This window comes from Dasypus novemcinctus, chromosome 29 (assembly GCF_030445035.2).
Source record: "Dasypus novemcinctus isolate mDasNov1 chromosome 29, mDasNov1.1.hap2, whole genome shotgun sequence".
NCBI lineage: Eukaryota > Metazoa > Chordata > Mammalia > Cingulata > Dasypodidae > Dasypus > Dasypus novemcinctus.
In genome coordinates, this window is record NC_080701.1 from 32,925,408 (window position 1) to 33,140,256 (window position 214,849).

Below are 214,849 nucleotides of genomic sequence, written 5' to 3' on the forward strand. Positions count from 1 at the left end.
AAAGGCCAGTAAAGCAAAGTTTTTCAAGTAGATAACTGCTATTGCTGGTAGGTGTGAAGCCATATAGTAAAATTGGCTTCTGGCAGTCAGATACTTGCTCATTTAATCTTCCCTGAGGAGTGAGTTGAGGTAGATTTGAAAGTAAGTTGCTAGCTATTCTATGGCCTCTTGAAAGATCCCAAATAGTTTTTTTTCTATATATTTTAGTTTCTTTATAGTGTGCCACATTGATTTCTACCCACAACACACACACGGACACCTACCTTTTTCCTTTTCATTACTGATCTTGGGAAATTTCCATTTTTAAACTAAGAACCAGAACACGTAGAAAAATTTCAGCAGCTAGGAAGGATCAGGATGGGGTGTGGATTTTTATTCAGCCTTTCTCCTAGGTGCTATGTAGCCTTCATTTCTGTTTATTTATGTTCCTAAGTTGAAAATACTCATTTTCCTTGCACAGTGACCTCTTCCTGGCTTTTGGCTTACATTGCCAGGAATTTTTCTGAATCCAAGTCAAGATTTCCAAAAGCTGGCTTTGGAAAACCTGACACTCCTATCAAAGACCAGATTTTACAGTTTAGAAACTTATCACCATGCCTTAGGGTTTCAATATTTTGGGGAAACACTGATTCTTTAATGTTCCCCCCACCCCACCCTCCACCACACCCCCACACCCCCACACCCCTTGGCTTTTAAGTCTTTTTCCAGCTCCTTCAGGCTTGCTTCTATCTCATCTGCTTTACTGGGCTTTAAAAGTCAGTTTTATTTTACCTTTTCAGATTTTATTTATTTGTTTTGGCCTGATGGTAGGGAGGGGATAAAGAGGAACTTCCCATTTTATATAACAGTGTGTGAGAAGAGAAACTTTAACTTAAAACTCCTTAGGAAAAAATAAACAATTTTTGGTTGTTGCAGAGCCTAGCAGAAGTTGAGGAGATATGAGCAGTATTGTTCCTCAAGTACACGTCTGTGTTTATGTGGAGTGCAGGACATAGATACAGTGAGGCTCAGACCTGGAATTTTAAAACCATTGAATCAAACAAATTGAATTACTGGTCTCTGACTTAACAGATCAGTTTTCTAATTCTCTTTGGAAGCATTTTGCATTTCTCTTTTGAAGTTGGATTTCCTAATAGTCTTTTCCCCATATGATCAAAAAAGGCAAATACTTGAATAGAATACAAAAGTTTTTTCTTCACATTTTATTCTTGGTTTTCTTGCCTTGTTTTTGAGTTTTTAATGTCAAATGATTGGACTGTGGGATGGGAATAAACAAAAACAAATTTGTATAAATGTGTAATTGTGTTATTCTATTGGTATAATGCTTTTCCTTCAGAGACCTGCAACACTTGTTAGAATTATTAATTTATTATTCTGTCTGCAAGATTAAGCTCCAGTATTAGTAGTCAAGTAATTGATGGTGAGTTTGGGTAATGTACTTTCTTGGAAAAGACACTAGCAGTATCACTTCTGGGACAGATGAGGCACTTATATTTTGTATGTGTTAGTTTTATTTTTAAAAATCTCTTTTCCAATCAGACCATCATTTTAATTGTCCTAAGAGCCATCCTCTGGCTGTGGCCTTTTATATTCCTTTGTTTTTAAATGCTTGCCTATCCTTACATGTACTTTACAAACTACCTTCCCAGAGCACCCTGGCTACTTGCTTTACCAGTACATCCCTTTAGGACACTATATATTTATTTCTATTTATTTAGAAACTCCATTCTTAAATGATGCCGTACTTCTGTAACTCATTCTAGGAGTAAAGAACATATTTTCTATACAGCGTTACAGAACCATTTTCATTTGGGCAGTATCTGGTTGGTGGGGTGAAAAAGGAAGGAGTTTTAGAAATAAAGAGATGTTTATATTGGAAAACCTTAAAATTTGGGCCTGAAATTCATTTCTGTGATTTGGAATTATTGGAGAAGACCTTATTTTCTTTTTCTGGCTCAATACCTAGTTTTATATGAACTTCTGAGTAACTTTTACTACCTGGACTTACGTTCTTTCTTTAAAAAGTGAGAAAAACAGGGAGACTTCTGACAACATGGCAGACTGAGCCGATCATGCTGACAAAGAAAAACCATTGGCTAAAATAGGGGAAAAAACCCTTTTTATTGTGTAGCTTAATTGGAGTGTGGTTGGAAGTGGGGGAAGGCAGAAAAGGAAGAGAAATATAGAGGTACAACAAAGATAATTAGAGTTTTAATAGTTGATGCTAACACTGCTGCCAGGGTTATGGACAAAATACAGAGGCAAGGGAACTCGGCTTTTTTGTTCCAGATAATGATAGGGGATAAAGTGTCAGACCCTGTGAGGTACAGGGCTACTGGAATTAAGTCTCTCTGACATGAAGACCCAGAGCCTGATGGGACTAGACAATGCCTGCCAACCATGCTAAGGCAGCAGCAAGGACAAGCTTGCTGCTTGACCCAGGGGTATGGGTAGAGGTACAAAGTATCCATGAGAAATCCCCAAGTCTGGGCCACATGCAGGTGCAAGGAGTCTGGATTTATATTGCCAGCATGCTGAAGGACCTCAAGCTGGAAAACTAACATAAAGATTAGCCCAGACTACCCAAAGCCCCAGAGCCCTGAAGCTACAAATGCAAAGTCAGTTTGGATCAAAACACAGTGAGGTATAGATGGGAACTATGGAAGATAAGAGATAGGGAGAAAAGAATGAGAAGGTCCAACATTTGTCTAATAGAAGTCCCTGCAGGTTAAAATAGAATGAGAGGCAATAATGGAAGATAAAAAGACTGGGAATTTTCCAGAATTAAAGACAGAGATGAATCCTCTAACTGAAGAAATGCCTTAAGAATAAAGAAATACAGATTTCTTTTAGATATGCTGTAGTAAAACTATAGAACACCAAAGACACATTTTAAAAACAACCAGAGGTTTAAAATGGTTAAAATGACAAAACAAAACAAAACGGGATGCTTACAAAGAAAGATAGTCAAACAAGCAGCAAATTTATAAACAATCACAATAGATGCCATAAGATAAAGGAATTATATCTTTAAAATGTCAAGGGAAAATAACTGTCAACTTGGAATTATGTTCCCAGCTAAACTTTCATTCAAAAGTGAAGACACAAATAATGGTATTTTAAAATAAAGATTAGAGCAGCAATTAATGCAATAGAGAATGGAGAAATAATAGTCTCAAAACTATAACTTGGGGGAAGCGGATTTGGCCCAATGGATAGGGCATCTGCCTACCACATGGGAGGCCCAGGGTTCAAACCCAGGGTCTTCTGACCTGTGTGATGAGCTGGCCCACGCGCAGTGCTGATGCACACATGGAGTGCCCTGCCACGTAGGGGTGTTCCCCACGTGGGAGGAGTGCCCCACATGCAAGGAGAGCCGCCTAGCACCAAAAAAGTGCAGCCTGCCCAGGGATGGTGCTGAACGCACGGAGAGCTGATGCAGCAAGATGACACAGCAAGAAGAGACACAGATTCCCAGTGCCGCTGACAAGAATGCAGGCGGACACAGAGGAACACACTGCGAATGGACACAGCAGACAATGGGAAGGGGGGCGGTGAGAAATAAAAAATAAATCTTTAAAAAAATAAAAAACAACTATAACTTGGTTCTTTGAAAAGATTAACAAAATGGGCAAAACTTTGGTTAGACCAAGAAAAAGAGTAGATTCAAATAACTAAGATCAGGAATTAAAGAGAGAACATTCCTATTGACCTTACAAAAATAAAAAGGATTGTAAGGAAATACTATGAACAGTTGTATGCCAACATATTAGATAATTTAGAGAAATTCCTAGAAACACACTACTAAAACTGACTAAAGAAGAAATAGAAAAACCGAAGATACTTATGACAAGAAAAGAGATTGATGGAGGAATCAAAAAACTACCCACGCAGAAAATCCCAAGCCCAAACAAAAGGCTTCACTGGTGGATTCTACAGAGTTAAGAATTAATACTGGGAAGCGGACTTGGCCCAATGGGTAGGGCGTCCACCTACCACATGGGAGGTCTGCAGGCCCATGCACAGTGCTGATGCGCGCAAGGAGTGCCCTGCCATGCAGGAGTGTCCCCCGCGTAGGGGAGCCCCATGCACAAGGAGAGCCGCCTAGTGTGAAAGTGCAGCCTGCCCAAGAATGGTGTCACACACACGGAGAGCTGACAGAGCAAGATGATGCAACAAAAAGAAACACAGATTCCCGGTGCCGCTGATAAGGATAGCAGCAGTCACAGAAGGGTATACAGCAAATGGACACAGAGAGCACACAACTGGGGGAGGGGAGAGGAGAGAAATTAAAAAAAAATAATACCAAGTCTTTACAAACTCTTCCACAAATTAGAGGAGGGAACACTTCCTACCTTATTCTATGAGGCCAGTAGTACCGTGACCAAAATCAGATAATCACATGAAAAGTACTTTTCAATGTCTCTTATGAATACAGACACAAAATTCCTCTACCAAATAGGAAACAATTCCATAGCATATAAAAAGGATTTTTACACCATGACCAAGTGGGATTTTTCCCAGGAATGCAAGCTTGCTTTAACATCTGAAAATCATTAATGGGATACACCATATCAATAGAATAAAGGACAAAACAATTTTTAGATATACAAAGATTTAAAGAGGTATAACTGCTTAAAGAAAAAAGGATGTACTTTTCAGGAAGAAAAGAAATTGGTAAACATTTTTGTAAAGAAAAATAAGAAATGTGGGACAATAATCTTGTCTCCCATTTTCATAACTAGATTTTTTTTGCCCTGTATTTTAAAAGAATAAATTGGATCTCTGGAAAGTAGAGAAGAGATATAAGGACCTTTCTGTGTCTACATGTGAATAGGCCAGGGCAGGAAATTTTCTTAACCAGAAATATCAGCAGTTGAAGGAAGGCTATGGATGTCTTTGGCATAACTGTAGGCACTCTTCGAATAGAGATCAAAACAAGTGTGTGCTCTCATGTAGAAAAAATTAGTAAAAAGGGTCGGTTAAAAAAATCTCATAATGGAGAAACTACTAAATGCTTCAATGCCTGCCCCTGCCATAAATTACTTGCTACCAATCCAGATATGTTCCACTCCTCCCCAATTGTGCTTTTTGTCTGCTGAAAGATTGAATAATAGAATGATTAACAGTCGGAGGATTCTAAAGGTTTTCTAACTCTTCGTTAATTAACAAGAGTGTAGGATGCCACATGAGCCCTCTGACATGACATTGAGTAGAACAGAACCTTCACAAATTCTCCCACCCTCTTAAACTAGTTAAGCTGTGATGAAACTTAGAATTCTGTTTCCTCTTGAAAGTACCATAGAAACCTGGTCATTGATCTCCTAACAGGCTGTACGAAAAGTCTGTCTCTCAGAGAGAGTAGAGAAAGGATCTTGCATGAAGTTGCTTACATTGTCCACACAAATGCTGGAGGGGGCTTTGATTTCCTGAGTCCCTAGACCCCACCTATACAAAGGGTTATATTCTCATTTCTCTGGCTTCTTTCCCAAGGCTGTTGTTCCATTCACCTCAGCTCCGGGAAATCTTTCTACGTGTTTTTTGGCAGGTAGCTGTGGGTATCTTGTCAGAAGGGAAACAGCAACTAAAAGGTCCTATTTTTGTGCTTAGTTCCCTTAAGTATGGCCGAATATCAAACTTTTTAGTGAGCTGTCCTGTTCATTCATTCAATAAATATTAAGAATATGTTATGTCCAAGTTAGTGTGTTAGGGGATGCAGAGTATATATGGAAGTAAACAAGACCGATTACAGTGTTAAGGTTAGAGAAGAATTTATTTTAAGGGACAAATGTAGAAAGTACCATAAAGCATATAAAATGTTTTAAGTCTATGGATCATAACCCAATAATGGATTGTGAAATTCATTAGTGGTTGACAACTTTTAAAATTGAAGTAGAATATAAAATACATATAGTATTGAAATTTTGTGAAATTCTTGTTATACTATCATTTAACTGCAATTAGCTTGTAAAATACATTTTAATAAGGGTTACAGTAAAAAAAAATTGAAGAGTAGATCAATTATCCTTCAGAAGAGTCAGGATGCTTTCTGAAGGGAGGTAACTTTGAAGAATTAGAATTTTAACAAGTGGAAATAATAAGAGGAAAAAGGCATTTTTAAGTGGAGAGAAGAGGTAGAACTGGGACCCCACACCTGGCACTAGCTATGAGTACTACTCAGTCATGGTCTACCTAAAGGATTTTGTGTGGGGTGGACATTGATTTTGAGCTTTGTTAATAATTAATTGTATTCCCTTAGCGGGTTGCTGATAGCTTATCAGCTTTGGTTACCCATGTGGACTTTGGCAGCTCTAACCTTAGTCTGGTTGCAAACAACTGAAAATGCTGTGATAGGCCCTGTGGTGGGTGTCTTGGTTTGCCTCCCCTTACCCTCTCTGCACTTTGAGCTGTCTCTTTGACAGGCCCCTTAGTCCCCTGTATTGACACGTTGCCTAGAATAGCCATGGGATTGCTCTCAGACCTCTGTACCTCCTCTGTATTATGCAGAGATTGACACCCCTGTGTAATATGTACTTACGGGAGTCAGGCTTTGCAGAGCTCTTCATATTTGAAACATGCTTTTTTCTAAGTTGGTTTTTCATTCCCTTTCCAGTACTTCAAGGAAAGGAGTCCTTCTCTATGTTATGACAGCCCACTGGAGGTGGGATTAAGAGTCCCAGATGGATGACATAATGTCTGAAAATTACTCTGAGTTCAAGCAAGAAAGACAAATTCATGGAGGGTTATTATAAAGATGAAGGGGTCCGAGGGAAATTCTGCAAGAGAGCATTACTTTGAAATCACTTGAAAAATAAATGAGAGGAATACCGCTCCCACCCCTACCCAGCCAGGGTACTGTAATTACAGGGTGAGGATAATTGGATTTTAGAAAATTCCAGGGCCCAGCTAGGCTCTGACATGCACAGTCTGGCCCACTCGGGCTTGGCTTCAGTGCTTGCCCTCTTTTTATCTTCACCTAGCTCCTCAGAACAAGCTGCCATTGAGCGTCAGATTCTTCCTGCCACGGGCTCCAGTCGTCGGCTCTTTATTTCCTCATGGGTACTATCATCATAGGGATTCCTTTCCCTGAGATTTGTATGGAGTGGGCTGTGGTTCGCCTTCCCTATAAAATTCAGACACTTAGTGCCAGCTGTGCAGAGCCCTGTGCGAGGGACATGGACCTGTGTATTAATTGGCTACAGTCCTCTAGACCCAGGTGGCTGCTGCTAGTTGTAGAGGAAATGTTCCTGATGTCCAGCAGAGAAGAACAATGGAAATGTAACGGGTGGTTTGTTTTCTTGAGAAATTTGCACTTCCAAGACCATCTCAATAGGTCTGTTCCACAACGGTAATGACTTCCAGGTCAGTCTTCACAAAAATGCCGCATTATGTAACATTTCTCCCAGCAATAAGAGGTAGGCCTCCTTAGGTTCATTTTGGGGAAACGGTGCAAAATCTAGTTAGAAAACGTGGATATAATATGGTTTATTTGGGACTTGAACAAGAAATGTTTTTCTTGGCTGGTGGTAAGATGCAGAAGAAACATTGGCTGTGGGGAAGTCCCCTTCTAGGTTACACTTCAGAAGTGACTTGGAGTGAAGAGAGGAGCTTTTAGGAAAAATCCTGTTAAGAGACACTACACACAGGTCAGGTGGGAAGCAGCCTTTCTCCTGGTCGTGCGGGAAGGGAGGCCAGGTTGTGAGAGCTGCCCACTTCAGGGGGAAAGGCCCTCAGGGGAGGCTTCCAGAGGAAGGAGGAGCCCGCGGGGCCACAGTGAATCAAGCGGAATTCGCGGAAGGATTCGAAGCAGCCGAAAGGCCTCGGCGCCAAGCCTGGGACTGCGGGGCGAGGAGGCACGGCTCGCCCCGCGCACTCGGCCGCCCCGCGGCGCCCGCCGGCCCCCACGAAGCCGCCCGCCGCCCGGCACCACGTGGCAGCCCCGGGGCGCGGGGCGGGCCGGCGGGCGGGCCCAGCCGCTGACGCGGGGTATATAGCCGGGCATGCGCGCGCCGGCGGGGGACGCACGGAGGGCGGGGGCCGGGCGCCGGGCTGCCTGCGGACGCGCCGACCCGACTGCTCCTGCCGCTGCGGTGCGCCGGGCGCCTGGCCTGTGTCGTCGGCGCGGGTCTCCCGTGGCGTCCGCCGAGGGCCCAGGTGAGGGGCGGAGAGCGGGCCGGGGCCGCCGTGCCGGAGGGATGGGCGTCCGCGCGCAAAAGCCGCGCGCCTCCAGGTTCGGGGTCACGGGGTGGGGGTGGGGGCCCCGCTGCGCCGAGGCCCGGGCGGGCTCGTGGTTCCGGAGGACGCACGGGGTCCCGGAGGGCCGGGTGGAGGCCGCCCTGGCTGCCGGGCGCCGTGATGCGGGTCACCTGGCGGCGAGGGAAGGGAGGTCGCAGCTGCTGTCCTCGCGGCTGGGAGCGCGGGATGTGTGGACCAGAGGAGGGTGCCCGGAATGTGGACAGCTGCGCCGGGAGGCGGAGGGGGGCGTCCTCGGAAACGCGCAGGGCGGTGGGCACAGCTGGTGGGCAGCTCTCAGGGCGGCTGCGACGGAGCGCGGGGTCCAGGCTGTGCCCCCGCTTCCCAGCTGGCGGTGAGTGCCCGGGCCCGTTGCTGCTGCCCTGCGGCAGGAACTGGAGCGCGGCAGAGAAGGGACGAAGTTAAACTCTGACGTGGTTTTGCCCGCGGGGACGGCTTTTTGGTTATTTTTGGTACTCTCCGCCCAAGTGAGGTGATCTGGTTCTGGTCGCCGGCCCTCGGTGGGTTAGTGCGTTACGGCCATCCAGGCAGTTTCGCCATGTGATCCTGAGGTCAGAGAAGCCGAGAACCTTTACTCAGTTCTCGGTTGCGGGTTCACTTTGGAGATTTAGTGCTGACCTATGTTCCAAAAAAGAGGTGCCTCCAAAAACAGTTAAACTGCCTGGGTGGTCAGGAGGGTTTTGCGAGCCTGAGTTGGTGAGGAACTGAGCGTGCCGGCTTTAAAAGGGAGTCCAGGCGGGAGCGGCTCTGAGTGGCCGGTGCCCTGCCGTGCCTGGGTCTGGCGTTGTCTCTAACCGCCCTTCCCTAGGGGCAGTGGGAACTGGCCTGGGAGTCGCAACCCTGGCCCTTGTCCAGCCCTGCTTCTGACTGGCTCTGTGACCTTGACAGGGTGCTAAGGTTGAACTAGAGTCTGTCCACGATACCTGCATTTCTGTAGCCCTTACCTTTTAAATGAAGAGGAACTTGCCTTCTTGATGAAGCAGGAGAAGGGATGTCCCGAAGCATACCTTAGCAGTTTTTCCCTTTCCTTTGGCCATGCAGTTATTTAAACCTCAGACGGTGTGGGAGGCAGGAGATAGGCGGGCTAGTGGTACACTTCCTGCCACTGGTTTGCAGGTATGACTAGAGACCACGGAAAGAATTAATGCAGTACTAGGGGGGCGCAGGGGAGTGTCTCTTCCTCCTAAGAAACAGACCAGAAATCCGTTTTTTCCTCCTTAGCCTGTCTTTCGTTACCTGTCTGACCTCTGGGACCTGGGATGGCACTGATGAGCGTGAAGTGTGGATGGGGCAGAGGGCAGGGCTGGGGGTGGGCGGGATAAAAGCCAGCGTCCGACTCTCCTCCTGGTGTGCGAGGTACACTGTAGGATCACCCGCCACACGGGGTGCGTGCCTGTAGAGAAACAGACCCGAGGGCGCGGTCTGCATTGTGTCCCTTGTCATCTAGGCAGGAAGAAAACAGAAAAATGGTGGGCTCCGAGGTGACAGCTTCGTGACTGTCAAGAGTCGTGGTTCATTCCCTCAGTAGGTAGTTTTCCATGGCCTGGCCTGTGGAGTGTGCCGAGGGCTGAGGCCCCGTTCCTGCCTGAGAGTGTAACTCTTGTCCGGGAGGCAGCACATACATAGATGAAGAGTCAGGTAGCAGCCCAAGAGGGGCGGGTCACCCTGCTGTGGTCAGGGCTGCGCAGAGAGCGCGCTCTGTGAAGATGGTGGAAAGCAGCAGCGCAAGTTGGGACTTTGAGCCTAAATCTGTCTTCGTGTCCTGGCTCCATCGTCCTCCAGCAGGGAGAAGCGGCTTCGCCCCTGGGCCTGCTTTCGCCACCCTGCAGGGTCCTGTGGTTGTGCCTGGCACGTCGCAGAGGTGGTGGTCTCTGTGGGATGGACTGAGTTATCTAGGGGTCCCGGAAGCTGATAGCTCAGCATAAGTGGACGGAGAGTAGATGGTCCACTGGGCTGCAGGAATTTTAGAAGCCAAGCTGTAGGGTTGAGTCCACTCTTTGGGGACATGGGTGCAGCGTCCCTGCCTTTCTGTGGCCTGCCAGGAATTGATTCACTGAGCAATCCTGGAGAAGAGTGATTTTTTTTTTTTCCACTTTCAGTTTGGGGAACTGCTCTTGATTCTTCCACGTAAGGGAAATACTCCACCTCCAGGCAGATAATATCCAGGGAGAACTGGCAGTGCTTATGTGTGGCTGTGTGTGTACACTATGTGTCACACACAGGACGGGCTCTGTTTTCTAACCCTTCCCTCCTTCCTCTTTCCTCCACTATTCCAGGAGGAGCCCCAGTCTATGTCCAGTTTTACAGCCTCTTGGAATTTAAGTAGTAGTGCTTGTGAATAGACCGTAGATGTCTGGAAGTTGGCATCTCTCCCCGCACCGTTTCAGAATAATTGAGCCTGTGACCATAATAAAAGTCTTGTCTGCACTTGATGCCTGAAGAAAGTTCCACTTAGCCATTTTGCAGAGCTGCAGAACCATGGAACGTAGAACTGGAGGACTTTCAGCAGTATTGTCTTACACCTTTATTTTACGGTTGAAGAAAGGGGTCCAGAGAGGTTAGTTGACAAAGTCCCAAGGTCACATGGCTTGCTAGTGGCCAAGAAACTTGATGGAGAAGACCAAAAAAGGTTTCTATTTTTATTTTATTTTTTTTTAATGAAAATAAGCTTTATTATTCCATCAAGTAATAAATACATACAAAGATGCAGTTTCAGTCATTTTTTTCCAGACATTTTGATCAACTTATAGGAAACACAAAACTGAAATCTACACACAGTCTTAGTATGAAAATTTGGGGGGGGGGTCCTTGTTAGGTATGATAGATTGCTCTTCTGTATTTATAACTTGTGCACTTTTTATTTGACTTCAAAGTACTCATGGTCATGTAGATGCTTAAGCAAAAAAGTTATATTAAGCAGAGTCTACATTGTATACCAAACTGGGACCGGCCTTCTTAGTAAAGCCTGCTGTCATTAGTTGCCAAAAACAGAATCCTTGAGTTGTATTAGCTTATGAAAAGAACAAAGAACAATTTAGGTAACATAAATGTATTCAAAAGAGAAGATTGATGTGAGCTACTGATATCTTGGAGGCAAACTGCAGTTTGATAGAAGTAACTTTTCCATGTATTATTTTTAAATCAATGCTTAAGGGGAAAAAAATACCCAGATACTTTTAACTACTTAAAACAGAAATCCTAGCCAACTGCAAAATCTTTTCTCAGTCTTAAAATCAGGTATGTTCAGAGCCTAGTGAACCATGAGAGGAAAATGGGGAGAAATGAAAACAAACTGTGAACATTTTGAAAATAAGAGTTTCATCTGCACAGGGAGATGAACTTGTAACTTCTCCTCCTGTAAAAAGATGGAAAGCCTTCAAAGCTAACACGGGGGCTAGGATCTGGCCAAGCCCTCCGGCCCTTCCTCTGGCATGCGTGGTGCCTCGCTCTGATCCCCCCCCACTGCACTCTTGCCCCTGCATGGGTGGGTCTGACCTCTCTTCCCCGCTCTTTGGTGATGGCCAGCAGCTCGGCGTATTTGCTTTGGGGCACCTGGCTGTTCCCAGTTCCCTGGGCATAGCCAAGGGATGGTGGCCCGTAGTCCCTCAGCAGCTGGCGGTACTGTCAGGATGTCGCGGTGCTGGTAGAAGGACAGTGGACGCGTCCAGCCTGCCACCTGCCACAGCATATCACCCATATATCGGGCAGGCGCAGGGGCATCTGCAGACTTTTGCGTATTTTTAGTCTTAAATGCCATCATGAGATTGCTCATAATTCGAGTATTTTCCCTGAAACCTGGAAGAGAAAGGAGCCCCTTGTCCCTTTGCCTGTTTGGTGGTCTTGGCTTCCGTGGATAGACGTTGCTTCTGGAGGGGTCCGCTTCCTCCTCTCTGCAGAGGGCGCGGGTGTGTGAGGAGGGGCCGCGGTGCTGGGGCCCCCGCCCCAGGGCTCAGTGGGCACCTGCAGTGGGACCTCTCTGGCCTGGCAGGAAGAATGCCAGGAGATAAGGAGTCCAGAGTCCGCTCACGCTGGGCTGCTGCCAGCCGGGGGCCTCACGCCTCCAGCCTCCAGCCTCCAGCCTCCCAAGGTCGCCGAACCCCCTGCCGGGCCCCCTGGGGCCCCACAAGGGCAGGAGGCAGGGCGGCCGCTGCGTCAGCCTGGCAAGGGAGCTGGCGTGCCTAGGATGGGAAAACGAACTCCCGGCCGTGGCAACCGGAGACAGCCAACCAGGGATGGGCTCCAGCCTCCTGCCTTCCTCAGCCTCGGGCCCAGGAGAATCCTGGGGTGTGCGAACAGAAGGGCGATTGTCCCCAATTGATTACCCTAGAGGACCCAGAGGCCCCTTAGTCAATGCATTCAGTAAGTAGGTGGTTGGTTAATTTTTTTAAAAAGTCAGTTAAAAGCTGGGAATAAAAAAATATTTTAACTGATTTATTTTCTCTTTAAAAAACACACATATGCATGTATTTTTATTCTCTAAAACTTTGATTTAGAGCCAAGATCTTTTCTTTGAGTCTCGGTTCCCTTATTAGACTGGCAAATTGTTATAACAAAATCACAACTAAATGTGTCACCTGTACTTTGTTCCTTCATTTTATTGTTAGTTGTTCACTAAGCTTTGTATCCATATAGTTAAAACAATTTAGAAAAAGGTGTACAGTGGAACGTTTTACCTTTGTCCCCAACCACCTATTCCCCTAAATTTTTTGATTTAATTAAAAATTAAAACTGAGAAAATTTAAAAGTTATTAGTTCATTAAAAATATAAAAAACATGGCCATCAAATGTAACATAAGCACATTTTAATAAAAAAATAACTATTTCCCAAAAATAAAAATGTGGTGAAAAGAATGACATCATTTTTTACATTTTTGCATTTGTGGGCTTTCAAAATAATGATTTATTGGTCTTTAATGGGAGAGTGATTATAGCAGACATAATCAAAAGTCACTGAGAAGAGCTTATTTGAAGTCTTGAGAACAAACTGAGGTAATCTCTGAAAACACATCGTTACATCTCATTTAAATTTACTACCTTAGAAAAGTCTGAAAAACCCAAGAGCATGCAGGTTCACATTTTCCACACTTCGTATAGTCTCTGGAAAAATGAGAGTGAAGAGGTCAAATAACATCTTATTTATAATAAAAATAGCTTTTACCTCATGCACCCCCTGAAAGGGTCTCAGGGACCCCAGGGGTCACCTGAGACCACGATTTCAGAATTGCTGTTCGTGATCAGTTAGTTTAATTCGCATAGAAACCAGACCTTTTTCCCACTGGATTTATATCGCAGTCACTATTTAAATAAGTTATGAACATGAGAACAGACAACTGGTATAATGAGGTCTGGGAATAGGCACAGCTGACCAAGGTAAGGAAAACGCACCTGGCGACAGTGGAGGTGCGTGGCCAGTGAGAGGCCTCTTTGCTGCAGGGACTGCTGTCTGGGTGGGCCGAAGGAATGGAGAGGGTTGGTTAATCCAGCTGAGGTCTGCTAAGAGACTTTCTACTCCGTGAAGATAAGCAGATTCCCAAAGATGCTTGTAATGGTCTGTGGAGATGAGCTGAACACATGTGAAAAGTTCAGGCTATTTGTGGTATTAGTTAAGTACCAAATAAGTGGACAGATAAGAGGTGCGTGAAGTGGCCAGAGGAAGGAGAGGCCGTTTGGGGCACGAGAGGCCCAGGGAAAGCTTGCTAGAGATGGAACTTGAGCTAAATTTCTCAAAAGCAAAGAACAAAGAAGAGACGAATTGGGATCCTGGCAATGAGAGTTCTGTGGACAATGGCCCAAAGATGCATGTTCCCTGGGGCAGGGTGGTCCAGATAGGTAAGAGTAGTTCTTTGCAGGGAAGAGCAGGTGGCACGGCTGGAAACTGAGTTTAGGTCGGAACTTTGGAAGGGCTTTGGGGTCTAATTCTTTAGGAGTTAGAGAAGTAAGCCGTTTCCATAGCAAAGACTCATTGGTCTGTTCAGCAGCAGCCCTGGGTCCTTAGCAATTATCTAGAGCAATCCCATAACCCAAAGTCCTCTCCATTAGTCCAGTAACTTCAACCTACTGCCTCCCTTTTTGGTCTCAAAGGCATGGGAAACCCTCTCTTCCAGACTTCCTGAACACATCCATCCTTCCCTCAAAGACCTCGTCCAGGAGTGGGTGTAGCTCTGCGGTTGAGCGCCTGCTTCCCATGTATGCAGTCCGGGGTTCATTCCTGGGTACCTCCTAAAAAAACAACCCTCTTCCAGGAAATTGCGTGGGATTAATCATATTCTACAGCATCAAAGAACATTGTTTGATATTTTTGAAAACTTATTTTCTTCTGAGTATCAGAAGTAATGCGTGCTCATTGTAAAGTTGTAGGGAATGAAAATCTGTAATCTGTTGCTCCGAGGCATCCTCTGTTAATTTCTTGATGTATTTCTTTATAATTGCCTCGAAGCTAGTGAATTGCAGATTTAGGATTTTAAAAAGGTCTTTCTGACTCAGAACCCATGCTCTAAATCTGTATACTCCACTCTACATACTTTGTTATATGGGTTACTGTACTTTATTTTTAGGGTCTTCATATACATTGCTTGGACATTTTCACTGTTGGGAGCAGTACAAAAATGTAAGCTCCATGAGAGTAGAGGCTGTTTTGTTCATTGCTTTTATTCCCTATACCTAGGACACTTTGCACTCGATAAATATTTGTTAAATGTACACATGTCTATAAACTCATGCAAGCGAAATATTTATCTCCATTCAAGATAATTATTATAAGATAAATTCCTAAAGCAAAGCCTTGAGGCTTGACAAAATGACTTAAAATGTTGATATGTTGTACAGGAGTAGCCAAAAACAACTGTAAAAAGAAAAAGGTGTCAGACTCCTTTGTCAGAAAAAAAAAGAAAAAAGAAAATATGACATTGGCACAGAATCGATAAATAGAACAAAATAGAAATGTCCAAAAGCAGACTCAAATATGTGTAGGTATTTAACAAACGATAGAGATCTTATTTCTTATTATTTTTCATGGTTTTTTTTTTTTAGCAAATTACTCCATATTCACTTAGCCTTAGTATCCTCATCTGTAAGATGGAGATAACACTATATTTCCTCAATAGTAAGATGCTGGCTTGTTTGTGTGTTTTAATGTTTCTGAAATAGGTGTCTTCATTACAGCAGTGTAGAGTTTTTTTCCCCCCGCTCTGAAAACCTGGCTTGATGCTACCTCTTATTTTAGGGAAGTACTGTAAAAGCTATTTTAAGAAGGTTCTTGGTAGGATGAAATGAGATAATACAGACAAAATGCTCAGCAGAGTGCTCTGCAGGCAGCAACAACTTTTAGCAGTTCTTATAAAATGAAAGAAGAAAAGGATAGTGTACAGGTTAGGTGGGTGTTTAGGAGCAAACGCAAAGCAAATAACCGGTGCTGGCTTGGTAGCATGGAGTTCGGGGAGGAGCAGTGTGAAGTGGATGTACCTGCTCAGTGACCTGGGCTCTAGAAAGTGCTTCTTTCTGCTTTGCCACAATTTTGCATGTCGGGTTTGTGCCTCCAGCCGGGAAGGAGCAGGGAAGACATGGTGCTGCAGACGTTTCGCCCTCCAGAGCAGTCACACGACCACCCTTGGTGCAGAGACTACTTGATTTTACCACTGCGTTTTTCACTTTTTATAGACGCTACGGTAGAGGTCTACAAGGGGGTAGATTATATACTGAACAGTGTGGGAATGGTTGCTAACTAGTTAGAAAAGATAAAGCTATATTCTGTTTCTCACACTGTGCCAATTAAACTAGATGGAATAGAGATTTAAATTTTGTAAACTCAAGGAAATGCAGGTGTCTATGTAATCTCAGGATAGGCTAGGACTTCCCAAACAGGCCATTAAAAGCAGAAACCTTAAAAAGGAAAAGTGTTATATTTGACTTGACCACTATTTAAAAATTTTGTTAGTAGTACCAATTAACAAAATGAAAAGGCAAAAGACAAATTCGGAAGAATATTTGTTACTATGTTCACCATACACATGAGCCCTTAAGAAGAAAACGGGATGAATGTATGTATCTCAGAAATCATGGGCAAAAGCGAGTTTATAAAAGAAGAAACATAAATATGTTAGTAAACCTAAAAATGTGTTCAGCCACACGAAGTAACAAAAGAAATGCAAATGGAAACTATTACAAGAATAACTTTTCACCCATCAAAGTAGCAAAAATGGAATAAAAAAAAAAAATCTCAGGATCCGCCGTTGGTGCAAATCCCCTGAAACCCTTCACAGGTAGTTTGAGTGTTCGGAAGCTGGCTCAGTCTTGAGGAGGGCGGCGGGGCACACGGTGTAGCGGGTTCCTGTAAATATGCATATTTACCGGGGATCTCGCTGGTTCCTTTGCTTCCAGGGCAGCCTCGGGGATGGGGACACCTCCCTCCCCCACCTGAGGGCCTGGACCAGCTGGCACCTTGGAACCGCCAGGTGTGTGTGTGGGAGCAGGAGGGCCGGTGTGTGCCTGGGGCAGGAGAGCTGGCATCATCCCCTGGAAACCGGAGCGGCGGCCGCCAGGGACTCTTGATTCCGAGCCCCGGGGGCTTGGCGCCAGGACGGCCTGCGGGGAGGCGGGCTCCGCCGCTCCTTCAGCCTCTCTGGGTCGAGGGCCCTGGCCTCTGCCCTGCCTCCAGCCCTGGCGCTGCCGCTCCCCCTGATGCCCTCGGCCTGCCCAGGCCCATGCTGACAGGTGTACCTTCCGCGGCCCCCCGAAGTCCAGGCGGTGGCCGGCTTCTGTTCACTGCTCGTTTCCCCGAGGTTGGGTGCTTTCCACCTGAGAGGCTGGGCAAGCGCCCACGATCCCAGGTCCCTGGGCAGTTTCCGGAGGCAGCAAGCCACTGCTGCATCGCCCTCCCCAGAAAAGGGCAAAAGGTACAACGGCACCCCCTCCCACAGGCTCAGGCCGCTGACCAGGTTGCCTCCGGGCAGCCTGCCCTTTCAGCTCCTGTCTGTGCCTGCCAGCCTTGGGCACGGAGCTTCCGCGCGCCGGTCCCCGCGCCGCCCCCGCCCTCCTCCATCCAGCAGGCGCTGTGCGCGGCAGAGGCCTCCTCGTGGCGCCGGGGCCACAGGCTGGCTGGCCAGGCTGGCCTGTGACCTTGGGGGCTCTTGCACCACGCCCTCTTGGCACCCGCTCGCCAGTCCCTGCCCCCCAGCTTGTCAGGATGTGTGGAGCTGGCACACTGAGCGGGTTGTGAGCAATAGGAGCGCAACTCACAGTTTCCAGGAGTGGGGAGAAATTCTGGAAAGGGCCTGTATTTGCCGGGTTTCTTTCTCTCCACCTACTGCGGGGAAAAGTTAAACATTACCTTCGGTGGGACAGAGGCTGGCTGCCCTTCCTCTAGCCACACTGGTTTTCAGGGCGTGGGAGGGAGGCCGCCTCCTGGTGCCTGCCTCTGGCCCTCCCCTCCTTCCCTCTGCATGCCCCACGCCCTGCCTTACAATTTGCAGTCTAATCCTAGACTAGCCTGTCTGGCCTTTGGGGTCCTCATCTCTACTGAGGGGACCCTACAAGGACCCTGCGCTAACCAGGGAGTGGAGTGGGGTGGAGGTGTGAGGGAGGCAGGTCCTGGCCCCCTCAGGTTACTTGCTGTTGGACACAGAACAAAGAACAGCAAAATTCTGAACCCGGCACACTTCGTGAACAGGCAGTAAGAAATTAACACATCACCCAGGAGGTGCAGAGTGGGTGCTGACTCACAGCCAGGCGTACACTCTTCCAGCCTCTGGAAACTCAGCAAGTCCATGTTCCATGGCATTTATAGTCTGGTGGGAGGAGGCAGATAATAAATAGGTAAACAAGACTATTTTGGGGAGTAATAAATGCCAAGGAGAAAATAAAGCTGGGTGTTGGGATCCTGGGTGACACTGGGAATGAAGGCTGCTGTTGGTTGTTTGCCAGGTGCCCTTCCACTCTGAGGGAATGACGTTTGAACTGAGCACTGAGGTGCAGATCTAGGGGAAGTGCATTCTAGGCACCGATCATAGCCGGTGCAAAGGCCCTGGGGCTGGAAGGAGCTCGATACCTTGAGAGGACAGAAGGCCGGGTAGCTGGAGCCTGGTGAGCGCAGAGAGAGTCGGGGTCAGTGATGGGGCCAGGGGGGCAGGCAGGGACCAGATGATGTAATTCCTTCTCCTTTTCCAGGACAAGGAATTTAAATTTTATTGTACTTGCACCGGGAAGCTACTGATGGGTTCTAAGCAAAGGAAAAGGGCAACTCTTTCAAGTTGTACCCATAAAATTTGGGCACTTATGTATACGTTGAACTCTAAAAAAAAAAAAAAAGGTAGAGGACTGACAGTATGGGGGTAGGTGCTGAGTGGAAACTAGAAGGCCAGGTAAGAGATTTTTTTTTTAAAGATTTATTTATTTTTCTCCTCTCCCCCCCCCCCCCCCGCCTTGTCTGCTCTCTGTTCACTCGCTGTGTGTCTTCTGCATCTGTGCAGCTTGCATTATCAGGTGGCACTGGGAAACTGCGTCTCTTTTTTGTTGCATCGTCTTGCTGTGTCAGCTCTCCGTGTGTGCGGCGCCACTCCTGGGTGGGCTGCATGCACTTTTTTCACATGGGGCGGCTCTCCTTATGGGGTGCACTCCTTGCATGTGGGGCTCCCCTACATGGAGGACACCCCTGCATGGGGGACACCCCTGCATGGCCCAGCATTCCTTGCGTGCAGCAGCGCTGCGCATGGGCCAGCTCCACACAGGTCAGGAGGCCTGGGGTTTGAGCCCTGGACCCTCCATATGGTAGGTGGACGTTCTATCAGTTGAGCCAAGTCTGCTTCCCAGAAATTTTATTTTATTTCCCTTAACATGTCCACCTTTCCTCAATTTATATTCTCTGCACTCCATGAGATTACAAGGAAAGTTGGGGCAGACTCTTGTCCCCAGGCAGTTTAGAGTTTGGTGTCTCCAGACGCAGAAATCCTTCCAAATCTCCCTGGAGAAGGGGCCTTAAAGAATGACTAGCAAGAAGCGGATGTGGCTGAACGGATAGAGCATCCGTCTACCATTTGGAGAGCCCAGGTTCGATCCCCAGGGCCTCCTGACCCGCGTGGTGAGCTGGCCCATATGCAGTGCTGTTGTGTGCAAGGAGTGCTGTGCCACGCAGGGGTGTCCCCACATAGGGGAGCCCCACGTGCAAGGAGTGCACCCCACAAGGAGAGCCGCCCCATGTGAAAAAAGCGCAGCCCTCCCAGGAGTGGCGCCGCACACACGGAGAGCTGACACAGCAAGATGACGCAACAAAAAAGAGACAGTTTCCCAGGGCCACCAGATAATGCAAGTGGACACAAAAGAACACACAGCGAGTGGACACAGCAGACAATGGGGGAGCGGGGGGGGAGAGAAATAAATAAAATAAATCTTAAGAAAACTAAAAAAGAATGACTAGCATTCAAGAGGCCATTTTTTAAATTAAAAACTTGTAAGGTACTCCCATGCCGATGTAGCTGTAGTTGGTTCCCTTTGCAGAACCACTCCGCTGTGAGAATCGGCCCCAGTTGGTTCATCTCCTGTCTTGGGGACCAGCTTTCGTTGCTGTGGCTAGTTCCTCCTTGAGAGTTTTTATATCCGTCTCCTTTTTTCCCTCTCTCTGGGGTCGAGCTTGTCTCTGAGCTGCAGGCCCCAGGCAGGAACCCTTTCCAAGGCAGCAGTCCAGCTGCCCCTTGCGGTTCGTGCCTGCCAGAAAGGGTAAGCCTTTAAGTCCCTCTAGAATGCTGAGCCCTTTTTAATAGGCACGCCGTTTGGAGGAGGCAGGGCAGTGGGTGGTGACGTAGAAATAAGTGAACAGCCTTTTAGATTGTTAGGAAAGTCTCTTCCTTTGTGCCCTTCTTCTGGAGACTGCCACGGTACCCATGATCGTGATTTTTTAAAATCTGAGGACGGAGTCTTTGCCCCTGTGGGCCTTCGACAGGCCCTGGTGTAGGTCTGTGATGAGCCAGAACCCCGTTGTCTTCGCCCTGGAATCCATCTGTATTGTGCCCCCCAGAGCCTCTTCTAGAGCTCAGCCAAGGCTGGGAGAACGGGGGTAAGGGTCCCGAAGGGCACTTTTCACCTTTGAGAAGAGAGTTGTATGCCCCTGCCCTCAGCCCCCACCCCCTGTGGCCCTAAATAATGTCAGTGGAGCCTCAGGCCATTCTGGAATCTCCACAGGAGGTGAGGCTGTGTCTGTTTACTTTGAATTTAGATTTGCATAGTCATGCAAGTATTTATTAAGGTCCTGTCAACCTCATAGGATTGCTACAAAACAACTTTTAAAAAGTTCATTTAAAATTTGGAACTGCCATTCTAAGACAATGTGTCACTGAAACAGCGGCAGGCTTCAGAGGAGGGCGAGCGCGTGCGAGGACCCGCGCTAGGGAGCAGGGCCCGGAGTGGAGGGCCAGGCCCTCCCCCGCTTTGCAGAGAGGACACTTAGAAAGCACCCAGGCTACCTGCAGCATCTCGCAGGTGTTGCTTGCAGGTGTTGCTTGGACATCCTGGTCCTGGCGGGGAGGTGGGGACAGGAAAGCGCACAGGTGAAAGGGGCTGGGGGGCCGCGGCCCAGGGCCCAGGTGGGAAAGAGTAACAGAGGTGGGTAGGAGCTGCTGGGCGGACCCGGGCCTGCCAGGCAGAGGAATTCACCTCGCTGTTGAGTAGAGGACAGTGACGGACAGGTATGTATAGCGCGGGGAAGCGGTGCCGTGAAAGTGGGACAGGGTGGGTTGGAGGAGGAGGGACCCAAGTGGGTATAAGTGAATTGAGAAACGGAGGGGATTGGATTTACTTGGGGCCCCAGGGATTCCACAGAGCCTACTTCTTAAAAAGGAGCAAGCCGTTTCGTATACTAAATATGGTTTTGATGAACTGGGCTCATCACTTTGTCCCCTGTCCCCGACACCCTCCTGCCTTGCGGCCACTGATTGTGGCGCTGCCGGGCGGGAAGCCTCCGCCAGTGCTGGCCCCTGGCCTGCAGAGGGTGGGGCCTGGGCCTCTGCACCCCCAGCCGGCTGCACCCGTTTCTCCCTGGGAACCTGGACTCCGGGGGAGAGAGGTGCCTGGTCACGAGACGACACCCCCCCCCCCGCCCCCCGCCCCCCGCCCCCGAGAGCAAGCAGAAGGGCGTAGTCGGGTGGCGCCTGCCAGCGGCCTCGGGCCAGTCCTGCGGGTGCTTTGGACAGCAGGAGGGGGACGTGGGGGCCTTATATTCTTGCAATCACCAGAGATACCCCTGCTCTCACTCCAGCCTGGAAATGTGGGCTTTCCTCGTCATGAACTCTGTTTCTTAGGAAAACAGGAGTCACTTCTTAATCTGCTGTTAAACAGAGCAGTCGAAGGCTAAGCCGCAGCCTCTGTGTCTGCCGAGGCCCCCGTGGTTGCATGCTGGGTGGGAGGGGGCAGCCCCTGGGCAGCGGCCGTTCTTACCCCGTGGCTCAGAAATCACATGAAAGCTCTGGCTCTTCCTCCTAAGAGTACTGGTTCTCAACCTTGGCTGCATCACAGACTTGGTTTCATGCATCTGGCTGAGAATTGAAGTTTAGTAAGTTCCAGGCAAGGCTTACGCCTCTGGTCAGGGGACCACTCACTTAGGACTCGGAGTCTCCGCCGTGGAGACTGACCTGGTCAGTCTTGGAGGAGGAATGGGGTCTCGAGCTGGCTGGAAGGATGGGGAGGCGTGCAGGGGGTTGCTGAGGGAGAGCGGGGAGGCCTGGGACAGAGTCAGCAGTTGGCGCAGGCAGAGCAGGGGAGGCTGCGCGCAGGGCCGGGTCTAGTGGAGACCTTGTGCATGGGGAGAGCAGACAGGCTGCGCCACAGAGCTCAGGGCTGATCGCGGCGTGGAGAGCCTGAAGGCTCACTGTCTGGGAAGGTGACCTCCCTCCCAGGGGAGCCTAGGCTCACAGGGTTCTTCTTAGTCATTTGGGGAGGAAGGGCGCATAAGAGGCTTTTTGTGGGAGGCCCTTGGAGGCAAACTTTGCCCACAGGGTGTTGCTGCCAGGAAACTGGAGTTAGCATTCCTCACTGGCTTTCCTGCTGCTGCATGGCAATTGAGCCGACTCGTCACAGCCTGGGTTAGGAGGTGACGGGTGGGCTCTCTCTGAACCCCTACTGACGCTCTAACCGTTCTGGTTACGTGAGGACAGTGGTGAAGTCTGTCTCTGCTTGTAGCCTCTAAAGAGAAGCTTCTTCAGTTCTGGAGGGGAGGGGAGGTGCTGCGAAGCTCGAAGCTGGGAGAAAGAAGCCTTGCTTTCCAGGCCAAACCAGCTGCTGTGTTCTCTCACCTCAACAGCTCTGGGAGCCTCCTGGTGTTGATTCTTGCTCACTCAAGTCCATTCTCTCCACTGCAGCAAGAGTGACACCTTAAAATAGTTCTGATCCTGTCTCTACTTAAAATTACGCCCCCTGCCCCCTGGATAAGGTCCGTTACCTTCGTGTGGCTGACAGGGACGGCCCTGTCCGCACCTGCCCACCTTGTAGCCAGCCTTGCCCTCCAGTGCCGTGTGCTCACGTATGCCCCAGCCAGGCTTACGTTCTCAGGCGAGCCATCCTCTCCGAGTCTCTCCAAATGGAGTTTCATCTTCCTGGAACACTCTCCTCCCAATCCCCAACTCCTTTGTCTTCACCAGGCCTGGATGTGTGTGTTATTTTTGCTAATATTTTGTTGAGGTATCATTCACTTACCATAAAATTCACCCCTAATTGTGCAATTCAGTGGATTTTAGTGTATTCACAAGGTTGTGCAACCGTCTCCATGATTTAATCCCAGACCATGTTCATCACACTAAAAATAAACCCTGTACCCACTAACAGTCATCCCGCCCCCCCCCCCCCAGCCCCTCTGGTAATCACCAGTCTACTCTAATGAATTTGCCTCTTCGGGACGTTTTCACATGATGGAATCACACAGTGTTTGTCCTTTGTGTCTGATTCTCTCAAGGTTCTTCTGTGTTGTAGTGTGTATCGTACTCGGGTCCTTTATTCCATTGAATGGGTTCACCACGTTTTATTTAGCCGTTCATCACTTGATGGGCGGTTGAGTTGTGTGTACTCTGGCTGTTATGAAGAATGCTTCTGTGAACACCTCACTTGTGCTTGCTGGACGGTTGAGTTGTGTGCACTCTGGCTGTTATGAAGAGTGCTTCTGTGAACACCTCAGTTGCACTTGATGGGTGGTTGAGTTGTGTGCACTCTGGCTGTTATGAAGAATGCTTCTGTGAACACCTCACTTGTACTTGATGGACAGCTGAGTTGTATGTACTCTGGCTGTTATGAAGAATGCTTCTGTGAACACCTCACTTGCACTTGATGGACGGTCGAGTTGTGTGTACTCTGGCTGTTATGAAGAATGCTTCTGTGAACACCTCACTTGTACTTGATGGACAGCTGAGTTGTATGTACTCTGGCTGTTATGAAGAATGCTTCTGTGAACACCTCACTTGCACTTGATGGACGGTTGAGTTGTGTGTACTCTGGCTGTTATGAAGAATGCTTCTGTGAACACCTCACTTGTGCTTGCTGGACGGTTGAGTTGTGTGCACTCTGGCTGTTATGAAGAATGCTTCTGTGAACACCTCTGTTGCACTTGATGGGTGGTTGAGTTGTGTGCACTCTGGCTGTTACGAAGAATGCTTCTGTGAACACCTCACTTGTACTTGCTGGACGGTTGAGTTGTGTGCACTCTGGCTGTTATGAAGAAAGCTTCTGTGAACACCTCTGTTGCACTTGATGGGTGGTTGAGTTGTGTGCTCTCTGGCTGTTACGAAGAATGCTTCTGTGAACACCTCACTTGTCGTTGATGGACGGTTGAGTTTTGTGCGCTCTGGCCGTTAGGAAGAATGCTTCTGTGAACACCTCACTTGTAGTTGATGGACGGTTGAGTTTTGTGCGCTCTGGCCGTTAGGAAGAATGCTTCTGTGAACACCTCACTTGCACTTGATGGACGGTTGAGTTGTGTGCGCTCTGGCTGTTATGAAGAGTGCTTCTGTGAACACCTCACTCGTACTTGCTGGACGGTTGAGTTGTGTGCACTCTGGCTGTTATGAAGAGTGCTTCTGTGAACACCTCACTTGTACGCATCCGTCATCACCCAGGACAGATGGTGCGGACTGGCTCGCTCACCAGGTGTCCACACCAAGGCAACCCGTGCTTTACTCCTCTTGTCCCAGCCTGTTTGTTAATAGCGCCTCCTTTGTCTATCAAGTATATTATTTTGGATAATAAATTGTGTGGTCCAAATTTGCGCTAGAATTCCCAGTTCGACCCCAGTTCTGCCGTTCAGATGTCCTCACTCGGAGTCTTACGTGTGCAGCAGTCCTGTGGGAAGAGGCCAGAGGAGGGAGGGACCTCCGTCTGCCTGGGATGGATCCCGGCAAGGGCGCCTAACTCTGGCGCAGGCAGATTCTTCATGCCACGCCTGTCGGGGTGGCAGGGTGGCAGGCTAGCTTCTTGGCAGCCCAGTTCTGCACTGTGATTTCGGGAGTCGTTCCTGGAAGCTCAGCTTCAGCTCTCCCAGTGACTCTCTACACGTTCTGTACAAAATCCCCTTTTGTTTAAGTTGCCTAACTGATGGATCCATAAACCTTATCAGACTTCCCATAAGTTACCTGTTTAATTGTTTGCTTTCCCTTCTCTGCGAGGGCAACTGCTGGGTGTATCCTCTGTGTTCCCAACACCTAATGTGATTCCTGGTACATAACCGGCTGGCAGGCAGTGTTGGATGAATGAACTCTTGGACTGAGTTTTAAAAGCGTGGCAGGAAGAGCTGGCTTTTATTTCCACAAATACAGTGAAAGTCAAGGAATGGGACTTGTTTAATCAGGAAGAAAAAAGAGTAATAGTGGATATCAGGACAGCTGACTTGAGATGATCTGGGTCAGACCTGAGTTGTGGACTCTCAGGGGATAAAGTGTCTTTGGAAGAGGTTCTCCATCAAGCCGTGGAGGCCATGCAGACATCAGTGAGAAGGGACGTTGGGTTTCCCATCGTCCAGCAGAAACTCTCTGCTACCCCCTGGGTGCCCAGCAAGTGTGAGTCGTACAGAGCGGGCAGTGGGGAGGATATGGAAGAAATAGTCAGTGTGGACCCTGCCTTCAAGGAGAGAAACTCTGGCTGGAGGGAGTGGACGATGCGCAAGTCCTTGGGCGCCTCCCTCCCACATGCGAGGTCCCAGGTTCTGTTCTCAGTGCCTCCTAAAAACAAGACGAGCATACGATGAACAGATACAGAGAGTACACAGCAATGACAGAACAACGAGGGGATGGGGATAAATAAACAACCCTTTAAAAAAAAACCTGGTTGGAGAGACTCCCTGAAAGACCAGGTAATTATGAATCCGAAGAAGGTTGAGAAGAGTGTTGAATGAGCCTTCCAAGAAGGCTTCCTGGAAGAAGAGGAGGTGGAGCTGACTGATCTCTGAGAATTAACAGGATCCAGTTCTAGGCGATGGGAATTATCAGAGCCCAGGGTAGGGGTCCCTGACCTGCAGTGCCTGCTCGGCACCGTGGAGTTGAAGCTCGCTCACTTACCGGAATGACCCTGGGAGGATGGGAGTTCCATGGTGCTGGAGAAACATGGGAAGTCAGTGGCCAAGCCCCAGTTTGAACCCAGGTCCATCTGACTCCAGAGCCCATGATGTGCTGTGCTGGGTCATTCTTTTTATTTATTTTATCCTGAGTAACAAGTGGAGTTTGCCTGATCGGGGTGATATAATACTATGTTCCCTAAGCCTCATGCCAGGCCATGTGGTCTGACAAACAGGAGTGAACTTTCCGGGGACAGCGGGTCAGGCTTTTGCAATTGAGCGTCTGGGAAGTGTTGAGGAACGGATGATGAGAATGGATGGGACCCTTGCCTTGGCGGGTGACGGGCCTGCGCACGGAGCTGGAGCGTGTGGATTCCTTTCCCGCTCCCCGCCCGCCTCCGTTTGTTTTGGAAGTCCTCCTTGCTCTCTCTAGCCCAGGCTCTGGCGGGAGGAGGGTGGCCTGGCAAAACCCCGCCGTCCCTCCCCTGCGGGCTCCAGCCCTCTGGGAGCCCTCTGAGCCTGGCTGTCTGCAGGAACTCAGGGCTCAGTGTGTGGCTAAATAAGCTGTCCCCCGCTCGGCTGACTGACGCCCCGGGCACTGGCTTGAGGAGCAGCAGGCTGCGGCTGCTAATTTCGTTCCCTGCTTCTGGGTCACCGCCAGTTTTTTGTTCTCGTTCTTTGGGGTTTGTTTTGTTTTGTCTTGTCTTCCCGTTCTGCTCCTCCCTGTAATGTGAGGTTTCACAGGGGCGAGTAAATGGGCCTCTAGGGACCCCCGCCCGCCTCTCCCCTGGCAGCTTTGAAGGTTTAGCAATCCCTCCTGCGCTGTCTGTGCATAATTCTTCAACCTGGGTGGCCTTGGGCTAAGCTGAAGCAGGAGGTGCAGCGAGTAGGAAGAGAACACCTCCTTTTAGGGTATGGAGGAGAGCGTTCAGGTGGGAGGGCAGGAGGGCCGACGGAGCCCCTGGGAGCTAGGGCAGACCCAGCGCTGGCCACCAGGCAGGCACTCAAGCTGTAATCCTCGTGCTTTCCTGGGTGGGGGTTCAGCCTAGGGGAGCTTGGCTGAGGGGAGAAGAGCCTCTTGGAAGATGTTTATTGGGGGTAAGGGGGATAGTGACACAGGCTGGAAGCTCTTTGAATCCTAGAGAGCCCCGTGGGCAGTATTTGCACTTCCACAGATGGCTGTCAGTGTTAGTGTGTGCTGGGACTATATGAATTAAATATTTGTAGATCCCCGGGCAGTTTTGTAGCCAAATGCATTGATGATTGCTTCGAAGGGGTCTAGGTTTTGTGCAGTACTTGGAAAGTTCTTCCTAACTCCTTGGTTTTAAAAATAATCACTCACGTTTTCTTCTCGTGTGTCACTATTTGCTTGCCATGCCTCTACCAACCAACCGTGACACAGCGAAGGGCCGAAGTAAAAGAACAAAACAACGAGAAACATTCCAGATCCCACCACTCAGAAATAGCCATCATTGATCTTAGATATTCCAGATAGTCTTCCAGAACATAATCACAGAGAAATGGATATACAGAGTATAAATTACTTCTATATAAAAGTATTGAAATTTAGCTGAATTTAACAGAAGGAAAAGAGGCTGCCGTCAAATCGAGTTTTAAATAAATGGGTTTTTCATAAGAGATGATTTCCTAAGAGACCTCAGTGAGGTAAAGCGGAGAGCTTGTGAATTATTTCCGTTCAAGACAGCACCTCTTGACTCTGCTCTGAAAAATGAGGACGTTCTCACATACTCTCTCATCCCCTTTCGCTCCCACCTCCTGATTTTTGCCAATCGTATTATTAAATTGTTAAAACATTTAGGTCCTGTCCTGTAACCGTAATCCCTGTATTTGCCGTTTTTGTGTGTTTTTTGGAATTTTGTCAGTCATGAAAGGGACACTTTGAGGTCTCAGGGCCCCGGGAGTAGGTCGAGGAAGCTGCAGAGAGGGGCTCCTGTGTGGTGGAAGGAGTGGGGCGCTGCTTGTGGCCGTGGACGGCACGGGCGCAGGCCCGCAGCGCTCGGGGCAGCCCCTCGTGTCGCAGCTGTCTCGGGGTGAGCTGGCCGCCGGGAGGCTCGCTGTGCCGGCTTCTCGCTGTTCGCCCGCAGCATGGGACGCGCCTGGCGGGCCGGGTGCCTGCCCGGCCTGGGCTTTGGGGCTTGGCTTTCTCGGTGCTGTCGCTGGGCTCCCCTCGAGGGCGGCGCCTGCCTGTCAGGGTTTTCATAGGATCAGCCTCTAGGCCTCACTGAGGAGAAAGCAGAGAAGGCTTCTCACTTGGTCTTCTGTTATATTTTGTTGTGTTTCTTTATTTTTGAGGAAAAAGACAGGATTGAAGCCAGCACTCAACCACAGAGCCACATCGGCTTGCCGGAGTCGGTGTGTCCTTTGGTTTTGCTCGTTTGTTTTTGTAAACCTCGGACCTCCCGTGTGGGAGGCAGGAGCTCAACCACTGGCGTCCCATCCCCTCCCCGTCTGTGTTTATTACTTCTGAGTTAAAGAGTTTTAATGCTTACCAGTCAGTCCTCTTACCATGGTCCCTTCATTTCTGAGGAAGTTCGTGGCATTCCTTGCCAAGTCATTGTTTTCACAGCAAGGGGACGGCGTTCTCTCGCTTCGTTCATGCTTGAATTTCTGCCTCTTACCTTCTCAGACCTGCGCTGGGCGGGGGGGACGACGCTGGTGCCTGCGTTTCCTCTCGCAGTCCTGTGGACATGGCTGCACTGTCCTCTGATACCGAATGTTGGGACGGGGAACATGAAGCCAGCTTGAATCTTCTCCCACGTGCGGGAAGCTTCAGTATGTTTCATGGTTTTCATAGTAAAATGGCTTTTGGAGGGGGCAGAAGGATCCGTTTTCCTTCTGAATCCTGGGAAAAGCCTCGTCTCTCAGCTCAGTAGCTTTGCTAGGCTGTGCCTCAGTTAAGTGTATATCGTGCATTATTTTAATCAGATGCTCTTCTACCTTTCGTTTCAGGGAAATTTTGTATTACTGAAGTTTGGCCGTATCTCCTCTACTGTGTCTTGGCTTCTGGAAAGCCAGTGCTCCTTATGCTGGTGTATTAGACACCCAAAGGGGTGCCCATGCGAAGTACCAGGAATTGGTTGACTTTCATAAAGGGGGTTGATTTGGGGTAAGAGCTTATGGCTCCCCGGCCATAGGAGGTCCAGCTCAAGGCGCTGTAAGAGGTACTCTCCCCAGACTCCGCTACCACGCGGTGAAGCGAGGTGGCTGCTCATCGTGGCTGCCCTGCACCGTCCCTGCGGGCTCCCCCTTTCCTCTTGAGCTTCGCGGGCCAGCCTTGGGAGACGTGGTGCTTTAGCGGTCCCGTGGTCCTCCCTCTCCTGGCCTAGGGCCTTGTTTCTGGGCCTCCTGTGTCTGTCTCTGTTCTGGCTTCTTCCCAGTCTCGGCTGTATTTCTCCCCTGGCCCTCAGCTATCTGAGCCTTCCCCTTTCTTTCACGTGGCAGGAGCAAAAATGACGGAAAACTCTCTTCCCGTGTCTGTTGGCGTGAAGCCGTTTACATCAGACCCAGCAGGGGGCAAGGACTCAGCCTGAGTCACGCTAGTCCAGAGGCCTCACACCCCCAGGAGTGGATTAGTTCACAAACATCAGCTGCTGCTTTTTGGGATTCATAAAAGAGCTTCGAACTGTCACCCCTTCCTTGGTCACTATTAGTGTTTTAAAACACTGCAGAATTTTGTTCTTTGTTGATTGTGATTAATTTATTAGTTTTTCAGTGATGGTGTTTCGGTCCTATTTGTTTTATAGTAAGTCTGCATCTCCTCTTTTCTCATTTTGTTTTATCGCCTCATCTTTGACCTCTTGTTTTATTGAGTTAGCGTTCTAATTAAGTTATTCTACAGCATGAAACTGCTGTGAGAAATTGCTTTCTCCTGGAGTTGTTTTCCTTTAGGTTGGCATCTTTGTTTTGCATGGTTTGCCTACTGTTCACCTCTTGTTCAAGCTAGTCCTGTTCTTCTCAGATGACCTGTTGGCTTGGAAAAAAGCGCGTGCTTTTCTTCCCATTATATTGAAGCTGATAGTGAAGGTGAGGTAGGCGGATGGGCCCCTTCTCTCTTCTGCGATGTTGTGAGAGATCCTGTATCATGGTTCACCCCATTTATTTGGGAGGTGGATTCCATTTCCGATGGTGGGGAAGGGGTACTCTTTGGAACTAGATAGTTTCCCCAGTTCAGTTATGTGGCCCTGGAGCCCTTACCTCCCTTAGAGACAGTTGGCCTGTTGTTCTTTTTCTGGTTTCACCTGTTTTTCCCAGCAGCTTTTTCCTCTACTTCCCACGTACGCACTTGAAGAGGAAAAAGAATTGGCAGCAATTTGCCTCTCTCCAGATTTGGAGATGTTGGTGAGAATTCCCCACGTTCTGTTCTCTTTCCACTATGGTTTGTTGGACTTGGGCCAGGGTTAAGAGATAAGATGTGCGTGTACCTCCTTCGTTTCTTTCTTTGCCTTTAGTTTTCAAGTTATTATATTAGATAGATGTCCATGTCCTTGTTTGGTTGCTATGGGTGAAAAAAAAAAATTCCTGCCCTGCTTTTTACTTTTTTTGTTGTTAACTATCAGGGGAGGAAAATTGTGATGCCATCTCAAACCTCCATAAGGCAGAAATCTTTATTTTTATATAATGTTCAAACATACTTTATCCCTTTTATTCATACATTTTATCTTTAAAAAATTAGTTTTTATTAGAGAAGTTTTGAGTTTACAGAACAATTATGCATAAAACACAGGGTTCCCATATACCACCCTCTTACTAACACCTTGCACTGGTGTAGAGCAATCGATGAAAGCACAGTCTTATAATTGTACTGTTAATATTAACTGTAGTCCATGCCCTAACTTAGGGATCACTGTTCCTGGAGTGCAAGTCCATGGGTTTTTTTTTTCATTCTCTTACCATATATACAACCTAACATTTCACCCTTCAATCACATTCAGAAACATATTTCAGTGCTGCTAATTAACATTCAGTGTTGTGCTCCTCTTACCACCGTCCATTACCAAAACATTTCCACCTTTCCAAACAGGGACTCTACGTTTTAAGCCTTCACTCCCTATGCCCTAAACCCACCCAGACCCCTGGTTACCTGCAGTCCAGATTCTGAGTCTTTGAGTTGGCTTATTCTAATCATTTCACATGAGTGAGATCGTACAGTAGTTGTCCTTCTGTGTTTGACTTATTTCACTCAATATGATGTCTTCAAGATTCATCCATGTTATCACACGTATCAGAACTTCATTCTGTTTTAAAGTTGAGTAATAATATTCTACTGCTGTATACACCTCATTTTATGTATCCATTAATCCGTTTATGGACACTTGGGTTGCTTTCACCTTTTGGCATTGGTGAAGAACACTGCGATGAACATTGGTATACAGATATCTGCTGAGTCCTGCATTCAGTTCTGCTGGGTATACTCCCAGTAGTAGGATTGCCAGGTCATATGGTGATTCTATACTTAGCTTTCTGAGGAAACTCCAAACTGGCTTCCCCAGCAGCTGCACCATATTACATTCCCACCAGCAATGAATGAGTGTTCCTATTTCTCAGAATCCTCTCCAACACTTGTAATTGTCTTTCTTTCTTTTTTAATAGCAGCCATTCTAATGGGTGTGAAATGTTATCTCATTGTGGTTTTTTTTTTTTTTTAAGATTTATTTTTTATTTATTTCTCCCCCCTTCCCCCTCCCCCCAGTTGTCTGCTCTCTGTGTCTATTCACTGTGTGCTCTTCTGTGACAGCTTCTGTCCTTATCAGCGGCACCGGGAATCTGTGTTTCTCTTTGTTGCTCATCTTGTTGTGTCAGCTCTCTGTATGTGCAGCACCATTCTTGGGCAGGCTGCACTTTCTTTTGCACTGGGCGGCTCTCCTTATGGGGCACACTCCTTGTGCGTGGGGCTCCCCTACTCAGGGGACACCTCTGCGTGGCACGGCAGTCCTTGCGCGCATCAGCACTGCGCATGGGCCAGCTCCACACGGGTCAAGGAGGCCTGGGGTTTGAACCGTGGACCTCCCATGTGATAGAGATGCCCTATCCATTGGGCCAAGTGCACTTCCCTCATTGTGGTTTTGATTTGCATTTCCTTCATCAGTCTATAAGGATGTCTTTGTCCCTCCTGTTTTTGCCTTAAGTCTATTTTTTTTTTTTACCTGATTTTGGTGTAGCTACCCTGGCTCTCTTTTGGTTACTACTTACATGTTATATTTTTTCCCTATCTTTTCACTTTCTTTTTTTTTTTTTTTAGATTTATTTTATTTATTTCTCCTCAGCCCCTTGTTGTTTGCACTTGCTGTGTCTGTTCATCTTTCTTGTTTCTTTAGGAGGCACCAGGACCTCTGATGTGGAAGGGAGGTACCTAATCGCTTGAGCCACCTCCATGCTTTGTTGTTGAATCTCTCATTATGTTTTTCCTCCCTGCATTTCTTGTTGCATCAGCTCGCTGCTCCTGCTCGTCACATCAGCTCACTATCTTCTTTAAGAGGCACTGGGAACTTCTTCTCCCTGCTTTGTTGTCTCTCATTATGTTTTTTCTTCTTGTGTCTCTTGTGTCAGCTTATGCCTGACTATTGCACTAGCTCACTGTCTTCTTGAGGAGGCATGGGGATCTGAACCTGTGACCTCCCATGTGGTAGGCGGGAGCCCGGTCACCTGAGCCACATCCGCTTCCCCCTTTTCACTTTCAACCTACTTATGTCTTTGAATTTAGTGTCTCTTGTAAACAGCATATAGTTGGGTCCTACTTTTTTATCCATTTTGCCAGTATCTATTCAGCCTTTTGACTGGAGAGTTTAATCCATTTACATTTAAAGTCACTTCTGATAATGCAGGACTTTCTTCTGTCATTTTGCTATGTAGTCTTTCTAAGTCATGCCTTTTTTGTCACTCATTTCTTCCATTAATGCTTACTTATGTTTATTTGATTTTTTGAGTTTGCCTTCCCATTTTCTATCTGGATATGGTTTTCATGTGCTTACCGTGGGGTTAAAATTTAACATCCTAAATATATAACAATCATTTTATTTGATACCAATTTTACTTCAATAGGATACCCATACACGTTTCCCATACCCCTTGGTCCCCCATCTTTTACTTGTCACCTCTTATGTATTTTTATTTTGAATGTCCAAAAACCGTAATTGTTTTTTATGCATTTGCATTTTAGCACCTGTAGGAAGTAAGAAGTAGAATTGCATACCAAAAAATACTCTCCAATAATACTGGCATTTCCGATCACCCAGATGGTTACCTTTACCAGATATCTTTATTTCTTTATGCTGTTTTGAACCACTGCCTAATATCCTTTCCTTTTAGTCTGAAGAACTCCCTTTAACATTGTTAGTAAGGCAGGTCTAGTGCTGATGAACTACTTAGGCTTTTGCTTATCTGGAAATGTCTTAATTTCTCCCTCATGTTTTGAAAGAACGTCTCATCTGATATAAAATTCTTGGCTTGCAGTTGTTTTCTTTCAGCACTTTAAGTATTTTACCTCACTGCCTTCTTTCCTCCATCGTTTCTGATGAGAAATCTGTACTTAATCAAATCAGGACAACCTGTATGTAACGTGTTCCTTTTCTCTTGGACCTTTAAAACTCTCCTGTCCTTTGCTTATGATAGTATAATCAATACGTGATGGGGTGCATGCTTGATGGTGTCTCAGAGGTCTCATGGGCTGTTTTGTTTTTTTATACTTCTTTTTTTCTTTCTGCTTCTCAGCCTGACTCATTTCAGTGGTCTTGTCTTCAAGTTTGCGGATTCTTTATTCTGCCATCTCGGCTCACTCTGCTCTTGAAACCCTCCTGGGAATTTTTCATTTCAGTTTTTTTTTTTTTTTTTTTTTTTTTGGTCTTCAACCCCAGTAGTTCTGTTTGGTTCCTTTTTTTTAAAATAATAAGCTATATTTTTAGAGAAGTTTTAGCTTTACAGAAAAATTACATTGTTAAGTATAGGAAATTTCCATATACTGCCCCCATACACACCCACCCACACACATAGTTTCCCCTATTATTAACATCTTGCAGTACATTTGCTAAGCTTGATATTTGAACTTTATTTTTACTTGGATTCTCATATTGTCCATTCATTGTTTTCCTGGTATCTTTTAGTTCTTTCTCTGTATTTTCCTTCATCTCCTTGAGCATTTTTAAGATCTTCTTTTTTAGTCTTTGTTCAGTGTGTCCACATTCTTGTCTTATTTGGTGTTTTCTGAATTTTTATCTTCTTCCTTTGGATGAGCTGTCATTTCTTGTAATCTTTTGTTGCATACAATACACTTTATTTTTTTAATTTATTTTTTTAATTATTTTTTTAATTTGTCTTTATTTTTTAATGTTACATTCAAAAAATATAAGGTCCCCATATATGCCCCCCACCCCCCTCACCTCACTCCTCCCATAGCAACAACCTCCTCCAGCATCATGGGATATTCATTGCACTTGGTGAATACATCTTTGAGCACTTCTGCACCATGTGGCCAATGGTCCACATTATAGTTTACACTCTCCCCTAGTCCACCCAGTGGGTCATGGGAGGACATACAATGTCCAGTAACTGTCCCTGCAGCATCACCCATGACAACCCCAAGTCCTGAAAATGCCCCCACATCACATCTCTTCTTCCCACTCCTCACCTTAGCAGCTACTGTGGCCACTTTCTCCATCTCCATGCTACATTTACTTCCATTACTAATCACAGTAGTTCCAGAATAGAATATCAGTAAGTCCACTCTAATCCATACTCTATTCCTCCATTCTGTGGACCCTGGGATGGTTATGTCCACTCCACCTCTGTATCAAGAGGGTACTTAGATTCCACTTGGATGATGGATGCAATTCTCCTGTTTGCAGTTGTAGGCACTCTTGGTTCCCTGGTGTGGTGGTTGACCTTCTTTACCTCCCTGTTAGCTGGCTGGGGTAAGTCCAATAAACCAGAGGGTAGGAATTACAAGTCTTTTGAGGCTCAGGGCCTGGCTATCACATGGACAGTTCAGAGATTTAGGTCCCTTGAGTATACACTGAACCCCAGCACCAACCAGAGGTCTGGTAAAAGTGACAGGAGAGGCTTATAAACAAAGATCACACCTGAGTCCAACTCCATCACACTCAGGAACACAAACTCCAAAGTAGGGCCAACTGACATGGCACTGAAGTCCATCTGCCATGACCATAGAACCTGTGGGTCTCTGTAGCCCTCAGAAGAACCAATACCTGGAGTTGTATCTCCTTTAGTTGTTTCTGGGACTCTGCTAGGTGTGTGAAAGGGTGACCCCTCTAATGACCTCCCGGCTCTCTTTTGGAGACTTACAGCCATATAAACTCATTTGTCCTTTCCATTTCTCCCTTTTATTCAAGGTCAAAAAGCATTTTTAACTTCTGATAGTACATGTAGGCTGAGATATTCTGCTGGTATGAGTTGACCCTTTTATTCAAGGTCGTTCTCCAGCCACATCATCAGCTGGTACTTGGTAGTTATCCCTTGGTGCCAGGGAGGCTTATCCCTGGGAGTCGTGTCCCATGCTGGGGGGAAGGCAGTGGATTTACATGCTGAGTTTGGCTTTGAGACTGGCCACATTTGAGCAACATGGAGGCTCTCAGGAGGTAACTCTTAGGCAACCTGCATCTCTAGGCCTACTTCTTATTTTAGGCACACAGGCTCACAAGCATAGTCATTAGCATCAAGGGCTCATTGTTGAACCATCCTTCCTTATTGGTCTTAGCCATTGCACTCAGGGGATTGTTGCTGTTCAATTAGGGAATGTGATAGAGCTCTCCCAGCCAGGAACTCAGCACTCCCCCAGCTGTCATTTCCAACTGTAACCACTATGAAAATATCCCATTTATGCACCCCACACATAAGCCCTGGAGAACTCCCTCCCAACCATGTGCCCCCCACCAATAACACCCCATACCAGTATTCCTCCCCCGCCACCATCAAACCCCTCTGTGGTCCAAAACCTCCCTAAAATGAAGCCCAATATATTGCCAGGTTCCATTAATAGACAGTACACTTCAATATTTTAATATGTTAACTGTGGTTCCATCCCTTTGCTCCATGGAATCTAAACCCCTCTCGATTAGAAATAGTGGACATCACCATCCCCAAATCCTCAAGACTGGGGAATGAACAGTGAACTAAAGCAGAGTTATTATTATTCAGTTATAGACTTATTATTCTAGCAATGGAAAAACTTCTATCACTGATACAAAGGCAGTGGCCACCAGAGGTTCTTAGGGGAGGGAGAGGGAAGAAGAGGTGTTAACACGGGGACAGTTTTTGAACATTGGAATTGTCCTGCATAACCTTTTAATGACAGATACAGGCTATTATACATTTTGTCAAAAACCTATAAAATTTTGCAGGGCAGAGTATAAACCATAATGTAAACTATAGACTGTGGTTAGTAGCAGTGCTTCAATATGTGTTCATCAATTGTAACAAATGTACCACACTAATGAAAGATGTTAATGTTGGAAAGTGTGGAAGGGAAAGGGAGGGGCGGGCATATGGACATCCCCTATTTTTTTTTAAAGGTAAATTCTTTTTTTAGTCTTTTTTTTTTTTTAAGATACAGATCACACAAAATGTTACCTTAAAAAATGTAAAAGGTTCCCATATACCCCACTCCCCACCCCCACTTCTCCCATATCACAACTTCTCATCAGTGTGGCACATTCATTGCATTTGGTAAACACATTTTGGAGCACTGCTACACCACATGGATTATAGTTTACATTGTAGTTCACACTCTCCCCCAGTACATTCAGTGAGTTATGGCAGGATATATAACATCTAGCATCAGTCCCTGCAATATCATTCAGGACACCTCCAAGTCCCCCGTATCACACCTCTTCTTCCCTCTCCCTGCCTTCAGCAACTCCCGTGGCCACTGTCTCCACATCAATGATACAGTTTCTTCCATTGCTAGAGTCACAGTAGTTCTATAGTAGAATACCAGTAAGTCCACTCTAATCCATATTTTATTCCTCCATCCTGCAGACCCTGAGATGGTGATATCTGTTCTACCTCTAAGTTGAGAGGGGGCTTAGAGCCCTATTTTTTTAAAGTAACTTTTATGTAATTCAAAGAGTCTTTAAAATTTTTTTAAAAATGTTAACTATGGGCTTTATTCCCTGAGATGTCCGTTGCCTGATTTTGTAACCAGCTATTGATAAGACAAAGACTTCCTTGAGCTTCACCCTCCTGTCAGGAAGATTCGCCCAAGGCAGATACAAAGTGCAGGGTTCCCCCCTGCCTTTCTGGGCATCTGTCTTGTCCTGGGCTTGTGCTCGTTGGTTGGTTTGCAGTCCCCCGGTTTACAGCACCTTGAGTGCCCCCTCTTATTTCTCAGGACCTCCCCCTCCCCCTCAGGGTATCCCAAGCAGGCACACTGCTGCCCCAGGCTGGCCACCTCTAGAGACTGTTACTCTCCTTTTCCATCTGGAGCTTCTTTTGCCTGTTGGGCAATCCTGAATCTTTTTTCTTTTCTTTTTTTTTTTAAGATTTATTTTATTTATTTATCTGTCCCTACCCCCTCGTGGCATGGGAACCGAACCCGGGACGGCCAGTGTGGGAGGGTGGCACCTAATCGCTTAAGCCACCTCTGTTCCCTGCCTTGTTGTGTCTGTCATTATGTTGTTCTTCTTATATCTCTTGTCGCATCAGTTTGCCACACTTGCCCTTTGCTCTAGCTCACTGTCCTGGTCATCCTCTTTAGGAGGCTCCGGGAACCTCTGTTCCCTACTTTGTTTGTCTCTCATTATGCTTTTCTTCCTGTGTCTCTTGTTGCATCATGTTGTGTCAGCTTGCTACGCCTGCCTGTCTGGCCAGCTTGCTGTCTTTAGGAGGCCCTGGGAACTGAACCACAGACCTTCCATGTCCTAGGCAGGAGCCCAGTCACTCAAGCCACATTTGCTTCCCTGTATCTTTTTTAATACTCATAACTCTGTGGATTTATTTCCTATTTTCAATCTAAAAAGACAGGTTTAGTGGGACCAGTGACCTGCCTGGAGTTCTCTGTCACGTGGTAAAATGGCAGCTTTTCCTCTCCCCTTGCCTCTGTTTAAAAGATTAATCCAGTAAAGGATTAAGATCCACCCTGGATCCCACAATCATTTAATCAAAGGCCCTTAACTGAAGGGATCTAATCAAAAGTGATCTATTCAAAGCAATGCAATCAGAAGGTCCCTTAAATGAATCTAACTGAAAGGTCCCACATACAGCAGGCTTGCAGGCACAGGAATGGGTTAGCTTAAGAACGTAATTTTCTAGGGTCCACAAAAGACTCAAACCGGCACAAGAGAGTTCTGCCCTCACAGTTTCTTGTGCTCCTAGATATCCCATACTTTGAGGGGGCACTGAGGTGATACAGGTGGATGGGGTTACAGATATCCATTTCCTGTGACTTACCAGTTGGCCTTGGAAATAGTTGTACTTTGGTCAGTTTTGGCTCTGGAACCTTCCATTCTGTCTTCCATGTTTCAACCCTCAGCCCAAAGGAATTTGAGAGTGGGAAAGGTGGGCTCCCTGGTCAGTGGCGGGGTGAGGAAGGGATTGGATGGCTGGAGACCTAGGTTTCTGTTGCTTGTTGGGGTCATGGAAATGTTCAGCCTCTTGACTGAGCACTGTAGCACGTTACTGCTTACTACCTTCTCACCTCAAAGCGAAATGAGTGTTTGCTCTCGAGGGGAGCTCACAGTTCCAGCAGGGTAGGTGCAGTGTGATAAATCCTGCAATAAAGGTATGTCCACAGAGCAGAAGTGCCGTGTCTGGACCAAACTAAGGGGCTGCAGGCTTTTCTGAGTTAGGAGCCTCCAGGCTTGTAAGGAAGCTTCCACCGTCTCACTGAGGGTCCCAGAACAAGCTCCCCCCTGTCCTGTCCCATCCTTCCCCCCCTTCCCTGCCCAGGGAAGGTGGGGTCTGGTGCCTTGGAGACAGAACTAAGGCACTAAAATTGTTGACTTCTCTGAACCTCAGCCAAGTGAACGAAGGAGTGGATTCTCTGAAGCTCCTCTCTGGTGGGGCGCACACTGGAGCCTTTGTCTTGTTCTAGCTTGCGCTCTTGCCCTGCCCTGCCTGCTCTCCTTGTACCCCTGGCCTGGAAGGTGTCCCCCTCTTTTGAGGGCATCCTGCTCAGCTGCCTGTGAGGATGGGAAGAGCTCAGCGGGCGCTGTTCTCAGTGGACCAGGGCGTCCTCCTGCAGCCACAGCCCCGTAGAAGGGCTTGCCAAGGACTCAGCCCAGACTCTCCGTCCCGCTGCCCCAAGGGCCACTTGTGCTGCCTTCCTCTCCTCTTTGCTTCCTCCATAGAATCTTTTAAAAAAGAATTTTTCCCAAAGAATAACTTAAGAAGGAAAAAAAAATCTCCATGGGAACAGAAAGCTCCCTATCCGTGCCTGCCCAGAGTCCAGGTTCACTTGGATTTGAAGTTCTCCAGCAGTTCCTCAGAACACTGGAACCTGGCTTCTTGCTTCCCCTCAGGCTGTGTTTAGACTCTCCCCCGACTCTTCAAAGGCCAGGCAGGAGGGCCCATCTGCTGAATCTAGCCACCCTGAGGAGACTGGCTGGTCTCCTGAGTCTGCATGCTGTCCTGTGGGCGTCATTGGAGCGCAGGGCAGCTGGTTTCCTAACGGATAGGGCAGCAGTGCTTGGGGGGAGAGAAAAGGTTACCCAGGAGACGTCAAGGTGACCTGGGAGCTGCTTTTTCTGATAGTTCAGCCAGAAGTGGCATCTTCTCCACCTCTTCGGGATCCCGAGCCTCTCCAGGCAGCCAGCCTGCCACGCTGAGGGGGCCCAGAGCCACTGAGCCAGTGGAAAGCCCGTCCGCAAATAAATGCTGACACGTGCAGTATTTCTCTGTGTGTGTTTTTTCCCCTAAGTGTTTGAAACTTCTGCAGATAATTTGGAGGACTTCTGCCCAAGTAGGCACAACTGTTTGTTCTGAAATGACTTGGGCAGAAGGAACCATGTAAAGTCGACTGGCGTCGCACGCCTGGGATTACCCTCCCAGAAGCCTTCAGGCCTTCCTAGGCCTGCATTTGGGATACTCGCTGGGGACCACAGAAATGAGGACAGACCTGCCCAGAGACATGCAGGCCTCTGGCCATCCACGTGCCCTTACATCTTCATGAAGAGTTGTTAAGAGCGCACTGACATGGGTATCCTTCAGTCCTCGCTTGAGTCACAAAAAATTCAGTTTCTGCCTGTGCTGCTTGCTGGCTGTAGGCCAGGTTTCCTAATCTCTGAACCCCAGGTGGCCCCTTTGTTAGATGGGGATAAGTGCACCAGTGAATGTCAAGTGCTGAGCAAAGGTTTACTAACTACAGGCTGCCTTCATCATCAATCTCTTTGCCTCTCGTTTCCTACATCCAGGCAGGTGGCCTCCCCTTTGTTTTGGCAACACAACACAGGCCTGAGATTACCGGATGATGAGGTAGATAACTGCTTTCTTTAGCCTAAGATATAACTCTGCTTACTATAAATTTAGCTTTTGGTTCTTGGTGAGGATTTGGAGATTGTTAGCACTTTTCTAAACCATCCTTTTTGCAGATGCCTAATCCATCCATTTATGAGACACTGTATTCCATTGGAAGGTGACATTTTTATGACCACGTGCTGTGTATCCCCATGTTTGGAACTGAAATAGAATGTGGTAGGGGATCTGTGTGATGTGTTTGCTACAGCGTAGAAATACACAGTTTTAGTTGAAAGCCAGATTGGCCAGAGGGAATTATTAACAGCTAAATGTTTGGGCTGAGAGAAGTCAAGGTGGGCAGGTCCTGCTAAGTATGAGTCTTACAATAGTAGCTAACTTTTATTGCCTGTGCTCTGTATTCAGACACCCTGAGGGCTTTCACCCAGGTCTTACCTTTAAATCTTCACAGGAACTCGATGAGGTGGGTCCGGATTTTATAGTTGAGAAAACTGAGGTAGAGAGAGGCTAAGTAACTTGCCCGAGGTCCCTTACCTGGCAAACAGACAGTGTGGAAATCCAAACCAGGTTTGTCTGACACCAAAGGTTAAAAGCTGCCTCACCACGCTAGGTGATTCTAGAGCACTGACTCTGGTTAAATAACTGACCTGCGATCACACAGCTGGTAAGTGGCAGAGCCAGCGTTCAAACAAGCCTGCTCTTAACCGCTCTGCTCTCCTGCCTCTGTCACGAGCAAAGGCCCAGGGGTGGACGCGGCCAACATTGGCCGAGAGACGCCTGCTGCTGGAGCCCTGGGCAGCTGGGGAGGAGTGGAAACAGCTGGTTATGGGGCGCCCGTCTGGATTAGACTACAATCATACTACGGGAAATGATTAACAGAAAATCATCAGTCCTTCCACGCAAAGCTTTCCTTCTTGTGCGTTAACTGTTACATAATTGCTCTGCTTTTTACTTAACTTTATATCCACAATTCTCTTTTTTGATAGCTCCATAATATTCCATGAAATTGACCTAATTCACTTGACCATAACACATCTTTCTGTCTATAGCCGTCTCAATTTTAGATTACTTCTATCACTGTAAATTCTAGAAGTAGAATTACTGATTCAAAGGATTTCAGTATTTTTATTACCACGTAAGTTTTCAAAAGAGTCACACTTACACAACCACGGGCAATATCTTATTCTACTGTTTAACCTCACTAACATAAGGTGTTATATCCCAAAACAACTGAATAGCAAAATGACACCATCCATGTATTAAATTTGTATTCTTAATAAGAGGCTGAGCATTTTCCATGTTGGTTTACTACTTTCTGCAGTATTGAAAGAAACCTTTGTCATGTTTAATGGTACATTTTCCCAGTCTAATTTTTTTCTTTTAGTTGTATTATTTATTTTTAATAACTTTATTTTAGAGAATTTCAAGCGTATAGAAAAGTAGACATACACATATAGTAGATATTTACCCTATTATGGGATTAATGTAGTGAATTCCCATCTACTCGCTAACTCAATTTCAGCAACTATCAGTTCATAGCCATTCTTGCCTGTCTTGACTCCCATGCACATACTGCCCTCCTTTATTATTTTAAACCAAATGCCAGATGAGATACCATTTAACCCATAGTTGCTTCAGTATTTGTCTCTAAAAGGCAAAGATTTTTAAAAACATATATGACCACATAATATATATTTTATATATATATATATATACACACATTTTATTAGAGAAGTTGCAAGCTTATGAAACAACCATGTGTAATGTGCAGAATTCCCATACATCACCCCTCCACCTACACCTTACATTGCTTTGGAACATATTATAGATTATGAATGCCTTTTTTTTTAATCTAGTCAAATCTTCTGAACTCCCCATTATCTGTTCCGTGTCCGCTTGTGTTCTTGTCAGCGGCACCCAGAATCTGTGTCTCGTATTTGTTGTGTCAGCTCCCTATGTGTGTGGGACCATTCCTGGGCAGCTGGGCAGGCTGCACTTTTTTCACGCTGGGCGGCTCTCCTTATGGGCGCGCTTCTTGCGCATGGGGCTCCCCTATGCAGGGGGCACCCCTGCGTGGCACGGCACTCCTTGCGCGCATCAGCACTGCGCATGGGCCAGCTCATCATGTGGGTCAGGAGGCCCTGGGTTTGAACCCTGGACCTCTAATGTGGTAGGCGGACGCCCTATCCATTGGGCTGAATCTGCTTCCCTGAACTTATTATCTTTTACTTTATCCTTTCAAAAGACAGGTTTTTCCCCAAAGCTAGACAGATGAGCAACCTAAGCCAGACACAAAAACCAAAATCTTGTATGATTTCACTGGTATGCAATACCTAGGATAAGCAAAATCACAGAGGCAGAAAGTAGACCGGAGGGGGCAGGGGCCACGGAAATGGGGAGTTATTCCTTACTTGGTGCAGAGTTTCTGCTTGAGGTGATGGAGGAGTTCTGGTCATGGATGGTGACGATAGCACAGCCTTGTGAAAGGGATTTACACCACTGAACTGTACACATGAAAGTGGTTAAGATGGGGAATTTTGTGTTGTATTTATATTACCACAATAAAAGTTAAATCCTTCACCCAGCTTTTTTTTTTTTTTAACAAAGGGGTGAATAAAATTCGTATTTGTAGTCAGATTTTGATACTGCCTGGACTAAGAGTCCAAAACACAGGAGTGAGTCGAAGACCCTGTCTTAGTTTGCCAAAGAGCTGTCAATGTAAAGTACTGGAAATGTGTTGACTTTTATAATGGGGAATTTATTAGGGTAAAAGCTCACAGGTCCAAGGCTGTGAAATGTCCAGATCTAGGCACATCAGCGACGCTTTCTACTAGGGATCCTGGGGTGCTGCCGCGTGGCCATCAGGCACACGGCAGGGCTGGTCTCCTCAGCCTTGAGCTGCTCCGTGGGCCCAGCCCCTCGGGGGCCTCTTTGCGCGCTCCTGTGCTTTGCTGGTTCCAGACTCTGGGGCCTCACTCAGCCCCTCGGGGCTTCTCTGTTGTCCTGCAGTCCTCTCTATCGTGTGGTAGGATCAAAAGAGGCAGCTTCCTCTTTGTGTGTGTGTCTCTGTCTGTCTTTGTTTATATCAGACCCACCAAGAGGGCAGAGACCCAAGCTGGCTCAGGCTTCACTGATACAGTCCAGTCAAAATCCCTAAGTCAGGGAAGCGGATGTGTCTCAAATAACTGGGCTCCCGTCTACCGTATAGGAGGTCCAGGGTTCAATGCCCAGGGCTCCTGGTGAAGGTGCGCTGGCCCACACAGCGTGCCGACCCATGCAGAGAGCTGGAGCAGCAAGATGACAAACAAAAAGATAAGATAACAGAGGAGAGACAACAAGAGACGCAGCAGACCAGGGAGCTGAGGAGGCGCAAGAGAGCGATCGCCTCTCCCACGCTGAAAGGTCCCAGGATTGGTTCCTGGAGCTGCCCAGTGAGAATACAAAGCAGACGCAGAAGAACACACAGCGAATGGACATAGAGCAGACAAGGGTGGGGGGAAAAATAAATAAATCGTAAAAAAAACAAAACCCTAAATCAGTCTTATCAAGTAATCTAATCAAAACCTCCTTAACTGAGGTTAATGCACTCAGTCAGAGGGCCCTACACCCACAGGAATGGATTAGTTTAAGAACATAATTTTGGGGAAGTGGACTTGGCCCAATGGATTAGGGTGTCCGTCTACCACATGGGAGGTCCGCGGTTCAAACCCCAGGCCTCCTTGACCCGTGTGGAGCTGGCCCATGCGCAGTGCTGATGCGCGCAAGGAGTGCCCTGCCACGCAGGGGTGTCCCCCGCGTAGGGGAGCCCCACGTGCAAGGATTGCTCCCCGTAAGGAGAGCCGCCCAGCATGAAAGAAAGTGCAGCCTGCCCAGGAATGGCGCCGCCCACATGGAGAGCTGACACAACAAGATGACGCAACAAAAAAGAAACACAGATTCCCGGTGCCGCTGATAAGGACACAGAAGAACACACAGTGAATGGACATAGACAGCAGACAACAGGGGAGGAGAAGGGGGAAGAAATAATTTTTTTTTAAATCTTTAAAAAAAAACGTAATTTTGTCCTGGGATTCACAAAATTCACACTGCCCCACACACCCTGTCTTAGTTTCCCAACTGCTGAACCAGACACCGTCCAATGGGTTGACTTAAGCAACTGAGATTTATCGGTTCATCGTTTTGAGGCTAGGAGCGGCCGCAGTCGCGTTGTTAACCAGGTGATGCATCTCCCTGAAGGCTGTGGGCTCCGGGCTGGCTGCTGGGGCCCTGGGTCCTTGTCTCTTCCGTCAGTGGCGGTGCACATAGTGGCATCTTCTCCTCGGGCTCAGCAGACCTCCACTTCCTTCTCTTGCAGCTTTCTCTCTGCATCCGACTTTCACCCTGCTTCTAAAGGAGCCCGGCCATCCAGATTCAAGCCCGACCCGACCGACTCTTACTGGAGTAACCCCTTGAGGAGATCTCATTTTCAGTGGGTCCCCACCCACCAGAATGTGACCAGGACAAGTCCAGACGGGTTCAGTGTGCCGCAGCCCCCTCCTGTGTTTGAAGTGTGGCTGCTGTGGTTGCTGGCACAGTGAGAGAAGAGGGAGGTTTTCCTGAGCCTGGCTCTCACTTGGCTTTCTTCTCTCGCAGGCTTGTGTGGTCACCATGGGGCCACTGCACCCGGCCTGGCACAGCTGCTTCCTGCTGACCCTGCTCGGCACGTGGGGAGCCGCTCCCGAGGCACACGCGCTGTCAGCGGAAGCCCCGGCCGTCAGTGCCGCCTCCTTCGTGCAGGATCTCCTGCACCGCTATGGCGAGGGCGGCAGCCTCACTCTGCAGCAGCTGAAGGCCCTGCTCAACCACCTGGACGTGGGAGTGGGCCGGGATAACGGCACCCAGCCCCAGCAGGAGCAGAGGAACCTCTCCAGGGTAAGGCCCCCGACTCCGCCAGCCCCTCTGCTCAGCCCCGTCCCCGCCAAGGTCTCGACGCCGCTGGAGTGAGGCTGGGCAGGCAAACGGCCAGGTTCTGAAAAAGAGCAGGTAGGCTCACCCGTCTGAATCCGCAAAGCCCAAGGCTCCAGCTGTGCCTCCTGTCCCCCAGCCCTTCACCAGGGACAGTCGAGAGGTGGGGTTCTTAGCCTGTTGCTGCTGGTAAGCAGTCACTCCCAGGACAGTTTGCATTGCTGATGGAGTGTACTGTTTACCAAGTATTCTGCACACTGTCCCTTACGAGCCCGTACTGCCCCTGGATGCAGGTGGAGTTGTCTTCTTTTTAGAGCAAGGGATGCCGAGGACCCCTTATAGAGTGAGTTTTCTGTCCTTTCTTCCATGTCATCTTGCCAGCCAAGTCAGCCAGCAAGGTTTTTTTGCATCTGCTTTGTTCTTTCTGCTAAGTGTTGTGAAAAATAGAGAAAAATGGGCCATACTGATGGAGTTTCTTGTCAAGAGGGGGAGATCAAGCAACAGAGTCAAGTTAGCTGATATTAAAATGGTGCATTGAGTTTTGTGGCTTGGATGGTAATTTTCAGGATCCAGAAGTGAGAGGGGCAGGTGAGTGTGAACTGGGAGAATCAAGGAAGGTTTGTGGCTAGGATGTCCTTGAAGAGCAGAGAGGAACGTGGATGTGGCTCAAGCAATTGGGCTCCCATCTACCATATAGGAGGTCCAGGGTTCGATGCCTGGGGCCTCCTGGTGAAGACACGCTGGCCCGTGTGGTGAGCTGGCCCACACGGGGTGCTAGCCCACGTGGAGAGCTGACGCCGCAAGATGACGCAACAAGAAAGAGACACAGGAGAGAGAATAAGAGACGCAGCAGACCAGGGAGCTGAGGGGGCGCAAGAGAATGATCACTTCTCTCCCACTCCAGAAGGTCCCGGGATTGGTTCCCGGAGCTGCCCAATGAGAATACAAGCAGACACAGAGGAACACACAGAGAATGCACACAAGAGAGCAGACAACGGGTGGGGGTGGGGAATAAATAAATCTTTTTTTTAAAAAGAGAACAAATAGAGATTGGAGAGAGAGAATAAGCCAGGGGAACCCTGTTGCGTGGCAGGCACGCTTCACTGAGGAGACTGAGCATGCCCGGGCAGGTCCAGCAGCCTGACTTGAGGGGCTTCTGGGAGGGTCTGCAGGCCTGCCCAGCCTCTTGGGGTCAACGGCGTCCAGCCCTCGGCTTTATAGGCCCTGAAACTCTTCTTTTATCCACACACCCAGAGAGGGGAGTCTCTCAGAGAGAAAGACTGGCTCCCATTGTGACCTGGAGGTAACACTGCAGCGCTTCCGAGGGACGGGAGTGATAACCGTTCACCCCACACTGCTCAGGGCACCACCCGCTCGCGGCCACTGCCAGCCCACTCTTGCCCTGTGTAGATTTTGACTTGATTTTCCTTCCCTAACCTCTGTCAACACAGTGTCCTTCCTGGATGACGCTAATGCTATAGGGTGATGAGAAACTCTCCCCTGTGGATTTGATCAGGTGGTTCCTCAGTTTTCCAGGAAGCTCTATTCCTGTAGCTGCCCATACCCTATAGCTCTGGAAGAGTATCCGGAATCTGCACTTTCATATACTAGTTCCCTGGGCTATCGCGCTATGTAGCCAGATTTGGCATCTGGATCGTGCTATATCTTCAGGTGTGCAAATAGGATCCTGTTTTCTAGAAACCGTGCCCTGGTCACAGTGATTGGAATTTAGTTGATAACAAACCTGTCAACTTAAGGTGTGTAGCTTTCACAGGTAACGGATCTCTAATATTACTCTATGTGCCTGTTTTTCAAGTTATCAGATTTAGAGATTCGCCTATAGATCCCTGAAATTTGGAAATTTCTATCTTCTCCTTTTCCTCTTGGAAGATGGAGTAAGTCCCCGCGTAGGGACACGGTGTTACTTTTGGATTCCAGGAGGCTTATTGCGCCACGCCCCTCCCCCCGCTTGGTTTCAGTGCTTCAGTTCTGGAGAGCTCTTCGCGGCCCACAATTTCAGCAGCCAGGCGCTGATCGGGAAGAGCGAGTTCCAGGAGTTCTGCCCCACCATCCTGCAGCAGCTGGATTCCCGCGCCTGCACCTCCGAGAACCAGGAAAACGAGGAGAACGAGCAGACCGAAGAAGGGAAGCCAAGCACACTTGAAGGTAAGCGGGATGAGAAAGCCGGGGCCTGTGGATTTCCATGGCTCTGTCTCAGGCAGCCCGCTGCGGGCACCGACAGGAGTTCCTGGGCCTGGCGGAGGTCCTCAGTGGCCAGTCACCAACCCTGGGCAGGGCGGGATTAGCATCATGGTTGTACTTTTTTATACTCACTGGTCTAGCACATAATCAGTCTCCTGGGCAGTGTGGCTGGTGAACGTTCAGTTTGGACTTTTTGACCAGCCTTGCGAATAATGCTTTTTTGTGTGGTTGCCTTTTTGGTTATCATTAGACCACAAGGGGGCAATGCCTAAGGCCTTTTTTTAGTTTGCCGTTTAAGGCCCTCCAGAGCCTGCCCTTGGCCCACGTGTTCCTTCTCCCCCACTCCTTCCCGGTGCCCCTGCTCCAGTCGCACTGGACTACCGTGGTCTGTGAGTTACACGCCTCCACTAGCCCCCGACAACGGCCTTCTGGCATTACGGCCCATTGTTTTTCTGCCCTCACTGTTTGACTCACCTGGCATTTCGCCTTCTCTGTTCTCGTCTGTCTCTCCATCTGAAAGGTAAGTTCCTCTGGCTGGCTTTCCCAGGATCCCGCACGGCACCCAGCAGGAGCGCTCAGGACGGGGGCCGGCCGCCTCCGTCGGCCCTCGCCACGCGGCGTTTGGAGGGGGCCGCCGCGCGCCCACCCTCAGTAACAGAGGCCCCGTCTGTTCTTGTTCCTCCACAGTGTGGGGCTTTGGTTTCCTCAGTGTCTCACTGATTAACCTGGCCTCTCTCCTGGGAGTCCTCGTCCTGCCCTGCATGGAGAAAGCGTTTTTCAGGCGTGTGCTCACTTACTTCATCGCCCTGTCCATTGGAACATTGCTCTCTAACGCGCTCTTCCAGCTCATCCCAGAGGTGCAGTAGAACAGAAACGGGCTGGCCTCTCTTCCTGGGGCAGCGACCGCTGACCTCTCCCCCCTCGCCCTCCACTCTGAGGCATTGACTGTCACCCACAAAATTAACTGATCCCTCCTCTCCAGGGACACGAATGACTTCAAACTTGGGATCTCAAGGGCCTTCCTCACTCCTCGGGCACCCAGGTTTGCCTCTGCCCCTTCAGGTGATGTCAGGTGCAAGGCTGTCAGCGCCGGCCCTCCCCGCGCAGGGTCTCTCAGCCTCGCGGCCTCGGGGCCTTCGCTAGGCGCCACCCCCAGGGCCTGTGAGGAGAGCTGAAGCGAGTGGGTGGCGTCCACGTCCCCCCTCTGAAATCCCAGCAGTGGTCAGGTGCGGCCACCACGAACTCTCCATCTGGAATAAGATGGAAGGAAAAGAGGTGTTCCAACCAATAAGTAGATTTGGCCTTAAAAAGTACGTGAGCCTGTTTTTAGAGCGGTCCTTAATTTGTAGCGTAGAGGCCAAACAGATAGAGGACTAGTTATCGAACACACGCAAACAAAATTAAAAATAGAAAATAAACGAAAGGGGCGTTCAAGCCTTTCATTCCTTGCATCTTGACCTCTTCCTGATAGGACTGGCTTCCTGGAACCCTTACTTGACTGTCTTGAAATGTTTGTTCATTTTATGGTTTTAATTGTTGTTACTAAGGAGCTATAAAAATATGGTCCAAGTTGAGTCTTTCCCCCCTCTTCAGTTCAGGCAAGGGGCGCTGGCACAGGGGCAGTGAAGGGCAGGTACATCTCCAGTCACCTTTGGGAGTGGTGGGAGCTGTATTTCATAATGTATCAATGGCTCTGGCCTTTTCCAGTCGGAAAGACTCCAGCCCAGAAAAGACACCGGCAGGACTCCCATTACTTACCTGCTCCTCCTTCATCACGAACGAAGAAGTCTGATTTCAGGGTAACCACCTCGACCCTCTCAAAATTCCACACGTCTTCCAAACACTTCTTGGGGTAGCCTCATCTTGGGCTATTTTTTTAGCTCCAGAAATTTTAATTTAATAATTTTTCAAGGATCTGAAATGAAACGCCTTGTTGTCTACTCGAATAAAAATAAAACGACTGTACATGCTCCGCCCCCGCAGCTCGCAGGGGCCAGTCTCGTCTTGGTGCAGTGTGTCCTGCCCGCTTCGGGGCCTGGACATACAGCCTGGAGTGTGTAGATTGGGAAATGCTAGAGGAAACCGTTTTTGTGACTGGGTGATCCTGGAACTCTGTACCCTATACCCGAGTCCCTCCCAGAGAAAATGGGAACAAAACAAAGAAAACCTGAGAAGTCAAGAGGCTGAATTTTGCGGGAATCCAGTCTCAGTTGTTTTCCATCCCTTCTGCTGTGCACATCCGGCTTGGTAATAGCGCATATAAATCAGACCGCATCTAAGGGGCGTCACGTGCCCGCAGATGGGATAAAGCTCGGTCTCTTTCCGTTTGTTCCCGGGTCCAGAGTCTCTGCTGGGCGGCACCTGTGACTGGCCTGAGCACCCCGCAGAGGTGTGCTGGAGCAGCACCCCGAGTCCCCTCCCAGCTGGGGGTGTGGCTGGATCCACCAAAGACTGCAGGGGCCGCAGGGTTCCGGGGTCACCGTGAGTCCCTCCTCATTTCTTCTGAACTGATTGAAGAAAATTTACCAGACTTGAATCGCTAACAAATTTTCTATTTCTCTCTCCCTCCCTACTTGTCTCTCTCTGATTTTTCTTTTTTGTTTCCTCTGTTAATTTCCCCCCACACTCCCCTTGTTGCCTCTCCATGCTCTCCCCCCTCCCCAAACGGTGGCTGCCGCACGCTGGTGCGCCGCCGGCTCCCTGTCCCGGGTGGGGCTGCCCCCCCCGACACGGCAGTGTGGGGATACGGTCTCCTCTGTGTGACCATCATCTCCCTCTGCGCCCTCATGGGGGCCTGCGTGGTGCCCTTCATGAAGAAGACTTTTTACAAGAGGCTGCTGCTCTACTTCATAGCTCTGGCGATTGGAACCCTCTACTCCAACGCCCTCTTCCAGCTCATCCCCGAGGTATGGCAAGCCAGGGCTTCCTCCCAGGAGCACGGCCCGTCTCCTGGGGGGCCCAGGGCAGAGTGGGAGGACCCTCCACGTAGACGGAAGGCATAGCAAGGGGACCTCAGGGTCCTCTCCTTTTGGAATGCGAAGCCAGGACGGACGTGAGCTGGGAAAGGCAGCGTAGCTTTGGTTCATGGGCACAGACTTAGGTATCAGGACAGCTGAGGTTCAAATCCCACCTCCACCATGTGCAAGTTCTGTGACCCTGGGTGAGGCACTTAACTTTCGGGCTTCTGTTTCCTTGTATGTAATAAGGAGAAAATGATAGGACTCTCCTCACAGCAATGTTGTGAGGGTTAAATGAGTTAATATTCATAAAACTTAGAGCCTGGTGCCGAGGACATGCTGTGTAACTGCGGAGTAGAAAATGGAGCATAGCCAGACCGTTTTATGGCTCCCAGTTGAGCTTTTGGCTCAGTGAAGTGTAAAACACGAGCAGAATTCGTAGGTGTCAATAAAATAATCTCGTCTCCTAAGTCGGGAGTGTTGGGGCAAAGGTAATCCAAATAAAACACAGGCTGATGTCATATGCATTGATAGTACCTTTGCTCTTTGCAGAGAGTCATGAGAAAGTCCTCTACAAAAGAGGAGAGAGAGCTTAGTATCGGTAAAGTTTGGCAGTGAGCCTTGAGATGTCTCATTCGATTCGGGGTAATCTCTTCAGGAGACCTGCTAATTGTGAAAAGCCGGAGCCAGTTCACTGTAGGTGACGTGGCAGGCCTGGACAGGGCTGTAACGGAAGCAAAACGATGAGGCCAAATGCTTCCTTTAGCACTTGATGTTTTCCAGAATGCAGTGGTGGATTTTCTCAGTCCTCAGATGAATTCTGTGACGTACCTAAAGCAAGGACTATTTTACCCATTTCACAGATGATCCTTTATCACTGAGCACAGAATGCAGGTTTATAACCTTAAGCCATGCTTTTGTACTCTGCCATCCTTCCTGCTTTTTGGTGAGAGATGTTCGTTTCCTGTTTTCACTTCACTTTTTCTGAGATGATTTGACTCTCCTGGAAAGTCAACCTGGATGTTTTGTGTCTACTGTAGAATTTTATATCGTTCAGAAAACTACACCAGGGGGTGGTACTTGATCGTGTCCCTCTGAAGGAGAAAGGAAGACACTTACCTCTTAAGAGCCTGGCGGTCCTCGTGCTTGGGATCACTTTTGTCTTTGACCTGTTCACGAGAAGTCTGGTTTGTTCGGGTCCTCGTTATCAGAAATTGGAGGTGCAGCTCACTTAACCCTGACCGAGATCCCTCCCCAGCCAGCAGCTTAACTTAGCACAGAGCTCTCCCGATTTCTGCGCACATCCTCTTTCCACTGGGTTCTCCTTTTTCCCCTTCTAAAGTGAAGTTTTCAGAAAGATTTCAAAGAAGAAGAAAAAAATTAGGACAAGCAGTCCTACAGTCTGCTCTCTTGGCTTTGTGGCTTTGTGATCACCGGGAGGTCTGTGGCCAGGAAGATGCTGCAGTTCTTACCCTTTTGTTGGGGAATGGATTTCCCATTTTGGAAAGTGTTACTGCAACATTTCCCTTCATGTTTACAAGCAGATCAGTCAGGGGCATTAGATAAGAAGAAAAGAAACAAGTGCCTTTCCTTAAATCTGGAATTTACTGACAAGTTTGCCCTTGCAGTGAAGCACTAAGAAATGAGGTCAGTGTCCTTTTTAGAAGTAGAAAATAATATCCATAGCTATTCTTTCTGAGATTAAAATGCTCAAGATGATCTGTCTTGTGCCTCAGCAAATAAGCTAGAAAGACTAACGGATCTGATTTCACATAAGGTAACGTTAAAGATTAGATTTGACTGAAAAGAGAATGTGTAGATTGAAGAAGTATTCCCATATTTCTCCGTCCTCTCCCAGAGTCAAGGAAGTGGTTAAGAGATGAGAGGGAACCAGAGAAGAATTTGATTTTCTTAAACTCATTTCGTTTTCCTGGGTCCACAGGCTTTTGGTTTCAACCCTAAGGAAGATAATTATGTCTCAAAGTCTGCAGTCGTGTTTGGGGGATTTTATCTTTTCTTTTTCACAGAGAAGATTTTGAAGATGCTTCTTAAACAGAAAAATGAGGTGAGACCTAAATGTTGGTAAAGGATATTCTTCTAGGGAAAGCACCCATCTCAAAATGTTGATGTGTTTTGCTAGTGGTATTACCTCAACAAGTGAGTTTAACTTATATCCTCCTGCCATGAATTGAAAACCACAAATTTCATAATCCCATTTCACCTCACAATCCCATACTAGTAGGGGGTAAGGCCGGACCAAGAGAGTTCACCTGGCCAGTGTGTTTTTACTAAACAGAAGTTCATCTCCTTTGTTTTGTTCTAGATTTTTCACTTAATATATGAGGGAAGGGCTTGATTAAATACATTCATCATGTATGAATTATGACTACAAAGGAAAAGGACTGGTTCTTTTAAGTAGAGTCCCCCAAATCTATCTTAGTTTCTGGTTTGTAGTTGTTCACTAAACATTTGATAAGCTGCATAAAATTAGCTCTTGCAGAGAAGGAGTTCTAAAATAGTTTGAGAGGTGGCAGTCCTGCTGGAGTTGGGTTTACCTTTCTAAGGCATCTGCTGTGGCTTTTTGTGTCCGTTTAATGCCAAGTCCCTAGTGCACACTGCTGCAGCTTCGTAATACATTTCTCCCGATGTCGGATATCGTCTCTCCCTGGAGGGTCGGAACGAGGCGTCCTCCCCGTGCTTGCAGCCCTGCTCAGAGGAGGAGCTGGGTAAGGCTTGTGGTTTTGGCGCGTGCCTGATGCGACCCTCCCTCCCGCATTGTCCCCCCAGCATCATCATGGACATAACCATTTTGCCTCTGATGAGCCTTCCAAGAAGGACCAGGAGGAAGGTGTGACCGAGAAGCTGCAGAACGGGGACCTGGACCACATGATCCCCCAACCCCGGAACAGCGAGCTGGACGGCAAGGCCCTCCGGGTTGACGAGAAAGTCATCTCGGGCTCACTGTCCGTCCAGGTTGGTGTGCTTTCCGCTGCATGGTGGGAGCCTCTGCCTGCGTGGTGCTGGCCTTGCCGCCGCGGGCCGCTCTCGAAGGTACGTCCCCCCTTTGACCCACGGCGATGGGCTTTCTCGTAGGACCTTCAGGCGTCCCAGAGCGCATGCTCCTGGCTCAAAGGCGTCCGCTACTCCGATATCGGCACCCTGGCCTGGATGATCACCCTGAGCGACGGCCTCCACAACTTCATCGATGGCCTGGCCATTGGTGCCTCTTTCACCGTGTCTGTCTTCCAAGGCATCAGCACTTCCGTGGCCATCCTCTGTGAGGAGTTCCCCCACGAGCTCGGTAAGTGCCGCCCCGTTCCACCTGTGCTACCTCGATTACACCTACAGTTTACTCCTTCAAATGGCCCACGTTCCCTTCGTGGTCAGCACATTCCCTTAATAGGTGGATGGAGGATCATTTCAAAAAATGGCAGCTTAGTTTCCCTTTGGCCCTTTATCCTGTGACTCAGTTTCCTCACCTATAAAATGGTGTTCGTTTACTGCCTAACTCATAGGAATTATTGCGAGGATTCTTAGAAAAGAGCTAATACAAAAAAAGACTGTGTGCCACACCCTCTCGAAAGTGCTCCATGAAAGTTCTCTCTCCTGTCCTGTTAATCTTCCAAAAGCCAAGATGTGCTAGAAGTGTCAAGAGTGGACAGAGTGGGAGAGCCGGGAGTTAGGAGGTGTGGCGCTTAGTTTTACCAGAGGTGAAGTGTGAACACTATGGGCTTTGGAGACTCAGAGACTCAAGTTCAACTCCTGGCTTTTCTGTTTATTGGCTTCTGACTTTAGGCAAATTACTTAACGTCTCTCATTCTCAGTTTTGTTACCCAAAAACGCCATTTGTTTTCAGTGCGAGTCAGAGCACACCTCCGATTTCACTATCAGTCTAAAGGCAGTGAGGCCATGGCTAGTTGGTTGTCTGTTTTTAAAATCCTATGAATTATCTTCGGCCTCCAGCTGGAAGTACGTGGCCAGTTTCCCTGATGGAGCGTTGTCACTTCAGCCTCAAGGCCATGGCTGTCCTGTGTTTACCAGCCGTAGCCCGTGGCTGGAGCGGCCCCCCTCGGTGCTGTGCTTGACTCCCGAGCTCTGGCTTGCTCTTCTCCATCCCTCCCCTTTCCTCCCTGCTGCAGGGGACTTCGTCATCCTGCTCAATGCCGGGATGAGTATCCAGCAGGCCCTCTTCTTCAACTTCCTTTCTGCCTGCTGCTGTTACCTGGGCCTGGCCTTCGGGATCGTGGCTGGCAGCCACTTCTCTGCCAACTGGATCTTTGCCCTGGCTGGAGGAATGTTCTTGTATATTTCTCTGGCTGATATGGTAAGTCTTCCGCGGTTTGTGCCGTGTAGGCAAAACCAGCCCGGGTGGGTTCCGTTCGTTGGCTGGGAGGACTGCTCAGGACAGCTGGGCTCTTGCTGGCTTTCTATTTTTAACAGCTTTATTGAGATACCCACTCAAATACCAGAGAACTCGTCTGTTTCAGGTGTACAGTTCAATGGTTTTCAGGGGGACATTAGGTTTTATAGGAAGAAAGTTCTTGTTAAACTCCAGGGTCCCTAAACTTACGTATTTAGAATAGGTACAGATAGATGCATGAAAAGAAGAAAGGTGGGCAGGAGGGAAGAAAGGAAAGCAAATTACCCATAATCATTTTACCCTAAAACAGCAGGAGTTAACACTGTGGTTTGTTTCCTTTTGTTTCAGTGCATTATGTCTGTTTTAAATCACTGTAGTCACAGTGAATATGCAATATTATGTCCTGATTTCTCAGTGTGTCGGGCATTTTTCCGTGTTGCATACTTTTGGAGTGGTGGTGTTTGGTGAGAAGAGCTGTCTTAATTCTAGAACTAGCATTGCTGGCTCAAGAGGGATGCATGCATGGCTTCTGGCTTTATATATAGTGCTAATTTCCTTTCTAACGGGGCTTAGCCTTTTTCCTTATCAGTTGAGCGTGAAAGTATACATTTTACTGTATCTGCTGACATTTGGCATAACAATTTAAGTAGTTCTGAATTTGCTACCACATCTATTGCATTTTTTTATATAACTCGAGAGACTGATTTCCTTTCCTTATTTGTCGGCGTTACATTTTTCTTGGCCTGCTTGCAAGAGTTTTTTTCCCCCATAGCCTCTGAAAACCATATTTTTGATGAGGGAGAATGGGCCTCACCCCATGGAAACCGTGGAGGTTCTCTCTCCCCTTGGTGGCGGCTCTCCTCTCGTGGCTCGGCTCCTCTTGGCATGCTGGAATTGGAAGGTCTTGCAGTGGCCGCCTGCCCTGCTGGCTGGCCCGCTGCTCCCGGAGGCCCCGCACCCCAGCCGTGCTGCGAGCGCGTCCCCTCTCCCCTCACGCAGGGGCTCCCTTCGCCAGAAGAGGGGGTAACATTTTGTTAGCAAAGATCTTCTTGAGTGTTTTTAAAGTCCACAATAAAACATTTATTTTCACCGGCGCGCCTTTGTTTTTAGTCAGCATCTAACCGCGTTCAGGGCCCCCTGGCTGTGTAGGGCTTAGTTTCACGTAGAGTCGTGAAGTCGTGGCAGCCAGCTTGACGGGAGGCTGTGACACTCACCTTCGAGCTGGCTTGCTGCTGGTTTTCTTGGTAAGCGAGCCGCACTATGCGGATCTGCACGTGCGCGCGGCTCAGCCGCCGGCCTGGTCCTGGGCTTGCGAGCGGGACTGACTCGGCGCTTTCGCTCTTCTCTCCTGTCCCAGTTCCCTGAGATGAACGAGGTCTGCCAGGAGGATGAAAGGAAGGGCAGCCTCCTGGTGCCCTTTGCCATCCAGAACCTGGGCCTGCTGACGGGCTTCACCATCATGCTGCTCCTCACCACCTACTCGGGACAGATCCAGATCGGGTAGGGCCCGCCAGAGCCGGGGGACCGGGGGGCCTCCCACCCCCTCGGAAGAGGCTAGAACCTGGGGCACGGACTGTACTCCTGCATTCAGCTGTTGGCGGTTTTAAGAACGCTCTACCCCAGGAACCGGCCCCCTCGCAGCCCCGCTCTCGGGGGTGGGGGGGGGTGCCTCCCAGCCTCTCCTCCCCCTCCTTCCTCAGCGGCCTCGGGGGCCTGAACGCAGCTGGCAAGACAAGCCTAACTTTCTCCTCTGGCTCCCTGGCCACTTCCTCTTTGAACCAGCACTGAGAGATTGTGAATCCTTTACCCTACCGTGAGAAAATATAGCCAGGGGCCCTAACTCGATTAGAAGTACCAGGAGGTGAATCCATAGTTTGGGGCCTGTCCCGGGCCTCGACATGGCACCTTTTGAAATGGGGTATCTATTTCTACACAAGAGGGACAGGAGACAGGAAGCCCTCCCGTTTTTTTCAAAGTCTGTTCAATTGTGACTCCTCAAAGACAACGGAAACTTACATACAAGTAGGGCACGAGGAGATGCAGGGATAATCCTGAATGACGGGAAGTAGAACTGGATGACGCGGGTCCCCTAGTGGTGGTGAGGTATTCCCACTGAGATGCTGGATGCTGGTTTTGCAGCTGCACCCTTGGTGCTCATGGGTGACCAGGTGAGCAAACAGGTTGCCTGGGCCATCTCTTCTTCCATCCTAACACTGACCGAATGGAGGGAAATGGGCAAGAAAGTAATTGATTCTGCTGTGATTTCCCACTCCCCACTCCCACCTTCTGGGAGAGTTTTTAGCTGTGTCCCCAGAATGGCATTCTGAGCACATTGAAGATGCGTATGTGATAGGGGAGACTGCACAAACTTCCCTCCCCAGTCAGGACTACTCCAGAGTGACAAGCTGACTGGGAGCGTTAGAGTGTGGTTCATGCTCTACTTAGGCTAATCGGAGACGAGATCGGTGCAAGCAAGATTCAGAATTCGCTAATTACATAAAAGTGCAAGCATAGGGAACTTGGAGATGTGGGGTCAAAAGCTTTGGTGGGGCCCTGCAGGTGATGCAGGGCAGAGGACTTCTTGTTTACAGTGCAGGTGGGTGGTGAACTGTGCAGGCTACTGCTTCCTCCCTCCCCTCAAACAGAAAGGATGAGTTGTGTTTCAAACTGAGTATAATTAATTGCTTTAACTCTCTTCAGAAAATGGATGGATATGCTCGTCTGTGAAGCTGTAGACCAGCCTCTGGCACTGGGGACCTGTCTCCCCAGAACTTTGGCTTCAGGGTAGAGCTAATCTCCAGGTTCACTAGGTGAATTAATTTATTATTATCATATTGATAATGTGAGATTCTTTAGCTACTTGGGGGCGCTCGTCTCTCCAGAAGCCTTTTCTCAGTGGTGCCCACAGTTGCAGCCCAGGGGCGGATTTAGCAAACTGATTGTGTGTGTGACTACAAAAGTCACTGGTCCATTGCCAACACCAGTGAGTGTTTCTGTTCTACAGAAGACCTTCCACTACATAGTAATTAAAAGCAGCATCTATCTTATTTTTTTTTCTTCTTGGGGAACTTCCCTCAAAGCAGGAATAGTCTTTGAAAAGAACATGAGAAGGGAAACTGCTTATGATACTTTAAAAGTTTTCCTTCTTATCTTGCCTGTTGACGCTGAAAGATTTGAGAATGGACTGAGGCAGAAGGAAAACTTGTCATCAAGATTCTAGATTAAATATCAGGACTGACTCCTGATAGGATTATGTTCCAGTTTTACCAAAGAAGCATTTCCTCTGAATATTGGAATCTAACTTTTTATATTGTCATTATTGTTATTGTTACTGTTTTAAAAATTTCTCTGTCTTTTCTGATTTATTTTTCTCAGTGCTTTCAGGAGTTAGCTGACAATTAACACTCAAAATCTAAGACTTTGGAAGATCTTGCTTTACTTAACTCACGTTGCTATTTTAAATTATAATTTTAGCATTCCCTATAGAGCCTGTCATTCCTTAAAAATGCCATTATTCTTGGTGTAGAAAACTAAGAGTGGGTTTCTGGTTTAAGAGAGGAGCTCAAAAACAGAGTCTTTAACAAATTGAAAAATAAAATATGAGCACTAGTAGAGCATTTTCCCTTTTCTTGCATACGTTTATTAACTGAAGAGCATTCCTCTCCTAGACAGCTGCCTCAAAGGGAAATCCTCTTTCAACTCTAACTGGTGCCGAGGCCAGTCAGGTTGGAGCCGAGGAGGAGGATGGGGGCACTGGAATAGTCTGGCTGACTCTAAGTTGCCGTTGGCGACAGATTTGCCTCATGAGTTGGAAATGTGGCAATTTCCTTTTGAATTTTTTAAATGTTGAATTTGCTGTTTTAAGCATCTGTACATACTAGAAGTCTAAGGAGTAGCAAGTTATTTTGAGGACTTTTTTCACCCCTGGCAATAGCATCTTCAATCTCTCTTTTCTCTGGATGGACCAGCTCCTATTAACTTCATCAAGAAAAGTGGGTGTCACGTGCGGGAATGGTCATCCAAGGACAGGGTTTCTGCCACTTCTCACCTCACCGCTAGGACGCAGGTTGTCTTCTGTCCTTCTCCCCAGAGGTATTTCGTGTCCAGTGTCAACTTCACCCTAGGTTTAAAAAAGAAGGCTTATCTGTTTGGGTCTTCTAAGATAGAGTTTTAATAAGTCCTCTTCCAAAAAGTTAGTACTATGCTGGATATCTGCTTAAAGGAAAAAAATGTGTTTGATTTTCACAAAAGAGGTTAGGTTTTATTCATATTTTCCTTCACAGTTCTACAATTCCATCACAGTATTTTTTTTAACTCAGGTATTATGAGAAGAAATTAGAAAAGAAAATAACTTATGTGATGTGGACTATAAATGTTTTATTTGTAAAATTCTATAAATAAAGCTATATTCTGTAATTGTTGGGAATCCTGTGTGATGTTTTTGCAGTAGCAACTCGTCCTTGGCCTTTGGGTGCAATGAAGACAGTTTACCACAAGGTGGCAGTGGTATTTCACTGACCTACAAGCTTTGTTTGACCATTCCAGCATACGTTCTTAGTATAGAATTTTAGGAGGCGCCTTAGCATTTATAACACACTCACTTTAAATGATTAATTTATCTTTATAGAGCCTGTGATCTCACTGATGTTTGTTGAAAAAAATTATGGTTTTTCCTAAGAGCTTTCTATCACCCTGTTTTCTCTTGTATAAAAAAACAATTTGAAACTTGTTGACTAGGAAGATATAGAGTTGACTTAATTCATTTCAGCCACTCCTGTGTGTCTTACAGAGAAAAAGTCCTTCTGTCATGAGACTTAAAATTCTAAACTTAAAAAAAAAATTCTAAACTTACTCCAATTTAGTCATAATAAAGGGTCAGGGGTCTATTTGTTTTTGACAAAAGAAATGAGCAATAAGGTAAAAGAATTAATGCACTCTTGTTACTGTGTTCATCAAAGATTCCCCAATGCCTGTTGCTCACTTCTTCCATGTTTTTTCTTAATATTACTATTATTAAGTATTATTAAGTGGCTCACATTGGTCCTGTAATCCTCATTGCATAGCTGCTAGAGCAGAGCACCGTTTGTGAGAGACGTTCAGGATGACAGTCACTCCACCCTTTCAGCTCTTGGCACCTCTGGAAAGCCTGCCCTGCCGGCCCTGCCTCTGCCTTCCCCAGCTGGGCTCTTTGCCTCTCTGCTCACCTCCATCACAGAGCTTGCCGGGAATTGCTACTCTCTTTACACGGAAGGCCTAAGTGGAGGCTATCTCTGGTTCCTTACTGTGATCCCAGCACCTGCCACGCAATTAGAAAAAAATGAATGAAAAGACCAAACAAATGCCTTTTAAGTTCTGTGTTTGTGAAAATGCTCTTTTTCCATTGACAGCAGTTCCTGTTTTATTTGTTTGGTTTGTTGTCACTGGTAATGCCAGTGGTCCTCTGTGTATGTCGAAACAAACAAAAGAAGTGAGTTTATGGACTGTATGGATCAAAACTTTTAGCTTAGCTGTTTCTGTAATACTCTCAGGCACCCAAGCCTTTATGGGTATAAGATGAAACACTATAGCATTTAAAAGGTGTTGTAGGCGGCAGACTTGGCCCAGTGGTTAGGGCATCTGCCTACCACATGGGAGGTCCAGGTTCAAACCCCGGGCCTCCTTGACCCGTGTGGAGCTGGCCCATGCGCAGTGCTGATGCGCGCAAGGAGTGCCCTGCCATGCAGGGGTGTCCCCCGTGTAGGGGAGCCCCACGCGCAAGGAGTGCGCCTGTAAGGAGAGCCTCCCAGCGCCAAAGAAAGTGCAGCCTACCCAGGAATGGCGCCGGCCACATGGAGAGCTGACACAGCAAGATGATGCAACAAAAAGAGACACAGATTCCCTTGCCGCTGACAACAACAGAAGCGGACAACGACGACTCGGTGAATAGACACACAGAACAGACAATCGGGGTCGGGGGGGCGGGGGGGGGGGGAGAAAAATAAATAAATCTTTAAAAAAAAAAGGTGTTGTAGATTAGTGCCCTACTCCCTAACTTACTGCTTCTGGACACTGCTCTTTACCTTTCAGCGATGGGTGCTGAGATCTGATTTGAGCAAAAGCCATTTCAAGAAATAATAAAAGACACCAGATCTAGTCATAGGGTTTTTGATTTGTGGGGGAAAAAAATGCCAGACTATTAAAAAGATTTCTGTACTCTTAATGGTTTAATGTGAAATAGCTAGACTTCTGAGGATGATAGATTCAAACCCCAACAGAAGTGACTCCCCTCTCATCCTTCTGGAATAAACTGAATTGCATTTCATTCATGATAGTTGGCTCTTGGAGATAACCCTTTTTTATTTTTGAAGTAGAAAAAAATCAGAGGTTGGAAAAGATCTGAAAGGTCCTTATCAGCCTTCAAACTAAGTGCGTTATAAACCGCCAGCTAAAAACACCCTTCTTTCCAACATGACAACCTCCTCTTGCCAGATGTCCCATTCAGAGTTTATTTTAAACAAAGGAAGGAACTTAAAGGCTAGCCTTCCTGTATAAGCAATCTTTGATCTTGGGAGTGGGTAGAATTTCAATTATAGGAGCTACCTATAATTGGATCATAAAAGTATTCCAACCCTAGTAATTATAAAGCCAAAACATAGCAATTCTTCCACTAAGCTTTGGATTTCTTTCTGTATATGTGAGTTGCCTGTAGATCTCTGAAACATTCAGACTGCCCAAGAATAAACTTCCTAATCCACACAGGTTTTCACAAAGACATGCATGTAACAGAAAGCTATTCAGAATTTCCTAGTGGAAACCCCTGACCAGAAATCTTTTGATGAAGTAATTCTGCAGTGCTGCTCTCCTACCAAAATACATCTACCTGCATGTGGCTAACACTTTAAATGCATCAAAATATAAGAATGACACCTGAGCCAATTAAATGGAAAGTCCTTCTAAAGACGGAAGGTTAACTTTGTGGGTTTTAGGAAGAAGGAAAATAATAAAGTGGACTTTTTTTTTTCTTTACAGACTAGGTCTGATTACAGATGCTAGTAAGGAAGGAAAAACTCTTTGGCCTAGTATATCCTCCCAGATGAGAAGAGTCACGTGACATGTTCTCTGTAACTTCTTTAGGTTAATAAAACAAGCTCTTTTGAAGCCATTTGCTGTGTTAGACATGGCCCTTCAGAAGAAATGTCTTATGCTGCCAAATTTACACAGTTTAAATATTATATAGAAATTCTCCAAATGAAGCTCTTTTGCTTCTCTCTGGAAAACGGGGTGAGGTGGAATTTATATTTTAAAAATATAGATTTTACTGATTTTTAGTCTAGATGGCTCAATTATGTACCCCAACAAAGAGCTGATAAAATCTAAACACTAGCAATCTCAACATCATTTTCATTTGGTTTTAAGGTGGTTATATTTATTCTTAGAACAAATATATTTTCCTAATTATGCTCTACTTAGCCTAATAGAATTTATCCCCCCCCCTCCCTTTTTTTTTTTTCATAGTTCATACATCACTTTAAAATTTTGCTTGAAAACTGAGGTTGTCTGCATGGGAAGACTGTCTTGGTCTAGCTGAGGGTAATATTTTTTCACTGAAAAACTTAATGCAGCCTTACATGCTAGTTTAATGAGGAAGTCCCAGGAAAGATGGTAGGTTTGGTGCTGCTTGAACCAAATGAAGGTGAACCTCCCCAGATTTTGATTCTGTCTTTGTTTTCAGTGGTGTAGCAAAGAGCACAGGATCTTGAGTCCAAAAGAATGGATTTGCGTCCTTTTCACCACTGACTGGCAGTGTGACCTTTGATGCTCTGTTTCACCTCTCTCAAGTAGAAATTATTTCTGTACTACCTATCTCCATAGGCTTAATGAGAACTAAATGCATGAGAAAATACTTTGTAAATTAAAACTACACCAATAGCAATGAACATTTTGGAGCCCTTTGGGAATTTGGGAAAACATGCTTAACTCATGCATTTCTCACACACACAACCCAAAGTACTTATAAGTATATTCAAAACTTTCATTTCTTTTATAGTTGGAAACAGAGTGGGGAGGGGAGGTAAGGGGTTAAGGGAATGACCTCTTGAAACCCTTGGACCCTAGGATAAGAACTTCCGCTCCAGACGAGTAAAACGATCACTCATTCAACAAATTATTGAACTCCAACTTTTGTGTCAGGTAGCGCATAATTTAGCAGTGAACGAGATAACAAAGGTCCTCTCCTTGAAAAGTGAGGAGAGACAAAATTAGAAAAGAGATAATTTTAGGTACTGGTGAGTCCTACCAATAAAGTAATGTGGTAATGTGGAAGAGACCGAGGGACGGGTGTTGTAGTTTTAGCTGCAGTGGTCAGGGAAGAGGAGATGACATTCGAGTTGACTTTAAATAATGAGGCGGCAGCTTTGTGAAGCTCTAGAGGAGAGTGTTCCAAGCAAAGGGTCAGCGAATACAGGAGCTCTGGTAAGAAATGAGCTTGGACGGGGCGCAGAGTTTCTGTTTGGGGTGAGGGAAAGGTTTTGGTAATGGATGGTGGTGACTTTAGTAAAACATCATGAATGTCATCAATGCCACCGAATCCTACGCTTGAAAATGGTTAAATGGGAAATTTTATTTTGTTACCACAAATGAAAGAAAAGAGAAGAAAAAGAAAAGGAAGGAAGAAAGAAGAAAAGAAAGGAAGGGAGGGGAGGGAAAGAAAGAAGATAGGATCTGCTTCAGGGAAAAATGGACTTTAGGGGGAGGAAGTTGACAGGATTTTGATTTGTTAGGAAAAGAGGACACCCCTGCTCCCACCCATCCCATTCCATCCCACCCTTGACCCCCCCCTAAATTTTTGGCCCAAGGAGCTGAATGAATGCCAGGATCATTCCCCTTTGGCATCTTCTCTGTGGAATGCTGGAGCTCAGTTGTGAAAGAGGTATTAAATTCTATTTTCTTAGTCCATACTATATTATTAGGTCAGTAGTGACTGCCACCATTTTCTCCTGCTTTGTAATGATGCAAACAGTAATAGGAAGTGATGGAAGCTTCGGGGGTCCCCAATGCTTGTCCTAGTTCTTACAGTATTGGGTTTTTTTCTTTTTAAGATTTTCTTTTTTATTTCTCTCCCCTTCCCCCCCGACCCCACCCCCACCCCATTGTCTGCTCTCTCTGTCTATTCACTTTGTGTTCTTCTGTGTCTGCTCACATTCTTGTTGGCAGCACCGAGCATCTGTGTCTCTTTGTTGCATCATCTTGCTGTATCAGCTCTCCGTATGTGCGGCACCACTCCTGGGCAGGCTACACTTTTTTCATGCGGGGCAGCTCTCCTTGAGGGGTGCACTCCTTGCGCATGGGGCTCCCCTACATGGGGGACACCCCTGCCTGGCACAGCACTTCTTGCACACAGCAGCACTGCGTGTGAGCCAGCTCACCACATGGGTCAGGAGGCCCTAGGTTTGAACCCTGGTCCTCCTATATGGTAGGCAGACACTCTATTAGTTGAGCCAAATCTGCTTCCAATATCAGATTTTCTTATACAAGGGATAAGCATTGTTGAGGTTTGTACACTGCCCAAAAGACTGAATATCAACCTGTAAATGGATTTACCTGTTCACAGAACTTTTGATAGTATTTTTCACCTACAAGTGTATAATGAGATTATTCATTTGATATCAGGCTTTTATTAGTAGGATGTTGGTTTGGGCCATGTTTTGCATACTACAAAAAAAATGTTCTTACCTGCACTAACTAATTATTTTAGACTTCACAACTTTGGGGGTCCATGTCAAGATAATTTAATTAAAATAAAAATCACTGATAGGGAGATAGGCCTAAAATATGGTTAGTGCATGTTATTAATAAAACCATCTATGTGTGCTTTTCATTAAAATTGGAGATTATGCACTATAAAATACCTTTTTGTGTAGCTAATTTTAAAATGCTTATACTAGATTTATTTTTAAAATATTCTGTAGTTCTCTTGCCTTCAGAACAGAGTTTAATATTTAATGTCTTCATACAAACAACTGCAGCCAAGTTACTTTCATGCAACCGTAGAAACAAGGATTCCCTGTACTTTTGTTAAATTAAAAGTACTTTTGTTAAATTAAAAGCTCCTCTGAGCTTTCTCAGAGGAGCTGGCCATTAATAAAGGTTTGTGAAGTACTTAGGGAGTTTCATAAGGAAATATGCCAAGCTTCACAAGCCCAGTAAGATGGAAACCTAGATTTGAAGTAATTGGTAGAAATGCCAGTTGGACATGAATTTTTGGTAATTTCAAATATTTGTGTCAATTCTGACCAGTGCAGAAAGTAAAAGGAAAGAGATTTAAAATTCACCAATTAGATAAAAGATTCCTCACCCTGGTCAGGTGGACACGTATACAAGCTGGATGAAACAGAGCTATCCAATTGTTGCTGAGAACTGACAATGTGATGACTCAAAAGTGGCACACCATCACCTACGAAGGTTAAGTGTTATTCCATAAAGAAAAAATTGTTTGGAAGAGGAACTTAGAGTTTTCATTGAATGGCTCTAGATATTTTGTTTTGTTCTGTTCTGGTCAGAGAAATAGTTAAAAAGTTTCCCCAAAAGAATGTTCAGTGCTACTGGAAATAGCCCTGGATAATGGGACTTTAAAAGAAAAGAGATCTTTTCTTTATTTTCACCCAATGATAAAGTAATGCTTTCTCACCATAAAAATTTTGCAAAATATAAAAAATTATTCCTTTTAAAAAGTGACTCATCTCAGCACCAAGAGATGGCTACTATTAACATTGTTTTTTCCTTATCAGATTGTGCTCAGTGAGGGTATGAACTGTGTCTTTCAGTTCACCACCTGCACACCACAGTGTGCCTGGCACGCAGTAGGCACCTAATTAATATTTCCTAAATGAAGGACTCCATTAATATTTCTTTGTAGTGTTTTATCTTTTGCATATGTTATCTTGTTTGTTAACAAGATGTGGACCTCCTGAGGCTTTTTTCACATCAAATATTTTTCTAAACTGAAATATTTCATAATTGAATAAAGCATCCAATTGTATACTTCATTTAATCACTTTTCAATAGACATGAAACCATATATGTACTTTATCTTTTGTTCAACAATGTTTTTGAGATTCTTCCATATTGTTGCATGTATCAGTGTATCTATAATTAGCTCCTTTTTATCACTGAACAATTCTGTTGTACAGATATGCCATAATTTGTTTATCCATTATCTCTTGATGGACAGTTGGGTTGTTACCAGTTTGACACTGTTATGAATAAAGTCATTGTGAGCATTTGTTGGCACATTGTGTGTGTGTGTAGATATGTTTTTATTGCTTTTGGGTAAAATACCTAAGAGTAGAATTACTGGGTCATAGAGCAGGTGTATATTTAACTGTATAAGAAATTATCAGACTGTTTTCCAAAGTAGTTGTACCATTTTACTCTCCCACCAGCTATGTAAGAGAATCTCAGTTTACTTTTTTTTCAACACTTGGTATTGATAGTCTTTTTAGCTATTCCATTTGGCTAGCAAAGTAGTTTATTTTTAATTTCCCTGATGACTAATGATGTTGTGATTCTCTGCATTGGGCATACATATATCTTTGATTGATACTGCCAAATTCCTTTCTGGAGAAGTTGTGTTCATTTACAATTAGTTTATAATTTAATCAAGAGTGTCACCTTTTAAAATGTTTTCCAATTTGTTATGTGAAAAATGGCATCTTGTTTTAATTTGCATTTTTTGTTACTACTGAAGTTGAACAGTTTTTAATGTTTAGTGCCTTATATCTTATTCTTTTATGATCCATTTGTCTATGGCCTATGACAATCTTTTGTGATTCCTTCCATTATTTTTATGCTTAGAAAGTCCTTATCTCTAGTTGCTGTGGGTGTGAAGACTTTAGTGCTTTGAAGAAATTAGGATCCCTTTCATTTTCTTCATTTTTTCTTCTGAGGTGCTTTTTTTCTTTGTCACAGCTAATATCTGACATCTACTGAGTATTTGTTATATGCCAGGAACTCTTCTAAGCTTTACAGCATCTCTATGAGTCTTAAGCTGGGGCCCCAGGATGTCAGCAGGCAGAGGAAAGAGAAACGAGAGGACCTGGGCCAGGAGAAGAACACAGAGGAATAGAGACGACTCCTTAGACACGGCAGAAACCCCCGGGAGAGAGACAGAGCCATTCACCTGATAGTCTACAGCTGACCTTGTGGAGAAACCAGAGGAGCTGAGCCCAGAGGAGCCCAGGAAGCCTGAGCCCTCACAGACGTGGGCAGCCATCCTGCTCTAACACGTGAAAATAGATTTTGGTGAAGGAAGTAACTTATGCTTATGGCCTGGTATTTGTAAGCTCCTACCCCAAATAAATACTCTTTATAAAAAAAAAAAAGTCCTTACCTGAATTCACTGAGTTTGTCTGAGAAATGCATGCATGCCTTTTAGGCGTTGGTGGTGGGTGACAGCATCTTTTGGCATCTATTTGTTCTGGAATTACCAGTTATCCAATAGGATAACTTCTTTTACGTTTTCTTCTAGATTTTAAAAAGCTTTATTTTTTACATGTGATTCTTTAAACCAGGTTCACTTGATATTATGGAACAGCAAATTTCCCACTACCATTTTTGAATAATCTATCCCTTCACATTGACTTGCAATGTTTGCTTAATTTTTTTTTTTGTTTTTAGCTATCCTATTTATGTTCTTCCAGATGAATTTTATCATCTGTTATACCAGAGAACCCAATTTATTTCTGTTAGATTTACTGTTTTTGAGAGGTGTGGGGTTCTGATTAGTCCTTAAATCAAGAATTTCCTTAGGAAATCTGAACAATTTTCTTGGGTGGAAGTTTGAAGACAAGACTCATGAAAACAAAAATAAATCCCTGTTCATCCCCTAAAGTGTTCCTGCTTTCTAGGAGCACTTGGGCCTTAAGTCAAAGGTGAGAGATTTCGCGGTCTCATTCCAGTGTATATTCCCAAGTCCTCTCCCAATGTGTAAATCTATATTAATGGAGAGTTAAACTTAAGGCATACTTGAGCCCTTGAAATGTGACTAGTGCACTTAAGGAACTGAATTTTTTTAAAATTAAATTTATATGAAGCATATAAGACTACTTATTGGACACTGAGTAACTTAAATTTGCCTATAATTTGCATATACCTTCACTATTTCCATTATCATTGCAAACATCAAGGCCAGGCACTATATTAGATGAGTGAAGACAGTTGTAGTAAGACGGTTTCTATTCTAGGGCTACATTTTAAGAGGAGTAAAGGGTCAGTTTTTAACCTAGAGATGCGCCAGATGCTTAAGCATTCCTGCAGACGCCTGCCCTTGGTGTTCCCCAGTAACCCGAGGCAGGCTGTTTCCCGCGCCAGGGAGGGAGGGGGTGGCTTCCAGCTAGGCGGGTGACACGCGGGGCTCGAGGGTCCAGTCCCTTCCCCCGGGAGTGCGGAGGCGGCGGGTCACACAAGGGTCCACCTCGGGAACCACGGACCCCAACTACTGGATTGGAACAGGACGGACGCGAATGTCCCTTTCACTGTACTCACTGCCCTCAAGCAGCAAGAGAAAAATATTAAAAAGGGAGTTTAGATATTTGGGTTTGATGAATGGGGGAGGGTAACCTGAGGAAAAGAGCACGGGCAGATTGAAAACGACTCCTAGGGACCAAGCGGGGGGGAGACCTAGAGGAGAGGCCAGGACGCCTCCGCGTGGAAGGTCTGAGGGGACGCGGTCTCTCCCTAAGTCGGCCGCAGGGTGAGAGCCGCGGGGAGGTTCAGGGCTCGGGAGAACAGCCGCCGGGACGCTCCAGCCGGGCCCAAGATGGCCGCTGCTTGCCTGGGGCTTTCGGTGCCGGCTGTCGGGGCCGAATTTAGGCGCCACAGGCCAGAGAGGCGCAGGCAAAGGCTAGGGAGTCAGCTGAAGGTCGAGCACTAAAGAGTCGGTGAAAATGAACTGTCCGAAGCGGGCCACCCCAGCGCGGGGAGAAGCAGCGCGCGTGCGCAGACGGCAGCCACGCGGGCCGACGGCCCCCGGGGGGGGGGGTGGGCGATGCCCATGCCAGCGGCGGCCCAGGGCCGGGAGGTCCGGCGGCCGGACCGGCTCGAGCCGCGGGGCCGCGCGTGGGCCCCGGCGCGCGGGGCCGCCGGGAAGTTGGGCGCGCAGCGCGCGGAAGTGCGCGTGCGCGCAGCCGCGCCGGGCCGCGAGCAGCCGCGGCCGCCCAGGTCGCCTCTCAGAGCCGCGGTCGCGCTCGGCTCGGTCTTGGCGGCCGTAGCCCCTGACGACCGGGGAGGGGGCGCTCGGTGGGCCCGCGGCCTGTCCGCGGAGTTCGTGCCCGGGGCTGCCGCGGCCGCCTCGTCGCACCCGGGCGGCCCTGAGGAGGCGGGTCGGCGCACGGCCGGTTGACTGGCCGCGGGCAGCCGAGAGCGCGGGGCCCGAAGGCGGCCGAGGCGGCGGCGGCGCGGCTCTGCTCCTCGCCGGGAGCGGGAAGGAGGCCGAGGGACCATGTCTGGAAGCAGCCTCCACCTCTCCACTACCGAACGCGTCGTCAAAGGTGCCACCCGGGCCGGCCTCCCTCCTTGACCCCGGGAAGCGGCCCTCGGCTGGGCGAAGGCTGGGGCAGGGCAGGAGGGAGCGGAGGAGCCGCCGCAGGACGCAGGGGGAGGCGGGAGCGAGGCTCGGGGACCCGGAGGGGCTGCGGACGGGCGGGGGCCTCGGGGGAAGCAGCTCGACGGGACCCCCGGACTCCGTTCACCTGACCGGTGGCCCTAGAGCGGAGAGGGGTCGTTTACCTCCCGTACGTTTGTCTCCCAGGAGGACAGAGGGTTTCCTTCCTCCCCCATCCTTTTTAAATTAATTAATTAACTTGGAAAGAAACGATTTCTCTGTTCTGGTGTCTTACCTTGGGTCTGGGGCGACGTGGGCAGGGAGTTTAGTAGACTCTTCTTCCAAGTGACATCTTTCCGCCCCTCCCCCCTTTTTTAGGATTAGATTTTTCTTCCCTTTTTTTTTTTTTTTTTTTTTAAACACAGATACCACGTACCTTTGGTACACTTTCTTTGGACCATCCCAAGCCAGACTTGTTATTATTAAAAGAAACTTAATATGGTGGAATCAATGCAAATAAATCGATTTTATGATGCTAGAGGGATTTTACAGATCTCTTGAAATGATGTTATTTTATTTTCCCTTTGACCACAGAGACTTGGAGAGTGATGATCTCTGATTCAGATGTCCACCTGTGTTAGATTTTTTTTTTGTTATAAGAACAAAGCAAGAAGTGTTCCTTACTGATTGCTGTAGGGTTTTACATTGTAGTTTTGCTCTTAGAGATCTGTTAAACATAACCTCTGATAAATATGCTTCTTTTGTTCAACCTTAAAACTTAAACACCACACCCTTCCTCTCTATCTTGAGTGTTAACAGTCTGAAAGCAAGGGAATGTACCGAGGCTAGCTGCCTTAGTGGACTCTGGATGAAGGGGTTAGCATTAGGAGGGGAGAAAACTGTTGAAATACTTAACTTTTTTTTCCATTTTGGTATTAGAAGGAGAAAGAAAACAAAGATTGGTGACAAGAATACATTGTTTTTATTGAATATTGAGTGAGGGGGAAGAATTTTAGTTTGTTACTTCTTCCAAAACTACAAGCATCATAAATGTTGATTATCTACACTAGATAATTTTATTGTGCAACTTAAGAGTTTTCTCTTACACCATCATACATGTTGACACTCAATATGTAGTAAAAATAATTGGTTTTTGAAATTTATCTACTCAGGGAATTAAGTGCATTTTTCATATAACCAAAGCTTATCCCTTTAATGGCTAAATTATTTTGATCATTTTCATATAAATCTTTATAGTATATAGCCCATTAAAAGTATATAACCCTCCCAAGATTCTGAATATACTAAGCATGACCTTTTTTGATTAATCAAGGTCATCATTATGTACATTAATTGCTGCCCTGTGCTGTTTATATGGCCAGTGTGTTTCCTTATATAAGGCTTTAGAAATTTTCCTTATGTTCTAAAATGACTTGTCTCAGCTATACTTTTTTAGTACTTTTTGTTTTTAGTTCCTCTATCTCCAGTGTTGTTCTCTGTCAAAATATGCCCTTCCTGCTTTCTTATCTGCCACTTAAACCAAGATAGGCAGGGCAACCAGATAAACCAGAATTGTGTGTCAAATCAGAATAAATAGAATCTGAGTGAAGCTTAGTGGTAGTCCTCGGACCTTGAGAAATCCCACTACTGTAGAATGTGATTTCCATCATAACTTGCCATAAAATATAAAGGAAATATTTTAATGACCCTTTCCAACCCTTAAATATAGAAATAAAATCATGTTTAAAATGCCAGTAATGGTTTATTGCTAGGCATACTCATAGTTAAGTGAACATCAGCCTCACAGTCTGCGTGATCCAAATTTTTCTGAAGCAGATTACAAATTACTGCATGAATTGTACTTTTAAGATTATCCGAATAAATGCAACGTGAATGATCAGGTCCTTAGAATGTATATTTCTAGTATATAAAAACTTCAGCATAAGAACTTGACCACAGTAATTTTGGCTTCTTGGCGACTTATGTTGCTTTTTTCTGGGCTTTCCGGAGATTCAAATAGTTGAAGTTTTTTCTAATAAAGTAAGGTGCCCCTGTATATATAACTGAGGTTATACTGGTCTGATTCTATCTATATGGCCAGAGTTGTCTGAATTTATTCGCAGCTTGAAAGCTTTTTCAGAGGCGAGACCACACCCGTTATTTTTGGTTCTGTCATTTCCTGCTGACTTTGAAGACTACTTAATTGTTTTGTTTGAACAAATCTTGGAGGCGAGTGGGTGGGTGGGAGAGGTTTATATATTTTTAAAGTATCACTTAAATGACACTTAAATCATTTAAAGTATCACTTTAAACGAAGGAGCACTAGACTGGTAGTTAGAAAACCAAGGTTTTAACTCCTGATTCTGGGGTCTAGTTGTGACCTTACCCTTTTTTTTTTTTTTTTAACCTTGCATTTTTACTTAGTTTTTTTTCCCCTTTAATATTCTCATCTGCAAAATAGAGCTAATAAGTCAACCCTGTGAAGCACTGGGTTGTGGAAATGGTATAACATGTGAAAAGCTTAAGACAAGTTAGTATTATAAAACTTGATAGTTTAATTACAGATCACTTACTACATTAGTAGTTAATAGGGAAATCATTAACACTTGAAAAACATGAAAATTAAGAAGTTTATGAAATTATAACATAAGTTAGGAAAACATTCTCGGTCAGGAAAATAATAGTTCTACAATATAAAGGCTATCTGGGTAGAATCCCATGGTTAAAAATGCAAAGATTAATACAGCTCTGTCTAGTAATTGCCTGACTGCTGATTTCTTTTCTAGTAGTTGAAGTTGTTCTTTTATGTTTAAAAGTTCTTAGGATTTCAATAATTATTAAATGTTTATTGAATGTCATCTACAATGTACTATAATAGATGCTCACTTGTTTCTTCTTGACTTTGAAAGTAACATTTCCTTAAGGCTCTAAAATAGGGAATCTTAAAAAAAAAAAAAAAGAAATAAAATAGGGATTCTTAACAAGGGGTCCGTGTGCTTGAATTGAAATTCAAAAAAAACCTTGTGGGGATGTGTTGGTGTGCGTGTGATATATTTTAAGTAATACATAATATAGTATGGACTTAGTAAGGTGTCCGTAGTTTTCACCTGACTGGCGAAGGGGTCCGTAGAACAAAAAAGGTTAAGAACCCTTGCTCCAGAACAACCCATGTGCACTGAAGCATCACCACTGGGATTTGTATCAGTGAGTTAGAAACTCAAGTGATTGCAAGGAGTAATTCTTTTATCTTGATCTCTACCCACTTTCTGAGTTTCTGAATATATATCAGATAATATTGTATCAATGTTAAATGTTTGGTATGATGATGCGATGCTGTGGTTATTACAGGTCTTATTCTTAGGCAATATCTGATGAAGTATTTAGCTTAAAATGTCATGATGTCTGCACTTTGTTTTCAAATGGTTTGAAAACATTTACTTATGTCTAAAAAGAGAAAGCAAAAATGGTGTTTTAACCATTGTGAATTTAGGTATAGGACATATGGGTATTCGTTTTACCATTCTTTCACTTTTTTATAGGATTTAAGTTTTCAAAATATAAAATTGAGGAAAGAAAAGGGAGTACAACTGAGAAATGCCTCAGGACAAGTAGGTTTGGAAATTACATTTGGGGTTTCAGTGGTGTCTCATCAGGGAAAGCTAAATAGGAGAAAATGAGTTGTTAGTATGCGTAGCAGTTTGATATAGTTATGAATTCCAAAAATAGACACTGGGTTATGTTTGTAAACTGGTCTTTTCCTCTGGGCATATTAGATTATATTGGATTATATACTTTTTGTGCCAATAGGGTGTTGAGTCCCTGCCGCTTGGTGGGTGGGAACTCATAGATAAGTGGCATGGCAAAGGACAGAGTTGGAGGGTTTTTAAATGTTGGAGTTTTGATGTTGGAGTTTGATGCTGAAGTCTTAAACTGGAGCCCTGGGAAATAAGTGCACAGAGGAAAGAGAAGCAAGCCCCAAGAAGAGAGGAACCCTGATCCTGGAAAGAAGCAAGCCCTGGGAAGAGAGGAACCCTGAGCCCAGAGAGAAGCAAGATCCTGGAAGAGAGGAACCCAGGAAGCCTGAGCCCTCGCAGATGTCGGCAGCCATCTTGCTCCAACACATGGAAATAGACTTTGGTGAGGGAAGTAACCTATGCTTTATGGCCTTATATCTGTAATCTCCAACCCCAAATAAATACCCTTTATAAAAGCCAGCAGGCTTCTGATGTTTTGCATCAGCACCCCTTTGGCTGACTAATACAGTATGTTACAGCTGATGCAGAAAAAGAGATTGTTTCAGTTATACAGAAAAACACAGAGAAGTAAGAATGGGGGGTGGGGAATGCAGTCGATTAAGATAAGTAAACTAGAAGTGCCAGAGAATTGAAAGAGGTAAAATGAAGAAAAGGTGGAAGTGAAGGGGTAACTGGAAACACTGGAGCAGCTGACAGTGATTCCATTAAGGGGACAATATTATTTTATTGCTCTATGTTTAAAAAAAATTATAGCCAATTCAAATATTGCACAAATAGATAATGTAGAAAGTGAGACAGCCATGTTTTTATTTTATTGGAGATTTTGAAGTGAAAAGGTTGTATAAGGATAAAATAAATAGTAGAAGCATTAATGAGTGGAGGAGGCAGAAAGGGTTTTCTAAATGTATTTCCTATTCCTGTAAATGACACCACTCATTTAGTCATTGGCTCAGATGCCTAACAAACTATTGAGAGTCAAACCAGATGTTTTCCTCTCCCTTGCACTTCAGATCCATTTTCAACCAGACGAAATTCTGTCGACTTTTGCCTGCATAACTATCTTCAGCGCCCTCTCTCATTTCTTATACCATTAGCCTCCTGCTAGGGCTATTTATCTACTCTCCACATTGCCTTGATTTGTGAATAGTGTAAAGAATTACTTGTTTGCTTAAAATCCTTCATGAGCACTTCCTGCCTATGGGCAAATTCTAACTTTGCTTGATGTGCAGTTCCCCTGGTGGTAAACCTTTCTAACTTTGTGATTGACTTCCTCCTCCTCATTTCCACTGCTTATAGTTCCCAATGTGCCATGTTGTTTTACTTCTGTGAATGTGCTCTTTGTGTTACTTCTTTTTAGACTCTTGTCCTCCAACTTGACTATACCCTATTTATCTTTCAAGATTTAGCTAAGACAACTTCTAAGAAGCGTTAACTTCTCTGCCTAGGCAACTATACAGAATAGTGGCTTGGAAGTCAGGCATACCTGGATTCAAATTCTGCCTCTTTTTTGAGTTGGATGACCTTGGACAAATCACTTACCCTTGTTTTACCTTAGTTTCCCTATCTGTAGAAAAGGGATAATAAAATTTAGCTCAAAATGTAACAGATAAACTTCACATAGAGCAGTGATTGGCACATAGTAAGTGTTCAATACATGTTAGCTACTATCATCATCATTAGAAAAATGGATATTGCCTTTTTTGTTTATTTGTTTGTTTACAAACAGTGGGAATTTATTCACTTACAGTTCTGAGGCTGGGAAAATGTCAAAATCAAGGTATCACCAAAGGGGTCCTTTCTACCTGAAGACCAGCTGCCAACAATTCTTGGCTTCTCTGCCACATGGGCAGGCACATGGCAGCACCTACTTGTCTCTCCCTTCTTTTGTAGCTTCCGTTGATTTCAGCTTCTAGCTTCTGTGACTTTCTCTTTCTCTCTCTATTCATTTCATTTCTAAAGGACTCGAGTAATACGATTAAGATCCATCCTGGCTGACGTGGGTCACACCTTAACTGAAGTAGCCTTATCAAAAGGTCCTACCTACAATGGGTTCACATCCACAGGAATGGATTAACTTTAAGAACATGTTTTTCTGGGTACATACTACAAAGTACACTCCATCCTCTGGACCCCAAAGAGATGTTTTTTTCCCTAAATGCAAGATTCTTTAATTACATCACAATATCCCAAAAGCCTTCAGTCATTTTAATAACAATACTAAGTACAAAATCTCATCAAAATTGGTTATAGGTGTTGTCTGTCCTGGGGCACAATTCCCTTCTGTCTGTGGACCTGTGAAACCTAGTGAACAAGTTAACTGCTTCCAGTATATAATACAAAGAAGGGACAGCCATACGACAAACATTCCCATTGCCATAAGGAGAAGTTGGAAAGAAAACGGGTTGTGTCACAGACGATTCCGAAACCCAGCAGGGCATTCTCCATTAGATTTCAAGGTCTCAGAGTCAACCTTGGAACAAAGTTTTGTCCTCAGGGCTTGATGAAGTGGCAGCCCCACCCCTCCCACATGCTTGCGTAGCCGCTGTGCTTTCCCCGAACACTGGGGTGAAGGCTCCAACCTCTGAGAACACTGGGGTGAGGGCCAGCCTCTGCAAAATCCCTAGGGATTAGGCTTCACCCTCTGGAAACACTGGAGTGGTAGCACTCTTCCTGAGAACAGGGCAGAAGGCCTGCCCTCTCCAAGCGCTGGGGCAGACTCACCTCCACACACATGGGGGGACCCTCTCTCTTAGCTTGAGAAGATGGCTTAGGTCCAGACCTCAGCTTCCATTGTTCTGCCCTTGAAGTGATTTTTCCTTCAATCTGTCCCTTTTAATCCAGGCTGGCAGTGGTTCCTTTCATACAGATCACACAAAGAACTTGTTTGTTTTGCATGTAGCACAGGGGTCCAACTATCAGACAAAATAACTTTTCACAGATCCTTCCTGGATAACTGCATTTCCAATCCTGACTGCCATGGAAATTGCTGACTGGTTCAGTTAAACCCTCACTATTCTCTGGGGACTCACTTTCCAGAAACACAAAATTTAACAAACCATCAGTTTCTGCTTTCTTTGTGCCCGGGAGTTCAGTTCTTAGCTTGTCCCTTTCCTCTCCCATTTTACTATAAGCTGCAAGGAGAAACCAGGCTGCACTTTCTATACTTAGCTTGAAAATCTCCTCGGCTAAATATCCAAGCTATCCCTTTCAAGTTCTACCTTCCATCCAACATCAGAACTCAATTTTGCCAAGTTCTCTGCCACTTTAAAACAAAGATCATCTTTCTTCCAGTCTCCAGTAGCACATTCATCATTTTCCTCCAAGGCCTCATCAGAAGTACCTTTAGCCTTTATATTTCTACCAGCAGTCTCTTCAAAGCAATCTAAGCCTTATCTGTCAAGTGCCTCACAGTTTTTCCAATCTCTATCCATTACCTAATTCCAAAGCTGTTTCCACATTTTTGGTATTTGCAACAGCAGTACCTCACTCTCTTGGAACCAAAATCTGTTTTAGTTTACTAGGCTGCTTAAAGCAAATACTTTGATATGGGTCAGCTTGAACAATGGGAATTTATCAGTTTACAGTTTGAGGCTGGGGAAATACCCAAATCAAGGCATCATCAAGGTGATACTTTCTTCCCAAAGACCATACTTTCTTCCCAAAGACTGGCTGCCTCTGACTCTGCTGTCATATGACAAGGCATGTGGTGGCATCTGCTGGTCTCTCCCTTTTCTTGTAGATTAGTTGTTTCCATCTTCTTGCTTCTGTGGCTTTCTCCAGATACTGCCTTTTATGTGCCCCCATGAGCAAACTCATGCTGTTTTACGAATCTCTTTACTTATTTTCATGTCCTTTATTCACACCTGGATTGTTCTCTTCAAGGGCAAGAGCTATGCATCCTTAATGCTGAATATTGTGCCCAGCATATTGTTCTGTGCTTGGTAAATGTGTAAGTGAAAGCATCAGAAACTTATTTTATGGAAGACAGTGTCGACAAGAGCACAGGTTCTGCTGATTACTAGCTGTGTGACTTATCTTCTTTGCCTCAAGTGTAAAAAGTATCTACCTCAGAATTTAAAGATTGCATTTCATATTATATGTGAAATACTTAGCACAGTGCCCATCGGGGCGTGTAATAAATGTTTATTATTTATTTAAGAGTTAATCTTAAATCTTGGTGAGATTTGACCTATTTTACTTTAAGTGGCATATGTGAAATTATTTAACAGTTTTGTATTTCATATTTTCCAACCTTGAAAGTCTCCTTAGCTTTTGAAAGAATTTAAACCTAAAATGCTTAAGAAAAATAATAAAAATTTCTTTTTCTGTAGTATAGATGGAATTTGGAAATCATGTATTTACAAACAAATGCATAGTTCCTAGTCCATGGGACACATTTCTGGTTATACCTAAAAACTTAAATAGGGTCTTGAAAAGTATGAACACAGTATAACATATAATAGCCTCCCCAAATTATGACAAAATTAGAACTATAGCGCTCCTTCCTATGACTAATACCACTGAGGAATAGATGACTAAAGTGTAGCCTTTATCTGGTATAAAATGCTTGACTGCTCACTCTATAAACTGATACTTCTTTAAAGTTTAAACTTTGAGATAAGTAGCCTAAGGAGGTGAGATTTAGGTTGTGTGTTTTTATGTGTGCCTAGACACATTTTAGTCTTGTGACATAAGGCTTTTGGGTGGTTTCATTTTATTTTTAAAAGATTTATTTATTTATTTATTTCTCTCTCTCCCCTCCCCCCTGGGTTGTCTGTTCTCTGTGTCTATTTTGCTGCGTCTTCTTCTTTGTCCGCTTCTGTTGTTGTCAGCAACATGGGAATCTGTGTTTCTTTTTTGTTGCGTCATCTTGTTGCATCAGCTCTCCGTATGGGCGGCACCATTCTTAGGCAGGCTGCACTTTCTTTCACGCTGGGCGGCTCTCCTTACGGGGCACACTTCTTGCGTGTGGGGCTCCCCTACACAGGACATCCCTGCGTGGCACAGCACTCCTTGTGCATGGGCCAGCTCCACACAGGTCAAGGAGGCCCAGGGTTTGAACCGTGGACCTCCCATGTGGTAGGCGGATGCCCTAACCGCTGGGCCACGTCCGCTTCCCTGGGTGGTTTTAATGGATGCTGCAGTAAGGTAATTAGTGGATTTATCCATGGAAGGAAGTTGGGCTTTTTTGATTATTATGCACTGCTTCTATTGAAAACATATTGTGTCATTACAGAAGTTATTGTTTCTGTCAGACTGATGATGGTTATTACTTAATTGGTTCTAAAATGGCCAGTTCCTAAATAAATACTTTGAAAATGAGTTCTGTGACTTATCAGTGAACAGAGAGATTAATCTCAAAGAGCTAGGTGATATCTTTTAAATAAAATTACTTATTCTAATTAGTTGTGGAAGGATGTGAAAGAAACATATGACTTTCAATGATAATATTTAATATAACCTCTTCAACAGTGTTTAACTGGTTTATGATTTGAAAGGCAGGTGAGTAGATTAAGAAATGAGTCTGCAAAAGTAGGACAGGCTTGCTGGCTTAAAATAGGAATGAAAGCAGGGTTATTTGTAGTGAACAGACATAGCTATATAGGTAAATCCTGGTGTCCCATAAAGATAAGACCACATAATAATCTAAAAATCATAGCTTATAGATCAATAACTTTTAAGTTTATCTCAGACTTACTGCAGGATTAAATGGTCATTCTCACCAGTGTGGCCTTTTTTCTTTTATGCTGATCTGCATCGGACTTCAGGTATATTTACCCGAAAATATGTATCCTTCATATAGCCAAAATACGTTGTAGTAGTAGGCTTGTATTTGACTGTGAAAAGGCAGCAGACCCTCAGCATCTGACAGGACCACAGTGTAATACCAAACCAAGAAATTGACATTGCCACAATCCATAGAGCTTATTCAGATTTTACAAATTATACATGTACTCCTGTACACATATGTATATGTGTGTAGAGCTCTATGTACTTTTGTCATGTGTGGCCTTGTGTAATCACAACAATTAACACTGTATCTGTACTAAAAGGCTCTCTGTGTTATCCCTTTATAACCATACCCATCCCCCAAAAAATCATTTTATAGATTGGTTATTATTCTTAATCATGTGAAAACTTGCAGATTGATTTATGGATACAATGCAATCCCAGTCAAAATCCCAGCAAGATTTCTTATAGAAATTGAGGAGCTAAATTGATATGAAAATTTACATGGATGTGAAAAGGACTAGAGAATAGCCAAACCAATTTTTAAAAGGAAGAACAAAGTTGAAAGATTCGTACTACCTGATTTCAAGAGTTATAGTAAAGATACAATAATCAAGACATGGTATTGATGAAAGGATGGACATACAGATCAGTGGAATGGAATAAAGTCCAGAAATAGAACCATATATATATGGCTGGTTGATTTTTTTTTTTTTTTTTAATTCTCTCCCCTTCCCCGCCCCAGTTGTCTGCTCTCTGTGTCCATTTGCTGTGTGTTCTTCTGTGTCTGCTTGCATTTTTGTCAGCAGCACCAGGCTATCCTTACAGGGCGCATTTCCTGTGCGTGGGGCCCAACCCTGTGTGGCGGGCACTCCCCGCACGCATCAGCACCGTGCATGGGCCAGCCCACCACACAGGTCAGGAGGTCCTGGGTTTGAACCCTGTGATAAGCAGATGCCCCATCCATTGGGCCAAATCCGCCTCCCTTGGCTGGTTGATTTTTGACAAAGCAATTCAACAGAGAAAGGAAAGTCTTTACAACAGACGGTGTTAGAATAACTGGATATCCATGTGGGAAAAAAATGAAACTTGATCATTGCCCTAAACAAAAATTAATTGAAAATGGGCCATAGAAAAGGTAAAATGAAACATGGGACTGTTTAGCATTGCAAACTTGTAAAAAATGAATGTGGTTAATAGTGCATATATAAGAATGTTTTTCTGTGAAAGAGAACAAATGTATGTTAATGTTATATACTAGGGTGATATCTGGGCAAAAATATAACCAAAGCAAACTATGGACAGTGGCGTATAGTAATAATCTTCCAGCAATGGTAAAAAATAAATTTAAAAAAAAGGAAGGCTGCTAAGCAAAAGAAACTACACAAAAAGTACTATATATTGTTCGAGTGCATCTATGCAAAATATAAGTACAAATAAATTACAGAGGTGGAAAAAGATTAGCAGTTATATTTGGCAGGGGAAGGATAAAAAGATTAGGTAACTACTAAGGGACAGGGTTTTTTGTGTTCATTTGTTTTTGTTTTTTGTTGTTTTTTTTTTTTCTTTTTTTCTTTTTTTTGTAGTACTGAAAACGCCCTAATATTGACTGAAGTGATAAATGCACAATTCTTTGATTATACCAAATGGCATTGATTGTACACTTTAGATAAAGTATATGGTTTATGAATATGTTTCAATAAAATTGATTAAAAAAAAAAAGAATGGGCTATAGACCTAAATGTTAAGGGATAAAACTTATAGTTTTTATAAACTTCTAAAAGAAAACATGGAAGGGAAGCAAACTTGGCCCAGTGGTTAGGGCATCCGTCTACCACATGGGAGGTCCGCGGTTCAAACCCCGGGCCTCCTTGACCCATGTGGAGCTGGCCCATGCACAGTGCTGATGCACGCAAGGAGTACCGTGCCACGCAGAGGCATCCCCCGCTTAGGGGAGCCCCACGTGTAAGAAGTGCGCCCTGTAAGGAGAGCCGCCCAGCGCAAAAGAAAGTGCAGCCTGCCCAGGAATGGGGACACACACACAGAGAGCTGACACAACAAGATGACACAATAAAAAGTAACAGAGATTCCCGTGCCGCTGACAACAACAGAAGCAGACAAAGAACACGCAGCAAATAGACACAGAGAACAGACAACTGGGGCGGGGGGAGAAGGGGAGAGAAATAAATTAAATAAAATAAAACATGGGAGGAAATCTTTGTGACCTTGGAGTAGGCAAAGTTTTCCTAGAAAAAGCATGAACCATAGAAACTAAAAATTGGACTTCATCAAAATTAAAATCTTTTGCTCTTCTAATACACTTTTTTTAAATAATCTGAACGTCTTTTTTTTTTTTAAGATTTATTTATTTATTTCTCTCCCCTCCCCCCACCGCAGTTGTCTGTTCTCTGTGTCTATTATGTTCTTTGTCCCCTTCTTTTGTTGTCAGTGGCATGGGAATCTGTGTCACTTTTTGTTGCGTCATCTTGTTGCGTCAGCTCTCTGTGCGTGTGGTGCCATTCCTGGGCAGGCTGAATTTTCTTTTGCACTGGGCGGCTCTCCCCACAGGGCGCACTCCTTGCCCGTGGGGCTCCCCTACATGGGGGACACCCCCGTGTGGCATGGCACTCTTTGCGCGCATCAGCACTGCTCATGGGCCAGCTGCACACAGGTCAAGGAGGCCCGGGGTTTGAACCGCGGACCTCCCATGAGGTCGGCGGACGCCCTAACCACTGGGCCAAGTTCGCTTCCCTAATACACTGTTAAGAAAACAAAAAGGCAAGCCACAAAGTGGAAGAAAATATTCATACTATTAGGTCTTACAAAAAGGACTTGTATCCAGACTGTAAAGAATTTGCAACCCACTAATAAGACAAACAGTGGATTTTAAAAATGGGTAAAAAATTAGAACAGACAAGTCATGAACAAAGATATACAAATGGCCAACAAGCATGCAAGAAGATATTCATCATCTACTCATCAACGAAATGAAGGAGATACTACTACACACCTATTACTACACACCTATTAGAATGACTGAAATTAAAAAGACTGACAGTAACAAGTTTTGTTCAGGATGTGAAGTAACTGGAACTCTCATACACTGCTGGTGGGGATGGAATATTATGTAACTACTTGGGAAAATTATTTGGCAGTTCTTTAAAATGTTAATTATATACCTCCCTACCACCCAGCCATTCTACTCGATATTTACCCAAGAGAAATGTAAACACAGAAGATTTATACACAGATGTTTAGCAGCTTTTCTCACAGTCACCAAGGGGAAATATCCTATAGGTAAATGGAAAACCATAAAGTGTTATATTCATACAATTGAATACTACTCAGCAAAAGCTTGGATGAATTGCAAAATCATTATGCTTAGTGAAAGAAGCCAGACACAAAGATGATCTCCTGTACAGTTCTATTTATCTAAAACTATAAAAATGCAAATTGATATGTAGTGACAAAAATCAGATCAGTGGCTGACTGGTGCTGGGGTCAGAGCGAGGGATGGACAGCATAGGGGCAAGAGGAATCTTTTTGGCTTGATCAAAATATTCCATATCTTGATTGTGGTTAGCAGTTTGACAAATGTATACATATGTCAAAACTCATTGAGTTGTCCATTTTAAGTAGATGCAGTTTATTGTACATAAACCTCAATAAAGCTTATTCAAACAAATACATGAAGTAAGTTGTGGAAACTATACACTAAAATTAATACAGGGTTTAGTTCAAATGATGTTTTGGCTAAAATGAGTGTGCAGGTTGATAGGCTGTTGCAAAATTAAAAGTCTAAATAGAGACTTCTAAATGGAGACTTCCTGTGAACTAGAGATCAGTAGTTTGCTTTAAAAGGATAACAAATTTCTTTGAAATACTGTCTGGAGTTGTAATGCTTTCTTTTAAAAAGGATGCTTTAGGGAAAAATATTTGCAGTGTATATGACAAGGGGTTACTGTTAGCTTTAATATGTGGGTATATTTTTAGCCACACATAAATACAAAAAGAAAAGTAAGTAAAGGATATGATGTTTATAGATAAAAAAGACACATACAAATGACCAATAAACATCTGAGCTTTAAGATGTATGAACAAAGATGTTTGTTGCCACATTATAACAAAAAAAACAAAAATAATTGCAATGTTTACTAATAGCAGATTATTTAGGTGAATTATTTTATCTCCATGATGTAGACTCTGAATATTATACCCTTAAAAGTAAAATTACATTGTAGAAGAGTATTTATTGGCATGAGAAAATTTTAGTAATGTCTTCATTTTCCAGCTGCTAAAATGAATACCATACAATGGATTGACTTAAACAATGGAAATTTATTAGCTCCTGGTTCTGTGGTTAGGAGAAATCCAAACTCAAGTGTCTTCTCCCTGAAGACTGTCATGTTCTGGGACCAGCTGCCAGTGCCCCCTGGCTTTTCTGTCATGTGGCAGTGCAGATGGTGGCCTCTTCTTTCTTTTCTGGGTTCCATTGTCTTCTAGCTTCTACTCTTCTGCATTGGCTTCTGTTACTATTACTGAATTTCCTCTGCTTATAAAAACTCCGGTAATTCAGATTAAGATCCATTCTGTTTCAGTTGGCCATACCTTAATTAAAATAACATCTTCAAAAGGTCCATTTTACAATGGGTTCATACCACCAGGAATGGATTAAGAATAAGAACATGTTCCAGGGTACATAATTCAGCCTACCACAAGTAGTTCACTACTAAATTTTTAAAAAGGCAGACTACAAATACAGTATAACTAATTATAAAATATATGTTTAACCACAAAAAATACTAATATATACAAAAATTTTAATGGCGGTTATCTTTGGGATTCTAAGAGACTTGTTTTTGTTTTTTTATTTTTTATTTTGGTGATTTTCTTTTGTGTTCTTTAGTTTTTAAAAAATTATTTTGCATTTTGTATAAATTACCTCTAATTTAGTGAAGTCTTTATAAATTAAGGAAAGAATAGTTTGGAGATTAGCATAAGGTTGATAATTGATACTACATGCGTATTTATGATGCTGTTCTATTTTTGTGAATTCTGTGCTGGAAATTTTCCAGAAAAGGTTTAAAAATAACTTAAAAACTTCACTCTAATTACAGCACAGTAAAAGCCACATTTATCAAGTATAGCTCCATTTATGAGGTTTTAACAAGAAGTTGAAGGATCTTTAAATTTTATTTTTATAGATGCTTAAACATTTTATGCACATTAACTGTAAAGCTTGTTATCACCCCTAACTGCTGGGTGATGTAGATTTAGTTTACAAACGGAAAGGACTTTGAATTTGACACAGAGATCTGTTGATGATATATTGATGATCTGTTAGTGGTCTGTAATCTGCCTACCCTTGTGAAAACAGACGGTGAATTTTTCATTCTGCTGACATCCAGCAATACTCTGATTCCTGGGTAAGATGCAGCCAGATTGGATACTAATAACATTACTGTTGATAAATTAACTTAAAAAATATATATATACTTTTAAAATTCTAATTTTATTTTTTGAATAAGTAATAAAAATATAATAAATGGTATAAAATTCAAAAAAGCATATATCAAAAAGTCTTCATCCTATCCTTAAACTTCAGCCACCAATTAGTTCCCAATTAAATCCCACCAAAAGACCACCAGGAATATGTTTGTTTAACTTGCTGTTGCAAGAAATAACATACACCAGAAAACACTGTGGGCCTCTCAAAGGAGCGAGTTAGAAAGAGTACTTCATAGGGGTTTAGAGCTGAGAGGTTATTCAGAGTGATTTTAGGGTGGAAGGGATTGATGGGAAAATGTAATTTAAGCAAATTGCTGGAAGAGTCAGTGGTTTCACCTTTAGTACACATGAGTCCCTGAAGAATTACTGTTAGATCAATTTGTCTATAGTCTTGGAACGTATGGATCTGAATGGGCTAAGGTTAAAAAAAGTTTTGAATTTAGGTAGTCTGTGTTGCATGCTGGTTTGATTTGGTTCAGTTTGTTTTGCAAGCCATCATGTTTTTCTGAGCTTTTGTAAACAGCTTGTGGTTTCTGTTTCAATTCTCAATCTCCGGCTCAGATCATTCTTCAGCTAAGCTGAGGTCTGACCATTTGTGTGAGATGATCAGTCAAGATCTCCACTGTTGTTTGACAGTTGGAGATTGCTTATCAAGTTTTTGATGGTAGTCATTTTGACCTCAACAAGCACCAGGCCATTTATTATTTTTCTTAGATGATCATTTGTTGAATTATCTGGCATGACAGCAGCTGCATAGCAGCATTCAAGATTCTGGAGATTACATACTTGGCACCTACAACAAAAGTCTTAGACAGGAATTAGTATTAAAGTTTGAAATAATGTCCCATAATCTATTTGGATTTCCTTCAGTCACCAAATAATTTTTTACTTTAATTTGGATATGCATTGTTCACTTTTGCCAGTGTCTGTAAAGAGTTAGTCATATATTTGGTAATTGCCAATGATAAAGTTCTCAATAGTACGGAGAATAAAGGACACAGCTGTCTGTGAACAGTCTACAATCCTAATCCAGCCAAGAGAGAGAAGAAAAAAACCGGAGAATAGAGGACCAACTCATATGAAGTCTGTGGTATTCAGTGTCTTCTGGCATCTCGGAGATTGTATTCTGATGGTCTTGGATGTTAACAATTTATTCACATTGTCTTCTGTTTCTGTACCAAAATAGTACTAGAAATCCTGACTCAACCACAATCTCTGTCCATAGCAGTGATGTCAGTGACACCTGTAATTATTCTCTATATTACAAGTAGTTATGAGTGTATGACACAAACCTTTGCTGAAATTCTTTTGTTAGATCTTCTACAAGAGCTTTAGTTTATAGCAAGGAGCTTTAGGAAGAAGCAGAAGCCACTTGTAGATTTTAAGTTTATAGTCTTATATAGGCTTTGGTTAATTTATTATATCAACCAGCACTATCAGAATGGAAGAAAATGGAATCTTCTATTCTGGTAAAATACATAGTAAACAGTTTTATAAGGATTTAGTCACTGATTATCCTGGAAGTTAGGCCATGCTATGAATAGGAAGGATGTTTGTTGACAAAGCTCAAGGCTTTTCGTTTATCCCATACAGTGTAATTATGAATGTCACCGATTGACAAGCTTATTTACACCTAGAGGTAAAATCTTTTTGTCGATAGCTGCTGCGTCCATCTTTGTATATGAATGTTTGTTTCCTTAAACTTGAAAGATACACAAATAGAGAAGCATATTTATTTTTAACATGTTTTATGTATATATGGTTAACCTAGGAAGGGTGAATGTCTCTTTGGATTTGTCAGTTTCTTTTTTCTTTTAATCCAAGTTTAGTGAAGGAAAGAGTTCCCACAATAGTTTTGAGTTAATTAAAGTTGAAGAATGCTAAACAAGGCTAATAATTTCAATAATCCATTTTTTAATGAGGTGAAGGAATCAAATCTTTGTGTTACATAATGGCCATTTAGAATAAACCAAAAGATTTTGTAGGTGTGAAAGACATCTTAACAGCTGAATTTGGGAAAGACAAAATCAAAGAGCATGGTCATAAGACAAAATATAAAAGCCATAAGATTTGCTATAAATATTTTAACAGAAATAAAATCAAATATTAGTTTTACTCTATTTGTATATTATTCATGAAAGATTTTGCATTAAAAGAGTTTATAAGCCTTTATTCCTTTTGAGTAAATCCATCACATTTAACCAATTTTGTAAAAATTTTTACATATTTCATTTCTCCCTTTATGTTCTTTTCTTTTGGTAGGTATTATAAACCCAGACAAATAAAGTACACTTATTCTTAGTCCTTCTACCCTTATATTATACTGTCGAATTTGTTTTTTACTATCTTCTTTCACATCTTGGCACAACCAGTCATGTCTTATTTTAATGCAAAATTATTTTCTTTTTTTCTAGATAATTAAAAAGACATCTGTTTTCCATTCACATCACCCTGTTTTCATATGCATTCTTTTACATTCCTTCAAAATGAACATAATCTAAAGGCTTTTATACATCCTTTTTACCTTTTGACTGATTGTTCTTCTATAAGGTTTTTGGTTTTTTAAAAGATTATTTATTTATTTATTTAATTCTGCCCCCCCACCCCGGTTGTCTGTTCTCTGTGTCTATTTGCTGCGTCTTGTTTCTTTGTCCACTTCTGTTGTCGTCAGCGGCACAGGAAGTGTGGGCGGCGCCATTCCTGGGCAGGCTGCACTTTGTTTCGCGCTGGGCGGCTCTCTTTACGGGCGCACTCCTTGCGCGTGGGACTCCCCTACGTGGGGACACCCCTGTGTGGCATAGCAGTCCTTGCGTGCATCGGCATTGCGCATGGGCCAGCTCCACACGGGTCAAGGAGGCCTGGGGTTTGAACCGCGGACCTCCCATGTGGTAGACGGACGCCCTAACCACTGGGCCAAGTCCGTTTCCCTTAAATAATGTTCTTGATGCACAAAAGTTTTACGTTTTGATGAAGTCTAATTTATCTATTTCTTTTTTTGCTTGTGCTTTTTGGTGTCATGTTTAAGAATCTATTGCCTAATTCAGGGTATAAAGATTTGCCCCTCTGTTATAGGAGTTTTATGGTTTTAGTTCTTATGTTTAGGTCATTGATTCATTTTGTGTTAACTTTTGTAAATGGTGTGAAGTAGGGATCCAATTTCATTCCAGTCCCTTTTTGTGTTTATTAGTTAACTCCACAGCAAATACTCAGGAAATTAATGTGTTTTGTTGTCTTTACTTTGATTCTCTTTTGTTAAGGTGTCAGGACATAATTTTTGAAGATATTATTATTTGAGGCATATGAACCTCCAGATCTGAATAATACTTTAAAAGATCTTATTACAGAGCTTTTGCTTCTTTACACATCTTAATATTTTGTAGTCCTATTTTTTTACTTTTAATTCATGTTTGGGTTATAATATAGAGGGAAAAAAAACCCCTATAATGCTGCTTCCTATTTATCTTCAGCTTCTAAATTTGTCCATCCATACAAAGCCTACTAGTTTTCATCTTTGCATAATTTGCTCCTATATTGAGCATTTTAAAAAATTTCCTTGCATTTGTGAATTTTCTCTCCTTTTGAGGTGGTTAGGGAAATGCATTAAAATATTTAGGGAATTTAATTATTAGCATCTTTTCAAATGCAAATTTAGTTATAATAATATTATAGTTCATATACTACAGTGAAGTGAAGACAACATCCCCCCTAACTTTGGCATACAGGCTCAACCCTCTCAGAGCAATGAGTGGACCACTTGACCTTCCCTAATCCATGGGGGACAGTTCCACCCCTCTCAGACCTATGGGGTGGTGACCTTAACCTCCCTAATCCTTGGGAAATGTGGTCCGCCCTCTCTGTACCCTGGGGCAGCAAAACTCTCTCAGAACATCAGGCGCTAACATCCACCCTTTTCAACTGCTGGGGCAAATTCACCCTCTCTGTACACATGGGTGGGGTTCCTCTTTTGGCCTAAGGCAGTGTCTTTATTCCAGATCTCAGCTTCCATGATTTTCCTCTTAAAGCTATTTGTTCTTCAATCTCTCCTTTCCATGTCCCTTGTAGTCCAGGCTGACAGTGATTTTGTTCTCTCAAAAAGTTTGTTGGTTTAACATGCAGAAAGCAGGAGTCCAAGCCATCAGACAGTAAGTCTTTCCACAAGTCTTTCCTAGATAACTGCGTCTTCAATCCTGATTTACAAGTTCCAAGTTTAGTTTAAGTCTTCAAATGGGGCACTGTTGTCTGGGGGCTTGATTTCCAGAAGCTTGGAATTTTCAGAATCAGTTTCTGGTTTCTTTGTGTCCAACAATTCAGTCCTCAGCTTATCTCACTCATTTAGTATTTTGCTATAAGCTGCAAGGAGAAGCCAAGCCACATTCTCCAAGTTTACTTTGTAAAGTTTTTCAGCTAAATGCCAAGGTTCACCATTTTCAAATTCTGCCTTCCATAAAACATTGGGAGTCAATCTTGATAGGTTCTCTGCAACTTTAAAACATGGATCGCCTTTCCTCCAGTTTCCAATAATAGTTTTATCATTTACTTTTAAGGCCTCATAAACAGTCTCTTCAAACCTCTATAGGTCTTTTCTACTAAGTATCTCACTCACAATTCCTCAAAAAAAAAAAAAAATACCCCTTATAAATACCCATTTATAAAACCATTCCAGCATTTTGGTAATTATAGGCATATGACCCCACTCTCCAGTACCAAATTCTGTATTTGGCTGTAGGTCTAACTCATTTATCATATTAAGTTCTCTGTTTCCATGTTGATCTTCTCTCTAGTTCAATCTAATGATGTGAGTGGTGTGTTGAAGTCTCCAACAATTATTTTACAGATGTCTGTTTCTACCTTCAGTTTTGCCAGAATTTGTCTCATGTATTTTGGGACACCCTAAATATATAAATAAATAATTTATAAATATATAAATATATGACTGTTAAATCTTCCTAGTGGATTGTCCCATGTATTAATATATACTGACCTTCTATTTCTCTTATAACTTTTTTTTGCATTAAAATCTGTTTTGTCCAATATTAGTATAGTATAGCTACCCCTGCTCTTTTTTGGTTACTATTTGCTTGGAGCATCTTTTTCCAACCTTTCACTTTCAGCTAGTTTGTATCCCTGGGTCTAAGGTGAGTCTCTTGTAAGCAGCATATGGATGGTTCATGTTTTTTATCCATTCTGTCAACCTATATCTTTGGGTTGCAGAATTTAATCCATTCGGATTCAATGATTGAATTAGTCAGGGTTCTTTTGGGAAACAGAATCAACAGGAGATATCTGTAAATACTATGAGATTTGTAAGATTCTCGCAGGTGACCATGGGATGCACAAGTCCAGGTCCCGCAGGCAGGCTCTAAACCAAGGTCTCCAATGAAAGTCCAATGAAGGTCCTTGATGAGTTTCTGGGAGATGCTGGCTGTACAGAGATGAGCTAGGATTTTCTCTCTGAATGCTGAAATCACTTCCCAATTTAAGGCATTCATCTGATTGGATAAAGCGTCACTCATTGCTGACAGCATTCTCCCTAACTGATATAGATGTAATCATCCTCTGTGCAGTAAACTTACTGATGACTAAAACCCATAAGTGTCCTTGTAAGACAATTAGCCTAGTGCTTGCTTGACCAAACAACTGGGCACAATTACCTGGCCCAGTTGACGCATTAACCTACCCATCACAATAGGCAACAGGATGGGCATATGGAAAGCAAAATAAAGATGGCACTTAAGGCAGCTATTCTTTTGTCTTATAGGCACATTCATTAACTACTTAGAAAATGAATTAAATATACAAAGACTTTCATCATGTTCGGTATCCCTCTGCATATGATCTAGAATAGAAAAGGTATCACCATAATCATCAGGCATGTAGGCACAGTATTTAATACTAGTTAATGTACAAGTTACCCTTTGAGCTGCAGTTAATAGATTTAAGCTCCAGGTTTGCAATACCATATATGTTATCTCTTCATGGGAGCAGGCCAATATGCTAATTGTGTTTGTTTAAGTTCTACTCACAGTTCTCTGGTAATCATTGCTCCACTTGGTAAACCTTTCATATAGCCAGCATGCTGCAGCATCATTTGTCCTAGAGAGAAGGTGGGAAGGTAGGCTCCAGTGTTTCACCAGCTTGGTGCATATCACCCTTCGGCACAATGAAGCAGAGCCAGTCTGGAGGCAATGTCCCTTTTATCTAGCCATATCAAGCCATCAGTGGCTGCTACAGAAGTCTGAAACTGCAATGTACTTTCCATCCACTTCAGGAGCATAGCTAGAGATGTGGTGGATATTGTTATTGTTTTAGGGTTCAATGACCAACCTAGCTAATAACTCAAATGGAGAGGCACTGTGCAGTAAACTGAAGGCCTGTTTTGAATGCACAAGAAAGTTTGATGATATTGAAATCCATCTCTTTTAATTTTTATATACACATCCACTTCCACCAAAGTTTTCAAGGACATTTTCTTTACTTACTGAAATTTAGTAATAGGATTATAAACCACCCTTATTTTAAGGCTCTTAAAAGGCTTAAATTGTGGAATTATAGGACAAACTGATCCTTAATTCCCCAGCCTAGAAGATAGAGTTTTAATATGTCACACCTAGCCACTCCCTCATTGCTCTTACAAAGAGAAGGTCATGGGGCCTGGGTAGTTCAAAGAGCTTAGGAAAATTTTTTTCCCTTTCCCAATAGTTTCTATATTTAGATTTCTATATGACCTTTCCATCCTGGTTAGCCTAATTTGGGCTCCAGGAATATTCATTCACATATATAAACACATATTTAATTTTTAACAATTTGAATAGAACGCTTTTAAGATTTTTCATTTGTTAATTTGATATTAACTTCCCAATATATGAAGATACACACTGAACAAATAGGCAGACACAAATAGAGATTTCGACATGAACATACAACTCACTGATGTTATTTAAAATTTTCATTCTCTTACAAAATAAGTTTAACTGTAAAATAATGTTATAGTCAAAAGATCTCTTTGAAGGCTATTTCTAATTACTCAAATTTGCACTGTGACCATGCATTTTGTACAAGAATTTCATTCCTTTTAATTATTGGCTTATAACCAAATTGTTCCCAATACTTTAAAATACAATCTACAGCATTTTCCTTTACTTCAGAGCTTTGCTTATTTCCCATTTTGACTTTGACAAACCTTGAATGAACAAGGCTAATTCCAGTATATACTCACTGAGGTCATTGAAGGCTCAGGGAAACCTGGTTTTTCTCATGACTTGCTGTTTTTAGGAACATCAATGCTCAAGGTGAGAAGCCCCTCACTCTCCGATCTTGGAGATAACAGGACTGCGGTGGCTACTGGACTAGAAGAATGGACGTCCAACCCCAAGGGGGTTTGATGACTTGATTTAAATTCTTCCAGGCTAGGGAAATTCTCCTTAAAACCCTTCCATCCACATTTACATAATTATTCTTCAAAATATTGGCAGGATGACCAATCACTATTAGTCATTTCAATGCTAGGGGTCTGATTTGTGTCTGTCAGTTAAATACTCTTCATTTGGAGGCAGTGGTGCTGTTGCCAGTTAATGATGCAACTTAAAAAAGAGTGGAGCACACAATGTGTGTATGTGTGTCTGTGTGTGTGTATAAATAATTTAAAAAGGCAATTAAGGGAAGCCAATGTGCCTCAGTGGTTGAGCGCTAACTTCCCACATATTAGGTCCCTGGTTTAACCTCCAGCCCCTGGTACCTCAAAAAAATGAAATTTAATTTAAAAATTTAAAAGGCAGGAAGCAGAGACTGATTTGCAGCTTCTAGGCAAACAGCCTCAGGGGCTCCAGAGGTGGTGGATTAAGAAGAACTTCAGGGCCTCCCCGGGGCTGAGTAAGGAACGAATCTCCTGGCCCAGGGTGAGAATCTCAGGGCCTCACTAATAGAACAAAAGAGGACACAGATAGGTTTTAATTAAAGCTCTCTAGTCTCTGGTGGGGGGACCACTCACCTCTCTGTCTCCTGGCAGTGGTTTGCCAAATAATGTTCCTGGATGACTCTGGTTTCTGGGCTTCTGGATTCTGGGCTTATGTCACATAAAAGAATTTAAGGACATGCCATAGCATAAGCAAAGGAGTAAAGAGTTTATTAAGAAACAAGAAAATGAGAAAAGTACACAGTCCATGCTGCAGCATGAACTGCGGATGTATTGCAGGGTGACTTGTGTGCATGGGACCCTAGGACAGGGCTTTTTACTGATTGATTTTTTAATTTTGAAGTAACTTTAGATTACATGATTGTTATATAAAAAATATAGGGGATTCCCATATGTACCACTTCCTCCCCCTCCCACTGGTCAGGGCTTTTTAAAGTCTGTTTGCTGTTCTGATTGATTGTCCCAACTGTCATTTCTTAGGGGGCCAATGGTGAGGCCTTTTGAGGATATCTGGAGCTTTGTCTTGACCCTGAATGGGATTCTCATTCCAAATGAGATTCTTGTTCCAAATGAGGTTCTCATTCCAGGGTCTCAGAGGATTCCTCAGGAGGTTTCTGGGCAGTGTCTCAAGGCCATGTGGTCTGCTGGGTCTTCAGCTTTGACCCAAGTATTCCCTTTTCCTATACTAACCTGCCTCAACAGATACTGCATTTATTTTTTGTTTTTGTTTTTACAAATTAAAGGTGTGTGGCAACACTGCATTGAGTAAATCTGTCAGTGCCATTTTTCCAACAGCATGTGTACTCATTTTGTGTGTCTGTTGCATTTTGGTAATTCTTGCATATTTTTTTATTATTATATCTGAATGGTGATCATGATCTGTGATCTTTGATGTTATTATTATAATTGTTTTGGGGCACCACAAAGTGCACCCATATAAAATAGCAAATTTAATCCATAAGTATCATGTGTGTTATGACTACTTTATTCCCCTGACTGAGGCCCCATTCCCTGAGACACAACAATATTGAAATTAGCCCAAGTAACTCTACAATGGCCTCAAAGTGTTCAAGTGAAAGGAAGAGTCTCTCACTTTAAATCTAAAGCTAAAATGACTAAGCTTAGCGAGGAAGGCATTTTGAAACCTGAGATAGACCAGAAGCTATGCCTCTTGTGCCAAACATTTAGCCAAGTTGTGAATGAAAAGGAAAAGTTCTTAAAGGAAATTGGAAGTGCTACTCCAGGTACACACAAATGATAAGAAAGTGAAACAGCCTTAGTACTGATATGGAGAAAGTTTTAGTGGTCTGGATAGAAGACCAAACCATCTAAGACTTTTCTAGCTAAAGAGAAGTCAATGCTTGGCTTCAGTGCTTCAAAGAACAGGCTGACTCTCTTGTTAGGGTCTAATGCAACTGGTGACTTAAAGTTGAAGCCAGTGTTCATTTACCATTCTGAAAATCCTAAGGCCCTTAAAAATTATGCTAAATCTACTATGCCTGTGCTGTAAATGGAACAACAAAGCCTGAATGTGTGACAGCACATCTGTTTACAACATGGTATACTGAATATTTTAAGGCTACAGTTGAGAACTACTACTCAGAAAAAGATTCTTCTCAAAATATTACTGCTCATTAACAATGCATCTGGTCTCCCAAGAGCTTTGATGGAGATGTACAATGTGATTAATGTTGTTTTCACATCTGCTGTGGCAGTTTGAAATTATTTTGTGAATTCCAAAACAGAGGGAAGATTATGTTTGTGGGCTAGTCCGTTCCTGTGGTTGTGAGACCTTTTTCAACTGGACTACCTCAGTGACGTGTGATTCAGGCTGAGTCTCCACCCTCTTGCTAGGTCGATAAAAAAATGGAGACACACCCAGGAAAAGGGAGCTCTTCCATTTTTGATACTTCCATGTGACAGAAAGGAGAGGTTTGAGGAGCTAAGGCCCTGGGGAGAGATGAGATATATATGTCTGATGGCTTGCAGCTGAAATTGGGAAGAAAGTAGAGCAGCAGATCCTGAGAGAAGAGACCCAGTAAGAGACAAGCCCTATTACCTGGTTGCCCACAGCTGAGCTCCAGGAGATTGTACAGCCTGGAGGGGAAGGCAGAAATCACCTGTCATCTTGCTTCAACACGTGGTAGCTGATTTGGCTGAGAAAGCATCTCTTATAGTGCCTTGAGTTGGATTTTTCACAACCTTGAAATGGTAAACTTTTACCCCAAATAAATACCCTTTATAAAAGCCAACACATTCCTGATACTTGAATTGGCATCCTTTTGGCAAGCTAATACACCTAATAACACAACATCCAATCTGCAGCCCATGGGTCAAGGAGTCATTTAGACTTTCAAGTCTTATTATTTAAGAAATATATTTCATTAGGCTATTGCTGCTATAGATAGTGATTCCTCTGATGGATATGGGCAAAGTAAATTGAAAACCTTCTGGAAAGGATTTATCATTCTAGATGTCATTAAGGACATTTGTGATTCATGGGAAGAAGTCAAAATGTCAATGTAAATAGTAGTTTGGAAGAAGTTGATTCCAACCCTCATGGATGACTTCGAAGGGTTCATGACTTCAGTAGAGGAGTTTAACTGCAGATGTGGTGGAAATAGCAAGAGAACTAGAATTACAAGTGGAATCTGAAAATGTGATTGAATTGTTGCAGTCTCACAATAAACTAATGGATGAGGAATTGCTTCTTATAGATGAACAAAGAAAGTGGTTTTTTGAGATGAAATCTCTTGGTGAAGATGCTGTGAACATTGTGGAAGTGACAGCAAAGGATTTAGAATATTATATACACTTAGTTGATAAAGCAGTGGCAGGGTTTGAGAGGATTTACTCCAATTTTAAAAGAAGATCTAGTCTGGGTCAGTGCCATCAAACAGCATCACATGCTAGAGAGAAATCTTTCTTGAATGGATCGGCTAAATTTATTGTTAACTTAACTTTAGGAAAGTGCCACAGCCGTCCCAACCTTCAGCAACCACTACCCTGATCAGTCATCAACCATTGAAGCAAAACCCTCCACCAGCAAAAAGATTATGACTCATTCAGGGCTCAGAGGATGGTTAGCATTTTTTACCAATAAAGTATCTTTTAATTAAAGTATGTAATTATTTTTTAGAATGCTATTGCACACTTAATAGACTATACTATAATGTAAACATAACTCATACACACTGGGAAACCAAAAAATTCATGTGACTCACTTTGTTGGGATATTTGCTTTATTGTTATAGTCTGGAACTGAACCCACAATTTCTCTGAGGTATACCTATACAGAAATTGAGCATTTAAAGACTTTTATAACAATTTGACATTGGCATAATATCAAAGCATGTGATCCTTTTTCTAGTAATTTATTTTCTTGCATTTTACAAAGTACAGGTCTTTGACTGGGGGGAGAAGCATGGTTCTCTCATATAGTTTACAAAGCACTGCTCTATATTTTGCTTTTCCCTCAGAAACTTTCCAAATTTCTTGCATCCATATAGCTACAGTAGGGACTGGGAGAAAGAATGTGAAGACCATTCAAATATGATGAAGTGATGACCAGTGAATGAAGATTAGTTTACCCATTTTTTCCGCTTCATTTTAACATAAAACTTAGTATACCCAACTATTACTTGGGTACTTGTTAAAAATGCAATTTCCTGGACAGGATCTTTGAAGATTCTGATTCCTCAGATCTGGGGCCTAAGAATCTACATTTTAAACAAACACTTTAGTTGATTCTGATGACTGATTTTCCTGGATAGGTCATTTAAACTAGGATTCTTGAGAATAAAAGAGGGTACTATTAGTAATTACATCTGGACAAAAGGCATAAACTGGAGAATGTAAATTGACCAACTGGAATGTGTATGCATCTTAAATCTGGAGAACATTTTAAGAAAATTATAATTTAAAGTTTAATTTCCTGGTTCCTGACATTTCATTTCGTGAACAAACTTGGCTGGAGTTCCTTTAGCCTTCTCCAATTTATAGCTGTTCCCATTCTACTATGAATCGGCCTCAACTCTATCATTTGTAGAAATATCTGGGAAAAGAGGGTCACAGTATTCAAGCCTTCTTAACATAGTTATATTTTAGGGAGAGATTTGAGGAAGGTAGGATCCATTTCTTTCAAGTTTAAAAAATCTTGTTTCCTTATTTGAAGGATATTGATTTTATTTGTCCTAACCTGAAAATTCGGACTCCTCTGAAGCCTTCTGTTAGGCCTATTGCCCCAAGCCAGCATTAATCCTCCCTGTGTCCCTGGCTCAGCCGTGTCCCGTTTCTGTTAGCTGGCCATAATCCTCTTGATCAATTTCAGCTTTGCTTTTGCTTCCATTTAACCAAATGACTTCTTTACTTGTTTTGTTTTAAATAAAATCCTTCTGAAGAACTTCAGAAAATAATATCTTCTACTTCCTCAAGAGCTCTTCAGGTTGTCTCTACTTTTATTGCTTTTATGATTTATAAGAAAAATGAGTTGCCTGTATTTAATTTTTTTCTGTTTACAGCTGAGTAATATTGGAGGAAAATTATTTTTATTAGTGGTAATGATGCCACTGTTAGAACTTGAATAATATTTGTGGAGTCACCTGTCCCATGGTTTTGTTGTTGTTGATTCCAAAATTTTTGTTTTTGTTTTTGTTTTCAGTCAATTTCTTTGATTTACAAAGTGGGAAATTGAAAAACAAGTAGCTTTCTATGGGATTCATTTCAAGATTGGGAAAGACAGGGCTATAAGGTTAGACAGATTGGCTGGCCAGAAATGGAGAATATGCGTTTAAAAACCAAAAGTAAACTAAGTCTGAAGGGGAATAATTAAGTGTGAACTCTGCCATTTCTTTATTCTTTGGATTGAGATTATAGAGGACTAGTGGTTCTCTGAGGTCATCTATAAAAAATTGCATGAAGTATAGCTTTTAATTGAGCCTCATGTATATTTCTCTAGAGAAAAGTTCTCTAAAACTTATCTTCTTAGTTTCGGTAATTCTTTCTACCTTTTTTTTTGTAAAGAATTTAAAACATAAAAGTAGAGAGAATAGGGAAGCAGCTGTGGCTCAATCAGTTGGGCTCCTGTCTGCCCTATGGGAGGCCCTGGTTTCCCGGCCCGGGGCCTCCTTCTGATGGCAGGCTCACCCAGCCTGCAGGTGCCACAGAGAGCTGCCCAGCCTGCAGGTGTCACGGAGAGCCGACTCAGCAAGGTGACACAACAAAAAGGAGACAAGCAAAAAAACACAGAAGAGCATGCAGTGAATGGACACAGAGAGCAGACAGCAAGCAACTGCAAGGGGGTAGGGGAAATTAAAAAATAGTAATAATAAATACAGACACAGAAGAACGCACAGTGAATGGACACAGAGAGCAGACAGCACACAAAAAGCCCCAAGGCGGGGGTGGGGGGGGGAATGAAAAAAAAAGTAGTAGAGAATAGTAATTTGAATTTCCAGGTGAAATCACCCAGCTTCAAATATTATTACTTCATCAGTAGTCTTGTTTTATTTATCCCCCACTTTCTTCTCATCCCCCCAGCTACTTTGAAGCAAATCCCATTTCATTTGAACATATTTCAGTAAGAATCTCTAAACTTATAAAGGATTATTTTTATTGTTGTTAAACACAATCATAGTACCATAATGTTTTAGTAAAAATTTAAGTAAACTTGTTCTGGGCTAAGCCTTTAACTTGTCTTGAAAACGCACCAATTGAATAAATAAAGATACATCATAATATTTAATTTTTGTTTGAAAGTAGATCATTCTATTAAAACAGCATATTGCTACTCCATGTGAATAGCACAAATTGAGACTTAATTTCTCCTTCAAATAATTGGGCTACTTTTGAGAGTGAAAGTGAGTACTACTAACTATTATATTGGACAGTCATTGAAATCTGGACTGATCTGAGTAGACTGGGATAATTGTTGTCCCCTATCTAAGTTAATGCTTAGTTATTTTACTGGTTGTATAGCTACTATCTTTTTTGTTTTTTTAGGAGGTACCAGGGATTGAACCCAGGGCCTTGTACATGGGAAGTAGGCTCTCAACCTTTTTTTTCAGTGAGATTTGAATAGTCAAAAATGAGTCAAGCAGTAGCGGAGCATAAGGAAGCTTACTTTAGTCATTTATTTGCTTGTAAATAATATAGAATGGTGCGGCTAGATTAAGTCTTTTTATCAGTACCTATAGACTTCAACTTGGTTCTTAATAGCTCTTTCATTAAGGTGGAAGTGGTACCACCAGATATATATCACAAATTAAGTTGAATCCCACCTTTTAAATTTATGATTGATAGACTTACTGTTCTTAGATCTCAGGGGCTCTGAAGTAGGTTATACTATAACATAGGTAAATGATGAGATGATGGCCAATTTTAAATGTCAAATTTTTTCTAAGTTGCTACTTCACTGTGCTATTATATAAACTTTATATCTAGCATAAAGTTAATTGTTAGCATTTACAGCTTGGAGAACATGACTAGACTTTCCATATCAGTGAATTATTCTTAACCATAGCTGCATCCTATTAGTGGTGTTCCCTCATTTTCAGTAATAAAATATGTTAAGAATTATCTTTTACTATTATACATTCATGATTCCCCCATCAGGAACTGAACTCAGACTTCCAAAACATATGGTTTAATTAGATCAGTTCTTTGGAAGAAATAAATATTATTTTAGTGTTGATTTCTCTTCCATTTTAATACCTTTTCCATAGATAGAAAGATAGATAAAGATATATTCTTAACATGTAGTCCTTGTTCTTTTAGCTTATTCCCTGAGCCAGCTTCAAAATCTTTCATGTTCATATAATACATTATATAATGACTTTGGCTCTAACTGTCGCCCTTTTAAAAATTGTAATTGATCAAATTTAACATACAATATCTTGGAATTTTTTCCCATTTAGTGCTAGTGCAAAGGATATGAAATGACAATTAGATTTTATTTGTCACATAAAAGAAGTGTGTTCGTGGTAGTTCTCTATACATACATGTATTTTAAATCAAAATTTTTTCTCTTTTTAGCTGTCCCCTTTCCTCCAACTGAACGGCTTACTTTGAAGCAAGTATTTGAGAATGGGAAACCTAAAGTTGATGTTTTGAAAAACCATTTGGTGAAGGAAGGCCGACTGGACGAGGAAGCAGCCTTAAAGATAATCAATGATGGGGCTGCCATCCTGAGACAAGAGAAGACTATGATAGAAGTGGATGCTCCAATCACGGGTATGATAAGTGTTTGAATGATGGCACTTTCTTTTGAGCTAATTTTGAGATTTGATTACAAATTACCAACTAAAATGTGGTGTGATGATTTTTCTAAGAAGTATGAGATAGTCCTGTTTAGTATGCTTGTTCATTGAGGAAATACAATTTAAATGTCTAATAATTCCAGGACTATTGTGTGTAGATAGTCTGTAATTGTAGAGAAGTCCAGTCAAAAGCTGAAGTGATTTGTTAAAAGTTAAGTCAACTGTGATTCTTGTTGGTATAATGCCCTTTTTCTTCTAAGAGATACTTTTTCACATTATCTTATATCCTTTTGTTCCTAGTGTGTGGTGATGTTCATGGACAATTCTTTGATCTGATGAAGTTGTTTGAAGTTGGAGGATCACCTAGTAACACGCGCTACCTCTTTCTGGGTGACTATGTGGACAGAGGCTATTTCAGTATAGAGGTAAAAATTAAACCTGCTATATTGGAACTATCATTTTGTCTTTTAAACATAATTTGCTTTCCATTATTCAGTAGAAGAAATTAAAATGAGAACATTAGCAGAATTTATAAATCTTGTTACTTTCAACACTTAAATTTTAAATTGATATAAAAAAATTTGATCCTTTTTATTTTATTCTATTTTATTTTTTAGGAGATACTGGGGATAGAACCCAGAACCTCATACATAGGAAACAGGCGCTCAACCACTGAGCTACACCTGCTCCCCTCGTTTTCTTTTTAACTAGTAAAAAGTATGACAAACAGAAAGCTGTATGAATCAAGCTTTGCAAATAAATTGATTACTAATCTTTTCTCTTGAAGATAGTGTACAGACTGTATATAAATGACATAAATTGCTATTCAACCTAAATGAAGGTGGGATTAGCTGACCTTAATTATAGGTTTATAAACTGTTGACGTGCAATTAACTCTTTTTTTTAACAAATCAATTTCACTGATACATATTAAAGCATAAATCCATCCAAAGTGTATAACCAATGGTATTTGGTATAATCACATAGTTGTGCATTCATCACTTCAATCATTATTGGAGCATTTTCATTTTTCCAGTAATAATTTTTAAACAAACAAACAAACAAACCTCATCACCTCTCAATCTCTGTACTTCCCCAGCCATACATAGCTGCTGTTCTGTTTCCATCACTCTAGCTTATTTGTATTTATATTTTGTAAAAAGTATCTTATATATACAATATTACCCATATACATGTTTCACATGAGGTTTCAATATGATATACACTCCCATGTTACATTTTTTAGCTTTCCTTCTAGTAATATACATGTCCTTAGACCTTCCCTTTTTTTTTTTTTTTAATATTTATTTATTTATTTTATTTCTCCCCCTCCCTTGGTTGTCTGTTCTTGATGTCTATTTGCTGCGTCTTGTTTCTTTGTCCGTTTCTGTTGTCGTCAGCGGCACGGGAAGTGTGGGCGACACCATTCCTGGGCAGGCTGCTCTTTCTTTTTCACGCTGGGTGGCTTTCCTCACGGGCGCACTCCTTGCGCGTGGGGCTCCCCCACGCGGGGGACACCCTTGCGTGGCACGGCACTCCTTGCGCGCATCAGCGCTGCGCATGGCCAGCTCCACACGGGTCAAGGAGGCCTGGGGTTTGAACCGCGGACCTCCCATATGGTAGACGGACGCCCTAACCACTGGGCCAAAGTCCTTTTCCCTAGACCTTCCCTTTTAACTACTGTCATACCCATGTAATAGCTCTTCTAGTTACAAACACTGTGATGTGCTTCCACCATTTCTATTCATTTCCAAAGATTTACAAACAACCTTTATCAAATTACCCTCAGCTTTTCATTCTCTACTCTCATTCTATTTGCTGGTGACCTATATTCTAATTAGTAACTCCTTAAGTTTACACAATATACATAATAGTGCAACCATATAGTATTTGTCTTTTTATGTCTGGCTTGCTTCAATCAACATAATGTCCTCCAGGTTTATGCATGTTGTCATATGCCTCACAACTTCATTTCTTACAGCTGCATAATATTCCATCATGTGTATATACCACAATTTGTTTATCCATTTTTGGTTGATGGGTTGTTTCCATCTTTTGGCATTTATGAATTATGAATAATGCTGCTGTGAACATAAGTGTGTGGATGTCTGTTCATGTCACTGCTCTCAGTTCTTCTGGGTATATACCTAGTAATGGTATTGCCGAATCACTGGCAAATCTATATTCACCTTCCTTAGGAATTGCCAAATAGTTCTCCACAGTGGCTGTACCATTCTCATTCCTACCAACAGTGAGTAAGTGTTCCTTTCTCTCCACATCCTCTCCAACACTTGGAGTTTTCTGACTTTTTAATATTGGCCATTCTAATAGGTATGAAATGATATCTCATTGTAGTTTTGATTTGCTAGTGATATTGAACATTTATATCATGGGTATTAAACACTTATCAGACATAATATTTTCAAATATTTTCTCCCATTGAGTTGGCTGTCTTTTCACCCTTTTGACTAAATCCTTTGAGGTGGAAAAGTGTTTAATTTTGAGGAGGCCCATTTATCTGTTTTTTCTTTTATTGCCCTTGCTTTGGATATAAGGTTTAAGAAACTATTTCCTATCACAAGATCTTGAAGATGCTTTGCTGTATTTTCTTCTAGGAGTTTTATGGTTGTCACTTTCATGTTTAGGTCCTTGATCCATTTTGAGTTAATTTTTGTATAAGGTGTGAGATAGGGGTCCTCTTTCCTTCTTTTGGATATGGATATCCAGTTCTTCCAACACCATTTGTTGAATTGACTGTTCTGGCCCAGCTGAGAGGGCTTGACAGCCTTGTCAAAAATCACTTGACCATAAATGTGAGCGTCTCTTTCCAAGTTCTTGATTCAGTTCCATTGGTCAATTTGTCTGTCTTTACACCAGTACTGTGCTGGGTGTGGTGTTTTGCTTTCTTTTTTACCATTTTAGCTAAGTAATATGCTTTCAAGTCAGGAAGTGAGAGTCCTCCAACTTCGTTCTTTTTTTAAAGGCATTTTTGGCTGTTTGGGGGCCCTTACCCTTCCAAATAAGTTTGATAATTGGCTTTTCCGTTTTTGCAGAAGAATCTGTTGAGGTTTTTTTGGGGGGGATTATGTTGAATCTGTAAATCAGTTTGGGTGAACTTGACATCCTAATTTTTTTTTTTTTTAAGATTTATTTATTTATTTCTGTTCTCCCCACCCCCAGTTGTCTGTTCTCTGCGTCTGTGTGCTGCATGTTCTTTGTCCGCTTCTGTTGTTGTCAGTGACACAGGAATCTGTGTTTCTTTTTGTTGCATCATCCTGTGTGTCAGCTCTCTGTGTGTGCGGTGCCATTCCTGGGCAGGCTGCACTTTGTTTTGCACTGGGCAGCACTCCTTATGGGGTGCACTCCTTGCACATGGGGCTCCCCCATGCAGGGACATCCCTGCATGGCAGGGCACTCTTTGCGCCCATCAGCACTGCACATGGGCCAGCTCCACACAGGTCAAGGAGGCCCGGGGTTTGAACCGCAGACCTCCCATGTGGTAGAAGGACGCCCTAACAAATGGGCCAAGTCCGCTTCCCGTTGGCATCTTAATGATATTTAATCTTCCAATCCATGAACACGGAATGTCCTTCCATTTATTTAAGTCTTCATAGATTTCTTTTAGCAATGTTTTGTAGTTTTCTGAATATAGGTCCTTTATGTCTTTGGTTAAGTTTATTCCTAAATATTGAGTCTTTTAGTTAATATTATAAATGGGATTTTTTTTCTGATTTCCTCCTCAGATTGCTCATCAGTAGTGTGTAGAAATGCTATTGATTTTTGCACATTAATCTTGTATCCCACCACTTTGCTAAACTTGTCTATTATTTCTAGAGGCTTTCTTGTGAATTTTTCAGGATTTTCTAGATCTAAGATCGTATCATCAGTGAATAACAAAAGCTTTACTTCTTCCTTTCCCATTTGGGTGTCTTTTATTTCTTGACCCAGCCTAATTGCTCTGGCTAGAAATTCTTGTGTTTCTAGGAATTTGTCCATTTTGTCTACCTACATTGTGTAGTTTTTGGCATACAGTTGTTCATTTATCCTCTTATGATCTCTTCTATTTCTGAAGGGTCAGTGGTACTGTCCACCCTCTTATTTCTGATTTTATTTATTTGTGTCTTTCTCTTTTTCTTTGTCAGTCTAGGTAAGGGTTTGTCAATTTTGTTGATCTTCTCAAAGAACCAACTTTTGGTTTTGTTGATTCTCTCTATTGTTTTTTTGTTCTCAATTTCATGTATTCCTACTCTGATTTTTACTATTTCTTTCCTTTGGCTTGGTTTGGGATTAGTTTGCTGTTCTTTTTCTAGTTCCTCCAGATATGCAGTTTAGATCTTCAATATTAATTCTTACTTCTTTTTTAATGTAAGCATTGAAGGCTATAAATTCCCTACCCAGCCTTGCCTTTGCAGTGTCCAGTAGGTTCTCATTTTCATTCATCTCAAGAAATTTACTGAATTCTATTGTAATTTCTTCTTTGACCCACTGATTTTTTAAGAGTATTATTTAATCTCCATTTATTTACGAATTTCCTCTTTTTACTTCCATTATTGATGTCCAGCTGTATTCTGCTATCATCAGAGAAAGTGTTCTGTATAGTTTCAATCTTTTAAAATTTATTGAGGGAAGTGGACTTGGCCCAGTGATTAGGGCGTCCGTCTACCACATGGGAGGTCTGCAGTTCAAACCCTGGGTGTCCTTGACCCATGTGCAGCTGGCCCATGCACAGTGCTGATGCGCACAAGGAGTACTGTGCCACGCAGGGGTGTCCCTGCGTAGGGGAGCCCCAAGCGCAAGGAGTGCACTCCATAAGGAGAGCCGCCCAGCGCAAAAGATAGTGCAACCTGCTCAGGAATGGTGCCTCACACAGGGAGAGTTGACACAACAAGATGACGCAACAAAAAGAAACACAGATTCCTGTGCCACTGACAACAACAGAAGTGGACAAAGAAAGAACACGCAACAAACACAGCAAATGGACACAGAGAACAGACAACTGGGGCGGGGGGGAAGGGTAGAGAAATAAATAAAATAAATCTTAAAAAAAAAAAATTATTGAGACCTGTCTTACGACCCAACATATGGTCTATCCTGGAGAAGGGTCTATGAGCACTTGAAAAGAATGTATATCCTTCTATTTTGGGGTGTAAGGCTCTATAAATATCTGTTAAGGTATAGTTCATTTATCATAATATTCGAGCTCTGTTTCTTTATTTATCCTATGTCCAGATGTTCTATCCAGTGCTGAGAGTGGTGTTGAAGTCTGCAACTACTATGGTAGAGAAATCTATTTCTCCCTTCACTTTTGCCAATGTGTGCCTCATATACCTTGGGGCACCCAGGTTAGGTGTATAAATATTTATTATAGTTATTCTTTTTGGTGAATTGCCACTTTTATGACTTTTTTTATCCCTTATTACAGTTTTGCATTTAAAATCTATTTTGCCTGATACTAGTACCACTATTCCAGCTCTTTTTTGGTTACTATTTGCATGGGTTATCTTTTTCCAACCTTTCAGTTTCAACCTGGTTTTGTCCTTATGTCTGAGGTGCATCTCTTGTAGAGAGCATATAGTTGGTCCATATTTTTATTATCCATTCTATTAGTCTATGTCTTTTGATTGGAGAGTTCAAGCCATTAACATTCAATGTTATTACTTTAAAGACATTACTTACTTTGTCCATTTTGTCCGTTGGCTTTCCATTGTCATATCTTACTATTGTCTGGTCTTTTTACCCTTTAATTTATCCTTTCTAATATTCTTTTTTTTTTTAAAGATTTATTATTTATTTATTTCTCTCCCCTTTCTCCCATCCCCCACCCCAGTTGTCTGTTCTCTGTGTCTATTTTGCTGTGTGTTCTTCTTTTTATCCGCTTCTGTTTTTGTCAGCGGCATGGGAATCTATGTTTCTTTTTGTTATGTCATCTTGCTGCATCAGCTCTCCCTATGTGTGGCGCCATTCTTGAGCAGGCTGAACTTTCTTTTGCACTGGGCTACTCTCCTTATGGGGCGTACTCCCTGCGCATGGGGCTCCCCTATGTGGGAGACACCCTTGCAGGACGGCACTCCTTGCGTACATCAACACTGAGCGTGGGCCAGCTCCACACGGGTCAAGGAGGCCCGGGGTTTGAACCGCGGACCTCCCATATAGTAGACGGACGCCCTAACCCCTGGGCCAAGTCTGCTTCCCTCTAATGTTCTTCATTTTCATAGTCTTCTCCAAGTCTCATACCCTTGTTTTTTCCTTCAGCCTGCAGCACTCCCTTTTGTATCTCTTGTAATTCTGGTCTTTCTTTTTTTTTTTTTTTTAAGATTTATTTTTTATTTGTTTCTTTCGCCTTCCCCCCGCCCCCAGGTGTCTGTTCTCTATTCCATTTGCTCTGTGTTCTTCTATGACCACTCCTATCCTTATCAGCAGCACTGGAAATCTTTGTTTCTTCTTGTTGCATCATCTTGTTGTGTCAGCTCTGTGTGTGTGTGCGGATGCCCTATCCATTGGGCCAAGTCCACTTCCCTAATTCTGGTCTTTTTGTAACATGCTCTGTTAGTTTTTGTTTATCTGTGACGACTTTAACCTCACCCTCATTTTTGAAGGACAGTTCTGCCAGAAACAGAACTCTTGGCTGGCAGCTTTTCTCTTTCAGTACATTATATGCATCCTACCACCCTCTTCTCACCTCCATTGTTTCTGATGAGAGGTCAATACTTAATCTTATTGAGGTTCCCTTATATGTGGTGTTTTGCTTTTCTCTGACTACTTTCAGAATCCTCTCTTTATCTCTGATATTTTTGATCCTGAATAGTAGGTGTCTTGGAGTACATCTATTTGGATTTATTCTGTTTGGGTCCTTTGTCCTTCTTTGGTATTGATATTTATATCTTTCATTAAGAATTGGGAAATTTTCCATCACTATTTCCTCAAATATTCTTTCTGCCTCCTTTCCATTCTCTTCTCCTTCTGGAACATCAATAATACGTATGTTTGTGCATTTTTCATTGTCATTCAATTCCCTGAGACTCTGTTCCACTTTTTCTCTATACTTTTTCAGTTTGAATGTTCTTTCCTCAAAATCACTAATTCTGTCTTTGAGCAATTAAAATCTACTGTTACGTGCATCTAATGTACTTTAATCTCATTTACCATGTCTTTCATTCCTATATGCGGTTACTTTTCTTTGCAGACCTACAGATTGTTCTTTATGCTTACCCAGTGACTTTTAATATCCTTTATCTTTTTTTTAGTCATATTTTCCTTCAATTCTTTGAATTGATTTAGGAGATTTGTGTGATTACCAGTGATTAGTTGTCTTATCTTAAATCCTATATATCTTTAGGATGTTTGGTTTATTCCTTTGGCTGGGCCATCTCTTCCTAGTGTGGCTTGTAATTTTATTTTTTCTTTTTATGTCTAGGCACCTGAATATGTTGATAAATTTACTCTTCATGGTCAGTTTCTCTTTCTTGCCTAGTTTTATTGTTTTTTGCTCCCCTCCCCTCCAGCTTTTCTTTGATTTTTTGCTCAACTTATTCTAAGTCTTTAAATTTTCCCAGCTTAAGTTATCAAAATCAGGCCAGGCACTCACTAATGGGGAACATATTTACTCCCAGGACTGAGGCTAACAAGTGACCTAAAAGCAGTTTTTCTCCTTACAGTTTCCTGGCCAGCCAGCAGATGGTGCTTGTCAGCAAACCTTTCCAGGGAGGTGTTTCTTTCAACCTTAGATTTCCTGTGTTTCAATTCTGGCCAGAGGTGAGATTCAAAGTGGGCTCTGCAATGTGGCTCAGTGGTTGAGCGCCAACTTCCCACATACAAAGTCCTAGGTTCAAAACAAAGCAAAACAAAAAACAAAGCAAGCCTTTTGGCCAAATTCACTGAAGAGAAGCCCTCTGATTCTTCCCTTGTTACCACTGACAGGAAGGAAGACCTCTCTTCCCCTCTAAGTTGGCTGCAGTGAGCCAGGGGTTTTATCCAGGTTTTGAGGGTTGGGGATGGGAACCCTCCTGGCTGCGGTGGGGGGTTAGTAACTCACATTTGTTGTTTTGGGTTCTTTGTCTATCCGTCCCTTATCCTCCTAGTAGTTGCGCAGTACTGTTCTGGTCTGTTGACCCCCAAAGCAGGTCCTTTGGACACCTCTTGGCCCTTCCTACTCCAATGCCATCTTCTTGGAACTTGCCTTTTATTTCTTTTCTTGCCTAATTGCTCTGGCTACAAATTCCAGTACAATATTGAATAACAGTGGTGACAGTGGGCATCCTTGTCTTGTTCTTGATTTTAGAGGGTAAGTTTTTGGTCTTTCACCATTAAGTATGCTGTTAGCTCTGGGGTTTTCATATATGCCCTTTATCATCTTGGAGAAGTTTCTTACTATTCCTAGTTTTCTAAGTGCTCTTTACCAAGAAGTGGTGCTGGATTTTGTCAAATGCCTTTTCTTTTTTTTTTTAAGATTTATTTATTTTTATTTATTTCTCTCCCCTTCCCCCGCCCCCCAGTTGTCTGCTCTCTGTGTCCATCTGCTGTGTATTCTTCTGTGTTTGCTTGTATTCTTGTCAGCGGCACCCGGAATCTGTGTCTCTTTTTGTTGCATCATCTTTGCTGCATCGGCTCTCCAAGTGTGCAGCCCCATTCCTGGGCAGGCTGCACTTTTTCACACTGGGCGACTTTCCTTACAGGGCGCACTCCTTGCACATGGGGCTTCCCTACACGGGGGACGCCCTTGCGTGGCAGGGCACTCCTTGCGCTTATCAGCACTGCGCATGGGCCAGCCCACCACATGGGTCAGGAGGCGCTGGGTTTGAACCTTGGACCTTCCATGTAGTAGACACACTCTATCCATTGAGCCAAATCTGCTTCTCCAAATGCCTTTTCTGTATGCATTGAGATGATTGTGTTTTTCATTTTTTCATTTATTGAAGTATATCATTCATACATAAACTTACATAAACTAAGTATATAGTGATAGTTGTGAATTTACAAAACAAACATACATAACATCACACAGGGCTCTCATACCTCACCCTACCACCAATACCTTGCATTGTTGTGAAATATTTTTTTTAATATGTATTTTTTATTCTTTTTTTTTAAAGATACATAGATCACACAAAATGAAACATTTTAAACTAATGATTAAAGAGCATCCTCAAAATATTACTATTAAACAAAGTATCTTACATTTGGTTTATTTTCCCCTGACCCACCCTATTATTATTATTATTTTTATATCATTTATTCATGAACATTTATGAACAATAAGTATATACTAAGAATTGTGACCTTGCAAAGCAAACATGCATAACATCATACAGGGGTCCCATACATCAACTCACCACCAACACATTGCATTATTATGAGACATTTGTTACAAATCATGAAAGAATATCATTAAAATCTTACTACTAACTATAGTCCTTATCTTACATTTGGTGTATTTTCCCCCAACCTACCCTATTATTATTTTTTTGAGTATATTTTTGTGACAGAAGTTGTAAACTTACAAAACAATCATGCACATGTGCAGAATTCCCATACAATACCCCTCTATCAACATTCCACACCATGGTGGCACATTTGGTCCAGATTATGAGATATATCATTAGGTTATTACCAGGTCCATAGCATATATTTGGCACACTTTTTCCTTACTCCCCCATTTTCAACACAGTACATCTTTGGCATCAATACATGAATATTACATTATTACTGTTAGTCACAGTCCATAGGTCATTCCAGTTGTATTTTTCCCATGCTTTTCCACATTCCCACCACCCTGCAATAGTGATGTATATCTGATCTAGCTCACAAAAGACACTCTTGCATTTGTACCATGAACCACAATTCTTATTCACCTCTGAGTTCAGTGTTATTCAGTCCCTAGATTATTCTCTAGCTTTCTCAATTGGCATTTACATCCCCAGACTACCCTTTTCAGCCACAATCCCATTTATAAATAAGCTGTTACTATAATGTGTTACCATTAACTCTATACATTTCCACACTTTTACAGTAAAGTTAGTTAAAACGTCTACATACATTAAACATCTCAGTCCTCCTCTTATCTCCTTTAAGAATCCAACAGGTCTTGAAGATATTTTCCTACATTTTCCTCTAGAAAGTTAATGGTTTTTGCTTTTATATTTAGGTTTTTGTTCTATTTTGAGTTAGCTTTTTAATTAGATGTGAGATAGGGTCCTTTTTCCTTCTTTTGGCTGTGGATATCCAGTTCTCCTAGCATCATTTGTTGTTGTTTTTTTTTTGTTTTTTTAAATTGATTTTGTAAAAATATTACCTTAAAAAAAAAATTATATGAGGTCCCATTCAACCCCACCATGCCCACCCCACCACTACCCCCCCAGCAACACTCACTCCCTTCATCATGACATATCCATTGCATTTGGTAAGTACATCTCTGGGCATCTCTGCACCTCATGGTCAATGGTCCACATCATGGCCCATACTCTCCCACATTCCATCCAGTGGGCCCTGGGAGGATTTACAGTGTCCGGTGATTGCCCCTGAAGCACCATCCAGGGCAACTCCAAGTCCCAAAGGTGCCTCCACATCTCATCTCTTCCTGCCATTCCCCATATCCTTCAGCCACCATGTCCACTTTTCCCATTCCAATGCCACCTTTTCTCTGTGGGCCTTGGATTGGTTGTGTCCGTTGCACCTCTATGTCAGGAGGAGGCTCAGATTCCACATGGATACTGGATGCAGTCCTCCTGCTTTCAGTTGTAGGCACTCTAGGATCCATGGTATGGTGGTTGTCCTTCTTCAACTCCATCTTAGCTGAGTGAGGGGAGTCCAATAAATCAGATTGTAGGAGCTGGAGTCTGTTGACGCTCAGGGCATGGCTATCCTATTGTCAGTCCAGAGATTCAAATCCCCTAAATATATCTTAAACCCCAATACCAACTACAATTCCAGTAAAGTAGGATGAAAGTCTTATGAAAAGAGATCCCATCTGAGTCCAGTTCCATCATGCAGAAACACCAGCTCCAAAGAAGGGCCATCTCACATGACAGTGAACCCCGTCTGCCATGACCATAGAACCCGTGGGTCTCTTTAGCCCTCAAAGGAACCAACACCTGGGGATTGCACCCACTCCATCTGTCTCCCAGACTCTGCTTAGCTGTACACAGGGGCAATCCTTCTGACAGCCTCCAGACTCTTTTTTAGAGACTCATAGCCATATAAACTCATTTCTGCTTTCCATTTCCCCCTTACATTAGGTCAAACAGCATTTTAAAGTCATGTTATTATATGTAGACAGGGATATTCTGCTGATCCACATTGAACCTTTAACTCAAGGTCATTTTCTAGTTCCATCTTCAGCTGGTATTTGGTAGTGATCCCTTGGTGCCAGGGAGGCTCATCCCCGGGTGTCATGTCCCACGCTGGGGGGAATGCACTGCATCTACATGCTGAGTTTGGCTTCGAGACTGGCCACATTTGAGTAACATGAAGGCTGTCAGGAGGAAATTCCCAGGCACAGTGCTGCTCTAGGCCTTGTTCTTATTTCAGGCATATAGGCTCACAAGCATAGTCATTAGTATCATGCTCTCCCTGTTGGACCCTCATTCCTTCCTGGTCCTTACCGTTGCACCTGGGGGTTTGCCGCTGTTCCCCTAGGGACCACGACAGAGCACCTCCGGCCAGGAACTCAGTACCCCCCCAGCTGTAGTTTTTAATTGTTGCCACTATGAGTTGGTTCCACATATTTAACATCCATTTTCCCATCCCCTTGGTGCCCACAGTGACAGCCAGCCTCCGTTTCCCGAGGAGCCCTGTCCAGAGACACTTGCAACATTGTTCAGGGCCTAACTTGCTCAATTACCCCAATGCCCTGGGAGCCACCCTTTCTCTCGAGAGATACAGTTCTCTCTATCTGATGGCATTAGTCTTCCCCAGGATGTGGGTCCACCCCCACTCTCATTACTTGGGTCTCTACCCAATGGTACCACCCACTCTGGCAAAATGAGCATTCAGACATTCCCCAGGAACCCGTCCTGCATCCGACCATCCCCTCCGAGCATCCTAAACAGGTAACCCTCTTAATTATGTTTTGATATGATTTTCTCAGCATTTTACTCTCGACCAACACCTGACACTCTCCTATGTTCGTATGTTGCCCTTCCCTCCCCCCACTTTTTGGGCAATATTACCCATCTGCCCATCCCCAGCCCCCCTGAAACCCGCAAAGCCCCATCCAAAGGCAACCCCTTGCCCCCATTTTATCTCTTCTTTGTGCTCATACTTACCGACAGTTCATCATAGATTCCACCCCTGCAGACGTCAGCTCACATCCTTCCTCCACCCCCCGATTTCCTGTAAGCCTATCTTCCAGTCTCTAGCTTTCTGAGGCAGCTTGCTTATTTCATATCATTGAGGTCATGTAGTATTTGTCCTTCAATGCCTGGGTTGTTTCACTCAACATAAGGTTCTCAAGATTCATCCATGTTATCACATGTGTTTGTAGTGTATTTGTTCTTAAAGCCGAGTAGTATTCCATTGTGTGTATATACCACATTTTATTGATCCACTCATCTGTTGATGGGCATTTGGGTTGATTCCAACTTTTGGCGATAGTGAACAATGCTGCTATGAACATTGGTGTACATATATCGGTTTGTGTCCTTGTTTTCAGTTCTGATGGGTATATACCCAGCAGTGGTATTGCTGGGTCATATGGCAAACCTATGGTTAGTTTTTTGAGAAACCTCCAAACTGTCCTCCAGAATGGTTGGATCCTTCTGCATTCCCACCAGCAGTGGATAAGTGTTCCCCTTTCTTCACATCCTCTCCAGCATTTGTATTCTTCTGTTTTTTTCATAGCTGCCAATCTTATAGGAGTAAGATGGTATCTCATTGTAGTTTTGATTTGCATTTCCCTGATAGCTACAGATTTGGAGCATTTTTTCATGTGCTTTTTAGCCCTTTGTATTTCTTCTTTGGAGAAGTGTCTGTTTAAATCTTTTTCCCATTTTTTAAATGGGTTGTTTATCTTTTTATTTTCAAGATATAGGAGTTCTTTATATATGCAAGTTATAAGTTTCCTATCAGATATATGGTTGCCAAATATTTTCTCCCACTGTGTTGTCTCCCTTTTTACTTTCTTGACAAACTCCTTTGAGGTGCAGAAGGATTTAATTTTGAGGAAGTCCCATTTATCTATTAGTTCTTTTGCTGCTCGTGCTTTTGGTGTGATATTCATGAATCCATTTCCTATTACAAGGTCCTGCAGATGTTTCCCTACACTACTTTCCAAGGTTTTTATGGTCTTGGCTCTTATATTGAGGTCTTTGATCCATCTTGAGTTGATCTTTGTATAAGGTGTGAGATGGTAATCCTCTTTCATTCTTCTACATATGGCTAGCCAGTTCTCCAGGCACCATTTGTTGAATAGGCCACTCTCTCCCAATTGAGAGGGTTTGATGGCTTTATCAAATATTATATGGCTATATATGTGAGGTTCTATATCTGAGCTTTCAATTCGATTCCATTGGTCTGTGTGTCTCTCCTTATGCCAATACCATGCTGTTTTCACTACCGTAGCTTTGTAGTATGTTTTGAAGTCAGGTAGTGTGATTCCTCCAATTTCATTTTTCTTTTTCAGTATGTCTTTGGCTATTCAGGGTCTCTTTCCTTTCCAAATAAATTTCATAGTTAGTATTTCTAGTTCCTTAAAGAAGGCTGTGTTGATTTTTATTGGGATTGCATTGAATGTGTAGATCAGTTTTGGTAGGATAGACATCTTAATAATATTCAGTCTTCCTACCCATGAACAAGAAATATTCTTCCATTTATTTAGGTCTTCTTTGATTTCCTTGAACAGTCTTGTATAGTTCTCAGTGTATAAGTTTTTTACCTCTTTAGTTAAATTTATTCCTAGGTATTTGATTTTTTTATTTACTATTGTGAATGGTATTTGTTTCTTGATTTCCTCCTGATCTTGCTCATTATTGGTGTACAGAAATGCTACTGATTTTTGCGCATTGATCTTATAACCTGCGACTTTACTACACTCATTTATGAGTTCTAGAAGCTTTGTTGTAGATCTCTCAGGCTTTTCTATGTATAGGATCATGTCATCTGCAAATAGTGAAATTTTGGCTTCTTCCTTTCCAGTTTGAATGCCTTTTATATCTGGTTCTTGCCTCAGTGCTCGAGCAAGTACTTCTAAGACAGTGTTAAATAGAAGAGGAGACAATGGGCATCCTTGTCTTGTTCCTGAGTTTAGAGGGAAGGATTTTAGGATTTCTCCATTGTAAACAATGCTGGCTTTAGGTTTTTCGTATATACTCTTTATCATGTTCAAAAAATTTCCTTGTATTCCAATCTTTTGGAGTGTTTTTATCAAGAAAGGGTGCTGTATTTTGTCAAATGCTTTTTCTGCATCTATAGATATAATCATGTGATTTTTTTCCTTCAATCTGTTTATATGGTGTATTACGTTGATTGATTTTCTTATGTTGAACCATCCTTGCATACCTGGAATAAATCCCACTTGGTCGTGGTGTATAATTCGTTTAATGTTGGATACGATTAGCAAGTATTTTGTTAAGTATTTTTGCGTCTGGGTTCATTAGAGAAATTGGTCTGTAATTTTCCTTTCTTGTGGTGTCTTTGTTTGGCTTTGGTACTAGGGTAATGTTGGCATCATAGAAGGAGTTCGGCAATGTTCCTTCTGTTTCGATTTTTTGGAATAGTTTCAGCACGATTGGTGTTAGTTCTTTCCGGAATGTTTTGTAGAATTCACCTGTAAAGCCATCTGGCCCTAGGCTCTTCTTAGTTTGGAGATTTTTAATGACTGATTCTATCTCGCTACTTGTGATTGGTTTGTTAAGATCATCAATTTCTTCTTTCATCAGTATGGGTTGCTTATGTGTTTTAGGAATTTGTCCATTTCCTCTAAATCGTCATTTTTTTTAGAATATAATTTTTCAAACTATCCTCTTATGATAGTCTTTATTTCTGTGGGGTCAGTGGTGATATTGCCTTTCTCATTTCTTATTTTGTGTATTTGCATCTTCTCTCTATTTTTCTTTGTTAGTCTCGCTAAAGATTTGTCAATTTTGTTGATCTTCTCAAAAAACCAGCTCTTGGTCTTGTTTATCTCTTCAAGTGCTTTCTTATTTTCTATTTCATTTAGTTCTGCTTTTATCTTTGTTATTTCCTTCCTTCTTCTTCCTGTTGGGTTACTTTGTTGTTGTTTTTCTAATTCCTTCAAATGTGCAGTTCTTCAATTTTTGCTCTTTCTTCTTTTTTGATATATGAATTTATGGCTATAAATTTCCCTCTCAGTACTGCTTTTGCTGCATCCCATAAATTTTGGTATGTTGTGTTATCATTATCATTTGTTTCAAGGTAGTCATTGATTTCTTTTGATATTTCCTCTATGTCCCACTGTTTTTCTAAGATTGTGCTGTTTAATTTCCACATCTTGGTGTGAAACCTGGGCCTCTGTCCCTTGCAAATTTCCAGCTTGACTCCACTGTGGTCAGAGATATTGTTTTGTATGATTTCAATCTTTCTGAATTCATTAAGCTTTTCTTTGTGGCCTAGCATATGGTCTATCTTGGAGAATGATCCATGTGCGCTTGAAAAAAATGTATATCCTGCTGTGTTTGTGTGTAATGATCTATATATGTCTATTAGATCCAGCTCCTCTAATATACTGTTCAAATGTTTTGTTTCTTTAGTGATTCTCTTTTGTGATGTTCTGTCCAAGGTAGATAGTGGTGTATTAAAATCCCCCACTATAATTGTAGATGCATCTATTGTTTCACTTAGTTTTTCCAGCGTTTGCCTCACGTATTTAGAGGCACCCTTGTTAGGAGCATAAATATTTATGATTGTTCGATCTTCTTGACAGATTTTCCCTTTCACTAAAATGCAGTGTCCTTCTTTGTCTCTCACAATTGTTTCACATTTAAAGTCTATTTTGTCTGATATTAATATAGCTACTCCTGCCTTTTTTTGGTTACTGTTTGCTTGTATGATTGTTTTCCAGCCATTTACTTTCAATCTCCATGCGTCTCTGTGTCTAAGATGTGTCTCTTGTAGACAGCATATAGATGGGTCATATTTCCTTATCCAATGACCCAGTCTGAATCTTTTGATAGGTGAGTTTAATCCGTTGACATTCAGTGTTATTACTTTCAAGGAATTATTTGTGTTAGCTATATTTTGTTTGTATTTTTTTTTCTTCTATTTTTGTCTTTTTTTGTTGCTCTTATACTCTCCTCCAACTCTGCCTGTCCTGTTTTTTCCTTTCTTCCTGCAGAACTCCCTTTAGAATTTCTTGAAGGGGAGGTTTCTTGTTGGTATACTCTTTCAGTTTCTGTTTATCTGTGAATATTTTGAACTCTCCATCATGTTTGAATGCTAGTTTAGCTGGATAGAGTATTCTTGGTTGGAAATTTTTTTCCTTTAGTACTTTGATTATATCATACCACTGCCTTCTTGCCTCCATGGTTTCAGATGAGAAATGAGCACTTAATCTTATGGAGCTTCCCTTGTATGTGATAGTTTTCTTTTCTCTTGCTGCTTTTAGAATTTTCTCTTTGTCTTGAGCATTGGATAATTTGACAAGTATGTGTCTTGGGGTGGGTCTGTTGGGGTTTATGACTAGTGGAGTGCGCTGTGCTTCTTGGATATGTACTTCTGTCTCTTTCAGTAGATTTGGGAAGTTTTCAGCCATTATTTCCTGCAACACTCCTTCTGACCCCTTTCTCTTCTCTTCTCCTTCTGTAATGCCTATAATACGTATGTTTGAGTGTTTTGCATTGTCATTCAGGTCCCTAAGTCCTAGCTGGATTTTTTCTATCTTTTTATCGACCCCTTCTACTATCTGTTTGATTTCTGATGTACTGTCTTCCACATCACTAATTCTCTGCTCTGCCTCTTCTAGTCTGCTGATATTTGCTGCAAGTGTATTTTTGATTTCTTGAACTGTGATGTTCATTCCCATCATATCTGTTATCTTTTTGCATATGTCTGCAATTTCCCCTCCGAGTGTTGTCTTCATGTTGTTAACCTCTTTCATTACTTCATCAAATTTGTCGGTGATAAATGTTCTGAAATCTTTCATTGCTTGAGCGAAGTTCTGCTCCCCTTCCTGATTTTTAGTTTGTTGATTGGATTCAGCCATGTTTTCCTGATTGCTGGTTTGGTTTGTAGGTTTTTGTTGCTGTCTGGTCATCATTTTATCTTGACGGGTTTAATCAGTTCCTTAGCTTCTTTGTCTACTCTTGGAGATTAATTAGCTGTTGTTTTTGCGTAAGTGTTATATCTTCTCTTTGTCACTTTGTTCTTCTTATTCTAATTTCTTGTTGCTGGTTAGGTTCACTTTAAAGGAAAGTATTAGTGCTGGGGAAAGGTAATTGTGTAAGCAAGGAAAAAGTGTAAAGTAGTTTTGGTGATATATGTTAACAAAGCAAGAATATGAGATCTGGGAGGATGGAGGTTAGATTCATGTAAAATTGTGTAGAGTTATAGCAGTAGGTAGAGTATCTATTATGAGGTAGCTGACTGAATATGGGAGGAATATGGTATGAGCTAAAAAGCTATTGCTTTCGTGAGAGAGGGAAAGAGAAAAGAAAGGTAATAGTTTCAAGAGTGGATAACAGACAGAAAACAAAGCAAGGGTACTAGGAATTAAGAGTTAGACACTTTGTGGATCAAAGAAAGGGAGGTGGAATATAGGAGAGACAGTAGATGATGGCGGATATCAAGATGTAGGGGGAAGGGGATAGTGTAGGTAGCCTAAATCAGTTCACATAGAAATGAGGCAGTGGAGGATGAGAAAATCCAGCAAATGTGAGGTGTTCCCTGCAGCACCTATTGTATAATTGAATTAAAATAAAATAAGTAGAAAATGAGGGACAAGAGGGAGAGTGAAAACAGAAAAAGAAAAAACAAAAAATGAAGTGAGAAAAAAAAAAAGAAGAGAAGTAAGGAAAAAAGAAAAAGGGGGGTGGGCAAAGGGTGGAGAACAGGTAGGGGAAAGAAAAAAACAGATATACGCGAACCACAATTGCAACACCAACTACAACAACAACAACAAAAACCCTAAATAACTGAATAAAAAAAAAGACTTTGGGGAATATGCTGGGAGAAAAGACTAGGTGATAATGCAATATTAGCACTCAGGACATTAAAAAAAGTAAAAAATAAGATAAAATGAAAATAGAAACAAAACAAAATGAAACGGTTAAGAAAAAATGCAAACGTTGAAGGCTAGGGCATTCAAGGACCTCAGATGGACCTCAGGGCGTGATGGATTCAGGGGTGGAAAGTCTGAGATATTGAAGACTGAAGAGGTGTGAGTCTCTGGGGTGTGGGCCACCAGAGTTTAGGGGACTCAGACCTGGCCACCTCGAATCTGGTCAACAGGAAGCCTAGGAGCCCCGCAGTGTAACACAGCCCTCAGGGATCCCCGCAGCTGGTTGCCAGCCCTATGGGGGAAGTCAGATCCGCAGACTCTATATTATGTCTGAACCCTGCAATTCACTTACTCACTAGGGTTTATTTATGTGGATATTTCGTCAATTCAGCTATCTAATTCCGTTGCAGATCGGATGCCAGGCCTGTGGGGGCGGGGCTCCAGGCGGAAGCGCTATTATTTGTGTCCGCAATCAAAAATTCCCCCGCTTCACAACAAAACACCGTCTGTCTCCCCAAATCGATCCACAAAGGCGTCCTGTCCCATCAACCCCCCAACAGCCTGCCCAGGACTCTCGAATTCCCCTGCACCACAGAGCCACCAAAAAGCGCGGCCGAAGTGCGGGTTCCACGGCTCTGCCCACCCCCAAGGAGGGAGCAGCCCGTGTGCAGGTCTCACCTCCGGGCAATAGAACCCAAATTATATCTTATAGACTAATCCTCTCCGTTACCTTCCCACCAAATCAATGTCCAGACACTTCCTGCCCTGCAAAAATCCTGAAAAAGCCTGGTCCCGGAGAACCTCCAGCGGCGCCCAGCTGCCTCTTCCCAGGAGAGATGGCAAGGCAAGCTCACTCAGCCACCATCTTGCCAGAAGTCTAGCATCATTTGTTGAATGGATAGTTCTCTCATCTGTCTGCTATTGTTTTACTTGCCTTCTCCAGGAGGCACTGGGAACCGAACCCAGGACCTCCCACATGGGAGGCTAGTGCCCAATGGCCTGAGCCACATCCATTTCCCGTGGGCTGCAGAGTTTGTGGGCTTGTTTAGGCATCTCTTCATTGCAGTGGGTACAGCATCTGCTCATCTTCTTTAGGAGGCACTAGGATCCAAACCCAGGACCTCCCATGTGGTAGGTGGATGCCCAACTGGTTGAGCCACTTCTGCTTCCCAGCCAAATCTGCTTCCCTCTTCTTTTTTTATATAACCATTTGGTGGTCTAAATTTTTCTCAGCACTGCTTTTACTTCATCCTACAAGTTTTGGTATGTTGTATTTTTGTTTTCATTTACTTCAAGGTATTTCATAATTTCCCTATGATTTCCTTTTTAACCCATTGGTTGTTTAAGAGAACATTTTTAAATTTCTACATATTTGTGAATTTTCTATTTCTTCCTGTTATTGATTTCTAGCTTCCTTCTCTAGTGATCAGAGAATATACACTGTATGATTTCAATGTATTTGAATTTATTGAGACTTTTTAAATGTGACCTAACGTGGTCCATCCTAGAGAGTGATCCCTGTTCACTAGAGAAGAATGTGTATTCCGCTGCCTTTGGGTGAAGTGTTCTATAATTATTTGTTAGGTCTAGTTGGTTTAGAGTATTGTTCAAGTCTTGTATTTCCTTATTGATACTCATCTAAATGTTCTATCCATTATTTATGGTGGGGTATTAAAGTCTCCTACTGTTAATATAGAACCATCTATTTTTTCCTGAAAAACCTGTCTGTATTTGCCTCATGTATTTTAGGACTCTGCTCTTAGATGCTCTTAGATAATTATTATGTCTTCTTATTTACTTGACCCCTTTATCAGTATATAATGACTGTCTTTGTTCCTCATAACAATTTTTGGCTTAAAGTCTATTTTTTCTCAGTAATTAATAGAAAAAGTAGAAGGAATATCCTACAGCAACTGAAAACATATTCTTTTAAAATGTACAAAGAAACCATATTCTGGGCCATAATATGTCAAATAAAAGGACTGAAATTATTAATAGTATGTCTCAGATTACGATGTAATTAAACTAGAAACCTATAACAAAATATCTGGAAAATTACAAAATGTTTGGAAATTTGCACATTTCTAAATGACTCGTGGGTCAAAGAAGAAATCTCAGTGGAAAGTGAAGGTATTTTGTACTGAATGAAAGCATAACATCAAAAATTATGACATGCATCTAAAATAGTATTCAGAGGGAAATTATTACCATCAAATATTAGGGGAAAAAAGATCTCAAATCAGTAATCTTACCCTCACCTTAGGAATCTTGAGAGAGAGAGCAAATTAAACCTAAATTAAGCAAAAGTAAGGATATGAACAGAAATAAATGAACTAGAGAACAAAGACAGCACTTTTTTAAAATAAAAGATTATTGGATCAGATGTGGCTCAAGTGGTTGAGTGCCTGCCTCCCACATGGGAGGTCCTGGGTTCAGTTCCTGCTGTCTCTGAAAAAAACAAAACTAAACTAAAACAAGCAAAACAAACAAAAAACAACTCACAGAAGCCAATGTGGCTCAGTGGTTGAGTGCCAACTTCCATATACGAGATCCTAGTTCAATCTCCAACCCCCAATACCTGAAAAAAAAATTGTTAAAGTGATCAGAGAAAAATGGTTGAAAGCATGAATTAACAATATATAATGGGAAACGGACTTGGCCCAGTGGTTAGGGCGTCCGTCTACCACATGGGAGGTCCGCGGTTCAAACCCCAGGCCTCCTTGACCCGTGTGGAGCTGGCCCATGTGCAGTGCTGATGCGCGCAAGGAGTGCCCTGCCACGCAGGGCTGTCCCCCGCGTAGGGGAGCCCCACGCGCAAGGAGTGTGCCCCGTAAGGAGAGCCACCCAGCGTGAAAGAAAGTGCAGGCTGCCCAGGAATGGCGCCGCCCACACTTCCTGTGCCGCTGACGACAACAGAAGCGGACAAAAGAAACAAGACACAGCAAATAGACACAGAGAACAGATAACCGGGGGTGGGGGGGTTGGGGGGAATTAAATAAATAAATAGATCTTTTAAAAAACAAAAAAAAACAAAAAATATATATATAATAAAAGAGGGGAGGCATTACTAGTGTTCTTACATTCATTAAAAGGATAATAAAGAAATATTATGAACAACCTGATGCCAGTAAATCTGGCAATGTAGATGAAATTGAAAATTTTCTTGTAAGAGACAAATCACCAAACCTCACTCAATTGGAAATAGATATCTGAATAGTACTATGTTTATTTTTTAAGTTGAATTCATAAAATTGAACAAATTGAATTCATTACAAACTTCCCAACACAGAAAAGCTGCAGTTCTACCTCCCTTCATTCTACAAAGCATTTAAGGAGCAAATAATACCAGTACCAGTTTTACACAAACTCCTTAAGAAATTTTATGAGGCCTACATTACCCAGACAGCAAAACCAGACAAAAGTTTATAAGGAGTAAAAAAAAAAAAAAGATAGACCAATATCTTCATGAACATAGACGCAAAAATTCTTAACCAAATATTAGCAAATTGAATACAGCACTATATAAAAAATAATATATATCAAAGTTGAGTTCACACAAGAGTGTATGGTTGATTTAACATGCAAAAATAGATATAATTTACCATCTTAACAGAATAAAGAAGGAAAACCATGATTATCTCAAGAGATACAGAAAAAGCCTTGGACAAAATTCAACATCAATTCATGATTTTGGGAACTGAATGTGGCTCAAGAGATTGGGCTCCTGTCTACCATCTGAGAAGTCCAGGGTTCAATTCCCAGGGCCTCCTGGTGAAGGCAAGCTGGTCTGCACAGTGAGCTGGCCTGTGCAGAGTGCTGGGGCAGCAAGATGACTCAACAAAAAGAGACACAAAGGAGAGACAATAAGAGACTCAGCAGACCAGGGAGCTGAGGTGGTGCAAGAGATTGAGCACCTCTCTCCCACTCTGGAAGGTCCCAGGATCAGTTCCTGGTGCCACCTAAAGAGAAGACAAGCGGATGCAGAAGAACACATAGCAAATAGACACAGAAAGCAGACAATGAGTGCAAAACAATGAGGGGTGGGGGGAAAAACTCTTATCGGATATGTGGTTTCCAAACATTAAAAAAAAAATCATTATTGAGAGAGAAAAAACCTCTCATTAACCTGGGAATAGAGAGAAACTTCTTCAGTCTGTTAAAGGGCATCTCATATTGAATTTATTTCCTCATTCTTTCATAATCTTTAGTGACCTTTACACTTTCTATAAGTACTTGTCATTTATTTTGTAGTATGTCCACCAATTTAGGTGTGTCTCTTGTGATTAGATTGAGGTTTTGCACTTTTGGCAGGAATAGCACAGAAGTGATATTTTGTTATATGAGGGATATGTGACATTAGAGTATCTTATCACTAGTAATATTGCCCTTGATCACTAAGTTAAGGTGATGTCTACTGGATTTCTATTACTAATAGTATTTTTATTATTATTTTTTCTTTGTAATTGGCCAGTATTTTGGAGTGATACTTTGTGACTGTGCTAATACTGCTTATCTCAGACTTTGTCCTCTGGATCTTGCCTATAACAGTTACTACTGTGCGTTTTGCCTAATGGTGAGTTTGTATTTCCTCCATTCCTTCTTTATTTATTAATTCACATTCTTTTAAATGAAGATTTCTCCTTTCTCTCCCATTTATTTACTTAGATCAGTATGGAGCTGTGGATATTTTTCTCCTGTGGACTATAATCCAGTTCTATCATAATTTATTTTGTTGTTAAAATTATTCTAGCTTTGACCATTGAGAGTTCCTTCCAACTGAATTATATATCTCACTTTTGACATGTCATCTCCTTTTTTTGAGTACTTCCTTATGACATCATAGGATGTTACAGATTCATCTTGTATTTTCCCTGTCCCATCCCTAGAATTAACACTTCTGTTCAGTGTCCTGGTTCCTTTTGTTGACAAATAAAAACAAGATCTGAATCTTATTTTACAACATCTTAGTTAGATATTGTAATTACTCCTGGAACATGTGTGATTTCTTTCTTTTTTTTTTTTTTAGCAATGGGATCCCTAATTTTTATGTATGGTGTGAGATATTATCTAATTTAATATTTTTAAAAATGGTACTGTTCTAGTCTGATAACCTGCCAAAAGCAATATGCCAGAAATGAGTTGACTTTTTTTATTTTTAAAGATTTATTATTTATTTATTTATTCCCCCCCCCCCCCCAACAGTTGTCTGTTCTCTGTGTCCGTTCCCTGTGTGTTCTTCTGTTTCCGCTTTTATTCTTGCCAGCGGCACCGGGAATCTGTGTCTCTTTGTTGCGCCATCTTGCTGCATCAGCTCTCCATGTGTGGGGCACCACCCTGGGCAGTCTGCACTTCTTTTGCTCTGGGCAGCTCTCCTTGTGGGGTGCACTCCTTGCATGTGGTGCTCCCCTATGCGGGGGACACCCCGCGTGCATCAGCACTGCACTGGGCCAGCTCATCACATGGGTCAGCAGGCCCTGGGTTTGAACCCTGGACCTCCCATGTGGTAGGTGGATGCTCTATCCCTTGAGCCAAATCTGCTTCCCAACGGGTTGGCTTTTAACAATAGAAACTTATTAACTTAGAAGCTTACAGTTTCGAGGCTGAGAAAAATGTTCAAATCAAGGCATCATCAAGGTGATTCTTTCTACCCGGAGACTGGCTGCTGGTGATCCTGGGCTCCTCTGCCGCATGGCAAGGTACATGACAGCATCTAATGGTCTCTCCTTTCTCTTCTGGGTTTCACTGCATTCAGCTTATTGCTTCCGCGGCTCTTTCTTCTTTGTCCAAATTTCATTCTCTTAGAAAGCAAAGTAAGACGTTTAAGAACCACCCTGAATGAGGTGGGTCCCATCTGAAAGTTAAGGTCCTACTCACCGAAAGCTCCCACTTAGAGTGGGCCCACACCTACTGGAATGGATTAACTTTAAGAACATACTTTTCTGGGGTCCAGTACAGCTTCAGACCATCGCAGGTACCCAGTTAAAAAGTCCTGCTTTACCCTCATGATTGAGATGTCACCTTTATTTTTATTATATTTTCATATGTACTTGAATCTGTTTCTAGACTCACTGTTTTGTTTCCCTGGTATAGTAATCTGTATATACACCAGTAGCACTGTTTTAATTGTAGAGGCTTTATAATATGTTTTAACCTCTGGTAGGGCCAATTTCCCCTCATGATTTCTCTTTTTCATTGTTTTCCTGGCTGTTCTATTTTTTATATATAGTGACAAAGATTTATTTCTCACTCATGTAGCACATAGGCTGTAGACTAGCTATAGTTTTCCTTGGTTTCTTTGGTCTCTCCTCAGCAGTGCTCAGCTCTGTTCCACATGTCTTCTCATTCCAGGACTGAGTGAACAGCCATACTCTGGGACATGCTGTTTTCGTTGCAGAAAGCAGAATAGGGGATGCCAAGCAGAACCATGTTAGAACGTTTAAAGCTTCTGAATGGCCATAGGTATATATTTCATCCAGTCATATCCTATTGACCAAAGCAAGTCACATAGCCAAATCTGACATGGGATGGAAAAGTATACCCTGCCTCTGGGAAGGCACTGGAATCCACATGGGAAATAGTGTAAATGTATAATATTCTTCACAAGAGAAAGCATAGAGCTGGGAGCAATAGTACAGTCTATCTCATAATGTAGGCAACAGAAACATCATAACTTTTAGCAGAAAACATAGCATAGAGACTACTTTGGTGGTAGTAATCATTATTAGATATATAAATTATGGCCTGAAGATAAAATCAAGTCAGTTATGGGTCAGGCATATTATCATATATCATCTTCATATATAGTTTTATTTCTTCTTTAATATTCTTAAGGCTCTAACTGATTTCTTTTGTCCAATTCCATTGTCTAAAACCTCTAGTACAATGTTGAAGCTGAGATAGTGGATATCCTTGCTTTATTCCTGATCTTAATCATGATGCTTTTAGTGTTTCCCCATTAAATAAAGTACAGGATTAAGACTGAAATGTGTGTGTGTGTGTATGTGTTTGGTGTCTTTGTCAGAAAGTTCTAGATATTTAGGTGGAACATGAAATAAAAAATTTAAGAAGTGATTTCTATGACACCTACTCTGCTTTCAAATTCTAAGACAACACAGTTATATTCAAATGCTGGAAGGTTTTCCCATGTTTCACCTTGGGAATAACAATAATATTCGCCATTACAAGAAGTCATTTAAATTTAAATACAATTTCTTTACATATTATAATAGTCAGAAAGAAAAATGTTTATCTTACTCCATTTCAAAACTCACAGGACACCTTTACTCTTGCTAGCCATCAGTGTGGAGAAGCAGTTGTGCATTTGCTGCTTGTGTCTTTTCACAGTATGTTGACAAAGATGGAACATATTAGTCACAATTTAATTGAATTCAGATTCCCCTATTTTGATTCAACACTGAAGCATAATTAGGAGGTATGTTATTGATCACCTGTTGTTCTCTTTGATTAAGGAGCATGGAGATGTTTGACATTCATGTACAAATTTTTTTATTAGAATTGCTTTAGAGCTGGAACTCCAGGTATTAATCCTATTGCATCTTTCCAATCTTCATTACAGTATATAATCATTGACTAAGTGAAAAACTCATCATTGCTCATGGGTTTTAATTGGTAAAGTGAACAGAAAAGTGAGTGAATATTTCTTTCTCATGTATATGGCACCCATGGCAAAAGGTGATTTATAGTCTGGAAATCATAGCTTTAATTCTACTATAAAACAAAGGAGCTACTGAAAGGAACAGACATCTGCTAAATTTCCCAGGATATATATATTTACGTTCTCTATTCCCTTTGTGTTTCCCTTTACTATTTGTTACATTATTCTCATTTATAGTATTTAGTCCTATTTCATTTCCATTTTGATTTCTTAAATTACTTTTGAACCACTGATCCATTTTGTGAAAGGGAATGTAATGCAACATGATATTGACAATAAAAATACTAACTTAACAAATGTAAATAACATGTAAAGGACATGACATTGTAGCATGAACAAATGGCATGCTGAGGTTTATATGATGTGTTTACAATATGTCATTTATTAGAAGTTATTTTAGATACAAAGATATTCTAAAGCAAAAATTAAAAGTTGCTCATTATCTTCCTGCTCAGATAATCCCTGTTGATAGTAAAAAAAAAAAAAAAAAAAAAAGTTGTTCATGTATAAGGTTAAAATGTAATAGTACAGAAAGGTGATAAATGAAAAGTTGAAGTCTCTACCCATACCTTGCCAGGAATAAATGCTATTAACAATTTCTTGTAGGAAAAAGTAATTAGGCCTATATTCATATTTATAGTTAAATATACTTTTGAAATATGTTCACAAAAGGGTCCATGCTCTATTTCATGCTTTTTTCACTTGATAATACAGTTTAGAAGTCTTTCTATACCAGCACATTCAAACATGGTTTTTTCTTTTTTTTAATAGTTTAAGTGCTTACTGTTAACTGAATGTTAGATAAGACAAACTGATCAAGGCAGTCCTTATAGAATGCCATAACTTTTAAGAAAATGATATCATCAAACCTATAACAGGACTACTTTGAAAAAATAATTATCTTTTCGAGTTTTAAATTTTTTTGGAACAAAATTGTTCTGTTGCTTTTTTGTGTGAAACTTTTCAGACCCTTTTAGACCATTTGATAGTTTAAACCCTGGATATCACTAGGAATATGTAAACATTCCTTTTAAGAAACACTAAATTTTTAGTGTAATTTAGTGTAATTTTTAATTTAGTTAACCATTATCTTCGTTTTGGATTTTGAACTGAGCATATTTACCCCTATTTCTCAAGCATACTGTGAAAATGATTGTTTATAATTTCTGCTACACTTCATAAGTACTGTTAATATAACCTTTTGTCTTAGCAGAAGTTAGCAGAAGTTTATTGCTTTATAATTTTATCCTTAAATTTGTCTTGTAGTGTGTGCTGTATTTATGGAGTTTAAAGATTAATCATCCTAAAACATTGTTTCTGCTTCGAGGAAATCATGAATGCAGGCATCTTACAGACTACTTCACCTTCAAACAGGAATGTAAGTATAAACATTTCTATAGGACCTTTTTAGTTACCCATTAGTCTGTCCCAAAGTGAATGAAATATGAAGAAAAAGGAAGCTAATCCCTTTTATATTCCCCATTACTATTTGCTTGTTACATTATTCTCAATTATAATATTAATGTCATAAATAACAGTAGGTGATCAGAAACTGAAATGTTTCCTGTTGAACCTGTTTAAAGGCTTTTAATATATATTGATATATAAATTGGTATATATACAGAAACTCTGATGGAACCGAGATCCCATCTTTGAGGACATTTATTTTGAAAATAACTTTGGGTTTTCCCATGTTTATAAAGTAATAAATTTGGAATATTTAGAAAACAAAGACATGTCCAAAGAAGATAAACGTTATTCATAATCACATCACCTACAGGTAATTGCTATTTTATCACTTAGTTGGGTTATAGACTTCCATTCTTTTTTCTGTATATAGAAAACTCTGTTGTGAAATGGTTCAAATATATATCTGCATACTTTTTATTTTTTTTAATAATCCCCCCCTTTTGTGGCTTTTTGCGTGTGTCTGTTCTCTGTGTCCATTCGCTGTACATTCTTCTGTATCTGTATTTAATTAATTTCCCCTTCCCCCTTGTGGCTTGCTTGTTGTCTGCTCTCTTGTGTCCATTTGCTGCGGGCTCTTCTGTATTCTCACTCGTCTCCCTTCTTTTTGTTGCATCACCTTGCTGAGTCGGCTCTCCGCCACATCTGCGGGCCGGGCGGTGCTCTGCGGTGCTTGTGGGCCAGCCTGTCTTCACAAGGAGGCCCTGGGATGTGAACCAAGGGTCTCCCATATGGTAGACGGGGCTCATCTGGTTGAGCCAGAGCTGCTTCCCTCTATATACATTTTTAAAATAAAATTGAGCTCATAATATATGTACAATTTAATAAATTGCTCTTTTCACTAACATAATAGCATTTTTACATATCATTAAATATTTCTGAAAAGGAAATTTTAAAATATTGGTTTTTTTTTAAAGATTTCTCCTTCCTTTAATTAAAAAAAAAAAACTTCAAACTTACGGGACAGTTGCTAAAATAGTACAAAACCCATTCAAAGACCTCAAACATAACTTTTACCCATGTACCAGACTTATACCAACTTTTTAACATTTTGTTATATTTGCCATATCTTTCTATCTATTCATCTCTTTTAAAGTTTTTGAAGTATTCTATTTTATGGCTGTTTTATCTATTATGTAGCCAATTTAGTAATAATTATAGGACATTTAGATTGTTTAAAACTATAAATACTGTAATAGACAAGTTTAATATAAGGTAAAATATTTTTGAAAGTGAATAAGTTAGTAGCAATTGAAAAAACCCTCACGTTTTCTTAAATAGAAGCCAAGCACTCATAATTGGCTTTTAGCTAAGATTCAGTATGATGGTAACTATATTGGGAATGTTTGGGAGATTCTGCCGTGGAGCATTTGTACTTGTTTCTTTTTTTTCTTGCATGTCCATTTGCTTGTATAAAAGATTGCATTCTTTCTTCATTCATGTCATTTCTTCAGAGATCTTATCTGTTTTCTTTTTCTAAATTAAAATCTCACAACATATTACCCTCACAACCTCACAACCTGCTTTTTTTTTTTAATGAGGTGCCAGGAATTGAATCAAGGACCTTGTACATGGGAATACGGGAAGTAGGTGCTCAACCACTGAGCTACATCTGCTCCCTCATAACCTGCCTTTTTCATATTTATCAATACCTGAAATTTTTATATATTTATTGTTTTTCTTGCCCATTGGAATGGAAGCTCCATAATCCAGGAACGTGTTTTATTCACTGAGATGCTTAAAAAATATTCATTGATTACATAAGTGAAATCCTTGTTCATAAGTAATGTACATGGCCGTATTAAGTGTTCAGGGAGCATAATGTATACAAACTACATTCTAGTGTTCAGAAAATGAATTAAGAAATAGATGGATTGATAGATAGGCGGATAGGTAGATAGAATGATGCAGCAAATGTTGCAAAATGTTGACATTGGTGTATCTGGGTTATCTGGAAGGGATGGGGTATGTTGGAGTTATCTGTATGGGGTTTGTATTATTTTGGAACTGTCCTCCAAGTTTGAAAGTATTTCAAAATAAAAACTTTTTTTAAAAATGAAAAAAATATTGGTTGAATTAATTTGTTGAATGAATAAGCATCTACTATTTGATTCTTTGGGACAAACTCTCAGAAGAGAACTACTAAGTCAGAGGGTATGAACATTTTAAAGACTTTTGATATATATTGATATATAAATTGATGTATACAGAAACTCTGAAACAATTAAGCATCAACTCCCCATTCCCTGTCCCTACCTTGATCCCTCATAACCTGTATTCACTCTGTGAATTTGCTTATTTTAATTATTTCATATCTGTGATATCGTACAATATTTGTGTTTGGCTTATTTCACTCAACATAATGTCCTCCAGGTTCATTCATGTTGTTGCAGGCATCAGGCCTTCATTCCTTCTTAAAGCTGAATAATATTCCATACTTTATATATACCACATTTTGTTTATCCATTCATTGGTTGATGGACACTTGGGTTGTTCCACCTTTTGGCAATTGTGAACAATAACTTGTATGAACATTGGTGTAAAAATGTCTGTTCGAGTCCCTGCTTTCAGAATTTCTGGGTATATACCTACTAGTGGGATTGCCAGATCATATGGCAATTCTTTACTTAACTTTCTGAGGAACTGCCAAACTGTCTTCTACAGCGGCTGTACCATTTTACATTTCCACCAGCAGTGAATGAGTATTGCTATTTCTCCACATCCTCTTCAAAACTTGTAGCTTTCTGGGTTTTTTTTAATAGTGGCCATTCAGAATGGTTGTGAAATGATATCTCATTGTGGTTGTGATTTTAATTTCCTTAGTAACTAGTGATGTTACTGGATTAAACTTCAATCCTCTCTCTCCTCTGTTTTCCTTTCAGCCTGCAGAACTCCCTTTAGCATTTCTTGTAGAACAGGTCCCTGGTTAACAGTCCTCTGTTTCTTTTTATCTGTGAATATCTTAAACTCTCCCTCATTTTTGAAAGACAGTTTAGCCAGATAAAGAGTCTTGGGTAGCAGTTTTTCCGTTTCAGTACCTTAAATATATCACACCGTTGCCTTCTTGCCTCCATGATTTCTACTGAGGAATCACACATAGTCTTACTGCAGTTCCCTTTTATTTGACAAATTGTTATTCTCTTGTTACTTTCATAATTCTCTGTCTTTGGCATTTGACGTTCTGATTTGCATGTGTCTTGGAGAAGGTCTATTAGGATTTATTCTGTTTGGATACTTTGCACTTTTTGAACATGTATATAGTTATGTCTTTTTAGGAGTTGGGAAATTTTTGGCCATAATTTACTTAAATATTCTTTCTGCCCCTTTTTCCTTCTCTTCTCCTTCTGGTATACTCATGACATATATGTTTGTGTGCTTCATGCTGTTGTTCAAATCCCTGAGACTCTACTCAGGTTTTTGACCATTCTTTTCTCTATCCGTAAGATTTTTTTTTCTTCCTGAGGTACCAGGGCGGGGGATTGAACCCAGGACCTCATGTGTGGGAAGCCATTGCTCAACTACTGAGCCACAGCAGCTCCCCTGAGTTAGTGTTTTCGTTTGTTTGCTTGTTTGTTTTCTTGTTTTCAGGCAGCACTGGGAACCAAACCTGGGACCTCCCGTGTGGTAAGCAGGTACTCAACCATTTGAGCTACATCCACTCCCCTCTCTGTAAGATTTTAATTATCCTGTTTTCTAATTCAATGATTCTTCCTCTTGCCTGTTCAAATATAGTGCTTTATGCCTCTAGTGTATTTATAATCTCTTCTGTTGTTCCTTTCATTCCCATAATTTTTGTCATGTTTCTTTTTATAGGCTGAAATTTTCTGTTCAACAAATGTCTTCTTAATATCCTTTGTCTCTTTATCCATATTGTCCTTCATCTCCTTGAATTTATTTAAATTTCTTTGAACATCATTGATTAGTTTTTTCAAATTCTGTGGGTCTCTGAAGTTTTAATTTGTTCTTATGACTGGGCCATATTTTCCTGTTTCTCAGTATGACTTGTAATTTTTTGCTAATGATGAGGCACCTGTTTATTTGATGAGTTTACCCTAAAGATCAGTTTCTCTCTTTTTCCTAGGGTTTTATTGTTAATTACCTGTGTGTTAAGGCTCTTCTTTGACACTTGGTTCAACTTATTCTAGACTTTAAGAATTGTCCTTGTTTAACTGATCAAATTTTTCTAGTTCTTCATCTGATTCTTGCCCTGGATATTTGGTACGGTTTTTAAGATTGCACTATTTCTGCAATTGTTTCATCCCCCTGAAGAAAGCTTCCTTTCTTCTCTTCCTTTTCCAGGAATCTTGATATGATCTGTTATTTTTTGTTTTCCCTCTATAGTTTTTTTCACACTCCTTTCATTGCCACTAGCTGCTTTTGCCTAAGGGCAAATTCTGAGAAGATGGTCACTCTGGAGAAGACTTTCCCAAGTCAGATTTCCCAACCCATGCAGGGCCAGGGATCAATGAAGGGATGCAGACCAGCTCTAAAGAGCCCTGGCAAGAGGATCGGGAAAGATGCCAGAAGCCTTTTTTAAAAAGATTTATTTATTTATTTATTTATTTCTCCTTCATTCCCTCCCCTCCATTGTCTGCTCACTGCGTCCATTCACTGTGTGTTCTTCTGTGTCTGCTTGTATTCTCATTTGGCAGCTCTGGGAACCAAATCTGGGGCTTTCCGGAGTGAGAGAGAGATGATCATTCTCTTGCGCCACCTCAGCTCCCTGATCTGCTGCATCTCCCATTACCTTTCCTTTGTGTCTTCCTTCATTGTGCCATCCTGCTGTGCCTGCTCTCCATGTGCGTCAGCACTCCTGTGCAGGCCAGCACTCCGCGTGGGACAGCTCGCCACATGGGCCCATTTGCCTTCACCAGGAGGCCCTGGGCATCAAACCCTGGACTTCCGATATGGTAGACAGGAACCCAATTGCCTGAGCCACATCCACTTCCCCCAGAAGCATTTTCAATGACCTCCCAAAGCTGTACTTTCTTGGATGCCCAGATGATGGTATTCTTCAGCAAACTGTTCCCCATAACCCTAAGGAGGTAATGTGTCTTTAAACCTCCATTGTTAAAAACAAACAATCAAACAAAAAAGCCATCTTCTTTTCTCCTGTCAGGGGCAGGTGTGGAATAATGGCTACAGCCATGCCTGTCCTAGGCATACTGAAACAGCATCTCAGAGCTGTCACCCAGCAATCTGAATTTGCCAATCACAAGTCCTGATCGGTGCTTGGCCTATCCCCCACTGCCACCCCACTCTTGGGAAAGAGAACTTCACATCCCTCTCTGTCCACAGCAGTCAGCCAGGACCAAACCCAGAGGTGGTCCACTTGGAGAGTGGGAGATGCTTGCCAGCAGCCCAGCTGGGCAAGGCACTCACTGTTCTTTAGCGTAGTTTCTCAACCTCTTCTCCCACTCTTACCTGGATGCTGTTCAGTGGTCCCCTGGACTCCAGAGCCCCAGAAGAGTTGTTTTAGACAGTTCCTGTATGTCCACTAGCTGTTTTGGAGACAGAGTGAATCCTGGAGCTCCCTACACCACCATCTTCCTAGAAGTTCTCCCTTCATTCCTTTTTGTGGCTGAGTAATATTCCATTGTGTGTATATATTCCACATTTTTTTATCCATTCATCTATTGCTGGGTACTTGGGTAGCTTCCACCTTTTGGCAAATTGTGAATAATGCCACTATAAACATAAATATGAAAATATATGTTTTAGTCTTTGCTCTCAATTCTTTTGAGTATGTACCTAGAAGTGTTTGCCAGGTCACATTATAATTCTACACTTTGCTTTCTGCGGAACCACCAAAATGTTTTCCACAGCAGCTAAACCATTTTACCCACCAACAATGAATGAGTGTTCCTATTTCTCCACATCCTCTCCAACACTTATTATTTTCCCTTTTTAAATAATAGCCATACTAGTGGGTGTGAAATGTATCTCATTGTGGTTTTGATTTACATTTCCCTAATGGCTAATGATGTTGAGCATCTTTTCACATGCTTGTTAGCCATTTTTATATCTTTTTGGAGAAATGTCTATTCAGGTTTTTGTTTTGGTTCTTGCATTAAAGAGTTAATTTTGAATTAATTTTTTTCTGTAATAATAACATTTATTCCAGCATAAATAAAAACACATCAAGAATGTTAACATGAATAATTAAACATTCCTTAAAAATAGGGAAGGTAGGTACATTAATAACAATGCTAGCAAACAACTACTTGACCCTATTTCATAAGCAATGCCATAAGCATTTTGTAACTATTAAATCATTTCATCTTAGAGCAATAATATTACTGTATCTACATATGTGACATAGATAAGCCTTCCTGGGAATGATATCCTGAAGTACTTATATTATCATTCTTATTGACTTGAATATATTTAAGACTATGGCTATGACATTACCTATGAAATATTGAAGCTTACTACGTGGGTATCAGAGTATTTTTGTTAAGAAAATGAATGCAAGCATTGGAGAAGGTTTATATTGCTCCAGTATTTTCAGTTATCATCTGTAATGATGACAATTTTTCATATTTTTCACCAGGAAAGTAAAAATTTAAATTAGATATGGATAAATATAGAAAACTTGTCACTTCATTTATTTTCACAATCATTTGTAATGAAAGATCTAAAAGCAAAATTCAAATTCCTAATTGGAATAAAAACAAAACCTTGTGATATTATTATTCCAAATATATTTTAATTATACATGGATTAAAGCCTGGGCCATTGAACATTGTAACAAAGCTCAATATTACTGGATTATATCAATTTTTAGTTATTTTTGTATATAGCATTAGGTACAGGCCCACCTTCATTCTTTTGCAAATGGATATCCAGCTTTCCCAGCACCTTTCATGAAGAGGCTACTCTTTTACCATTGACTGGACTTGGCACTCTTGTCAAAAAATCAATTGACCATAAATGTGAGGGTTTATTCTGAGTTCTTATGTCACTTCCATTAGTCTATATGTCTGTCCTTGTGCCAGACCATGCTGTTTTGATTATAGTAAGTTTATGACTTTTTTTTTAAGATTTATTTTATTTATTTATTTCTCCTCACCCCCTTTTTGTTTTTCACTTGCTGTATCTGTTCGTCTTCCTTGTTTCTTTAGGAGGCACCAAGAGCGGAACCCCAGACCTCCAATGTGGGAGGGAGGTTCCTAATCACTTGAACCACCTCCACTCCCTGCTTTTGTTGTGTCTCTCATTATGTTTTTTTCCTCCCCGCATCTTTTGTTGCATCATCTTGTTGTGTCAGCTCACCGCGCCTGCCTGTCACATTAGCTCACTGTCTTCTTTAGGAGGCACCGGGAACCTCTGCTCCCTGCTTTGTTGTGTCTCTCATTATGTTTTTTCTTCTTGTGTCTCTTGTTGTGTCAGCATGCCATGCCTGCCTGTATCACCAGCCCACTGTCTTCTTTAGGAGGCACTGGGATTGGAATCAGTGACCTCCCATGTGGTAGGCAGGAGTCCAATCACCTGAGCCACATCTGCTTCCCTTTTTTTTTTTAAGATCTATTTTATTTATTCATTTCTCCACCCCCTTCATTGGCACTTGTTGTATTTGTTCATTGTGTGCTTTTCTTCCTTTTTTTAGAAAACCTGGAAGGGAACAAACCTGGGAGGGAAGTACCTAATCACTTGAGCCACCTCTTCTCCCTGCTTTGTTATTCTCTCATTATGTTTTCCTCCTTGTGTCTTTGTTGCACCATCTTGTTGTATTGGCTTGCTGTACCTGCCTGTTGCATCAGCTTGCTGTCTTCCTCATCTTCTTTAGGATGCACGGTGAACCGAACTCAGGACCTCCCGTGTGGTAGGCAGAAACTCAATCACTTGAGCCACATCTGCTTCCCTGCAGTTTGTTTTAAAATCGAGAAAAGTGTGCGTCCTCCTACTTTGGTCTTCTTTTTCAAGATGATTTTTTCTATTCAGGGTTCCTTATGCCACATAAATTGGATGATTGGTTTTTCCATCTTTGCAAAAAGCGTGTCAGAATTTGATTGAGTTTGTATTGAATCTGTAAATAACTTTGGGAAGAATTGATATCTTAGCAATATTTATTCTTACAATTCATGAACACAGAATGTTTTTCCATTGATTTAGGTCTTCTTTGATTCCTTTCAACAATGTTTTGTAGTTTTCCATGCACAAATACTTTACATCCTTTGCTAAATATATTCCTAGATATTTGATCCTTTTAGTTGCTATTGTAAATGGAATTTTAAAAATTTCCCTTTCAGATTGTTTATTATTGGTCTTTGAGAAGGACACTACTGATTTGGGGGTATTGGTCTTATACGCTTCCACTTTGTCAAATTCATTTTATTAGCTCTAATAGCTTTTGTTGTAGACTTTTCAGGATTTTCGGTGTGTAGACTCATGTCATCTGCAAATAGGGAGAGTTTTACTTCTTCCTTTCCAATGCAGATGCTTTTTCTTTTTTCTGCCTTTCTTTTTTTCTTTTCTTCCTTCTTTCTTCCTTTTTTTAACCTGATTGCTCTAGCTAAAACTTCTCGTACCATGCTGAATAACAGTGTTCCTGATCTTACAGGGAAAGCTTTCAGTCTTTCACCATTGAGTATGATGTTAACTGCGGGGTTTTCATATATGCCATTTATTAATTATCATGTTGAAGAAATTTCCTTCTATTCCTAGTCTTCTAAGTGTTTTTATCATGAAGGCATAATGGATTTTGTCGAGTGCCTTTTATGCATCAGTTGAAGTGATGGGGTTTTTTTCCCCTTCATTTTATTAGTATAGTATATTATATTAATTGATTTTCTTATGTTGACCTGCCCTTGCACACCTGGGGTAAGTCTCACTTGATCTTGATGTATAACATGCTATTGAATTCTGTTTACTTTACTTTGTTGAGAATTTTTGCATCTATATTCATAAGGAATATTGGTCTACAAGTTTCTTTTTTTGTGATATCTTTATCTGACTTTGGTATTGGGGTGATGTTGGACTCATAGAATGAGTAAAGAAGTATTCCTCCTTTTCAATTTTTTGGAAAAGTTTGAGCAGGATTGGTATTCATTCTTTTTGGAATATTTGGCAAAGTTTATTGGTCAATCCATCTGGTCTCGGGTTTTTCTTTGTTGGGAGATGTTAGATTACTTGATTCAATCTCTTTACTTGTTATTGGTCTGTTCACATCTTCTACATAATTTGTGTTTCTAGGAATTTGACCATTTCATCTAGGTTATATCATTTGTTGACATACAATTGTACATAATATCCTCTTACAATCATTTATATTTCTGTGGTGTTGGTAGTAATGTCTTCTCCTTCATTTCTGAGTTTAGTTATTTGCATTCTCTCTCTTTTCTTTGTCAGTCTAGCTAATGGTTTCCAGATTTTTTTGATCTTTTCGAAGAATCAAGGCTTGTTTTTTTTGTTTTTAATTCTTCTTTTTAAATTTTTTTCCTTTCTATCTGGTTGCATCATATGGGGGCATGTGCCTCTCCATGCAAATCTGGGATGCCTTTTTTCTTTTTTTCACAAGGAGGTCCTGGGGATCGAACCTGGGTCCTCCATATGGTAAATGGGAGCTCAATTGCTTGAGCCACAACTGCTTCCCTCAAGCTTTGGTTTTATTGATTCTATTCTTTTTTGTTTTGTTTTGTTAATTTTCTATTTCATTTACCTCCACTATAATCTTTCTTATTTCCTTCCTTCTGCTCATTTTGGGTATAGTTTGCTTTTCTTTCTCTAGTTCCTTTAGTTATGAGGTTAGGTCTTGGTCCAATTTGAGATCTCTTTTCTTCTTTAACATAATAACCATTTAGGGCTTTAAATTTCTCTCTCAGCCCTGCTTTTTCTGTGTCCCATAAGTTTTGGTATGTTGTATTTTTGTTTTTACTTGCCTCAAGAATTTGCCTTGTGATTTTTTCTTTGACTCACTGGTTATTAAACAGTGTTTAATTTCCACATATATTTGAGTTTCCCAGTTCTCCCTCTGTTATTGATTTCTGATTTCATTATATTGTTCTTAAAGAAGATACATTGTATGATCTTAATATTTTTTAATTTTATGAGACTTGTTTTGACATCTAACATATGGCTATCCTGGAGAATGACCCAAATGCACTGGAGAAGAATGTGTATTTTGCTGCTGTTGGGTGAAATGTTCTGTATATGTATAGTTGATTTCAGTATTATTTGAGTCTTCTCTTTCCTTTTTTTTTAAAACGATTTATTTAATTTATTTATCCCGCCCCCCCCCTTGGCGCTTGCTCGCTGTCTTCTCTCTGTGTCCATTCGCTGTGCATTCTTCCGCCTTTGTTGTGTCATCTTGCTGTGCCAGCTCTCTGCAGGCACAGGCTATCAGTTCTCCATGGGCGTGGGCTGGGCCAACTTGCCTTCACAAGAAGGCCCTGGGATACGAACCCAGGACCTCCTGTGTGATAGATGGGAGCCCAATTTATTGAGCCACATTCACTTCCCTTCTCTTTCCTTTTTGATCTTTTGTCTAGATACTTTATCCGTTCTTGAAAGTGATATATTGAAGTCTCCTACTTCTATTTCTTCCTTCAAATCTGTCACTATTTTCTTCATATATTTTGGGGCTCTCTGGTCAGGGGCACATATATTTGTAAGTGATATGTCTTCTTATTAAATTGATCCCTTTATCAATATATAATGTCCTGGGAAGCAGACTTGGCCCAGTGGATAGGGTGTCTGTCTAGCACATGGGAGGTCCAAGGTTCAAACCCCGTGCCTCCTTGACCTGTGTGGAGCTGGCACATGTGCAGTGCCAATGTGCGCAAGGAGTGCCCTGCCATGCAGGGGTGACCCTCACATAGGGGAGCCCCACGCGCAAGGAGTGTGCCCCGTAGGGAGAGCCGCCGAGTGCGAAAGAAAGTGCAGCCTACCCAGGAATGGTGCCACACACATGGAGAGCTGACACAAGACGATACAACAAAAAGAAACACAGATTCCTGGTGCCTCTGATATGGATAGAAGCGGTCACAGAAGAGCACACAGCGAATGGACACAGAGAGCAGACAACTGGGGGGAGAGAAATAAATAAAAAATCTTAAAAAAAAAAAAAAATATATATATATATATATATATTATGTCCTTCTTTGTCCCTTGTAACAGTCTTTGACTTAACATATATTTTATCTAATATTAGTATAGCTACCCCAACTCTCTTTTGGTTACTATTTGCGTGGAAAATTTCCCCGCATCCTTTTTCTTTCAACCTAATTGTGTCTTTGAGATTAAGATCAGTATTTATAAATTGCCTAGGGTTGGTCATGTTTTTTTTTTTTTAATCCAACCTTCCAATCTCTGTTTTCACTGGAGAGTTTAATTCATTTACATTTAAAGTAACCTGACAATACAGGACTTTCTTCTCTCATTTTGTTATTTACTCTTTGTAAGTCTTTTACCTTTTCTTAATCCCTCAACTCTTCTATTAATGCCTACTTTCATAATTATTTCCTTTTTATAGTGTACAATTTTTAGTCCCTTCTCATTTCCTTCCATATATACTTTTCATATATTTTTGGTTACTGTGAGGCCTGAATTTAACACTGTAAATATATTACAGTCACATTTGAGTTGATACCAATTTAACATCAATAGCATACACAGCGTTCCTATACCCCTCCATTTCCCCACCTTTTTGTTTTTCTTGTTACAGATTACATCTTTATATTTTGTATGTCTAAAGCCATAGGTTTATCATCACTTGTTATACATTTGTAATGTAGAACCTGTAAGAGGTAAGAATTGGTGTTTATACCCAAAACACAATGAACATTTATGATTGCCCGTATGTTACCCTTACTGGAAATCTTTATTTCTTTATGCCACCTCTATCCACTGTCTAATATCCAAAGAATGGGTCTAGTGATGATGTTTTCTTTCAACTTTTGTTTATCTGGAATATTTTAAACTTTCCCACATTTTTAAGAGAAAGTCTTGCCAAATATAAAACTCATGGTAAGCAGTTGTTTTCTTTTAGCACTTTTAATATTTTGTCCCGTTACCTTCTTGCTTCCATGGTTCCTTCTTTCCTCCCTCCCTCCCTTGTTGTAGATGTACAGAAAAATCATGCAGAAAATACAGAGTTCCCTTATACCCTCCTTCTATTATTAGCACCTTGCATTAGTGTGGTACATTTGTTACAGTTGGTGAAAAAATATTATAATTGTACTATTAACTATGTCCATGGTTTACATTATTGTTCCTTCTTTGAGTTTAGTAGTCCTATGGCTTTTTTATTCTAGTAATATATATACAACCTAAAATTTCCCCTTTTAACCACATTGAAATATATAATTCAATTGTGTTTATTCCATTCACAATGTTGTGTTACCATCACCACCATCCGTTAACAAAACTTTTCTATCACCCAAAATAGAAACTTTAGACAATTTAAGCATTAACTCTTCATTCCCTACCCCTACAGTGTCCCCTAGTAACCTATATTCTGGATTCTCATCCTATGAATTTGCTTATTCTAATGATTTCATAACAGTGTGATCATACAACATTTTCCTTTTACGCCTTGCTTATTTTACTCAACATGATATCTTCAAGGTTAGTCCATGTTGTCACATATATCAGAACTTCATTCCTTTTTATGTCTGAATAATATCCCATTGTATGAATATACTGCATTTTGTTTATCCATTTATTGGTTGATGGACACTTAGGTTGCTTTCATCTTTTGGCGATTGTGAATATTAACTCTATATACATCGGTGTGCAAATATTTGTTCATTTTCCTGCTTTCAGATATTTTTTGTGTATACCTAGAAGTGTATTTACCAGGTCAGAGCCTCCAGGTTTTCTGATGAGAAATCAGCCATCAATATTATTGGGACTCTCTTGTACTTAACCCACTTGTCCTTGGCATTCAACTGTTTGACTACAGTGTGTCTAGGCATGGTTCTCTTTGACTTCATCTTGTCTGGGGTTTGTTGAGCTTCTTGAATGTGCATGTCCATGTCTTTCTTTAAATTTGGAGAATTTTCTGCCATTAGTTCTTTTAATATTTGTTCTGCCTATTTCTCTGTTTCCTGTTTTGGAACTCCCATACTATGTATTGGTACTTGATGGTGTCCTACAGGTCTCTTAGGTTCTGTTCAAGTTTCTTTTTCACTTTTTTCCCTTTCTGTTCCTCAGCCTGAATCATTTCAATTGTCTTGTTTTTCAGGTCAGTGATTCTGTCTTCTGCCAGCTCTAATCTGACGTTGAAACTCTCTAGGAAATTTTTTGTTTCTGATATTGTGGTAATCAACTCTAGTTTTTCTGATTTGTTCCTTTTTCATCTTTCTGTATCTTTATTGAGATTCTTATATTGTTCATTCATATTTTTCCTGATATCCTTTAATTCTTTCTCCATATTTTCCTTTATCTCCTTAAGCATATTGAAGGTAATTTTTTTTTAAAAATTTGCCTGCCATTTCCAAAATCTCTTACTTTTCATTTATGGTTCCTTAAATTTTATCTTGCTCCTTTGGATGGCCCATCATTTCCTGCTTATTTGTTTGTCTTGTATCTTTGGATGCACATTGTACATTTTAATATTTTAAAGTGTTAACTCTGGGATTTAGTCCCTGGGCTGTCTATTCCTTAAGTTTGTATCCCACTAGTGATTTCCTTGAATGACAGAAGTTAACAAAAACATAGAAACTAATGCAAAAGACACCTTTTACAGTCTTGGCAAGTTGGTTCTGCATTGGCTTGTGCTCTCTCCTTCAGAGTTTAATCCTCATATCAAGAGGATCAACCTGAAGCGAAAGTGCTAGGTCCTTTCCATTATTTCTAAGCCTTGGACTTGTCCTGGGCTTGTGCACTTGTGCCCTCAGAAATTCCCCCATTTACAGGAATCTAAATGACTCCTTTACTTCCTATGAAATAGACTTCCTCCCCCTGGGATGCTCTACTGTATATCTTAAAGCTGGTGATCTTTTGCCCCAGGCCACTTTGATTTAATTATTTCTTATGCTGCTGTAGCTATCTGTAAGCTACTTTTGCCTATAGGGCAAGCTCTGGGAAGGTGAGCCAGAGAGGAGTATCCTGTTTCTTTTTTTAGGTAGATTGGCAGGGATAAACAGGCACCCCATTATGTTCATGGAAGTTATTCTCCCTCTGGAACAGGGCCAGGGCCCCATAATGGGAGTGCAGGCCCGCTCCATGCCATGCTGGGAAGGAGTTGGGGAAGGGTCCAGTAAAGGGCGCTGTGAGCTTCTCCTACCACTTTTTAAGTTGCTTTTTCTTGATTTGGCACTTGCTCAATTCCTGCAGCCTTTTAACTCTTTTCCAGAGTTTTGAGCAAAATGGTTATGCCAGTTTTTGGTAGCTGTTCAAAGATTTTGTGGGGGAATGGAAGCCTGGAGCATCTTGCACCCACATCTTGGTCAGCCAGAAGTCAAGTTATACTTTTAATTTTATGTCCTTCTGTAGTACTGTTTGAATTATTTTTACCACCACTATGTAGTACTTTCATAATTATTTTTTAAAAAACTGGTCATTTAAAAATTACCCAATTGAGACCCAAGCATTTAAAAGGTAAAATGTTTTTAAAAACACATAGGCAATTCTGCTGCACACTGCCGGTTAAGAACCACTGCCCCAGATGTTTTTGAACATATCTACTATTTGTCATTTGGAACCACCTAATCAAGTTGCTTAAAATATTGAAATATTTTGTATTGATTTCTAGGCCACATTTGGGGTATTCCTCATTATACTTCCTATCTGGAAAAATCAAATAATGTATATAAAGCAGTTAGTAAAGGCCCTGGAATGTGATGTTCAATAAATGTTAGGTATTTTTATTATTTCAGAGGATATAAATAATGAAGAAAGCTGCCCACAGGTGCTCCCATTCAGAATTAATGTAAATTATTTTTAGGAGATACCGGACATTGAACCTGGGACCTTGTACATGTGAAGCAGGCACTCCACCACTGAACTGCATCCACTCCCCAGTGTACAATTTTTTAACATGGCATTTTACCTAATTCTTTCTCTATTTTGTCAGTGGTTTGTTTTTTTTTTTCTTTTTGTTGTTTATCTGGTAAAATTTTTTCACCTTAATTTTACAAGACAGAATAATAGATTAGGAACCATTTTAAGTTCTCATTTTGTATGAAATTTCTTATCTAAGGTTTTTATTTGTTTTTCACATATTTTAACAGTAAACTTAGTTGCTTTCTTTTTTCCATATCTACCAAGATATTGCTTTTATTTCTCCCATAACTCTGCATGTGAAATGTAAATAGGTCTTGTAACAAACATACAAATTCATGTACAATTTTTAAATTTTATTCCTATATGAGGAAAGATCATGTGTGCCACTTCGAATGGCTGTTTTCAGTGATAAGCTGATTTCTTTTAAAGAACCTCTGTGGCTTTTAGAATCAGAACCTTGTAATTACTGCTAAATGATGCCTAGTCCCAGATTGTGCAGCTGGAATTGTGATTTTTAAAAGGGCTGGGATGGGAGGGAGTTTTCTCATAGCAATTCTTTTTTTTTTTTCTTCAACTTTTTATTTTGAAATACTTTCAAACTGACAGGACAGTTACAAAAATAATTCAAATTCCATAAAGAGAGCTTCAACACATCCTTACCCCAGATATCCAGATCCACCAATGTTATCATTTTACCACATTTGCTATATCTTTCCATATATCCCTCTGTATTAGTCAGCCAAAGGAGGGGTGCTGATGCAAAATACCAGAAATCAGTTGGTTTTCATAAAGGGTGTTTATTTGGGGTAGGAGTTTACAGTTACCAGGCCATAAAGTGTAAGTTACTTCCCTCACCAGTCTTTCGCCACATGGAGCAAGATGGCTGCCGACATCTGCAAGGGTTCAGGCTTCCTGGTTTCCTCTCTTCCCAGGGCGTTTCTCTCTGGGCTCAGCTCCTCTGTTTTCTCTACAAGGTCACCTGTAGACTATAAAGCTCTCTAGGCTTTGCCTCTCTCCACAGAGTAGCTGTAGACTAACAGGGGACCGGGTCTGTCTCTCTCTTCCCAGGGCTCAATTCACTGGGCTCAGCTGCTCTGCTCCTCTGTGTTCTTACTTCCTGGGCTCCAGCTCAAAACTCCCAACTCTGTCCTTTGTTATACCTTTTATCTATGAGTCCCTACTGAAGTGGCCCAATCATAAAGCCCTAATCGTAATTTAAGTAAAAGTGAAACTTCAGACAGACTAGTTTACAGACGTAATCTAATATCTATTTTTGGAATTCATAAACAATATCAAACTGCTACACCCTCTATCTGCCTATTTGTTTGTCTATTGTTTCACTCCATTTTCTAAACACTTGAGTGTATGTTATATACATCATGCTCCTTGAACACTCAGTGTCAGGTACATTTCCTAAGAACAAGAATATTCACTGACATGTCCACCTTAAGTACAGTTATCAAATTCAAGAAATCTAATATTGATATAAAGTTTACAGTCTATATTCCAATTTTTTCATATGTCCCAATAATTTCCCTTTGAGCCTTTTCTCCATCATTCTTAGATCCCTTCCAGAATCATGTATTCCGTTTAACTGTCACTGTCTCTTTAGTGGTTCTTTCTCTCTTTCTTTTTTTAATTGTGGGAACATATATATAACAACATAAATCTTTCTATCTTAACCACTCCCAGACATACCAACTAATGGGGTTGATGACATTCACAATGTGCAGTACCCTTACCACCTTTCCCTTACTTAAACTTTCCCATCTCCCCAAACAGAAGCCCTATACCCATTGTTCATTGATTCCCTAACCCCCTGACTATACCCCCCGCCCCCGGCAGCATGCACTCTAATTTCTGTCTCTGTAATCTTGCATATTTTCCAATATTTTCTTCGTAGTTACCATTAGGTTTAAATTTAACATCCTAAATATGTAATAATTTCATTTGCTTTGATACCAACTTAACTTTAATATTATACACAAACTATGTTCCTATACCCCTTGTTCTCTCTCCTTTACGTAGTTGATGTCACAAATTGCATATTTATACATTATAAATCCAAACTACTGATTTAGCATTATATTTTGGGGTAAGATTTATTTTATTTCTCTCCTACACCTTGTTGTTTGTGATCACTGTCTGCTCTCTGTATCCATTCATTGTGCACGTTCTGTGTCTGCTTGTCTTCTCTTCAGGAGGTACTGAGAACCAGACCCAGGACCTCACATGGGAGAGAGGGACTCAGTCTACTTGAGCTATCTCCACTCCCTGCTTTGTTGTGTCTCTTATTGAGTTGCCTCTTTCTGTCTCCTTGTTGCGTCATCTTGTTGTATCAGCTTGCTGTGCCAGCCTGTCGTGCCCCTTATTGTCTTACTCATCTTCTCTAGGAGGCACTAGGAACCAAAACTGGGACCTCCCATGTGATAGGTGGGGCGCCCAAATGCTTGAGCCACATCCATTTCCCTTATCATTACATTTTATGCATTTGCCTTTTAGATCCTGTAGGAAGTAAAAAGTGGGTTACAAACCAAAAGTACAATAGTACTGGCATTTATATTTACCCATGCCATCACCTTCATGGGAGATCTTTATTTCTTCATGTGGCTTCTCATATCAATTTCTTAATTACTTTATATTGCAGAGATTATTTTTCAATATTCTGTTCTTTTCTCCTTCCATATCAGATAATTGGAGTAGAAAAAAGTAGCATGGCATTCATTTTTGACTCATCATTTTGTTTTTGCAAAAACATTTATTTATTTATTTATTTTGCTTTTGAAAGGAAGAAATCGAGTGTTTTTATGATTATATCTCACAGCATTGGATCCAAGTTTCTAAAGAAAACTGATTTCTTGTTTCAGATGAGCCATTTATTAATGTGTAACCTTGCTGAGAGGTTCTAGATTCTCCTATAATTGTTGCTAATGAAAACAGTATTGTTATGATATGTTGCTTTATTTTAAATAAACAAATAATTGCCTATCATTGTTCATTGCAACATTATTGTTAGAGCAAAATATTGGTCTGTATGATTATGATATAGTCATAAAGATAAATACTATACAAATATTTTAAAAATTTAGAAAGTTTTCCATATAAAGATGTGGCATGATCTCCAAAGTATATCAAATACAAATACATGTGCAGACAATGTATACTTGCTAGCATTTATGTAAAATCCAAATGACATGAAAAGAGAATAAAAGTACATAGGTGCATGTGTATTTATAGAATGTATTTGTAAGGATTCTCAAGAAAATGGTAATATTGTTTGCGTGCAGAGAGTAGGAGAAAAACATTAGCTCTTAAATTTCAAACCACATAAATCTATTACCTAATTTTTAAAATTGAAAGCAATTAAAAATTGAACAAATATATTCAGTGGCTAGGACAGATGCTGGTTTCTTACAAATAGTATTGATTCTTTCAAAGAATTTTATTAAAAATTTTGTTTAGAACATGTATCATTGTGAACCTATGGCCATGCTTCATTTTTCCTTTACTATGGAAATTATTATTTTACACAACAAGCAGATAGTGAGCACAAACAACAAGGGGGGGGGAATAAATAAAGTAAATCTTTAAGAAAATTTGTAATGAAAGTGTAAAGTGCTTGAGTCAGCTAAATTAACCTTCATGAATTATGTATATGACTCTTTAGATTTTCCTAGGTATTCTTAAAAAAATTTTTTAAAATAATGATTAGGAAGAGTATTGCATGGTGTTTAAGAGCATTGACTTTGAGACAGACAAAACTAGGTTCAAGTCCCAGTCCTGCCATTTACCAGCTTGCAACTTTGGGCAAGTAAGCCCTGTTTCCTCTGCCATTGAACGACGATAATGACAGTTCTATTTCATATGGTTTCTGTGAGGATTAATTCAGATAATTTTATTGATTAATACTTTTATTTAATTTATTTTTTTTTTAAGATTTATTTTATTTCTCTCCTCTCATCCCCCGTTGTCTGCTGTCCATTCGCTGTGTGTTCTGTGTCCGCTTGCATTCTTGTCATGTGGCACCGGGACTCTGTGTCGCTTTTTTTGTTGTTGTTGCATCATCTTGCTGCTTCAGTTCTCTGTGTGTGCAGTGCCACTCTTGCGTGGGGCTCCCCTACGTGGGCGACACCCCGCATAGCACGGCACGCCTTGCTCATGACAGCACTGCGTGTGGGCCAGTCACCACATGGGTGAGGAGGACTGTGGTATCGAACCCTGGACCCTCTATATGGTAGGCAGACTCTCCATCAGTTGAGCCACAACCACATCCAGTTAATGCTTTTGTAATACCTACTATGGGTCAGGCACTATTCAAGTCATTTTACATATGTGAGTTTATTTAATTCTCATAGCAACCCTAAAATGTAGGTGGGTATTATTATTATTCTCATTTTATAGATGAGGAAACCATGGCAGAGGGAAAGTAATTTATCAGAGGTCGTATAGCTGGTAAATGACAAGCTCAGATTCACATCCAGACAGTCTCAGTTCAGAATCCATTCTCTCAACCACTATGCTATGTAAAGCACTCAGCATACTAAGGATACATGGCGACCTTCAACACGTTTCAGTAATACAGGCAGTAGATATTATTATACAAAGATTAGGTCTTCATCACAGTAAATATAGAAAGTGTAGATAAAATGAGTCAAATAAAAATATAAATACCATTTCAATCTAACTCCTCAGAGAAAATCTGAATATTTTATATGCATATTTCTATACTTAAAAAAATAAAAATGCTAACATTTTGTAAGCTGTTTAGTCACATTACTATAACATGAGCTTCTTTTTGCTCAATTTGATTTCTGATCTCCTGTTTTTAATTTACAAAATGAGTTAATTCACTATATTACTTGCCATCTTTCTCCAGATTTGACATCGTTTTGGAAGTAGGCTAAGGAATTCTTTTGCATCATTAGGGTTGAAAGAAATTTTATCAATATAAGAAGGTATTATGGAGCATGAGTTAATAAACAATTCAAATTCCTGCTTATCTACAAGTTTAGGACTTGTATTAAGGACTTTCTCTTTTTTTTAATGTTACATTAAAAAAATATGAGGTCCCCATATACCCCCCACCCCAGGACTTTCTTATTGCATTGACAACACTGGGAACTCTGGTTTCCAGGATTTTCAGAAGAAAATGTCATTCACTGGCCACTAAGGAAAGATCTTTTTTGTTTATCTTTTTATTCTAACAGCCTTTATGGCCAATGCTGGACCTACTTTTGAAATAACCGGAATGTTTAGTATTTAAGCAAACCAGAACGGTTTAACTGTAAGTAAGTAGATAACAAAGATGCATAAGACATGGCTCTAGTTACCTGGGAGCTCATAATAGAGTTAAGTATGTTATATAATACATGATCTTAAATGCTATTGTGGTAAAACAAAGCAAAACAAAACAAAAACAAAAAACCTCTGAAAAGTTCCTTTTAAAGGAACCCATAGACTCCCTTAATGAACTCAAATCCTGATGGTCAAGTATTGGCAATGAAGAGAGAATCTTATGTGTTCAGGAATGAAAAGACTTTATAACTTCAAATGTAATCCACTGCTGTACACCTGCTTCTAGGAATCTTTCTCTAATCATTCCTTTCCCCTACTGAACTCTTGTCCAAGTATAAACCTGTTATCCTCCACTTTATGCCCCAAAGCCTTGCCACAACCACAACCAGGCTCTGGTGTTTAAATGTCAGGTGTTTTTTTTTAAGCTTTGTAGATTACGAGAAGGAAATAAACAAGTAATTGCCAACTAGATAATCTGATTCACTATATAGGTTCTAGCCCATCTCCAGTGGAAGAGGAGAATGAACCCACATTTCAGTAGATGTGCCTGATGGGATTTCTGGTCTTCCTCACCAACATGCGCTCCCAAGAAGGCTTGACTTTTTAAAATCCAAGACCAAGGGAGAAGAAAATGTTCTCTTTTTCTTTAACCTAAAGCTCATCTTTCAGGTTCCCACCTCTTATTTTATGACCTATTCTTCCTGGATAATTTATGCAGAAATGAGTTCATCCTTTTTGGGGAGACCCACCCCCATCTTGGGTATTTCCTTGTTCTATAGTCCCAACTTGGCAACCACATCAAAGTGCAATGAATTAAGCATAACAATTTTACATAAAATAGAACCAGGACATAATTTGCTTAAGGACCATAAAAATAATGAGCTGATTCTTGATATTTTATCAATGTCTCTCTGCCCCCTGCCCCTGGATGGCTTCCTCTTCTGTCTGCTCCTTGTCTGTTCGCTGTGTCTGCTCATTGTGTCTGATTGTTGTGTCTGTTTGTTTGTCCACTTGTCTGTTTATCTTCTTTAGGAGGCACTGGAAACCGAACCAGGGACCTCCCATGTGGTAGGGGGGAGCTCAATTGCTTGAACCATATCCACCTCCCTCAGTGTCTCTTAAAACTCCTATTTTCATTTATATGTCTTCAGCACCTCCAGAGATCTTTTTAGATCAAATGGAATATTCAGACTCACAAGGCTTCCTGGACCAAACTTAGCATCTGTCTGCTGGTTATTTAAAGGAAAATCAGGCAGCAGGGAAAGCAGAAGGATACAGCCATCAGGCATCCCTTTTCAGGGGAGTAGTCCTCATAAGAGTGCAAACAGCAGTCCAGAGGCCATTTTCTGCCTCTTCCTCCTCCCCAACAAATCACATTAGGGGCAAGGAAAGAATAATCACATTGGCAGATTAGGGGACATCCCTGACTTAGAAGCTTCATGCATTCCAAGTGCCAGTGTCTCTGGTAAAATCTTTATTGGTATAACTTCCAAGGGCCCACCAATGGACTTGCCCAATTATGAGTCACTGCTCTCAGAGAAGCCCAGAGTTCTAGCTTCCCACAAGTTAATTTGGTAATTTTTACCATAAGCAGTGTTGCCTAATAACACAGCTGATATTCACCTTTATGAGGTTTCTAGGGGACCAGAGCTAAAAAGTTAATCCAGCGTCACATTCATTTGCTTTTAGATAAGGAAAGAGGTTTTGTTAACCCTTTATCCACATTTAAAAAAATATCTTTACCATGATGATTGTGTTTTCAAATCTGCCCAAAATAAATGGTCTTGAAATAGCTTTATATTCTTCTGGCTGTATCCTTTTGCATTTATAATCAATTTCAACTTTTCTTCCTTTGACTGTGTCTCCTTTTTTGGTAGGTCGAATCAAATATTCTGAACAGGTGTATGATGCATGTATGAATACATTTGACTGTCTTCCTCTCGCTGCCCTCTTAAACCAGCAGTTTCTGTGTGTACATGGAGGGATGTCACCTGAAATTACTTGTTTAGATGACATTAGGAAAGTAAGTAATCTTTCATTATTCTTATATAGTATATTTTTTTAATTTTGCTTTTATTGTAGCCAACTAATATCTTTATAGCCCAAAATTTTCAAAACACAATCAGAAATAAAAAATGGCAATCACCCTGTGATACCATCACTGCAAGATAACTACTATTAGTATTTTGATATATATCTCCGAGAATTTTTATCTTTTTAAATCAAATTTGTGCTTTTACTAACTAGAAACAAAACATTCTTTGAGTGTAGCCCTGAAACTTTAAATTGTCTAGCAATGCAAAAGAAAAAGAAACCAGGCTTCTAACCTCAGTCTGTTTTTAATTCACTGAAACCCTAACCAAATCATTTAACCTCTTACACATTCTCTTTTCTATGAAATGAGGAAATTCAAATAGATGGTCTGAGTACTCTTAAAGTGCTGCAGTTCCTTGACTTTGGCATTTTTAAATGATACAGTTCAATTGCTACACTTGCCTGAGTGATTATTATTTCTAAGATTTTATATCTTCTTGATGTAGGATAGTTGAGTCACAGTCTTTTTTCACTTATATTATTCTACATTACCATCTTCTCTTCCCTACCTTTATATTCTCTTACCTCTCTCATACAGGTACTGAAACTAAAGATTTTTCTGTTTATAAAACTGTTTTCTCTGAATTAAAGTCACTCTCCTCAGGGTAAGAGAGTGTGCCTGTATGCACTACTTTTTCTGCTGCCTTTTTTTCTTTTTTTAACTTTTTATTTGAAATAATTTCAATCTTAGACAGTTGCAAAAATAATACAAACCCCATCATAGAACTCCAACATACTCCCACCAGTCCCCAATACCCAGATGTACCAATTTTGACTTTGCCACCTTTGCAGTATCATTCTATCATATCTATCTACTTATCTACCTACTTATCTATCTCTCTATCTCTCTATCTCATCTATCTATCATCTATCACCTATCTATCTTCTGAGCATTTGAGAGCAGGCTACACACATCATACTTCTTGACACATTATACTTCCATGTACATTTCCCATGGACAGAAATATCACTTAAGTAACCACCTTAAGTGAAGTTATCAAGTTCAAGAGATTTACATTGATATTGTATTGTACAAGGTGTACTCCAATTTTGAGCCTTTTCTCCTTCATTCTTAGATCCCATCCGGGATCATTTATTGCATTTAATTGTCATTATCTCTTAAGTTTCTCTTTCTTTTTTTTTTTAATTTGTGGAAACATGTATACAACATAAATCTTCCCATTGCAGTTCCTCCCAAGCATAATGTTCAGTGGTTAATCACATCACAATGTTGCAGTACCCTCTTTACCATCTATTACTAGAACTTTCTCTGTATTCCAAACAGAAACGCTAAATTCATTTATATATTATGAGTCCAAAACCTTTGATTTATCAGTAAATTTTTTGCATTTTCCTTTTAGTTCCTGTAGGAAATTAAAAAATGGAGTTATAAATCAAAAATACAATAGTATTGGCATTTATATTTATCCATGTCATTACTGGAGATCTTTATTTCTTATGTGGCTTCAGTCAATTGTTTAATGTCCTTAAAAATATGGAACACTTCACAAATTTATGTTATCTGCAAAGAGGCTATGCTAATCTTCTCTGTATGATCCCAATTTTAGTATATGTGCTGCTGAAGCAAGCCCTCCCTTATCTTTTTTTAAAGCAATATTATTGAGATATATTATGGACCTTACAATTACTTACGGTATGTATATAGTATTGAGATATATTACATATCATACAATTATGCTTTTAGTATAATCACAGAATGGTACATTTACTACCACAATAAATTTTAAAACATTTTCATTACTTCAGGAAGAAAAACCCCTCTTAGCAGTCACCTCTTAGTCCCTTTATTCTTCCCTACCCCTATTTGCCTTATCTTTTAAATAACTAGTATTTCCCTTTTACATAGTAAGTCTTGAATTAGACAATTCTGACCAATCGTATTACCAAAAACTCCCCTTTCACTTAGTAGAAGTTCTTTTCTTGACACTCAATTATTCTAATTATTTGTTTTATCTTAGTTTTTATGCTTTTAACTAAAGAAGCAGGGACTAAAAGCTTAAGTATTATTGAAATACTTACACTAGATAGAATAGAAATGATGAAAGCAAAATAAAACTAGTACTCTTAAGAATGAAGCATTTTTAAAACAAATCAATTTTATTGATACATATTAATAAAGCATAAATCCATCCAAAGTGTACAATCAGTGATATTTGGTATTATATAATCACATTGTTGTGCATTCATCACTTTAATCATTATTAGAACATTTCCATTATTCCAGTGATAATAATATAAACCAACAAAACTAATCACCTCTCAATCTCTATGCTTCCTCTGCTATACATAGCTGCTATTGTATTTCTCTCTCTCTAGTTTATTTGTATTATAGTTTGTAAAAAGACTTATATTTGCAATATTACTCCTATTCATATTTCACTATGTTATTAAGTCCTATGTTAATTTTTTAAGCTTTCCTCCTTGTAATATACATGTCCTTAGACTTTCCCTTTCAACCACTGTCATACCCGTATAATATCTCTGCTTGTTACAAACACTATGATGTGCTTTCACTTTTCTATTCATTGCCAAAGAATTAGAAACAACTTTTTTTCACCAATTTTATACAGATTAATCCTCAACTTTCCATTCTCTACCCTCATTCTGTTTTCTGGTGACCTATAGTCTAATTATTAACTCTGTGTGTTTACACAATATATTTAGTTCATAATAGCACAATCATACAGTATTTGTTCTTTTGTGTCTGGCTTGCTTCATTCAACATAATGTCCTCCAGGTTCATCTGTGTTGTCAAATGCTTCATGACTTAAAGAATGAAGCATTTTAGAGAATGAAGAAATCTCATTTAGAATGAGATAATACAACATACAGAACCCTTGCAAAACTTTTCTGCCCTAATGGAAATATTGGCTCACCAGGGCAATTGAAATTAACTTCACATGGTCTTTTTAAATTGTGTATCTCTGTTAGTGGTTGATTTCACATTAAATTAAATGAGTACTGGTTTTAAGATGATGATATAAGTGTGTCTTTTCCCACAATACGGTTAGATGACAGGAATATTTATACAAATGTTACAGAAAAATAAGAAATTACGTATCTAAAATTTTCTAAATGTTCTTTCTCTTGAGGAAAGTCCTTTAGGGGCTCACTGCTTTCTCTTGTAGTGTGTTCTTGTGGGTGGAAAGGATTTGACTCATGCCCGTTTCCAAGAGCTCTTTTGCTTTCATGATTTTTTTCTTTTGGCTTTTGTGCATCTTCTAGTTAGACAGGTTTAAAGAACCTCCAGCCTTTGGGCCAGTGTGTGACCTACTTTGGTCTGATCCCTCAGAGGATTATGGCAGTGAAAAAACTCTGGAGCATTATTCCCACAACACTGTCCGAGGGTGCTCTTATTTTTACAGGTAAGCTAATTCTCAAAGTTACGAAATTATGAGAGGCAACGGAAATAGAATTTTTCAAATTATTTTAGGTATTTTATATCTTGAATATGTGTAGTATAGGGAGTTGTGTTTAATTTTATTAATAGAAGGTAGAAAGCTCTTTTGCTTGCTTGCTTTGTTTTAGATTGTGCTAGTATTAGGCCCTAATAAGAGTAATACATTGAATGTGATTTGACATCTTTCACTGATTTGAGACTGTTGTTTGACTCCAAAGGGGATGTAGAATATTTGTTTTCAAGCATCATCTATAAACATTAAAAAATAAGGATTTTTTTTGGCCCTTCCTAAAAGATTCTGTTTCAGTAGGTCTAGGAATCCTGTCTTTTTTTTTTTTTTTCCAAAGCTCTACAGATTTTGCCACTGGTATAGGCAAAGATATAAAAGAACATTGAGCTTAAAGTGTATTAAGCCCACAACTCTGTGTACCATCTACTAACATTTCTCAAAAAAGGGAGAGAAAAGGTATATGTGTGTATGTGTGTGTGCGTGTGTGTTTGTAATTACTTGAAATTGAATAGAATATGACTGAAAGAGTACTGTAGAAATCAGAAAGATCAGGGTAGGAGGGAGGCATTTCATTGTATATCCTGTTGTATCATTCCCTTTTATACCATATAAATGTATTACCTAATTTAAAAGTTATTTTTTCTAATGGCTATAATGAGAAACACATATTTAAGTAATATAATTTAGATCAATAACCCATGGATAATCTCAGTTGATTTTGTATTCTTCAATTCTTCTGAGAAGGTATTTATCATTCAGAAAAGTACTAATACCCAAAGAATATTTCAGAATTAGGTGCAAATATTACATCTTTTACTAGAATCTGGGGTTAGGTGTAATATTTGCATCTACTCCTGAAATTTTCCTCCATAATATCATGTCTTGATGTTGATATTACCTGTGGAGCTATGAGTAGGTTATTTTATTTTTCTAACAGTTTGATAATTTGATAGTTGAAGAAAATTACATGCTCAGTTTTTAGCACTTTATATATACATAGAGGTACAAACACATACACCTACTACTTGTGGTACTTTTTTATGTCAAGATACCACAAAAAGATTTGGTATACTGTTACTATGGGTTAAAACTACTTTTTGGTCTAAGGTGTGAGGAGCCCTGTTTCTGTACTGGGGTGTCTATTATCTGCATATTTGATCTGGAATGAGATATAATTCGTGAAATGGGAAAAAGAGAATAATGATACTAAGCTATTATTAAAAGTTCAATGGTTTGTAAACCATTGATCTTAAAATCAACTCATGTCATCTTGACTTGTACACTTCTTCCTATTAAAATAATTATTTTGATTTTGGGTTTACCTTTTCTAATATTCTTTTTCAGTTACCCTGCAGTTTGTGAATTTTTGCAGAACAATAATTTGTTATCAATAATCAGAGCCCATGAAGCCCAAGATGCTGGGTAAGTTGTATTAAAACTTTACCAAATATCACTGCAGAGTTTTCACCTTTAGTATCAAGGCAGACAAGCTGTCATCTCTCTTCCAGGTATCGAATGTACAGGAAGAGCCAAACAACAGGCTTTCCATCACTCATTACAATTTTCTCTGCCCCAAATTACCTAGATGTCTATAACAATAAAGGTAAAAGAGTCCAGCGATATTTAAGTTTGTGAGTAAATATGAGCTCTAGTTTAAGCATATGTATGTATGTATGTGTTATTTATATATATATATTTTAAATAAGAAAAAAGATTTTAATTGAAACAAAGGCTAGAATTTAGGCTGCTGCTTGGTCTTCATCTCCATTGTTATTGTGCTCTTTCCGAGTATAAGTAGTCTTATTTATGCTACTGAATCCAAGTATAAAAGAGTACATTGCTTCAGGTTCAAGTTATATCAATCAGCATAAATTATTTGTCTTGGTTAATTTAATTTGTTCATAACAGTACCACACTAAAACGTCACCCATTTGGTTTTTTAAGGTTTTGAAATACTAAGCTGTCAGGGTTCTTCTTGAGGGAGAAGAACAGGTAGAGTTAAAAATAGTACAAATCAGAAAAATCTTCATTTTAGTCCAAGCTGTGCCAGAAATTAACAGAGTGACTATGGATAAACCACATAATCTTTCTAAACCTCTGTTTCCACTATAAAAGAGGATTGGATATGCTTTGGCCTTTGATCCTAAATTCTGCTTCTAAGACTTTATCCTGCTAAAGTCTTTTTTTAAAGCTTAAAATGTGTGGACTCAGAGTTCATTAGTTTTGTGTCATGGAAGTGATCCTACTACAAACCATGCATCTGTAAGTATTTTGTTGCTTAAAAAGTATGACTATAAAATAATAAGACTTGTAAACAAACATGCCAGAAAGTATATATCCAAATGAGTAGTGTCCCCTTCAGAGTGGTTACCTTGGGAGGCTACATTCTTATTCCAACAATGCTGCCATTGCTCAAAACATTTTTGGAACTCCTCTTTTGGCATTGCCTTCAGAGTCTGCGGCACGTTCCTTTGATTATCCTCAATAATGGCTAATCTTCTTCCTTTGAGGGTGGATTTGATTTTTGGAACAGCTAAAAGTCATTCGGAATGAAGACTGATAAATAAGGTGAGTGATCAAACTAGATGATCGTATTTGGGGTCAGAAACAAGGTATGATTGTAAGGTAATGAGACTGGTTTTCTCATGCTGTTTATAAACTGGCTCTGGAGGCAATTCCAAAAGAAGAGTTCCAAAAACATTTTCAGTAATGGCAGCATCATTGGATTAAATATACAGTGAGGCAACCAGGTGTGTTAAAAGAGTGCTAAGCTAGGAGTCAGAATTCCTAGTCTTCTGCTTCACTTTTAAATGTGTGACTTTCAACAAGATACTTAACTTCTTTGAGCCTCAGTTTATCTTTAAAATACCTGCCATAAAAGGGTTGTTGAAAATAAGTTGAAATAATGAAAATGAATGTTAAAGCATTTGTAAAAATATAATTTTCTATAATATTGTAACATTTTACTGTTATTGTACCTAATGTGATTACATCAAAGGACCATACTCATCTGATATATAAGATCTGGTATGTTTGTTCATGGTGATTGCTTACTTTATAAAGTCTCATTACTTTATAGTCACACCTTGTATATGCAGTTAGAGAGGGAAGTTTAAAAGAGGTTCATAGTATACTTAATGTTTACTATATTTAAAAGCAAACCATGAGGAAGTGGATTTGGCTCAACAGATAGAGCGTCCACCTACCACATGATAGGTCCAGGATTCAAACCCAGGGCCTCCTGACCCGTGTGATGAGCTGGCCCACGTGCAGTGCTGATGCACACAAGGAGTGCTGTGCCACGCAGGGGTGTACCCTGTGTTGGGGAGCCCCATGTGCAAGGAGTACGCCCCTCAAGGAGAGCTGCCCCTTGTGAAAAAAGCGCAGCCTGCCCAGGAGTGGTGCCGCACACACGGAGAGCTGACACAGCAAGATGATGCAACAAAAAGAGACACAGATTCCCAGTGCCGCTGACAAGAATACAAGCGAACAAAGAACACACAGCAAATGGACACAGAGCAGACAGTGGGGGTCGGGGGCAGAAGAGAGAAATAAATAAAATAAAATAAAAATTTAAAAAGTGAACCATGGAATGATATATCTCATTTAAATCCGATTTGCATCAGTCACTTCAGTGTGTCCTTCAGTGACTCATTGTCCATATCTAGAAAGTGTTTTTTTTTTCCTTTATGCCTTCCTAGTTCTTTACTTTTTGAAGTTTTTTCTTATAGTGATATAATCTACATATAATTAAATTTACCATTTAATTGTTTTCAAGTTTATTATTCAGTGGCATTAAGTACATTCACAGTGTTGTGTAATCATCACCACTATCTATATCCAGAACATTTCATCAATCCAAACAGAAATTCTGTACTTGCTAAGCAATAACTTCCCGATTCCCCTCTCCCTCAGCCTCTGGTACCGCTGTTTATTTTCTATCTCTATGAATTTGCCTACTCCAGCTACCTCATATAAGCAGAATCATGTTTGTCCTTTTGTATCAGGCTTATTTCATTCAACAAAGTGTTCTCAGGGTTCATTAATGTTGAAGCATCTATCAGAACTTCATTCCTTTCTGTTGCTGAATAATTGTCCACTGTATGAACGGTATTTTGTTGATCCATTCATCTGTTGAACACTTGAGTTGTTTCCAACTTTTGGTTATTGTGAATAATGCTGCATTGAACATTGATGTACAAGTATCTGTTTGAGTGATAGTTTTCAGTTCTTTGGGGCATGTACATAGGAGTGGAAATGCAAGGTCATATGGCAATTCTAAATTTAACTTTTTGAGGAACCACCAAATTGTTTTCCACAGTGCCTACACCATTTTACATTTGGATCAGCAGTGCACAAGGGTTCCAGTTTCTCTGCATTCTCATCAACATTTATTTTCTGTTTTTTCATTTTGTTTTGTTTTTGTAATAACTATCCTAGTGTAAAGTGATATCTCATTGTGGCTTGGTTTTTTTTGTTGTTTATTTTTCAGGAGGTACCAAGGATTGAAGTCAGGACTTTGTATATGGGAAGCAGGCACTCAGCCACTGAGCTATATCTGCTCCTCCATGAGAAACATTTTTTTCATTTGTTTGTGTGCTTTGTAGGAGGTACTGGGGATCAAACCCAGGACCTCATACATGGGAAGCAGGTACTCAACTATTTGAACCACATAGGCTCCCCTCTCAGTATCAGTTTTTTTAGGGTTTATTTTATTTATTTCTCTCCCCTTCTTCACTGTTGTCTGCTCTCTGTGTCCATTTGCTGTGTGTTCTTCTGTGTCCACTTGCATTCTTGTAACGCAGCACTGGGATACTTTTTTTTTTTCGTCATCTTGCTGCGTCAGTTCTCCATGTGTGTGGCACCACTCCCAGGCAGGCTGTGCTTTTTTCATGTGGGACAACTCTCCTTGTGGGGCACACTCCTTGCGTGCGGGGCACCCCTTTGTGGGGGACACCCCCACATGGTACAGCACTCCTTGCACATGGCAACATTGTGCGTGGGCCAGCTCACCACACGCATCAGGAGGCCCTGGGTACCGAATCCTGGACCTCCTATATGGTAGGCGGATGCTCTGTTGGTTGAGCCACAACCGCTTCCCTCATTATTGTTTTGATTGCAATTTGCATTTCCTTGACAGCTAATGAGGTTAAGCATCTTTACACGTGCTTATTGGCAATTTGTAAATCTTCTTTGGAAAAATCTTCATTTAAGGTTTTTGCCTATTTTTAAACTTGGTTTGTTTTTCTTTTATTGTTGAGTTGTTGAAGGTCCTTATATTTTTTGGATATTAAACCTTTATCAGATATTTTATTTCCATGCATTTTTCTCCTATATGTAGGTTGTCTTTTCATTTTCTTAATAATTTCCTTTGATGCACAAAAGTTTTTAATTTTGATAAAGTCCCATATATCTATTTTTTTCTTGTGTTGCCTGTGCTTTTATTGGAATCCATTGCCAAATACAAGATCTAGAAGGTTTATCCCCATGTTTTCTAAGAGTTTCATGGCTTTATTTTTTATATTTAGGTCATTGACACATTTTGAGTTAAGTTTTATATATGGTAAGAGGTAGGGGTCCAAATCCATTCTTTTCCTTATGGATGTCCAGTTATCCTAGCACACTTGTTAAAGAAACTATTCTTTCCCCATTGAATGGGCTTGAAGTGGGTGTTCCTGTCTTGATCTTGTTCTTAATGTGCGTTTTTATCATAAATGTCTTTTATCGTGTTGGAGAGGTTCCCATTGTTCCTAGTTTTCTAAGTGTTCATACAATCATGGAAGGGTGTTGGATTTTGTCAAATTCCTTTTCTGAATCAGTTGAGATAATAATGTGTTTCTCCCCTTTTCATTCTGTTAATTGGTGTACTATAATGATCAAGGTTTGTATGTTAAACCACCCTTGCATTCCTGGGATAAATCCACTTGGTCATGGTGTATAATTATTTTAATGTCTGTTAGATTCTATATGCCAATATTTTGTTCAGGATTTTTTTTCCAAAAAGATTTATTTATTTATTTATTTCTCTCCCCTCCCCCCCCCACCCTGCTTGTCTGTTCTCTGTGTCTATTTGCTGCATCTTCTTCTTTGTCCGCTTCTGTTGTTGTCAGCGGCACGGGAATCTGTGTTTCTTTTCGTTGCATCATCTTGTTGTGTCAGCTCTCCATGTGTATGGCACCATTCCTGGGCAGCCTGCACTTTCTTTCACACTGGGCGGCTCTCCTTACGGGGCGCACTCCTTGTGCGTGGGGCTCCCCTACGCGGGGGACACCCCTGCGTGGCACGGCACTCCTTGTGCGCATCAGCACTGCATGTGGGCCAGCTCCACAAGGGTCAAGGAGGCCCGGGGTTTGAACTGCGGACCTCCCATGTGGTAGACGGACGCCCTAACTACTGGGCCAAGTCTGCCACCTGTTCGGGATTTTTATATCTATATTCATGAGGGAAATGGGTCTGTAGTTTTCTTTTCTTGTGCTGTCATTATCTAGCTCTGGTATAAGAGTTATGGTCATCTCATAAAATGTGTTCCCTCTTCCTCTTTTTTTTTTTTAAAGAATTTAAGAAGGATTGGAATTCATTCTTCTTTGAACATTTGGTAAAATTCACCAGTGAGACCATCTTGTCCTGAACATTTTTCGTTGTTGTTTTTAGGAAGTTTTTGACTACTAATTCAATCTCTTTGCTTGTTATAGAGGTCTGTTGAAATTTCCTATTTCTTCTTGAGTCAGTTTAGGTAATTTGTGTATTTCTAGGAACTTGTCCATTTCATCTAATTTCTCTAATTTTTTGGCATACAACTGTTCATATTTTTCTCTTTTAATCCTTTTGTGTGTGTGTGTGTAAGGTTGGTAGTAACGACCCCACTTGATTTCTAATTTTAGTTATTTAGGCCTTCTCTCTTTTATTCTTTATCCATCTAACTAAAGGTTTGTAAATTTTATTGATCTTTTCAAAGAATCAACTTTTGTTTTTGTTGATTCTCTCTGTTGTTTTTCTGTTCTTTATTTCATTATATCTGCTCTAATCTTTATTATTTTCTTTCTTCTGCTAACTTAGGGTTTTGTTTGTTTTTTTCTAGCTCTTCCAGGTATGAATTTACTTTTTTCATTGAGATATTCTTTTTTTTAAACTATAAATGTCCCTCTCAGCACTGTCTTTGCTGCAACTTATAGGTTTTTGTAGTATTGTGTTTTTGTGGTTTTTAAAACAGATTTATTTATTTCTCTTCCCCTTCCTCTCCCCCATCCCCCCCCCACTTGTCTGCTCTCTTGTGTCTATTCCCTGTGTATTCTTCTGTGTCTGCTAGCATTCTCGGTGGCACCAGGAATCTGTGTCTTTTTGTGGTGTCATCTTGCTGCATCAGCTCTCCATGTGTGTGGCACCACGCCTGGGTGGGCTGCGCTTTTTTTGTGTGGGGCGGCTCTCCTTATGGGGCACACTCCTTGCGTGCAGGGCTCCCCTATGTGGGGGACACCCCTGCATGGCATGACACTCCTTGTGTGGGGCAGCACTGTGTGTGGGCCAGCTCACCACATGGTCTAGGGGGCCCTGGGTTTGAATCCTGAACCTCCTATATGGTAGGTGGATGCTCTATCAGTTGAGCCACATCCGCTTCCCTGTATTGTGTTTTTTATTTCATTCATCTCTAAATATTTTCTTTTTTTAAATTTTATTTTATTTCTCCCCCCCACCCCAGTTGTTTGTTCTATGTGTCTATTTGCTGCATGCTATTTTTTGTCTGCCTCCGTTGTTGTCAACGGTACAGGAATCTGTGTTTCTTTTTGTTGTGTCAGCTCTCCGTGTGTGTGGCGCCATTCCTGGGCAGGCTGCACTTTCTTTTGCGCTGGGCAGCTCTCCCTATGGGGAGCACTCCTTGCACATGGGGCTCCCCCATGCGGGGACACCCGCGCGTGGCACGGCACTCCTTGCGCGCATCAGCACTGTGCATGGGTCAGCTCCACATGGGTCAAGAAGGCCCGGAGTTTGAACTGTGGACCTCCCATGTGGTAGACAGCCCTAACCACTGGGCCAAGTCCACTTCCCTCTAAGTATTTTCTAATTTTCCTTGTGAAATTTATTGACTTGATTTGTTGTTTGATCTATGGTCTGCCCTGAAGAATGATCCTGGAAATCGTAACCAAAAAAGAGGAGGGATAGTTAAACTAATATCAGGCAAAATAGACAAGTCAAAAACTGTTAAAAGGGACAAAGAAAGACACTATAGATTGATTCATTCATCAAGAAAATATGATGATTATAAATATAAATATATATACCTAACAACAGAGTCTTCAGCTTGAAGAACTTTCTTTAGCATTTCTTATAGGACAGGTCTACTGGTAATTAACTCCCTCAGGTTTAGTTTATCTGGAAATGTCTTCATTTCTTAATAGTTTTGCCAAATCTAGAATTGTTGGCTGACAGGTTTTTTTCTTTCAGGACTTTAAATATGTCATCTCGCTGCCTTCTCACCTCGGTGATTTCTGCAGGAAACCTTTCTTATTGAGACAGATATCAGATATCTTTTTTTTTTTGGGGGGGGGGGCAGTACCAGGAATTAAACCCCAGACTTTTTTTTTTTTATTGACTTTGTAATAATATTACATTAAATATATATATATATGAGGTCCCATTGAACCCTACCACCCCCACCCCACCTCTCCCCCCCCAGCAACACTCCCTCCCATCATCATGACACATCCATTGCATTTGGCAAGTACATCTCTGGGCACCCCCGCACCCCATGGTCAACGGTCCACACCATGGCCCACACTCTCCCCCATTCCATCCAGTGGGCCCTGTGAGGATTTACAATGTCCGGTGGTTGCCCCTGAAGCACCATCCAGGGCAGCTCTATGTCCCAAAGACGCCTCCACCTCTCATCTCTTCCTGCCTTTCCCCAAACCCATCAGCCATCATGTCCACTTTTCTCAATCCAATGCCACCTTTTCTTTGTGGACATTGGATTGGTTGTGTCCATTGCACCTCTATGTCAAGAGGAGGCTCAGATTCCACATGGATGCTGGATGCAATCCTCCCACTTTCAGTTGTAATCACTCTAGGGTCCATGGTGTGGTGGTTGTCCTTCTTCAACTCCATCTTAGCTGAGTGTGGTGAGCCCAATAAGTCAGATTGTAGGTGCTGGAGTCTGTTGAGGCTCGGGACCTGGCTATCACATTGTCAGTCCAGAGATTCAAATCCCCTAAATATATCTTAAACCCCGACACTAACTGCACCTCCAGCACCTTAGCATGAAAGTCTTATGAAGAGAGATCCCATCTGAGTCCAGATTCATCACACATAAACACCATAAACCCCAGACTTCATACATGGGAAGCAAGCACTCAACCACTGTCAACCATAAGCTACATCAGCTCCCCTGAGTTGGTTTTTTTCATTTGTTTGCTTGTTGTTTGTTTTTGTTTTTAGGAGGCACCAGGGACTGAACTCGGGACCTCCCATGTGGGAAGCAGGCACTTAACCACTTGAGCCACATCTGCTCCCTCAGATATCTTATTGGGGATCCTTTGTATGTGATGAGTTGCTTTTCTCTTACTGCTTTTAAGTACTTTGCATTTGGGCTTCGACAATATGGCTATAATATGTATTGTTTAGATCTCTTTGTGTTTTTCCATCTCAGAGTTCATTGAGCTTCTTGGTTGCATATATTCATGTCTGTATTAGATTTGGGACATTTTTGCCCATTATTTTTTCAAAAAATTTTTTAGCCCTTTCTCTCTTCACCCTCTGGGACTCCCGTGTGTATGCTTGGTATGCTTGATAGTGTTGCACAAGTACCTCAGGCTCTGTTCATTTTTCTTCATTCATCTTTTTTTTTTTTTTCCTGCTCCTTAAACTGGATAATTTCTATTGTCTTATCTTCAGGTTCACTGATCCTTTGTTTTTCCTGCTCAGATCTGCCATTGAATCCCTCTTGTGATTTTTTTCATTTCAATTGTTATACTTTTCAGCTCCAGAAATTTTGGTTGGTTCCTTTTTTATAATTTTACTTTTTATTAATATTCTCATTTTGTTCAGACAGGCTTTTCTTCATGTCCTTTAATGCTTTGTCCATGGTTTCCTTTAGTTCATTGAACTTATTTAAGAGAGTTGATTTAACATCTTTGAGTATTAGTTTCAATGTGTGAGTTTCCTCAGGAATGGTTTCCTTGTCCTTCTTTTCCTGTGAATGGGTCATATTTTTCTGTTTTGTTTTTTTTTTTTTTTTGTATGCTTCATAATTTTTTGTTGAGAACTAGATATTCTGATTATTATGTTATAGTAACTCTGGAAATCTAATTCTCCTACTTCTCAGGGATTGCTGATTTTTGCTTCCTGAAGGATGAAAGCCATCCACTTGTGACTTCTCCAGACTAATTTTGCTCCCAAATAGTTGAATGGGGGGGAAAGGAACTGTCTCTTTAAATGTCTTCATCAGTCTTCCTCCTGTGAGAATGGAAACAGTGGCCATCCTCTGCCTTGGCCCCTCCATTGATCAAAAGCAGTGGTGAGCAATCAAAACACACAACCCTGATTTTTGGAAGACAAGGTCCTCATTGCCCACAGCTGTCACCCAAGAGGTTTTGGGGAATAGAGGATGGTATCTGCTAAGCCAAAGGTGAAATTCACTGAAATTTTCCAAAATAATACACCAGCCTTTTCATCCAGTTCTTCCCTGGACAATGCAAGAGTTCCACTAGAGTTCCTGCCACTTCAATAGCTGTTTTTGTAGAGGGACTGATTCCTGGAGCTTCCTACTCTACCATCTTTCCCCAAACATCTTTAGAAAGCATTTCTGTTACTTAAGTTTTTCCCCAACCTTATGTTTTCTTTTTATTTCTCCATTTTCTTTTCTGAGCCTCCCCTATTCTACTATTTTTTGCTTTGCCTTAAATACATTCTTTCTTGTTTCCTTTCTCCTTACACTTCTAATTAGCAACTTAATTTTATCATTGTTGTTTCCTTTATCAAAAGAATATTATTCTAGTGTTAAACTTTTTTTCAAGGAGGCAAAATAGCCCTAGTCCCTATATTTTTTATGAAGCCTTTCCCTTTTCACTTCCTTTTCTTTAACCTCATTACTAACAGTATCTGTGGATTGCATTGTGCTATGCTGAAATATGCTACCTGAATCAGCAATCATTATACTAACTGCCAACTCTTCCCCACCCCCACCCATTCTAATTCTGATTTTGTTCTTGATTATTCCTTCAGTAAACATTCTAAGTCACAATCCATTCTACCTGAATTTTCTTTCAGCTTTAACATAATTGGTAACCTTATCTTCTTGAAACAATCTTATTTTCCTTGGTTCTTCCTTGAGTATACTTTAGGAAAAAGACAGAGGATATGGCATCTGAAACAATCACTTTTGAACTTAATTACTCCCAATATAAGTACCTTTTTTCTTTTAGACGTTAACACTATCTTCTTTTACTTCTTTTTTCTATTGTTTCTTTTCATTCTCACACATTCTTTATATTCATTTGTACCCACACATATTTTTTAGTTCCACTAGCTACATGAAAGATCCTTAAGTCATGATTTTTAAAGATTTCTTATTCCCTTTTTTTTTTTCTTTCTGACCACTGGGAACATACCCAAAATCAGTTTTTTCAGCCTTGTTTCTAATCCTCCACTATTAAAGTATATCTCCCACCTCTTTTTCCTGTGTAAATTTAGGAAATTATTAATAAATATGTGTTCATCTCCACTAAATAAAATACATAACTATAAAAAAATAATGGGACCTGTACGTTCTATTGAGTGTTAGATTTTTGAGAGCTGGAGGCCCTATTTTCATGTATTTTCTTTATAATCTATGGCATACATTTTAGATATTCAGTAACTTGAACTTTGAGAACACAGACTCTAGATTATCATATAAAATCAAAGAAACGGGAACCAGGAGATAACCTATATCTGTCATTTCTAGAGAACTGTTATAACTTTTTTTTTTTAACCACTGTAAGAATAATTAAGATAGTAGTGTAAACAGTATTGTTAGTGATGAAGACTAAGGAATTGAATTTTAAAACTTTAAAATGGAAACAAAATTAGTTTGGTACAAAGTTTAAGCACAGCTATATGAACATTTATTTTAATTAAACATAGAGTGTTGGCAATATACTGACTGTGTATAGGAGAGAGAAGCATTTTAAAATCCACTATATTGCATGCATTGATGATTTAATTGACTTTTGAACATTAATTGGGATTGCTGCAAGTTTACAATTTCTGTCCTCCAATATGAATGGATAACTGCTGTACTATAAAATCCTTAGAATAAAATCTCTAACTAATGACTAGCAAAGTCGGTGTTCATATAGTGAGTGATATTTGTCTTCAAAGGAAAGTTGTTATTTTAACCATTTGGCATGAAAAGGAAATTATGAGGAAATTTTTCTTATCTGGGTACTGAGATTTGTTATAAATAGTTGCTATGCAGTGACGCTTTGAAGTCTCAGAGCTTTTTCCTTTGTACTTTCATTATATGAGCTCTTCAGATAACTTTGTTTCTTAGGATAATTCTTATGAGAATGAACTATTATAAAATGCTTAAAAAGCTTCAATCTACCCTTTTCAAAACCTGCATTTACAAGTGGAGAGTAAGTAACTGAATTCTGTGTATTAGGTTCACAGCTGTATAAAGTATACCAATTGCCATGGCATGTTCATTTATGTGCAGATTTTTTTTTTTCCTTTTTAGCTGCTGTGTTGAAATATGAAAATAATGTCATGAACATCAGGCAGTTCAACTGTTCTCCACACCCCTATTGGCTTCCAAACTTTATGGATGTTTTCACGTGGTCTTTGCCTTTTGTTGGGGAAAAAGGTAAGGATAATAAAGCATCTATACCCCCAGCTGTCTTAACTTGTGATTGAGCACAGCTTTATATTTGCATGTAGCTCTTCTTATGATTCAGAATTTTTAAAAGTTATTAGAAATATTTTCCATTTTGATTATTCTCTACAAAGACTTTTTAATGGTACTTAATCAGTTTGTAAAATTATAGTCTAAATTTTATGCTTTTCTTATTTTAAATATCAGTTTAAAGTAGCTGTCTTACTATGCCCAAGATGTTAAAACAAAACAAAACAAACAAAAAACAGTCACTATGCCATTCCCTCATTGATTTTCTTCTTCAGTGTTACGGAGATTAAAGAGGAAATGTTGTCCTTAGAATTTTGTTGGTGAAACTACACAGATTAACTGTGCAAATATAAAATAAGCCCATTGGACATAGGCCCTTTGGCCCAACTTCTTTGTAAGATGTGAGGAAATCTTTTTATAAGCTTATCAGTGCAGAAAAGTCTCTGAACAACAATCTAGAAAAATCAAGCAATAATGCATTAGAATCTTCAAAGACTTTTACTGGAGCAGGTAAGCTCTCCTAATTCTATGTAAACCTGAAGGTCTACAATTAATACTACTTGTTGTATACTAGTCTTAATAGAATGGCAAATCATTTTTGTTTGCATATGCTACATGTATGTTTACTTAGATATCCACATTATTTTAGAAAAAGCATCATATTAATTGTTTAAATTTTGGGTTATTTTGTCTTATAGTCACAGAGATGCTGGTTAATGTTCTCAACATATGCTCTGATGATGAACTGATTTCTGAGAATGAGGAAGCAGAAGGTAAAGTTGACTTTGCCTCATTTGAAGTAGACACTAAGGAGAAGTTTTGGCTTTGGGTTGTTTTGAATAATTATCTTGGTCTTATTAAAAAAGAATTATGTTCAGTGTGTAAAAATTGATAGCAAAAATATGGAAAACCATAAGTAAGGAAGAAAGCCACCCATAATCCTACCGTCTCATAGATATCCAGAGTTAACATCTTGATGTACACTGCATTACCTGTCTTTTATCTTAGCATATGCACATAGATTTTTCTATATTTTCTTTTTAACAAAAATTAGGTCATAAAATATTGTAACCTGCTTTTTTCTTGTAGCAGTTATCATGAACATTTACTGTTTTGTTGTAGACCAATTTTTAATGGTTATAAAGTAGTCTATGTCATTCCTTGTTTAATCAGACCTCAACTGTTAGATATTGGAATTTTTCCAAGATTCACTTTTAAACCCTATAGTTTTGAAAATTGTTATAAATAAATCTTTATACATTCTGTCAACAACCTAGGCACTGTGTTAGTTGCTAAAGATCCACCAGAGAATACAAAGTCCATGTTCTTAATAGTTCTTATTATAGTGGGGGGGGTATAAACAATAAATAAATATAAGTCAGATAAAAGTAAAGCAAAATAAGAAAATCAAGAATAACATTTTCTTGATTATTTCCATAATATAAATTCCTAGAAATAGAATATCTGGATCAATCAATCCTTGAAATTTTAAATATCATACTAATAGCCTCCAAAAAGGCTCTATCATTTCATATTTTGTGTGCGTGGTGCTTAGTTCACAGTGCTATCTCCATTACTGTTTATTATTTCTTTTTTTTTTTTTTTTTTTTGAGGTATGGGGGATGGGGATTGAACCCGGGACCTTGTATGTAGGAAGCCGGCACTCAACCACTAAGCCACATCAGCACCTCTGAGTTGATTTTTTCATTTGTCTGCTTGTTGTTTGCTTCTATTTTTAGGAGGCACTGAGGACCAAACCCAGACCTCCCATGTGGGAAGCAGGCACTCAAGCCACATCTGGTCCCCGCTATTATTTCATAATAAACAGAAAAATTACTTGTTAAAATTTCTCTAGGATGGTGTTTTTAAACTTTAATGTGTATTTTCATGATGACTGATGAGCATTTTTTCCTCTTATTTATTGGCAGTTTTTATTTCTCTTTTGTAAATTGCAAATGCATATCTTTTGCCCATTTTTCTACTGAGTTGTATGCATGTTTTTTTGTTTTATGTTTTTGTTATTCTAATTAACCCAGGAGGGATCTTTATATAGTAACATTTTATTGTATAGAGCCAAGAAATTTTTTCCTAGTGTGTTATGGGAAGTTTTCTTTTAAAGGTAGTTCCTAACTTTTCTGAGAATGCAGGAGATTCTGGAAAGATGGTGGCACCTAAACACAAGCTTTTGACTGTCTCACTCTCCAAGGTCTCTGCTAAGGTGATTCACTCAATTGGTAGGACAAATCATCTATGTAGTAGAGAAAACGTAGCTCACTTGGGAATCTAGAGATCCCACATATACTTACATTTCAGATCCCACAGTTAAGTTGCAGAGCAGATGTAGAACAGCTTGAGAATACCTTTATTTATGTGATAGGAGATCACTACAAGGTGCTAGTTCTTCTGAGAAAATAGTACAGCCAAATGAAGAGGAAAACAAAATAATGGGGTTGCTAAGTGGTGCAGGGGCTGTCAGGAGGCGAGGGGCCCGCGGTGCCTTCTGGGAAGCCTGCCGCTGTGCTGCTTTTCTGCCCTGGCAGAGGGAATAGGCTGAGCACAGAGGAGGGCAGCACTGTGACACCTAGCCCGATGTGTACATCAGCCACAAGATCTATCACTGAGAAGAATGGACACCCAGTTGCTCAAGTGGGGTTCAAAACCAAGACAGTGGTGTTTCTGCTACCATACCATAGAAATATGCTCCCACCTGGTCAAGATGGCCAAGGAAGACGCTTCAGGTCCCCATCCACAGAAGCTTTGAACAACCTGCAAGAACTGGCAGGAACAGCTTTCTAACAGCTCTGCAAAACAAAGGACTAAAGTAGCAGGGCAAGTACCAAATTAACAAAAAGGCTACTTAAAAGTGATAGGACTTGTGGTGCCCTGGCTATACCTCCCCAGCCCCGACCCCTCATCTGCTGAGTGCAGTGCCTGTCCATGCTACCAGTGCAGATCCTGGTCTTGGTTCTGCAGGGAGCAGAGTAACCCTCACGCACATGCTGGCAGGATGCACGTGTGGCCTAAACTGTCTGGGCCTGGGAGACCAGCTGTCTCTGAACTCGCCCTGCTTATGAAAGGCAGCTCACAGAACTCTTCTACATAATAATGTGATTGCATGTAGCAAGGGATTTTTGACTGTAGGTCATATAGTGCAGTCTGTACGTCATATAGTGCAGTGTGCAAGACTATGAGGAAACTGCTTCCTAGGGAAGAGGGAACATTTGTGCCCACACAAACATGGAAATCCCAAGGTCACGCACACATGCCCAGGACAAGATGCTTGCACAGGAAAAACCAGAGAGGCCCCTACACTCTAGCCTGGAGCTACTCTCTAAATGTTTTAAGGATAAGCCCTGAAGGAGAGCACTGGCACAGGTCTATCTGCTAAGATTGGGAAAGGTGTTTTGTTTTTCTTAGCACCTGGCATTCAAGAAAAGCTCTGTCATAGCACTTGCTAGATACAAATTTAGGAACAGATGCCTCAGATTAAAGATTCTAGGATTAACACATTAAAATATTAAAATGTCCAGGTTTCAACAAAAGATTACAAAACAAAAAGAATTGTAACAATGGTGTAGGCAACCAAGAAGATTAAAGCATTAGAAACAGCCAATGAAGTGGACTAGACGTGGACATTCCTGACAAAGACTTTTTAAAAATGGTCCTAAATATGCTCCAAGAACTAAAGGAAAATTAGGGAAATTATAGATGAACACAGAGAATATCACTAGAAAGATGGAAATTATGAAAAAAGCCAAACAGAGCTGAAGAATGCAGTAACAAAAAATTCCCTAGAGGGGTTCAGCAGAAGATTGGAACTGGCAGAAGAAAGAATCAGTGAACTCTGAAGACAAGAAAATTGAAATTATCCAGTCTGAGGAGCAGAAAGTAGGAAGAATGAAGAAAGTAAACAGAGCCTGAGGAACCTATGGGATACCATTAAGCCTTCCAATATACAATATATGCATTGTGAGAATTTGGAAGGAGAGGCAAGTGGCACAGAGAATATTCAAAGAAATAATGACTGAAAACCTTTCAAATTTAACAAAAGACATGAATATATACATCCAATATGCTCAGTGAACTCCAAACAGGATAAAACCAAATAATCTAATCTCAACAGGTGAACAGGGGAAAGCGGACTTGGCCTAGTGGTTAGGGCGTCCGTCTACCACATGGGAGGTTCATGGTTCAAACCCCGGGCCTCCTTGACCCGTGTAGAGCTGGCCCATTCGCAGTGCTGATGCGCACAAAAAGTGCCCTGCCACGCAGGGGTGTCCCCCATGTAGGGGAGCCTCACACGCAAGGAGTTCACCCCATAAGGAGAGCCGCCCAGCGTGAAAGAAATTGCAGCTTGCCCAGGAATGGTGCCGCACACACGGAGAGCTGACACAACAAGATGACACAATGAAAAGAAACACAAATTCCCGTGCCGCTGATGACAACAGAAGCAGACAAAGAAGACGCAGCAAATAGACACAGAGAACAGACAACTGGAGTCGGGGGCGGGGAAGGGGAGAGAAAGTAAATAAATAAATCTTTAAAAATATAAAAAAAAAAAAAACAAATGAAAATGTTAATTTAGGAGAATATAAGATATGTGATGAAATTTATAGCCAAATCTAAATGGAAATGGAAGTCATTGGGAACTCTATTACATGTATTAAGAAAGGATTCTTGATTTCTATAAGGACATGCTTAGGAAAGTATGTCAAAATTTGTATGTGGGAATATTCATTGAAGTATTTTCTATAATAGCAAAATGTTCAAAACAATCCAAGTGTTCCTCAGTGGGGAGCTGGGTAAATCAATTATGATATAACCATATGATATGTACTTTTCTCTTCCTCGAATATTATTTTCTTTATGCAAGCCTCCTCTCTCCCTTCTTCTAGTTAGCTCCTATTCAGCCAATTGTTAATTCCACATGGAAGACATTTCTCACCTAACTGACTTGATCCAATACCCCTGTTATGCTCTCTCATATCTCTGCCTTTCTCTCCTAAATATTCATTAGAGTTGGAATTTTACATTTATTTATATTGCTACATGATTAGTATATTTTAACACTATCCAACTATAAACTCCCTGAATGCTAAGATAGTATTTGGATATGTTTACCTTTATAACCCTAGTATAAAGCCTAGTATAATGCATTGAACACAATAGGTAAGTATTTGGGTTTTTTTTTGTTTTTTTTTTTAAGATATATTTATTTACTTCTACCCCCTTCTCCTTCATCTGCTCTTTGTGTCCATTTGTTGTGTGTTCTTCTGTGTCTGTTGTATTCTCATTAGGCGGCTCCGGGAACCAATCCTGGGACCTTCTGGAGTGGGAGAGAGGTAATTATTCTCTTGTGCCACCTCAACTCCCTGGTTTTTGCTAAGTCTTTTAGTGTCTCTCCTTGGTGTCTCTTTTTGTTGCATCATCTTGCTGTGTCAGCTCTCTGTGTTAGCACTCCTGTGTGGGGTGGTGCTCCTACGTGGGGTGGCACTACTGTGCAGGGTGGCACCCCACATGGGCTGGCACTTTGCGTGGGCCAGCTCACCACATGGGCCAGCTTGCCTTCACCAGAGGCCCTGGGTATCAAACCCTGGACCTCCCATATGGTAGACGGGAGCTTGAGCCATATCCATTTCCCAGTATTTGTTGAGTTAGATTGACTTGACTGGCATGAAGTGCAACTATTTGAAATAAAAACAATGAAGTAGGGCTGTAGGAGCTGATATGGAATATCTCTTAGATATTCTGTTTACTGATAAAGTGGATAGAATTCTCTCATTCTCATTTTTAATGTGTGTCTGGACATAAGGCTGTATAAGCATTTTTATTTTCTGAGAAGAGATGAGTATAGGCCTTTCATGTGAAGTTAATAAATTGAAGATACTTGTAATTCTAGTCCCTACTGAAACCATACTAAAACTACAATAAAATTTGTTTATATATAAATGTTGTTATATATAAAAAAGGATTTCTGCTGTAGTAATAGCAGACTAGATGGTTTGGATCAACCCTCTTAGAGTATCTCGGAAAGGTGAGAAAATATTTTTTTAATTTGCTACCAAATTTTAAAATTTGTTACCTTTGCCAACAAGGTAATGGAAAAAATTACAAAATTGAAACCTGAAAAAGGGCAGAAATCCAGAGAGGATCCAACAATTGGGAACATTTCTCTCATAAGGGCATTTGGGAATTTCAGAATAGGGGCCTCTGAGGTTGAGCCGCACTCTAGCTGACCTTGTCTGGCTAACTAAAAAAGTTGGAACTGAGGGAATGCCAAGGATAGTATGCGTGCTAGTAAGCTTCTGTGCATTGGTTTGACACCCCCAAAGAGTGCAGTTATGTAAGAGTGAGCATGAGCTGAGAAAAGAACAGCCCTGGAAGGCAGAATAACCTACTTCCAAAGCATTTCAATCCCTGAACTTTAATACGGTGGTCCCAGACATCTGGCAAAAGGAAACATCTCTGGACTAAGATGATATCATGTAGGGCCTTAAATTATTTCTACAAAGAATCTCAAATAGAATATCCAGCTCACAACCAGAAGTGGCCAGGCTTGTAAGAAGAAAAGAATATGAAAACAGCAAAAATAAAAATAGACCTCAACTTCTTCAGACATTGGCATTATCAGATCAAACTTTAAAAGAAGTTTGCTAAAACACACATGTACAAAACAAGGAACCACCTAAGCAAAATAAACAAAAACCCTATGTTTATTATGAGATCTTTGGCAGAGAACTGGTAAGGATGTGATTTCTTTTAAAAGCAGATTTGGTAAATAACAAAAGAAAGTTTTATAACTGAAAAATAAAATAAGAACTTAAAGACTCAACAAATGAATTTAACATTAGATTCAATAAAGTGAAGAATAAAGAATAAGTCAACTGGATGATAAATCCAAATAAACTATGTAGAATGAAGCGCAAATTTAAAAAGGAAAATACTCAAAAAAGTATGAAAGACATTGAGGATACAGTTAATAAATCTAACATATGTGTGTTTGGAGTCCCAAAGAAGAGGAGAGTGAATGGAGTAGAAGCAATATTTGAAGAGAAAATGGATGAGAATTTTCCAAAACTGGTAAGACATTAGGCCATACATTAAAGAAGCCCTGTAAACCTAAAACAGATTAAATACAACGAAAACAACACCTATGCACATCATGGTAAAAGTACTTAAAACCAAATACAAAGAAAAAACTCTTAAAACAGCCAGGAGAAAAAAGATTACTTTCTTAAGAGAACAATTAAACTGACAGTGGTATCTTAATGGACACCACAGGACAAGGGAATAATATATTCATGGTGCTGAAAGAAAACAACTGTGTGAACCTAGAATGTATGCATAGCAAAAACACCCTTCAAGAAGAAAGGTTAAATATTCATTTTCAGATACTCTTCACCTTAACAAATATTAATAAGAGTCTTAATTTTCAGGAGACCCACACTAAATGAAATTCTAAAGAATATTATTCTAGCAGGATGAAAATACCAGATGGGCTCTTGGAGATTCAGAAATAAAGAGTAAAAAAAGAGGGTGGTGGATGTGGCTCAAGCAGCTGCGCGCCTGCCTCCCACATGGGAGGTCCTGCACAGCGAAGCCTGTGTAGCTCAGTGTTTGAGTACCAGCTTCCCATACTCAGGGTCTGGGGTTCAATCCCCGGTACCTAAAAAAAAAAGTGAAAAGGCAACATGTGGGTAAATCAAATATATGTAGACTTATTAGTAATATGTGGCCATATGTAGGTCAATCAAAAATAGACTTTATTAAACAATAATAATGTTTTCTTGGATTTAAAATACAGAATATCAGCAGTTTCATTAACTGTGATGAAAGATGGTTTGTCAGGTAGTACCAAAACCTTACAAAGGGGGAGTGGATGTAGCTCAAGAGGTTGAGTGCCTGCTTCCTATATATGAAGTCCCAGGTTCCATCCCTGGTACCTCCTAAAAATAAACAACAAGCAAACAAACTCAGAGGAGCCAGTGTAGCTCAGTGGTTGGACACTGGCTTCCTACGTATGAGGTCCCAAGTTCAATCCCTGGCCCTGGTACCTCAAAAAAACAACCACCTTATGATGTTTTGTAAGAGACATCTAAAACATAAGGGTACAGAAAATTTAAAAGTAATTACAAATGAAATACCAACCGAAGAAAAACTGATGTAGATAAATATCACACAAAGTAGACTCTAAAAACTAAGATTATAGTAATTTTTAATTTGTATGCAATTAATGTCATCACTTCAGAATAAAAAACAAAAGTTGACAGAAGTACTATGAGAAGTTTAAATATGCATAATCATAATGGGAGAATTTTAAAAATATCTCTCAGTAACTGATAAGCAAACAAAATCAGGAAGTTGGCAGAAAATTAGAATAGCACATTTAATGAACATGACATGTGGACATATGAACAATACTGTACCTGAGAATTGTGGAATACACATCGTTTTCAAGCACATATGAACATTTCCAAAAATGATAATGTCCTGGCTAAAAGCAAGACTCAGAGGTCAAAGGCATAAAATCATAATGCCTGTGCTCCCTGACATAGTGTAGTTAAGATAAAACTCAATAACAAAAAGATAATTAGGAGGAGTAGTTGTAGCTCAAGTGGTTGAGCACCTGCTTCCCATATATGAGGTCCTGAGTTTGATCCCCAGTACCTCCTAAAAACAACTCACTGGGGAGTGGTTGTGCTCAGGGGTTGAGTGCCTGCTTCCCATGTATGAAGTTCTGGGTTCAATCCCCAGTACCTCCTTAAAAAAAAAAAAAAAAAGATAATTAGAACACTCCTATATATTAGGAGATTTTAAAATATACTTAGTAACTTATGGGTCAAATAAATCACAATGAAAATTAGAAAATATTTTGAACTGAATGAAAATCTTGAAAGTGTTAAACATTAAAATTTGTAGGACATATCTAACGCCCTTGCTTAGAGAAAAATTTATAGCCATAAATGCCTACATTGGTAAAGAAGGAAGGTGAAAAATCAGCATTCATTTTCAGAACTTAGCAAAAGGATGGATAGCACATTAAACCTAAAGAATATAGAAAGCATGAAATAAAAAGTGAAAAGCAAAGCAAGCAATATTAAGAAAAATAGGAAACAGAATAGAGCACAGAGGAAAGCAAAACCAAAATGTGCTGTTTTGAAAAGAATAATAAAATTGAAAACCCCTTGGTAAGACAGATGAAGAAAAAAAGAAGACAAGAATAACCCATGCCAATACAGAAAAGGGAGACATCATATCAGCTCCTGTAGACATTAAGAAATAACAAGGGAATAAATGTAATCAGTAAATTTTAAAACTTAAATGAAATGTTGAGATTCCTAGAACTATGTAACCTATTCAAACTGGTACATTATAGAAAATCTTAATGCTCCCATACCTGCCAAGAAATAGGATCTGTAATTTTAAAACTTCCTACAAAGAAAATGCCAGGTGCAAGTAGTTTGACCAGCAAATTCTACCAAACATTTAAGACAGAAAGAATGCCAATCTTATAGAAATTCTTCCCAAGAATAAAAGTGAGGAAATGCTCCCCCAACACATTTAATGATGCCAATAAAACTATGATACTACAACTTGATATGGAGATAAATAACATTTAAGAAGTAATGATCCTAAACAAAATATCAGCAATTTTAAACCAGTAGCATACATATAAAGGCTAATACTTCCCAATCAAGTTGGTTTATTCCCAAAACACTGGATTTAAACATTCAAAAATCAATCATTGTATAAATGTAAGTGATTAATTAAAGGGGAAACTGGGTGTGGGGTCTATGTTAACTCTGTACTATCTTTGCAACTTTTCTGTAAATCTAAATCTATTCTAAAATAAAAATATTATTTTAAAAAACCAACCCATAAATTAACTGCATTAACAGAAACAAATGTGAAAAATTATATGCTCTCAGTAAATGCAGAAACGGCATTAGATAAAATTCATCTTTCTTTCATAATAGAACTTACTAGGTTTAGAAAATAATTTCTTTATTTTGACAAAGAATATCTATAAAAGTCTAGGGATGGGAAGCGGACTTGGCCCAGTGGTTAGGGCGTCTGTCTACCACATGGGAGGTCCGTGGTTCAAACCCCGGGCATCCTTGACCCGTGTGGAGCTGGCCATGCACAGTGCTGATGTGCGCAAGGAGTGCCGTGCCATGCAGGGGTGTCCCCCGCGTAGGGGAGCCCCATGCACAAGCAGTGTGCCCCATAAGGAGAGCTGCCCAGCACAAAAGAAAGTTCAGCCTGCCCAAGAATGGTGCTGCATGGAGAACTGACACAGCAAGATGACGCAACAAAAAGAGACACAGATTCCCGTGCCGCTGACAACAACGGAAGCGGACAAAGAAGAACACACAGCAAATAGACACAGAGAACAGACAACTGGGGGGGTGGGGAGAGAAGGGGGAGAGAAATAAATTAAAAATAAATCTTAAAAAAAAAAAGTCTAGGAAATCAGATATGGCTCAAATGATTGATCTCCCAGCTGCTACATGGAGATCCTGGGTTAGGTTCCCAGGGCCTCCTGGAGAAGGTGAGCTGGTGCAATAGGCAGGCACAGTGAGCTGATGCAATAAGATGTCACAACAAGGAGACACAAAAAGGAAAGACAATGAGAGTCACAACAAACCAGGGAGTTTCGGTGGCTCAAGCAATTGAGCACCTTTCTCCCACATGGGAGGTCCCAGGTTTGGTTCCCAGTACTTCCTAAAGAGAAGATGAGCAGAGTGAGCACAAACAATTGAGGGTGGGGGTAGGGGGCAAAGTAAATAAATAAAATAAATCTTAAAAAAAAAAAAAGGTCTATAGCAAACATATTTAATGGTGAAATGTTGAAAGCTTTGTCTTAATGCTTAGGAACTAGACCAGGATGCCTGGTATCAATATATCTGTACACTATCATACTAGAAGTCCTGGAGATACAATAAAGCCAGGGATACAACTGAGCTCATTACCAAAATCAGGTGAAATTAAGTGACCACATGCATAATCAATATTGGTATTTAGAATTCCCTAACAAAGGGCTACCATGATGACTCTATGTGAAGCTCAAAGACAACTGTCTCCACCTACTAACTCAAAAAGTTTTTTAGTCCCTCAGTCTTAATTATGAGGAAACACCAAGGATTATCAGATACCTAAGGACAGTTTCCAAAAGGCTTCAATGAAATTTTTAAAATGATAACATAAAGAAATAAAACTTGAAAAAAAAAGCAAAAAAAAAAAAACTTGAAAGAACTAGAGACTCTGAAATAAGTGTAAAACTTACAAAAGGCAAACTATAGTATCCTCAGGAAGATAAAAACATATTGAATCCCTTAAACATAATCATAATGCTATTTTAAAAAGAAATGTTCAGGAGGTTGTTGTTATGGGGGGAGGAGTGGGGTGAGGGGGGTGAGGGTATATGGGGACCTCATTTTTTTAATGTAACATTGAAAAAATAAAGACAAAAAAAATTCAGAAAACCAGAAAGCTCTTGAAAATTAAAAAGCTTAATTTTAGAAATTAAAAAAAAACAGAAGATATATAGCATTAATGAAGTTTCTCAGAAACTGTAGTAGAGATGGAAAATAGGAGAGTAAAGAGAGATTAGAGAATTGGTCCAGAAGGTACAACGTCTGAGAAAGAGAAAATTGAGAAAATGTAGGGGAGGAAATAATTAATGAGATCATTTCAGAAAATTCTTAGAATTAAAGGAGTTGATGTCAAATATCAAAAATCCACCAAGTGGATGAAAATAGACCCATACCCAAGGCATATCAATGTTGAGGTACAGAACATGAAGGACAAAGAAAGCTTCTTGGATGGGAAGAGAACAGCTTGTGTATAAAAGATTGGTAGTCAGAAACAAGTCATGGAGCTGCATCTTTAAATTTCTGATGAAAAATTATCTCCAGCCAGAATTCTATACCCAACAAACTATCAAAGTCTTACATATGCATGCAGGAGCTCAAAATATTTACCTCCTGTGACCCATTCTCAAAAGATCTCTTTAGGAAGTGTTTCACTGAGAAATCCAGAACAGAGATATGAAGGGAATTCCTAAGAAGATGGTGAATCCCTAAATCCCTACATGATAGCTGTGCACCACATGTAAAGGATAATAACTGTCGATTGGAGGAGTATGAAACTCAAGAAACAAGGTATTCTAAGGAAAATTATAATATTCCTAAACCCCCAGTAATGTTGTACAATATTTTTAACCTGTGGACAGAATGCCCACTAAGTGAGTATCTCCTGGTTCTTGCCAATACTTGACTTATCCTGACCATGTGCTGATGAAGGTTTTGTTTTTGTATTTTCTCTTCCTTCCCTCCTGCCTGGATCAGCTGGGAAATTTATTCCACCTCATAAAGTGATCTCTTTTGACATACTTCTGATAAAATAGATAGGCCAGGGTATGCATAGAAACAGAAAGTATAGAGTATTTTGTTTCCACAGTGCATATTCCTGTTTGGTATCTGTTTCCCAGAACTTACTCAGGATCTTGCTTACTGACTTCTCTAGTAGAGGCTTATAAAACACTCAGGGATGATGAACTCATGTTATCTTAGCTTTTTCTGTAAGTCCTCATCTCTTCAAGGTCGTTTAGCCTTTCCTAGCTAAGTTTGTGCTTGCTACTTTACTTTAACAACTAAATGATATATTGTTTAGAGGTACATTCTTATGTGGAAAAATTACAAAGTAAAACAAGAAAATAATTAATACAGAAGAAATTTATTGTTACTCAGAGGGCAGGATTTGATTGGTGAGAGTAAGATTCTGCTTTTAAGATGTTTTTTGTGTATTTTGTTTGACGTAGTTGGTAGTTACTCAGATGTTTATTTGTATTGAAGTTTTACGACTACATCTTACATTCTCATCCATGAATATATTTAAAATTAAATATAGAAATTAATTAGTTTGTAAGTGAAAAAAATTCAAATAGAAGAATGCCGTAAGAAAATATATGCAAGGACCTCAAAATCCAATGCTTTCATTAAAGCTTTGGTGCTTGGAGGAGAGAAGATACAAGCAGGGAAGTGGGGAGCAGATGCGGCTGAAGCAGTTACTCAATGCTTCCCACAAGGGAGGTCCCAATTTTTGTGTCCAGTGCTTCCTAAAAACAGAGGAAAAACAACAACAAGCAATCAAATGAAAAAAACAGCTCAGGGGAGCCTGTGTGGCTCAGTGGCTGAGTGCAGGGTTCCCACATATGAAATCCCAGGTCCCCAGCCCTGGAACCTAAAAAAAAAAAAAAAAAACAGGGGAGTGAAAATGTCTTAAAGATTCCATCAGGAGTGGAAGAAGAAGGACATCATTCTAATTTAATTTTTATATATTGCTGGAAACACAGGCTTAAATATGTTCGTTAAAAATATAAAGCTAACTTCCAGCAAGATGGCGGATTAGAAAGACATGGGACTCATTCCTCTCCAAGAAAAATAGCTGTAGGACAGGCATAAACAGCCTGGGGAAAAATGTTCTAGAGTTTAGGACACCAGAGGAATGCTGGACAGCACCCAGAAGAGGGAGGGGCACAGGAAAAGAATCTTGACAGAAATACCATGAGTGGAAGCCACAGCTGGAGCCCCCGGCACACCTCTCCCACCCTACTAACTGACCGCTACAGACAAAGGGGGCCACAAGGATCTACCTCCTCAAGAAAGGGGAGAGAGAGGGGGACACAGCCTTAAGCTGATTCAGCTTTTGAACCACAGGTGTTGTCTGCCGTGTTCCAAGAGCACTTCTAGGCCAGGTGGGGCTGCACCATTGTCTGCCCTGGGAGCCAGCACAGGACTAAAGAGATCAACCTCTCAATCACCCTCCCCAATGACCAGGGGCACCACCAGCAAATGTTGGAAAACAGCATTTGAGAAAGCTTGACTTTCAAGATTCTTAGCCTCCAGGCAGGACGCTCTGTCACACTGATCCAGTCTGTGTTGCAGTGAACCCACTTTGACCAGGTTTTGAACTGAGAGGCCTGCCAAAGATCACCACCTTCTGGCCGACCAAGAAAGTGCATGGGAGGAAATAAAAAGTCAATACCTGGGACGCAGATGTGGCTCAAGTGGTTGGGCTCCCACCTGCCACATGGGTGGTCCTGGATTCAGTTCTAGAGCCTCCTAAAAAGGAAGATGAGCACGCAAGAATAGACAGCGAGCACAAATGACAAGGGGGTGCGGAGAAATAAATAAATAAATTTTTGAGAAAAAAAGTAAGAGAGGCTTTTTCCAACCTTTACAGTCTCCCCCTTGGAACTGGGTCCACAACCCATAACTGGGTCCAGGGCCCAGGTTTGAACAGCTAACAGGGATAATCCTAAAGACTGTTCCTAGAACAGATTGAACCAAGCAGTAACACAGCCTTCCACCACTGAATCCCTACAAAAGAGACAGAAATTGAGCATTATAGTAAACTCACCATCATAATCAGATGTCTAGACAGGAGCAAAAAAATTACAAGTCATACTAAGAAAATGGAAGAAGCAGCTCAAGCAAAGGGATATATCAAAGCCCCAGATGAGACATAGGATTTGAGACAAACTAATCAATGAGATGCACACAAATTTCCAAAATCAAATTAATGAGTTGAAAGACAATATGGTTAAAGAGATAAAGGATAACAAGAAGACACTGAGTGAGCACAGGAAGAATTTGAAAACCTGAATAAAAAATAACAACTCATGGGAATGAAATACATAATAGGTGAGATCAAAAACACATTAGAGGGCGGCAGACTTGGCCCAGTGGATAGGGAGTCCGTCTACCACATGGGAGGTCCACGGTTTAAACCCCGGGCCTCCTTGACCCGTGTGGAGCTGGCCCATGCACAGTGCTGATGCGCGCAAGGAGTGTCATGCCACGCAGGGTTGTCCCCCACGTAGGGGAGCCCCACGTGCAAGGAATGCGCCCCGTAAGGAGAGCTGCCCAGTGTGAAAGAAAGTGCAGCCTGCCCAGGAATGGTGTCGCACACATGAAGAGCTGACGCAACAAAAAGAAACACAGATTCCCGTGTTGCTGACAACAACAGAAGCGGACAAAGAAGACTCAGCAAATAGACACAGAGAACAGACAACCGGAGGGGGGAAGGGGAGATAAATAAATAAATAAATCTTTTTTAAAGAACACACACATTAGAGGGAAGCAGATGTAGCTCAAGCAATTGGGCTCCAATCTACTGTATGGGAGGTCCAGGCTTTGATTCCTGGGGCCTCCTGATGAAGACAAGTGGGCCTGCGTGGCGAGCTGGTCTGCACAGAATGCTGACCCACATGGTTTGCTGGCCTACATGGAGTGCCAGCCCATGTGGAAAGCTGGCACAGCAAGATGATGCAACAAAGAGAGACACAGAGGAGAGACAATAAGAGATGCAGCAGACCAGGGAGCTGAGGCGGCACAAGAGACTGAGTGCCTCTCTCCCACTCCGGAAGGTCCCAGAATTGGTTCCCAGTGCCACCTAAAGAGAAGACAAGCAGACACAGAAGAACACACAGAGAGCAGCCACAAGCACAAAACAATGAGGAGGGGGGAGTAAATCTTAAAAAAAAAAAACACATTAGAAGGGGAGCCGGTGTGGCTCAGTGACTGAGCGCCAGCTTCCCATATACGAGGCCCCAGGTTCAATCCCCAGCCCTGGTACCTCAAAAGAGAAAAAAAAAAGGAAAAATAAAAGGAAGGTCAGAGATAAATAGTAACAACAACAAAGACACATTAGCGGGAAGCGGATGTGGCTCTGAAGTGATTGAGCTCCCGCCTACCACATGGTAGGTCCTGGGTGTGGTTCCTGGTGCTTCCTGGAGAAGACAAGCAAGACAGGGAACTGGCCCAGTGGGCTGGAGTGGTGAGCTGATGCAACAAGGAGATAGAGAGGAAACACAATGTTGAGATAAAACAAAGCAGGGAGTGGCGGTGGCTCATGTGATTGAGTGCCTCTCTCCTACATGGGAGGTCTGAGGTTCAGTTCCTGGTGCCTTCTAAAGAGAAGATGAGCAGACACAGCAAATGGACACAGAGAGCAGACAGCAAGCACTAACAACAGGGGGGTGGGGTAGATAAATAAAAATTAATCTTTAAAAAAAAGTTTAAAAAACCACATTAGAGATATACAACAGAAGACTCAAAGTGATAGAAGAAAGAATAAGTGATACAGAAAACAGAACAGTTGTAATTGAAGAGAGAAGGCCGAGTGAAGAAAGAATGGGAAAATATAAAACCAGTTATCACCATTAGACCAGAGGCATATAATAGCACTACCAAATAATCTGTGGTAGGGTGAAGGAGAAAAAGTTGGATAAAAGGTACTTGTTTAACATAGGAAAAGTAAGGAAAGAAACATCAAGGAAAAAGTAAATAGTAGATATAAATAGTAAATATAAAATAATAATCAGATCAAATATATTGGTTATCACAATAAAAACAATACCCATTTCTGATTTCAAATTTTGTAAACAAGTAATGAAAACTTATTAAACTAAATTAGTATCTGCCAAACATATAGCAAACATTTAATGTTGAAATATTAGAACATATTAATGTCAGTGATAAGGATGCACACCAGCAACTTTCTCTACAATTCTGTATTATATTGAAGGTCCTAGCTCAGGCAAGGAGTTTGCATTAAACTTTTTATTTTAAAATAATTTCATACTTACAGTACATATGCAAAAATAATTCAAAACCCACATAGAGAACTCCAACGTACTCCCACCCAGATATCCAGATCACCAACTTTTAACATTTCCCCCTATTTTCTGAATCGTTCTCTTGCTCCATTTACTCACACATCTGTCCAATCATCTATTTATCTGTTCTCTAAACATTTGAGGGTAGGTTACATACTTCTTGTTTCTTGAACACTTAATACTGCCGTGTACATTTCCTAAGAGAAAGGATGTTCACTTATGTAACCACCTTAAGCACAGTCATCAAGTTCAAGAAATTTAACATTGATGTAAAGGTTAGAGTCTATACACCACTTCTTTTGTATGTCCCAATAATTTCTTTTTGGACCTTTTCTCCTCCATTATTGGATGCAGTCCAGGATCATGTATTGCATTTAATTGTCATTGTCTCTTCAGTCACGCTTTTGTGTTTTAATTGTAGAAACATATATACAACATAAACTTTCCCAAAACCACCATTCCCAACCATAGCATTCAGTGGAATTAATCACATTCACATTGTTGCACTACCCTCACCACCATCTGTTACCAGAACTTTCCTATCACCCCAAATAGGAACCCTGCATCTGTTGTGCATTAACTCCACGTTCCCTCTCCCCGCGCTCCAAGTAACGTGTAGTCTACTTTCTGCCTCCATGAATTTGTATATTCTAGCTATTTCATATAAGGAAATCGTACAACTTCCTAACCTTTGTGTCTGACTCATTTTACTCAACATGAGTTCATCCATGTGTTGTATCAGAACTTCATTTCTTTTCAAGGCTGAGTAATATTTCATTGTATGTATATGCCACATTGCGTTCATCCATTTATCTGTTCATGAACATTTGGAGTGCTTCCACTTTTTGGCTATTGTGAATAATGCTGCTGTGACCATTGGTGTACAAATATCTGTCCAATTTACTCTTTTCTCAATTCTTTGGGGTTGGTACCTGGAATTTGGACAGTCTTCCTTATCGTCATTAAATATCCAATCAGTGTTTAAAACTCCAATAGTCTCATGAATATCAAATGGTATTTTAAAATATCTTATTTACTTTTTTTTTCAAATTCTACTCAATTTATTAATTTTTAAAAAAATATTACATTCAAAAAATATGAGGTCCCCATTCACCCCCCGCCCCCACCCCCTTATTTACTTTTATCTTTCACACTTTGTTTGAATCAGGATGCACATGAGGCATACACATGGCAATTGATTAATGTGTCTTTAATTTTTTTTTAATATCATCAGGTCTGTGTTTTAAGATCTATTTTATTTATTTATTTCTCCCCCCTCCCCTTGTTGCTTGCACTTGCTGTCTGCTGTGTCTGTTCATTGTGTGCTTTCTGTGTCTGCTAATCTTCTTTTTAGGAGGCACCGGGAACCAAACCTGGGACCTCCCATGTAGGAGGGAGGCGTCCAATCACTTGGATCACCTCTGCTCCCTGTTTGTTGTGTCTGTCATTGTGTTTCCTCGTTGTGTCAGCTTGTCATGCCAGCCTGTCACACCAGCTTGCTGTCTTACTCATCTTCTTTAGGAAGCACTGGGACCAAATCCAGGACCTCCCATGTGGTAGGCAGGTGCACAACTGCCTGAGCACATCCGTTTCCCTAACTTCAACCCCCCCTTGTAGCTTGCCTGTTGTCTGCTCTCTGTGCCCGTTTGCTGTGCGTTCTTCTGGTCTGCTTGTCTCCCTTTGTTACATCATCTTGTTGTGCCAGCTCTACACAGGCACAGGCCGTCAGCTCTCTGTGAGTGCGGGCCAGCTTGCCTTCACAAGGAGGCCCCGGGATGCAAACCCAGGGCCTCCCATATAGTAGATGGGAGCCCAATCGATTGAGCCACAGCCGCTTCCCTTCCCTAACTTTTTTTTGATCTATAATTTCCCCACCCGTCTTGCCAACTCTCCCCTCCCCCTCTCCCTCTCCCCTCCCCCCCAATAATATATTTGTTACAAGAAACAGATTCTTTGCCCTGTGTAGTTTTCTTGGGATCTAGATTTTGCTGATCACATCCCTAGGGGTTGGTTTAGCATGTTCTTCTGTCTCTGTATTTCCAGTAAATGGGTGACTGTATCTACTTACTGAACCCTCTGTACCAGCTTCAGGTTCATCTTTGTTTTTGTTGCTGTGTTTTATCAAGACTACTTGGCATTGTATACTTATATCAGGAGGAAAATTGTGTTTGGTGTTTCTTTTTTGTGGAATTAGCAGCTCTTGATTCTCAATGGCTAGATCCATTAGTTCACTAAGAGTTGCAAAATGGTGATATTTTATTTCTCAATTCTATATAGAGAAATTTCTCTATAGCAATTATTTGGTTGGCTTGAGGTACAGTTTATATGGGAAAGGCAGAATAAATGTTTGATTCTTTCCCTTCGTGTATAGTTTTTAAAGTAGTAAATTGGTTCATTTGGCATTCTCTAACAATAGCCAATTATAGGTCACAGATTTAAACATTTTCATGTGTTTCAATACATTCCTGTTGCTATTTATATTGAAGTTCAAATAGTAGATTTACAGATTTAATTATACAAAAATTTAGAGCTTCAGAGATAATATACAATAATCAAAAGGTAAGGCAAGTGACAAAATAGAAGAAAATATGGATAATACGTGTCGAGTTAATACAGTGTTGCTACAGGCAAATCAGAAAAAACAATATATGAAAAAATCCACCTTCACTATTTGTTAAAGTAATGCAAATTAAAAGAAGATACAATATTTAGCTCATAAGGTTGCAGAAAATAAAAATTTATAATATCCAGTGCCAACTTAGTTTTGAGGAAATGGGCACTCTGAGTCACTATTGAGAGAAGTATAAAATATTAATGCTTTAGTTTGCTAAAAGCTGCTGGGAGCAATATAACAGAAATGAGCTGGCTTCTACAATGGGATTTATTAGTTTAAACGCTTACAGTTCCCAGACTGTAAAAATATTTGAATTGGGAAGTAGATGTGGCTCAAGTGATAAGACTTCCGCCTACCATATGGGGGGACCTGGGTTTGATCCCTGGGACCTCCTGGTGAAAAAGAAGAGAAAAGCGTGCCTGCGTGGTGAGCCAGTCCCCCCGCGGTGAGCCTAGTGCCCATGTGGTGAGCCAGTGCCTATGCAAGTGAGTCACACAGCAAGATGATGACGCAACAAAAGAGAGATGAAGGGAGTCAAGGTAAAGCGCAGCAGAAACCAGGAACTGAGCTGGCACAATTGACAGGGAACTCTCTCCACATCAGAGGTCCCCAGGATCAAATCCCAGTGAATCCTAGAGGAGAATGATGAGAAGAGAAGATAAAAAGAGAAATAGATACAGAAGATCACAGTGAATAGACACAGACCACCAAAAAATAGCAGGGTGGGGGGGAATGTCAGAATCAAGATCTCATCAAAGATGCTGTCTCACCAAAGGTCACCTGCTGACCTGGACTCCTGCCATGTGGGAAGGCACAGTGGTGGCTCTGCCAGTCTCTGCCTTCTCCTCCAGACTCACTTTCTCCCTCTGAGTGACCAAGCACAAGGCAGGGCACAATGCCAATCCGATCACCTCTCCTTTCTCCTCCAGGCCTCATTGTTGTTTCTGCTTCAGGCTGTTCTATTTGTGGCTTTTCTCTCTCCCAAGTTCCTCTCTGAGCTCCTGGATTCCTTCTCTCTGTCTCTGTGACTTTTCCTATCTATATCTGCAGCTTTTTAGTCCTCCATTTATAAAGGACTCCAGTAAGATGTTAAGACCCACCCTAGGTCCTGCAATCTATTCACAGGCCCTTAACTGAAGCAATCTAATCAAAGTGATCTAATCAAATAGTCCCTTAACAGAATCTAACCAAAAGATCCTATGTGCAATGGGTTTACAGACACAGGAATGAGTTTGCTTTAAGAACAGGATTTGCTGGGGATCACAAAAGACTCAACCAGCACAATTAATACAACATTTTTCTAGGGTAATATGACTGTATGTATCAAATTGTTAACTGTCTACCTTTGACTCATTAAAACTTTACTACCTCTTGGAATATAGAATTAATTGTATGAAAGTGTTCTTTGCGCCTTTGTTTCTAATAGCAAAAAAAAAAAAAATGGAGCAACCTAATTATCAGAAAATTGCTGAAATGATTAATATATTCAATTGAAAAGTATGGAGCAAATTTTAAAAATATAAAGGTACCAACTTGGTAAAAAGTTAAACAGAACTACCATATGAGCCCACAGTTCCCAGACAAGTACACGTTCACACGTTTATAGTGTCACTATTCACAATAACCAAAGATGGAAACAGCCCAAGTGTCCACACTGGATGTGCATTAGTCAGGGTTATCTAGGGAAACAGAACTGACAGGAGATACGTGTATGTGTATTTTTTTATATAAATATTCTGAGATTTTTTTAATAGGAATTGTCTCATAGGACTGTGGGGCTGGGCAAGTCCAAATTCCTTAGGGAAGGCCACAAGCTAGGAGCTCCAATAAAGGCTTCCAATGAAATCCCCAGGAGAAGCTGGCTGACTGAAGTAGAGACGGAAATTCTTTCTTACGACTACTGAAATCATCACTTCTCCTTTTAAGGCCTTAAACTGATTGGATAATACTTCTCTCATTGTTGAAGACAATCTCATTGTTGATTGTAGATGTAATCAGCCATAGATGCACTCAACTTCCTAATAATTTAAATCCATGAAAGACCCTCACGGTAACAATCAGGTCAGTGCTTGCTTGATTAAACACGTGGACACCGTAACCTGGGCAAGTTGACACATGAACCTAACCATCACAGAATGAATGGCTAAACAAATTGTAGGATAGACATACAATGGAATAATACTCAGCTGTAATAATGAAGTACTGATACATGCTACAAAGTGGATGACCTTGAACACATTATGCTAAGCAAAAGAAGTCAGACATAAAAGGTCACATATTATATGATTTCATTTATAAGAAATATCTAGAAAGATAAATCCAGCAAGAGAAAATGCAGATTGGTAACTGCCAGGGGCTGCAGGGAAGAAGGGCTAAAACTACTTAATGCATAAGGAGTTTTACTTTGGAGAGAGAAATGTTTTGGAACCAGACAGAGGCGGTGGTTTCACAACATCTAAATGTACTGCCACTGAGTTGTTCACTTTAAAAATGGTTAATTTTATGTTATATGACGTTTACCTGAAGTAATTATTTTTAAAAGGTGCCGAATTTGAAATTGAACAAATGTATGTTATTACAAGATACAATATCAGACAAAAAATTATGCTAAGGGAAAGAAACCAGACACAAAGTACTACATATTGTATGACTCCATTTATATAAAATGTAAATATAAATCAATTTATAAAGATGAAAAAGAAGTGCCAACTTAGAAAATGTCCAGTATTGCTTGGCGTATAAAGCAGGTTTCCACACACCCCAGTAGCAAGGAACACATCTAAGGACACAAATTTTTGTTTCTAATACAGTTCCCCGTTTTAAGGAACCAGTCTTGTCAGAGAAATGGCTGATTCCAGAGCTGAGACAAAGAAGGTAGAAAAAGAGCCTGGAGCATTTTATTATTCCAGAAAATAAGGAAGTACTCCAAAAAATATGATAGGTCATGTCAGAAGGCTACAGAAGCCAGCTTGAAAGGGTGACCAAATAGAGGACCATTTGAGCATGAAAATAATTAAGGACAGTAATGAATTATAAATCTTTTTAAAAGAGGGGGCAGGGAATCTGCAAATCCATACCAATAAGCAGATAGGTAAATGAAGAAAAAAATGAGCGAGGAAGGGTACTCTTGCTTATAGTGGAATGTCAAGGGTTACCTTGTAAATGTGGAAGGAGTGCTGCAGTTAGAAAATCATCATTTTATGCATAGTAAATATTGAGTAAGGTAAGAACCATCATTGAATTTTAAATCTAGTGGGCACATTTTGATTAGAAGAAGGATATTTGCATATAGTTTTAATAGTGTCTACCCACAGATTGCTTATTGTTGCAAAGAAAAAAAGTAACCATACAATGAAGAAACTGAGTAACACCTTGACAGGGATGATTAAAATTAGCATCACCGGGAAACAGACTTTGGCCCAGTGGTTAGGGCGTCCGTCTACCATATGGGAGGTCCGCGGTTCAAACCCCGGGCCTCCTTGACCCGTGTGGAGCTGGCCATGCGCAGCGCTGATGTGTGCAAGGAGTGCCGTGCCACGCAAGGGTGTCCCCCGCGTGGGGGAGCCCCCACGCGCAAGGAGTGCGCCCGTGAGGAAAGCCGCCCAGCGTGAAAAGAAAGAGCAGCCTGCCCAGGAATGGCGCCGCCCACACTTCCCGTGCCGCTGACGACAACAGAAGTGGACAAAGAAACAAGACGCAGCAAATAGACACCAAGAACAGACAACCAGGGGCGGGGGCGGGGGGGGGGGGGAATTAAATAAATAAATAAATCTTTTTTAAAAAAAATTAGCATCACCAAAAACAGGCAGATGGACATAATATGCCTCTTGATAAGATATCCTGAGAAGGACACAACATCGTTTACATAGTATTCCAATCAGAAATGCATAACTTGAATGTATTCATGATGAAACATCAGACAAACCCTAAATGAGGAACATCTATTAAAACAGCAGGGGATGGTCATGCTGTATTCTTCACAAATGACAATGTCATAAAAGATAAAAAGTCTGAAGAGCTGTTCCACATAAAGGAGAATTAAAGATACGTGATATCTAGCTGCAATACATAATCCTAGACTGGATACTGTACTGGAGAGGCAAAAGAGCATTATGAAGGAGTTTATTGGGTCAATTGTCATGATTGGAATCTAAACAGTAGATAAGATAAAAGTAATGTATCAAAATTAAATTTAATGAGATTAGTAATTGTACTGTAGGTATATAAGAAGACCACATATTATGTTATATAAGTAAGAGAATACAAACTAAGATATTCAGGTATGAAAAACCATGATTAATTCAACTTACTCTGAAATGTTTAGGAAAAATTATGAGAGAGATAGAACACAAATGATCAAGCAAATGGGGAAAATGTTAGTAGGATTTTTAGCTCAAGAGTTCTTTGTACTATTCCTGTAAGTTTAAAATCATTTCCAAATGAAAGATTAGATAGGAAAGTAAAAAACTATGAATAATGTGATTCTTTTTTTCAATAAAAGGTCTAGAAAGACTTGAAATACTTTTAGAAACAGTTTCTTTTGGGTGGTACAATTGGAGGAGGGAGAAGAAAGGACATAGACCACATACTAATTTTTGTTTTTAAAAGTTGGTTAAAAAATAAAAAAAATAAAAAAAATAAAAGTTGGTTAAGGGAAGCGGACTTGGCCCAGTGGTTAGGACATCTGCCTACCACATGGGCGGTCCATCCACGGTTCAAACCCCAGGTCTCCTTGACCTGTGTGGAGCTGGCCCACATGTAGTACTGATGCGCACAAGGAGTGCGGTGCCACGCGAGGGTGTCCCCGCATAGGGGAGCCCCACATGCAAGGAGCGTGCCCCATAAGGAGAGCCTCCCAGTGCAAAAGAAAGCACAGCCTGCCCAAGAATGGCACCACACACACAGAGTTGACACAGCAAGATGACGCAACAAAAAGAAACACAGATTCCCATGCCGCTGGCAACAACAGAAGCAGACAAAGAAGAACACACAGCAAAAATAGACACAGACAACTGGGGGGTGGGGAGGAAGGAGAGAGAAATTTAAAAAATTAAAAATAAAAAAAAAGTTGGTTAAGGGAGCGAATGTGGCTCCAGCAATTGAGCACCCTCCTCCCACATGGAAGGTCCCAGGTTCAGTTCCCGGTGTCTCCTAAAGAAGACAGACAATGAGCAGACAACAAGCAAAAAAAAGAAAAAGAAACAGACAACAAGAAAAAAACAACAAGCTGACGACAACAACAAAACAAGCAGACAACAAGCATAAACACTGAGCAAAAACAAATGAGCAGGGAATGGATATGGCTCAAGCAGTTGAGAGCCCGCCTCCCACATGGGGAGGGGGTTGCCAGGTTCGATTCGCGGTGCCTCCTAAAGAAGAAACAGACAATGAGCAAAAAACAATGAGCAGATGAGCAAAAAGCAAAAGCAAGCCTTCAACGAGCAAGCAGATAAGGGAGACATCTTGGAGGGAAGTTGGTTAAGGGTAATTTTCATTGGATTTTTTGGATATTTTAGTTTTAAAATGTTGCTGGCTTCCATATCTAGTTTGGACCAGTTATCAACTGAAGGTTTTGGTGATCCTTGAAGAGGAAACCTTGCTTAGTAGGCTACTAATCTTATTCTCTCAAAACCACAATGAAGTTCGACAACTTCTTATGAAGCTGAGTAAAAGGAATTAGGGGAAGCAGATGTGGCTCAAGTGATAAGGCCTCCGCCTACCATATGGGAGGACCCGGGTTCGATCCCTGGGGCCTCCAGGTGAAAAAGAAGAGAAAGCATGCCTGCGCAGCGAGCCAGTGCATGCATGGTGAGCCGAGTGCCCGTGTGGGTGCCTGCGCAGCGAGCCCAATGCCCACGTGGTGAGCTGAGTGCCCACACAGTGAGCCAAGTGCCCGTGTGCGTGCCCGCATGGCAAGCTGACTGCCACATGAGTGCCCACATGGTGAGCTAGCCTGCTCAAGTGAGTCACACAGCAAGATGATGACACAACAAAAGAGAGACGAAGGGAGAGTCAAGATGAAGTGCAGCAGAGACCAGGAACTGAGGTGGCGCAATTCACAGGGAACCTCTCTCCACATGAGAGGTCCCCAGAATCAAATCCTGATGAATCCTAGAGGAAAAAGACAAGAAGAGAAGACAAAAAGAGAAATAGATTCAGAAGATCACACAGCAAATGGACACAGACAGCAAAAATGATGGTGCAGGGGAAGTGAAGGAAAAAATAAAATCTTAAAAAAAAAAGTAATTAGGAATAATGAGAAAATAATTCTCTGCTTTTATGAAAAAGTACTTTTCTTTCTGTAAACAAAGGGCCCACTGCCAATAGAGAATATGCTTTTAATCCTTTTCGCAATTGTAGAGAGAAATAACACTGGGCCAGACACACACATTTAACCAGTTACCACTGAAGTCATCTACAGATAACTAGCTGAGACCATGCATGGAACAGATTTTTTCTTAGTAAATCTGGTTGGTACATCAAGGAACTGAAGTGGGTCTTTTTTTTTTCTCTCCCCTTCCCAGCCCCCCCCCCCCGCACCCCCCCCTTCTGCTCTCTATGTCCATTCGCTGCGTGTTCTTCTGTGTCCGCTTGTATTCTTGTCAGCGGCACTGGGAATCTGTGTCTCTTTTTGTTACATCATCTTGCTGCATCAGCTCTCCGTGTGTGCAGCACCACTCTTGGGCATGCTGCACTTTTTTTGCGCTGGGTGGCTCTCCTTGTGGGATGCCCTCCTTGCACGTGGGGCTCCCCTACATGGGGGACACCCCTGCGTGGCACGGCACTCCTTGCGCGCATCAGCACTGCGCATGGGCCAGCTCCTCACACGGGTCAGGAGGCCCTGGGTTTGAACGATGGACTTCCCATGTGGTAAGCGGATGCCCTATCCGTTGGGCCAAATCTGCTTTCCTGAAGTGGGTGTTATTAACATAGTTTTTAATCACTTAATAAACTGGTCTGGACTTTGATGGAAAAGCAAAAAGTGCATTTTTTAAGTTTTATTTCTTCTTTTTTCCTGAATTCACAAGAGTGCCATCCCATTACTTTTACTGAAGGTAATCTTAATTGTTGCATCACATTATTAAGAGATTTGTAAGCTGTTTGTTCTGTCCTTTTCATTCCTTGTTTTCAGCATCATTTATTCCATAAATAATATCTCTTTGCCTAATTTTATTTTCATGGTCTGTGGGGATAGAAAACATTGGAATAATAGATGTAAATTAATGTAAACCTGTAAACTTAAGAAATGGAAATAACTATTGACAAAATAAATCTGGAATTTAGTATTCTCTCATATCAAGGATGACTCTTATGAGCTGAGAAAACAATAGTCTGCTGCTCTCATTGCATTTCATTTTGATTTTTTTACTCTCTCCCATGTAATGTTAAATTTTTCTTCTCTATCCCTCTAACTTCATCTCCTTGTTTCTTGGTGTCTCTTCTCCCTGAAAACCCCTACATTTCAAGCTATCAGAAAGGTACCCTATTAAAATGTGCTGAAGAGCTTACTATTTGTGGACTGTACCTCCACAATCTATATTGGCTAGGCTTTTTTTAGTGGGTAGTTAAATAGTTTAAGACAAACTCTCCATCCTCCCTTTCTGTTTTAGTGTAAATGTGTTATATGGATCTGCTGTATGATCCTTCTGGATTTTGAGAGCAGGAGGATGAGGAAGGAGACCCATGTCTGTTTGCTCCTTCTGGCTCTTGGATACTATTGCCTAATACATGCCTGAACGTTGTTTGGCCTGTCATGTGTGGACTTTTTCCTGAATCTTAGATATAAGTAAGGACATAAAGTCTTACATTAACTTTTTTTATATTGCTTTATAAAATGCCTTGTGCATCTTCATAATTTGTACTGCACAGTTTTCTATACGGGGAAATAACTTACCAGTTTGTGAATAAGTGAGGATTAAAGCAGCCCTTTCTATGCTCGGGAAAGCTAAGTGTATATTGTGTTCACATAGAGAAGAAAGTTGCTCACATGATCCCTTGCCATTTGGCAGGCCAAACCCTGCGTACTAAGGTTGCCCACAGCATTCTCAAAAGATATCTTTGCTTTAGTAGCTGTCTTTGAGGGGTTTGTTTATGTGTGTGTATTTCATTCCTTGGTGTGTTCAACATTTTAGAATCACAATTCCCTATCTCTACTCTGATAGAGCCGCCCATTCTTTTTTTTCCCCCATGTTCTCTCCATTGTTTACTTCTTCTTTTTCTCTTCTGGGTTATTTTCACCCTTGCTCCTTAACACTCCCTCGGATTTGTTTTGTTTTGTTAAAACCAGCTTAGGCCTTGATTTCTTTTTTGAAAAACAGCAATTTCTTTAACCTAATAAGAAAGCCACATCATCCTGCATTTTTTAAAAGCTAGTCTGTTAACACATCCCTTTAACTTGCTTATTCTTTGTATTCTCTAAGGAGGCACTACAGTTCGTAAGGAGATCATCAAGAATAAAATCAGAGCCATTGGGAAGATGGCCCGGGTCTTTTCAATTCTTCGGTAAGGAAAAGTCTGTTGTTAAAGTGTGGGATAAAAGCCTTTTGAGAGTAAGTTAGAAGATAATTTAGAACAGTTTTTTCAGAATTGGTATTTTATATTAGATCTACAAGTCTTCATGTTAAAGGTAGATTGAGTCAGACCTACATTTTAGAGTGACTAAAAATGTTCTCACAAACATTGATTTGGTAGCAGCTTAGCTGTTGTGAATGTAGTGGTTTTGTATGGATTTTGGAGCCAGATTGCCTGTGTTCAAATCCTGAATCTTTTTAGTTCAGGATCTTTTTAGTTTTGTGAGTTTGGATTTAATGTCTGTGCCTTAGTTTCCACATCTGTAAAATAGAGATAATAGAATCCGTTGCACCAGGTAGTTAGGATGCTTGAATGGGATAATAAATGGGAAACCTTAGAACAGCTTCTGGTTATTAAATAACCCTAATTGCAAAGCAAGAAATGACTTAAAATTGGAGTATTTACAAAAAACAAACCCTTTCTTTGGGTCAAGGGAGGGATGGGAGACAGGAGAATCTGTCTTCTATCCCTACGCCTTTTTTTCCTAACTCCTTTCAAGGGTGGTTTTGAATGGCTGCACGGTGGGCTTCCTAGCATTAACTCTGGGCTTTGATCTTCCTTTGCAGGGAAGAGAGTGAGAGTGTGCTGACTCTCAAGGGCCTGACTCCTACAGGTACACTTCCTTTGGGTGTCCTCTCAGGAGGAAAGCAGACTATTCAGACAGGTGAGTGTGAGAAGTGCTCCTTTCCTGGAAAGTGTTATGGATTGAATCCTATTCCTCAAAGATATAGGTTCAAGTCTTAACCCCCAGTCCCATGAATGCGACTCTGTTTAGAAAGAGGACCTTTGAAGATGTCAATAATTAAAATGAGGCTACAATGACTATTGTCCTTATAAAAAGAGGAAATTTTGAGTTAGAGAAGATTGTCAAATAACAGAGGCAGAGATTGAATTATGCCACAAGACAAAGAACACCATGGATTGCCAGCATGCCATCACCAGAAACCTGCCAACTTCAGAGGAAACATGGCCCTGCCAGCACCTTGATTTTAGACTTCTAGCCTCTACAACTGTGAAACAATAAAACTCTGTTGTTTTAAGCCACCCAGTTTGTGGCACTTTGATACTGCAGCCCTAGGAAACCTAGAGAGAAGTTTTTGGTACTGGAAAGTGGGGTGCTGCTGTAACAAATTCCTAAAACTTTGTAAGTGGCCTTGGAATTGAGTAGTTTGGGTAGAGGCTGGAAGAATTTTGTGGCACTTGATAGAAAAAGCCTAGATTGCCTTGGAGGACTGTTGGTAGAACTATGGATGTTAAATGTGCGTCTGGTGAGGTCTTAGATGGAAATGATGAATGTGTTATTGGAAACTGGAGGAAAGGTGATCCTGGTTAAAAATGGCAGAGAACTTGGCTGAATTATGTTAATGTTGGTTGGAAAGTAAAAAGTAGAAATTGTAAGAGATGGACTTAGATATTTAGCTGAGGGGATTTCAAAGCACTGAGTGGAAGGGTATGGCTGGACAACTGTTTGCTGAAGAGATTAGTGTGTGACTTGTGAATCCCAGCAATCATCTCAGAAGAAGCCACATACAGTGATGTGGCTATCTAGGAAAGATATGTAGAAGACTCTCGTGTCTGATGACTTGGACTCTGAATTGCATGGAAGACCGACAAGTTTTTTGAGAATTGTTTATCAGGAGGAACACTGCCAGCCTGCACTGAAAGGGACGGAGATGGGACAAAATGAAGGAAGAATGACTTTTAAGGGTAGAACCTTGGAGGTAGAGGTCTGGGCTAGAGATTTCTTTGGCCAAGAGGGTGAGGCCTCCGCGCTGGTGTTTGGAGAGAGTGGGGCCACCCCACGGTTGGCAGAGCATGGAGCTGCTGCACCAGCAGTCCTAGAGGACAGGACTCAAGCCACAGAAGATTACTCTTCAGCCTTAATAGCTAATGGAATTTGCCCTGCTGGGTTTTGGGCTTGCTTGGGACCCTTTCTTCCTTCCAATTTCTCCCTTTTTTTTTAATGGGAAGTCTATTTTATGCCTGTCCCACCGTTGTAATTTAGAAACACATAACTGGGAAGCAGACTTGGCCCAGTGGTTAGGGTATCCGCCTACCACATGGGAGGTCCGCGGTTCAAACCCCGGGCCTCCTTGACCCGTGTGGAGCTGGCCCATGCGCAGTGCTGATGTGCGCAAGGAGTGCTGTGCCACGCAGGGGTGTCCCCCGCGTAGGGGAGCCTCACATGTAAGGAGTGCGCCCCATAAGGAGAGCCGCCCAGCGCAAAGGAAAGTGGAGCCTGCCCAGGAATGGCACTGCACACACGGAGAGCTGACACAACAAGATGATGCAACAAAAAAGAAACACAGATTCCCGGTGCTGCTGATAAAGGATAGAAGCGGTCACAGAAGAACACACAGCAAATGGACAGAGAGAGCATACAATGGGGGGTTGGGGGAAAAGGGAAGAGAAATTTTTTTAAAAAAATCTTAAAAAAAGGAAACAGACTTTGGCCCAGTGGTTAGGGTGTCCGTCTACCATAGAGGAGGTCCGCGGTTCAAACGCCGGGCCTCCTTGACCCGTGTGGAGCTGGCCATGCGCAGTGCTGATGCGCGCAAGGAGTGCCGTGCCACGCAAGGGTGTCCCCCGCGTGGGGGAGCCCCATGCGCAAGGAGTGCGCCCGTGAGGAAAGCCGCCCAGCGTGAAAAGAAAGAGCAGCCTGCCCAGGAATGGCGCCGCCCACACTTCCCGTGCCGCTGACGACAACAGAAGCGGACAAAGAAACAAAACGCAGCAAATAGACACAGAGAACAGACAACCAGGGGAGGGGGGGAAATTAAATAAATAAATAAATCTTTAAAAAAATTAAAAAAATCTTAAAAAAAAAACAAAACAGGTAACTAACTTTCTAGTGTTACAGGTCCACAGAAGGAGAAGAATTTTGCCCTTGGATGGCAAATAGCCATAGCTGATTAAATGAGATTTTAGACTTAGAGTTGATGCTGGATGTCTTAACGCCTTGGGGATTTGGGGGTGGAGTAATTATATTTTCATATGGGAAGGGTATGAATTTGGGGGCACCAGAGTGCAGACTCTTATGGATTGAATTGAGTCCCCCCCCAAAAATACATTCAAGTCCTAAACCCCAGTCCCATTAATGTGACTATTTAGAAATAGGATCAATGAAGATATTGTTAGTTAAGATGAGGCCAAACTGGATTAGGGTGGGCTCTAATCCAAAGTGACCGATGACCTTTATAAGAAGAGGAAATATGGACACAGACAAGACAGCTGCTTGACAGAGGCAGAGATTGAGCTCTGCCACAAGCCAAAGAATGCCGTGGACTGCCAGTGTGCCACCACCACCAGAAACCTGTGCATTTCAGAGGAAACGTAGCCCTGCTGACGTCGCAGTTTCAGACTTCTCCAAAACTTTGAGACCATGAATTTCTGCCGTTTCAAGCCACCCAGGTTGCGGTAGTTTGTTATGGCAACTCTGGAAACTAAGACAGGTATGCTCTGTTTACCTGGCTGTCAGTGTAAAGTAAAAAACTGGGACTTCTCTCAGTAAGGGGCACTGGAACAACTAAGGATTTATGTCGAAGAGGAAATGACTCTTGACTCTTACCTTTCCTATATGCAAAAATTAATTCAATAACCTAAATATAAAAGGTAAAACATAAAACTCCTGGAAGAAGGTATGGGTAGTAGACATGGGGATAGGCAAAGTGTGCTTAATTAGGTTCCAAAAAGTACTAACCTTTAAAAAATTATTAAATTGGATTTAATTAAAATTAAGAACTTATATTCAGGAAAATAAATGATTAGAAGATGGGAAATGCAAGTAACAAATTGGGAGAAGATTTTTACAATACATATATCTGAAAAAGGACTTGTATTCAGAATATATAAAGAACTCGTGCAACTCATATGAAAAACCAAACAACCAATAAGAAATGGTCAAAAGATTTTAAAAGGCACTTCACAAAATAAAATGGGGGGAAGCGGATATGGCTCAAGGGATTGAACTCCTGCCAGCACATGGGAGGTCCTGGGTTTGGTTCCTGGTGCTTCCTGGAGAAGATGAGCAAGACAGTGAGCTGGTGTGACAGGCAAGCTGATGCAACATGATGACGCAACAAGGGGACACAAAGAGAAAACACAATGAGAGACACAACAAAGCAGGGGGCTGAGGTGGCTCAAGCGATTGAGTGCCTCTCTCTCACGTGGAAGGTCCCAGGTTCAGTTCCTGGTGCCTCTTAAAGAGAAGACAAGCAGACACAGAGAGCACACGGTGAACGGACACAGAGAGTAGACGGTGGGCACAAACAGTGAGGGGGGGGATAAATAAAACAAAACAAAAAAATGGCCAATAAGTAAATTAAAAAGTAGTTAATACAGTCATTCATCTGCGAATGGGTATTAAACCACAGTGAGATACTATTCAAAAATTTAAAAGTCTGACAATACCATGTGTTGGTGAAGATGTGGAAAACTGGAACTGTCATACATTGCTAGTTGGCTTGTAAATTGGTTCAACTACTTCGGAAAATTGCTGGGCAATAAAGTTAAACATGTATCTACCCTTATAACCCAGTAATTCCACACTTGGCATATAGCCAAAAGAAATTAGTGTATATGTCTACCTAAGGATGTGTAAAGAATGTTCACTGTTACTTTATTCATATTAACCCAAAACTAGAAACAACCCAAATGTTCATCAGTAGAAGAAAAACGAAATAAACTTTTATATTTATACAGTGGAATACTACTCAGCAATAAGAATACCTTATTTTGGATACATGCAACAACATGGATGAATCTCACGGACATTACAGTGAACTAAAAAAAGCCAGAAACAAAAGAACAGCTACGGCATAATTTATATGATGTTGATGGTGATAAAAATCAAAATGGTAGTTTCTCTGGTGGGAGATTATCACAGGAAGTAGCCCAAGGGAAATTCTGGGTGATGGAAATCTCCTATATTTTGGCCTAGATATAGTTACACATGGGTATATTTATTAAATAAAACGTATTGGGAAGCAGATGTGGCTCAAGGGGTAGGGCTTCCACCTACCATATGGGAGGACCCGGGTTCAATCCCTGGGGCCTCCTGGCGAAAAAGTAAAAGAGAAAGTGTGTCTGCATGGTGAGCCAGTGCCTGAGCGGTGAGCCAAGTGCCCGTGCGAGTGCCTGCATGGCAAGCCAAGTGCCCACATGGTGAGTGGAGTGCCCGCATGGTGAGCCAAGTGCCCGTGCAAGTGCCCACGTGGCGAGCCAGTGCCCATGTGGCAAACTGAGTGCCTGCACGGTAAGCCAGTGGCCGCGCAAGTGAGTCATGCAGTAAGATGGTAACACAACAAGAGATGAAGGGGAGAGTCAAAGTGAAGCACAACAGAAACCAGGAACTGAGGTGGCACAGGTGACAGGGAACCTCTCTTCACATCAGAGGTCCTCAGAATCCAATCCCGGTGAATCCTAGAGGAGAAAAAATGAGAAGACAAAAAGAGAAATAGACACACAGCTAATCAACACAGACAGCAAAAACAGCAGAGTGAGGGGAGGGGGAGGAGGAGGGAGGAAAATAAATGAAGAAAGAAAAAGAATGTATTGAGCTTTATACTTCAGATTTGTGCGTGTTATTTGCCTCATGATATACCCTTTATACCTTAATTAAAACAAGTTTTCTGTTGCTGTTGGAGTTTCTCAGGAAAGTATTTTGCCTCTCTGCTTGTAGCCATATTCTACTCCTGTACCACAATCACCTCTTCAACCAGAGTGTCAGTTCTAAAACTTATATGGGAGCTGATTTCTAAGGAAAGGGCTTTATGAATCCCAGAATGAAAAGATCGATGTTTTGTAAGAAAAAAAAGGGTCTTCTTCCTATGAGTCAATATATGAAATTTCCATGGAAGGTAAAGGCTTCTTATAGGTGGTGGGACGACATGAAAAAATAAAACATAAATAGAAACAATTCAATAAAAAGGGGGTAAAAAAGAAGTGAAACATTAGTTTAAAATATTAACGCTTCAACTTCAGTTTTCATGCTTAGAATTAGTCATTCAATGATGTGATCTCAGGTCTGTTTCCCTTGTTTTCATTTCCAGCCTGTTCCAAGAGGGCTTTTAGTGAGTCGTAGCATACATGCAATACAGTGAAATAAAATAAATATACTTGGAAATTGAAGCACAAAGGAAAACAAAATAAAGTCAAGCTCAGCCACAAATTTGAATCCAAGCTTACTAGTAACCAAAATAAAGAGAAAAACCAAGAAACAGTATAAAATTCACAAAGACCATAAAATAAACAAGATCATTTATAAATTTATCTATTCAAAATTAAAAACTTTTATGCTGCAAATGGTCCCATCAAGAATGTGAAAAGAAAGCCCACAGAATAGGAGAGAATGTTTGCAAATCATATATCTGATAAGGGACTGGTATATAGAATATATAAAGAACTCCTACAACTCAAGAATAAAAAGATATATAACCCAATTTTTAAAATGGATAAAGGATTTAAATAAACATTTTCCCAAGAAATACATAAAAATGGTCAATAAGCACAATTAAAGATGCTCAACATCATTAGCCATTAGGGAAATAAAAATCAAAACCACAGTGAGATACCACATTATACCTACTAGGAAGACTATAATAATCAAAAAGACAAAAAATAACAAGTGTTGGCAAGATAGTGCACAAATTGGGGCCCTCACACTGCTGGTGGGAATGTAAAATGGTGCAGCTGCTTTGGAAAACAATCTGGCAGTTCCTTAAGCAATTAAACATAGAGAAACCATATGACCTGGCACTTCCATACCCCAGAAAAATGAAAACATGTCCATGCAAAAACTTGTATATAATGTTCAGAGCCACATTGGTCACAATAGTCAAAAGGTAGAAATGACCTAGATGCCCATAAACTGATGAAAGGGTGAACAAAAGGTGTTATATCCATACAATGAAATATTATTCAGCCATAAAAAGAAAGGAAGTACCGATATGTACTTCAACATGGATGAAGCTTGAAAATGCTAGGCTAAGTAAAAGAAGCCAGACACAAAAGTCATAATATTTTATAGTTCTCTTTATATGGTAAGTCCAGAACAGGCAAATCCATAAAGAGAGAAAGTAGATTAGTGGTTGATTAGGGTTACATAGCAGAGGGAAATGGGGAGTAACTGCCAATGGATAATGAAAATATTCTAAACACAGATTATGGTGATGGTTGCACAACTCTGTAAATACCCTGAAACCAGTGAATTGTATACTTTAAGCAGGTAAATCTTATGGTATATAAATCATATCAGTAAGGATATTAAAAAAAAAAAAAAAAAAAGATCCTCAGTTTTCTATGAGTGTTTCTTATATTGTCCTCACTTCAGGCTGATACCAATATACCCAAAGCCAAAAGCAATTCTAGGAGGGCCCAAAATAATGTAACAGTAGTACACATTTTACCTCATATCTTTTAAACTCTAATTAGAGCAAACTTTGTACACAACTTAAGGATGCTTTGTCTCCCACTTCCTAACAGTTACATCTGTGGTGTACTGTCAGAATGCACTGTAATTTTCTTGGAAGTTTATTTTTTCCATTTGAGGAGATTAGAGAGGATGTGACATTCTTTTAACACATGCCTTTGTATTGTTGGCAAATGTAATCACTTGATAAATTGAAGCAAAGTATCTATTTTTCACATTGCATTAGGAAGTTAACTTCAGTTCTTCCAGTTTCTCCTCTCCCGTTGTCAGAAACTGCAAACTGCTACTGCTCATTCTTTATTTTCTTTAAGAAAATTGGTATTGAAGAAACTGACAGAGTTCTCCTAATAGAATCTTTCTTACTACAGTCTGTAACCTTTTCATATATTAGAGTTTTTACTGTCTGAAAAATAAGATTCAAGGAAGTTTGTCTGTTGGTACTGAATTTTAAATTGCCCCCTTTTCCATCACTCTGCACGCCTTCTTAGTAATTGGTCTGCTGTCTTCCACAGTGAAGGGAAACCGTATGGGTTGGAAATGTCAGCCTCTGCCATATCTCTAATCCCAGATGGTACACGAGCATGCATTCAGAATAGAATAGTTCTATATTTTTGCCGGGCAAGAAATAACCCCTCACTTTTAACCCATTTTAAAATACCAGTCTGTTATTCATAGGACACTCTTTTTTTATAAGTAATTGAAAAGGACAGTTGGAACCCTTAGTTGCTTGAGAGCAATAAGGAGTAGTTTTAAAAAGTTTTTTAATAGGACCCAACAGCAACTTATTCAATACTATCTAAGCTATTGCAAATTAAAGCATGGTTGAGATGTTTCACTTATTTGATTTGACAACTTTTGATATGTGGATATCAAGACATAAATTAGTAGCTATTTAAAATGAGGAAACCAGTATAATTAATTCTTGGTTTCTTATAATCAGCTTGAAGGCCCAGTGTCTTAGCTATGATACTGTTTCTAAAGTGTTCCTATGCCACACAAAATATTAGAAATATTAGAAACTCTCCTCACCTCCTATTCCACCCCAGTTTAGTTTCTTGCAGTAATATTCTTGCTTCTTTAACTAGTTGGTTTTTATTATGGATGGGGATTGGCTCAAAGGTGGGATCCTGGGATGTCTGTGCTGGCGGCAATGCTCTTGGTTTACTCACTCTTTTTCTGTCTTCATTTTTGCATGCCACTGCTCCTGCCTTCTTACAGCCACAGTAGAAGCGGTAGAGGCCCGGGAAGGTATGGCCATACTCCTCTGAGAGATGTGATCATGTGTCTGTGTACTTGTTATAAAAAGCTGAATCAGCAGTTTGAAAGCTTTTGTTATTGCCTCACTGGAACTGTAACAATGAGGAAAAGGATATTTCTAGGCCTGGTCACAAAGCAAGCATTACCCTTTTATACTGTAATTATATTTATTTAAATGACTCTCACCAGGGCTAGAAACCTTTCTGGATTCTATCAATTTTTTAAAATGTATTTTTATTACAGGAGTTGTGAACTTATAAAACAATGTGTAGAATTCCTATACAACACCCCTTTACCAACAATACCACACTGTTGTAGAACGCTTGTTACAGGTTATAAGATAATATCATCTGACTATTAACACTAACTGTGGTCCATAGTGTACATTTGGCACATTTTTTCCACACCCCCTATTATTAACACAGGACATCTTTGGCATTGATGCAAGAATATTACAGTATAATTGCTAACTCTAGTCCATAGGATACATTAATTGTATTTTTCCCATGCTTCTCCACATTCCCTCCACCCTGCAATAGTGACATAGCTCTGTCCTAGTTCACAGAAGGACATTCTTGCATTTGTTCTATTAACCACAATCCTCATCCACCTCTGGGTTCACTGTGTTATTCATTCCCTAGATAACTCTCTAGCTTTCTTTCAATTGACATATACATCCCTAGACTACCCTTTTCAGCCACAATCCCATTTATAAACCAGCTGCTTCTCATTATAATGTGTTACCATCAACTTTATCCATTTCCACACTTGGTTCTATCAATTTTAATGCAATGGCTGAAGCTTAAGAAACTGGTCATGAGGGGTAAAGTAGTTTAACCCTATGTCCCTTCCATATTCAAGAGGCATACATTTGATTACAAGATATTCAAACAGGTCAGCCTTTTAACCTTATAATTCTAAAGGATGTCAGGAACAAAAGTATGTAAGAGTTTAGTTGGATTCATTTTTGAGATTGCCCTAAGGCAGTTGAGCTAAATTATCTTTGTTTCTATGGAAACACATTTTAAGTAACAGAGTATCTACGAGTTTATGGATGAAAACCATTAGAACTGATAAGTCTTCATTATTAATTTAATTTTCTTCTTGGGTCTGTAGTCCAAAATGGGCATGCCTTTCCTTGACTATACAAAAGTTAAATCAGTAGGAAAATATCTAGAAGCTATTTCAATGGCTTTTAATTACTTAAAAAAACCATCTTCTGTTTGTGCTAGATGGAAAGCTGTCCTTCTAAACAAAGATGGGTATTTTGTTACTTTTTTGTGGTCATTGTGATCTTCGCACTTAAAGTAACTACTCTATGTTTAAATTGTTCTACTAGTCTAGTGTTCTTGCCTTTTTTGCTATCATTGAGCACGTTCCTGGCCCATTAGGAACTTCTTTCTCAAATGTATTGGGGCTTAGTAAGAACTTGTAAGCTTTTTGTCAGGTATACTTACGTTTGAAGCAAGTATCAATTGTCTGATCGTATTGAGCATTTATGAAAATTATTCTCACAATTTCAGCTGCCTTTTGGACCTTAAAGAAGCAGTAGCTTCAGACAAGCCTGATTCACGTCAAACATATGCTCCTTGCCTTCACCCGACATGTGCTCCGTGTGTTTTGCTCTAGGAGGTTGCTGTGTGCTAACAACTTTTTTAGTAAGCTTATCACTTTGCTGCCTTACTGATGTTCTCCTCCCCTCCCCACCCCCCAACTCCTTTCCTGTTTTTCTCTAGCCATCAGAGGATTTTCACTTCAGCACAAGATCCGGAGTTTTGAAGAAGCCCGAGGTCTGGACCGAATTAATGAGCGGATGCCACCCCGAAAAGATCACTTACACTGTGACGGGCCAGTGAAATCGGTAGCCTCTGTGCAGAGGAGCAGCCAAGGGAAGAAAACCCAGTAACTGCGTGGCACAAGTGGATCCAAAACTTAAGAACAAATTTTATTTATTATTGGAAAACAAAACAAAAACAATATAATTTAAATCTGGAGGTACATTCATAATACAGCCTGCATTATTCTATAAGAAAGGTGACCATTTTATAAATTCTCTTAATTTATGTTCAGTATATATAAAAAGTGCATCTGTTTTGTTTTTCTTTTTTTTAAATTTCAAACTTTTAGAAACTGATCTTATTTTTGTTAGTACATATGTGAAATCTTGTGTTATATAGGTGACCTTCTCCTAATAAAAGGGCCTTGGAAACCTCAACCTTGGGTTTCTGACTTGAACTAGTCAGCCTTTACTCCTGTTTTGGGAAGGTAGTAGCTTTCATTAAGACTAATAACTTTTCAAACACAAGAGGGTGGGTCTTCTCCTTCCTCCCCTTGCCCCTTGCCCCTTCCCCCTTCCCTTCCCACCTGGATACCACTGAAGAAGGTGTCTTACATTTCAGTGGCTAAACCTGCTTCTTTTCTTGCAATTGATTGTGGTAGAGTTTCTAAATGAATAATCACAAATCCAGTGGTTTTAAGGGCCAAGGGGAATGTGTTCTAGTAAAGCAAAATAAAAAAATAATGAGGGATTTTCTCAGCATTACTTACAATTTGTCCATCTAACCAGGGGCACGGTTGGTTTAAACTTCTTTTAGACCTTTGGAGGAAAAAAAAAGACTTTCAAAAAGCTTTAGCTGTTGCCAGATCCTTTTACTTTCATTTTTGAACCCTAGGTGACCTACTTCATCTGCAAAGGAAGTTACATTTCTAAATATTTTATAAATACCCTCAAATGAACCTTAGACAGCAAGTATTTGTGCCCTTCTTAGATATAGCATCAGCTATTGTATCTATTTGCCCCATCTTTCTATTTTTGTGTCAGTATTTCTGAAACCAACTGGGTCAATGGATAATGACTGGGGTGGGATGGTCCCCATGTGAATTGAAAGTCTTGCCTTGGATTAGTGAGGATTTCCTATCTTCTCTATCAACCACTTGGGTGTTTCTCCATCTTTTAACATTTATTCAGTTGGACTGTATGTCAACCACCATTCGCATATTGGGGAGTACAAAAACAAGTGTTCACTTCAGTGTTTGGATGACCTTCCCTTAGTTGATTTTCAAGTCATAATGAACTAGTGAAGGAATTTTAGGGATCCTTAGGTTCCCGTGTGTGGGGTAAATTGATCACAGGTGCCATGTCACAATACCCATTAGTAAGCTTAGAGTGAATATGCATTTCTGGGCACACTATATCAAAGCATGGAAAATGAAAATTCATGGAATTCCTTAATGTCATTTGGGATGTGGGATTCCAACATTGAAGCAAGTATCTCAGAGAGTAATGCTTCATCATGTTGGAGTTTTAAGAAACCAGAAAACCTTTTTCAAAATAATGTAATTTTTATCAGAAGAGCACAGACTTAGCCCATTTTAAGTTTCTAATTTGTATATGATAGAGATCAAAGCATTTTTGGGGATTAGAATCTGATGGCCTGGATTGTGCTGTTAATAAAAAGATAAAGAAATATCTTTAAAGGAGAGAGAAAGGATCTCTTATAGGGTTATGAGTAAAATCTGTAAAAAAAGAGAGAAGAAGTCTTGAATAGCTGTCTTTACTGTCCTTTCTTTATCCTCAAAACAAGGATTAATCACCTGGACAATCATATTCCTCCCTCACCCAGAGAGACAGAAAATCATACCTAATATGAAAGTCAGTCCACAATGACAGATTTCAGAGAAAAGAATCTTTTATCCCTTTCTCCTTTTCATTGGGGTAGTTGCTATACATACACAAGCCACTGGTAGAAACCACTCTTAAGGGCCTAAATCAGTAGGCGATAGTAAAATAGTTATTAGAGTTCATTAAAGAGCAAAAAATATTTTACTAGTAAAAGGAATGACTATTTAGAAATGTCTTGTCTTCTCTGAAAGTAGCATGACAAAGCAAGTTCCTTGACAGCAAAGCATGATGATGGAGTATGTTTTACAGGTGCCCTCTGAGCTGTTGAGGGATCAGTCAGGAGAGAGGTAAGAAGTAATGACTCCAGAAAATCTGAGGGAGTTTGAGGGCCACAACAGCTCTTGAAGGAAGGTAGGTTTGAAAATTCCATTGAATTCTAAAAGTAAAGGTCTCTCTTAGGTTCTGCAGAAGGCTGGGGTGCGCATTTCATTGTCTACACGCTGGGCAGTGTTTCTGCATATGCACTTGTTACCTATGATTCAACATCGTTTACAAGGCAGGGGCCTTAGGAATCTATTGCAGTAACAGTACTTTGCCTTCACTTTAGACTGCATCAGAGGAGGACTTTCACCTATTTTTGAATGTTTCTATTTTTTAAGATTTATTTTTTATTTATTTATCTCCCCCCCCCCACCCCCCAGTTGTCTGCTCTCTCTGTCCATTCGCTGTGTGTTCTTCTTGTGTCCGCTTGTATTCTTGTCAGTGGCACCCAGAATCTTTGTCTCGTTTTTGTTGGACCATCTTGCTGTGTCAGCTCTCCGTGTGTGCGGCGTCATTCCTGGGCAGGCTGCACTTTTTTCACACTGGGTGGCTATCCTTACGGGGTGCACTCCTTGTGCGTGGGGATCCCCTACGCAGGGGACACCCCTGTGTGGCAGGGCACCTCTTACTCACATCAGCATTGCATGTGGGCCAGGTCCACACAGGTCAATGGTTTGAACTGTGGACCTCCCGTGTGGTAGGCAGATGCTCTAACCATTGGGCCAAATCCACTTCCCTGAATGTTTTAATCTAAACATTAGCTCCCAAGGTGGCTGACTGCCTGCCTTGGATTTGCCTAGGGCCATCACCTTAAACAACTCCTGTCAGCTTTGCAGTGTTGGTGTTCTCAAAGCCTCTTCTGTTTTATTAAATCTTTTCCCAAGTGTGTTCTAAAGACACTAAAAATACTTTTCTCTTGTTCTCCTTCACATTAAGGTCCACGGGGATGTTCTTTTTCTGTAGTTTCTCCTACCTAGGGAAAAAAATGCTTCTTACATCAGTTCCCTAGACATGTAGGAGGGCTCCTTTGTAAACTTCTCCAAAATATCATTTTGAAAATGACACTTTGCATGGACCAGTTTTCCCAATTTTGGTTACATTCATATCATGTGAAATATCAGACTGATCAGGTCTTTTTTACTATCTTTTTTAAACTAAAGGACCATCTTCGAAAACAAGTTCAAAAATGCATCCTTTTTTAAATCTGTGTCGTGAATGTTTTAGAGCAAAATAAAAAACCATAAGCAAAGGGCATTTGTGTGTGTATGTGTATGTTTGAATTAATAGAATGACAAAGCAAAAACAACCTCAGTTTTCCTTAAAACTTCAAGGTAACACTTTTGTTACGGGTATACACATTGCTGATTCAGTAGCAGTTTTGACTGTGTATTGACCAGCAGATTTGAAAATTGCTTATCATACTCTGATGGACTTCCTATGGCTCCTTGCCTAAAGATATAAGTGGCAGACTGTCCAGGAATATCAGTGTTTTCCATATCCTTTATCTTTTTTACATTGCCTTTCTGCTCCTCCATGAACAGTTGCAATTCCATGAAGCAAGTTTCTCTCAATAGCAAAAATTTGCTTTCTTCTGATAACTTAGGGCTGATTTGCTCACATTATTCAAAATGGGAGGAGAAAAAAACCCTTGTTTTGTCAACAATATTATTTAATGTCGTTGAGAAGTAAGAGTGGGATTGCTTGAAATTGGGTAACTTTGGGGTCTTTCAGCCTTGACACTGTCCCATTGATACTCTGAGTAGCTTTGAAAAAAAAAAGTTTGAGGCAGCTGCTCTCTCAAGACAAAGAGATTTTAAGAAAAATATTATAAACCATGCCTAAAGATACAGCTGCCCTCACATGGATGTTGTTCATGGTCATTACTCGAGAATCTCTCTAGCCTCTCAGAATAAATAAGACTGAAATCTGTTCCCTCTACCCTCCCTTGTTTTATGTAAATATTGTAGCTAATCTCCAGAATTTCTGAATGTACCGTATCTATAAATATAAAGCTCAAGCTCTTGAGAATCTAGTTGATCCTGAGTACTCTGGGTGGCCAATCAGTTAAACTGGCTTAGGATGAATTTGCCGTAGATTTATGGAGTCATAGGTTTTCTTTGCATTACTTGTCAGGTTTTTCTCTCTGATCTTTGTATTAAAAATGTATTTCCTATCCTATACAGACATGTTGAGATATTCTAGAATCCCTAATACTTCTTCTAGTTCGTATAGCAACAGAGAAACCCAAGTTTCTTTCAAAGTATTATTCAGCTTTGTCTCCCTCCCCGGGCAGTGAAGATTTCAGGGTGAGGGTGTGAACCCAAGTTGTGGGTATGAGGCTCCAATTTCCTAAATTTGTTTGTGGATAAAACCACGGGTTTCACCTTGTGTGGCGCTCCCTCAACTACTTTCCTGAAACCTGCTATAACGGGCAGCAAAAGGCGGCTTAGGAAGCTCCAGCAATAGATTGAGCAGGGTTTGGATTACATGGAGGGCATTCTGAAGCATTGTATTGCCACGATGCCTTTGCAGCATCGCTGTGTTCAAACACTCATAGGAAAGCCTTAAGAAAGAGCAAACTTGTGTTGCGGAAGAAAGTAGAAAAACAGGGTTGTTACTTGAGTGAAAGCAGAGAACAATGCTAACAGTAGAGCTTTGTGCCATTGGCATAGTGTGAAAGAAGGAACCTATATCACATTGAGACTTGTGACCTGACCTGCCAACAGAAGTGAATGGGGTCAGTGTTCGCAGTCTTCACCCATGCAGCCGCAAAGGTAGAGGTGATACTGGAGAGTATATTCCCTCCAAAGGAGGCGTTGGCTTCATGTGTCAGCAGTCTTGACAAGACTTGCTACACAGCACCTTTCTTTGAGACGTGCTTATGACCAGTCTTAGCATCTTCTCCTCTTCTACACCCCATAACAATTCTTCATGGCTTAAAGTCAAGAAACAAAGACATGGACGTGGCCTGTCCCTCTGAGCAGCTCTCAAGTAGGGCCATGCACGCTGCCCTCTGGGAACTCCCTGCCAGGATTCCCTTTACTCCCTTGACACAGCTGTCCTCAGATAACTTTGTTGTTGTTGTTTCTGCATGCTAAAGTGAAGTGCAGTGTAGTAAGGAGGAGGCCTACCATAGATTTTGGTCAATAAAGATGTGGGTTTTTTGTCTGTCAAAGAACCTTTTTGAAGATGCCATCAGAACACCTCACTTGTCCTTTTTCAGTATACTGTAACCAATCGCTATTTTTCCTAATAAAAAATATCAGCAATCATTTTCAAAGAAAAGATCCTGGTTTTGCTTCTATTTGAGGTGGTCAGGCACATGAGACCAGATGGTAGTGTAATTATTTTTAGGTTCTGATGGATGGAGGAATATGTGCTGGCACTTAGAGGTTACATACTTTTTCTTGCTTTCAGTTTTGTTAAAGAAATGGTGGAAATGTTATATTTGGCAGAAATCATTTACTAAGTCTTTTTTTGTGAACAAGAAATGAATTTATTAGAACTTCTTACTATAAATTGGAAATCATCCTAAAAGGTAAAAAAAAATACCTCCCTTAAAATTAAATGATAACTTTATTGACTCCCTGTGACTTTTATTTCCTGGTGGAGGCACTTGTATTTGGCTCTTACCCATTTAATAATTCCAGAAGTCTCCAGAAGTCAAGGGAAAGCCTGGTGTTTGGTGCCTGGTCTGGGTGCTAACAATGCCAAGGAAGGGACGGAATTCCATCACAATAAAAGGTACCTCCTTCCTTCATCTTTCCAGTCCTTGATTTTCTTTTTTTTTTTTAAAGTTAAAAATTCCTTAATATTTTATTCCTGGTACACCCCTATCACAATTTACAGGACAATATACCTGATGTAATGAAAAGAAAAAGAAAAAAAAAGCTACTCTTAAGAGATAAAAGACCTCAGGAATGTACATCTAATTGACTCTACATTGCATTAATCAATAGCTGTACTTTTTGCAAATTGTGGTTGTGACAGTCCAGGATAAGAAGGGTTTCCTGTTTAATTTGCAGTCACCTTTCTGACAGTCCTTGATTTTTAAACTGTAGTTGTAGTGGTGTTTCTATTTCTCTTCACTCAGAATCCACTCTCTTGCCTCTGGCACTTTGCCACCACTAACTCATGTTCAAGTCCAGGCTCCTTCTGGGGCTTCTCCAGCAGAGGCCACTGCTTGAAAAAGAGGGAAGTGAGCCATCCTGGGAGACTGTTTTTACAAAAGATAAAAATAGCCTTTTATTATAGTAAGTTAATAATTCTGCATGTGATCCTAGTAATAGGCATGGATGAAATTCCACTTGGGAGAAGTTGAAGAAGACAGAGAAGAGTTGCATGTGGAGTCAGCCTCTAAGAAAAGGAAGTCTCAGAACCAGCTTTGAGTTTCATCTGAAAAGTAGAAATATGAGGTGCTCTGGAGTCACGAAGGAAAATCACCTTCTCTGGGCAAGTGGGGAATTGGGGATAGGGAAAGTGCTCAGAAGCCTGAGGAAAACGCAGCAGTGAGGAAATTCTACAGTTTCCAGCAGTAGAGGTAGAAAGACTAAATCCAAGACAGCTCTGTGTAAGACGTTTGTTTCGTTTTGTTTTTCACTTTTAAATCTAGCCACCTTAAGCACCACAGTGCAGTTCACAGGCCAGAAAATGAGTCCAGATTTCAAATTTCAAGTCAGCTGGGTATGTATTTTGGGTCTCTATCCCAATAGCATCATGCTTTAGCATTATCCTTATCTTTCAGTAAAATGAGAATATTATATTTGCCTTTATTTCTAGAGTTGTGAAAAACTTTTTAAAAGCATGATAATTAAGGATTCAAATGCAAATTCTATTTACCTCTCACTATCTCAAGATCTAATCCCTACTTCCTTGTCCACTGTATGTAATTACATGGTTTTATTGCTTTTTGGTTTTCTTAATCAAAATTTCCAGGTTTTAGAAAGAATGATTAATTCTGATAGAGGGTTAAGAATTTAGTGGTAAATTAGGTAGGTTTTTAAAAAAAATTGTTGATGCAGTTAAGGAGAAGGTTCATCATAGAATTGGAGGTGGGAAGACAAAGTTATTCTTTGTTTGGGGCCAGAACTCTACCTCATGTACACACTGGCCAACAAATCAGCCCTCTTATATTACTTATCTCAGTTTACCTGAGCTAGAAAGATGGTTGATGCATAGCTAATTTTCCAGCTCCTGGTTCTATGCCCTTCTCTTTGTAGCTAGGCTGACTTGGCGGGGTTTTCCCTCTGAGGTCATCACTCATTTATCCTTCCCCTGTAAAACCTAGTCTCTAAAGAGCTGACTGTCACTTCTCTTTCCATCTTTCCTGAGAACTAAAAGAGGTTCACACAGCTCAGTTCTTCTCAAAGACACCTCATCTGTGTATTGTGCTTGTTTGCTCATCTGTAAAAAGAGGAAGGGAGAGAACAATTGTTGATGTGATGTCAGTGTAAAGGCTTCCTTGAGGATGGACTAGATAAATTGGGCAAAAGGCTGAGTTCTCACACAGCCTCCCCTCAATCATCCTGGCTGCCAGGGCCCCACACTGACCATACTTGACCTGTATTCATCCTGTGAATTTTTTCACTCTCAAAGATCACTCTCTTTACAGTGACTATAACAAAAAATGAGGATTCCACATGGACCAGGCATGGGAATAGGCCGTGCCATTGTCGGTTGAGGAAGGCCCTCTAAGCCCCAAAGTGGGTTGTTTACGCTTTCCTCCTCTGCTTGCTCTTGTTCCCGTGAGAGGGTGGCCCAGATAAGGGCAATCGGTAGAACCTGGCTGGCAACACACGCAGGTGCTGGAATCAGGAGAGGACCCAGGAGAAAGGGGTGGAGCCCAGGGGATGAAACATAGTCCAGAATTTTCTGGTGTGGATGATGTGACTCAGCTTCAATTCCTCACTATTGTGCCATTGTGATCTTCCCCTCTAGAGAAGTCCAAACTCCTTGAAAGGGACAGTGCTTTCGTTCCTGACCATTCTGGTGCTCGCTCAGTTCCCCTGGCAGGAAACAAACACTGTTCTGAGAGCAGCGACTAAAAAACAACTCGAGTCTACCTGAAAGGTCATCCCTGGGGAGAAGAAAAGGAACGACAGATGTCCTTTATCTAATATGGGCAGACTGTGGCACAAAACTGAGGAGCTGTGGACTGCTTAGGGTTGATCTTAGCAGTGTGTCTAATTTGAAGGCCAGACTCCTAGCCCTAGATAAAGACAATTCCACGTTTATGTTCTCTGGGAGTCCTTACTTCTTTTTCTCACCTGAGAAATAAAACAGTTCTCTGCTCAACCCCTGCTCACCTAACCTTCCCTGTTACCATAAAAAGCATCTTAAGTGTGCATTCCATTCATCCTTCCTATTGGTAACAGGTTAGTTTTTAGTGTGACCTGCATTCCTGTATGAACAGCCACCTTCTCCCCCTGTGTGAAGAGTCACATTTATTGGTAGTCTCTTGGCTATTCATTCCTTAGGGTGGTTGGAATGGCATGGGTGCTATTGAGGGATAATCCACAGAACAAAAAGTGGTAGCCTCAAGGGGCGGGGAGGGGGCCTGGGATACTGGTGGTTGGGATCAGATAGCTAGGAAAACACAGCAGTTATGTAACTATGTTTACTGTAGCTCAGGTGGCTCTGAGAAGGCAGTGGCAATCAAAAGGCAGTGCCAGAATTGGGAAAGAGGAGGCAGACGCAGGCAGGAGGTCCCTGCATGATAAGGGAGTCATGCAGAGGCGGCAGCACACTGGCATGGTGACAACAGCCATGCTATCTAGGACAACGTCTAGCCTCAGCCTCTCCCTAAAGAGATGCCCGCTGGGGGGTCAGGCCAGCAGCACAGAGAGCTGAGCTAGAAGGACAGAAAACAGACCCCTGGTTCTTGGCTGTACCGTCCTATTTTTTACCCCTTCATCTCCTGCTTTTTGAAGAGAAGGGATTCTATATAGGCCAAAAAAAGGAGGAAATGGTCATGGTTTTGTTTTTTCCTGCCCTATGCCCTCACCAATCTCTCATCCTCCCTTCTATGAGGTCAGATGGGCACCCCGGAACACCATGGAGGGATCCCATCATAGACACTCCTTTGTCCAAGCCAATAGCCTAAGACGCTGGGAAGGAGAATGGTTTCTGCTGGTGCCAGGGCAAAGCAGGCTCTGACCTGAGAGGGAGAAGCCCAGCAGAGGAGGGCCTAGGAAGACAGGCAGAAGTCAGGGCAGCTCAGGAAAAAGGCTTCTCTGCACTTGCTCTGTCCTGCCTCCTCCACAAAGCTGTTTACTCCTATTCCCATAGTGATGAAACTGGTAGCTAGGCCCCAGCTACTTGCTGATGGCTGCCACCTCCCTTTGTGACAAACAGGAAGTTGGGACCTTTGTCAGCTCAGCTGCAACCTCCAGGTTAAATATTTATCTTGGAGCCTGGGTCAGAGCCCTAGAAAATAAGGGAAGCTTACTGCTGGTAAGAGAGGGCATGGCCAGGATTCCTGGAGTCAGAAGATCCTCAGCTTCACTGTCTTTGGAAAACCAGGAAGAAAATGACAGTGACGTGGCCCTTCCTAGTGGCCAGGATCCTGGCAGGTGGGAAAACTGGTGACTAGGGAAATGGGCACATATTTTGTCCCTGAGGGAGGGAAAACGATGGTCCCTAAGGTTGGTAAGAATTCAAGCTTTAGGGGAGGAGAATGCACTGCTGCCTGCCTTCAGGTCTCGCAGAGTTCCTGCATTCCTTTCTGCAGTGTCTTCTGTGGTGAGTGGCATTCGAACCCATTCCCATCCCTTCATCTTTCCTAAAGAATCATGGAAACTTACAAGGAAACCGTTTCCTTCAGCCCCCTGCTCAGTGCCTTTACAAAAACACCCTGCAATTGGCAGACTCGGACCACCTGTAATCTTGGATCTGTTTCCCTTTATTTTGTGCCCAATGGTCCCACTTCTGTTAGCAGAAGTTGCACTCCCACAGAGTGTACTCCCACAGAATGCAACAGATTGGTTTCCACGAGGCAGCCCTGCAGACTCTGGAAGACAGCCAGCGGGCCCTGTCCCTCTTAAGCTTCTCAGCCTGAACACCTCCTCTTTCGGCCGCTTCACATGTGATACTTGGCAAGCCCTGTTCACTGCAACCAAAGGTAGCTCTTTTAAATGAACTGAGATGTTAAAGCTAATAACATCAGTGGCCGGTAGGGATTTAAAATTGCTTCATCCCCTTTCCCTACTCTCTTCCTTCTGAAATTTGGAGGTGAATGATGCTCTTGAAAAGCCCTCTGAGGGCACCAATCTTACACCCAGTAGGCATGCAATAAATGTCTTCTTACTTTCAGAATTTGTACTTCTCACTCCTAAAACGGATCTGAAGTTGCTGTTTGGCTTGGCGCTCGGGGTTCCAGAGCCAAGCCAAGGGCTAGAAGTCCTCCAGAGTCTGTTGGCATTGCCAGTGACCATTCACTAAGCACTCTCACTTTCTCCAACACGCCCTGTGCAGACACAGAACTGCAGGAGAGCAGGAGGTCACGCGGGTCAGGGAGTCGATGGGTGGGGGCGCTTGGAACCTGTGTCAGAGAAGCGGGAACACCGGAAAAGGCACCAGATCAAAACAAATACGATGGATGGGAACGTCCAGATCCTCCTAACCCGGTCCTGGCCAGAGGGACCCGCCCTCATCCTTTCAGGGATGCGACATGCCCGTGTGCTGCTGCCTCCGCCGGTCTCCTCCGCGGGCTGTGCTGCACGGTGCTTGCACGCGTTGGGGCACCCGCGCGTTTGCGGGCCCTGAGTGTGAGCGTGTGTTCGCACACGTCGGAACGCACGCTGAGCGAGCGCACGGTCGCTTTTCCCCAGCGGGGCGGGCGCCAGCGGGGCCTTAACTCGCCCAGCGAAGGACTCCGCCGTGGAGCGCCCTCGCTTATCTCGGCCCCTGCGCGCCTGCCTCTCGGGGCCGTCTCCGGCCTCCCCGAGAAGGCCGACCCGGGCTCCGGGGCCCACGGCTCGGCTGTCGTTATCACCC

The 214,849-nt window shown here is 41.2% G+C and overlaps 2 protein-coding genes and 1 pseudogene across 9 annotated transcripts; 2 read left to right on the forward strand and 1 right to left on the reverse strand.

Moving 5' to 3' along the window:
- Positions 1-7,948: 7,948 nt before the first annotated feature.
- SLC39A14 (solute carrier family 39 member 14) lies at positions 7,949-59,083 on the forward strand. 2 transcript variants are annotated; one of them, XM_004460248.5, is made up of 9 exons: positions 7,949-8,154; positions 44,837-45,115; positions 47,128-47,314; positions 50,087-50,256; positions 52,250-52,372; positions 53,095-53,280; positions 53,401-53,608; positions 54,447-54,631; positions 56,025-59,083. In XM_004460248.5, the coding sequence occupies exons 2-9, from the start codon at positions 44,852-44,854 to the stop codon at positions 56,169-56,171; spliced, it is 1,470 nt and encodes a 489-aa protein (XP_004460305.1). In that variant the 5' UTR covers positions 7,949-8,154; positions 44,837-44,851; the 3' UTR covers positions 56,172-59,083. The 2 variants fall into 2 exon arrangements, with proteins under 2 accessions (XP_004460305.1, XP_071068799.1); XM_071212698.1 differs by lacking the exon at positions 50,087-50,256 and adding an exon at positions 48,038-48,207 and having other exon boundaries at positions 8,021-8,154.
- A 9,739-nt stretch (positions 59,084-68,822) lies between these two features.
- Positions 68,823-204,127, forward strand: PPP3CC (protein phosphatase 3 catalytic subunit gamma). 7 transcript variants are annotated; one of them, XM_058289895.2, is made up of 15 exons: positions 68,841-69,192; positions 99,183-99,380; positions 99,707-99,831; positions 122,044-122,145; positions 126,514-126,625; positions 148,836-148,981; positions 152,299-152,438; positions 153,828-153,905; positions 153,992-154,086; positions 165,193-165,318; positions 166,056-166,130; positions 193,076-193,157; positions 193,793-193,890; positions 201,874-201,903; positions 203,649-204,127. In XM_058289895.2, exons 1-15 carry the CDS (start codon positions 69,144-69,146, stop codon positions 203,816-203,818), a joined length of 1,626 nt encoding a protein of 541 aa, XP_058145878.1. In that variant the 5' UTR covers positions 68,841-69,143; the 3' UTR covers positions 203,819-204,127. The 7 variants fall into 7 exon arrangements, with proteins under 7 accessions (XP_058145882.1, XP_058145880.1, XP_058145878.1 ...); XM_071212699.1 differs by lacking the exon at positions 68,841-69,192 and adding an exon at positions 71,724-73,382; XM_071212700.1 differs by lacking the exon at positions 68,841-69,192 and adding an exon at positions 92,330-97,450.
- LOC111764572 (U6 spliceosomal RNA) lies at positions 150,542-150,640 on the reverse strand (annotated as a pseudogene).
- Positions 204,128-214,849: the final 10,722 nt, after the last annotated feature.

Coding starts and splice junctions, on each gene's coding strand:
- SLC39A14 (XM_004460248.5), top strand. CDS start 44,852: ATGGGGCCACTGCACCCGGCCTGGCACAGCTGCTTCCTGCTGACCCTG. Junction 53,281..53,400: donor CGGGCTCACTGTCCGTCCAG/GTTGGTGTGCTT, acceptor GCTTTCTCGTAG/GACCTTCAGGCGTCCCAGAG. Junction 53,609..54,446: donor GGAGTTCCCCCACGAGCTCG/GTAAGTGCCGCC, acceptor TCCCTGCTGCAG/GGGACTTCGTCATCCTGCTC.
- PPP3CC (XM_058289895.2), top strand. CDS start 69,144: ATGTCTGGAAGCAGCCTCCACCTCTCCACTACCGAACGCGTCGTCAAA. Junction 154,087..165,192: donor AGATGTCTATAACAATAAAG/GTAAAAGAGTCC, acceptor TTTCCTTTTTAG/CTGCTGTGTTGAAATATGAA. Junction 193,158..193,792: donor CGGGTCTTTTCAATTCTTCG/GTAAGGAAAAGT, acceptor CTTCCTTTGCAG/GGAAGAGAGTGAGAGTGTGC.